Raw genomic sequence first — 288,358 nt, 5'->3', positions numbered from 1 at the left:
ACTTACATTTATTGCTAGCCTTGGTGGGCATATATTTTACTGTAATACATATTACAAGAAACTAAATAAATTGTATGTATTAACTTTGATTAAACACTGATTAAACGCTTGCTTTGCTTTCTGTCCAAATAACACAAGAATAAAAGAACTAATTTTGAACTCTATTTTGAGTGGATTCAATCAATCATTTTGTAACAGGAGCATGCCAACTCTGCTGGCACATTCTGGCCAGGCAGAAATCACTGGAGATAGGCAGACCCACAAGTAACTTGGCCCTATGCCCTGTAGGGCTTTATAAGTGATGACCAGCACTTTGAATTGCACTAGGAAGCAGACTGGCAACCAGTGCAGCTCACAAAGTGCTTAATGGAAGGTTTGTTTGTTTTTTTAATGAAAAAATATGGAGGTGAAATATCTTTCCAGATTTATTCAGGTTGTATGAAGGGGGCATCCAGGTAAAATCCTATTTGACTCTTCAGTTTGATCTAGATGTGCAATCCCATTTGACTGACTTTCCAATCAGTTGGGATTGTGGTCCAGTCTGATGCTGACTTTCTGAACCAAATCTCTAAATTGGATTGATTTGATTTGGAAGCGGTTGTCTTCTGTTTTTTTGGAATGTTTTCTTTTCTTCTCTTTAAATTATGTAAGCTGCCCAGAGTAACTTTGGAGTTGGGCAGCCTTTGAAATAATAATAATAATAATAATAATAATAATAATAATAATAACAACAACAACAACAACAACAACAACAACCACCTCACCCACAACCACATTAACAACAAAATTCAGGAAAAAAAAGGCATATGTGTAAAAATCTGAATGGACTTGGAGGTAGCCGATTTTATTTAATACTTCAATTCAGATATCTGTGTTGATTTGGGAATTCATTTGAATTGCATCAAATCTTAGAAACTGACTCATATATTTGCATAGTCCTAGGAACCAGACAGACATTGGGATGTGTCAAATCATGCTGACTCAACGTTAGGATGACTCAGTGTCTTTAATAAGGGCTATTGGTAAGGAAATAATATTTATATTGTGGGACTTAATGTGCATGCAACTTTCCTGACACAGGGTCTGGAATCTATTCCATTCCATTCCCAAAACTCCTTCTGGAGCTTCTGACTTCTGGCTTCATATTTCCCCATTCTATTCATAGAATCATAAAATTATGCAGTTGGAAGGAATGACAAGGGTCATGTAGGTCAACCCTCTGCAATGCACAGGACGACCAATTAACCCATCTGCAAGTGATGGCTGTCCAGCTTCTTCTTAAAAACCTCCAGAGATGAAGAACCTACCGTTGTTGTAAATAGACTGTTCTGATGTTGTACAGATCTTAACTTCAGGAAATGCTTATACTAAAATGATACATAGGTAGCTGAAATGTCTATCCATTATATCTAGTCCTAGTTTCAGTGGCAGTAGAAAATAGTTCCTGACTATCGTTTCTACGGCACACTTTTATGAACCTGAACACACCTTTCTTTTCTCAAAATAGAACATCCCAAGTTCCTTCAGCCTGTTTTCAGACAGCATGTCCTGAAGTCTCTTTATCAACTTTGTGGCCATCCTCTGAACCTGTTTTAACCTGTCAATATCATTCTGGAAATGGGCTACCCAAGACTGTACAGAGTATTCCAGGTGCAGTCTCACCAGTGCAAAGTAGAGGGGAATAAAGTCTTTGATACAGTGCTTCTTCTTATGTAGTCCAGAATTACTTCTGCCCCCCTAGAACTGGCCCACATGATTGCCTCATGTTCAATTTGTTGTCAATATCCACACCCAAATCCTTCTCCAATGTAATGCTTCCAAATCATGAATCCTCCACCTTACATGTGTGCCCCATATTTTTCCTCCCTAAACGTAATACCTTATATTTTTCCCTTGTTGAGGGACATCTTATTCCTCTCAGCCCAGTCCTCCCTCTACCTATCCAGATTAGATCATAATCTCACTCTGTCATCCTGAGCTAAGGTTGCTGTGCAGTTTTTAAATGATAGATCTTCCCATATGGGTGCATGTTCCAAACTAACACTTATGCCTTACCACCTAAAGAAGAAGTGAGCTCTGGAAGTCTACTAAATCTCAAGATTAAAATTACCCAACAGCCAACCTTCCAGGGTTGAAGCAGTTGTGCCTTCTGCAATTCAGGAAGGAAACATCAGTTACAAATTGTGCAGAGTAACAGCTTGCAGCAGCGACAGACCTTTGCACAAACCTCTCTTTGTATATCTAGAAGCATCAAGTGGGAAAGCTGCTGAGAAGATGGCTGAGGAAAGTTCTTTCCTAGAATACCCCCAACGATCCTAACCTGCAGATACAAAGAGCCAAGTCAGAAAGATTCAGCGATTGAGCAGATGGTAACCAGTTATTTCTCCTGGAGCAAAGTGCCATTTTTCCTAAAGTCAGCTTGTCTAGTGACTTTGAGGGAGGACCTCTGCCCCCTAACTTTGTTTCTTCACCTACAAGCTGTGGCCTGGTTCCCTGTAGGCAAACCCTGCTATTCTTAGCTCAGCTAAACATCTCCTGCCCTGCCCTTGCCCGTTTACATACAGGATCTTGGGTTTGGATGGAACAAATTCCTGGGTGGCCATGCAGCCTATCTTTCAAATTGTGAGACTTGTGAATTGTTGCCAAAGTAGCCTCTACAGCTTGCAGAGATGAAATATTGGCAAAACTTCCTTTTCTCCAATAGAAAGAACCACAGCGGCTTTGGCAGAGGCCTTGCCTTATTCTGCATCTATTCACATTCAGAGAAGGTCCACCCTTGATCCTGATCAAGAGGTAGGCAATCTGTGACTCCCCAGATTATCTCCTAGGCCTCCTAAGAAGTATGTCTGCTGATAAAGGGTGCTGGGAGCTGGAGCTAAGCAACAAGTGCCACTGACTACCACCCCTTACCTAGTTGGCTCAGCGTTTCTGTGGTGCTGAAAGTACGACAAATATGAAGTGGAGCTGATGGTGTTATCTAGCTGGGTCATGAAATGCCTGCAGACAACCAACCAAGCTTTAGAGCACCAAGAACCCCACAGTTCAGCCCTTGGTTGTTTGTTTGCAGACACTTCATGGACGAAGTGTGGGGTTCTTGGTGCCCTATAAGCTTGGTTGTTTGTTTGCAGACGTTTCATGACCCAACTAGATAACATCATCGGCTCCACTTTATATATGCACGTATATAATGTTCTCTCAATTGCCCCTTTAATGAAGGGGGGGGGACAAAATATTTATAGAAAGATTTCATTTTTAGCAAGAAATGGCGAGTGCAGAGGAATGCTTAATTCTTTTCCCACCCTAGCAGTTCTGCTGTGAATCCCGCTTTTCAGCTGTTGTCTTCCCTGCATGTTCCAAGTTTAAGCAAGTGTGCTTCCTAAAAATGTATACAATAATGAATGGCTTCATCTTTAAACTGCCATATGAATCAGCAAGCAACCTTTCCCGTAGCAGCTGTTCTTCCCCAGATTGCCCATCTCTGCAGCATTCAATCCTGCACCAAATGATTTTTTTCTTGGCATGCACATTCATACCATGCAGGAAGCGATCTGTTGTGGACTCTAGCGGAAAGCAAAAATTGCCAGTCCTGTGGGAGCCCAAAAGATAGCGCCAAGAAAAAGAAACCAGATCAGCAACAGGCAGAAACTGCTCCAAAGTATTTTTCCTCTCCAAAAAACAGAAGGATTGTCAATAGTTTGTACAATACAAAACATAGGTGCACTCAGGAGATTTGCAAAATGATGTTTGTTCATGAATTCTGAATACCGGAACACAACCTCTTCACCATATCCGTGATATCATTAAACAACAATTCTTGGAAATTACGCTTTTTGTCCTGAACAGTTTAGAGCAAAGATAGTACCTCTAATAGACAATATGGAAATAGCTATCCAAGGCAAGGCAAGACACCCAGTTTTACCCTTTTTCTGTCACTAGGCTGAAGGGGAAAGGTTCGTTAATTTGATTTAGTTTCACCATTCCACTGGAGAACAGGTTAAAAAAAGGCAATGCTCATGGAGGGCAGTGATCAGGGACTGGAAGGGCAAAGGCATTCCTGCCACAGCACACAGTAGCCAAATGGAGCAAAGATGTTCACTTACAACAAAATGAAATCCAGCAGGCCACCAGGCAGCAGCGCTTGAGCCCGCACCCTTCAGAAAACCCTGCTTCTGGCATACAGCAGAAACAGACGGTGACGGGTGCCTTCCTGGTGTGCTGAGCACATTCCCGTCCTCAAGAAATGGCCTCACCTTGGAAATCCTACCGCAGCAAATCAAGAAGCAAGCATTTAATGCAATCATACAGTAAACGGGCTTGAGGAATGGGAACTGTTTCATTTCTTGCTCTGTGCCACTTGGATAGCAGTGCCAGACCCCTGAGATAACCAGCTCTCTGTTGTTGTGTTATTATTATTGTTATAATTATTAGATTTTTATCCATCCATCCATCCATCCATCCATCCATCCATCCATCCATCCATCCATCCATCCATCCATCTATCTATCTATCTATCTATCTATCTATCTATCTATCTATCTATCTATCTATCTATCTATCTAGGCAGTGAATGTACCTAATACTCCTGCCTCCTATTTTCCCCACAACAATACCACAAAATGTTAAGACAAACTTAAATAGCATGCTGGGGGAGGGGGGAGCACAATGTAAAGTCAATAGTAAAACAGGAAGGAAGCACCCCAAGAATTTTCACCGAGGTAAGATTGGCTAAACGGGCAATGCTGGAGCTGCCCATATCCTTTTTGGGAGACTATTCCAAACTCTAGTCCCATCCAGGTAAGTCAGTGCCCTCTGCATTCTCCGGTGCAGTAGCCTCATTTGAGTGGGGGGCCTCTATGCCAGTGTTTCTCAACCATGGCAACTTTAAGATGTGTGGACATCTTAAAGTTGCCACGGTTGAGAAACACTGCTCTATACTATTCCCCAATCCAATGGTCTCATGTCCTTAGAGTGCAATTCCCATCTACAGTCTTTGGCTGTATTGGCTGGGGATGATGGGAGTTGTAGATCAACAGATCAGGAGGTCCTAGGACGGGGGATTCTACTCAGGGGTGCTTACTTGGCCCTTGAGCGGTAGATAAGGACCTACGTATCACCCTAATCATAAATAATCCAGTTTCATGACAAGTTTATTTCAGACGTAAATATTGCTTTCAGAATGTATCTTTGCCATTTTTGGAAGCAACCACAAGAGAACACTTTTTGTCAAAGCTAAAATATACAAATAACCATCTTATGTCAAACAGAAAAGGCTGTCTTCACTTACTACGACTGCTCTCAACTGAGAATTAAACTTCCACAAAGTTGAAAGGAAAAATATAATTCATGATTCTGATAGCGAAAAAAGCCTCAAAGCCAATGTGTGTGTGCCTACTTAAGCCAGAACTTAATTACTCGATATTCCAGAATATCTCACCATTTTATTCAATATTACTCAATGAAATTACTATATATCTTATCTATGGTTCATGTCCCAGTAGTCTCTGACCTGTGAGTCAGATCTTACATTTCTTACACAAACATCAGTGATTAATAAATTATGGCTGGGGTTTCCAAACTGTGGGTTGCAAGTCATGAGCAATTTAGAGAGTTTTTGTTGTTGTTTAAAGCTGATCAAGCACTCAATGGAAGTGCTGTCAAAATTCTCTCCACATTTCACATGGGCAATGAAACCCAAGGGAGTCTTTTTTCTTTTTTTAAATTCAGAGGAAATTGTTGTACAAATTCATTTATCTTTTGTTGGGAGTTTAAGAATCTCTGGAGCTAAGACCATCTGGAACTCTTGTATCTTGCGTCTCACAACTCTGGGCATCTTCCTTTTTTTAAAATCCATAATCTAAATCAGTGTTGTCCAAACTTGGCCACTTTAAGATGAGTGGACTTCAACTCCCAGAATTCCCCAGCCAGCTGGCTGGGGAATTCTGGGAGTTGAAGTCCACTCATCTTAAAGTGGCCAAGTTTGGACAACACTGATCTAAATAAAGATGTGGAATTCAATTCATCACTTAAGTCATATTATTATGCCTGAATGATAACTAAAATATAACTAAAACAGCTAAATGTTACGTGTATATATACTTCAACTTTGTAGATATGTGATTATAAAGCAATTCAGTTAAGCGCATTTTAAGTTTGATTTAGCAGTTTCCTTTTCTCATTTCCCCCCCCCCCCCCTTCTGAGGGTTTTTTAGAATCTAAAACTGTTTAAGAGGCCCTGGGGAGTTTCATAAATCCTGGAGATTATGCTTCCTGTTTCTAGTGGATATCTAGTTCATTCTTGTGATCAAAAATGTTGTAAGAATAGCTTTAGACAAGATTAGTTAATGGAATCAGTAAGAGCTGGAAATTATCTTAATAGCGCTATCATGTAACTCCTCTGTTTAGGAAATTATTGGTAAATTTAGTAGTTAATCTGTTATTGATTTATAGTCCAGTTTTCTAGGTTTTATAAGACAGCGTATCATATTATTATTATTATTTAATTAGGAATTATTTTAATTCCTTTTGTTAACTGCCAGATATTCCATTATAACACTGGAAAATGACCAGGGCATTCTTACAACCAGAACTATTTAAATGTGTAGGATCTTGGAGGAATTGTTTTATTAATGTCTGCTCGCCATTTTTCAGCTATCTTAAAATGTTATTCCTAATAGATCACATTCTTCTCTACAAACATATTTTTATTGGAAATATTTACTATGGATGTTTAAAATGTTGGCCTCTGTGTTGAAGAGTGCATGTATTTTCCTTCATTATTGCACAGGTTCTTTTAGTGTTGCTATTCTTTTTGCTTAAATAAAAGGGCAATAAAAAAGGAAAGTATTGGCACTAAATCCATGGTAATTGGGAAATCTCCAATGAATGTTCTGGAGCTTGGAACAACTTCCCCTGCTTAACTCCCAGGGGTGATGGTGGAATTCAATTGTTTCTGTGCAAGAAAAGACCCACAGCGAATTGAATGGCTTCTTGGGGTGTTGGCCATCTTCTTAGAAAAACAGTTTGTTAGTAATGGAGTTTAGTTCTCGTTTGAAGTGTTCATACTTTGCTCCACCTGAATAAAAATAAACATTTGTTAACTCCCCACCCCACCCCTTCCAAATTTTCCAATGCAAAACCCTTTGCATTGTTCTGATGCCAAAGCTTTTGAAAAACTGTCATGGGAATGAAGGTGTTCACACAGCTCCTTTGGTTTGAATCACAGCAACATGAAATCGAATAAATATCTAGTGATGCTACTGTTGCCTTATTTTTATTTAAACAACATACAGAACAACATATACCATAAACACTCACATGTAAGCCCATCTGCAGAGGAGCCGACCCTTGAATTTTTAACCAAAATACTGCCCCATGAAAAATGCACCACCCGGAGACAAGCCGACCCTCATTTTTCAAGGATGAGCTTATCCATATTTACATACTTACTTACTTACTTATTCAATTTGTATAGCAGCCCATCTCAAACCAGTGACTTTGGGCAGTGAACAATTTATAAAAACAATTAAACAGTTAAAACACAATACAAAAAAGAAATTATATGGGTATATATGAGTATATATGGGAAATACAGATAAGTATTACCATATATAGTCATGAATAAGCCCATCTGCAGATAAGTGCAACCCAATTTTTTGGGTGTTTTTTGGCACCTAATATTCTCAGCTTATCCATGAATATATATGGTAGATACCACATAAGAAGTGTTGAGCAAACCCTAAGTTGGAATCTCCAGTTCATTTGTTGTAGGCCATCCTGAGGAGCATGGAATGGAAAAGTACTGTGCCTGTGATTCTTGCGGGACAGCAAGGATGTATTCACTCATAGCTGACCCTTCTAGGTTAGCCTTCATCTAACTTTGGTAACCTATTAACTGTATTCACCTGTAGTTGACATCTCTTGAGAAAACAAAAGATACAGGGATGGGCCCACTGCACAGAAGAGATCAAAGGGAAATTCCAGTTAAGGCAATGACAAAAGGAAATCCCAGTTAAGGTGATGAAGAACTTCTTGAACAATCAGTAATCTCTAAATGTTATATCTCCTTGAAGCAAAATGTATAAAAACCCTGATCTCTTTATGTTCGGGGAGTCTCTTTTCATAGAATTATCCCTTTACTGCTGCGCACCAATAAAGGAATTTTGCTCTAAAGGGTTTCTCGTGTGCAGCAAAGTTATTGGCAGTCGTCTCTGGGCTAAGAACCCCGTTTTGGGTCCAACAATCCTGAACAGAGCATACAGGCTTGAATAGAATCAAGTGCATTAAGAATATCTAGAGCAGTGTTTTTCAAACTCGGCAACTTTAAGATGTGTAGACTTCAACTCCCAGAATTCCCCAGCCTGCATGCTGGCTGGGGAATTCTGGGAGTTGAAGTCCATACATCTTAAAGTTGCTGAGTTTGAAAAACACTGCTCTAGAGAGAGAGATTTAAGGTCCAAAAGGACAAATGAAGTTTATTAAGGAAGTGATATGGTCCAACAGAGAGCATATATCTTTGAATTTCTGTCCTCATGACAGGGAGGAGGAGGAGGAGGAGGAGGAGGAGGAAGAGGATGGAAATATGAAGTATGAGGGCCCAAGAGTATCAGTCTTCCAATCAGAGGATGACACAGAGTTAAGAGAGAAATGAAAAGGGTCCTTTGTTTGCTGCCTCTCTGCTGAGTGGTCAGTAGAATAAAAGTTGCAAAAAATCGATGCGTCTGGACCTGCATCTCCAAAAGATATGCAGTCCCATGGGTTTGTCAGCACACAATAAGAAGATTGTTGCTGTAGTAACTTGCCTTCCCCAATCGTGATTTTCTGTGACTCACTGAGCCTCACAAACTTAATGATTGGAGGGTAAACAGAAGGATCTCTGGGTTACCAGTAAGATAAGGGGAAAGATAGGTACCCATTCTTCCTAGCAAAGGAAATAATGTGGCCTTAAGCAACTACTTTTCTCTCCTCCATTTAATGGCATAAGAACAAAAGTTAATAAAAGATGGAGGATTGTGGAGGAAATAAAATTCCTGCTATCAGATGAGGGAAGGAAGGACAAGACGATACTGTCAGACTAATTCTTAATGTCTGCAGCTGGACAAAATCAAATCCTGCTGTGTATTCCACATAAAACTGAATATTTGTGAAACTGAACTTTGCTTACACTCAACTCTTGTTCCTCTTATTTAATTTAATCCTCTCTTCTCTGTTGCCGACAGGAGTCTTATTTCTACTCACAATTTTATTCTCAAGCAACCTTGAGGGTTCCTGGGTGATTTAATAAAGTGACTTTGCCCTCTTTCTGTTTGTCTCCTAAGACCAGGATCTGGATTTGTTCTTCCTTTTGGTTTCTCTCTTCCTTCCCTTTTATTTCATTTTTTCTCAGGATGACAGATAACATCGCTGACTTTGGATGACCTGTCAAACTCCATGTAACTAGCAGAACCAAGGAAGTAAGAATGGCGCAGAGTTCAGGAAGAGCTCCTTACTCTGGGGTAAACAGAGAATCTTGAAAACTGTAAAGTCAGTTCCCAACACCAGTTGCAATTGGTTAATTAAGGCAGAGACACTTTGAAATGTTTTCTTCCCATGTAACTCACATCTGGGCTGCGTTGCCTCTTCTCAGGTGAACTACGGTAAATACCCACCCCCACTTTCCTGCAGTCTCTCGCATGATCTTGAAAAAAGGAAGCAGGTCTGGCTTTGGTTAGTATTTGGAAATCGCATTTCTGCAAACTAGACTGGGAAGATGAAAAACATCTCAGAAGGCAACTGGCAAACCACTGTTGTGTCAATGGTAAGAAAACAACATGTGTCCATGTAGTAATCAGAAGTTGCCAATGGAAGCTAATATGTGTAGCTCAGGGTTGAACTGTGGAGTCCTTGGGGTTCTCTGAGCTTGGTTCTTTTCTTGCAAACGTTTCATTGCCCAGCTAGGTGACATCTTCAGTGCTAGAATGGGCTGGGGTTTGCTCTCTGTTTATATATTGTGGCATGCCCTGCTAGTGTTGGTGGGGATGAGGGTTTTGTTTTGTTCTATTTTTTTCCTCTGGTAGTTCCTTGTTTAAGGTATTGTTTACTGCTTGTATGTCTGGTGGTAATCTTGGTGTTTCTCAACCTTGGCAACTTTAAGCCCTGAGGACATTGGCTCCCGGAATTCCTCAGCCAGCCTTGCCAGGGAGCCAAAGTCTGCAGGGCTTAAAGTTGCCAAGGTTGAGAAGCACTGCTTTATATCCTATAAAGTTAGCATGTATGAATAATTAACATTAACCAACTAACCAATTTGATTATCTGGTGCATGACAATATACTACACATTTTAGCTTTTGCTTTATTTAATTATTTATCTAGATGTAAAGAAGGCTGTAAAAGTAGGCCTTGTCAAGAAGTTTGGTGGGTTGTGGAAGTCAAATCTTAAGGAAACATTTAATTTCAGTCCTCAAATGATGTACCTTTTTCCCCAGGCCTTAGGATAGAGCATTGACTTGTATATTTCATATTTTAATCCCTTGGTATTTATGTGTTTTCTTCCTAGATATGGTAATTATATGGTGTTTGTTTTTGGTTTCTTTTTTTTCTTTTTCTTGGTTTGTTTTAACGTATTGCATGTCCCTTGGAGTCGCTCCAGCAACCAAGACAGCTTATCAATAAATAAATAAATCAGGCCATTTTCTAAAATGTTCCTTCACCTGCACAATTATGAAAACAACATACCAAAGTTTTGCTGACAGTGTGCATACCTGTCACAATATTCCTTTTCAGGGTAACCAGCTTGATGCAAAGCACCAAAGGGGAGTAAGAAATAATAAGCCAAAAAAATGATGTAAGAAAAAGAAAAGGAAATACAGCTAAATCTAGTATACACCGGTGCCATTCGCTATACCTCATCATGCTCCTCCGTCCTTGTTTCGCCACTGCATCCATGCACCGCTTTGTAGATTGCCTTCTGTTCTCTCAACTTTTCTCCTCTCTCTTCTTGAAGATCCCGCTGACTCCCTCCAACCACAACTTCCTCGGTCTTCCTCTCAACCCTCCTTTGCAATCCAATCCTCTCCATGATCAAACAGTCCCAAGATACTTCTTTCACGCTGGTCACTCCCTTTTGCATTCAATCCACATTCACTCATTCAGCACCCATTCATTCTTGATATTATTTCTTCTTGTTTACTACTCACACTTCTCAGGTAACACATTCCCATGGAATTTGATTCACTTTTATAATTTTCTATCCTTAGACAACTCCCACTTCTATATATACTGAAGTGGGCAGGAGGATGCTCTTATTCCCGGCAATTTGTGCTTCTTTTGACAAACGATTTCTCACTGCCTTTCTACCAGCAATTGCACATCTTAAAATTTCTTCATCCATTTTCCCATCTATTGGATTCTGGGTTCTCCAAGTATGGTTGTTTTCCTGCAGTCGTTTCATTACCAGGCTAGGTAACATCATCAGTGCAGGGGAGGGGGAGTGTTTTAATATATAGTGCCTTGCCCTACCAGTCTCTTTAGATAGATCCCATCTACATATAATGTACAAGGAAGGAAACAAACAGCCCAGAGCACATCCTCCCTAGCTGCCAACATCCAGAAAAGCAGGAACACCACCAGATAAACAGTCAAGGAAGAAACAATTCCCTCATCAAGGAACCAAGAAGAAACCACACACTAACCGAGACTCCTTCTAGCATTCCCTCTTTTCAGTTTCATCCCCAAATGATTCCATTCCAGATGATTTCATCACTTTTATTTTCCTTGTTTAGCTGTCCTTCCCACCCCTTCCCAAACAATGTTTAATTTCCTTCCTTCCTTCCTTCCTTCCTTCCTTCCTTCCTTCCTTCCTTCCTTCCTTCCTTCCTTCCTTCCTTCCTTCCTTCCTTCCTTCCTTCCTTCCTTCCTTGCAGCAATAACATTTTGTCTACCTTTTTTTATGCTGTAAAGGTTGCTCCAGTGAAAGCAGGGTCATCTACAAGGAGGGGTCAAAAAAAGTCAAGATCATGACTGCTCATGCGTGATCAAAGCCCTGTTCCCTTCTTATGTGAGCAGTCATGCAGACGTGGCCCTCATTTTGATTTTCTGACACCGCAGGGTGAAAGGATTTCTGGTTTGATATATATATATTTAAAGCTAAAGAAAATTATAATAGATAGATTAATAGGAAGAACGCTATAGCTGTCAATACGCTATTCCATTCCTATGGTTATTGGATGGCCTAGAACTAGAATAAAATAAAATAAATCCCTATCCATTGATATGCATTAGTCAGTGAAGCAGGATGTGATGAATGGGCACCTGAACTTCAATCTTGTGAAGTAGGACAGGATGCATAATATTTTTTGTTCCATACTCTGTTTATGGGTAATTGCTATCACTACAAGATTAACAGCCTGAGTGTCAGGCAACCGAGTTTATTATGGCTTATAGCTCTGAAAAAGGACGGGGCCCTTTCCTGGAGCTTGGTTGGATCTCTGTGAAAGTCACTCTGTATGAGTGAAGATCAGCTTCCTACTAGGCAAAAGACTAACTGTGCAACCCTACCTGGATCTACTCAGAAATAAGTCCCATGGAGTTCAGTGCTAGGTAAATGAGGGTCAGCTTGAGAGAATCAGCTTTGGATGTGTAGTAATGAAGATTCTGGCACGTATAAACCTGCTTAGAGCTGAGGGGGTTTGCTGACAGGGGGGGATATTGATTACCAAGGCAGGAAAGGATTATATTGGCCATGTGGCATCTCCAACATCACTTTCTGTGTTTCAACCATGTCCTAAGAGACAGTCACATTAGAAGGAAAAGGAACTTTGTTGATTTGGGAACCTATTCAATAATATTCCATTATTTTGAAAACTTATTCATTATTCATGGTGTATATTTGTGGCTGAGATGAAGTAGAAATCAGAAGATACTTCACGAGCTCCATCATATGCAAATGTGCTGTTTTCTACACAGCTCTCCTGAGTTGGTAGAGATAACTGCCCATGGGTTAATTGTGATTGTCTCATAAATCTGAAAGTAGTGGTTAAAGGCAATGACATCCAAGCTATATAAGCTAATGACTGAAATATTTGTCACTCAGCAATAAAAGGATACTGGGAAATGGATTTAGGGATGCTCATAGAGAATCTACTTTGGGACAAGTTCTCTATTTCTGACCCAAAGATGATAAGGGAACTGGCTTTCAAAGTACTTTTTTGTAGGGTCATAATCTTCTCAAGGCATGAAATATTGTCAGTTAAGTGTCAGGAGAGATCTTTAACTACAGATGATAGTATGGTGGCCACATCCTCCAGTGGAGGCATTTTGGAGCAGAATTTTATTTTAAAAAAGGTTGAAGAATGAGCAAACCAGCTATCAACTAGACTCCACTATTGTAATTCTGGGAGCTGTTCAAGCAACTCATTCCTCCTTGACAGGGACTACATTTTGCATTCTTTTGAAGGAGGAAAAGAACAGTTGTACCAATGTAAAAATTAAATGAACTTATTAAGGTTTGGGTTTGGAAGCACTGGGATCATTTCATCATGGGAAAACTTCCTCATGTGATATTCTGGGTTGCTAAAGGTTAGGGGAATCTAAATCACTATCAAAATTTGTCATATAATGACCATGTATTCCAAACTCACACACCTCCAGGATTATAAAAAGGTATTGATTTATTAAAGAGAAAACTACTTTCAATGTAAAGGTTTATCAGTTCTATATACCATGCATTTTATTTTTTTTATTTTTTTATTTTATTTATTTAAATAATTGGTATGGACGTCCATTCCTCCAAGTCCTGCTGTGCTGCCTCATCATGGCAATGTGTCTGTGTGAGTGTGTGTGTGTGTGTGTGTGTGTGTGTGTGTGTGTGTTCCTGGGAGGGGTAAGCAAAGAACATTGGAAGGGTATGCCAAGAGTACAGATTCCCAGCAGGGCCATCCAAGGCGTGAAGGTCATCCCAGTTGCCCAGCTAAAGCAAACAGGCACCTATATTGAGCACTGGCAATATAGGAAGATGTCAGAGGCAGATGATTACTGTAATGACAATGGCAAAAGCATCATTTCATACTGTGCGGGAGAAGGCAATGGTAAACCACTCCTGTATTTTTACCAAGGAAACCACACGGATAGAAAATATCAAATGATTGACAATATATGGTACTCCACAAGCTACTGGGGAAGAGCTGAGGATCTTTCAGAATTCTAATGGTGTTTATGACATAGCTAGAATAAAGCCTTCAGGACATCTAGTTGCTGATGTTGCCATACAGGAAAAGAAAACCTGAAGCTGCAAAGATAGAATTACAGTAGGAACATAGAACATAAGCAGCCCTGAAGGTTTTGGAAAAGATATTCAGATGCCATGCTGAATCTATGCCTATAAAGATCAGAATCATGCAAGCCATGATATGCTCTGTGGCACCCTATGGAAGTAAAAGTTGGACTTTGAAGAAAGCAGAATAGGAAAAGTATTGATGCCTTTGAACTTTGATGTTGGTGAACACTCTCAAGAATACCATGGACAACCAAGAAAACAAACCAATGGATCATCTAACAAATCAACCCAGAGTTCTCACTCAAGGCACAAATAATCAGACTTACATTATGCTACTTTGGACACATTATGCTGTAACATTCACGCAGTTACCGCGGGCCTCTCACGAGTGAGGGGAAAGAAGACACCAAACTGATTCTCCTTCGAGGGGGATGAGAGCGCCCAGACCGGAGTCTGGAAACCTCTTTTACTGAGTACATCAGAGGGCTGGGTTAAGCATATATACGTCACACTACCTAATACAAGCTCATGACTATATATGGTAATACATGAAGCGCAAGGGATCATGTGCTCCGATTGAGCACGTGACAAGCTGCGGGGGCTTGCCTCCTGAAATTTGAGGCTTTACCCCATGTTGTTGCTGGTACTTTTCCATGCTAGCTTCCTTGTTAGCGTTCGACTGATTTTACTAGTCTGCACTAACAGAAATGCCTAGCATGTGATGGGGTGTTATAATGCAACATCTCCTCTGTTTTTATTGTTTTAAAGGGCAGCTTCCTCCTCATCACTGATAAAGGTGAGTTGAGGTTTGCAAAAAAGCTGTTCAGGTGCCACTGGTTCCGTGGTTGGGAGAGGCAGGTATTTATGAGTGCAGACCATGTTGACCTGTGCTTCTATGGTACCCAGTCTGTCCTGAAAAAACCTTATAAGCCTATTAAGGACACAAGGACCAACTGTACATGCTATAATCAACAATAATAACGGTCCAGCGAGAGCGCTAACCAAGGTTGTGAGCCACGGGGAGAGATTAAACCATCCCTCAAACCATCCTTGTCAGTCTTCACGCTCTCGCCTGCGGGCATTCAGGCCCTCTCTCAGTTTGGTCATGGATTCTCGAACAATTCCAGAATGGTCAGCATAGAAGCAGCACTCTTCCTTCAAGGCCACACACAGGCCACCTTCTTGTAGAAAGAGGAGGTCTAAGCCTCGTCTATTTTGTAATACTACCTCCGAAAGGGAGGTTAGTGATGTCTGCAAGTGGGAAATAGACGTTTCAATGCGTTCTAAGTCAAGATCAATTGCAGCTCTCAAATTTTGATATTGTGTATATTGGTGGGCAAAGGACGCGATCCCAGTGCCAGCACCTGTGAGACCTAAACCTACCAGCAAGGAAATGGTGAGGGTGGAAACTGGTTCTCGTTTGCTTCGAGACAACTCTATGGTAGAATAGGCATTAAGGATTTCATCCTCAGCGTGGATGTACATGCGTGGGATGATATGTACAAGGATACAAAAGCCCGTGGTGTTTAACACATTGCCATGTGCACAGGCTGTAAGTCCCGTGGAGCACGCCCACCATCCATTTTCCGGAGGAATGTAGAAAAGGGTGGTGTCAATGTTGCTGACAGTAACATTGCAGTATGATTTGTATGGGGAAGGTATCTTGCCTATACAGGTGCCCTTACCCATTATGGCCTGGATGGTCTGAGAGCCATGTCTCCATCGGCAGCCCTTGTCAGAAGTAGACGTGTTAAAGGCTGCCTCAAAAGCTACAGCCTCATAATACGGAGGGAAAACATTATAACAAAGCCAACAAGAAAAAGTAAGATTGGGGTGGCTAGCATTCAAAAGCTGATAAGTGGCCTGGGCAATGTCCCACAATGGGTTATTAATGCGTGGAGAGGAAATAACTCCTTCTATGATGGTAGAGTTACCCGGGGAGTGAGTAGTTGGAAGGAGAGGGATGATTGCCTGGTTAGGGCCAACCGGCACAGGGGGAGTAATAGGGGTAGATATCAATCTGATGGTAAAGATGTTTCCCTTATCACGATGGCCTGTCCGAACCTTATCATAGAGGCGAACCCCCCAAGTGAGTCCCGCTTGCCAACCCTCATATTTCTTCCCCTGCTCAGTGAAGGTAATGCGAACCGGGTTACAATAGCCTTGTATAGTCCCATCTTCTTCTTTTTGTTGACATTTTAAGCTTTGGGTGGTTCTTTTAATGGAAACATAATCAGTTTTTATCGGGGCATCCCACCAAATATGTCCGGTGGAAACACAGTCCCAATTTGCACAAAAGTACGTATCAGCCCCTCCACAAAGTTTCTTGTATGAAGACTCCTTTCTATATCCTGGACATACATAAAAATGGTGCTTTTTAATGAAGTCATCGCCTTCAGTGAGTCGGAGCATTTTTGCGATGTCAAAGTAGAGGTCAGGAAACCAAGGTCCAGATCGGTTGGCTGAGGAGGAGTTCACCACCTCAGAATGTGAGTCAAGGATTACCCACGTCTGGTTGAGGGGAACGTGGGGGTTATCGGAGGCCTTGCATATCAGCACAAGCGGAAGCAGCATAAGCCAAAAAAGCCTCATTTTTGACCTTTCAGAAGACGGTGCGGTCTGAGATCCTTTACTGATTGCGGCGGTCGTCACAAAGAATAAGTGGAGCTGGAGGAATGACAGGATCAGAAGAAGGGGTATCTTCATCTTTTAGCTTTTGTGGAAGATGACAGGGACGGATGTGCCGACCAGGAATCCACAAGGTTTTTTCAGGGAGGGTGACTGCGGCGTATCCCTGACCCCAGGTGATGAGCTCTGCAGGTCCTCGCCACGTCAGGTCTGGTAGGCAACGATAATAGACGAGCGGTCGATGATGTTCAGCAGAGGGAGAAGAAGAAAAATGACGACAAGCAGCTGACATTGCAGGTTGGCCAGTCAGGTTAAGGAAGTTAAGGGTGTAAAGGCACAGGTTAAGAGTGTCTTGCACTGCTGGGAGACCAGGGGCATTTTTCCCCCTTGAGCCAATGTAGCGGTCAAGAGCATGTTTTAAGATTTGATGAGCTCTTTCAACCATGGCTTGTCCTTGACTATTATATGGAATGCCAAATTTATGAGTTATGCTCCATTTTTGACAAAAGGCAGCAAATGCTGTGCTTGTGTAAGAAGGCCCATTGTCAGTTTTGAGTTCCTTTGGGCGTCCCAACGATGCAAATGTGCAAATGCAATGATTAATTACATGTTTTGTGGCTTCTCCTCTTTGTGGGGTAGCCATGATGAAACCTGAATATGTGTCAATGGACACATGGATGTACTTCCATGGAGCGAAAGAAGGATACTGGGTAACATCCATTTGCCAAATTTGACAACTTTCAGTCCCTTGGGGATTTACCCCCATAGGGATGGAGTGTGCTTGTTTACTGCAAGTAGGGCACTGTTGTAAAATAGCTGTTGCTTCTGCTGTTGTTATGCCAAATTGTTTAATCAGTGCCTTCTTGTTTTGATGAAAATAGGAGTGACTCTCCCACGGGGTAAGTGAAGAAAGAGAGAAAGCATCAGGTGAGAGTGCAGCAGTGGCTGCAGCATCGGCAACATCATTTCCTTCTTGGATGATGCCTGGAAATGGTTGGTGGCTTCTTATGTGAGAAACGTGAAAAGGGTTCGTTCTTTGAGAGATGAGGTGTTGAAGAGTGAGGAAGAGAGACAAGAGCGAAGGTTCAATAGAAGGCGAAAGATAGGCCTGATAGATAGAAGAAATAATCTGTGAGACATACAGACTGTCCAATATCAAGTTAAAGGGTTGGTCAGGAAACTGTTGAAAAGCCAGAATTGAAGCATACAGTTCTGCCCGTTGGGCAGAGGATTGTGATGGAGTGATTTTTGTGTGCCATTGGCCTTTAGATTGCCAGGCACAGGCACCATATTTTTTGCTTCCATCTGCAAAAACTGTGATGGCGTCTGGGATAGGGAATGAAGCAAAAGGAGAGTTCCATGCAAAGGGTGTGGTTTTCAAAAGTTGTAGTCTGGGGTCAGGAGGGTGATGACAGGAGACAGAACCAGGCCAGTCAGCAAGGGCAAATTGCAGTTGCTCACTGGAGGCCAGAAGGGTTTCCCAAGTTGCAAGAGAGCAGGGAACATAAAGTGTCGTTGGTTCTTGTCCAGCAAGTGCTTTTGCACGATGGCGACCCTTAGTAATGAGGAGTGCCATTTGAGCTGGTTTTGTGGTTAAGGTAGAACGAGGTGTATGCGAAAGGTGGACCCATTCAAGGACTAACAGCGAGGGTGTGACTTGTACAATCGCACCTGTGGGTAGGTTCAAAGTATTGATTAACAAGAGTACAAGAGGAAAATCATCCAGCAACCGATCCACCCATTTTGTTTTTAAGGCTTGGTTCACTAATTGAATTGTTTCCAATTGTTCCTTTTGCAATGGGATTATGTCTGCCGGTTGTTTTCCTTTGGTCAAGGCTGAAAAAAGAGGTGAAAGTTGGACAGTAGTGAGGCCTAAATAAGGGCGTATTCAATTAATTGATCCCAAATATTGTTGTAATTGAAGCAAGGTCGGCTTTTGGGGTAATTGTACCTGTGGGCACAGTGGAGCAGCGTGAGAGGAAAGCAATTTGTGCCCTAGGTATTGAAAAGGAGGAGAGGTCTGGACTTTGTCAGAAGCAATATAAAGACCTCCTTGTTGTAAAATTTTTTGGAGGTGAGGTAAAGTTTTCAAAACTGTGCCCCTTGGGCCAGGGGCTGCAACTAAAATATCATCCATATAGTGGTATACCAAAAAAGATAGGTATTTCACACGATATGGGTGTAAAACATGTGCTACAAAAAATTGACACATGGTGGGGCTATTGAGCATTCCTTGCGGTAAAACTTTCCATTGATAGCGAGAAGTGGGTTGAGAGTTGTTGAGTTCAGGAACAGTAAAAGCAAACAAATGCCTATCCTTTGGGTGCAAGGGGATAGAGAAAAAACAGTCTTTAAGATCAATGATCATCATGTCATAATTTTGAGGAATCAAACTGGGATTGGGGAGTCCGCATTGTAGCACCCCCATTGGTTGCAAAATGGCATTAATTACGCGCAGATCGTGAAGAAAACGCCAGTTGCCAGATTTCTTTTTTATTACAAATACTGGTGTATTATAAGGGCTTAGAGAATCTTCAATATGCCCTTTTTCTAATTGTTCTAATACCAATTGTTTTAATGCATTTAATTTTTCCAAAGTTAATGGCCATTGATCAACCCACACAGGGGTTTGAGATTTTAAAGTTAAGCGAAGAACAAAAGGAGAGGACATTCCTGCAGAGTAAGTTTAGCTTGAAATTGGGACATGAGATCACGTCCCCAGAGATTAATATGTAAAGGCAACACCAGGTTTTATGTGGGCAACGTGCGTTGTTGCAGCAGAGGTTACTGGAAGCCAATCAGAACTGACCCTTGCTGCTTGTACGCCACCCACACCTCTCACGGATGGGGCCTCATCAGTTCTCCAATTGGGAGGCCATTCTGCTGATCGTATGACGGACACGTCAGCGCCGGTATCTAGAATACCAGAAAAAAGGCGACCACTGATATAAAAATCGGCCGTGGGGCATGAGTTGCGTAGCGGATGTTCTAAAGCCAATAAATCATCCGGTGTGTTTTCTGGGAGCAAAATCATAGTGGCAACTATTTCCCCAGCGTTAATTGTAAGTGGGGAGTTAATTGTCATGGCAAGGGCAAGGTCTGAAAAACTATCAGAGCTTCGCATGAAGGGAGCAGCAAGAACGCCTCGAGAGGTAAGATCTAAGTTTGGGAAAATTAAAACAGGCAAAGTAGGAGGCAAGGTAAGCGTGAGCTTTGGAGAAATAAAAAGAAGATAGACATGACCAGGCAATGTGTATGTGACTGTGTCATTTGCTACCATTTCAAAAGATTGAGAAGATACAGCGTTGCTAGGTTCAGCCTTTGGGGCGGGGCTGGCTGGTCGCCCCGCAATTAGTTTTCCGGCTGATTAGCAGAGGATGGGTTAGTGTGACACTGGCTTGCCCAATGAAAACCCTTTTTGCAGCGTGGGCAAACGGTGTTGGGGCGGGAGGACCCAGAGGGTTTACGCCCCCTTGGGGCTCCTCCCCCTCCCGGGGTGCGGCACTGATTTCTAAAATGGCCGGGCTTTCCACAATTGAAGCAATTTCCAGTGGGACGCGAAGAAGAAGCAGGAAGTGGCTGATTTTGGTGCATCGCAGCAGCAAGAGCCTCCATTTTGTGGCTCGTTGTGCCAACGATACGGCAAGCACGCAAAAAGTCAGCAAGAGTAGCTCCAGGGCGAGCAAAAATGGGCTGCAAAACCTTCTGACAATCAGCATTTGCATTTTCATAGGCTAGTTTTAATAACAATTCATTACGAGCGTCCTCATTGTCAATCTGACGCTCAATGGCTAATTGGAGACGGCTAAGGAATTCAGAATAATTTTCAGTAGATCCCTGCATGATTTTTGAAAAGGATTGTGTGGGGGTGGCTGAGGAATCATCAACTTTCCGCAATGCAGATATAGCTGCTTGTGAAACCAAGGGAAATGAAGCCCTTGGAGAGTTGATTTGAGCGGCAGCAGTTGTAAAAATTCCTTGTCCCAGCAAGTGATCAATGGTTACATTTGCAGGGAGACCACCCAGCACAATAAGGGCAATTTGTTTTTGATATTCTGACCACCACACAACATACTGAGCAGGAGTTAAAATCATATTACACAGCATTTGCCAATCAGAAATCATCATGTCAGAAGAATTTGCAAGTGTTAGAAACAAGCCCATAGAATGCGAGATTGTAAGCCATAAGTAGTTACAGCAGTTTTAATATCCTTTACAACTTTATAAGACAAAGGAGCAAACACTTGGGTAGGAGGGTTATTGGGGTTGTTGGGATCGGGAATATATGAGACAGGGAAGGCAGCACAAGATTGCATATCCTCCAAATCTAATTCCCCTCTAGCACGAGCCTCTATCATGGTGCGTACTAGGGGTCCGGCAGTTGAAGTTACCGGAGGAGGGAAAAGTCCCTCATCCCTTCCCTTTGTTGTTAGAGGGAGAGGGGGGGCCGATGGCAAATGGCCCTCGTAAAGAGGCGGCGCCGTAATTGCAGTAGCAGCCATCCTCGGCTCCTCATCGTAAACTTCCAGAGCTTCTAAAAGAATACGGCAGGAGACAATAATTTGCTGTGGAGCTTTTGGTGGCTCATTTAAATACTTCAAAATCTTTCTCCACAATGTGGCTTTTGTTGACCCGGTCTCAGGATAGACCGGACATTTGAGCCAGACATATTTTAGCAGTCCAGCTAGCCTTTTTTGCTTAATTGGAGGCAATGGAGTGCCTCGATTAGAAAGAATAATGTTAGAAGCCTTGAGAAGGTTTCCAAGTTCGTGGAGGTGCGCAACCTGAGACTTGGACAACCCACCTCCCAAACTTACGAGGGAGCCGGCAGGTGGCTGAGATGCGTTGAGCCTTTCTCAGGCGTAAGTACCGGAGGTCTCAGGCGGAGGGAGAAGGGGCCTTGAGAAGGTTTCCAAGTTCATGGAGGTATGCAACCTGGGGCTTGGACAACCCGCCTCCGATACCTACGAGGGAGCCGGCAGGCGGCTGGGACGCATCGAGCCCTTTCTCGGGCGTGAGTATTGGAGGTCTCAGGTGGAGGGCGACGGACGATTACCCAGTTATTGGGGATCACGTCGGGGTCACCAGTTGTAACATTCACGCAGTTACCGCGGGCCTCTCACGAGTGAGGGGAAAGAAGACACCAAACTGATTCTCCTTTGAGGGGGATGAGAGCGCCCAGACCGAAGTCTGGAAACCTCTTTTATTGAGTACATCAGAGGGCTGGGTTAGTACATCAGAGGGCTGGGTTAAGCATATATACGTCACACTACCTAATACAAGCTCATGACTATATATGGTAATACATGAAGCGCAAGGGATCATGTGCTCCGATTGAGCACGTGACAAGCTGCAGGGGCTTGCCTCCTGAAATTTGAGGCTTTACCCCATGTTGTTGCTGGTACTTTTCCATGCTAGCTTCCTTGTTAGCGTACAACTGATTTTACTAGTCTGCACTAACAGAAATGCCTAGCATGTGATGGGGTGTTATAATGCAACATTATGCAAAGACTCACCTCTCTGGAAAAGGTTCCAGTGCTGGGAAAAGTGGAGGGAAAGAGAAGAAGAGAACAACCAGCTGCAAGGTGGATGGACTTAGTAGTGATGAGTGCACCATTGGAAGACCTGAAAGACCAGGTTAGGAGCAAATCATCATGGAGAACATCTATCTACTGTATATGGTTGCTAAGAGTCAAAAATGACTTGATGGCACATAATCAATCAATCAATGGTGTACAAAGATTAAACTGTTGGGTTTTTACTGTTGCCTGGATTTCTAGAAATGTATTGATAGCATATATCATATGCATAACAGTTAAAAACAATAGCCCCATGATGCCCGAGGTACATGATACATTCCAGTCATAAAATCACATCGCCAACAGAGCTTGTCTAGCCTCCTGGCCCAAACACAGAGGAAGCAGCCAGGTCTTCAGAGCCTCACGAAACGCTAATAGGGTTGGGGCCATCCAGATTCCCAGGGAGATGCTCTACCACAAAGCATTTTAACTCTGTTACTTCTTGTTGGTTGTTCACTTAAATGTCTTTAGGCAATGTTTCACCAGAAATTCACTGTTCTGAAATATGTAGGTATATAAAGTTAGGAAAAGAAAAAATAAATATCTATAAATAGCATGCCAGGAAAAAAGGGTACAGCGTAGCTCAAACCTGGGCAGTTCAGAATGTTTTTCTATGCACTATAAAAAGAGATCATCAACCTTCGCCTACAGTGTGAAGTAGTAAATTTTACAAGCTTAGTAGCTTATTTTACTAGTGCAGCATTCTACTATTTCATTCTGCTGTATGTAAACAGCGGGTTCTACTCACTTCAAACAGTGATGCTATCAATACATTTCTAGAAATCCAGTCTACAGTAATCAAAGCACATTAAATAAGATTTATATTTTTCTGATTCTATCTTCCTCTTCCATTCTCATGAATAAACATTGCAGAATAAATTATATAATACAAACTCATATGTTCACTATGCTGTCCTCCAAGAATCAAAGCACAGAGGATAACTAGTGAGTACTACTTCCACTGCTGTTGTGAGCTACAACCAGAACTGAAACAAGCGAGTCATATTTCAGAGATTAAGTAGAGCTTTTAAAGTGTGGGAATCTTCTTACAGTTGGTCTGTATGATGAATACAAATAGTCCTCACTCTTTTCTCCAACCCTTATTGATCATCCCACCCAACCTTCTTCCAACATTTTGGAGCCGATGATTCTCACTGCATGTTTGGCACCCAATTCTGGATATGCATCCTTATGTGTATTTAGTGTCCTTGAGCCAGTTCAACTGCAAAAATAAAACAAAAGTTGGTTTTATCAACATTGCCCGAAACATAAGGCAATAGGATTGGAATTTAGGTTATTCCTGAATAAATACAGTTAGAGATCCATTGAAAACCTGCATGTTTAATGCACAGAAGAACATAAAGGAGCTGTTAAGTTGGAGGGAAAAAAACGTTGCCTTTTCACAATAACAATTCTCAGGCAACCTGTTCCAAACTTGAAAAGCTAGCCTAACTGCTTAAAACTAATCCATCCACCAATCCCTCACCAACATCTTGAAACTGTAAGAACTCTCTGAGCCAGGGTTTCTCAACCTTAGCAACTTTAAGATCTGGGGACTTTAACTCCCAGAATTCCCCAGCCATCTTAATACCTCAGTCCACACATCTTAAAGTTGCTAAGGTTGAGAAATCCCTGCTCTGGGTGATGCTTAAGGGTTAAGGTTAAAGAGTATTTGCTGATAGCCAAAAAGCAGTTATTTCAAAACTAGAATGAGAAAAGGGGTCAGATCTATATTGCGTTCTCTGCAGCCAAGTAAGAATTGCACATGTAAGAATCACTCTCTATTTTTTTTAATCTTAATTAAATATGGTTAAATGTTGGGTGTAAAAGTACATTTTATTTATAGTGTTTACATTTTATTTAAATATAACCTCTTTTTTGGGGGGGGCTACTTTTATTTTTCTTTTCTTGTTCACTTTCTTATCTTTTGGGCTTCTCCACTTATTTGGTTATTTCTCTACTGTGCACACCGTAAAATTGGATGTATGAAAAGCCTTGCTGAAAAATAAATAAAAACACTCTCTCTTCCCATAGATGTCTTGTAGGGAATGCAACGGAGGATGTAGTTGTAGTTTGCCTACACAGCATGCATTACCATAATACCCCTGTGTATTTCTTTTGTGCCTTTCCTTTACTGCCAAGGACTGTATTACCAAGTCCTGCAATCTTAGCAGAGAGCCAGTCTGGTGCAGTATTAAGGCCCCGGGCTAGAAATCAGGAGACGGTGAGTTCTAGTCCTGCCTTAGGCACAAAGCCAGCTGGGTGACCTTGGCCAGTCACTCTCTCTCAGCCCTAGGAGGAAGAAGGCAAGGGCAAACCACTTCTGGAAAACCCTGCTAAGAAAACTTCAGGGACTTGTCCAGGCAGCTGCCAAGAGTCAAAAAGCTGACTTGAGGGCACACACACACGCAATCTTAAGCAGGGCAGTGGCCAGTATTTTAATGTCTTGGCTGGCCAGGGCAAGAATTCTCATCTTCTGAAACGATTTCCCCCATCCTGGAAACATTGATAAATGCTTCTAAGATAGTAGTGAATGTGTCTTTTGAAGTGGGATAGCTACTTGTGACTTATGAACAAGCTGCTTATAGACATCGACTATGGATGGACGACTGCAATGAAATATGGTCAGCTTTATGGAATATACATACATACATACTTTTTTTTTATATAAATCCCCTCTCACCCCTATGGGTGGTATGTGTCTTCCTCAATCTCAGGTCCTCTACCAGAGGCCTGGGAGTTTAAGGATTCTGCACAGTATCTTAGCTGTTCCTAGCACTGCACTGTTCTGGACAGAGAGCTCAGATGTTGTTCCTGGGATCTGTTGGATCCACTCCCCCAGCTTAGGAGTCACAACCCTGAATGCTTCTACCACCACTGGGACCACTTTGGCCTTCACTTTCCACATCCTCTCTAGTTCCTCCTTCAGGCCCTGGTACTTCTCCAGCTTCTCATACTCCTTCTTCCTGATGTTGCTGTCACTTGGCACCGCTACATCTATCACCACCTCTGTCATCTGGTCCTTGTCTACTACCATAATGTCTGGTTGATAGGCCAGTACCTCTCTGTCCATCTGGATCTGGAAGTCCCACAGGATCTTAGTCCTGTTATTTTCCATGACTTTCTGTGGATCTCCCATCTGGACTTGGGGGGGTCTAACCCATATGCTGTGCAGATGTTCCTGTACACAATGCCAGCTACTTGGTTGTGCCGTTCAGTGTATGCTGTTCCTGCCTATATCTTATACTCTGCCACTATGTGTTGGACTGTCTCTGAGGCCTCTCTGCACAGTCTGCACCTTGGGTCCTGTCTAGTGTGGTAGACCCCTGCTTCTATGGATCTGGTGCTTAGTGCATGTTCTTGTGCTGCTATGATCAGTGCTTCAGTGCTGTCTTTTACTCCAGCCCTTTCCAGCCACTGGCAGGATTTCCCAGTGTCAGCCACCTCAGCTATCTGTTGATGGTACATCCCATACAGGGACTTGTCTTGCCACAGCACTTCCTCTCCTTGAACTTCCTCCCACGTCTGCTGCTGCCTCAGGCATTCTCTCAGCAGCTCATCTTTTGGTGCCATCTTACTGATGTCTCCTGGATGCTCTGGGTTATGTTCAGGACAGTGGCTTTGACACTCACCAGACCCCGCCTGTCCTCTTTCTGGCTGAGTGTTAGACTTGGGATAGAAACTTCCATACATTGTGAGGAGCTTCTGGGTCTTCACATTGGCAGCCTCCATGTCCTCCTTTGGCCAGCTCAGTATACCAGCAGAGTATCTGATGACTGGCAGGGCATACGCGTTGATGGCATGGATCTTGTTCTTCCCATTGAGCTGGCTCCTCAGGACCTGACTTATCCTTTGGTGGTGCTTGGATGTTGCTGTCTTCTTTGCCTCCTTATCGTGGTTCCCATGTGATCGTGGGATACCAAGGTATTTGTAGCTGGTCTGTATGTCTGCTATGTGGCCCGTATAAATGTATGAGAAGCTCTTGTGTATATAATTTTGTTGCTGTCCATGTCCTTGCTTTCTTTTTTCCTTACTTTGTTCTGCTTGATGGTTTTACTTTTTGTGTGCTGTTTTATGAAATGAAAAAACAAAAAAAGAATTTGAAATGCATTCAAGCTGATTTTATTTTCACATACCTGATCGATTGGTGGTGGGCAAGGGGAGGGAGGTAAAAAAAATCAATATGGCAGCCACAGTCCTGCAATTAAAGTTCTACTTCTTTTTAATATGCGTAAAATGTAAATAAAATAGGGAATGGGCTTCAACTGCACGATTGCAGCTCCTTTTTTCACTTTTATGATCCCCCTTTTATAGCAGGTTTGCGTCTTGTTTTTTATTCCATGAATAAGAATACCTACACAATATTTCATGATCACGGAAGCAGTCCAGGAAGTAATGCCAAAGAGGAAACATTTTTCAGGGGGGCAGTGTAACCTTTTTTAAAAATGTTAGATGAGGCAAGACTTAAACCAGGGACAGCAATGTGATTACCCTCCTTGTGCCCCATCTGTTTCTCTGCTCCACCAGTCTGGTTTTTTAAAGCTTGCTGTAATTAAGAAAAAAATAATTGGTGACCTAGTCCAATGCATCATCTTCATTTCCAGAAATTGCTCTAGGCTCCATATAAACATCCATAGAAAATGAATATTTATATTTCTTTTTATATAAAGAAATGTCATTTCTTTATATGTTTCTTTTCTTTTTCTTTACTATATTCTTATTTTTTCTTTCTTTTCTATTTTTCTTTCTTTTGTCTTTTTATTCTTTTCTATTTTTTTTTAGTTTGTATTAGTTTGTATTGTTGTAATTGCAATGTTTGATAAAATTACTATATAAGAAAAAAGAAAACGACATGGATCTGTCCATGTAGTCACCAGGAGTGAGGTTTTCTCAAATGACCACAATAGCAAAGAAAGAACACAACACTGTATATAAACGTATGCTATCAAAATATAGAAAGTGCAGATTCTTTCTCCAGGACATCGTTGTTCATTTGCTAGGTCTACCATGTCTGAGCTGCAAAGATCCAGATGACCACGAAATGGCAGCAGATTGATAAGAGTTTTACACATCTCTTTGTTGACATCTAGTGCTGGTCTGGATTTGCAGCCTAAATAAGATAGGCAGGGCAGAAGCCAGTACATGACATGCACACGTCACTGATATTGGATACTGAGAATCTCCTCCCTCATTCAGGTCTTTGGAGTGCTTGCAACTCTTTTATTGAATTTCTCTTCTTAAAAAACAAATGATGGTATATTTTAAGAGCAGATAGCCTGTAGAAAAAACAAGGAAGAGGGAAGATGATGGATTCAGGCTGTTATTTTATATCCACTTTTCTGGCGATAAAGCCCATACCAATTTAAAAGAATTTCTGAGCAGACTTTGATAAGATTGTATTGTCCACATCTGAACTGCTAGCCGATATGACCATCAGACAGGCTCAAAAGCAGGAAGATGCTGGATTCGCTCTATATAAAAGAAGGAAAAAATGTCAGTGCAGCTTCAAAGGTGTGTTTTTGTGCATTTTGATTGATTTCTAAATTGTGTTGCAGCTGTTACTTACCTTTTATAAATTCAGCCTGAAATAATCTGCTATAGTCTCAAATAAACTGCTATGCAAAACCAGTGTAGTCTTTCGCAGACAGTATCTGTTGGGCAGTGTTGGGCTTCAGGGTTTAGTGACCATGGTCTAGACAACAGATTTCCTGACATTTCACCAGCAATTGTGGCTGGCTTCTTCAGAGGCAAGGAGGTCAAGACTGGGCCCAACATTGCCCAAACTGCTATATTATTTCATAAACATAGCATTCTGAAATGCAGTGATCTTCCATAAGATCTTTCTGCTTTGGCGATGATTTTCTTTTCTAAAACGTTATCTCCTTGGAAGAGATTCTGAGCTGCTAATGTGGAATTTTTGTGATTACAGTACAGAATCCTAGAGCTATTTATATATTAGAAATTCAGTGCACTCAGTTGCTCATAAAACAGCCGTGATAGAAGCAGCTGGGTACAAATGCCATTAAAAACATTTTCCTTGGAATGCAGACTAAGAAAGTGAAACATGGGTTGCTTCAGATGTGCCTTTTAAAGCTGAAATGGTTCTCTATTTGTACTTATTACTGTTCGGTCCAATATAATTGCAGTGGCAATTATTCCGTATCACTATGTGTGCACCTTCCAAGATTCCCACCTCCAGTCCTACTGGGCTGCCTCGTTATAATGGGGAGTGGGGAGTGAATTACACCAGGAATGTATGCCAAGAGTATATATATCCAGTGGGGTCATCCCAGCTGCCCAGCTAAAGCAAGCAGGCACCTATAGTAGGCAGCGAATCCCTCAGGAAACCCCCCCCCCCCCCACACACAGACCAATACCTGCAGTTTGACCCCCACCATCCACTCCAGCACAAACTAGGAGTCATCAGGACATTACACTACAGGGCAGAAGCCATCCCCACCTCCATAGATGCCAAAAAGAAAGAAAACAGACACATGAGGACAGCTCTTAAGGCCTGTGGGTATCCAAATTGGGCCTTTATTAAATCCACTTCTAGATCCAACAAGAAAATGGCAGACAGAGCTGAGACCCAGAGTCAGCGGAAGAATCTTGTCATTCCATACATGGCTGGTATGTTGGAGAAAATAAAACGGATATTTGGAAAACACCACATACCTGTGTTTTTCAAACCCACTGAGACAGAGGCTTGTACACCCTAAAGATCGAACACCAAAACATAAGAAGAGCAATGTAGTATATGCAATCCAGTGCAGTGAGGAGTGTTCAGAGATCTACATTGGAGAAACCAAACAGCCTTTACACAAGAGGATGGCCCAGCACAGGAGGAGCAACAACACAGGACCAGAATCAGCAGTTTACCTTCATCTAAAGGAAGAAGGACACTCATTTGAGGACAATAATGTTCACATTTTGGACAGAGAAGATAGGTGGTTTGAGAGAATAGTGAAGGAATCCATTTATACCAAAGTGGAAAATCCTTCCCTCAATACAGGTGGAGCCTCAGACACAACTTGTCTCCCATTTTTCATGCTGCTCTTTCATCAGTCCCCAGGAAGATTAAGACCACTTCACAAGTTCACCAGGCAGGCAGCACTTAACGACCCACTTTGGGAAGAGTGAGGGATTAGGAGCAGGACATCCACATCCCAAAGACTCTACTAATCACATCTCCTGTTGTCCCTTCAAGGAGCCCATCATGTTCCTGAGAAATGCAGCCACCCTGGAAGACATTTATGGGGTACCCCCTAACCAACTTTCTAAACTGAAGAAGCTGCTTGGACAAGCAGTGAAACGTATCAAGCCAGAAGAAAAGAAGTCCAGTTGCCATGACTCAACCTCCAGATAATTCCACCTGGATGACTGAGAATCTTCATCAACTTAACTGATACTTTTTGTTCTGTGCACAGCTCTTAAGCGTGATATTATGGTTATTATTATTTCTTTAGGTTGGATTCAGTATGTTGACCTATCCTGGCCATTGTCTTTATAAAGGTAGGTTTATGGCTTAGCATGTTAAATAAACCAGTCAACTGCAGTTTACTTAATAAGTAACAGTTGTCACACTAAGGGCAATAAAAAGGGCTTTTATGTCACCTATACTGCTACTTCTTATTCTTATACAGAGACCTAGACAAGTTTGCAATTTTTATTGCTGTCTTTATGAATCAAAAATCCAGTGTTGATTTATACTCCAACACATGCCTTCCTCTCTCTCTCTCTCTCTCTTATCTATCTATCTATCTATCTATCTATCTATCTATCTATCTATCTATCTATCTATCTATCATTTTTCTGCAAGAAGAGGACTTGAGGGACTAATTTCCAGTTTCTGTATCATTCCTTTAACGCTGGACTATCATATCACAAGGCAATGAACTGTGATTGTTATTCCAGCCAGGTGAAAGAAAATTCAGGGCATTTACACAACTTGATTAATGTTCTATCCATAGCAGACCATAAAAATTGGAAAGCTTTTTGAACAGGCTTTTACTTTATTATCTTTATTTGTAGTTTAAGATACAGTGTTAAGATATTAGCCTTTAATGGTAAAAAAATGCAATGCTTGAAGATAATGCTTAGCTTTCCTTGAGGAGAACTCAGGGCAGAAGCTAGGATTTGTCAGGTTCAATGTCCAAGCTGGAAAGAAGAAGACATTCCCTCATCTAGACCAAACAATGGAGTGAAATAATTCTCCAATCTCTGCCACATCAGTTTAGAGTAGAAGAGAATAAATATTTATTCAGAGAAGAGGGCTGACTTTGTTTAGTGGAATGTTAAGTATCTGTGGAATTGCATTTTAAGATTATGCGTGTTTCTTCTACAACTAATATCTTCGGATGCTCAGAGTGGTTCCCTCGCAGATGCACCTTAGCCATCAGACTTCATGACGGTACAATTAGATTAACATACTAGGCTATATGATGGTTGAGTTAACTGTGATTTATTGAATAAAAACTGAGATGCATGACATGCTGGCAGTAATAAACTGTAATGTGCTATGTTGCTCGTTATAGCTTTTAAATCATAGTCTAAGGTTGAACATGCTGTGAGAACCTATCCAGTTGTGGGTAGGTAGGTCAGTAGGTAAACCATAATGTGGTGTCTTGGCCAATATAGTTTGACAATCATGGTTTAAGATTAAGCATGCTGTGTGAACCTAGCCAATCATGGTTTATGCAACTATAGTTAAGCAAACCAGGACATACCATATTAAGCCATGATTGATAATCCAAAATGGCTGGGTTCACATAGCACACAAAACTAAATGAATCACATTATGCTTTAGTGATGTGTGAAGTCTGTCAGCCGTTGTGTTCATCACAAATTACCCAACCACATTTTAGATTAGTGTGTGGTGCAAACTCAGCCTACATGGTTAATTTTGATTTTGTCATGCATGCCAAGAGCACTGAGTTGAATAAACCATCTCCAAGTTAATCATGGGTAACTATGCTTTGTGAACACAGCCACCGAACCATAAAGTAGCTAACCACATTTTAGCTTGATATATTGTGCAAACATGGCCCAAATGACTCAATTTTGGTTCAGTGTAGTGCAAGCACAAAGGGGCTGGGGGAGCTGGCAGGGAAGGTTGCAAATAACAATCACGTGATCACAGGAGTGTTGGAACAGCCAGAACTCTGAGGACCAGTCATAACCGCCATTTGTTCAGTGCTGTTGTAACTTTGAGTGATCGTTGAACAAATGGTCGTAGATCAAGGATTACCTATAGTAATCAGCAAGAGAGAGCAAGAACTGAACCAGCCCCAGACCAACAGAAAATATTTTTCTTGTGATTCCCTCCCTATTTTTCCCTTGCATCAGCTTAACATCTGCTGGACTGACCTGGAAGAAGAAAGAGACAAGAGATGTTTCAGTCCTTACCACCAGCTTCCTGGATTCAGCTGAGGTTCTGTTGCCGCATTTGCTGCTTCTAGTCACCCATTCTCTCCTTAGCAGAAGTATATTTAGGGGAGACTGATGTGGGTGGCAACACCTTCAAAGGGTGATCCTTCAAGGGAGCCACTTAGAGGCAGCAGCAGTGTCTGCAGGAAGAGTTGTCATGACACCATTATGGCTATCAGCTTCTTTTCTGACCACACTTTTGGACAGCTGCAATGATGTAAATGCCACCATCTGAGTTCAGCCCTGTTGTGATGAGAGCTGAGTTGGGAGACAGCAGCCTAGAAGATAGCTAAGTTCCTGTCCTTCAGTTCACACCCTGTAAGTTTGGGTGGGATGGTTGAGTGTGTGGGTGCCAACAGTAATTATGGAATCTTGCTTGGGATGAGTGAGTTGGGCAGTGCAGAGTTGACCCAGCTGTGCCCTCCTGACTTGGTTTTTCAATGAAGTATCAACCCAGGTTGCAGAGGTCACTGTGGTCTGTAGGAATACCATATTACTCTCCAGATAACCCTTCAAACTAGACAGAGTACAAATCTCTTAACCAGCATGGGGTCAACAAGATAAGTTGGAGATACTGTTATGTAACATCCACAGTGCTTCCCAGTAGCCTCCCTGCATGCATCAGTGTGATGTTGGAAACCCCCGGACTTCATGCAGAGGCTGTCTTAACAGTGCCAGCTTGGGATTTTATGGCCTCCATGACAACCATGGATTTTTCTCAAATTGTCATCAGACCCATATGTAAAGGTGAGCTGTACCCTTGTTTCAGCTCAAGAGGGAGATAGCGTGGATTTTGGGTGGGAGGTTACATTTACCCCTCTGTTGGGATTTGACCACTATCTGGTGAAGTTTGGTCTCATGGCATCATGCCCCTCACAGATTCCTTATGGAATCTCATGGATTCTTGGATACCCAGAGGGAATTTCCAGAGATCAGAGCTGGTGATCCTGTTAATGTTCTTGTTGACTTATGGAATGGGGAAACCAAAACAGAGTATCGATACCACTGAACTTCCCTCCAGCGCTGTGGATTCTGGACTTGGTTCTGTGGGGATCTCAGCATTGACTGTTGGGCAATTTATAATTTTTTAAAATAAATAAATAAACAAACTCTGGTGGCAAAGGCTGGAATGAAGGTTTACTCTGCATTTGCAATTCACCGTTCAGAAAACCTTTTCATTTCGAAACATTTCTCGCTTTTGCTTATTTGCTTATTTATTTCTTGCTACTCTTACACACCTGAATCCTTGGACTGCAAGTCTAAACCCCACCACGTAACCTTTGTGCTACTTTAGCAACTGAGTAGTCTGCTAGTTCCACACTGTAGCATGGGACTCTTTGAAGATCTACCTTTGAAGATTACCAGCTGCATGAAATCATTGCAAAAGAAACTTTGCACCGAGGTGAAGGGAGAAGACGTGGCTTGCGGAACAGAGGAAAACACGCTCTCCTCATGGCTCCAGGTATGGCCTTGCGGCATTGTGAAGGAATGGTACTGGGGAAAACGAGGGAGGGGAACCAAAAATGTCTGGAACTGCCCCATTTCATAATTGCTCCATTCTCCCATCTCTGTAGGTTTTACATAGGTTACAAAGACTGGTTTATGTAAGGCCCACACCGATACCATGCCACGGAGAAGCTCGACTCAGAGTAAATCTCAATTTCAGTCAACAGTTCAGTGAGGTTTCGTAGGGGTAAATGGTAATGCAAATGTCTTAAAAGCGCAAGTGGGTAGACAAACACAGGGGGATTTAGGTGGAAGATGCCAAACTCGGGACCCTTCCTTGTTTAAGATGTGGCGAACGAGGGGAGCCCAGAGTGGTCCAACACATTTTGCCACCTAGCCGGAGCACCAAAGGAAGGCTTATCCTCACTCCAACACCCATCCTAAGTCTGAGTGATGAATAAAAACCAAGCAATTATTTTTCCACATGAGGTGGAAAGCTATAAACAGCTCCCTCATTCCTGACAGGAAAGGACAATATAATAAACAACCAGCCAAAATAAATAAACTGCTCATCCAGGCCACCCAGAATTTGTCATGTGAGATTCTGTGCCTATTTATTTCTATCTGTTTATTGCTCCCACGGCTTTCCTGCTCTCCTCCCAATGGCTCAGAACCAATACTTGTACGGTCTCCCTTGAGCCAAGCTCTGTTCCCAGGGTCTACACGGACATATCCACGTAGTTGTCTCAGCAGGAATAATTAAGGGGTTTACCACGGCCTTTGGCTGGATTGCATTTGTTTATTTTTGCCTTCCTAGTGGTCTCCCATCCAAGGAGTAACCAGGTTTGGCCAGGTTTAGTTTGTGCTGCCCCCTGCTGACAGGAGGCTGATGGGAATGAGCCAGGCTGGGCGCTCCAGGTGGCTCTGGGATTTCTGGAGGCGTCCTCCCCAAGATGGAGGGTGGGGGGGGAGGCACCAAGATGGGGAAAGTGCCTGCCTTGAAAAAACTTGAGACAGGTCCGGCTGGACCCAGCTGCAGGGGGCTTCATATCAAGCAGCAACTCCTGGTTATCCTGCGGAGTCCCTGGGCTCTCTGAGCTGGGTGGCTTGCTTGCAGACGTTTCATGACCCCACTAGGTGACATCATCAGTGCACTGGCGCTGGTCTGCAAGCAAACCACCCAGCCCAGAGACTCCAGGTTCAACCTTGAGCTATAGCTACTCTCTTCTCTTATAGCTGTCGCTCCAGCCCGGCCCTCCCGCCGTGAAATGAATCCGCGGCGGCCGGCGCGGGGAGAAGGGCCGGGGGCTGCCAGCTTTTCAGCATCACGGCGGGACGGAGCTCCGGCCGCGGCTCGGCGCTTCGCCCGGCCTCCTCCGCTCGCTCCCTCCGCCTCTCGCCGAACCGGCTCTGCCCGCCGAGCCTCGCCCAGCGCCGCCTCGGGGAGTGGTTAGGCGGGAGGGAGGCAGCGAAGCGGCGCGTCTTGCTCCGGCGGCTCCGCACCGCCCGGCTCGGGTCTCGCCGGGGCTGCAAGCGGGGACAGAGGAGGCGGCGCTGGGCGAGCGCGAACGGCTTCCTTCGGACCCCGGGGCTCCACTTCTGCGCTAGGGGTGCGGGAAGAGGAGGGTGCCTCTGAGCTCCTGCAGAGCGCGTTTGCCTCTTCTCTGGGCGGCTGCCCTTCCCCTCGGCTGCCAGCCTGGGCTATATAATCCCTCCCCCCCCTTTCAGGTCTGAGTGGAAAGCTCGTGTTTTAGCCACGGGCAACAGATAGCTTAGGGATTTCATTTTTGTTCCCAGTTTTTTTTCTGGCGCCTTGTCTTGCCTCCAGACTGAATTCGGCTTAAGACAGGTGAGTTTCTACTTCGTGCTGTTTGATTAGCTGCAGAGCAGGTAGAAATGCTGGGGATTCAGCTCCGGGGTGAGGGAAGGAGGTTTGATTTCCTCCTTTCGGGTTGCTGTACTTCACCTTTGGAAGGAGGGGATTTCGTGGATGCTTAAGGGGCAGAAACTGCAACATTCAACCCTCCTGAGAAATCCACCCGCATCTGAAGGATCCCAAACACAGGAAGCAAAAACAATCAGGAAGAATCGGGCGGCAGCTTTTCCAACTAGGTTAACAGGGCTCTCTTCCTACGGAACGGAACGTGTAGGGGTAACTTGGCCCAGATTATGACAATCTTCGGCCATAGCTGTCCTTGCAGATGGTTTTTCAACTTCCTAGGCTACCTTAAAACCCTGGGATTCCCTACCGGTCTTCATCTCATCTGAGAACTCCCAACCCCATTTTGCTTTTCAAAATTAGCCAGGATCAAAACTAGCCAGCACTGCCCCCTAGCTGGGCAAACCATAAACCATGATTTATGAAAGATGGTGGCTGGGTTTACTGAACAGACAAAACAATATTGTGGCTTGGCTTTCTGTGAAAGGCTTCTAGATCCCTTCTAGAAAAGAGCTATGCTGTTTGTCTGACCTGCACCGCTTCAGATGAAAGAAGCAGATCTTACATACATACATACATACATACATACATATCATTTCCACATAGAAAGTGAGAATGGTGTTGGAGGCAGGGCCAGAATCTTTTCCTCTGACATCTAACTTCTTAGGTGTAGGAAATTATTTTGCTTATTGTGATAAATAATCATTACTGTAAATCGTACATGCTCTCATCTACGGTCAGGCTGTACTGCTGTCATTGACCTCATTTCCATTACAGCTTAGTGTGTCAAGTGCAGAAGTGATGCGAATAACTTTGGTTAATACTGTGTAAGCTTCAATAGCACTCTGGAAAATTCTCACCTTCCTTATCCAAATATGGCTGTGTTTATACAATACTAAGTGCTGAATTATAAACAAGCCAAAAACATTTTAACCTAACATCTGTCCAAATCTAGCCCAGGTCATTAGTTTACAGTTCATTGTGTTGTGCAACCCCCTGCCCCCCAATTGTGGCTGATTGAATAAACCATGGTTTATTATCTATGTCCTTAAAACAGAGCCACTGAGAGTAGATATAACATCTATCTTACCTTACAAGGAGACTAGCATTTCATTCTTCCTTCCATCCAAACTGACTTAACCCTTACTTCTGTAACCTACCTGTTAGGGTTTTTATTAATATGGTACAGAAAAGAGACACAAAGACTGTTTTTTCCCAGAACTGTTTTACTGTACAAAATTAAATTCCTATCTTATTCTACTATCTTCCTATTAAGTTTACAACTATTCTATTTCTATTCTTATTTAATCTAGAAATTTCTATATATTCTATTTCTCTGTTCCTATTCCTATGTTAGCACTATGTTTTTCTTACCTTAACTATTTCTTCTTTAAATCTTTCCTTTCCCCCAGGGCTTCAGCTCCTGTAGCCAATCTCAGTCCATTTGCACGTGAAAACCCTTTTCACTCCAACAGAAGAGAGTATCGGTAGCTCAGGATTGAACTGTGGGGTCCTCGGTCTTCTCTGAGCTTGGTTGTTTCCTTGCAGATGTTTCGTTACCCGGCCAGGTAACAAACCTGTTACCTAGTCAGGTAACCAAACATCTGCAAGAAAACAACCAAGCTTAGAGAAGACCAAGGACTCCACAGTCCTTTTCACTCCTTTATAGACTTGCGAGTGGGCTTTTCTCCCCCGCGCCAGGCACTCACAGTTGTGTTTCTGGAGCTAGTTTGTAGAGCTGTGCACCTGTGGGGTGGGGTACAGTGGGCTTGGCTTGGTTTGCAGACTCTGGTCAAAGTCTCTTCCTCCCCCATCTCTCAGTTCTGCCTCTCAGTGGTCTTGCAGCTCCAAAAATTGCAGTTTTATCTTGCTGTCTGAAGACTTTGGGTTGGAATTCTCCTTCTGGCATCTTTACTGTCTTCTGGGCTTGACTCTTTTCTCTTTAGTTCCCTGTTTTGAAAAGGAACTCTCCACTCCAGGAGTGGGTGGGGCTGTTTTAACCCCAAGCAGCACCAAAACCTGGACCCCAGGAAGAAAAAAATACCTGCTCAATGCAGGTGGTGAGTTCACTTTTCCACACTAGCTCCATAATTTGTTTTAATTTTCTCTCTCAGATGTGTTCTGACCCAAGATGAGAGGATGTATTACACACAAATACAGTTAAAATATGGGGGAAATCCTAGTAAAATTATAGAAGTGTTTCCTAATATGTTGTCCTTGGCGAGTATATTAAAAATATTTTTACTTACAGGCAACCTGCAAGGTTTTGGAAATCACATTTGTGTGCTTTTAGCTGGGCATTTAGATTTGGCTTTCTATGCAGGAATTACAGTTATTTCATTTTTTAAGAAGCTGCAGTTACAATGTCTTAAGCGCATGGCTTGAAAAAATATATTTTGGCAAATGTCATCTTCTACAAATGTAACATTAGCATCTAAACCGTCATGCTGATCCCGTTTAGGGAGAATGAACCCATGCTGAGCCATACTTGAATAGTGCAACATTCTTCAATAAACTTTCTCTGTTTTAGGTTTTCTTTTAAGTTCAGATAATTTTTATGGTGAAGATAAGAATTATTACCCTTTCTTCATCATGTTATATAGTAGCATTTTCCAGGCTGAAAATATCAGTCAGACATTGTAGTGTTGTAGCAAGGTATTCTTCACAGGCAGAATAAAGGCAAACATTGAGGAAATTAGAGGGTGGAGTTCACCTTCAAGAAATAGAATTTCTGGTCTAAAGTTTAAAAGCAAACTAGACCACCTACAACTTGCTGGTTCCTCCTTTGTCAATATTTACTTACCTAAAGAGATCAATAGAATGACCACCAGCAGGCAAAAAAGCAGTGGGAGCGGGAACGATTAACGATTAAGCTGGCAGGGAGCATCGGAAATCACAACCACATAGCCACGGTGGCTCTGCAGCGGCCACAAATTTCCCAATACGACTGGTCTGAAGATCCTTGAAATTTCAATTCCATGGGAGCCATGGGTCTCAGATTTTGGACACGTTATTTAAGTTAACCCATTTGAGGTGCCTTGCTTCAAAAATCGTTGCCCTGTGATGCAACATTTCAGCCAGTTGAAGGTTAGATGAACGCATAGATTATATTCAATTTCTTAAAAAATCTCTACTTCACTTTACAATTATATTTACTTCTTGGACTGGCTCTTTCTTCACCTGCACCAGAACTCCCTGACAGTGCCAGTTCTCTTACTTGATCATATCACATTGGTCTTACCTCATTCCAAGCCCAGAATGTAAAGAGCCTTCAGCTGATCCATCCTATTCTGAACAGCATCTAGTTTTTTGTGTTTAGTAACAAGCTGTGAAAAAAAAACAAACTTAAGGCTTCACCCACTTTGGTGTGGGGGGAGATCAGGTGACCTGTTGTAGGATATATGTGTGTTTTAGACATGTGGGAAGATACAGTTCCCTCCATCCTTGTTAGGACAGTGGCTGGCAGAATATACCGAACATGTCATTGACTAGATATTGTCCAACCACTGGCCAGAAAATAATTGCACTCATCTGTCTCACATGTAACCTACATCTGCATTAACAACCTATCTTCTCCACCTCTTCCTCCCCATCCCATTCCCATTTAAATCACATATCATGAGTGAGCTGTAGCTCACAAAAGCTTATGCCTTTTAATAAAATGTGTTGATCAGAAAAGGTGCTAGCAAATTCCTTTTGATTTTTAATCCCCAAGGACCATGTGTTTGGTTAGCAAAGTGATATAAGCAACAAAGTGATATACAGTTCACTTGTAACTTTTGGAATTAACTACAGATATATTTTTCAACTTCCTAAATATTTGAGTAGCTTATATTCAGAAGCCAGATTAAATGTGTTGCCATCAAATATGCTATATGGCAAATTAAAAAAAAAAAACCATCTCTCAAAGATTTTGTCCCTGTAATGGTACTGATTCTGAAAGGTGGATCATATTTTACTATACAGTGGTACCTCTACTTATGAACACCCCTACTTACGAAATTTTCGAGATATGATCAGCTCCGGCCCCAAAAATTTACCTCTACTTACGAATTCGCCTCGACTTACGAGCCATTTTCCACCCATGCCACGTGGTCCGCGGCCATTTTCCGCCCGTTCCATGTGGTCCGCAGCCGTTTTCCGCCTATTCCACGTGGTCCGCGGCCATTTTTCCGCCCGTTCCACGTGGTCCGCAGCCATTTTTCCGCCCGTTCCATGTGGTCCGTGGCCATTTTCCGCCCATTCCACGTGGTCCGCGGCCGTTTTTCCGCCCCTGACATGTGGTCCACGGCCATTTTTTCCGCCCTGCCACATGGTCAGCGGCCGTTTTTCCACCCCTGATGCGTGGTCTGCGGACGCCGGAACGGATTATCGGTAATTACATTGAACCTTATGGGAAAATTTACTTCGACTTGCAACCAACTCGACTTGTAATCAGAGTCACGGAACGGATTAAGTTCGTAAGTAGAGGTACCACTGTATTGTGAACTTTATAAGTGTCTTTGGTAGAAAGTTATCTGACCTATTTTAAAATCCAAACCAGGAAGAGAGAGTTCTGAGTATGTAAAAATTTTACTTGCAGATGAAAATCCTGAGATTATAGTGGCAACAGCCAGATTTTAAACTATGGCTATAAAAACAAGGTTTTTAGTAACAAATCAATGAGTTGGGGTTTTAAGTGCATTAGGTAATATTTATTAAATATTTTATTTGTTAATCTAATGCCAAATTTAGATTATATTTGTAACTTGCTTTTGGGCCTTTTGGCCATAAATAAAATTGATTGATATAAGCAAATCTTGAAGCTGCCATCTGCACAGCACAATTTATAGCAACAGTTGTTTTTTTTTAATAGTGAATGATGATGCATTCATTCATTAGTAAGGAAAGGTCCACTGTGTTGGAAAAATCACTTGCTACCTTGATAATAATTACGGGTTACCAAGTAGAACAACAGCAGTAGCTGTAATTGTTTGCCACTGCAACTTACAACTTTTTCTTTGCCTGAGCTGGCATTGGTTACATATGGGAATTTCTTTGCCTTACAAAATGAGACACTGAAAATAATTCACACTTCTTGTTACCTTTTGCAGTTATCTGCATGTTACCTATGCTCACATTTCCTTGATATGGCTCCTTAACTTTGCTATGACCCCTTTCTAAACCGTATTTGTTAAAATGGAGGTTTTACTGAAATGTTAGGAATTTGAGTAAAATTTCACTTGAGGAAACACATCTGCCTGTTGCTATATCCCTAGTGGTAGTCTTGATTTGTTAGTTTAAACCACTGTCTCTCAACCGTGGCAACTTTAAGATGGGTGGACTTCAACTCCCAGAATTCCCCATGTGGGGTTCTCTGAGCTTGGTTCTTTTTTTGCAAACGTTTCGTTACCCGGCTAGGTAACATCTTCAGTGCTAGAATGGGATGGGGTTTGTTCTCTGTTTATATACTGTGGCATGCCCTGCCAGTGTTGGTAGGGGTGGGGGTTTTGTTCTGCTCCTCTGGTAGTTCCTTGATTAGGGTATTGTTCACTGCTTGATTGTGTGCCTGGTGGTAATCTCTGCTTATCTGGGTGATGATTGCTGGTAAGGAGGTGTTCTGGTCTTTTGTTTTCTTTTGTATTGTCTCTTTTGAATAGTGTGTAGATGCTGTTTATCTCTATGTGTCTGTTGATGGCTGCCTTGTCTGAATACTAAGCTTCCAAGAACTCCCTTGCATTTTTGGATTTAGCTTTGTCTAAGACACTGACAGTTTCCCAGTTGAAACTATGGTTAAGTCTGTCCATGTGTTGTGAGATTAAGGAGTTTTCATCATGTCTTCTGGCTGCTAGTTGGTGTTCATGGATGCGCTCTGCCAGCCTTCTGCCTGTCTGTCCTACATAGTGTTTGTTGCAGTCCTTACACTGCATGTTGTAGATTACTCCTGTTTTTTCTTCTTGTGCTACTGGGTCTTTTGGTTTACTTAAGATATTTTGGTTTGTGTGCTACGGATATGCCATGTGGTTGTAATAGTCTGTTGGTGGTTTCTGAGACATTTCTGATGTATGGCAGTGTGATCCTTTTCATAGCTTGTGTTGGTTGTGTTGTAGTAGGTTGAATGGCCAGGCACTTTTTGATCCACAAAGTGGATATCTATTTTGTTGGAAGATGTTGTATAGCTGGTCTGTTTCTTTTTTCTGCTGTTCTGGGTTGCTGCAATGCATTTGTGCTCATTTGAATAATGTTCTTACACAGCTCCTTTTGTGGGAGGTTGGGTTGTTACTTTGGTAATGGAGTACTTGATTAGTGTGGGTTGTTTTCTGATAAACTTGGATTTCTAAGTTACTGTTGTTTGCTCTGCTGATGAGGATATCCAGGAAGGGTAGCATGTTGTTTTCTTCCTCTCTGGTGAATTTTATTCCTTTGAAGATGTTGTTGATGGTTTCATGTGTCTTCTCTAGTTGTTCCTTTTTTGTTATAACAAAGGTGTCCTCTACATACCAGATCCATACTTTAGGTAGTATGTGTGGAAGTGCTATAGCTTCTAGGCATTGCATTACAATCTCAGCTATGAGTCCTGACAGTGGTGATCCCATAGGTGTGCCTCTGATTTAAGTTTCTAAAGGCTCCCAGTTTCTAGCCTGAACCCAATGCTGGCTGGGGAATTCTGGGAGTTGAAGTCACCCGTCTTAAAGTTGCCAAGGTTGAGAAACACTGGTTTAAATAAAACATCTGAATTTGCACAGGTGCCCTGAGCTGCCTATTTACAATTATGTAATGTTCCTTAAGATGTAGGATGTATTCATAAGTGGTCAAAAGTTGGAATTTTCCTTTTCCTTGGTTATCTTCATGCAACATGTTTTATCTGGTTACTGAATTAACCAATTTCTGGGTTGGCACAATATATTCAACCGTAACGTAACCAAATAAGCTAGATTCAAACAGCACACTTAGCCATGAAAACCTAACCAAGATTAATACCAAATATAGTTTGTTGTGTGAACGGACTTGCTGCATCCTTATGTGATCTGGTTAAGTACCTTTTGTAGCCTTTCAGTTGTTCTGGTGCCTTGAAGTCAGTGTTGACTCCTGGCATCTGCCTGGGCAAGTCCCTGCCGTTTTCTTGGCAAGGTTTTTTGGAAGTGGTTTGCCCTTGCCTCCTTCTTCCTAGGGCTGAGAGAGAGTGACTGGCCCAAGGTCACCCAGCTGGCTTTGTGCCTAAGGTGGGACTAGAACTCACAGTCTCCCAGTTTCTAGCCTGATGCCTTAATCATGACACCAAACCATCTCTCTAACCTTTCAGTTACCACTGCTAAAGAGCAGTTTCTCAACCTATCACTAGTTTTTAGCATGAAATGAAATAGTTATGAAATTAAGGAAAGTAAGGCTGAGATGTGGTACATATAGTGTGAGTCAATTCTTTTTAGCATGTTCTTTGCATGTTCACATTTATTACTACTTGCACACTCACATTTTATTATTCTTCCCAGTCTATAGCCCAGTTGCAGAATGGGATAGTTAATGTTTAATATTTTTCTGATGCTGTATTACAATACTCTTGCATTTCCCCCCACTTTTTTAAAGCATGGCATTATAGAAATACTGTGTGTGTGTGTGTGCATATATAAGAAGAATTATAGGATTTAGATATTTTCTCAGATTTTTTTGAATCCCTCCTTTATTATTTTATTATTTTTATAATTAACTCAAGGCGGTGAGCTTATCTAATATTCCTTCTTCCTCCTATTTTCCCCACAACAACAACCCTGTGAGGTAAGTTGGGCTGAGAGAGAGTGACTGGCCCAAAATCACCCAGTCTTTAAATTAGAAAGTAAATATTGATTTCAGTGATCACAGAATAATTTATTTCAGCCTGCCCTATTAAATGTAAAATCAAATTGCCTTCCTGTAATGGTGGATCTTTCAATGCCTTCACCTATCTGGAAGATGCATCTGAACAGAATGAGTAGAACTGATATTGAAATAATCTAAAGTTGAGGCCCTTAGGTGGAAAGTACACCCACAAATGCATCTGCTGTTCAGTGGGGTCCTCAGCTTTCCTCCCCCCAAGTTTTCAAGATTGTCATGGCAGCTCAGGAAAACTGGGATCTCTGGCTTCTAGAAGCTTCCAGAAAGAAAAGTGGATGGGTCATTGAATGCCCAAATGATCACTCAAAGAACCACAGTTGGGGGTAAATAACCTCTTCTTTGTGGAATCTGTTCATCACAGGTGTGGAAGCTCAGATCAAAGAGAAATATTGCCCTTTCCCAGGACTTGTGTAGCATTAGGAAAAGAAAAGTGTGGAAAAGAAGGAGTCCATAGTGCATAGAAAGTCTTGAAGTTTTTGTAGCCCGTCTACATAGGCCCAACGTGAATTGTTTACAGAAAATATATACTACAGGTAATAGTGTGCAGGCTTGTCATAACTGAAAATCTGATTTGATTTTGTGAATAAGCTATGGTTAATTTTGTTCCCATTTTTGTTACAGAACCTCCTAAATATTTGAAACCTAAGAATTCAAGGGTTCATTCCAGTAATGCATTTAATACTACAGCAGCTTCCACTATCAAAAGAGAAACCACCAACGGATCCTTTTAAAACCAAATAACGGGCTTATTTCCTCCTCACCAGTATGGTCAGCTATTATAAAAAGGGCCGACGAGGTTCTTGCTCAGTATTGTGAAGTCTCTTGTGTACGCACATGCTGTTTCTTTGGCTTTTGATGAAATGTTTTTAATTTTAATTGTGTCTCAAGCAAGGAGGCGGGTACTGGAATAGAAGAGCTGAGAGCTTCAAACTTTTTTTTTTTTTTTGGTGGACTAAGGAGGCTCAATATGAACAAGTTTGCTGCTGCTAATTTCTGTCTTATTTTAATTTCTAATTAACTCCGTGCATGTCTTTGCAATCAATTAATTCAGAATTTATTCGCTCATTCTGATGTTAGCACGCCCTGAATGATCTTCAGGGATGATCATTCACCCTGTCAGGCAAGATTTCTAAACTTCAGGGGCAACAAAGAAATACCTTTTTGAAATTTAAAAGGGAAAAGAGAGAGATCACCTTAATAGAGTAGAATGAACTCTTGTGTTTCTTCATCTGATCTAATAGACCACATGCTTTGTTTAAATTTCTGCTTGGTAGGACGATGTGAAATGAAGCAACTGAAGAGGGTGTAAAATTGCCTGCTTTCCTATAGAATAGTTTTCCTAAGCTGGATCTGTTATGGTAGAACGCTGCATAAACTTAAAAGGGAAACCTTCAAAAACTGCTGGACAACCTTCAAATCTCATTGGGTAAACAAAGGAGGAGAGAACCAGTTTGGTGTAGCGGTGAAGGCCCCAGGCTAGAAACCAGAAGACTCTGAGTTCTAGTCTTGCCTTAGGCACAAAGCCAGCTGGGTGATCTTGGACCAGTCACGTTCTCTCAGCCCAAGAAATAGGCAAGGGCAAACCGCTTCTGAAATCTGGCCAAGAAAACTACAGGGACTCATTCAGAGAGTTGCCAGGAGTCAACACTGACTCAAAGGCACCAAAAAACAAAGGACGGCTTGAGAGCGTTGTTCATATGACGGATGATGACCAGGATGCAACTTAGCTGACATGTCTACTTCTTTGTGAGTCAAAAGTGCTGCAGAGAATTGACAGTCAATCTTAATTTGCCCTTCCTGGCCAACAGACAGTGTAAGCACAGAGATGGGTCAACCAATCATTACCAACAAGGATACCTTGTCCCACCCCCTTAGTTTTACACCCCAAATAATTTTTTTTTTTAATCTCTCTTTAAGAACAAGAGTTTTGGGTGCTTTTCATGGTGGCAAACCACCAGTCCTGACCTGTATTTAGAGCCTTTAATGGAGTACTAATGTACAGAAATGTTACAAGGATTTATGTATTTATTTACGTCAATATTATAAACCACACCTAACTTCTGTAGGGCTAATAGCAAAACAAAAACTCAAATCATAAAATAAAAATCAGATGAACACTGGGAAGCATCGTATTTTGAAGGGAAGTTGCCTTAAATAAAAGGATAAACTTTTTTTTTAAATCAATCTGGGTTATACATAATAGTGGCAGTCTCCGATAGTTCAACATCTATCAGATTTCATTATCATAGCTTTTATATCTATAAACATATAATAATATAAGGCAATATAGATTTATTACCATAGATTTCATCTTTGTCATCATTTCCCCCATGCACACCCCATATCTACTTGAAATGGTTGGGGGATTTGTAGGAACAAATTTGAACTATGCATGTGGGGAAGAGAATGAAGCGAAGTTCCACTGTTCACATTGTGTTAACGCAGTCCTTTATCAACTCATACAACCCAAATGCTGGATAAAGTTTGTTAACTGAAGTTGAAGAGAGGCTTCTTCTCTAAATCAGATTGGCTCACATCTCTGCTTTATACTCTACTTTCAGTGCGTTTCCTGGTTTCACTGTTCTGTGTTCAACAGATCTCTAAATAACACATCTGTTGGAGTGTTTCTTTGGACCTGGAGAATTAAAAACTTGTTTTAAAAAATGTGAAAATCACCTTGAGGTAATTATGTAGCTGGATGCTGAGGAGTGGATGAGTAAACTTGCTCAGCTTTGCCTTTAAGATGATAAATGTCTGATTTTAATGCTCTTTGAAGCAGTGGCATGTTTTTTCTGGCAACAAGTCAAGCAAACAACATTGTTTTGTGCTTTGACATTGTAGGGAGAGTTTCACTGCAGCTCAAGCTTTTTAAACTGAGTCATACCATTTTAAAGAGTAAGGGTATGGATCAGGATAGGAACAAAAAGGGGTGATAATAGATAACGCTGATACCAGAGTAGTAGAATGCAATTGTCTGAGCCTTATATGGCTAGGACTAGCTCTTTCTTTGGATAAGGCTGCATTATTCAAGAATTAATGCTCATTTCTGCTGACTGCAGAGCCTGTCTGAATGAATAAATAAGGCTGCGTCTATCCTGTTGAATGAGTTCTTTCAATATTGGCTCTGCAATGTATTTTAGTTGAGCGTTGGTTATACACTGTAGTACAACTTAGTTAACAGGCCCAAATCATCTTTCTTATGGGTGTGGTTATAATTTCATGAGCAAAGCAATGTAAGAAATTACTTCTTGAGGCAGGCCATAGTCTATTTAACCCAGCATTCTGATATTTGTTGCTAACTTTGGATGTTTGCAAATCACACTGATTCAGAATATAGACAGTCTGTGGGACTATGCTGGCTGATAGCCCCTGACAAACCTATTCTTCAAGAATATAAATATAATAACATGGACAAGTAGTTGCAATAGAAATGGAATTACCCTATATTAGATAACTAGATTGGTAGTATAATTTACCTTCCTTGCTATTGGACAACAAACTGCAATACTTGCCAAGAAAGAATCAAAAACTAATGAAACAGAAGCTATTCCTAGCATTATTTCGAGAGGGTATATTTTAAGTGGCAGTGGCAGATCTGGTGAATATATTTTTCAGATTTGTTTGTTTGTTTGTTTTAAAAACTGCTTGTCCACCAATGAATGGTATTCAACCATATACTATGCTTTTTCTTTACCTAAGGAAAAGTTCCATTCAGTGAACTTTTTTCCCAAGATAACGTCTGCATTAGTTACTGATTTTAGTTAGTCAGTCATGAATGGTTTGGAGGATATTTGTGTCTGTTAGATGGTCAAAAAAAAGTTGATTGGGTTGATTGGAGGGATTTAGAACTGTGGTTAGAAGCCTTGGATATAAATGGATAGCTGTGGATGGTGGAAGTTATGGCATGTACTGTTTGGGAGTTGCTGAAGTACTTATGGATGAAGTTCAACCAATGTTTACTCACAGTTGGGGAGATTTACCAGGTCCGTCGAGCACTGTGGGGGTTTGTCGCTGAACTGCCTTGGGTCCATGTTGCAGCAATGAAATTGCAGACATGGTCTCTGTGCTGAGCATGTGTCAGCCCTTCAAGGTAAACCAGATTAGGAAACTAAAATCATGAATGCTAATACTACTTTTATTATAAGGTTGCAGTAACAGAATCTTGCAAGTCTGAATCCCCCTTCCCTCCCCTTATCTTAATGAGAACAAGGGAGGGCCTTGTCTGAGACACTTACTCCAATTACAGCTCTGCCCTGGACTCAGTTCTCTTTTATCAGTCCATTGTCTTGGTAGCGGCTCTTCCTCCTGTTCCTCAAGGTTATTCCTTCTTCCCATTATAGCGTGTGAGCTGCAGGCTTGGTTAGAACAGTGGTGATGCTGAAAGTGAGATGTTACTCAAGCAACATGGTGGTTGACACAGCTGCTAGGAGATTTTCTTGGAATAGAAGCTGGAGCCAGGAGATGGGTAAGAGTGGCCTTGGAAGAAGTCAGGGCTTTTTGAAGAAGGCATCAGTGAAAGTAAGCGCCTTGGTCAGTAATGGGAGAACTGGAAGAAAGCAAGGAGCTTTAGGTTTGAGTCTTCATTGCATTTCCCCTCAATGCCTATGCTTGATTAGGAATGGAATTCATCTTACCACTGAGAAGAACAGAAGATCTGTTGAAAACAAACAAATGGAGTGGTTGGCAGTACAGTACCAGCTTCGTTACTGAAAATTATGGATACCTTTGAAGATTGCACAGGTTTGGGTGGGGCTATACTCTCTTTTCCTTCTTTTCCTGTCTAGTTGCCTCCTCCCCTCAGGTCTTCTCCACCCAGTTTTGTTCTCCCTTCTCTTCCATCTCCAAATCCCTCCATCTGCATCCTTCCTCCATGTCTTCTTTTGCTGTTTCTGCTGGAAAGAGGGAGGAGAATGGATGTGCTTATATGTGAGAGTGCGTTGGGTGTGTGAGAGCAGGAATGCTTGGCAGATACAGATCAGAGATCACTTATTCTTATATTTTTTATAATATTTTAAATGATTTTTATAATAAATATTTTTTATAATGTTATAATTTTTATAATGGAGAACTGTATTTTACAGGTAATTAAGTTTAGTTAGTAGGCACAAATTCAGTTATTATTTTGTTCTGGGCCTGCCCCATCCTTTTTTTTCCTGAGTTTATGCTATGGCAAGTGTATAATTTTTATATTCTTTTTATGGTAGGTCTTTTAACTAAAATAGAATTTCATCCACCAAGCATCTATAGGATACCTTCTCTTGTCTTGTACTTCCAGGCTCTCTCTCACCTATAGTATTTCATTTTTATTTAAATTTTTAATTTGGAGAGAAGCATCAAGCAAAGTGACGCACCAGCTTCCAATGACATGTTGTTCTCCAAGAATGTTTCTGAGCCACAGAAGCGTTCGAAAAGAAAAGAAAAGCATCTGCAGTTCAGAACTGCATTTAGGAGAAATATGATTTGTGGTAGTTTCTTTTGTACAATGGGTGTTTTTCCCTGTTCTTGTATGAATGGGAAATTCTTTCAGTATTGTTCTTCTGTGAAATGAGCTTGTTTGGATTTCATTGTTTTAAGAATGGATATGATTTGGTGGAATCTTGCTTTAATTCACACTTGGCCCAAATCTGTTCCTCTCAGGGTTCATCTAAATCAGTGTTGTTCAAACTTGGCGAGTTTAAGATGGGTGGACTTCAACTCCCAGAATTCCCCAGCCAGCATGGCTGGCTGGGGAATTCTGGGAGTTGAAGTCCACCCATCTTAAACTCGCCAAGTTTGAACAACACTGATCTAAACCCAATACACAATCCAAATTTTAATTACATCCTCTTTTTTAAAAGTTTGAATCTTGCCTCTGAGCTATGCTGTCAAGATTGCCTTTGTAGGCATTCATTTATTTGTTGGTTTTGTATTCCATACGTTCAGTAAATAAGGTAACTGACAGGAAAAAGTAAAATAAAGAGCAAATTAATTCATGTAATGGTGAAAGATAAAGATAACAGCTTAACCGGTATAATAAGAACACAATTTAACAATTACAAAACTGAACTGAAAGCCTTGCTTCCTTCTGTATTCCATATCTCTTTAACAAGGAAGCAAGCCTTTCATTTCTCCAGAAAACAAAACAAAACCCCTTTCATTGTGAAGTGTCAAACATCTGTTGCACGTGGACTTTGTGCCACAGCTAAGACCATTCACGTCTCAGTTTGACAAACTAGCTTTTCTAATGCACCTGCCTTTTTAAAAATGCTGTGGTCAATGATTGAACTCACAAAGATCTCTGTAATTTTTTTTTTTTAAGTTTGATGGACAAAGTGCTGTTGAATGAATTATGTGAGTTGTATCCCTCCTCATGAAGTATGACAACCCACCCATTGCCTAAATTTCTCGGTTAAAAACAAATTCTGCAGGGTAAACAGTGAAAGATAGCAAAAATAGAATAACAAAAATAACTTCAGAATGTCAGCCCAGTTATGTTTAGATTAGGTTTTAAAAATATCATTCGCTCAAAGCGATGCATATTGAGGACCCAGCTAGACAGATGGCTCAAGGCTTGGCACCAAGGAAGCAGAGGGCAGAAGGCCAGAGAAGGTCTACTCCCCATGTCAGAATAAGAATCTTAACAACTACACAGCTATATGCTGGCGGTGCCCTAAAAGTAAGGGAAGAAGAAAGAGGTATGGCAGGTTAATAGAGGGAGGCCTTGATTCTCCACCTGGTATTTGGGGCTGTAGGTCTGTGCAACCTGAAGCATCTTTCTGAAAGGATATAGATGGCTTAGGGAAGCCAAGAATAAATTACGTTATATGATAGCAGCACAGTTATGGAACTCCATGCCTAGGTGTCAAAATCCCTCTTTGTCTGCTTTTAGGAAGCCTTTGAAGCCATTTTATTTAATAGATTTTCAGCCACTCCTTATTGCGCATTTGTTGTATGTATTGCTACTGATTTATTAAATGGATTTTTATTTTACCGAGTTTTGACTATCTGTTTGGCAAAAAATACATTAAAAAAAACAAGCTTACAAGAATAATTGATTGCTTGATTGCTTGATCGATTGATTATGTGCCATCAAGTTAGTGTCAGCTCTCAGGGACCACAGAGATAGATTTTTTCCAGGAACGAGAATAAGTAATAAAAACAACAACACAAGATAAACGCTTTCTTTGACCTGAGCAGATTCCCCAAAATATAGGAATATGGGAATGAAGGGTTTTGCCTATATATATAACTGGTGCCTTATTCTAGTTTCATGTTCCAGCCCCAGATTTCAACCCCGGTTCTTGGTCAGCAAGCCTTCAGAAGCCCTGGCTTTCGGCTGTTGCTACTAAATGCCAGATGAGCCGTAATAAAGCCTCTCTCATCCGTGATTTAATCATGGATGGGAGGGCTGAGCTGGTGTGTATCTAAAATGTGCCCAGCTGGGTTTCAGGTGTGGCATCAGCAGAGATTCCAGGGGTGGGGTGTGGCAGTTGTTATTCAGGAATCTCTTATGGCTTTCAGGGGCGCTGCTCAACAAGTTGCTGGATGTGAGACCCTGTTCTTTAAGTTGGGGTTTAGGGATCAGCTGGGACCGTTGCTGTTGTACCAGCCTCCCTGCTGTGTAGCACCCTCCCTGCCTGAGCTCCTCGACTCAGGGTTGGCAGTGGCGTTCCACAGGCTTAAGGTCCTGGAGGACTTCAGTCTGCCTTCCCTGGGAGCAAGGTCTGAGGTGGCTCAGGAGTTCATGGTCACTATGACAGCCATGGGCCTATCCCGGGTCATCCAGAGCCCGACACAGGCAGTGGTCACACACCTCCTCTGGTTTCCTGTTGGAGCAATGGCAATGTGATCTGGAATTGGGGGAGCTCTCTGTGGCTCCCCTGTCATGGCCAGATCATGTCTTGGTATCCGTGAGATTTTCTGGTGCTGCTCCCCGCTGTAGAGAGGCTGGGCCTATTAGGTTGGTCTGCCCCCAGCCACTGATGGTCCCAGGAGGGTTTCAGAGGGAGCTAGGGGTTGTTCCTGATGGTAAGGCCTACTTCTCTGCCCTTATTCCGTCCGCTGATTGCCACCTGGTGGCCTTGTTTTAGATGATCCACGCCCTTCTGGGTAAGGATGACTCAGATATTCATCTGCAAGGCCGTGCAGAGGAATTTTCAGAGCATTTGTTGGACCAAATCGCTTGAATGTGTTCCCCATTAGATGCCAGGCTTGGTGCAGATCTGTGGAGATGCCAGGCCCAGTCTTGCCCTGTTATCTGGGAACGGTTTGAACCTGTGGGGCTGAGGCTAGAAACCTGGAGACTAGTCCCGCCTTAGACACAAAGCCAGCTGGGTAACCTTGGGCCAGTTCCTCTGTCTCAGCCCCAGGAGGAAGAAGGCAAGGGCAAACCACTTCTGAAAGTGTTGCCAAGAACAGTCCAGGGAGTAGGCCAAGGAGTCATGAGGAGTCAACACTGACTTGAAGGCACCAAAAAAAAAAAAATTCTGGTGCATTCTCTTGTGATCTTATTTCTATTTATGTCTAATTGTTTTAAACATTTTGAAGAATGTTTTAATTGTTGGGTTTTTTTGCACGCTGTCCAGAGTCACATTTGTGAGACGGGTGACATAAATTTGATCAATCAGTCTTGGAAAGGTTCACCTTACTTTTTAAAAATCTAAGAATAACTAACAATATCTTGTCTTATTGCATTAGGTATGAGCTGATGTTGGAAACGGCTGTCATCATCTCCGATAATTATGGCTGCAGTCGCCTGTGAGAATTGTTCGTTTCTGAATGTTCAAGATGGCCATATTGCCCTGCCTTCTGAAGCTCATGGAGCTCTGCTGCTTATCATGCTGGGGAAAGTATTGCTCAGTGTGTTTCTCTTGCAAGTCAAAAAGCACAGTCACCATGAAAGTTTTATGAGCTACTTCTGCATTTCACTAGCTATCTTTGACGTGATTCTTCTGGCGGTGATGTCTTTCATCTTCTGTTATCAGAATGTTATGCTTTGGGAGATTAGGCTTACTGAGTATCACATCTGTCTTTTGCCTCAGATCACCGCCTTTCTCTATGGTATCTTACATTACCCAATTGCTTTTATAGCTAGCTTGGATTATTTCCTTACAATAACCCACACTTCCAAATATCGGAATGTGTGTTGGAAATCAGTGTACACAGTTGCTGTGTTACTTACATGGATTTCTGCTCTTGGTTATGTTCTGACTCTTCCAGGCAGTTCTTTATGGCTAAACGTAAACCATGACAATGATGCATATCAATGTCCTTTCTACATCAGCAACCAAGCTTACTGGCTCTCACTTGGTATGTTGTCCATCGTATGTCTGGTTCTTGTTTTCTGTTGGTCAGAAATTGTGACTATGGTGCAGTCTATGCAGTTTATTTTCTTTGAAAGGGAGATTGTTCTGTTATTTCCTTATGAACTTGAATGCAGCTCCAGAGATGATTCGAAACATTTTTTGACAAGACTTCTGATCAGCTTTATGGGCACTTGGGCACCATTTATTATGCTCCAAATGATCATTGTGTTACTTAATGCTGAGATTCCTGCCTACATCGAGATGAATGTCCCCTGGCTTTATTTTGTCAACAGCTTTCTTATTGGGATTGCATGTTGGCTGAGACGTCAACACATTGAGTTCACTGAAGACTCTTGGGATGTGGACCCATTTGTCAGATGGAAATTCTGCTTTACTCCTTTCAACCTTCAAAAAACTGATAAAGCTGTAAAGCTGGACACTGAAATCATAATCTGTTAATGAGCTATTATAGGAGAAGAACGTAGGCTGGATTACAATCAGTGGAGGAGGCTGCAAGTTAAGTTTGTGAACTACAGGAGAGAAAGAACACCAAATGACATATTTGTTGGACATTTTCTCAAGCTCCACTGTGTGTATAGGAGCATGGCACTACAAATACTCTACTATTTTCCACATTGAATTTCCAGTATGGGTAGTTATTTCAAAATAAAGTAAAGAAGTCTTACTGTGTTGCTATTGATTGATTGATTAGGTATTGGACTAGAACCACGGAGATGTTTCTGGATGGTTTGGGGCTAGTAATACTTTCTCAAACCAGCCTACCTCACACGGTTGCTGTTGTACAGATAAAAATGGAGATCCCTGTATAAGCCTCCTTGAGAGAGTGGAAGGAAAGGGCGAAGGGAAGGGAAGGGAAGGGAAGGGAAGGGAAGGGAAGGGAAGGGAAGGGAAGGGAGTGTTTGGGGTATGCTCTATTTTCAAGATATTATGATTTAAATGAGTAACCCAGAAGAGGATTTATTTATTTATTTTGAATTTATTAGACACCCAACTTCAGTGGAGTCCTCCAAAGAGTAATAATAAATGCAACAAACTTAAAAGACAGCACCTTCTCAGGACCTGGCTATGTGATCAGGCCTGGGGGTCCCTTATGGTGGAATTTTGCGATGGCTCCCTTATGGTTGTTAACATATAGTGTGCATCCCCAGTCTCTTATTCCGTGTGCTTTTTTATCATTTTTATAGTTTTAATAATGACTGTTTTATATGTATTCATTGGTTTTCTTTTTAATTGATTGTTGTACATTGCCCAGAGTCACTTTCTTGTGAGATGGGCGGCTATACAAATATGATAAATAAATAAATAAATCATAAAAGAAGGAAGGGAAAGTCCTCCTTTGGAAATGCACATCAGGCAATCTAACTTTGCTGCCGCTTACTATGCAGAAAGGCACATACCGTGTGTGGCTATTTTAGAAATGCGCTCACCTAACATCAACAACAAACTTTCCGCAGCACGGCAAGAAAGAAAAATGTCCAGGCAGGAAAGAGTTAATTACGCTTCCATTCGGGTCATGCCAACCTTTCAAAAGAAGAAAAGTTCGTTCCCAATGCAGGAAAGCTGGCCATATGAAAGTGGAGATAGGTGGTAACAGATGAAACAGGAAAAAAACTCAGCTGCTGTTTTGTTTCTAAGAAAGGTACCTCCCTATATGCCCTTGTGGGTTGCAAAGCACCTCATTGGAAGGATTTGCATAGGCATGCAAAAGGTACCTATAACATTATGCTGTATTGAAAGGGAGGAATTCCTCAGTTGTGACTCTGCTTCTTGCTAAAGTGCAGAGTTAACTCATCGGTTCCCAAAGTTTCACTCAACCGTGCAACCCTCCAGCCACGGCACTAACCCTGGTAGTCATTTTTTTGACACTGTCTCATCCCCAGTGCATAAAGTTTGTCTTCAGCTGGCCCATTATTAAAATGTATTTTGCCTGTTCTCCTGACATTTTTGTGATGGATACAGTCTAGCATGACTCATGAGTGTATGGTGGTTGATGGGAGACTTGCCCAGTTCATAGGGGTCACTGTAATACTGCCAGTTATGAAAACGACGGGACTCACTGCCAGCACTGGCCTTGCTTGCAGCACTAGTCAGGGGTGGGATGATCTTGTCCTCGACTGCTTCACCCTGCACTGCTCCTCTAACATGTCTGGTCTTGGATGTGGGTTTCAGGCTGCTTCAGAATAGCGCTAGACCCAGGTTAGGGTCTAGCCCAACTGCCATGGCTGTAATTTGTTAGGCAACTTCATAGGTGGCTGAACATGCTGTTCCAAGCACCCGTCTACCCTCACCTACCTCTGCCCACCCAAGTTACAGAAAATTATTGTACTTGTTTGGCAGAATACATTTTGGTAGTCAGGACCACAAACTCTATGCCAGCATACTTTCCTTGCTTTAAGGGCTGATGGATAACATTTAACAGAGTTATCTAGTTGGGCCCTTAGCCACAACTAGCAAATGGGGAGCAAATGGATATTGCTGTCTGCAAAGGGCCTTCTTTTGTCTCTCCCACTACCATTATATATTGGATGGCGGAGACTTAAGCCGTGCCCACAAAGCCACTGGCTTCATGTCTCTCATTTCGTGCTGCAAATTTCCACCATTGAAGCACTGCCTTCACTGCTTCTTCCTGGGGCTTGGGTGGGTGAAGGATGGAGAAGAAAGAAAGGCCATCCACAGAATCAGTGGGGATGTTGGAAAATCAGTGTTCCAGGCTGTCTTATTGCCTGGGAAGGAAATCTCTCTTCCAAGGACATGAACAAGATGAATTCTCACAAATGGACAAATACCCCACCCAGCAATAATGTCTTCAGCTTCCCAAGCTCACTGTTGTACACCTGCTGGGAAAGGTGTGCAAATTCCCTCTGTGACAGAACAATGTATACTTTGTTTTTGATCTCCAACAAGTACTTTGAAGCACATAGGGCAGTGAATGGAGTATCTGTGTGCAATGTTTTAAAGCAGTTATCCACGTGGCAGATATGAAAAGTGCAATTCCAGGTAAAAGATGCAGGTGCTTTAAATATTGCAGACATACTCTACCATTGTGCTTTACGTTTCTGTATGAGGAGCAAATCTGAAGTGCGTCATAACCCTGCAGCAGATGCCATTTCACTTGCTGGGCCTGCCAGAATGCACTGTTTGCTTTTATTCCAGTAGCCTTTCCTCTCTGTTTCAACAGACAGAAAAGCAAGTGGTGAGTAAGGTAATGCTCTAGCCCAACAGAAAACAGAAGCAACCTCTCCTCTTCCTTTATTCTCCCCGTTTTTCTGTGAGATGTTGGAAGAAAGAACATGCACGCTATCATACTACCTCAGCTGACATAATCCTAGAGGGCAGAGAGGTGTGATTTTTGCAAGACTTCCACTGGGAAGTAAGGGGGTTGTCTCTGGTCCAGAGAAGCTTCAGAAAAACGAAGATTTCCTCAACTGATACAGTATTCTGCCACAGTAGAAGTTTCTAAGAGCCATCCTGATTGTCCTGGAGAAAGTCTGGGATCAGCTGGCTCAGTTTCTACAACAGGATGACTTGAAAGAATCTGCAAAAGCTTTCCCTAGCAATATATCCTCATTCCCCTTAGTGAGACACTACAAAATGAATGGCAGAGAAGAGGTGAGTCTCTCCAACCCAAAGTGTTGAAAAGGGAGTATGACCATCTTTGACTACAGGAGACCATTGTCTTAGCTATCTGCTTGGGGATCAGCTCTCCTAGATTTGACTCTAACCAACAGGAAAGAGCTGGCTGAAGAAGAAAAAGCAGTGGGAACTTTGAGGAGTGACCACATCTACCTGGGGTTCAGGATCCAAGAGAAAGAACAGAATCTACTGCTCTACATTCTAGTTTTCAGGACAGCCAATTTCAGCAAGCCTAAGAGACATATTAGGCAGAACAGGAATCCTCTGGTGAAAGTAACTACAGGTTGGTTGGGAAGTTATAGAAAATAAGATACTGAAAGTACATCCACCCATTATCACAGTGAGAAAAAAGATGGGGAGGGGTCAGATTAGGAAACCATTGTGGATGCATAGGGAACTTTGAGCTTCAAAAGGATATGTACAGCAAGTGAAAGAAGGGAGTAATCACTAAGGATTGCCAGCAGGTACCTCGTATCTGCACAAATAAAGTTAGGCTAAAGCACAAAAGAAACTTAGGTTTGAAAGAGAAGCTACAAGCAAGCAAAAGGACTGTTTGGGCTACATCACTAGTAAAAGGAAACAAAAGAACAGGTTAGCTCACTGCTAGGAGAAGATGGTTGGATAGTAACAGGTGAAATGGAGAGGGGCATAGGAGGCTGCCACAAGCCCTGATGATACAAAAATGATGAAACATAGTACATCACAACACAAACCCTGCCCTTAGGTACTTGCATCCTGATGTCTGATTTGAGTATGTAAATCATGTGCTTTGTGTGGTGATGTCATAATGCACATTTAGTCACTTGCTGTCAGGCTCAGCCTAAGAATGATGAAACAGTCCAGTTGAGTTCAGTTCCTTTATTTGCTTACACCATGTAGACAGAATCTTGCCAGACTAAATCTATACTACTGCAACTAGCGGATATACCCCGGGAGATTCTAGGGAGTGGCTATCCTGAAACTCTTATGCTTTCCACGCTCCCCCTCTGGACTGTATTGCCTTTTGTCTCTTTTCCCTTCCTGGAACACCCCCCCCCCCGCCCTTCCTGATAGCCTTGCTCTCTGCTGCAATTCACCACATCACCCTCCCCTTCATAGATACATTCAATCACACTTGCCCCCTTGTGGGGGCCTAGGAAAGACCATTGCTTCTCAACTCCTACTTTGCTCCAGTCTTCTCCTGAAAGAACAACTGTATTTAAATTAACCTAAGCAGAACAATTGACCCAAGGAGGGAATGGCAACCCAGGGTAAATAAAGAGAAGTTAGGGAGCACCTAGTTACCCATAATGACCCACAAACAAGCTTAAGTCTCTAGGACCAGACCAATTGCACCTTAAAGATACTTGTGGGTATCTTCTTGGACCCCTTTGAGAAATCCCTTAAATCAAGGTCATGGCCCAAAGACATCTTCTTGCTGTTTTCTTGGCATCAATGTGGTAACAGTCCTGTTTCCTGAAATTCTGCAGGAGTGAAAAATCTTAGACAATTCATAACATTTCTTGAGAAACTGAGTTCACAGAAGACTCTTACTGGACTATGTGCCAAGTTGTATGTGAGAAGTGATGGCACAGGTAATAGAGGGCTGACCTTCACTCAACATACATTTGCCTTCCCCCCCCCACCAAAGCCAACTATTGGGGAAGTCACAGAGTCCCACACTGGCTATGTTTACAGAACATGCTGTACTAAGCAAGTTGAATATATGATTTTGATTTGTGTTCACCTTGGTTAGGGTTTTTATTTTTGTCTTAGTGCATTGGATTGAACCCAGCGAATTGGTTCATTTATGACTCAGTGTATTCTGCACACCCAGAAAAGGAATTATTTCAGTTATCAGGCTGTTTTTATGAATGAGGTCAAAGAGAAGGAAAGGGTGTTTTTTCTGACATCTACTGTAAGAAAACAAAAGAGAATGTGGCAATTCTTTTGCTCCACAGTTTTTTTCCCAAAACTTATCAGACTCACAAGCTATTCAGGAGCTCGGTGTTGAGCTACTAGTCTTCAAAAGCCAGTTTTTATAAAGTTGTCCAAGATCAAACAACAAAACTTTCCTTGGCTTGATGATGGCTTAAATAAGATAGGAGAAAGCTTTATCTTTTCCACCTCTTCTAGGAATTCTCCACCATTGAGAAGAAAGGCAGAGTTATCCTCTCGGATTCAGAACAGTTTTCAAAGATTGCTTCCTACATCTGCATTATAGTATTTTTTGTTGTTGTTTATTTAACATCATCAAATTCCAAGGGCTACAGATGACATTTTTTTTTAGGAGTGTGAGGGCTATGGAACAATAGCACTTCACAGCAGAACACACATTTTAAGGGGAAATTTGAGGATTTTAAAAATAAGATTAAACGTATTTAGCATTTACATGTTTTGTGTGCTTCTTGCCTGAAAATGGCATGACACCATTGCTATACGTTTTCAGCAATGCTGTTCAAAGCAGGTTCTTGGTGAGGGTAAACAAGACAGGCCTGGGGAGCTGTGTTCTGCTGCAGAACCAAAGCTTGCCCACCTGTGCCATTAATTATAGGTATTTTTCTATACTGAAATTTCTAGCATCTTGATTTTTTTTCTCATTCCAAAGGAAAATGGGGAAACATACACAATTCCAGTTTTTTTTAACTGCTTTAGGATGAGAAAAAAAGTACAAGATGAGGACCATAACCATGACTTCCCTTTCTGACGGATAAATTGATGTGCTGGGGGGGGTGGGGGGTGGATTGCTAACACTTCAGAAGACATCAAGATTCAAGGATTTTGATAGACATGAACATTGGGCCCTAACCAACAAAACGCAGTTCAGTGGTAAGAACTGTGGAGTTCTGCTCCAAGGGAGGAAAAACCAGATGCACAGGTGGAACCTGACTTGGCAGGAGTTCTTGTGAGAAGGATCTGGATGTCCTCTAGACCTCAGCTTAAGCATGAGCCAGGATCCACTTGTGCATCTGGTTTGAATGGTTAAAGAAACTGGGTACGATTAGCCTAAAGAAGAGAAGGCTATGGAGAGACATGATAGCAGTCTTCCAGTGCTTGAAGGGCTGTCACAATGAAAAGGAAGCGGATTGATTCTTCATAGTGCCCAACAGTAGGAGCTATGAAGCACCAATGATGGGGAAGATTTACAGAAGGAAAGCCAAGCTGAAATAAAGAATTTTACTATGAGAGCTATGAAGCAGTGGAACAGCCGGCTTCCTGGAATTCTGTGTATTCCATCACGGGAGTTTTTCAGTTAAAGGGTGACCAGCCATTTGTCTGAGACAGTACGAGGTTTCCTGCCCTGGCCAGGGGGTTGGACTAGAAGACCTCTAAAGTATCTTCCAACTCTATGATTTATGATCTACTCCAGTGTTGTCGAAACTTGGCCACTTTAAGATAAGTGGACTTCAACTCCCAGAATTCCCCAGCCAGCCATGCTGGCTGGGGAATTCTGGGAGTTGAAGTCCACTCATCTTAAAGTGGCCAAGTTTGGACAACACTGATCTACTCCAATGTTTTCTCCAAGAGGTATAGGAAGAGGTACCTGTACATAATCCTTCTGTTCTCCCAGCCTGGTGGCACTTCTATATATGTGCTTACCAGGCAGTCCCTAGTCTCACTTTCTTTCTCACTCTAATACCCCAAAAGTATATGCTAAAGGAGGCAACAGGGGTGAGGCTTGCTGGTTTCCCAGAAACCACAAGCCAACAGACTGAGAGACAAGAATCTCTGCTCTTCTTCTCTGCTTTCTTCTCTTTCTCTCTCCCATGTACAGGTTTGGGGAGATGAATCATATCCCACCCAGGATCCATTAGCTGTACCCCTACCAACAATTGAGAAAAACTAAGGTAGACCTCTACTTGTCAGGTCCACATCCTAGAAAAAAGCAGAAAGAGCAAATACTAACCAATGTACAAACAGACCACTGTTTTCAGATTACAGTATATCCAAGTCTGAGAAGAAATAGAGGATTTTTCTTTCTGGAGTAAGCTCATTTCAAACCCAAGCTGCAACACCCCCTTCATTAACAGGTCTTCCTGAACAACACTTCTGTCATAAAGCAACTATCTCTTTTTTATATAATTTTATTGACAATATATAGATAAAAGATAAACATGAAAATATATAAAGAAAAGTTAGAGAAAGAAAAAAGATAAAAGTGAAGAAAGCAATACAGTTAAAGAAAGAGATAATTAAAGAAGCAACTTTCAGGTTTTTTTGCACCAGTAACAAATACATTTGTAACTCATTCAAATTACATTACAATTCCCTTCTGTCCCATATTCAACTCCTTTCTCAATCAGCACATCCACAAATCAGCATTTCACTTTTTTCCATTTTCAGCAAAAAGTCCATAAAAGCTGGTCTTTTATAAATGTACTTATTATTTTACCCCTGACCAAACAGGCCAGTTTTGCCATTTCCCATAAAGCAACTATCTTATTGTGCTAACCAGAGTTTCTTTAACCTTGCTTTTAAGAAACCGAATTTAGCTAGATCCAGGTGAACTCCCAGACCAGATATATGCAAAAGCAGAGAGGAAATTTAACAGTGGAACTGCCAGCTATTGTAAAGGCAATAGTCCAAATTAATAAGGCCCAAGAAGCACAGGAAAGTATTTGATCAGTTGCTTGGGTTTACCAATTATTTGCCTTGCAAATGTGATTGCAAAGTACCTTGCTTGTGTTCTGGATAGACAGACATCTAATTTCCTGTAAACTATCAAGGAAAAGCTCAATGTTCAAGGAGATTGGCTAAGTGGGGGAACAGGAGACCAAGACTGATTGTCCCTGAAGCTTATTATCTTGTGGGATATAATTGGACATTGGGGTGATTCCTGACCAATCTGTTTGCAATAAAAGCCAGATTATAACTGTTTTTATTTAAGAAAGCACAACTTAGATGCAGAAGCTATTGATACTGTATTGAGTTATGACCTTTAGCTTCTCTATGCTTTTCTGTCCTATCCCCTTTTGTCAAGGAGCAAGATCCAAGATCTATAGCCACTGCATTGGTGGAGGCAGCCCATTGTCCCAAGCTTTCATTCACCACATTGATGGATGTTAGTGTGAGACCTTCTCAATGATTTCCATTATGTCTGGGTATGATTTCTTGAGGATCAGTTATACATTCTAGCCTACATTGGCCTTGTCTGTGTATTTGAACAAAGTTTATTGTCAGTCCCAGCCCAAAAACAAGGGTAAAGCAGTTCAATTAAGTTCTTTTATTTGCTTACACTATATAGACAGAATCTTGCCAGACTAAATCTATACTACTGCAACTAGTGGATATACCCTGGGAGATTCTAGGGAGTGGCCATCCTGAACCTCTTACGCTTCCCACGCTCCAGCTCCGGACTGTGTTGTCTTTTGGCTCCTTTCCCTTCCTGGAACACCCCCCCTCCTTCCTGATAGCCTTGCTCTCTGTTGCTATCCACCACATCACCCTCCCCTTTGTAGATACATTCCATCACACTTATTGCCAGTATTGCAATCATCCCAAGATGTGGTTTTTCAACCATATTAGCTGTCTTCAAGTTAGCTTGGGAAGTTTTTAGATGAGTGCAAGAACTAGAGGGTTGTCCCAATTAGAAAATGGGTTTGAAACAGTCTTAGTACTCTGTAGATAGATATGGACATGGATCGCCTCCCAAGTACAGTGATACCTCTAGTTACGAACTTAATCCGTTCCGTGATTCTGGTTGCAACTCGAGTTGGTCTCAAGTCGAGGTAAATTTTCCCATAAGGTTCAATGTAAATATGGTTAATCCGTTCCACCCTCTGAATTTGGTCGCACCATGAGGCAAATTTCCCCATAAGGTTCAATATAAATACGGCTAATCTGCCCTCCGAATTTGGTCGCACCCCAAGGTAAATTTCCCCCATAAGGTTCAATGTAAATACAGCTAAACAGTTCTGAAACATATGCATTTTATTTTTAAACCTCAAAAACCTTCCAAATGCCACAAAAACCTTCCAAACGCCACAAAACACACCACAAGCCTCACCGAACGTCTCCTTGCTACTGCGATCTCGCCCACAGGAAGCCGCGACCGCGTGGCAGCAGGGAAAATGGCCGCGGATCCGGTTCGTAAGTAGAGGCAAGTTTGTAAGTAGAGGTAAATTTTTGGGGCCGGAGCTGGTCGTATCTCGAAAATTTCGTAAGTAGGGGCATTCGTAAGTAGAGGTACCACTGTATTCTCAAAAGGCAAGCTGTGGGCATGTGAAGGAGTCTAATTTCCTAGCTATCTACAGCTCAAGGGATTCGTTTCCAGGGCTTGCCTCATCTCTTCCTTAATTAACAGATGCACAACAGGGGACTTATCAGGACACTGAGGATGCTAAGAGAGTCTTCCTTTGAGCTCCTATATTTGAATCTTCTTAGGGAAACTTACTTAAAAGGCCACACTTTACTGGTTCTGATACGAACCAGGAAACTGGAGAAGTGATGCTTGCTTGGGGAGAAGGGACTCATATTCTTTCTTCCCAGAATGAGTAGCGTGCAGCCTTAATCACAGTTTTATCTCTAAGGGAGACAATTCCACTGAGGTCAAGTGATGATTTTATTTCAATTCCTCATGCACGGAAGAAATTGTAGGGGGAAAATACAAATAAAGGCCTTGTGTATTTAAATCAAATTTAGGAATATCATTGTCCAGATGTTTTGTGCAACGTGGCATTTGGAGGACTATGGGAGATCTTTATTGCAGCCCTAATGGTATTGGGTCAACTAATATCTTACTTTATCAAACACAACTCTTGATACCTCCCTCAACTGTCACAGCATTCTTCGACTGGGTGCAACTGCTCTAATTACTAGAACTCCTACTAAGAAGCTACATTAACATATCTTTCACCTTTACTCACCATTACAAAATACAGGTAGTCTTCATTTAGCAATCACAATTGGAACCAGCAACTTGCCCGTTAAGTGAAGCAGTTGGTAAGTGAAACGATTGTGCTTACGATCTTACTTCAGCTTTCCTTTGCTTTACAGACCTGCGAAGGTCATAAATACATGGATTGGTTGCAAAGTTACTTATCACCGTTGTAACTGCGAATAGTCGCTGTCCAAAGCAGTTGCTAAACAAGGACTACCTGTAGATATTTCTTTTTCTTTGGAGGCTTCCACAGGGAGTCTAATCAGTATTGCCCTCAAACATTCCTTTTCTGCCTACTTCATTCCCCCACTGACTACAAGGGGATTCAATGTATTCTTTTGGTTGCTGAGTGCTGCCAGCAATCACGGCCATAACATACAGCATTTTCCCCCACGGTGGAATAGAGATTGATGGCTATGTAGGATGCCTGCATCATAATCCTATTTGATAGGGATGCCTCTACTTGTTTATATACAGGTAGTCCTCAATTTATGATGGCAATTGGGATGGGGATTGCCATTGCTAAGCCATGCGGTTGTAAAGCGTGACATCACATGACGTCGCTTAACAATGGCAATCCTGTCAATCCTGGTTGCTGTTATAATCCCAGGATTGTGTGGGTCATTAAGCGGGAAGAGGTGGGAATCCCAGACAAGGAGTGCGGGGCTGCCATCGTGGGGTGGGGGAGGCCAGGGGAGGCCTTGGGAGGGCTGGGGGAAGCCACAAGTGGGCAGGGGTGTGTGTGCTGTGGGCAGGAGAAAAAGTGCCAGGAGGGACTGGAGTGACTTGCTACCTTCCCTGCCAGCTTCCCCATTGACTTTGCTTGTGGGAAGCCAGCAGGGAAGGTCACAAATGGCAATCGTGTGACTGCAGCTCGCTGCAATGTCATAATCGCAAGTGAGGCACCCAAGCACCCAGATCATGTTCACATGACCATGGGGGTGCTGCAATGGCCAGAACTGGTTGTACATCCATTTTTTCAGTGCTGCCATAACTTTGAACGGTTGCTGAACAAATGAATGTAAGCCTAGGACTACCTGTGATATAAAAGTGAGGATGACACCTTCGTCTCATTTTCATTATCATTAATAAATGGGAGAAAAATACTATTAAATGTATTTACATATATCAATTCTTTTTAAATTCTATATATTTTAAAGTATTTGAGGTCTGTGTTGGAGCTCCTAAGACAGAACATATTTTGAAGTAACTTACTTGGTTGCTATTTTATTTCTGAAATATGAAAAAGGGAGTCTAATAAACAAACGAAAGTCACTTTTATTTCTGAAGCTGTGTATTCACAATTTTAATGTAAAATTGAAATATAAACCAATTTGATGATACTGTCAGTAATCTCACAGAAAGCAATATTACCACATAAAAATGTCCAATAAAAAAGGAGTGTGCTGATAACAAAGGTGCAATTACAAGCAAATTGAAGCAGCAATAGTATAAGGTGCTTTGATTTTTCATTTATATAATCAGTTTATCAACAGACAGATTAATAACAAGTAAATTTTACATCACTTTTACAGACCATAACAAATATGAGAATCTAAAATTCATCCACATGCTATACATATATGTATGTATATATGTATGTATGTATTCATACATACAAAATACATATAGCTTAAACTTTACCTCATTCATTGTGTGGCATTTTTCTTTTAAGTGTAAAAATGATTCAGCTTCATTTGGGAACGAGTAGCAATTAAAAAAAAAAAACTGGAAAAAAAATCCAAGTCCCAAATTAGTGCCACACATATTCAGAAAAATCCAAATATTTCATGATACAAACTGAGATAGATATCTTTATAATCTCATATCATTTGCATATTTGCCTATTGTTTGCAAATATCCTCAGCTCTCCCTTATTCTCACACAAATGAGCTCATCCCTAACATAGGCTTTCTTTCTTTATTGGTTTTTACAGATACTGCATTTACCTGATAGGAAGAAGAGTTTTTCCCTTGTAAATTGTTTCTGTGGGTACAATGGGGGGAAGGGGGTTCACCGTAAATTAGCTATGAATAGAAGATACTGTTGAAAAGGGACTTCTAGGTAGGGAGGCACAAAAGGCTGCAGGGGTGCTTTGGAAATAAGATCAGCTATGCTAACCAACTTGCACATTATTGCTTGCCTGGTTCAATGTCATCTTTTCATGAACTGGACTTCTCTCTCTTCTTTCCTATGCAGTTATTGCTTCTTATCCATCCAACAATGTTCCCTCCTTTCTCTTCCCATGCATTCCCAGTGTGGCTCTCCCTTTCACCCACCCAGCACCCTTTGTAGCAAACTGTGATGTCACCACTGAAAGGTGGCCATTATATATTTGTGTCCTGATACCTGATGCAAGTATGTGAGTTGCAGCCTTTGGGTGATGACGTCATCATGCATGTTTCATCATCTGCTCCCCACCCCCAACCCTTATACCATCACGCCATTTACTGCCTCAGCGGCATCTACAGGATCTTACTGCTTTCTCTAGAATGACAAAATCAGGGTTGCAGTGTTGCATGCTCTTCCCCTTTTGGGTGTGTGTGCAACATGAACAATGCACTTAAAAAAGGGACAGGGCTTGCATCACAATGCCACAATGCTGCTTTCGTCATTCTGAACACCCCCCACCCGTGCCCCTTCCAGATACTCCTCTACTACTTCCTTTTGCTGTTTCTATTGGAAAGGAGAGAAAAGTGTATGCGTTTTTGTCTATGTGTACTCGCGTGGTTCTGTGAGAATAATTGGTTTATATAGATTGGGGATCAATTGAATTTATAAATGTGGCACTTTCATAGGATATTAATTTTAATCTATAACTATTAATTCAATATTAATTTATTTTTCTGCCTTTTGTTGGAGTGTGACTTCTGACAATTATACATACATACATATATGGACACAAAGGTTCAAGTGGTCAAACTCACAGATTTGGAGGAAGGAAATATCCTGAATTGGTTTCAAGTGAAAGCTGGAAAGCTGGCCACTCCCAAGATTTTTGTCTGTGTTTTTTATTTATAAGTATGTATTGATACATATTCCCTACCCCCTTTTTTTAAGGAAGAAAATTAAAGTCAGGTAAATCGTCCTTTCAGGTAAACAGAGTACTGAAGAGGGGAAAACCTCTAAAAAAAAAAATAAGAAGGTGAGAACATATTGGCAAGAATAGCTTGGAAGCAAATAAACTACAGTCAAATATGACATACTTAAGTAGCCTTTCAAAAACCAGTGCAATAGAAGGGGGAATAAAATTAAGATAATACCGTTTGTCGCAACAAACTGTAGTTTCATCCATTTCGCTGGTCCCTATATTCTTGTTTCATCAACAGAGAAAAGGGAATATAAAATACTAATTTTACAAAATCAGAGACAATATGCTTTTAAAAACATTTAAGGTTACAGGTCAGTTAAACTTGTCATCTTTTGCAGGACACAGTTCTTACTCAACTTAATAAACTCGACACTCTTCAAAGTGGTTTAAATATTTATCAAGTGAATCCCTATGAAAAAATTATACTACAAAGGAACTCTAAAACCATGAAATTTATCAAATGTTATGTAGATAAAACATCTTTTAATATAAATAATAATTGATTTTTTTCTTTCTTTAACCATCCAGATTCCAGATACTGATGCCCAGTTAAGAGGTTCACTAGAGTCTTTTATTAAGCTGGAAAACAGCTTAGACCTCTATAAGGAAATTGGGATGCAATGAATCTGACTCAATAAACCATTGTTTATTAAGATGAGAAGAAGCATTATGTTCACATGCTCTTCTCTACCTCCTCCCTTTGCATTTCAAACTAAGTGCTTTTACCATCATTTCTGAAATAGCTAATGTTTTAAACCACTAGCTGAAACCACAGAAAATCTTCTCTTGAGTAGATTGTATTACAAGATAGGGACAATTCACAGAACTCTTATATCAGTGTTTTTCAAAGGTGGCAACTTGAAGATGGATGGACTTCAATTAATTAATGCGAGGGAATTCCTGGAAGCTTGGCATTCAGACAAGGCAGCCATCAACAGGCACATAGAGATAAACAACATCGACACACTATTCAAGAGAGACAATAGAAAGGAAAACAAAAGACCAGAACATCTCCTCACCAGCAATCATCACTCAGATAAGCAGAGATTAACACCAAGATAATCACCAGACATACAATCAACAGTAAACAATACCCTAATCAAGGAACTAGCAGAGGAAAAAACAAAACCCACACTCCCACCCCCACCAACTGGCACGCCACTCTGTGTATAAACAGAGAACAAACCCCATTCCTTTCTAGCACTGAAGATGTTACCTAACCGGGTAATGAAACATTTGCAAGAAAACAGCCAAGCTCAGAGGTAAAACAGCCAAGGACTCCACAGTAAAAGCAGTTTCATATGACTCTTTCTCCAAAGCAAGTAAGCTTTCTAGCTGTGCTGTGTTCAAGTCTGTGAGATGCATCCAACAATGGATAGCCTTAGTAGACAGATGCTGTGTGAGTCAAGGAACTCATCTTCCCCAATTTTCTCCCATCCCTTGCCATCCTATCTCATTATTTTCTAAATGGTCCCTAACTATTAGAAACAGCTTTTCAGGGGATCCTAGGAACTAAAGTAAAATTAGAAAAACTGGCAACAAATTAGGTGTCTTGTGTGCATTTGAAAGTTTTGTTGTTGTTACAGCAAAGTTTCTTTTGATGCAACAACTTGGATGAAGCCCCTTGTATCCTAAGAGTTGTTCTGGAGACACCTATAGCAGCAGCCCCAATTTGCCACCATAAGAAATACCTGAATTATCACTTGTTTTGCTTTTTATGGGGAGACTGCCGATGCATTACCAAATGAATTTAAGGAAATAGGATTGTGGACACTGCTAGAAAGAGAACGGAAAAAAATCCCTCATACAGACAAAATGTTCCCTCATGCGATTAATCTCTTACTTTTTGTTTGACAAACCATCCAGAGCAAGAGCAATTGGGTTCCACTAAGGCCCGTGCAACTATGTGACCCAATTAAATATTTAAATACCATTATTTGGATGTTCCTCAAGCATTTACTTTGCCTAATGGTGATTAATGTTATGTTGATTTTGTCTTCAACATAAGCAGCAGTTAAAAAGCTGGCAAATTAGGTCTCACAATGCCTTTCCTGAAGATCATAATATTGTGCACTACATATAGTCTCTGTGCTGAATCTTTATAACTGTTTATACTCAAGAGCTTTTAACCCATGTGGGTCAAAAAGGTCAAACACCAGCACAAGCCATTAAATTGCACATAGTATGAACTGGGAAGGGGCAGTTCTACATCTGATTGCCTGTGATATTTCTAATGTATCATTTGGCATACATAGAAGAGAATTATCTGGAGTGTAACCAATGCCTTCCAGGGAAATGCTTTTGAAAGAGATGTTCAACGGGATTGCACCCTACAGCAGTGAATGTCATGTGAGCAAAAGGCCTATCCTTGTGCTAAAGTTTGCTAAAATTACACAGTAGATATAAAGCATTAGTGAGGCAAACCCAGTAGAAAAGTCCAATCCTAGACTGCCCACAAGACCAATGAAAGTCCCTACAAGTTTTGGTACTTCATTTCCCCATGTCACAACTCCTTTCTATCATTTAAAGCAAGCAAATGAGGACCGAAAATGTGTAACACAAAGAAGGGAGGGGTGTATTACAAAAGGCATTTAACTGAAGTGACTATAGGACTACAAAGTGAAAATAAGCCACTATAAGCCCCTCCAAATTTTATTAAAGGAAACTCTGCATGCTAAGACCATCTTCATGCCATGAGCTTCAGTAGCTAAGTTATTTACACTGCGGATAAATGGCTCCTATGCAACAAGTCAGTCCTGTACCAATGGATTAGAAAGCTGGTTGTCATGCTGTTGATAAGAACATCATTAATCATACCACAGCATAACAGCGAATAACACTAAAGGTTTCAATACATCCTGGCTAGTTCTCATTTCAGCTTTTTCACTTTAGTAAACAGATGTAAGCACAAAGTATAAAGCAAGAAATAACCTTGAGATAGTACAAATGAACGGAAAAAAAATCTAAAGAAAATTAATAACCCTCAAATAAGAGCCTTCCCTGCTCAGCTGTGTTCAGACAAGTCACTGTGAGTAAAACTTGCATAATTATTTCTGTGCAGCCTCTAACTGCACCTAAGGAAACTGCAGTGGAAAATGCTAAAAGCAAACAGGAACTCATCTTAATTAAATGTAGTCCAACAACTTTCTCCAAGATAACTCTCTTCTAAGCAGGGGACTGCCTATTCAGAGGGCAACAAGCTCAGCCCTTTTACTAACCCAGTACTAAACTCTGCATCCTGTGGAAAGTGGGGCTGGTTATTTTTGAGCCGGTGAGATTAGTCCTCCACCCGACCAACCCCCCAATGGATGGCAAGGGAGGGAAGGAGTTGCTTACAAACAGGTTTCTTAGTAGCCTGACAATTTTTCTTACCAAAACATTACCACCTCCTCAATGCAAGAGGAAGGAAGCAGGCGTATCAAACTATCCTATCCTAGCCTATCATCTGAATACAGGGAATAGCATTTTTTAGTACTTTTTTTTAATCCCACCTTTATTATTTGTATAAATAACTCAAGGCCGTGAACATACCTAATACTCCTTCCTCCTCCTATTTTCCCCACAACAACCACCTTGTGAGGTGAGTTGGGCTGAGAGAGAGAGTGCCTGGCCCAAAGCCACCCAGCTGGCTTTCGTGCCTCAGGCGGGACCAGGACACCATTTCCTGCTTTCTGGCCTGGAGCCTTCACCACTAGACCAAAGTGGCTCTTGATTTGGTTCTTTCAGCAGTTGCTTGCAATCGCATAGATTGCCCATGTCAAACTGGTTTATTGGGGATTAAGCTAGAACAAAATCCGTTTTCTCTCAAGGACAGAATCCTTTGTGCTTCTCTTCATATTTTGCATATTCAGAGGAGCAATACTACCATATATAAGAGTAATACCATAATCCTCTTTAGAAAATTACTGTAAGGTTATACATTGTGCAGCTAATGAAAGTCAAGGGTGTGTTTGGTATAAAATATATAATGCTTATCATACTACTATGAATATGAAATTGTGCTCTGCTAGTAACTGCTGAATATGAAAAAAAATGCTGCTACATCCAGATATTTAAGAGATAAACATTCAAAATATAGTCATTCACAAAACAAAATCAGCTTGATATACAACGCAGCAAAACTGTAATTTTTTGATAAAATAATTTACAAACCAGCACATATGTACTCATAACTAAGAGTTTAGAGGACTGCACCCTTAAATTCTTTGAAGTGAATGGGACTGAAGTGGCTTGACCTATTTCTGTTTGGAATTTCAACAGACATGCCACGTTTGTTATTCTGCTTTGGCGTAAGTCCCCTTCACGAGCTGTCTTTATTTCCAATTAGCCGCTCACAATCTTTGCTTGGCTAAAAAAAAATTGGCAGCTTTTGCTATATAACCATGTAACCTTGCTATAAGAAGAATAATCTAATCACAGTAAAAGTGAAGAATTGGAGAATTATGCAATACTTTCTAATCTTTGATTTTTTTTCCCATGCACACGTTTCAACAACAGCAGGTGACTTTCTTAACTTATACGGAAATGGATTGCTTTGAGCTTCTAATAACCTCCAATAGCTAGAAATCCTTCTGAAAGCACTCCAAAATTCCAGATATTAAATCAGTAAAACACTGTGCAAGTCTTAAGTGCTTTTGCTAGCTCTAAATAATCTTTAATCAACAAATAAAGAGATAATAAAACAAAAACATTTTACCAGAACGAGTTATAAATATATATATATTTTTGGTACTCTGGTCTCCACTTAAAGCAAAGAGAGAGATTTATAACTGTAATACTATTATATTTATTGTTTATATACAGGATGATACCCAAGTAATTTCCAAAGATTGACTTTCCATCAGTCAGTGAAAGGTGGGTGAGTGGAGTGGTTATTTGCTCCCCATCCAAACTGATTTTGAAGGGTCTCCCAGCTTTGCAGAGCAATTTTGGGACCGCTGTGCAGATAGGCAGAGAGGAAATAAGTGAAAATCACCCTTTCTCCATTCTGACAGATTCCTTCAGTGGAATGACAATAATTGAGTATCTTTGGTAGTACCAAGGAGTTAACTACAGTAGCCTTCTGTAAGTCCTTTCCAAAAAACAAATCTATACTAATTATATTGTTACTAAAATCTACCTATGTCTGAAATGAATATAGGACCTTATGGAAGATTTACATTCAATTACATGAAGGTTTCCCCTAATCTGCTGTCCTAGCTAGGGCTGAAGAGAACTGTAGTTCCCTGGTGAGCTCTGAGTTGGAAGAAGGCTGCTACAAGGAATTTCTTTTCTGTCAGGTCTACCAGATGAAAGTCACCTGTATCAGTGTATCTCACACAAGAAAAATTATTGATGAACTGGGCCCTGTTTGATTGACCCATATCATGGCAACAAGATCTTTTGGTTTACAGTGCAAAATATTAAGCAGATACAGAGGACAAATATCTGACCACTTACTAATAATACTTTGGTGCCATTGATTTAGGATCCTCACCATTGAGATGAGCAGCTTCTGCAGATAACACTGGGCTGTGAGAAAATGTTAGAGCTGAAAGCAGTGTAATTTCAAACTATGCTTCTTCCAATAACATCCCTAACAGCGTTCAGCAAAGGATTTGCAGAAGGAAGGAGGGAGGGAGGGAGGGAGGAGACACAAGAGGCAGGTAGAAACAAAGCACAGAGCAGCACACTAGCATATGGATAAAAGTGTGCCTCTACTCTAGGGCGTGTTCAGGTGTGCGTTAACTCCTTTGGTCTACATTAACCAGCAGCAAGGGAAAAGAAAAACTGTAACATAATGCCCTCTTCAGTACATAGCACCATACAAAGGGATAATGTATGTGCTTTTGTTATCTAGAAAATGTGCCATGTAGCTTTACTAGCATGTGCATCATACTCACTGTGGAGCTCCACTCATTCATGCCTCCCTGTTGCCTGATTTAAGAAAAAAAAAATCTAGACACTGGTGGGGGTTCTGCTCAAACTGGCAAGGAGGACACAAGTGATCCGTAAGATCAAAATTTCTAACAGTGGAAGGTTTGCAGAATTCCCAGAATATCTCATATTTTTACAGAAAAGCTTCCACACTTAAAGGAAATGGTATAATGGTGGGTGAGTTGTAGGATTAAGAAAGAAGAGAAGGTGAACGACAGTTTCTCTTCAAACCGTATGCTCAAGATTAACTGAAACCCAATGAGCACAATTAAATGCATAGCATTTTACCATAGTCAATGCTTCCACAGACTCTGTGGACTCTTCTGTTAATCCATATTTGTAAAAGCTTTCTATAAAGGAAAAAAGTGTATAGAAACACAATGTAAAACTGTAATCAAGGTTATATATTCAAAAAAAGCTTAATTCTTGTATGGTAAATAATTGCCTTTTTGGAATAAGCATCACCCACAACATATTACATACACTTCATTGAGCTTCTCACCGACTCTACCTCCCTCTGGTTTTGACTAAATAATTTTAAACCAGCACAGCTTATGTCTCCTGAATAGCTGGAAAGTTTGGAAGATCATATTAAAAATGCTCCTCCAATAGTTTTTATGTGGGAAAAAAAAGCTTAGCAAAGCAAAGCAGTAATAATTGCATCAAACACTGAGATGTTGGCTTATTACTTTACAAGTCTATTTAAAACTGTGATTTAAGCCTTGGTTTTCCACTACAATTCCTTCAAAGAGTTGATCCGCGCACAGATTTTTAGTGCAGGTCCTAGCTTAATATTCATTGCACTCATGAGATGATCCTCTTTTAATAAGAGAAGAGCCTGCCCGTCAATCTCTTGGGCTCGAAATTCATCAGCAATATCTTGACAACCTGCAACAAATAACAAACATTACCAAAAAAGGAAATAATGGCTGTCTTGAAATTAGGGATTTTCAAGCTTGGCTCTGTAAATTTTCAGTAGATAAAAGGATCATATTTAGCAGAATCTAGTCTGAATTTAAATTTAGGTTTGTATTTCTGTTTATAGAACAGATTGCATTTAATTCTCTGGGATTTCTGTCCTTTAATGAACTCTACTTCAATTTCTTGGGGTCACAAAGAATCGGACATGACTTAACGACTGAACAACAACTTCAGTTTCTACCAGTGTAGAACTAACACCTATTTTGATGCTCCCCAGATTTGTTAGGACTGCAATTCCCAGAATGCCCAGCAAGTTGCAGTTGCAACACATCTGTGGGATGCCAGGACTGGAGAAGGCTGTTCGAGAATCATCAAAGTGTTGCTTTAGATATAGTGATGATGTGTGGGGAGAAAGATGCACCAGTTGTAAAATGCATTATGTTGCATTTTTATCAGCCCTGCAATGCTGATATTCTATTTTAGGTAGCACAGGAATTCTGTTCACAGTTTCTATCAACATATTTATCCAATGCATGAGAAGGAGGCTGAGCTGCTCTAAACACCATGTTATGGGTGTGAACTATCCTTTTTCCTCTAACATCTGGGTAGGAAATCTGAATGTCTGGAGGACGAAACTCCTGTATGTACAATTGCACATTTGAGGGCTTCTGCGTAATCAGAAACCCAACAAACCTGCTGTGATGCTTGGACACTACAGGGCAGGGTTATCCAGTGCACATGAAATCAAGGAGCTGGCTACTTTTCAAGCTTTACTTCAGGTATTGGCTGAATATGTATTCAAATTGTTGAATAAGGCTAGAGTTACAATAGAATGAAAAGAATAAGAAACTCTTTTTTCCTGTTCCTGTCACAAAAATGATAGGTCTAAAGCTCTCTTGGAGATCTGCTTAATCTGCTGAACAGATCCTGCAGAGGACAGGAATGATATTTAGGCCATATTCTCTTACTCAAACAGTATGACTGGGCTGTCCTCTGCTTTGGAGTAACAGCGCTTTTAGTGTGGTTATTCAGGTGTTCAGGGAACATCCCTGCATAATTGTGTCACCTGGGGCTTCTTAAGGTGGGAGAGATCCTGGATCTGTGGTTAAGATCCTGAGAGACACTGGAGCAGTACCATTTTGCAACATCCAATATGAACAGGAGATATCTGGGATGTTTAAAATGGAATCTTAGGTAGAGACAGAGAGGGAAACATTGACACACGTTTGTTTATATTATGACATTTTATCTCCCAGTGATACGCTATTAGATAACACTCAGTACAACAATGGAAATGCTAAGGTATGTAGATGCAAAAGAAAAAAAAAGTTACAACTAAATTTATAGTTTTTAAAAATGGCCCAAATAGGCACCTAGGAGCAGCAAGGTACTGTTCATCACATATTTCCGGCTGACTATTGAGCTCCCCAGGTCTACCTAATTTTATTTTTCATTTAAAAAAACAGAACCTCATGCACTGCAAAGAAAAGCACCAACCTCAAAAATAGCCTATATTAACTTATGACCCCGTGCGGCTTCATATGGACCACAGAGGCATTCTTATAAAATAAAATGGTGTGGGGATACATCCCAGTGTTTTTGAATGCCTTATGGGTAGATGAATTGGGATAGAATGGAGAAGGTAAAGATGGTCTGCCATCCTGTTATGTCACCTGTCACACATACAAATTGTTTTTATGGATGACAGCTAGAATCTAAGAAAAGAATCAGAAAAAAGAGTTTTCACACACAGATAAACTCTCATGGAGGAAGGATAATTGAGAACTAAGAAGCTGTCAGGAAGTTAGTTGTAGGGAAGGTGGAGAAGGAAAGAAAAACAGAAGATGGCTATCAAGGAAAGTTGGAATTAGGGAGTCTCTGGCTGCTGACAAAATGTTCAAGGTGACTCCAGACTACTGAAGAGGAACTGGGAAAATTATGTAGTGTGGGATCTGCCTACCCAGTACATATATCCAGATGGAGAAGAGATACAGAAATACAGAGTCACAAAAACCCAAGATAGAAGATAAAGGTTCTGCTAGCTATGAGAGAAGGCCGCTAAGTTTTAACTGAAGCCCTTAATTAACTCTTTGTGGAATTCAACAGCAGCTACATTGTAGGATAGGCACGCTGTTATTTTTGCAGAGATATTACTGTTGCCAGCAGGGAGATAGTTAATCTTGGAATGGCAGAGCAATTATGTTACAAAGAAATTGGCTATATTCAATCCTTTTTCAAAGGCAGATACCGGAGGGAGGTTGGAGATTTATGTAATAAAGTCATGCTGGGGAATCTTTTATTTCCATTAGTTTTATGAGAGGTAGGTAATGCCTTTCTCTGTTGAAGGTAGCATTCTGACAGTGAAATATTCAGGCCAGGGAAGCACTTCTGTACCTATGTTAATGTCATTTTGGTACCAGATAAAACTTTTTTCATTTCCCCAGGGATTCAAATATGATTGCTGTACCTCTGCAAATAACTTTATTTTTTATTTTATTCAACTGACTGATGATACAGTGCTCTTTTAAACTGTGATGTAATGTTTGATTTGACTTGGGGGGGGCATAATTTTTTTATAAACTACCATGGGAATTTGCTGAAGGGCTAGGTTCTAATCCTTAAAATAGGAAAAAACAAGCAAATCATCTCAAAGTATTCTGAAAGTAAATTCTAGATATATAACATGAAATATATCATGAAATTCTAGATATATAACATGAAATAGGTTGAACAATCAACATTTTCCCAGTGTTTTTGCAACGAAGTATGGACCTGGTATATTCCCCTCCCAGCAAGCCTGTTCTCTAACATTCTTAGCGAATTCATACAGATTCCAGCTGCATACCAGGCAAAGAATGGATGAAGGCCCAGACATCTTCAACAGTCCATACTGATGGAACAGATTGCATGGCTGGCAACAAATCCATGTTGTCTGCTGTTTTCCGAATTCTCAGTTCCCTAAGCTCACGCTCCCTTTCTCTCTCACTTTGCCTTCGCAGGCGAGTGGTCATGGCAACTGGCACGTTGTCTTCCTGAGAGGCCAAGTCTTCTTCTGCAGATGGATAAGTAATTGGTAGCTGGAAAATGCAGTACAGACAAACCACAGTATAACCATTTTCCTTTATGACTCTTACAAAAGGACACCATGGAGTTCAGTTAGCATTCTACAGACCTGTCTAAGGAAGTGTTCTCTTGGAGCTCCATCAGTGCCACTTGGCCGCCGCCCTCGTCGCCCGAGGCTTTGACTATCTGGACTACGGCTCCAACGACTGCTCTTGTCTGATGCATATAATCCAAATTTCTTACCGCAACTCACATTGTACCTAAATGTAAATGATTAAAGGCATGCAATTATTATTACATAGACCAATACTTCCAGAAAGCAAACTATAAAAATTTGGTTAGAACTGATGGGATAGTGCCTTTAGTTCCATTATAAAAAGATGTTAAGATTCAGTGACAACTCAAAGTTCAAATGAATCATACTTGTTTCAATACTCTGGATGAAATACATACAACTATGCATACTTTGAAAGTAATTTACTTATTACCTGTTATGGCTTTAACTGATGTAGTCAATCACATAATATATTTACAAACAAAAAAAATTAAGGAATTGATTTGAAACTTTTATATTAAGTCCCGTGCCTGTATATATTTTATATTTATAGCTTGCCTTTCCCCCAAAGGTTCACTGTGGCTAATTCAGTGGCCTTTATTTTATTCCTACAATACCCACCCATGAGATAGGTTGGGATGAGAGAGAGTTGATTGGCTCAAAGACTTGGCTGAAGACAGACTAGATGCTGGGTTTCCCCATTCTTTGTCTGACACTTTGTACTAGGTGGAGATTTATTGCTTTGGGTTGTTTGTATACTCTTATGACACTTCTTTTCAATTATTAAGTTTAAAAATGCACCAACCTGTTAATATTACCACAGTTTAAAATGAGGTTTAGTTGATTTTCCCTCCTAATATCCCTTAAACAACCTGTTTACTTTTTTGTTCTCATTGCTTTTGATTGACAAAGAATCATTTTTCCAATGTATTGATATTGATCTCTATTTTCAAAATATTATTCTCTGTCCTGCAATGATGTTGTTCATTGTGTTAAAAGCTTTTGATTAAATACAACTAACCAAACAGCTTAAAAATCTGAAGGGAAAGAAATTGAGAAGAGAATCCACTTGCATGGGTAAAACTCTGCAAATTCACTTTAGTGAAACTTTGGGGGCAGAAACTTGAGAGAGAGAAAGACAGAGAGAAAGAGAGAGAGATTAGTGAGCTATTTTATATAATGTACAACTTTTTCTTGGAGTCTGTACTCCTTTGATTCAAGCACGGGTAGTAGTCTGTTCCAATACATAAATAATATTTCTGATCCCCCAAGCTTGTTTTTTTAAAAAATTATAGCCAACCCTTTAATACAATATCCTTATGAATGGAACCAGCACAGTCTTGACTCAAGATCATCAACAGCGAGCTTCTATGTTTGGGACCCATCTGACTGTTTAGTACATAAAAATTTGATTCCAAATCCTGTACTATATTCAGGGTTTTTGACAGTCTCTAATATGATAACTAATGCAGAATACCTCTTTGCACAGGACATGGTGCAGAATCGTTTCGATCTCAGGAACTTGTTTGCATACCCCATTTTCCCACAGAACTCACACTTAAGGAGATCTGTTTCCATCTCATCTAGTCCTTCTAAAGGAAACAGCAGAATAAAAGCAGTTAGTTTGAACCATTCCATTACAACAAAAATATTTGAAGATCTCATGTCTTGGGGAATTAATTATATGCCAAAATGAACTGGTATTTGGCAGCTGGGACTGAAAAGCTGTTGGTGAAGAGGAAGGCTTTTCCTCATGATAGTACCTTCACAGATTTAAGAACAAGATTTTTGTTAATAAAGAAAAAAATTAAAAGTAAATAAAGAACACAGCATTAGTTCTGCCAGATAAAGATTAAAAGTAAAAAATCTATCCACTGTGGACTGCTTCATCCCAGGAACCTTGGCACACTTGTGCACATGAAGTGGAAATGTAAAAAGATGTTTTTGTTCAATCAAACTACTGTATTTATCAGCATATAACACGCACCTTTTCCCCTAAAATTTGGGGCTGAAATCCTAGCTGTGTGTTATACGCTGATGTATAAGCCCCTGCAGCTTCTCACCTCAAGCGGCAGGGCTGGGAGAGTGGAGCCTTCATTTGAGCCAGGGCTGTAACTGGGGCTGCAACTGCACGCTTCCCACCTCCTCCTTCGATTGATGGCACTTCAACCATGCCTCCTCTGTTTGCAGTCTTTAATAACATCACCTGTGTGATCTGGCACTCAGTGTGTCAGAGCAAAGTGCTGTGCTTTGCTCTGGCTCATTACTACACACCGGACCACGCGGGTGAGGTCACTAAAGTACCGCGAGCTTCCCTCCTCTCTTTGCAGTAGTAATGAGTCAGAGCAAAGTGCCAGTGCCTTGCTCTGACACACTGAGTGCCGGACTGCGCAGGTGATATTACTAAAGACTGCAAACAGAGGAGGTATACCCTAATAATAAATTATTGTACCCCCCAATCCACTCAGACCACCAGGGATTTTTAACCCCTACTGGTCCACCAGAGATCTTACCTGCCTGCCTGCTGCAGACAGGTAAGCAGGAAGGGAGGGAATAAGTTCAGAGCTCCCTTCATTTTGCTTCCAAGTCATTTATTTTAAATTTAAGTTTTTTTACTCAAACTTCCTTCTTAAAATTAAGGTGCATATTATACGCCTGTGCGTGTTATACACCGATAAATACAGTATGTACCCAGCCAGCCCAGTACCATCTTCTTAAAATGTCAGTGGCTCACCATCAGAAATACAGGTGGTACTTGGTTAATGACACTTGTTCAGCGACTGTTTGAACTTACCATGCCACTGAACAAGTGGTACTGACAACTGGTCCTCGAAGTTCTGTTGCAGCGCCCCATGGTAACATGATCACAATTTGTGACCTTCCCTTCCGGCTTCCCAAAAGCAAAGTCAATGGGGGAGCCGGCAGGAAGTTGGAAGTAGTGGTCAAGTAATATCCTCCTCAACAACCTGCGCAGTTCTCATTTAATGATGGCAACCAATGACAATTACCATCGTTAAGCAAGGACTACCTGTGACTTCTTTGTAACCAAATTATTTTAAACTGAAAATAAGAGCATTTAATCCGAAGACCACCCATATGCTTTACCACTGAAGTTATGTATTACTTCTATTTTACACTCTCTAGTGTCTAGGATAAAGAAACGGGCACATTATTTTGTTCCCTGCATTTTAGCTTGAAAATGTGCATCCTTTGACCATGTAAAAGCATACATACTTTAGCAAATAAAACAGAGTTCCTACATACCCATGTTTCAAATTTCAGCATTCAAAACTACAATCCTATATACATTTCCCAGGAGTAAGTCTCATCAAAATTAAAAATAAAATTGATAGCGACATGGCTTGTACTCCAAATTAATAAATCTAGGACTAATGAAAGAAACATATTTTCCTAGTAAGTTCATATAATTTTTTTAAAAAACCCCAAAACAGTATTCTACTATCAATTTCCATCACTTACACTCCTCAGCCATATGTCAGTCAGATCTCTGACTTTTACAGAATGAGAAAAAAGCCTGCAATATGTATTAACAACACGGTAGAGCCAAATTTAACCATACTGTATCCCACATGCAACTTTAAAAGGAAAGGTAGTTCAAAAGTATTTAACTCACTGAATCAGGCCCTGAAAGATACCCAATTTAGAGAGGTCCAAAATGAATATGCTACTGGCCTCTGGTACGTTCATGATAATGTTAATTTTAATCTACAAACACTTGGGTTTTTCCCCCTTATTCTGTGCAGTGCAAGTTGGCAGCCACTGTATTTAAACACATTCTTTTAATATTCAATAAACCTTTGATGAGCTGAAGCATCTGATCACAAGACTACCACCAGCAGGAATTTAAGATGGATTCAAGTGATCCATTCATGCAGCCAATGCAAGTTCTACCTCCATGTAGTTACAACAATGCTTCTGATGTAGATGGGGATATACGTCTTCTTCCAAGAACCTTAAGTTCATCTAACAAAAAACCTAAAGACAGGTTTAGGAATGTTCCCTTGCAGTTTCAGCATCTACACTTAACAGATGGTTTTGATTTATAACAAACTCTTAAGAATTTGGTATCTCAAAGGACAATCTTCTAGGTGGGAAAGCAAGTCAGGATGACATATAAAGCTCCTGGGAAAATAGAGAAATAACTATTCGTATGGATTAAAAGAAATACAAAAACCTTCAGTAATTATGTCCTCCAGTTCAGTGTCCGAGGAGTTGTCTGCATGTTTTGCATTGTTCTGAAGCTCTGGTTCAACACACATAACATTCACAACTTGCCCCTCCAACAAGAGTCTCTTTTTTGCAGGCTGCTCAACCAGAAGAGATGAACAACTTACCTATTAAGAGAGAATGATGAAATCATTAAGCAATGAAAAAAATATGGTTTATCAAGCAGGTGTCTTTGAAGATTTCAAGGCTTTGCTAGTCTTATAGTCTGTTTACTGCTACAAGAACATACAGAGCCCCAGATTAGATGCTTCCATCAATTTCAAAGACAGGCATTAGTGTAGCTGTTTGGTGTCCAGAGGCTATGGGTGAACCAACATGTGGAAGAAAAAATGAAATGAGAGATGGAGATATGAAGAGGAAAAATAGATTTTTAATTTGAATTAATCTTTGCTTATTGAAACTTCCATTTGTGGCTTTGAAATGACATACCACAGAAAAACAAAAATGTTATTTCCTCAACACATTCTGAGCTACTGTTCCACTCCTTTCTTAGGAAGTGGGTTATTTTCTGCTGTCTCTTGCCAGCCCTGACATGCACAGGAAAACGGACCGAGAAAGATAACTATTTGGTTAAGAAAGTAATAGTAACAAACTTTTGGATGAAGCGCTGTATGTGTATAACACACATACTTATACACACAGACATGTATGTATACAGGTATTTTCCGTTTGCCTTTGGATACGCAGCTCTTATATATAATTCTGTAAGCTGAACTGAATGCTTACAGTACATAAGCAGAAAGCTGAGGTATAAATTTAATAATACATAAAGGAGTGCAAATAAGTGTCTTTATGAAACAGAAAAGAACTGAGCCTTAGTTGTATTTGAAAGCCATCTTCAGCAAAATGACAGAAGCACCCGTGCTGCCTTCCCAATGGAAAATGTCACCACACATCTGCCCTGGTGGCTTATCTTCTTTGAGTAACAACCTACACCTGGGGGGAGGAACTGATTTTCACTTGTAAAGGACAATGGAAAGGACTAAGAAGTCAACACGACAGCCACACTTGAACATTCCTTGGCTATGGATCCCGTCTCTCTTGAACCCCTACCCCTGGCATAAGTATTAAAAAGTCTCCAAACAAAAATAACTACAGGCAAATCGGTTTTAAAATATATTTGAAAACGTAACTTAAAAACAATAACAGACATTATGTATGACACAGATCATATTTTGTTTTTAAAATCTCCAATCCAAAATTATTGATGGACCAACCCAAGACATTTATTTTCAAGGTATGCATTTTTCTTCACAGAATCAACATGCTCTGGTTTACAGAGACTTATGGGGAACTAATACAGTCATTGCTAAGAATTACAGGGGTTGAAATCCATCAGAATGCTGTTCATGTTGGGGGAAGGGGGTTTAGACATTTTGCTTTTATGGCTCCTCTTGAGGAAGAGTGAATACACTCAGCATGAGCCAAAAGTATAAGGACTCCTCTCTATAAACTTGTATTTTATAACCTCACATATTTTCTTCTTTTATGGGGTGCCCAACTATCCATGTATTAAGTCTTATATTACAGAATTTGATGGGTAGGAACACTAACCTTTCAGGCAGAGATTGTAGGAAGAATCTATGGTGGCAAAAATTCAGAAGGAATTTGGTAGCATCTTTTCCAACTAACAAATTTTATTAAAAGGCACACAGTTTTGTTAGCTGTCTGATTCTTTCCAGTAGAGATAATTCTGACCCTAGCAACTAAGGTTTGGAACACTGCTGGGCAGCAAACTTAAACTCTACTGACTTATCAAGACCAGACAACAATGACTAACAAGACAATTATGTGTAAAATTATTCAGAATAATAAAGATTAGATAAGCAAAAGCCCCAAATAACCATAATACATTGCCTTTTAAAAGAAAAATATCACACATACAAGGCGCAACAATGCATTTTACACTTACAGGAAATGGTTCTAAACCCTCTTGGATCACAAAGCCCTCAATAACATGAGTCAGGATTTGTGGTTTAACGATAGCCTGTGGAAGTTTGTTTTCTATACTAGGGTTTCTATTGGACATTGATGCGCTGTTAGTCCTTGTTGCAACTGCTGGAAGCAAAAGAGGTGGCTGTGGAATAGAGGCATGTGAAGGGTCTGATGGTGATTTAATTACAGATGCGCTGACTGATGAAGCCATTGAAGGATGTCCCTCTTGTTCTGGAAAAAAAGTAATGTATGTTTTTTAAATAACTCAAATATCTTCATAATTATAGAAAGCATCACTTTTATTCATAGCTTGGCCACTGCAGAAGTCTCTTCCAGTATTTATTTTATCAACTGACAGATAATTTTGGAAAATGAAGAAGATCTGAGGGCCACATCAAAGCTTCAGGGAGTGTATAGCGATGCCTCCCCTTAATTTATCCTTGAGCAGGCAACCTATGGTTCTCTTGGGACTTTGCTGCCCTCATGAGGCTGTCCATATCTCCCCTGCTTCCTTTTAACTTACCTGTTCCAGCAAATTTACTTACCCATTTGCAGCCACTGCTAGATTTCTAGAAGGTTCTACTTCTGCAAGACCCAGTAACTATCAAATCAGGCTTCTTTGGAAGAGAATATATGTAGCTCAGGGTTGAACTGTGGAGTCCTTGGTGCTCTCTGAGCTTGGTTGTTTGCTTGCAGACATTTCATTACCCGACTAGGTTACATCATCAGTGCTCATGATTATGACCAGCACTGATGATGTTACCTAGTTGGGTAACAAAATATCGACAAGCAAACAACCAAGCTCAGAGAGCACCAAGGCTTATTTGACCTGCAAATCCTGAGGAATGTAAATCATTCTCTGTACAGATTCTAGGGTATCCAAGGCTCTGGTTTTGGATTAAAAGGACTCTATGGTTGTTGGGCTTTGCAGAAGAGGACTTTGACAAATCAGAAAATCACCAGTGGCTTCAAGATTGACAAGCTAGGAAGGGAGAGCTCAATGGAGGAGCCGGATGGCTTTATCCCCTTCTCCCTAATAATCTTAGCTGCATCAAGGCTTCCTGTATGCAAACATTGTGAATGTATTCTGGGTAATCCCCAGACCACCATCAAAGCCCTGCATACAGCCCGTGTGGCCGCAAGAGTTTCCCACCACTACTGAGTTACCCCAATGTTTTACCTCTGAAAGCATTTGTGGATGCTTTTAATAAAATGCACAAGGAATAACTCAAGTAATAATTCCCGGTTGTGCACTCTTATCTACTGCTCTTCTGAGGTTTACAGACAGCTTAAGTGAAACAGTTTTGGGCTCAAGTGTCATCTGTTAACCTGCACTGCTGTTAGCTATTTTTTCCCCCTCTAACTTAATTATTCCATGTCTTGAATTCTAAAATAATAGAGAACAGTTCTTGACCTTCTTTCCTGTGACATCTCTTCAGGTATATGAAGAGAGCTATCCTATCCCCTCTCAGCCTTCTTTTCTCAAAGCTGAACATTCCCAGTCCCTTCACCCTCTCTTCATAGGACTTCATTTCTAGTCCTCTGATTAGCCTTACTACCTTTCTTTGATGCTGTTCTAATTTGTCTGAATCCTGCTTCAATTTTAACGCTAGGGAATTGCCCTGTGCAAATAAATGCAATAATGGAAGATTACTTAGCTAACCAAATGAATCAGTGGACTAAAATGGGGGTTGAAATGCAATGTTCACTGTGGGAATTTAGCATGCAATGAGGAAGAATTATATCCATGATATATTCTAAGTTGATTATAGACATCTGGCTTGCAGATGGTCAGGGTTTTGTAGCTCTAGAAAGTTTTGGAGTTTCAGTAAGATGAAGAATATTCCTAATGACTTCCTCTAACCAGGAAGGAAAAAAATACTGCCTTAGGCAATATATTGAGTCCCACATTTTCTCTAACTCCTACAGTTCAGCAACACTGTCATCCAACTATCAGTTACTGAGGGCTTTATGCTGCCTTTCCTGTCAAGCTTGCCTCTTACTATTTTCCTCACCTGATTGCCCAGATGTTGGAATTCCTTGCCAGCTGTGTGGCCCCCATATGCTTGTTTACAATAATACAACTATCCCTCTCCTTTGCCTCCAGTATTTTTGAGCTGCAAAAATACAAGCGCAAAAAAGAGAAGGCTTCAGACACGTGCTTATTTTAAGCCATAACCCTGAGGTGTTCAATACAAGGTCAAGACAGATCAGATGATGACATTTCCCCTCTTCCTTCTGCTTTGCACCTGGATAGCTTCATGCCTTTAAGACAAGGTACCCAATCTATGGGGTTCTGCACTCTTGCTACGCAACATGGCTTCAGTCTACAAGGCAACAAGCATGACTTTCAAAATGCCTTCAGCAATTTGCTAAAGCCCAGAAAGAACTCAGTTATTCAGGACTATGTGTCAAAGTCGTTCCCTTGATCTTACTGCACACTCCTTAGCCTTAAAGGTGATACAACGAAATAAGAAATCAGAACCAAGAACAGTGTGTTCTTTTTCACCTGGAAAAGGCTCCTCATAAGTAAGTTCTTCTCTGCTTCTTAAAGTTATAGCTGGTGGTGACAGCGTTGGTGGGGTGGGAGTCCTCGCCATACGAACACCATCTGAGTCCTCGGGCATCTCATCTTCGCATATATCTTCCTCTTGATAAAGCTGCATTGAACAAATCAACACACTTTAGAAGCAAATCTTCTGGGTATTTTGTGAATTTTGTTAGCTTTCTAGGAAACAACTTGGAAAATTATTAAAAGTAAATGCAATACTGTCAATTTACTATTCAAATGAATTCTTAGAAAAATGGATTTCATCATTTTTAAAGGTGGAACCTTTAAATAGACAAAATAATTTATTATATCATCAATTACCTCTCAAACAGGTAAGTGCAAACTAAGTTTTATTAGGGCTTTGCAAAGCATTGGTAAGGGGGCTTTGCAAAGCACACTGGGGCAGGCAAAGCCCCTCTCCTTCAAACATTAAAATAGCTGTTCTCTTCAGAAGGCTTAGCATAGCTGAAACAATCATGATGAACCTTCTGAAGAACAGTCATTTTAATGCTCTAAGGGATGGGTGTGCTTCTCCTGAACCAAGTGTTTTGCCTAGGTAAAGCTCTGCACAGGCCCAATTATAACAGTGCTTACATTGCTTCAAAATTCTGCTTCCTCAGCAGGAACCTAATGCTAATAAATATTTCAGATAGCTTTCACTTGTCCATCTTTCACATAGTTTTAGAACTAGAAAGGAAGTCATTCACCAGAGGCTTACCACTGGGGTTTCAATAGGTACTGCTTGTTGCACTTGGAGGTTTACTGCAACTGTTTGGGGAGGCGGAAGAGTCTGAAGTGGCAGCTGGACCAAAGCTTCAGCAGCAGGAAGCTCCTCTTCAGAAACTAAGGTATTTTGTACCAAAACCTGATCTTGGGACAAAAGTTCAGGCTGGACTTGCAAAGATGGAACAGGAGGAAGGGGCATCTGTTGAGCATGGGTTGGAGTTGATGACAGTTGTGGAGAGGTTGCAAGTGGAATTGGTGCTGGCTGCAAAGCTGGATACTGTTGATGAGATGATGGTGATGTTACCTGTTGGCTGGGGGACAGCATGGAAGGATGATCTGTTGGTCCAACATGTACTACTGGGGAAGGTGACAACTGGGGAGGAAGAGCAGCGGACTGTGATACTGATTCTGGTGGACTATCGTCAGCCTGCACTGAGTTATGCTCTGACTGGAGTGCTGACGACGTCAGTGGATGTGACTGCGATTGAATAAGAGTTTGGGGATGGATAATTATACTTGGGGACTGGCTGGGTGAAGGAGGAGGTGGTGGGGATACTACCACAGATTGCTGTGAGGATGGGGTTGGGGTTGGAGAAAGTGGAGGAGGATGGACGTGGACAGGAGTGCAGTGCTGGGATGGGGTACTGGTGGGATCTGGAGTCAGAGAATGGCTCTGAAGGGATGTGCAGTGCTGGGATGGAGTGGCTTCTTGGCTGGGAGGCAGCTGGAGTGTGATTGGTTGAACTTGCTGCTGCTGAAAGATTAACTGATGGTGAGAAATCTTTGAAGGTGGTGAGTGAAGAGGGGGCTGCTGATGTTTTAACAGGGAATGAGGTTGCATCGGAGAATATGAGGCTACATAATAGAAATGGGAAAATTTACAATTAATATTTCCTTAAGATCACAGAAATTCATAAAAATATGCTTATTTTCAGATAAATACCAATATGTCTATGTAGTGTTTGCTGTTTAACGCCCATTATATCTAATATGATACTTGAATTTGTTCAATCCTTAAGAGAAACACATCTGTGAACATGTGGAATGAAACGAAATTCATATAAATTAATCCCTAAAACATTTTGATTTGACTGGTTTTCTAAAAATAATTTTTGATACCTTTAACATAAGCAGCTTTATCAAACAATTTTTATGCAACCGGATTTCTAAGGAAAAAACACATTGCAGAGCAAGAAAAAAAATCTTGCATCTTATAACAGACATCGTGCTCTGAATTTCAACAGCAAGAAGTAAATAAATCCTACTTCATCTTTATTGTATTAAACAATAAAATAAAACAATAACTATGATTTACTGGATCCAATCCAGTGCAAGGAAAATATATGTACTGAGTTGTTAATGCCTTTTAATTTAATTTAATGCAAATAATTCAAGGATAGTTTTCAGGTAGAGCTTTGAATCTAACATTTGATGCCTACTAAAGCCCCTGTAATTGGAATTTCTTCTTCCAATTAGTTCAACTGGTCCTTTTCAGATGTTTATACACAGGGGATTCCTGTCTCTTCTTTCTTAGCTTTCTTTAATAAATTGAAATACTATAAAGAATGACATCCCATATCTAATAATTTAAATAAGTCGAATTCCTTCTTTGGAAATATCACATCAGCGCTCCTAATATCACAGCTAGATGCCAATAATAACATCTGAGATACAGGAGAGAGGGAGAAAAGAGAGTAGAGACTTCAGCTCCCTTAGTCCAAGCACTTCATGTCAAATGAGTTCCCACCAATGAAGAGCATCCTAGAGTTTCGTAGAGCTTCAGATTTTGTGGCTTCACCCACACATCACTGGGTGCAAAAAGACTGACATAATACTGACTAGAAATCAAGTATTTTTCTTACTTGGTGATTGAAGTGGCATATACATTGACAAATGCATAAAAAAAATCTTAATTGTAAAAGGGCAACCTTTAAAAACGTGATTGGATTGTCCTACCTGGTGCCATTAACTGATGAATACTTGATGTACGGGTAACAGCTGGACTTCGAGGCTCAGCATTTGGGCTATCTCCTTTCCTTTTGCTTTCTAGAAGATCTGACTGGCTGGCTTTGGCACTGGTTACAGGTTTGCTAGGACACACAGCTAACGTCTGGGGTTGACTACAGCTTTTTGGAGTTCCATTTTGAGAACTAGACAATACACCCAGCTTCTGGCTGCGCAAAGTCAAATTCTGGACCTAAAAAAAAAGCAAAGAAATATTTTAAAATATGTAAACATACATGTATATTTTTGTGTGTATACATGCCTTCTCTGTGGCTATGCCTGCTCTGTGGAACAGCATCCCCTCCGGAGCTCTGGATGGCTTTGACCCTGTTAACCTTTCATAAAGCATTGAAAACCTGCAGCCATTTAGGCCAGGAAGTTAGGTGAGCTGTGTTGGTGATGTGGCTTTTTGTTTTGAGGGTCATTGTTTTAACCGGGGTGTCATGGGTTATATATTGTTATGATGGTTTTGATCTTTGTACGCTGCCCTGAGTTGCTGCTGTGAGATGGGAGGCTCTATAAATCATTTAAATACACACACACACACACACCCTTGGATTAAAGAAATATTTTCTAATCTTGACGATATTTTGGTATCTGCAGTATGTGACAGAAAACCAATTCAGGATCAAGCTTCGCAATAATAAATATTTAATAATTACAGTGTAAACGATGTGCCAGATGTTGTACAAAACAAAAGCACTGTCTTAATTGAGAAAGAGTATAGTCTAAATGAAACTGACAAGCCATGCACTCTCAGTGAGGAGCAGTCTTCAAATAGACAAAGTATAATGGGAAGTAGGAATAACCTTGAGGAACAGGAGGAAGACCCGCAACCAAGGCAACAGGCTGACACAAAGCACTTTATTTTCTCAATTTTCTGCCATTTAATGCAAATCTATACTTGTGTTTTGTGGAGTTCTGGAGAGACAGTGAATGCAGGAAAGACAAAAAGGAGGAGAAAAAGCAAAGAAGGATTGGTATACAGAACCAAAATGCTTTCCAAGCATTTCCAAAATGTTTATGATTATATTAAATATATAGAAAAATATATCTGTAGAGAAAAGTGTTTCTTGATATACAAGGGAGGAGTATGAAATTAACATGTCTTACAGTTCTCTATCATTTTTTCCCAAGTAGTTTGAGGCTTCTTAGTTTACTGGAAGAGCTAATAGTAGCAAGGGAGTAAAAAAGTTTCATCATGAACTATTCCAATCAGGCAGTTCCAAGTGGTCCATAAATGGTGCAATCTCAGAATAAGCTTGTTTAGAGACTGGACAACTTCCAAGTCAAAACATTCTGTAATGGAAACGTTTCCATACAACTCACTTGGTAGTTCTCTGTGACATGTTTACAAGAGTTTTTTTTGGGGGGGGGGGCGGGAACAGTTGTTTTCCTCATAACTTTCTCAGTGTTGATAGATCAAGCTGTACAGTAGAGGTAACCTGGGCACTGTCTAGTCATTCCATTGGCTCCAGTCACCTCTCTCTACATTTGTCAAAATCTCGTAAGATTATAGTTATCTTACAAGATCTTAAGTAAGAACACTCAAGTACTATGAAATTTTGTACATTTTCAGTGTTTTCATGTAGGATCTCACTATAATTTGCATGGTATTGCTAACATCTTGGAAAATTTAGCAAACAATTTTCTGCATTTTTATACATTAAACTTATTTTAGGTTTATTTCTGCCTTTCGGATTTGCAACAACCATTTTTGAAGTGACTGATGCCTTGGTGCCATTGGCAATATGTTATCAAATGCAGATCTGTGTAGAAGTGTTCCTGACATTAATGTGGTTCAGGTCAAAATCTTATTTATTCATTTATTATTTAAAAGCTTCAGATAACAATGAACTAAACAACAAAAGAGATGGAAAGGGTAATTTAGGGTACTGAGTCTAATCCTCACTCAAAAAAAAGGTAAAGATTCTTCCACATTGAGCTCACAGCTGAGGTTTTGGGGTTATTTTTTTTTTTGGTCAATGATATGTCCTATCAAAATACTGAACAGGTCCAACTCTTTATTTTTGAAAATAGTCACAACTGGCTAGGTGCTGCCACTTTCTATGAAGAAATATAATTAAGACATCACTGATGGATGATTAATTAGCCTTACTTGAATACATGCAGTGAAGGATAACCACTTTTTTGGTTTTGTTACTGGTTCCTATGTTGAACTTCTGTTGTTAGGAAGGTTTGCAATTCAAATTTACCTTCCTGTAACTTAAGACCAATATTATATGTTTTGTACTCTTTGACTATAGAGCAGGTCATGATCCTCATATATTTGAAAGTGTTGCCCACAGTAATCTGTTCTTAAGGCTAAATATACCTAGTTTCTTCAGTTTCTCCTATAAGACTCTATTTCTAGTCTTGTGATCTAGTCTTGTGATCATCCTCACTGCCCTTATCTGAATTTGTTCAATTTTCTCTGAATATTTCTTAAAACATGGTGTCTACAACTGGATAAAATAATTGAGGTAAAGTCTGAACACTGCAAAATATAGTGGAACTACTACATTCTGTGATGTGACTGATTCATTTATACTCCACTGCATTTTATTCCCTTCCCCCTCTTAGGTTTCTTTTCCCTAAGAACTTTGCATTTGTTTCTATTAAATTCCATTCTGTTATTTTCAGCCTACTGGTCTAACCTATCAATATCACTTTTTTTCTGTCTTCTGGAATATTAGCAATCTCATTCAGTTTTGGATCATCTACAAATATGATACGCTATTTTTCCACCTCTTTGTTCAAGTCATTAATGAAAATGTTGAGGAATACTGGCCCAGAATTCAACTCCATAGCCTCCCACTTGATACTTCAGTCTGATGAGAAATCATTGATAAGAACTTTGAGTATCATTTTCAAACCAGTTGTTGATTCTGTGATTAGACATGCTGCCCAGACCATGTTTAACTAGCTGCTAGTCAGATTATCATAAAACACTTTATTATATATCCTCTATGTCAAAATGTATTTTGTCCATTGCAATCCACAATATGCTAAGGAAGGTAGGTACCTGATCAAAAAATGAAGCAAGTTGAGTTTTGACAAATTCAGGCTGACTTCTAGAAATCACTGCACCATATCTGAAGAAGCCCTTTGCTGTTTTTAGCACTTTGGATACCTCAACGGATACCAAATTTTAGCTTTACTAACACCATTTTTACAAATCTGAACTACCTGTATGTACGCTTCTTTGATGATTTGCCCCTCTTATTACCTTCTGTAATTGTCCTTTTTTATTTTCACTCATTCTATGCAGCAACATTGGCTTTTCTTGTTATGATTTATTATGATGCTGTCATGTTCTAATATCATACTTTTTATGTCTCCTTTTTTTAGGAACTCCCACCCATCTTGGGTTCTTTTTTCATTCATTTCACCTACCCATTATATCCAAATATATAATTGTATAAAGATAAGCAAAGACAATATGAAGAAACTGCAAATGCAAATCAAACAAAGACAATAAGAGACAAAAAATGAAAACAAAATACCATAATGGTAAGGTGATTCAGGAATAAGTGAGCAATTTTTAAAACAGGGAAGGCTTAATTGACATAGTAAGATTTCCTTTTTTGTTGAAGTAACTATAAGGACAGAGGTCAAAGACCTTACATTAGAAGGGATTATGCTTCAGTTCACAATAATAAATAAATAAATAAATAAACAAGAAATAAACAAGAAATAAATTTTAAGGAAATAAAACAAATTTTGGATCAATGCTATTTGCTTTGTTGATAGTGTTCTAAAAAGAGGGTTATTTAAACAGCAAATAATACTTTTTCTTTTAAATCCTAAGTCCTCAAAAAGATTATTTTAATCCTTTGGATATACTTTTTGTACAGGTTAAGCAATGAGAACTGCAAAACAATCTTATGTTAACCAATGACCAAGGGGTGATTGGCTGGTGGATGATATTACTGCTTTATGATGTCACTGCTGTCATAGAAACAATGTGTGCACACAAATGAATATACCACCAGCCAGTACAAGAGCATGGAAAGCTAAGAGAGGAGGCAACATCTTGAGTGGGGCAGGTCAGGGTCAACAAAAACTGAAAGAAGAGCGGTCAATGACCCAGGGTTCAATTCTGCTTTCGTTTAAATAGTATGGCTCATGAGATTGACTGGTTACACAGTCAATCCGGCCTTTGCAAGGTAGACCTCTATAGCTCTGAAGGACAAAGCGATCAAGATCGTAAAGTTATCTGTTTTGTTGATGTTGCCAACCTTAACATAAAGAATAGAGACAAACGTAATAGAAGTGCCGCTGACCCTTCCCTTGACCTACGTAATCTTGAAGAAAAGGAAGTCATTGTAATTAAGGACAACGAACAAAATCAGCACAGCAATACTGAAGGAGCGGTCTGCCTTTTCAAACAAGGCTCCTCTGAAGAAGTCAACGTTGTGAGCTGGCTCAGCAACGATCTTCAGAAATACGCAGTTGGATTCCAGCATGCACTAACCCCCTCAGGCCCTCGTAAATCAGCTTACGAATCGCCTGCACTTAACAAGATGTCCCAAGGCAGTGACACATCTTTCAGAGGCTCTTGTAGCCAGAGAGGAGATGACCTTTCATATTATGTTAACAAGCTTTGTTCCTTAGTGGTTCAAATGGCACATAAAGAAATGAAGGATAAACTTGAAAGCAGTGGAAGGTGCATTCGTCAGTCAATTAGAGGATCTAATGGCAAGACTGGTGATGACTACGGCAAGTTATCTCCCAAGTCATCTCACGATGACCCCAGAAAGGCTTCACTCTTTTATGGTGAGATGTCTAATCAGAGTAATCAGAATGGCTACAGGCAGGGAGCAGACAGACAAATGTTAGAAAGAAAACAGTCAGGACAAGATGATGGTTCTGTAAGCAAAGGACTGATGGTATATGCAAACCAGGTAGCTTCAGATATGATGTTCTCATTCATGAAAACAATGAAAGTCCAAAAGGGAAAGCATCCTCCACCAGCTTGTGTGGTATTAAAGAAGGTTCTCCTCAAACATACCAGAGAAGTCATATCTGACTTAATTGATTCCACCATGAAAAACTTACACAATGTTACAGGAGTACTCATGACAGATTCAGATTTCGTTAATACTGTGAAAAAGAACCTTTTCAATGCTGGAACACAGAAATCAACTGAGATTCTGGAAGCAATGGTAAAACGCTTATTTAAAGCACTTTCAGGGGACGATAAAAGATCTCAAAGCTTAGCTTTTGCGGCATTGAAAGCTGGTGCTCATTCTGACTCCAGATCTCAAGGACTGCAGTTCGCAACACTTAAGGGTGAGATGCATGGTCCCGGAGGTGGCAGAGGAAATGGACAAATGAAGCCTCTTCCATCTGGGAGCAAGGGTTCAGATAGGCACTGTTCAATGGATGTGTATGCTAAAGACCTTATTGTAACAGCATTAATGTTAATACAGCAACATCTATTAGAAAAAAACAAAGAGCAAGGATACCGTGAGTCAAACACCACATCATTTGGCTATGTCCATGATAGATCTGGTGGTTCCAAATATAGTTCAAGACCATGTGGAGGAAGGCAGGATAACCTTGAATCACAAAAAGGTGATATCTCAAGCATCCTTTTGTCAATCATCCAGAAAGTACTAAGAGAAGCTGGTTGTGCAGATGAAAGTTTTGACAAAGGCTACAAACAACCTGCTTTCACTGAGAGCAGACCACAAAGGGCCTTATCAAAATCAAATGGGAGCCCTGATATGTATGACAATATGGAACAAATCAACAGACAATTTATTGACCAGTTGGTGGAATCTGTGATGAAGTTGTGCATGTTGATGGCTAAAGGCAGTGACTCTGATGGAAGATACAGTGGGAAACATTTAGCAGGTACAGGATCTGAAGTGATTGTGAACAACCAGAACTGCAACAACAGTACACAAAACAGAGAGCTGCAAGCTGTGCTCCAGTGGTTGGTTGCTTCACAATTCAATGTGCCAAACCTGACTTTCATGAATGAGCACGATGGGGAACTGGCCAAGCTTCCACATCTGGCTGATAAAGCAGCCAAGAAAGGCTACAGTGTAGGAGACATTGTTCAGGAAGTAATGAAGTATTACGAGAAACAACAGATGGATGCCATGTCGGGACGCATGCCTCGGTGCGGACTGGTCGAATGGCTGCTTGCTAACCTGTAAGAACCAACTCTTCCCTCTCATGTTACTCTCATGTCCCCAGCCTAGGCGCCTAAACCATTCTTTTCTGGCGCAACAGATACCACCATTGCAACCCAATCGCAAGCAATAACGCACTGAATTGAACCAGGGTAGCTGGGCAAGCTCATCAATAAAAAAAGAATAAAAAAAAGTGAGGGGGGAGACAGGCTGTTTTATTGATCACTTCAAACAAAAGTTTACAGATAGCCAGGTCCCAGTTAGCTCTACTGTTATATATCATCCAAGGATTCCAGAAAATTGCACAATAAATAAATAAACATGCAAAAAAAGGTGCGGCATGGTTACAGCCGTTGAGATTTCTACCATCCCCATAGGATTATATCGATAACTACTGAGAAAAGCAAAGAAAAAAAGAAATGATTAGGATGATTTTTTTGGGATGTGCAGCTTAAGCATAAATCCACCTGGTGCTAACACTGAGGGTACTCAAATGTTATTACATTCTATTCAATTTTTGCCAAACTCTTTTGTTTTAAAAAACAGTCTGAAAATCTGCAATTGTGACCATAAGACATATATTTTTGCAATATGCATATTTTTCTATGCAGCTCACATGATTATTCTGACATATACTTTTTCCTATAAAACTCCCCCTTTTTTTCCAGTGTAACGTTCATAGTATACTTTACTGAAATGCCACTTAGTTCTAGCATATAATTTTGGAATGTGATTTTCCTAACAATAAGCTTGTTTATGCCAACGTTTCTAACTCAAAACAATGGATGACAATGGACTCTTATTCATTGCTATTGCCCAGGCTGGAGCAGAGTTCATAACAGCAGATTGTGGCATTTCAAGATAAATCCATAATAGGTTTAATATCCTTTAGTGGTTTTAACAAGCAAACATTTGAAATAATCCATATCTCCACCACAGCAATTGGTATAATAGTTGTGCTAACCACTTTAACAGGTTGTGTTGAATCATACAGAGATAGCAAAGCTCTGTCTTGTGTTCCAAATTGGTGGACGAGGGCAGCACACAGGATCCTAAGCAAGATGTCACTTCCTCCCCAATAGTAAGAAAAAGCAAAGCTTTGTTTCAGTAATCTGCACTCATCAGGGAGTCTAAAGTAGGACTTGTCATCCTTCAACTGTTATTCACTGGTTGCCCTACACTTTCCATGATGAGGGGGAGTGCAGGACAAGAAAATATGATCCTCAGGAAAGAGTCCCTTCAGGTCATTCTTGGCTTTTGAAGCATTTATTTCCAAACATCTTCATTGGGGATATGGTTTAGTCTTTGGCTCCATCCTGGTGATGTCAGGTAGTCCCACTGAAACAGGCTGGAATCAAATCCTGTTGTGTTCTCCCACCCCACCAGATATAAGTTAGAAATGTTCTCAAATCATGTATAGCCTGAGAACAAGAAGAAAAAGAATGGGGCTTCCTCATTATTAGAATCATGGACCTTGCTTCCATCAGTCATGGTATCCTGCTTTTAAGTATTAATTTCAAGCCTAAATGGCATGTATTAAATTTCACTGCAGGTTTAGCAGGTAAAATAAGGACTAGATGGCTAGGTTTACACAACACTGTATACTCTGAATCTGGATTAATAGAATATAAATGTTGTATTCATACAAATTGAAAACTACCCAACCCCATTTTAGAGTAGTCTAGCAGGCAACACAAAGCTGGTGAGCATCTACCATTTCTGGAACTCAGCAGTGGACAATATAATGAGTTAAATTAAGATTAGATGAGTATCTACCATATGCTCACTGTGACTAGCACTATTTTAAGGCTAAATCTGAACAAAGTAATCTGAAATTTTTCTAACATTCTTAACACGAATTTTGCATTTGGGCTAATACAGTTAACAGCGGACCTACACCCTAATTATTTCTTGTAATGAAGAGAAAACACAGAAAACATTACCAGTTGGAAGAGTTTAACACTTATAGGGGAAAAAAGTGTTTGTTTTGTAAATTCACCCAGTCTGGCCGACTGATCTAAGCATCTCTTTCAATGTTTATATAGAAAAACTCTGGAAAGAGGAAAGACCGAGACTCTATAATGACATTTGTTTTAGTAATTTCACAATTATAGAAGCATCTTCATGATACTTAAAGTACCTGGCAGAATGAATAACAGAACAAAGCCACAGCTTGTTTTCTCTCATCCCAGGAAGCAGGACACAGAATGCTAAAGAAAGACAGATTCTATCTGATTGTAAGGAAACGCTTCCGAACAGTGAGAGGAATTTTACAGTAATACCAATTACCTAGGTAACAGCTAAACACTTCTCCAAAGGCATCAAAGGGGAGGCTGGAGAACCATCTGTCAGGAATTCTTTAATCTGGATTACTATACTGACTTGGGGGTAGTCATGATAGCCTGAATGACCCCTTCCAACTCCATGATTCTATGAAAATGCAGACTTTTCAATACAAACAATAAGTAGAACTTGCAGGTATCTCTCCCCTTTCCTTTATATACACTTTTATTTGGGACACTGGTTTTTGTTTCTTTAACTTAAAAGCACAATTTGACAAGGCACAACTTCTTTTCTGGTTCTGCAATATCTATATAAAATGTACCCAGGCCCTGTATTGGATGAACATGGGCAAAATTGTGCCTTGATCTTAAAGAAAATGTGAACTTGGACTTAGCCTCTTATTTCCCTTGATCTTTCCAGCTTTACACCTAGTTATTGTAAATGCTTTGAGATGTGATTATAGGGGAGGTAGTACTGAATAGAAATTCAGCAAACAAGTAATGAGCAAATGGTCATGCAACTATCTATATATTTAAAAACTCCTAGAGGGTTTTTCACATAGATCGTCCTCTGGGCCTATCAGTATATCTTTCAACATAGGCTCTGCTGAAGCTAACCCAAGGCTTACAGTAACCTAAAGTTAATGATGCAGTACGAGTGCTCTACCAAGAAAGCAGAGGAAGTATCAAATCAGAAACATAATTTACAATATTGGATGCTATGATGCAAGGAAGAATCTGCAGGCTGGAAAGGGAAGCAGAACAGATTTATGAAAAAATCTTATAAGTGGAAGAGTCTTGTCGACGATTTCAACACCACTTCCCAACATATTGGCACTACTAATATGTACTTTTCTTTCTGAGGCAGCTTTTTCTATGAACCAAGTTCCGATACAGGAGTATAAATTTGTTATACAGAGTTGTCACACATACAAACAACAATCCAAACCTGTCTCCATTCACTTAAACCTTGCTAGAATAAATGGTTTCAGAGAGATTTTGGAAATGGAAAATGCCTGCTATTATAAATACTACAAAAGCAGCCTCTTTTGTCACTCATTAGGGTCGAGAAATTATAACTCAAGAAGAAGACAGGCTTCCCAGGTGATATAACATTCTCACACAAATTATTGCTTATCTGTCCTTCATAAAAGAAAAGAGACTATTCGGAGAATTAAAGAACACTTTACATGGAATTGTGCCTCCAAGTGGGCCATAATTTAGGCTTAGTACCTAGGCCAAGAGGTAAGCTAAACCAAAAATCTTAAATGTCTAGAAGCTAGCTGAAATCTGTTGAAAGGTGAGTGTGTTTTGATAGCATTTTAAACCATGAAAATTTATTTTTGAAATATTTCTATTGTTCTCTGCAAAATCAACATAAATAAAAGAGACCCAAAGATATTAGGTAGATTGACAGGCCCAATCTTTAACTACATAGGTCAGGCATACCCTGAATTCAGCTGATTGGACAACCATTAATATCAAAAGAAAAATAGCAGAGTAGATGAGATGTACAGTTAAACTACAAAGAAAAGGAAAGAAAGCCTTGTTAAAAATATGGAATCGCAAGGTCATTACATTCAGTCCTATATTAAATTTGAACTATTATGATTTCCCCCACTTTTTTTTACATTTTACATTCCTCCTCCTCCTCCTCCATCATCATTTTGGGCTTCTTATTGCTACTACTTAAATGTCTTGCAAAAAGTCAAAAATGCTTTAATTAAAAGCAGACCCAATTTTTGTAACCTGTTGCCCTCCTTGGGATGACATCACAGGCCGATAGAATCCACCATGATGTCACAGGTGTCCTATCACTTCCCTGCCTCCATTGCAGATGCCCATATATAAAATTATTGGGTAGGAAATTTAGGTGCATAAATCACAACACATCGGGAGCTAAGTCTATCAAAATTTGGTTGAAAAGATGTCACATGTCATTTGCAGGGCTGTACATGTTCAGTTACAAACCTCACTACATTCTTCACTTGCTACAAAGCTACATGCAGCTTTATATCAGTTGCTGAAGGTAGTCAAAGTCAAAGCATGATTTATAATTCTAGAAATTCAAATAAACAGATTTGTACATAAGTTTTGATCTCTCAAGAAACAATATGTTTCAGGCAGCCTATCTGTATACTACCAGTTCTATAGCCTCTTCCCTAAATGTTGCAACAGAAAGATGTTGTGTATAGCTTCTAATTTCCTCAGCCTGACAAAGCTGGATGGTGATGCAACTAGAAGACTAGATAGGCAGATTTGATAGAGCAAGTAAATTATTCGCTAATCACCCCAACTTTAATTAGATTCCATACACTCCCTTCCCAAATTCCACATAACGAGATGTATTATCCTCATCTATTCTCCCCCAGTATAGAATATTATTTTCTGTGCTGGCTTCAGAGAATAACACACATTAAGAAGTCAAGCTTTACTAGCACCAATTTCTGCTATAGAAAATGGCACAAATGTTATTAATACTATCATGATATTCTTCAGGGAGAATCAAAAGCTAAAGTGAAATCCTCTAGATCATTATGTACTGATTTGTTATATTGCCTATATTTCTTTCAAGAGTTCAAGGTGGCTTCCATGGGGATTCCTTTCATTTTATCCCAACAGCAACCATGAGGCACATTGGGCTGATCGAGTGACTGGCCCTAACACTCTAAAGTCACCCTAAAGTTTTCATGGGTGAGGATGGATGTGAACTTGCACAACTTTCAGTCTGCCAAACATTCAGATGCAGCCTTTGACATTTTCCCATATTCTGCAAATGAGACAATGGTGTATTTTTCTTTTTTTCTTTTTTTCCTGATATAGTTTTATTTTAATCAATTGAGATGCAAGAGAATTTGGAGAACGATAAGTGTGTGCACATGAAAATTTTAAATGTATTAAATGTAACATGAATATTTAATTCCATTACTTTTCTCTGCCCATTCTCATTTCTCTTTTTGGTTTGGCACTATCCCTTTTAAAGTACATCTCCCACCATGCCATTTAAAAGCTATGTTCCTTGACCTGATGAAAGCTGTCACCCCAAATTTCCAAATTTTATGGGACTTATTTCCAGGTATGTGGTATAGTATTGTTTTCTGAAATGCTAAAATTTCTGAAATGCTAAAATTCATTTAATGTACAGTAAAAGAGAAACTTGAGGCAATGACATATCAGATTTGAAATTTCAAACATTATATTGGAGAAAAAGGAGTCCCTCTCACACTCATTTTTACCCATCATGTCATCTATCCTTCCTCCTCCTGAAGTTTCAATGCTCTTTCTGCTTATTTTGGTGTTTGTTTTTAAATTATTCATGCCTTCTCTCTAAATAAACAACATATATTATTATCATTTAATAGGTAGCTGCAGAACTCTGTTGTTGTCAGTCATTTTTCTACGGTACAATACACACACACATACATACGAAGAGGGAGAACTGAGTCTGTGTGTGCGTATTTCCCTTTATCCATAAACTTATGTTGGTTGTGTCAGATGCTTGGGAATCTTTTCTCCCCACCTCTGTGGCTCCAATAGAACTAGTTGTTATTCCCGGTTGATTGACAGGGGCTCCCTTGGAACCTTGATTGTGGCTACTCCTGAATGGCTGCTCCATGCTTCCCCCCAAAGAAAGTAACACAAGATGTCATACCAATAGACTTTTCCATACCTCTGAATGCTTACAGGGAGCTTAACAATTAGCAGAGGAACAGTTCCAGGTTGTTCAGAAATAGAGATATAGATGCAATGTACATAGATTATGGAGAATAAATAACAGAAACATGAGAAACTGTTCCAGTAGTGTTAGCATCATTTGACAAAAGTTCTCCAAGTCTTCCAACAAGAATTCTTCCATATCTACCTTGAGATGAAGCTGGGTCATTCTATTTGCAATGCAAATCCTCTACCAGTGAATTTCCAAATCTATTAAGGGCTACTAGACAAGCTGCCTTAAACTGCTTTTCTGCCATATAAGGAGTATAAAAACTTTTCCACAGACATCTTCTTGTCTCTGTTTTATTGCTTCTTGCATGTCCACATTGCACCAAATGCAACTCAGTGCTTGCTTCCAGCTCTTACCCACTGGAGTACTGAACTGCAAGCAGATCTGCAGCTAAAGATGGCAGGCCTTCCCCACCAGATTTTTCCATGGGTATGGTAGCTGCGCACACAGAGAACAGCATAAGAATTCCCTGAAGGTAAGTGCTTGCCGACTATATGTAATTTGTCACACTACTTTTGTAGCAATATTTAGAAAGACATTATAATTAAAGGTCCTGTAAGATTTGATAGAAGGTGGTATAGAAATAAGTTAACTACTCTTAATTTTCCACTATTATTTTAATGAATGCAACATTAGTTTTTTTCTAATCAAGACAAATTTCTCATAAACGGGGTAGGTGAATGAGAAAAAGTAGCTGAAAATATATTACCAGAGGGTGACAAGATGCTTCTTTGTGATGTCACTGCTGCCATAGAAACTATGTGTGCACACAAGTGAAAATGACATCTGGCAGCAGAAGAGCATGGAAAGTTGAGAGAGGAGGCAACATCTTCAGTCTGGCAGGGTCATCAAAGCAGTTCAGCTGATAAGGAACAACCTTACAGTCCTAGGTACAATTCCACTTCCAAGCCTCAGAAGATGTCTCAGGAAGTTGACTGGTTACACAGCCAAGCAGGTGTGTGTAAGGTAGATCTCTATAATCCTGATGCAGGAAAGGACCAGGACCGCAAAGTGATTTGTTTTGTCGATGTCTCCAGCCTGAACATTAAACAAACAGATGATACAGATAAAGATGCTGCTGGCCAGTCTAAAGGCAGTGAATCTGTCACAGGACTTGATCTGGGGAAAATGCAGGACAAAGAGGTCATAGTAATAAAAGATAGTGAGACACCAGAACAGTCTAAGACAGAAGGAGCAGTTTGTCTGTTTAAACAAGGTTCAACTGAAGAACTTAATGTTGTGACCTGGCTTTTTGATGACCTGCAAAAATATGCATGTGGATTTCAACATGCATTGTCCCCTTCAACTGCCCCTCGTCAACAAAAGCCATCAGCAGCTGACAAGATGTCCCAGAATAACAACAATACAGCTTTCAAGGCTTCTGAAGGTCAGAAAGGACCATCAGATGAAGTAGCAAGCACTGTTCAAAAGCTGTGTACTTTGGTTATGCAAATGGCAAGTAAAGAGATCTCTGAAAATTTGGAAGATGCTGCCAGCAAATGTATACGCCAGGCAATTTATGCCACTAAAGATGGGAAAGCTCTAAATCCCTCTGGTTCTGTAAGTAAGGTTGCATCCAAGATGGTGAATGAGATTATGGAAAATGCCCAGGATTCCAGTAATAAAGACAAGAAGGATGAGGGTAAAGGACTCCCCAAGAAAACATCCCTTTTTTATGGTGAGGTGTGTTCCAACCAAAGCGAATCAATACCAGATGAAGATGGAAAATCAACACATGCCCACTTGATACATCCAAGGAAACAGTCAGCTCGCAATGATAGTTCTTTTAACAAAGGGCTAATGGTATATGCAAACAAAAATGCTAAGGATATGACGTTTTCATTTGTGAATGCCACCAAGATACACAAGAGGCAACCACTCCCAGCCTGTGTGATTCTGAAGAGAGTGTTTCTCAAACACACAAAGGATGTCATATCAGATTTAATTGACTCTACCATGAAAAATCTACATAATGTCACTGGAGTCCTCATGACGGACTCAGATTTTGTTACAACAGTGAAGAAAAATCTTTTCAATGCAGGAACCCAGAAGTCAACTGAGATTTTAGAAGCAATGGTATTAAGAATGTATAATGCTTTGACGTCGGAAACTAAGGAGAGAGGGCATAGTCTTGTATACTCTTTATTGAAAACAGGATGTTCGTTAGATCCCAATTCTCCAAATATGCACTTTGCATCTTTGAAAGGTGGGGTGCATATGAGGGAAAAGGTAAAGCAAGAAGCAGGACAGACATCAGCACAAAAAGTAGGTGAAACAATAATTAAGGATGGAATTAGCATGCTGAGATCAAGAACAGGAGGCAAAGGCTCAGAAAGGGGATGTCATGATAAGAGGCCAGATAAAAGTAGCTCTACAACTGAGTTTCTAGCAAAAGACCTCATTTTGACAGCTTTAATGTTGATACAGCAACATCTCTTAACTCAATACAAAGAGCCCGTTTCTGAGTCAAATACATCTTCATTTGGATTTTATGAAAAGGGAGGCAAACATGGTTCTAAATCTCATAGTTCCAGGAGTGATCAACAACAGCAAGAATACCAGAGGGGAGAAATACAAAGTGCCCTTCTATCAATCATCCAGAAGGTCCTACAAGAGGCTGGTTTCAATGTAGATGAGTGTGAAATAAGCAAGAGTTCCAAAGCAAACTCGTATGATGATAGATCTGCCAGAAAACCCACACCCAAACAGAGTGGTTCAGATGTGGATTCTGAAAATATGGATCAAATAAACAAGAAATTCATTGATCAGCTGATGGAATCTGTGATGAAGCTCTGTATGTACATGACTAAAAGCCCTGATTTTGTTGTTGAAGATTACTCCGATGATCAAGCCACATACTTTACTGCAAGAAACAAAGGTGTAACAACTCCAGATTCAATGTCATCCCAGAAACCTCCACGGGCTAATATTGGAAAACCACTTGTGCCTGCTGGTTCTGAGGTGATAGTAAACAACCAGAGTTCCAACACCAGCTCACAGAACAGAGAGCTCCAGGCTGTCCTCCAGTGGATGGCTGCCTCCCATTTCCAAGTTCCCAATCTCACTTTCATGAATGAGAATGATGAGGAGCTGAAGAAACTTCCTCAACTGGCTGACAAAGCAGCCAAGAAGGGTGCAAGTGTGGGGGATATTTTGCAGGAGGTAATGAGGTATTTCGAGAAACAACAGGTTGATGCCGCTGTGGGAAACATGCCTCGTAGCGGACTACTTGACTGGTTGCTTGCTAATCTGTAGACAAGTACCAACACCTCCCTCTCATTGCTTCCACCCAGCAAAGTGCCATCTTAATTATAGGATGGAACAACAATACAGCTCATTTTCCATAGACAACAGTTCATCAAATTCCACAGGCTGTCACACACTGGCTGGGCAAAATCACCAATAAAAAAATACAAATGTCAACTGTTACTTATTTGTTTATTATTTTTTATGTAGATATTATAAATAAGTTACAAGAGTAAAATAAATGTTTTTATTGGATTGTTATGAAAGCAGTTGATATACTGATGGTATCATCTTTGACTTCTGTTTTTGTTTAGAAGGCATCAGATAACACCCTTCTACTTTAAATCGAATTAGAGTTCCTTTTCTCTTCCTTCCTTTCATTATTAACTCTAGCAAATAATTCAGTCGGGTGATAACATTATACTTGCTAAACATTTTTTTGAATTCCCAATTTTTACTGTGTATTAATCAAAGTCAATTAACCTTTAGCAGCTTTATGAAAATAGTTATCCTAATATATTTACTAATATATATAGTCTAATTAATATAGTTAGTCACTCCACTGGTCATCCTTCACTGAAACTGTTGAGAAAAGTTTCATACACATAGTTACATATAGGTGAATCCTCCCCGCCCCCTCTTGCTGTACTGATTTTTCTTTGTTTTATTTTCTTTCACTATTATTTTATTTTCCCCCTCTTTATTGTGTTTTATTAAATAATGGTTATTTTAAAAAATCCATAACTACTACTTCTACCTCAACTCTGGAACCTGAAGGGAGCTATTCTGAAAGATTATACTTATACCGTATGCAATCTATTTCATTAGTGTTTAAATGCATGTCTTATTTGCTCAAAGGTGAATTTTAAAAAGCTTAAGAATCTGAACACCACCTTAGTTCTTTTTTCACTACAATACTTTTGAAAGGAAAAGACAATATATAATACCACTGTAACTCACTTTTAAATTTTATATGATTAAATTACCAGGAAAATACACTAAAGGAAGTGTACTATACAGATATGGTTAGGATCATAGTCTCTGCAGAAATACTAACAATATTAACTGGGTGCTTAAATAATTAGTGTTAAAAGTTAAAGCAAGTATTCTATATAATAATTGGCGCATTTCTTTCCAAGTTGTTTTTCTCCCTAAATATGAACTAGCTAAATATGACCTTATGCATCAGTTCTTTGAGGATGATCATCCTACTTTCCATGTTAAAAAAAGAGAAACAAACCAATCTTGTTACCTCCTAGAAAATAAAAATACACAAACTTCACACTAGAAATTGTTAAAACAGATAAAAAAGAACACATATCTAGAAAGTGTAAATAGCTATATGTGCATTTTCAAGAGTCTAATGTCCCTTTAGCATTTGGAACTTCTGGCTTTTTGTGGGAGATTGTACACACAAAAGCACTGATACGATAATAATTTGACAAACAACAATGCGTATGAACACAAAGAGTAGAGTCGCATCTCAGTTCTTCACAATGGTTCTGGGTTACAGGTAGACACACACTCCCACAATCCACGCAACCTCACCTGAGTAGCTGCAGACTGACAGGGAAACGAAGATGATGACGACACAACAGGAATGTCAGACTGGACAGCCGCCACAGTGGTAGCAGGCGTAAAAATCAGCTGTGAAAGCAGGAAAAAGAAAATTGAAAGCCACACAAAGCACACATATAGTTTGAAAACAAATTGGTGTGTCTTTTTCTTTAGTACAAGACCTACAAATATTTCTTCTAATATCTTAGAAAGAATGTTCAGCCTTTTTGAGTTGCTTAGCTATTTCATCTCTTTGAACAACGATGTCTGCAACCTGAGGCCTCCCCTAAAACAATTTAATTACGTGCATTACCAATTACGTTCATTGGTATTTGAAAGTAACTAAAAAGGAAACTGTCAAATAGGTGGAAACATCTGGCCAACCTTGGCTGAACTCAGAAGAAGTAAGTACTTGGTTGAGATACCACTAGGAAATATCAGAGTTGAGAACTAGGGTGGGAAATCAAAGAAATCTCCCAAAAGAAGGTAAGATCAAACCATTTCCATATTGTTACCAAGAAAACAACATGGAAATTGCTTTGTCCCTATGTTTTTTTCATTAAAATGTAATTTAATTTCCTCATTTCATCTGAGGCTAAATACTCCACCAAACCCAGTATCAATTTCCTTAAAGGTTAGCACTTCATCTTAACCTAGATTTGTATATACCTCAATATCTTGAATTCCAAACCTAGCTAGGGCCAAATTAGAAATAAAATGTGTTAATGCAACAAATATGTACATTTTAAATGTGTGAACAGTAGGTGTGGTAAGGGAAAAAGGACACAGTACTAAAACTCAGAAAAACTGAAATTGTTTCAATATGCTGGGGGTGGAAAAAAACGTTCTCAACAAGTTGCTGTTTGCTCAGAAAATGAGAACTGCAGGGCAATTCTTGGCACCTGAGACCTCTAGCTGGATCTTCCACAGAGCAATCCAAAAACTATAAAAAGAGGCACAGATGGTTCTGTCCATACCTATCCAAAACATTACTGGTAGACACAGATAGGAAATGCCTCTCCAAACATGCCACATATGAGAGACTATAAACTTAGAGATGCCACTGTTTGGGGTCAAAGGCTAGAGACCATTCCTCCAAAAACATTTCCCACTGTAACATATATTGGATTAAAAAAGTAGCATTACAAATTACCTAACATTGAATATCAGGCAATTATAAGAGATGATTATCTGTACTAAAGCCTATAATATTTAAATAAAAGGGGATTTTCAGTGTCAACTGTATGAAAGCAAGTTAGTGAAGTTAGCTGGAAGGAATGAAGATTTCCATCCATCAAACCTGAAACCAGATTCTCCTCCCAAAAGAAGCTACAATGGAACCCTCCCCCCCCATACACCCAGACAAATGAATTATTCTAGGATGCCACTACATAATGAATGGGGAATTTCTACTAATGCCCCTCCATGGCTCTTCCCTGAAGCTCTGCCTCTCAAAAAAGGCAAGAAAAAAGGAAACTGAGTGCACTGTCTTTAAATAGTAGTTCTTTCTTCTCCCAAAAATTAAAAAAGGCAGTATCCAGGCCAGAGGTCTGCTTTTGCCAGTAACACCATGACTGAAAAAACACCGAAACAGCTTAACCTTTAGCTTCATTTTCAAGAACTAAGACCTCCTCCCTTTACCAAGATAGTTTCAGTTCCTTCCCCTCCCTCCCTAATCAGATCTTGCAGGTAACTAATACAGTTTGAACCCCAAGCTCTTGATGTTCTTAGCTAACCACAAAGAGTCAACTAGAAAGTAGTTGGAAAAACAATGACACACAGTCCCTCTCAGGACTGACAGGTTGTGAAAACTTTAATTTGTCATGGGTTCAGATAGATGGAAAGTCAGAAAAACAAGATATCAGGGTTCTTTGTTATATATGGAGAACTGGGATGAAAGAACCAATTAGAGAAAGAAGAGATGACATTGCACTCTAAGAAGCGTTGAGCTTTAAAAAGAAAGAAGACATTGTGAAAGGAAGGAAGACAATCCAGCTATTTCACCTTCTTCTGTCTCTGGTTTTCTCCTACTAACCTTTTCCTGCTCCATCTAATCCCATCTCTGAAGATCAACCATGGATGGAGAGACATTTGTTTCCAGCTGGAATGATTCAGGAAGATCTTAAGAAATGTTTCATTTTTCCTACTTTCCCTCCCTCCCTCCTCATCCTTTCCTATGCTCTCTTCCCTGCCCCTTCCCTTCTATAATATAGGGTATAACAAACTGTAAATATTTCAGAGACAGAAATTGATGATTTTTTGAGTTTTAGTAAAGAAACAAAATATAAATCCTAGTCTGGTTCTTTAACCTCAGCATACAACCTATTCAAAAGGAACAAAGGGGAATGTAATCTGAATGTATTCAAGTAGCATGGCTTGGCTTATAAAATGTAGTATGTTTGTGTATATGTGTGTATGTGTAAAATAATTCCTGAGTGTAGGAAACTGGTAATCCCCATTCGGCAGGCAGAAGACTACTAGTCCAGCAGCAGCAGCAATAAATCCAGAAAGTATGAAACTGATTACAGGTTACCTAGATTTTAGACAATTCATAGTCCCTTAGAAAGTGATATGAGTAAAGATGGACAAAAGTGTGCAGCTTATGCACTGAGTCTAAACTATCCACAATAGCAATTGCAAAAGTTGAAGTTAAAAGATACTTTTGAGTAGTTTGAGACAATAGTGCAGTTGCTTCCTATTCCCAATCTTCTCAATAGTGTGATAGTGGGGGATAGGTATCTCTGGGGGACAAATGAAGCAAGTGATAAAACATACATTGGAACACAAACTCCACACCTTGCATACTTATATTTGACCTTGCAACTCAAAAGAGTGAAATTTGTGTTGTGATGTTACAACACACATTTTGTCACTGCGGCATCATTACGGGTAGCTGTGGATGCATATGGGGTGGGGAAGGAAACACAAAGAGCACAATAGCAGCAAAAAAGGAGTATTTTGTCAAGAATTGCTACCAGGCACCAAAGCAGTTTCAGGTAGTGACTGCTAATGGAGCGGACTTCTCTCATCCCTTGTTTCCTATCTGAAAAGTCGAGGGAAACACAGTAGCTGGCAATGCAGGAATTAGACAGCTCTCTTCTTGCATTATTAGCATATTTCAACTCCTATCTCTGCACTACAAAGGGCTCCAGAAAATATTGCAATGAGAGATAAAAGGAGAGGGAACTAGAGAAGGAAAGAGGAAGAGGAATAGAGAAAAAGAGGCAAGAAAAATGGAAGTCGAGTCTTCTCGTTACTGTATTTTACCCATGAAATTTGCACATCAAAGACATTCACGGGAAGCAATTTAAATTCATCTATCAAACTCTCACAATCATTACCCACTGGATTTGGAACTAAGCAATCATGGAACTTATCCTAGTATTTCAATATGCTATTTAAGATGTCATTTATTCTATGTAGTACAAAACAAAGAATTATATTCAGGAAAAGGTCCAACTTTAGTTCTACTGATAAAATTTTATACTATCACTATCACAAACAGTGAACTTTCACTTTCTGAACCTTGATGCAATAGACTTTGCATACCACACACAAATGCCTTTGTGATTTATGTTATGATTTGCATAATGATATCACTCATTTGTTTAATGATGTCACTGTACAAATGATATCATGTTTTTAGAGTTTTCTATGTGTAATTGTTTTTATGTATTTATTTTTTTAATTGTTATACGCTGCCCAGAGTCCCCTTGTGTGAGATGGGTGGCTATATAAATATAATAAATAAATAATAAATAAATTTGCATAATTTGCTTTGCTGCAATGATGTATTGTTCAGCTCATAGGATTTGGGGGAATAGTGGATATCTCCTCCCCCCAATTATTTCAATAAAGTGAGTTTTACTTGTAATAATATGTGGGGTCTGGGTAAAATTAATAAGGCAATTCATTCCTCTCCCTTTCAAATACTCCAGTCATTCTATGACTCCTTTCTCCATAGGGAAGCTAAATACATTCTTCTGAATCTGAGAATATATTACTCATATAGAATTCCAAGATGTCCAGCCCTTATTGCAAAATCATATATGAAGCTAAGAAAGTTTTGCTCAAGCCATAGATCTGATAGATCTTCATATCTGGAGTAAAAACATCATTCATTTTGAGTTACATTCATCAAATCTGTGATGGGTTGTGATTCTAATAAATGACTCTGGACATGAGCAAAAACACACACAAGATAAATGTGGATGGACTGTAAATTCACTCCATCATCTTTCCTGTCTTTAGCCCTGACAGTTATATTGCACTAGGTCTCATACATGCATTATTTGCTGTCCCAGCGAATCAGAGATTCTTGACTATAGTGAAATTCAGATATATAGCAACTTGAAAGTTGTTTACTCTGATTAAGCATGAATGTTTTGCACTACATATCTCTCTAAACAATAAATAAAGAACACTTACAAAATGCAGTGATTAGCCATACGTAGAAACAATACAAGACAAAAATGCCAAAAATGGTAAAATTAAATTGGTAAGACTTACCATCTGGGCTCGGAGATACATCTGAGCCTGACTGGCAGTCAGAGTAGGGGAAGTGCTCCCTAATAGCATGGTCTGCTGGGTAAGACTGCTGCTACTAGCGTTGGAGGTCTGTGAACGGCTTATTAGCTGCGCAGGTGTAGGAGAAGCAGAGAGATTAATCTAGAGAAGAAAAAAATATTGTTATTAACTATCTGTATCCCATACATCTAGTTACACCCTACAATTCAATTCAGTTGTAAATTCTACTAAAAACATGAGAACGGATGCCTAAGTAACATTCAGTCCACTGTGTAATAATGTTTTTGTTTCGAAATTGTGCTCTGTAGGGCAGAATTTGGGTATGATAAAATGTTAAGAGTCTCAGCTTTCAAAACTGTATTTGAGCCAGAAGTCTTTCCTGATCAAAAAGATGACTGGACACCGTCTTACATTTTAACATTTGCTAACGAATAATAAGACAGTTTTCCAAGCTTAAACATGGAAATTAAGCAGCCATAAATTTTTATGTGAGCTTTGCCCAATTTTTTTCTAAGTTACTTGATCAGAAGCCAGTACCGCTGTTCAGTTCTAAAGTTTAAAGGCTGTGGTTGCAGTAAAAGTCCAACAACTTTTGGTAAATTGTAAATGTCACATATTCTTCAATACTGCCAACATAACATTCCAAAAGTTGCTTAAATAAGCCCAGCATGCTCTCAGCATTTGAAGTTAGCACTCTTAGTGGAGTCTTTCCCCAAAGTTCCAATTGCTATTATAAGTACTTTCTCCAAAAAATCTAGCAAATCCCATATATAAATATCTTCCCAAAAGATGTGAACCTCTTTTATTCTTGCATTTAATGTCAGCTCAACCAGGACCTTTTTCAAAGGCAAATGAAAGTTTAAACATTTGTATTACTATTAACAGTATAAAGGCATGGAGACTTCAATGGGACAAGTATTCCAGTTTTTCTTCCTCCAGCTTTTGCATAAACAGTGTGACTGAATGTAGAGAATAAACATGGCACCTTACAGATTAAAAAAATACTTTTACTAGACAATTAGACAATTTTACTAGACACTTACCGAGGTTTCTGACATGCTTGACTGCTGAGTGACACTGCCATTAGGAGAAGCACATTGCCTCCCACCTGAAAGATTTGCCTAAATAGCAAGCACATCTGTCAAATGAGTCATTTGCACTGCAGTGAAAAGTACACTAATATTGAGTGTATCCACACTAAACTCAATGGCAGCTCAAGAGCCACGTGATACCTATAGTCACTTTTATTGGTGGCCTTCATTCTCTTTAATCCCATGGTCAACTTGCTGTCTCTTTTGAAAGCTTAGTTAAAGAGTCATAGTATATAAAACATTATCCTGAGCTAACAATCCACCCACCCAGTAATGAATTCCATAGCAATTCCCTTCCACTGACCAGGTGATGTTACTGGAATAGTGGCAGCCATTTTTGTCCCCCCTCCTTTTTTTGGTTTCCTTTTCCTTTGCTTGGACTTTAAGGGTGGAAACGGGAGAAGTAAATCTCTGCAGGGTAAACTGCTCCCCTTTCCAAAACTTCCAGCCCCAAAAATGGACCGACCTCATGCTACTGAAGCTCGGCAGCAAAAAGTCACATTTTGGTAGCATGATTTTGGACATTCTAGAAGAGGATTGGAGGTGTTCAAAATGAACATGGATCAGTTTACATCCCAGGGGCTTATTTTTTAAAACAAAGAAACAAAATCATGCCACCCAAGGTTGGCTATCTTGTTGTCCAATTTTGCAGCTCGAATTCAAGTGACACATCCCTGTTTACCAGGACCTTGGGCGAAAGCAGAAAAATGGGGAGGCAAAGAACCCAGTGATCTGTTTTGAGGTTCCTGATTCTCCATTTGTTCCCAGTCTGACTAAACCCTTAGAAATGTTGCAGAAAGATACATATATGTTTCTTCATCCCTCAAAATGTTGTGATCTGTTTTCCTCCCACTTATCCCTAGCTAGGTACCAAAGTGTTCCATGTATTTAAAATGGTAAAATTTACTTACATATTATCGAAGCAACTAAATTCTAATCTAAGATATAATTGCAACAGAGGAGTTTCATGATAAAAGTATCAGTATGGAAATATACACTGGAAACCTGTTACTGATTAAAAGCACTGAAAGGCAGGGCTCCCCATTCTTGTTATTATTTTTTGAATTTAGTAACTATAGAGATGTCATTATTTGGATGTTCTTATTAGTTGTGGGAAAGCCCATCCTTTCAGAACGGTTATTTGCACGTAATAGGAAAAATATGAAAGATTTTGGTGATTCTCCCAAAGCTGACTGATTTTTGAAGTAGGGAGAAGGCTACATATTTGCCTATAAAATTGTGTTAGCTTATCTTGCAATATTTGCATTGGTTGACAGCCTGTTGCAGGGTGCAGTTCAAAATGGGTGACTATTATTTCAGCCCTAAATGGCCAAGGTCCCCAATAACCTCTGATACCAGGTTGCCGACTCAGGTGGAACCAGATGGTTTTGACAGGGGATAGGGCCTTCTCAGTGGTTGCACAAATATTATCATCAACCTGACTTGTAAAGCTCTGCTTTTCTGCTATGGATCAGGGATTTTTTTAAAAAAAATCAGTATAATTAGATATTTTATCTGAGGATTGTGCTTTATTTACTTTGTATGCCTTTCAGTGATATCCACAGAGGGGAGTTAAAACAGGCAAGATGGTGGTTGTGATGTTGCAGTCTAAACTCCCTTTTGTATGTGCAGCAATGTCACACACATACACAAAGGGCCTTCAAACACAATGTAGTGACTGGCATCTTGCCTGATTTGTCTCCCTCCCTTTGGATGACACTAGCGCCTCTCTTATTATTTGTTTCATAAGAAATTCTTGTTTGATGCACTGTGAGCTGCCCCTGAATAATGCTGAGGCATTGAAAAATGGGATTATATTCTCCATATAAATAAAAATCAGCGAGCTCTAACTTTTAACTGCATTTTAATACGGCAGTTTCATTTTTTTGTTTTTTTTTAACATTGTTGGATGCTTAGAAATCTTTGTATATGCAATAGTATAAAAAGATATTAAACAAAAAAATGATGTCAGAGCACATTCTGAACTAAGAGGAAATGAAACTGACAGTATCAATCGCTCAAGGGATTAAAATAATCAGATATTCACAATTAATTATTTTGAGGTATTAAATTGTTTCAAAATGAAAACTGAATTGGTTCTGTCTTCTGTTCCTTGACAGGAAGTTATTTCTTTTTCATTATTATTGTATCAACAGATCATTAATTTGCTGGGTTGAAATATTACTTTTTAAAAAATTACCCCTTCCATATATCATCATGATCTTCTTGTTTATCTGTAACAGAAGTAGGAAATTTGGAAACTTTTAATATAGCCAAACTAACTTCCAGCATGCCTCGCTACTGATTATGCTGGTTGCAGCTAGTGGCAATTGAAGTTCCACCACTGGTAGGTACTACATTCTGCTTTACCTACTGTAGTCAAATGTTGGGGGGGGTAATAAAACATTATATTATTATTATTATTGGAGGAATTAAGGTCAGTTCCCTGACGTTTATTTTCTAATCTACCCCAGTCTTACCTGGGGAACACTGGCCAAACTCTGGAACTGAGTACTGCTCAAATGCTGCTGTTGTAAAGCTGCAGTTTGTAACATTAGATGCTGCTGCTGAGCTGCATACATCTGTTGAAGGTATTGTGCAGCTGAGCTGGGGGGACGATGCAAGGCCTGCTGAATGACCTGTGGGGTTTTGAGTAGTAGTAACCATGGCAAAAAAAGAGACAGAGAGAGATTAGTGCTATCACAACAGCCATGTGAGCATCAGCACAGCCTGCACTTCCAAGGAACTACATCATTCCCTTAGTAACCGGGAACATTTTAGCTGCATTAACTATATGCATTTATATCCACAGAGCTCCCGTATGATTCAGCTGACCCCTGCCTTCACCACTAGCTCTATGAACACGGGCTTCCATGTCCAGCATCAGAGTATATGGAGGAGACATCTCTACAAGACGAGAGGGGTCACTGTGCAGTCACCATGCCACAAGGCCAGGCTCACCATTCTTAGTCTGGACAATCCTATCAGATGCCAATGCTTAAAGTCAAAGAACTATATCACTACTGTTGCCCTAAACCCTCAGATATAGTTTTGGAGCAACCCATGCTAATCTTCAAAACAGTCACTGCATTGCAAGCATTTTCTACAATCAATCAGTGTTCCCTCCAGGGCCACTGAGGAAATACCAAAACCAACCCCCCACTGGTGCTCTATGTCCCTCCTCTGTATCCTGACTTATCACTGGCCAGCTAGAAGCCCCAAAATCTGTGCAGGGGCACCACAACACAATGGTGGCTTGTCTGCTGTGTCTAAGGCAGTGTTTTTCAAAATTGGCAACTTTAAGATGTGTAGACTTCAACTCCCAGAATTCCCCAGCTTGCATGCTGGCTGGGGAATTTTGGGAGTTAAGTCCACACATCTTAAAGTTGCCAAATTTGTAAAACAGTGATCTGGGAAGTAAAACAAGGAGCTGGGAAGCAAGGATTGGTGGGAATTCCTGCCAACAGGAATTTAGCCTACCCCCAAGATTCCAAGAAGGTTCAGCATCTTTAACTGCAAAATGGAAGTTTTGCCATTTGAGATTTTGGGCAGTTGAGCAAGAAGAAAATTAGCTCCACTGCTCAACAAGGGCCAAATTCTTGGTGCCAGTGCCCTCAGCTGAACTCTCAAAAGGCCATAAGCATGGCTTCTCTCATCTAACTGAAACTACATATTTTAACTCTGCTTTCCCCAGTCCACATTCGCAAGACATGGGAGTTGCAATTCCAAGAATTCTCAGCCTCAGGCTATCCTTGCTGAGAATTCTAGAAGATCTAACCCACCTGGAAGGTATCAGGTTGCAAAAGGCTGTTTTACTAACATTCCACACAGCACCACAGTTTTGTAATACTCAAGCATTTATTTGCCAAACAGAAATTAATAAACTGTATTAAATAACTGTTCAAAATGTTTGATTCTATATGAACCAAGCAGGCTATCAGCCGCAGAAATAGGATCAGAGATAAATTAGTGTTTGGAAGGAGCCTGGAGACTGGAAAAAATCTAGAAGGAAGAGAAGTAATGAGATAGGGGTGGAAAATTAAAATTAAAAAAAAAGAAACAAAGATTGGGATAGGAAAGGATGAAGGAGAGAGTAGAGGTAGAATGGGGTTGTTAAGAGCTATGCTAATTATTCTTTATTTTCCCTGGCAAACAGAGGCATCCTGTGATGGAATGGAATTATGAAGGCCAGGCTCAGGGAGAAAAACATTTTCTTACATCTCCTGAGGAGCGTGGGAGATACAAGAGGATGAGACTGGCACCTCCCTGAGGAATTCACAATGTTGTGGCTGGCATTACTTGGGAGCTGGGGTTTCAGTCTGGGAAGATTCTTGCTAGAGGTTGTAGGTAATAAACATAGCTGGACTGAATTTACATGGTCTATTGGAGTTCCTTGGGCTAGGCCTGACATCAATCAATTACCACCAGGCACACAATCAAGCAGCAAGCATATGCTAATCAAAGAACTACCAGAAGAGTAAAACAAAACCCCCACCCCCACCAGCACTGGCAAGGCAGGCCACAGCACATAAATAGAGAGCAAACCCCATCCCATTTTAGCACTGAAGATGTTACCTAGCCAGGTAATGAAACGTTTGCAAGAAAAGAACCAAGCTGAGAGAACCCCAAGGACGCCACAGTTCAACCCTGAGCCACACATATTCACCTCTATTGGTAATTACAATATTTTTAGCTTTTATTTTCAACTATAATACATATTATCAGTGTTTCCTCAATTAAATACCTGCACGGCATGTCGATCTGAGCCACTGTAGACAGATATCTGGGGTGGCTGTGTACGGGAGGGGGAAGATGTGGTAGCAATGGTTGTTGTGCATGTGGAAGAAGTCGTTGTGCTTGATTCATTCTCCATAGTTGTAGAATTATTCTGCCTCTGAGCAAGATATAAAAAAAAATACACATGGTTATTAAATTCATACCATTTTTTTCTGCTTAGAATCTAAAAGGAATTATACATATTGGTAGGATCCTATGTAGAAAACAAAGTCAAATTCCACAACATCCAATAATGCAAGTCCAAGTTTCTTGCCTGAAGCTCCATAGCTAAAGAACCAGAATAACAGTCTACCTCAAAACACTGTTTTAGATATAATTTAAAAAATAAAGAGTTCCTATTTTAGAACTGGAACTGTGGTGTTTCTTTTCTTTTAAATGGATGTATCTGTTGCAGATGCTCTGCTGTTTCCAATGATACTTATCCATGCTTTTGTTTTTTGTGAGGCTGTCTGTGAAAATTCTGCATAGCTGGTGCAGAAGGTTGCCAGACGTATTACTACAATTTAATGGCAATGAAATACTTTTTACCTTAGGAATCAACTACACTGAAGACAGCACATGTAATGTTTTATTTTAGATGGAAAGAGAACAAATGGCCCACTCTAACTTATTAAAATGTCCAAGCAGTGATCTGAACCTAGACCTCCAAGTTTAACAACACAACCCACGCAAATGTACTCAGAATTAAATCCTGCTGTGTTTCATATTGCTTATTCTCAAGGAAGTGTGCGTGGGATTACTATGTAAGACCAACAATCGTATCTGCATCACACTGACCTCTACATCATCAGTGTTTAGCTGATCCATTTCTCCTCTGTGTGTTGTACTATGCAAAATGAACATATAGCTACCCAGAACAGGAATGTTAAAATATCCAAAGTCTTTCAGCTGACCCTTGTGAAATCAAAAGCTGCTCTCCTGTCACAACACTTTGGAGAGAATGCAACTGTTATCACAGATGGCATATAGTTGCTGCTTTACCTGTAAATTGTAATTATTTAGCAGCTATTGTCACAACAGTTGAAATACCTGTTTTATCATCATAACTTTTCAAATGCCATCTATCAAGCTGTTTTTAAATAATCATACTTAACATTTGGATACTTTTAAGGGTGCAAAGGTACTTCACCTACGTTATGTATTTTCAACCCTTACTGTAACTCTGGAAACCGAGTAAAAATTATATCTTCCACATTAGAGATGGGGATTGAGGCTGTAATTTTTTTCGTAATCTGGGTTAGGCTGCAACCCCTACACAAGAGTAGGCACCATGCAGCCCTCCAGATGATTATGTCAGACTCCAAATTCCATCAGCCCAGTCATATCAAATGATCAGGAAAGACAGGAAATCAAGTCCAATAACACCTGGACAACTGCAGGTTATCTGTTACTAGCCAGATCATATCTGGGCTGCAAAACTTTAACTCTCTGCCTTCATTTAGTGGCCATGCAAAATTCTGCAGTCCAGATATAGTGGGCTCATCTATCAATACTGTCTATTCTTTATCTGGAAGGAAATATTATTAAAGTCAGTGAGGATTATGTCTTCAGAGTATTTCCTGCTCACAAATACACCAGTATCTAGAGACAGTGAGAGAGAGCACTGTGGCATCTTAAAAGCCACCACATGTTATTAAGCTGGTAGGAGTCACCAGCCTACAAAATTAACAAACAATAATAACACTAATAATGAATGGTATTTAGGAAGCCTCAAGATTCTTTGTCATTCGCTTCACACCAATAATTCCCTAAATCTACTGGAATTGTAGAAAAGCCAGCAGGTGAACAATTTAATCAACCCTGATTGCTCATTGGAAGGATCGATAATGAAGCTCAAGCTCAGATACTTTGGTCACCTAATGCGAAGAGAGGAGTCTTTGGAAAAGACCCTGATGCTGGGAAAGATTGAAGGCAAAAGGAGAAGAGGGCGGCAGAGGATGAGATGGTTAGATAGCATCACTGAAGCAATAAGCATGAAACTGAGGAAACTCAGGGAGGCAGTGAAGGACAGGAAGGCCTGGCGCAATATGGTTCATGGGGTCACGAAGAGTCAGACACAACTTAACGACTGAACAACAAAGAACAATTTAAGTCCATGACAAGCCCAGCAAACATAGATTTAACAGTTGCAACTTTATCCCATCAGTGAGACCTAGAGATTGAGCCCAGTACAAATTTCAATTTCTAGCCAGCACCCACTTCATTTTAATTCTAGGAAAAGGAATAGTGGTGCCACCTCGGCAACTCAGGTAAAGGGGTGTGGGTAGGTGTGTCCTTGTGCGTGTTTCTCTCTTTCTCTTCCAGGGCATCTTCAGGCCATTTTTGTCAAACCCACCATCCTGCGTGGCCTGGCCAGGCCATTCCACGTGGGGCTGTTACACAGGGGCAGCTTTCATCTCTGGCCCCCAGTACTAGACTGCAGGAGTTGTTAGTGCCCTTAAGAAAGGAGCCGGAGCCCCACAAGAAAAATAACGCGGCTCAGGCGTAGTTCCCTAGGCGTCTGACTGCCCGGGCCAACCTCCGGCCTGGGGTTCTCCCTTCATGCAAGGCTGGGCCAATGCCACCTTCTCCAGACCGGCGCCGGGATCGCAGCTCCCGAGCCCGCAGCCACAGGGAGTGTGCGCGCACCTCTGGAGGGCGCCTGGTTGGGGAAAGAGGGTCTACAGAAACCAGGGCCCAGCGGCTTCCTCTGCCCGGCCTTCCATCCCCGCGGCCGGGCGCCTCGCGGATCGCTCCGCGCCAGCCCCCGCTCCCCGCCGGCCAGGCTCCCCTCCCGCGCCGGTCGGTCGGCCGCTCCCCCGGACCGCGCGAGAGAAAACGCACCCGCTCGGCGTACGAACCCTTCACTCCGCTTCCGCCATGTTCTCGCCTCCCTCACAGGGAGGCACCGCGCACGCGCCTCGCGGCCGGGAGGTTGCGCTCGACTCGCCGGGGGAGGGATCACGTGTGAATTGGCCGTTCACGTGTCCGTGTCCTGAATTCTTCCGATTTGTTTTTAGGAAGGTGATTCTCGCAGCCTGCTTGGGCTTGTCCTCCTCCAGCCGACGGCAGAACCCACCCTGGGGTGGGAATCTTCTCCCTGGCTCTCTTGGAGTCCTCGGAAGAGAGCAAAAGGAAAACTGCCCGCGTGTGCTGTCCATCCTGGTCCTTTGCCGCAAGGTTGGGGCGGGGGAGACTTCAGAAGGCAGTGAGACACGTATGGCACGCGTCAGTTGGATTCACACGTTGCAGGGAGCCACGAATAGACCGCAGTTGTCTGGGTGCTTATGCTAAGCCAGAAACAATTGTTTACAAAGAACAGGGGATGAAAGCTTTCAAAATGTTTGCAAGTGACAGGGAACCGCAGAGCAGCCAACTCTGCTTTAGATTTGGATATTTTGCAATCCCGGCCTGGGTGATCCCTTCTTGTGAATAGAGACAGTGGGGTTAATTGAATAAAAGTTCTGGTGACCTTAACAAGAAATATAAGAATATCCTGCATAGGGGGTTTTCCTGTAGCCTAGAGCAGTGTTTCTCAACCTCTGCAACTTTAAGATGTGTGGACTTCAACTCCCAAAATTCCCTATCCAGCATGAGAGATAGTGGCTCGCCCAAAGTCACCCAGTGAACTGGTTGAGGATGTCCCTGCTCCTAGTCCAACTGCTGTATAGAATTTTAGGGTTTAATTTTAGGAAACCATGTTTTTCCTTTGAGCCAAAGACACATCCTTTGATGTGCAAAAACTAGCCTTTTCAGCTATCAAAACAATTGGACTGTATTCTAAAGTCCTTGATCAAAGCTAAGAAAGAAACAAACCCGGATGGGAAAGGAGGAGATGCAACATATTTTACAAGAGACAAAGGGGCTCCTGTGACCATCAGCTATCTCAAGACACATAACTCTGCGACTTGAGGAATTTTATCTAAGGATGCTTGCCTTTTCTCACGTTTAACAAAAACAAAGCCTTTGTTGCACATTAATTATCTGTTGCTTTTACATACACCTATCATATATTGAATGTATGTTATCATTTGTTCTGTGCTCCATAAAAAGACTTGACCTCCCTTAATAAACGCTTTTTTGCATTGCCTGAAGTGCTTGTGGTTTGTATTGTCGGGGAGCTAAAAAGCCACTTTGGAAAGGTATTGCAAATTCAGGGACTAGGTTCTTTCCAGCTCCACACCAACTTGGGTGCCCGAGTTTTATGGGCAACACAACAGCTTAATCTTCATGCTGGCTTTCATGGGCAGAATCTGATGTGATGCCTGGAACAACCTCTTGCAGTGTTATCTGGAATTCTTTGGGGCCTGTAGACTCTGATAAAGTGGAGAGGATGCTCTGCAGTGTACCCTCTACCACCTATGGGCTTGATCCATGCTCCTCCTCCTTCCTTCAGGTTGACAGGGAGACTGTGACAGGATCAGTTCAAAAGGTGACAATGCTTCTTTGACGGAAGGGATGTTACCACCTGCTGTGAAGGAAATACCTACTTCTCAAGAAGCCCTCCTTGACCTGGGAATTTTGGACCACTATTGCCCAGTCTTTAACCTTAACCTAGAGAAGGTTGTTAAGAATGTGGTGAAGAGTTAGCCACAGAGTGCTCTTGAAGAAACAGATTATCTGGATTCTTTTAAGTCTGGATTCAGACCTGGGGATGGGACAGTAATGAAATTGGTTACCCTGCTGGATAATCTTTGTTGGGACCTCATTGGGGGAGTGCAGTTCTCCGGGTATTTTTTGACTGCTCAGTGGCATGAGAGTACTATCAACCAAGGTATCCTCTGACCGCTTTTTAAGGTTGCTGTTAAGGGCAATGTGCTTCAGCTGTCCCATTCTTTCATGAGTGGGCAGTTCCAGTCAGTGTCAATGGGGGAATAGAGGGCAGCCTAATGGGTAATCATGTACTTGATCCTTTCCCCAGTATTGTTTAACATATATATGAAACCACTGTAAGTGCAGGTCATATCACAAGTTGATGGTACATAGTTTTATATATGCACTCCAGGCTGAGTCAGATGCCATGAAAGTTTGTTTATTTAAAACAAGATTATTATGTGCTGCCAAGTCAATGTCAACTCTTAGTGACCACACAGATAAGACTTTTCTCCAGGATGATCTGTCCTCAGACTGGCTTTTTATGTCTCTTAATGATGCATTCACTTATGTTATAATGGAGTCCATCCATTGCTGCTGATCGTCCTCTTTTCCCTTCCACTTTTCCCAGCATTATGGATTTCTCAAGAGAGCTGGGTCTTCCCAAAGTATGATAGTTTGAATCTGATTAATTGTTCCACAAGTAAGAAGTCTGGATTGACTTGTTTTAGAAACCACTTGTTTTCCTGGCTATCCTTAAGAGTCTTCTCCAGCACCAAAATTCAAACCTTCAATACTCCTGTCTGGCTCTTCGAAGTCCAACTTCTGCATATACAGGGTGTCACAGACAATACCATTGTCTGCACAATTCTAATCTTTCTTGGTATAGATGTGTCACAGCATTTGAATATTTTGTTCAAGACTTTCCTTGCTAGGCTCAACAATTAGTAAAGGAAACAGGTTTAATAAATATGCTACTTTGCTGCATATTATATATCATACTACTATATGCTCATATCATGTTTGGTTTAAAGTTGACAGCCTGGTGCTTACAATATGCTGAGATAATGGCTGAGTTTCCACAATACATGGAACTAAATGATCTAATCCCATTTTAGCCTAGTCTAGCATGCTCAACAATTTTATTACTGGATGCTGCCAGAAGGATGTTTCCTGATGACTTTAAAAGCCAATATGCTACTATTCTGTCTTCCTTTCCTTTTTTTTTTCTAATAAAGAAAAAAAATGGAAGCAATAGGAAGAATAAGGTGGATTTCAACAATTGGATGTCTACACAAGACTAAATTCCATGAATGAAGTCAAGGTGATTAAATTCTCATCTGGAAGCAGCCATTGTTTTCAGTAAATCATGCTCCTGAGTTTTAACGATCCTGCTCCTTTTTCTACAGCTCACAGTACTATTTCTCTGCAGAAATATAGTTTTCGGATTCTGGAGGTACAGAAACGTGAGAAGCAAGCACTGTAAATAAACAAACCAGAAATCAGGCCCGGCCTCTGAAAGCCGTTTGCACAACCTCTGTACTCTACGGATCCACACTTTCAAGAATTCTATGCATTCTGGGATTTGTAGTATTCCCACTTTAGGAATGCCCAGGTTGAACCAATAACATAGACCAGGGTTCCTCAACCATGGCCACTTTAAGAATTCTGGGAGTTGAAGTCCACACCTCTTAAAGTGGCCAAGGTTGAGGAACTCTGACATAGACCATGGTTTTGCATAACGCTTTAGTTTCCTAAGCAAATAGTGTGAGGAACGAAGGCTGGAACTTCTATCTCTCGCTTTCAGCAACGCTAGCCTGAGTATGTCAGGCTGAGTCTCCTCTCCATGTTCTACGATCTATTCGTCAGGGGCGAAGACAGGAAAGAGGGGAATTGCTAAAACGGTTGCAAGCCACACAGCCTATTTCCTCGAAAGAAAGAATCTGCCGTCCTTTGGGCACATGAGAACAACGCACGCGAGCGTTCATCCTTGCGGCCTCTCGGCTCCAGACGATCTTCACGCCCCCTCCGCCTGGTTCTTTGCGCCCTTCCCACGCCCTACGCCCGGCTAAGTGGTTCACCCCTTAGCCCCCCCCCCCACGCGGGCCCTCCCCCGCTTCTCCCTTCCGCTCCGGGACTTCAGCGCGTTCAGCGAAGGGACGTCCCTGTCCGCGCACGCTCACTTGCAGCGCGCGCCCGAGGAGGGGGAAGAGCGGGAGGCGGAGCGGCTCGAGCCGAGCCTCCGTTAGAGCGGCGACTGTCGTTTTAGGGGCTGGCGGGTGCGCGCGCGCACGCTCGCTCCTCCCTTCCTCCTTCCCTCCCTCTTCTGCAGCTCCGGGGTGGGGCCGGCAGGGGAGGCGGGCGGGGCTGGGCGAAGCGCGGCGAGGCACGGCGGAGGGGCGATGCCGACTCAGCGCGAGAGCGGCAGCAACAGCGGCGGCACTAGCATGTCGCACCCGGGCCCGGGAGGCGGCAGCGGCGGCAGCGGCGGGGGGATCGGTGGCTTTGGTGGCCCTGGGGGGGACAGCGCCCATCAGGTCCGCGTCAAGGCTTACTATAAGGGGTGAGTGGTCAGCCCGGGCAGGGGGGAGGTGGGCCGGGGAGCCTCTCTTTGGGGTTGGGGGAGGGACGGACGGACGGCCGCCTTGGACGACCTGCGGCGCAGCAGCTGCAGCCGAGACAAAAGGGCGGTCAGGTTCCCGCTGCGCGCGGCTGGTGGGATCCTTTGGCCCAGGACGGCCCGGGGCGCGTGTGGCTTCCAAGGAAAGACGAGAGTCGCTCTTCAAGCCCTGCTTCCTCCCCGACAGCGGAGGGCTCGGACCGACCCTCTGCCTCCCTGGCCTCTGAGTGCTAAGCGGAGGTTGATCGGCTATCCCAGGCGAGCCAGGTTTGCATGCCGTGCAGAGCCATCCATTGATTTATCGACCGCAGTGGCTGGATTCCCCCAGCGCGGTTGCCGACGCCGTATATACATAGCACAGTTTGTGCACCCAGTCATTACGGGAGGCTGGTTCTTGAGGATGTGTTAGGTTAAGGGTCAGGTTGCTGGAGAGCCTACTATTCCTGAGGCTGGCTGTAGTTGGGTCCAGGTCAACCAGGCCAGATTGAACCCTTTTTCTGCTTCAAGGGCAGCATCCTGCTATGATTGCAAAATAAGAAGAGGGGGAGAACCACACGGGTGGAGGGCATACAGGAGACACCCCACTGGTGGTAGCCCTCCTCACAGTGGTTGAGGGGTGGTTGATTACTCTCAGCCATTAAGCCCATGCTCGTTGAGAATGATGTTCACTAACTCACCTAGGACACCCCGTTTGGTGCCGTGGTTAAGGCCTTAAAGTTGAGTTCTAGTCCCATCTTAGGCACAAAGCCAGCTGGGTGGCCTTGGGCCAGTCACTCTCTCTCAGCCCTAGGAAGAAGGAGGCAATGGCAAACCATTTCCAAAAAAAAACCTTGCCAAGAAAACCTCAGCGACTTGTCCAAGCAGTCGCCAGGAGTCAATGCTGACTTGAAGGTACAAAAACAAAAACCCTCATCTAGAGGATATCGGTTAAAAATGGGCCTTTTCAAAGGATGGCAAACTTAAGGGTTAGCAGTGATAAGGGGTGTTTATGAAATGAATAGGGAGTTATAGGGCCAGGCTTATATGGTTGCATTTTCATATTTACCTTAGCAGAAATAAGAGGATGGTGTCCTCGCTCACTGGGTTTTGAAGTTGTAGATGAGATGGGTACTCAGGATTTAATTGTCAAGGGAAGAATGCTGTGGGGCTTTGGGAATGGGAGGGGATGAGAAGATTTAATGCTCCTCACATAGGAGCAAGTAATGATCTTGTGGAATGGCAGCTTTAATAACGTAAAGGACTGCTCATGGTATAAAGCAGAAGGGAGAAAAATGTGTGTGGGATGCCAATTGTCCAAGGAATGCTTGTGTTGCTAGGGAAGGGGCAGGGGAGGGAATTCAGGAAGAGAAAGCATGTCAAGGTCAGAACCTCAGGAATGAAGCATAGTGAAAGTTAAGGAATATGTTCGCTGTTAGGCTTCATTAATGTATGGAAAAGCTGAGATTTGAACTCACTTTGAAATAAAAAACATAGCAATATGGTCTAAAGTATGTCAAGCCTAAATTACTACTTTACGTACTGTGTGGCTCTTTGTTTATATTTCATGTTAGATGCAGATAATTATTTAGATTCATTATATATGATATAGCATTGATTGCATGGAATTGAAACTTGTTTAACATGTGTGAGTTACAAACAATTCTTTGGATTTAGAGTACTCATCAAAATTAAATGACTGGAAGGAGAAACACTTTGGCTGATTTTTCAAATATGTGAAGGTGTTTTATGTATGAAGAAGAATCCTCAGCTTGGTGTTCCCCAGACAGCTTGGGCTACAGTTTCCATTATAGTCAAGTAGGCCTGTTAACTGAAGGGTGATAAGGAGGAGTATCAAGTTGGGGAAACTACAGTAAAGCAGTGCAAATAACAGTGTATTGAAAAGACCACTGAAGTGAGTTGTTAGGCAAGGATGTAGTTCTGTGAATATAGTGTAGGTCACAGATTAGTTGAGGAATGTGATTTGCTTTTGCTGGTTTTACATTTGAAGATGTGAAAGAAAGTACTTGCAGCTTGCCCATGGCATTTGTCAATCATTTTGGATAGAAAGAACTCTGCCTTACATTTTATTTTCAACTTTGACTCATTATTACTGTTTTATAGCAAGCTTTGGGTGGCTTAGTTGGGGAACTAAGGGTTCTTAACAGATTCTTGGTTTGGGGAACTGAGGATACCTAAAGAAATATTTTCAGTTTGAAATTACTCTTAAATAGTTAATCCAACTTTGTGAACTATTAGCAGCTAGGGACAGCTTAGTTAGAGGGACAGCTTACAGTTAATACAATATTATTGTTTGCCTCCTCTTTTAGATCCTGTTTAAATAGGATCTTGCAATCTCTGAACCTTTTGTTTTTCTTTTCCTTGTGAAAGAGCTATCTATAATAGTATATCTGGCTTTTTCTCTTATATATGTTTATGCAACTTCATAATAATGTTAGCCATATAGATGGTTGAAGGAATTCCATTCTGTTTTCTCTGAACCCTAGATGTAAACATTTCTCCTTGCAAGTAACGTGTATGGGAGATTATCAAAAGGAAATCAGGGCTAAAGCTAGACTAGAAAGTAAAAAAAAAAAAAAATCTTGAAAGTAGCAAACCACTTCCATACTTTTGCTAGAGAAAACTGTATGGATATGTCCATGAAGTCACCAGGATTCTAACTTGTTTAAAATGTGACTTTACTTAGTAATTTTCAGGGATTTATTTTATGGCTGTGCTTTATGTTTTCCAGTTTCAAACTAAATTAAATGTATCAGGTGTTAATTAAGCAATTAAATCTGCTATTAAAGCAGCGTTTCTAAAAAGCAGCATTCTTTCTTTGTTTTCATCATAGCGCCAGTATGAATTACAGCAGGCACCACCTCAGAAAAAGTGTTTTTTTTTTGGTGGAGAACAAGGGACGTCTCTTCTTATTAATTTTGATATACTTATATTTAAGTATAATATGTTAAACAACTCCCACTTTCTCATTGGGATGTTTCTGATTTTAATCTATATGTGTTAAACACCCTAAAATTGGAGGCTTAGAAATGATGTTTTGAATATGGAATCGGGGGGGGGGGCCGTAGTGTATTTGAAGTTTGAAGAAGAATGTGTGTTGGGGGGACACAACACTCAAATCAGCTTTCGTGGACTGTTTTGAAAAAGAAAAAAGTGGTTTTCTTCTGAACGGTTGGTTCAGTTGTTGGTTATGGTTGTATTCAGTACCCTCTTCTCCCAGTGTCAGGTTTTATCATATTGCTTGTGGAATTACATGGGTAAGAGAGAAAGATCTGTGTAAATCTTACATTCCTGGTCACTAGGCTTACTCACAAAGTAGGCATTTTCCCAAGGTTTTTCTATTTTTTAATACTTCCTTTTTCCTTCTCCCAGTAGACTCCAGTATTTGTTCTGTGCTGTAAACCCAAACTATAATGCTGTGTCTCAGTCACTAATGTATATTGCAAAATATGGAACTTCATAGAACAGCGTGTAACACCAAATTGAGAAAATAAAAGAATAGCTAAATATTCTGTAGTATCCAGTATCTTTGTAGAAAAAAGGATGCATTCATTGTTCACCTTTTCCATTGTGTCCTAGTATTTAGAGGCCATTTGGAAGCATAAAGATTTTTAAATAATGCATCTTAAGAACAAAATCATAGGGTTGGAAAGGACCTTGGAGGTCTTCTAGTCCAACTCCCTGCCCAGGGCAGGAATCGTTAGACCATCTCAGGCAAATGGTTGTCCAACCTCTATTTGAAAATCTCCAGTAAAGGAGCACCCACAACTCTAGGAGGCAGATTGGTCCACTGCTTAATAGCTCTCAAAGTCAGGAGATTTCTCCTTATGTCAAGTTTTGATTTCCTTGTGTAAATGCTGTTGGTTCTTGTTTTATCTTTGGGTACCATAAGAGAATAAATCCATAGCCTCTTCTGTGACAGCCCTTCAAGTATTGGAAGACTGCTATATGTCTCCCCTCAGGGTTCTCTTCTTTAAGCTAAATACATTTACCTGTTTTTTGTAGGATTTAGCCTTAAAGCCCCTCACTTTCTTTGTTGCTCTTCTCTGCACTCCTTCCAGTTCTTCAGTTTCCTTCTTGTATTGCAGCGACCAAAACTGGGCGTAGTATTCCAGATGCAGTCTGACCAGCACAATGTAGAGTAGAGCTATCACTTCCTATGATCTCGACATACCTCTGTTGATGCAGTCCAAGATAGCGTTGGTTCTTTTGGCAGCTGCAACACAGTGTTGGTTCATGCTTAATCTGTGGTCTACCAGGACACCCAGAGCCTTCTCACAAGTACTTCTGCCAAACCACCTGTGTTGTACCCGTGCATCTGATTTTTCCCACATAAGTCCAAAACCTTACATTTCTCACTGTTGAATAGCTTTTTGTTGGATAGGGCCCAGTGCCTTACTGAGGTGTTAGCAATCTCCCCCAACTTTGTATCATCTCCAATTTTGATGAGCATCCCTTCTATCTCCTTGTCTAAGTCATTTATAAAAATATGCAAAGAATAATATGGGTAGTCCTCACTTAATAACCACAATTGGGACTGGCAACTTGTCGCTATGCTACATGGTTGTTAAGTGAAACATCACGTGATCGCGCCCGACTTATGATGTCAGTTCTGCTGTGGTTGTTAAGTGAATCACTGGCAGTTGTTAAGCTCAGTGTCATGTGACCATGTGCCTGATGGCTTCCCTATTGACTTTGCTTGTTGGAAGCTGGCTGTGAAGGTCGCAAATGGTGATCACATGACTACAGGAAGCTGCAACTGTTGTAAATGTGCACCAGTTGTGAAGTGCCTGAATCGTGATCACATGACCGCAGGGATGCTGCAACAGCTGTAAATTCGATGACTGGGTGTAAATCTGCTTTTTCAGCACCATCGTAAGCTTGAGCGATCACTGAATGAGGCAGTCATTAACCAAGGACTACTTGTAGCATCAACTCTAATAATCATTAATTCGTATAATCAGATTTGATTATGACAGAAAGAAGGTATAGATGAGCAGTCTTGTAACTAATTATTGAAAGATAGAAACTGTTGCCCTGTTGCTTTAAAGTTCCTTCCTTTAAAATTGCATGTTTAGCTTGGCTGTAGGATCTCAAGGAGAAATAATTTCCATACCACTAGCTCTTTTAAAGAACCATCTTTTGCTGTCTTGCTCAGCCTTCCCACCTGTATATATTATTCTTATGAGTTAACAACAGTTATGGCTCAGCTTCATCTTCTTGGAGATAAATAAGAAAAAATATTGTCTGAAACAGTCATGATTAAATGTTCTTGTAGCCACTTGCCACAGAAATCTAAAAACTAAAACTTTAGGTGCAAACCACAGTAATTAGAAGTTGCTATCACAAATGATATTTCTCATTTCTCTGGTACAAAAAAATATCCTGTTTGTATACATTCAGGCATCCAGTGCTGTTTGAGGAAGAGCAAAATCTGACTTATGCTGGGGAACTTACAGTATTTACTGTATTCTGTTCTTTTGATTGACTAAATGAGAGCACAGCTAGTTTGTTAGTAGATCATGAAAGGAAGATCTAAATCTACTTTGGTTATTAAAAACTACTCATCCCCTGTAGATGTTTTCACAGAAATAACTTCATTGAATTTAATAGGACTTCCAGGTAAGGCTGCAGTATGTTTCAAAAATATATATTAATCTCACAAAGTTCTTGTATGCTCTTGCTTCTGAATGTAACCAAAGTAAATGCGGAATGTCCTGTTGTTTAATGTTGTTTGAGAACTAAGGTAGTGATCCAAGATAAAAATGTTGTATGTAAGAAATCTCAGTCAATGAAATTCCTTTAATTGATAGCTAGTTCCTAGTGCTCATAAAAAATAGTCTCCTAATTTTATTGAAGTAAAGTGACATGGGCACAAAACTATTATTCATGTCTAAGGCTGAAACCTATAGGCATTAAATTCTCATGACCTGAAGACAGGAATTATAGTCTAAAGAAAGGAGGACAGCAGAGAGGCAAAGGCTGCCTTAATCTTATGTTTTCAGATTGTCTTTCCCAGGTATTGATAGATTTCCTAAACCTGCTTTTCTTCTCTGATGAAAAGAGAAAATTCAGAAGCAAGAGCGTACAAGAACTTTGTGAGATTAATATATATTTTTGAAACATACTGCAGCCTTACCTGGAAGTCCTATTAAATTTAATGAAGTTATTTCTATCTCCTCTTTTTAGCTATTGCCACTGAACATCATAGTTTAGATACTGTTTTGAGGAATTGGTTTATCAGCTAATTGAGAGTGCCATTCATTGGTGTTGTTTCTAAGAAAGGAGACTTTTAGGAAAATGGTTTTTAAAAAATTGATTTTTGAATCATGAAGAGAAAAATTTCTTATAAAACAAATAGGTTAAGGCAAGCAAAAGTTAAACTCAAGCAAGAGGATAGGGACCCCCCCCCCCCAGTTTTCTAAGCAATATTTAGTATAATTTGCATTTTGGCACATTTCTAACATTTCATATTCATGAAAACCTGTTTAAACCATGCCAGCTTTTATATGTGTTTTATTTAAAGTATCACACTGGTGAACTATAAATTTCAGGGTGATTTAAGCTCTTAATTCTTAAATATATTCTTAAAAACCCTGATTGAACAAATGGTATCATTTGTTCAATAATGTAGAGAGATGGTTTTGTTCTCTCTGGTGCTCTGTTAACTTCTACCTGAGAATGTTAAATGTGCAGCTGATTATTACATCTGGAGTTCAAATGAGTCACAGAGGGAGTTGGTTCCTGATCCTGGCATAAATAGGTTAACTAACTGGAATTACTTAGTCACAGTTAAGGTATCGTAAAGGTTGAGGAATACCTTTTCCTTTACTGTCTCTGTCCTATTACTTTATTTTTAAGAGCCAAACAACTGTCAAAGTAGAAAAAGCTTTAATCTCAGAAGCACAGGTGGAATTATGTTTTAAATTTGGCAGTAGTGTTGAGGTTGCTTACGAAAAAGAAGAATCTTTATTGAGGTTGATAAGATAAACGATATTTTAAAAAGTGTTTTTTTCCTATCTAGAAAATGTTATTGAATGCTGTGCTTCCGAAGTCCTGTAGTAAGATGCGTTTGGTGAATCATTTTCATATCATATACAGTAGGTTATTCTCTTTAATTTGAACAGTAAAACAAACATAGGCAATTTGAAGTTTCTTTCATGAGGGAAATGCCTGTCTTTAGCATGTTCAGGTTTGACTGTGGCCCTAGAAGCTGTCTGTATAATCATGACGATCAGGTCTTCTCCCAACTCCCTTTTCCTTGCCTGCTTCTGCTGGCAAGAATCAGCTTTTCTGTGTTCAGTGGCTAAATTGTAATGTACTGGCAACAAAGGTGCAAAATAATGTAGGGGGGGGGTTATCAAAATGTTTTTGATTATGAATTGAATAAAGATTCACTGAGAGACTGCTGAGGGAAAGAAGGAATTTAACCCACCAAATTTGAAAAATAAATAAGCGTATCTGTACGGCTAGTGGAAGCAGACTTCTAGATGGAGGTACTGCTATTAAGAAGACAAAAGAATGCGATGCAAAAACCCCAATGTTCTTGTATTATCTGCTTGCTAGAATCATGAAGCATGTGAACAGCTATGCCATAAATAGGATAACTCTTGGTTTTAACCTGTTTTATTGTGATGATGTCATTCAATATACTGTCTGAGGAAACTTCAGCGTAAGTACTGTAGAACCATATTCATCTTCTCCTAAACACAGGCCTTTTATTACAGATGGCTTTTAAGTAATGGTGGTGATTCAAGTTTAAATGACTCTTAGTCAAAAGCATTAATTGTGGAGTGGCACTTTTTAAAAACATTTGTAAACATTTATTATATCCCTTTTTAGTTTTCTTTTTTAAAAAACCCTAATAATAGTCTGATCACAATGTGACTCATGTTGACATTACTTTTTTTAGTAAATTACTCCAATGCACTTTCTATGGTGTTGCCTTTGAAAACCACCTGGAAACAGCAGTTAGTGCAAAAGGCAGAGGCCTTGTTATTGGCAGGTGTTAACCAAAAACCTGTGCCTCAGACCTTAGATTGGTTACCCATAGGCTTCCCGGCACAATTCAGAGTGCTGTGTTTGGTCTCAGCCCCTTATGAGGTACCTGGCAGAACCACCTTTTACATCAGTCAACCTGTCCAATATGTTCTTCCTGGAAGGAGCTTTTGGTCATGCCCACTTTCATGAAGGAAGGGGAATGAAGACCAAGAATTGTTTCTCGGTTGCTAGTCTGATCTTGTGGGATGCCCGTCCTTTAGAATTAAGACTTGCTCCATCCCTTCAAACAGTTCAGAAATTACTGAAGACAGAACCTCTGCAGAAAATGTTTGGTAGAACAGTTTGTTATCGCCATCTTTATTTTTCTTCAAATTACTGTATTTATTTAATTGCTGGTATTGTTTTATTCGAATTTATTTTATTTATTTTTCATTATCAGCTGTACTGTAATTTATCCTTGTATTGTTGAAACTTTGGTTAGTCATTAGTTGTTTTGATATATCTTTGTTTACAATGGAATATTTAATTGTTATGAATGTTTTTGTTGATTGTTTTTTAAACTACCACAAGTCTACGTCGATTCAGCGGTACATAAGTAGAAAAATAAATCTTTATTTTTAGAAACATTTTGTTTCTAAAGAAAATGCTGATGTGCATTTAAACAAGCATGAAGTTGTTTTTAAGAGTTGAACGTACAGTCAGTTGCCTGTGCATTGATAAATTAGAAGCAAATAAAACTGATGCAATTACAGATGGATGTTCATTAATAGCCTGTTCATTGTACTCTTTTCAGGGACATTATGATAACCTATTTTGAACCTTCTATCTCCTTTGAGGGACTGTGTAATGAAGTTCGAGACATGTGCGCCTTTGATAATGAACAGTTATTCACTATGAAATGGATTGACGAAGAAGGTAAGTACTTCTTCAACCATCAAGTACTTCTTCAACTTTTTGCAGGGCTGTAAAATGGTAAGCATTGTGGTTTTGATATCGGCTCTGTCAGTTTTAAGAATTAGATTCACATTTATAATAGTATTGTTGTTGTTGTTCAGTCGTTAAGTCATGTCCAACTCTTCGTGACCCCACGAACCATATCGCGCCAGGCCTTCCTGTCCTTCACTGCCTCCCTGAGTTTGCTCAGTTTCATGCTCATTGCTTCAGTGATGCTATCTAACCATCTCATCCCCTGCTGTCCTCTTCTCCTTTTGCCTTCAATCTTTCCCAGCATCAGGGTCTTTTCCAAAGAGTCCTCTCTTTGCATTAGGTGACCAAAGTATCTGAACTTGAGCTTCATTATCGATCCTTCCAATGAGCAATCAGGGTTGATTTCCTTTAAGATTGACTGGTTTGACCTCCTAGCAGTCCAGGGGACTCTTAAGAGTCTTCTCCAGCACCCCGGTTCAAAGGCATCAATTCTTCGGCGCTCAGCCTTCTTTATGGTCCAGCTCTCACAGCCATACATTACTACTGGAAAAACCATAGCTTTGACTCTGCGGATCTTTGTCGGCAAGGTGATGTCTCTGCTTTTTAATATGCTATCTAGGTTTGCCATAGCTTTCCTCCCAAGGAGCAAGTGTCTTTTAATTTCATGGCTGCAGTCTCCCTCTGCGGTGATCTTGGAGCCCAAATAAATGAAGTCTGTTACTGCTTCCATTTCTACCCCTTCTATTTGCCAGGAATTGATGGGTCCAGATGCCATGATCTTAGTTTTTTTAATGTTGAGTTTCAAGCCAGCTTTTGCACTCTCCTCTTTCACCCTCATCAAGAGGCTCTTTAGTTCTTCTTCGCTTTCTGCCATTAGGGTGGTATCATCTGCATATTGATGTTTCTCCATGCAATCTTAATTCCGGCTTGTGATTCTTCCAGCCTGGCATTTCTCATGATGTACTCTGTATATAGGTTAAATAAGCAGGGTGACAGTATACAGCCTTGTCGTACTCCTTTCCCTATTTTGAACCAATCGGTTGTTCCATGACCGGTTCTAACTGTTGCTTCTTGGCCCGCATAAAAATTTCTCAGGAGACAGGTAAGATGGTCTGGTACCCCCATCTCTTTAAGAATTTGCCACAGTTTGTTGTGATCTACACAATCGAAGGCTTTTGCATAGTCAATGAAGCAGAAGTAGATGTTTTTCTGGAACTCTTGTGCTTTCTCCATGATCCAACGAATGTTGGCAATCTGATCTCTAGTTCCTCTGCCTCTTTGAAACCCAGCTTGTACATCCGGTAGTTCTCGGTTCACGTACTGCTGAAGCCTAGCTTGTAGGATTTTGAGCATAACCTTGCTAGCATGTGAAATGAGTGCAATTGTGCGATAGTTTGAGCATTCTTTGGCATTGGAACATAAACTGACCTTTTCCAATCCCGTGGCCACTGTTGCGTTTTCCAAACTTGCCGGCATATTGAGTGCAGCACTTTAACAGCATCATCTTTTAGTATTTTAAATAACTCAGCTGGAATACTGTCATCTCCACTAGCTTTGTTGCTAGTAATGCTTCCTAAGGCCCACTTGACTTCACTCTTTAGGATGTCTGGCTCAAGGTCAGTGAGCATGGACCACACCAGCATGGACATCAGGGACATTAAGATCTTTCTTGTATAGTTCTTCTGTGTATTTTATAATAGTACGGGGATTATCAGATGATATTTGCGTTGCTTTATGCTCCACAAAGGTTGTATAGATACTAGTTTTTTGATCGTTGATCTTTGAAATGGAAAATGAGTAATGAAAGAATATTAGAATTTAGGGACCCCTGTTTCGTAGATTGTTAATTCAGTTATTCTGCTTTAATTCACTTTCAAATTATGTGAGAAATAAATTGAAAAAGAATACAGTAGTTGTTTTAAGTCATGTGGAAATTTATTTTTTTCTTGTGTCTGTCAAATGCTTTTGACTGTGTCTTACTATATCTCCAGTTGACTTATAGAGAAAAGATTGTTCTACAGGGTGGCCAAAAACTCAAAGGCATTAGGTCAAGCAGCTGGTAAAGTTAAGTTTGGGTAAAGCTGTAAGAACTGTGAAAACAGATGCAAATAAAATTATTGGACTGGAAAGTGGCAAGACAAGTTCTTTATTGTATTTCATTACAAGTGACTTGCAGTGTAAACTTCCTTGTATTTCATCTTAATTCAGAATACCGGATAGGGAATCTTAAAAGTGAATAATATACTGCATTTAGATTTTTTAAATTTTCATATGGTGAGATGCTGATAGGAATCAGTGGCCTACTGACACCTTCCAGCACTCTAATTCTAGATCTGCATTTTGGTTTTGGGGCTACTGCATCTATTGATCACAATTGATTGTTGGATTCACATCAGAGTTAAAAATTCAGTGTTAGCTATTTCAGTATTTAACTCTTTTTCCTGCTGTGGCTGGTGTGGGTCTTCCGGGCTGTGTGGCCGTGTTCTGGAAGTTTTGTTTCCTAACGTTTCGTCAGCACCTGTGACTGGCATCTTCAGAGTGCAGGAGCACAGACAGGAGCAGTTCTCTCTGTGCCCAGGGTGATGTGACCCTTTTTGTGGGTATTTATAGAGATCTGAGGGGGGGGGGAAGGGGGGATTGGGGAGGTTGGGTTACTGAGTGGCTGCTTGTTTTGGTGTCAGAATCTGTGTGTAACAAAACAAAACTTCCAGAACACGGTCACACAGCCCGGAAGACCCATACCAGCCATCGTATGCCGGCCCTGAAAGCCTTCGACAATACATCTTTTTCCTGCTACTTATATGATGATAAGAGGAAGGATTTTGTGGCAATGGTTAGATAGAACAGGAAAGTTTTAAACTTTGGCATGCATAGAAGTATTGTTAAAGAAAATAAGCATTAATTCCAGGAGGATTATAGGCATCAAGTGCCCTCAGGTGTATTTGAGAACATGCCTCTTAGATTAGCATTGTATTTTTTAAAAAACTGTTCTGTAGTTCTGCTTGAAGAAGAACAGGTTTGTTCTCTAAATGTGTCCTAATAAAAGTTCTTTTTTTAATATCTGGAATTCATTATGTTAGGTGCTTCAGTGCCTGTATTAACTGGCCTTGTTTAATTCCTTTTTTAAAAAGCTGCAAAGAAGGAAATTTAATCCTTGAACTTTGAATGATAAATATCTTTCAAATGAATGTCCAAATGATTGTTTAAAAGCAGGAGCCATTTGGGTATGTTGGAAGGAAAGACTCAAGGTATAGGCCTACCTTCCTCAACCAAAAAAATTCCCACTACCAAACACCCAAAATAAACAAAGGGAACATAATGCTTAACATCAACAAAATATATGAATTGTTTCTGCTTCGCCCATGAAATCTGGCAGAGTGGGCGTGCTTTGGGTCCCTTCCATGACACAACATCACATTGTCAGACCCTGTGGGCATGTCTTCTCTGTATCAGAACCCTGAGGTTCAGATGGCATTTATCCTTCTGTCCTTCCTTGAAGCCCTAAAGTCTTGCTTTTCCCCCGAGCATTGGGCCAGACCATGGGATGAACCTGTATAGAATGTAAAACCCTTGAATGAGGTATGTTTTGGTTGACATCAGTTGGCTTTGTTATTATTGTTACTTCTGTTATTCCACTGTTGTATTTTTTAATTATTTTATTTTATATAGTTTTTTAAAAATTAACTCCTTGTTTTCATGTTTCTTCAAACTGTAAGTCACCAAGAGTTTTGCAAATTAGGCAGCCATATAAATCTAAATACAGGTGGTTCTTGGTTAACAAGGCAACTGGGACTGGAATTTCGATTGCTAAGCAACATGGTTGTAAAGCGTGACATTATGTGACCGCACCACTTAGCAACGGCAGTTCTGGCACTTCTAGTTGCTGTTGTTAAGCGAGTCCCACGACGTTGTTAAGCACGATGTCATGTGGTCGCCATTTGTTACCTCCTGCTGGCTTCCCCATGGACTTTGCTTGTTGCAAATGGCGATCACATGACCGTGGGACACTGCAACATTGTAATTGTGAGCCGGGCACCTGGATTGTATTCCATGACTGCGGGAACGCTGTGACAGGCGGAACTTTGAGGACCAGTCATAAGTTCCACTTGTTCATCGCTGTCGTAAGTTCGAACGGTCACTGAACAATTGGTCGTTAAAGGAGGAACACCTGTAAATAAATTACAGCTGGTAGCATCAACACTCTAGAGGATGAGATGTAAGACATAATTGTTATAAAAGTGGTCAGGAGAAAAGGAGCAAGAAAATAATTATTGTGAAGAAGAAATATGCTTCAAATATTGTTTTCACAGGCTATTCTTGAAAATTAAGGAATAAGTACAGTAAAACTGAAATTTCAAGGTCAATTTAATTTGCAAATGATAATGATATATTAATAAAAACATTTCTAAATGTTCTGAAAATGTTATTCTTTATCATTTTTTCCCAACCCATTGGAATGTTAGAAATGAATTAGGGGAAGGGGCTTAGGATTCTGCCCATCCTTTGGCAAGCTAACTTTCCAAAAACCAAACAGGTCCAAACATGACACAGGAAGGGAATCTGCCAAAGAAAGGTTAAGTTAAAAAATGGGCCACATTTGTACAGGGGCTGTGGAGAAAAAAAATTCAGAATTAAATTATCTTAGGAATGTATTGGGCAGTGGCTCAGAATGATGCCAACTACTCCATTCTGAGTCCCCCATTCATACCTTCATATCATGTGACTTCTGTGAAGCATATGTAGCTTACCCTGTGCTTCCCAGTGAAAATAAATAAATAAACACACCCCCACATAACATATATGCATTCATCCTGATTAGACCCTCGTATATATCCACATATAGGCTATGTGTATGCACACACTCTGATTAGTCCTTGGGAAAAGTATGCATACTTGCAGAATTAAAAGTTCATCACCAGTACCAACCATGTGGTAAATATTCTTGAGAAGAAGACTTGCTGGCAGCAGAGATTGCTGATCATTGAAGAATGAATTGCATGATCTTTTCGATGGATTTTTCATTCATAAACTCACATCCATGATGTAATTGGACACTCTGATAGAACAGAAGCATTAGGATAGCTCTGAGAATTCCTAAACATGTTCCTAAATAAAAAAAATACTCTCATGAGAAGCTCTCATAGAAAATACCCAGCCTGACACATTAATCAGTTTATAAAAGAAATATAACTCTAGCAACAGGTTGGTACACATTTAGTTTATCCAGGAAATAAGGGTGGGTATTGCAATAACAGATGTATCATTGAAGCAAAATATTTCTAAAGTAAATACTTGTTTCCTTGTTTAAGTTGTACAATTACCCTATGAAATCACAAGATCAAGAACTCTGAAGAAAATATATTTGTGGAAATTATGCTGGTCTGTGGCCATAATAAAGATTGATTTGATTCTTTGTGGAAGAAAAAAGATAATTTGAAAGTTAAAACCTTCTTGATTTTAAGTTTAGTTTATCATGGAAGCCACTGAGAGTCTGGATTGTGGCAGGTTATATATGTGATTCAATAAAAAATAAACTTGAATTAATTTTTTTTTTTTTAGGGGATCCATGTACTGTTTCTTCCCAGCTGGAACTGGAAGAGGCTTTTCGTCTATACGAATTAAATAAGGATTCTGAACTTCTAATACATGGTAACATGGGATAATCCAGTTCTTCCACCTCTGTCTCTCCAAAGATTAGAGAGGTGGAGCTGAATAGTGTGGAACAGGCAGATAATTCTGCCTAGAATAGAAACTGGTCAAAATGTGGAGATGCTTGAAACCCTTTTTTCTTCAGCAGTAATTCTAGATTTTATTTTATCTTAGTAATGGGTTGATAGTAGAAAGAGAAATATGTACAGTTCCTTAATTCTACTATTTTTATTTTTTTTGGAGTAACTGTGACCCATATAATAACTCAAATATATTCTTTAGGAATCATACTGGAGATTGCTACTTGACATGTCGCAAAGCACATAATACAATATGGTCTAGAACAGCGGTCTTCAAACTTGAGATACCTGAGGAACCGTTCTCAATGTGAAAAATCAACATAGAACCGATTAATAAATATATTTCATATAATACATTATATTTCAACAAAATGTTACAATTAATGTGGCAATAATACATTTCACACAACGTAAACAGAAACTGCCATGTTGAATCCCTGGATGATTCTCATGGAACCCTGGGATTCCGGGAAACACAGTTTGAATACTATGGGTCTAGAAGGATGTAACCCTAGATACAGTCAAGTTTGATGTAGGTTTTCAGATTATTTTTCAGCTCCCTTTGAGGGGAAAAACTAATTTAGATTAAAATATAGCTACATAAATTATCTCACAAATCATGCAAGCAAGCAGTTTGATAATTTTAATGATGCATCAAACCTCTTGCTTATTGTCATTTCTCACATCCTTGAAGTATTCACTAACCTAGTATTACTCCTTTCCTCTCTAGTGTTTCCTTGTGTACCAGAAAGGCCTGGAATGCCCTGTCCAGGGGAAGATAGTAAGTACATTAAAGTTAATAAGTAGCACAGTTATACAGTGGTACCTCTACTTACGAACTTAATCCGTTCCATGACTCTGATCGCAAGTCATGTTGGTCGCAAGTCGAAGTAAATTTTCCCATAAGGTTCAATGTAATTACCATTAATCCGTTCCGGCATCCGCAGACCATGCGTCAGGGGTGGAAAAACGGCCACTGACCACACGGCAGGGTGGAAAAATGGCCGCGGACCACGTGTCGGGCAGAAAAATGGCCGCGGACCACGTGGAACGGGCAGAAAATGGCCGCGGACCACGTGGAACGGGTGAAAATGGCCGCGGACCACGTGGAACGGGCGGGAAAAAGGCCGCGGACCACGTGGAACGGGCGGAAAAATGGCCGCGGACCACGTGGAACGGGCGGGAAAATGGCCGCGGACCATGTGGAACGGGCGGAAAATGGCCACGGATCCGGTTTGTAAGTCGAGGCGAGTTCGTAAATAGAGGTAAATTTTTGGGGCAGGAGCTGATCGTATCTCGAAATTTTCGTAAGTAGGGGCGTTCGTAAGTAGAGGTACCACTGTACTGGATCCTATGATGTAGCCTTTATAATTAGAGTACATGACAGCATTATATTTAGAAATTGAAACTATTTCTTTTAAATTGAAATAAAAGGTTGCTAGTTTAGATCAAGCTAAACAATAATAGTGAATAATGGGTTCACCATAGAAAACCCAAAATATAAATTATACCTTCCCAAAACCCCAACAGAAACTTTTAATTCTCATTACATCTGTTTTTCAGACATTGGATTTCTTAGATCAGAAGTGGTAAAGTGCGGTCCTCTGGATTTTGCTGAAGTACAGTTCTGAGCAGCCAAAGCTGGCATATCTAATAGTTATGGATGCTGAACTTTGTAATTCAGCAATAGCTAGAAGGTTAGAAGCTTCCCATTTTAGCCTTTTAAAAACAGCCTTTTATGTCTTTTTGATCATAGTAGCAATATCCTAAATCCTAAAGAGCCAATCATAAATTAGGGATAGGAGAGGGTTGTTTTTCCCATAAAAAGCAGTTGTTGTTGTTGTTCAGTCGTTAAGTCGTGTCCGACTCTTCGTGACCCCATGAACCGTAGTTAAAAGATAGCTCTGGCCTGAAATATTCACAATTAAGAAATTTCAGCACTTTTAAACGCACCCATTCAGAAAGAGCAGTTTCTTTTTGCAAAGGTGATTTTTCTGAATCTACCTTTAAAAACTGCTGATAGTCAGGTGTCAGACCACTTTAATGTAAAAAGCTCCATATGTTGCTCAGGATACATAGCTGGTTCAAAACCATTTTTCTGGCTTCCCAGCTGAAACCTTACGAAACTTCTTTTACGTTCAGTTGAGAATTTTAGAGCTGCTGGAAGGTATTTTATTTTTCTTGAGTCGAAAGAAGATAGTAATAGCCGGTGAGTTCCTTTGGACATTTACTGAAGCACAAATAATTAATAATGCGCAGTTCACTTTCCTGTAAATTGGTATATGAAACCTGAATATTTGAAGCATGCTACTGCTTGATGCAATGCCCCTGGAAACTCCAGGGCCTTTTTCTGTTGTGTTTTGTTTTGCATTTTCATACAGTGCATTTTCTCAATTGATTGGTAGTAAGTGATCCCTCCAGAGCCAAAGCATTTGCTGCTCTCCTTAGACCCTCTGAGGTTTGTGATACAACTACTGCATTTCCTGTATATAGCAGCATTCTTACAGAGGGAGTTGGCTAATTTGGGGAAATATTTGTCTTCAGTTAAATACTCCACTCTTGATTTGGTGTAAAATTGAGTAATAATAGGGCAAGAATGCCTCCTTGTTTAACTTAGTTTCCAGTTGAAATGCTTCTGAGAGTTACCATATTAAGTTTACACATTCCCACTAGATTGGCATTATTGTGTAATGTTTATACGAAGGTAAGGAGGCAACGATCCATTAAGGAGACTTTGAGTTTCTGCAGAAAGATTTTCCTAGATATTAGGTGGAAATCCTGATTAATATCACAGAAGGTAGTGTACAAACCTGTTTTAGGTTACTGTTTTTCAATCAGATGATTAAAGCATTAACTGGGGTATAGAGTGGATGGACCTGATCTAAAGCCTGTCTGCTTTTCTGCCAAGATATTCTCCTAAAATATTATCTGAGCCGCCAGTTTTAAATTTTTAAAAAATATATGAAAAACACGAAAAGCCCATGTTAATGAAGACAAAAGGGTAGTTTTCAGTATGTCTGTGCTCTTGTTTCTTAGTACTGTATATAAATAAATGGTTCTCATTTACCTGACTTGTAAATTGTCTTTGTGAAATCTGTACATAAAACTTGGTTTGTATAGTTCTTCAACAAGGGCTCAGCTTGATTACACGATAATGACAAAACATACAGCTTTGTCTATTTATCATAATTACTAGTTTAATTTTATTTTATATTTTCTTAGAATCTATTTATCGTAGGGGTGCACGGAGATGGCGAAAGCTCTATTGTGCAAACGGTCATACTTTTCAAGCCAAGCGTTTTAACAGAGTAAGTTTTAATAGAATTCATTGCTGCTTTCCTCTCCTAATATTTATAGTTTCACTTTCTTAAATAGACTTTGTTGTTTTGTGGTGTTTGATACCTGTTTCCTTTTATTTAAGTACTGGTGCTGAGAAAATAGACTTTAAAAGATCAAATTCACTTTATCAGCTTTTAGCACAGAGTTTATTTACTTTTAATATAATACAACTTTATCAATAAGGCTTTTTATTTTTGATAACCTTGTGATTTTCAACCAAAGGTGCTACTCCCAAATTGTCTTAAGTCCTTAAAAGGGAAGAAATACCTAGCAAGTACTTCTGCAGAACTGAAGTATCTGTTACTTAGTTCCAATCCTCCAGTGGGCTGTACACATATACCAGTGATTATTGTATATCCAGTATATGCCCTTAGCAGCTACAAACCATAAAGGATCGTGACAACTAATAAACATTTATATAATGCTTTAGAAGCATCAAAATCACTTCATGAACAGTGATTGCATGTGGCTTACATCATTGTTCATGCTGTTTGCTGTCACCTTTGCAACATGAGGAAACTTCTGATAATATTTTTCCTAATTTATCCATAACATGGCTATCAACTTCAGAAAGAAACAAAATAGTCAAATGAATTGAACCTATAATTGAACATCATAAAGCTGGGAACCATAACTTCCTGCTTTGGAACATAACGGCAAACTTTGGCAAATTGGAGTCTTAACTTAAGGAGACCAATTTTGGATCAAACAAAGCAACTTTTCTAGCCTATCATCCTATTCTGAGAAAATTCTAACTAGGTATGTATGAAAGCCCCAGTGCAGAACATTAAGTCCAGTGGCATGCTCTCGTAGTGGTTCTAAATTTAAGGAGAATATGGCCATCATAATAGAGGCTATTAGCAATTTTATCCACCTCCACAAAGGAGAAGGACATGGATAAATATTGTTATCTGAACTGGCATTTTTTAAGGCTGATTACAAACCTGGAAACTAGGAAATTGATTCAGAGGAGAGATTGAAAACCAAGGCACCTTGAGAGTCAGCTCAGCCTGTTTACCAGCAGAGAAAAGCCAAGTTAACTACATAGCTGCAAAGAGAAGGCAATATCTCAGCATTTGTTCTCAAAACAATATTGTTGGAAGTATTTTAAGTAACTGTCAGATGCCAAATACATAGTATGACATAGCTGAAACTAGAGTAAAGTCTTGTGATTTCCACAAGAAGGAAAAAGTGGTGGTGTTTTCCTTGTGCTAGCAGCATTAAGACCTGAAAAAGGAAATGTAAAAACTGCCAGACTATTGTACTAGGTAAGATAGAAATCCACTTAGAGATCAGGAGCCCCATAATCTTAGTTTTCCTAGTTCATCACTTAGAAGACATCATTTAGAAATGGACTCTAGGCCCAGTCAAGTTTATGTCATAATAATCTTTTAAGTTCTGCAAGACTTTTTGTTTTTGATGCAATGCATTAACACTGCTGTCAGTCTGGAAATTAAAATATGTGAACATCTGTCTAAATTACAGTATGGTTTATTTGTTTGTTTAGCATGATGCTAAAACATAGTCATTGCGATATATAATTATGACTACAATCAGTGTGTAAATCTGACATTGTGGTTCATTCAACAAACTACTGTCCTTTCTCATATTGTTAAAATAATTTACTTTGGTTTTTTATGATTATTTTTTCATCAACAATATATTGAGTACTAACTGTGCAATCTTGGTAATTCTTTTGTCCACTTACTGATACTATATTTATGCATCAGCTATTTTTTTTTCCTTTTTCCTTTTTTCCTTTTCTCCTTTTACTTGTTCGTTCACTTTTTCCCCCTTTCTTCTTTTAAAAATGATTAACAAATACATTTTTAAAAACCCTACCATTAACCCAGCCATAGGTTAGAATGGTATATGAATATATTAAACCAACCAGTGGGCATTATATATAGATATAATTGGGGAAGCTAGGGATATTTTGAAAAACATTCAGAAGTAATAGAAAATGAACACTTGTAGAATATAGGATGCTTAGCATAGCTTCAGAATATAGGGAGTACTATAACCTGGAAGAAAATAGAAAATTAACTAAAACAAAACAGTGGTTAGTGAAGAACAAATATTAGGAATTATATAGTAGGCTCTTGGCATATTTCCTATGTAATATAAAATATGTAAATAGGGAATGTGAAATATATATGTAAAATATTACATAGGGAAGTAAGCAAAGCAGAGAATAGGAGTTAAGTGCAATTCCAGACTGAGAGCTAATATCCAGATACTATTTATGATTTTTTTTTTCCTAGAGAGCTCATTGTGCCATCTGTACTGACCGAATATGGGGACTAGGACGCCAGGGATATAAATGCATCAATTGTAAACTTTTAGTTCATAAAAAATGTCATAAACTTGTCAGCATAGAATGTGGCCGACATGCTCTACCACCGGTAAGTAAAATTGATAGTTGTAATTTCCTCAAGTGTATGTGTGTTTGCATGTATATAATATATATAATGATACAATGAATACTTTAGTATGACATAATCAAGGCTTGAAATCTGTTTTTTTTTTTTTTTTGCCTGCTTACAAAAATCATATTTGTTGATTTCTCCTATTCTATTGAAGCATTTTTGTGGACATTTAAATATTTGAATGATGTCAGTATACGGGTACTTTATTTTAACTAAACCATTTCTGATGAAAGTATTGTATAGCCTGATCTCTTCAAATTTTCTTGGAAAATAGTGAAATTTACTCCAAAATAAATTAACTGCCTCTTTCCAGAAATGGTAGGAGATTGAAAAGTTATGATCTTATACTTTCACTTTCACTTTTATTTATATATTTTGTAGGAGCCTATGGATCATTCCTCAGTGCATTCTGATAACATAGAACCAGGTAACTCACTTTTCTCATATAAAAAATAGCTGAAGTTAAAAAAAGTTTCTCCATCTGCATAAGTATTTCTATTTTCACCAAGAGGTTATTATTTTAAATAAGAAGCTAAAATTTCTTGTCTTATTGCTGATGGTTATCTGTGTATTTTATATACAGATATCTAAAAGGGCATGTTCTGTTAAACCTAATGTTTAATATATAATTTGGAATATAAATCTAGTAAATAAAAGATGTAAAAGGTGTCTTCACAGTCTGTAATGAATGTAGGAAAGACCTTGGGAGACGGGGTGAACAGATGCTGCTTAGGGAACTGCCAGATAAGAGACAGCACAGCCTGCAGCTGGAAAGTAACTGAGGCAAGAGGCTCAGAAGGGACCCTCCCTAATTTCTCAGGCTGTAAAAGAAACAGTGGGAGAATTGTACTTTCAGACTTGCAAGATGTCAGCCTTACCAGGTAGACCAGACAGGAAACACAGCCAGATAAGCTAATTCTACTTCATAATAAAGCTACATTAACAGAATCTTGCAAACCTGAAAGTGCAATTCTCCTCCGTCTCCTTTATAGCCTGAGAAACTAGGGAGGGTCCCTTCTGAGCCTCTTGCCTCGTCCACTTTCCAGCTGCGGGCTATGCTGTCTCTTATCTGATTGTTCCCTAGACAGCATCTCTTCACCCCATCTCCCAAGGTCTTTCCCACATACCATTACACAGTCACAGAAAACCAAATAAAATTATTATTTATATAATACATTTATAAGCCCACCCATCTCATATGCATGACACTGGGTGACTAATGATTAAAATAAAATAAAAGTAGTAAAAACATAAATAACATAGCACAGCATAAAATAAAAGTAGTAAAAACATAAATAACATAGCACAGCATAAAATAACAGCTGAGAACAATCACAACAGCTCCAGGCTTGTCAGGAAAGCCAACTTTTTAATGCCTTGCAAAAGGCAAGCAGGGTTGGGCCAAGACTGATCTCGGGAGGAGGGGGATGATGTTCCAAAGGGTTGGTGCCACAGCAGAAAAGGCCGTCCTCCTGGGTCCTACCAGATGCCACTCTCTCATGGATGGGACCCAGAGCATGCCTCTCCTGCTGGATCTAATAGGATGGGTAGACACCACTGGGGAAAGATGGTCCCATAAGTAACCCAGCTCCAAGCCATGAAGGACTTTAAAGGTAACCACCAGCATCTTGAATTGCATCCAGAAGTATAACTGCTGCCATTGCAACTTGCAAAGCAGAAATATCACATGTGCTGAGTGACAGATACCCATAACTTCCCATACTACCACATTTTGCACCAGCTGAAGCTTCCAGATACTCTTCAAGGGCAGCCCCATGTAGAGTTCATTGCATTAATCCTGTCAGGTTCAGCCCAAGAATCACAACAAGACAGTCCAGAAATCAGCTTAGCTTCTTTATTAGCTTGCACCTAATAGGCAGAATCTCGCCAGACTAATCCCCCAACGACAGCAAGTATAAACATCATGCCCTTAGGGAGGGGTCAGTCTCTTTCTCTTGACTTTCACACAGTCCAGCTGGGGGCTGAGGAGATGCTTGCCTTGAAATGTCTCTCCTCCCTCCCTGTAACCTTTGAGCTCCATTCCCAAATCCTTCCCACTCATGCCTTCCATCACAAATCCAATCCAATTAGCCAGTTTAACACAAAACTTTTGGAAATATTTGCATTTATCTAGAGATCTGATTTTTTTTTTCTTTTCCTTTTAGTGATTCCATATCACCCTTCAAGTCATGAAAGTTTGGATCATGTTGGTGAAGAAAAGGAGGTACTCTAATTCTTTTCTACTTAAATTGTTGGTGCTTTACTAAGTCTGTAAGTGAGAATGCCTTTAATTGGCAGTACTACTTCATGAGGTTACTTTATCACAAGTTGGTGGTAGAGCTGTTGGCTATAAGAATGGTCTAGCATGCATCCTCACTAACTAAAGGAGTCTCTCCACTTACAGGCAAAGAGTAGAGAAAGTGGCAAAGTATCTTCCAGTCTAGGTCTCCAAGATTTTGATCTACTTCGTGTTATAGGGAGAGGAAGTTATGCAAAAGTACTTCTAGTTCGATTAAAGAAGACAGAGCGCATTTATGCAATGAAAGTTGTGAAAAAAGAATTAGTTAATGATGATGAGGTGAGCAATACTTACATATTTCTAATCTTTACATAATGTATTGTCTGCCTGGTGATTTTATTCTCTGCCTTACTTGCTGAAATTGTTCTATGAGTGGGATCCAAACAGAACAGGCGGTTTCATAGTCCCCATGCCAACTTTAGGGTGCTGGTAGATTTCTTGGAGTAAGGGATTGTTTACACAAATGACTGACCTACAACATATATTATGGATAAGCCAGAGAAATGTTTAATGAAGCTACCAGTTTAGTCGCTTAGAGAGTTAATCATTTCTTGGGATTTGTGATCAGGTTTTGTTTCTTTTAGAGCTGCACTTCTGAGATCTTATTACTTTTAGCTATTTTTTCCTTTAACAAAAATCCTGGAAATGTTGTAAACGTAGCTGAATTCTTACAAGAAAAATGCTTTCTCTTATGCATGTCGTCAGAAACCTTGGACATTCAAGTGTAGCTTCTTTGTATTTTTTGACATATTCAGCCTGAATATGCCTGATAATGCATAAACCTATTGGCAAATCTCAAATCATCATATGGTTTCAAGAGATTTGATTGAATACAATGATAGAATGCAGTGGAATAAACACAACGTAAGAATAGTGGGAAATGTCAGGTTATCTTGAATTTGCACTGGTGTATAATGTTGGAAACCTAGAAAGAGTCCTCAGTGGTGCCCTAGGAATTCATGGAGAATTGCTACATGTGGAGATAAACTACACGATTTTCCACTTTGCTGTTTTAAGAATGGATATTACTGCTTATCTCCTGTTTGATAATCAACTTTAAGTAGCTGGTTAATTGGCATTCACCAGAAAATATTGCAAAGGCAAGTATTTTGTGTATGTTCTGTAATAGGATATTGACTGGGTTCAAACAGAAAAGCATGTCTTTGAGCAAGCATCAAATCATCCTTTCCTTGTTGGTCTTCACTCATGTTTCCAGACAGAAAGCAGGTAAACTACCCAGTAAGATTTTTTTGCACATATATTTCTATTCTTTTCATAAGAGATCATTAACATTTTTTAAAAATAAAATGTTGCTTTCATTTTACTTGAATAATTGCATCATTACTTAACTGCAAAAGTGATTTTCAGAAGAAAGGTGATTAAACAAGGAAATTATCCAACTAATTAAGAATATTGTCACATAAAACAACATACAGAGGGTTTCTAAGATGGAGAGATGATAATAGATGTTTCACGGAAGGACCATTGATAGCCTAAGGAGAAGGAGGAAACCTACATTGTGAAGAAATTGTTTGACTATAGTCTTATAACAAGCTAACATAGAATAACCCAATGAGAATTCTGAATAGGTTTGAGTTTGTTTTTACATAATAGTATTTGGAAACTTCAGATATAGATTACATAGATTACAATAATACAAAAGTTTAAAAAATGGCTTGAGTGTGGAAAAACTGATCAAGAAGTGATGATGTGAACAAAGTAATGTAATAAGTAAATGTCCCTTTGAAAATAGAACTGCTTATATGGAACAGATGCAGCATTCGATGCTAGGATTAGAAAACCTGGTAAAACAGAGTGGAAAGCAAAAAAAAAAAGTAGGTTGTTACATAGTGATGAAGAATTTTGAGGATAAATTCTCACTGAAATTCTCTAAGGAAGGTTTAATAAAAAGAAATAATTAATCCTGAGGTATTTAGGATTGGTTGGCATTTCCCCTATTTTCTACCCTCATTATCAAACAAAAAAAGTAAGAGGGGAATTAATAAACAAAGCATGGTCATATGGGAAAAAATCTTACATGTTAGTAAAGAATAAATACATTTTATAATGAATGGTAAGGGAGTAATATTGTGGGAACTATGGATTCTTAAGATAAAGTGATAAGAAGGTAAATGATGATAACAGGATATATGAGAATTATCCATTATATAATCTCTCTTTGTGATTCAGGCTATTTTTTGTTATCGAATATGTGAACGGAGGGGATCTCATGTTTCACATGCAGCGGCAAAGGAAATTGCCAGAAGAGCATGCCAGGTGTGTGCTTCTTTAATGTGAATTTTGCAGATTGGTTAGTGGTTAGAGAGAATACAAATGTATCCGAGTGCAGCATATTGTTTTTTTCCTCAGCATGTTTTCTTCATCACTCTCCTTTTTGTAGGAGTTGAACAAACTCCTTGTGCTTATTCTTTCCAGCTTGACTGAGAAAGGGGAGAACAATCTCTCTCTCCCTCTCCCTCTCCCTCTCCTTACATATTCATATTTTTTCTAGATTAGTTTTCTTTGACTTTCCAAGAGTATTTTTCGAATGTGTCAGGAGCCACAGATTGATTTCTCCAGGCCCAGTGGATTCAGTTCTGCCTCAGACAGTCTCCAAAACTGCTAAGGAATTGATAGTAAACTATTTAACTTTTCTTGTCACTCAAAGCCAATAAAGTAGCAATTACTGTTAATATGTAATTAACAATAATTATCACCGCTACTACTCCATGCAATTATTGGTGCTCAGCTGAAACCTGGTGGCGTCTAGCTGGTACCAGTAATTATACCTGTCTTCTTCCAGCTTTCTCAGAGAACAGCATATAAAGCAAACCTTAAAAAGTAACAAGATGAGCCGTGGAAATAATTCCTGCATCTTGGACACAGAGGATTAGTAGTGAGGCAGTCGGGATTTACTCTAAGCACAGAGCTGGTCTGATGCAAAATATGGAAATTCGTGGTAGTTTTAAACAATCTTGAAGTAGATTGCAAATGTTTACCTTGCCCCATTTCTGGAGCTTCCCATCTAATAGGTTATTCAGGAGCTGTGTGTTTTGGATGATACCATGCTCCAAAAAGGTGCTCTGAGAGGAAAGAATAAACATTTTCACTTTTCTGTGAAAAATGCCTTGGTGGGCAGGGCAGGAATCCATCCAAATTTCTGGAAGTGTATTTAAAAAGAATGATTTCATTTTAGGTTTTACTCGGCAGAAATCAGTTTAGCTTTAAACTATCTTCATGAACGAGGAATAATTTATAGAGACTTGAAACTGGACAATGTATTGCTGGATTCTGAGGGACATATCAAGTTGACTGACTACGGCATGTGCAAGGTGAGTCGCAAAATCTCCACATGTTGAAGTCTGAGTGTTTCTAGATAAATGCCTTTTGATCAGAAACTACTAGTTTTGAAAGTTTAAAAATCATTAAAAGGCAGTAAAACCTTGGTTTTCTGGATCTCCATTTAGTGGAGTAGATGACAAAATTTTCCTGTGGACTTCACCCCCAAAGTTGTCATTGCTTGGTGTCACTGGTTGGTGATAGTTGACATACTGTAATTTATGTCTTTTACGTCATTTGCCTAATGTTTTATTTGTACCAATGTATGTCATTTGTATAAATGATGTAAAAATGTCAATTATGTAATTACATTATGTGACATCAGCTATGTCAGTCAGAAAAATTTGGTTTTAATGGACACCTCTTTGCCCCAGATGGTTGGTTCAACTCAAGTTTTCCTTGAATGAGTATTAATGTACTACAGGCATCTTGATTAAACTATGCTTTCTCAAGTTATTCATAAGTAATATCAAATAGGTATTTCCTGGATTGGGAAAAATGCAAGCTTGTTCCAGCCTGGAATTAAATTTCACAGAGATTCCAAACATAAGCACTTACTCATTCCTATATTTTGTTCTGAGATTTCTTTTCCTTAAGCACTGAAATTGCAGTGTTGTACAAATGCATCAAACAATATTGTATAATTTTGGAAAACAGTGGCTCAGGAAATAAAATGAGAAAGATTATGATAAGAAGGCCAATAGTTGGAGAGCAGAATAAAAACCTTGTTCAGAATGTTCATGTATGTTTAAAATGATGAAAGTGTCCATACTGGGCAAGATGGAAATTTAGTACAGATCATTAGGAAATTTGTTAGCGGTTGCATGCCTTTTTTATTTACAAAAAGCAACCAAAATGTCCATATCCTAAGTCTTGCCCTTGCTAGAAAGTAAATGCAGTTTTTGTATTCCTAAGATGAATTGGAAGCAGAAGATATGCTTGAACTGTGTAAGATACTTTTTTCCTTGTTTCCATTTTAAAAGGAAGGATTAAGACCTGGAGACACCACCAGCACTTTCTGTGGCACTCCTAATTACATTGCTCCTGAAATTTTACGTGGAGAAGATTATGGTAACTCTTACTCCTGTCAAACTCATATTTTGTAAAACATTAGGGGTTAATATCCTAAACAAGTGAGGTTTCAACCAAGCATTGTTGTGCTTTCCATGATCAGTAAATGGCATTCACTTTGGAGAATCTTTCTCTGAATTCTAGTCTTGCCATCGATCAAAGCATGATCTTTCAGAGAAAGATGTTTTGATCCTGCTCTTATTTTTTAATTACATTTATGTTTCACTTTTCTGTTAGGAGCTCAAGGCAACATACATGGTTCCTTCTCCCATTTTATTCTCACAACACCCTTGTGAGATGGTTTCAGTTGATTCTACCAAATATCATGGAATCTTCTGCAGCTTATTCTTACTGATTTAATTTTTATAATTAAAATTAAGTTGAATGATAGAATTTGCTATCTAATTTGATCTTGCCTTTTTTTAAATCCCAAGATATAAATGTTCCTATGTCTTCGGTAATCCATATGGTCAGAGTTTTATTTAAGTCCTATTTATAAATAAATTTGGTTAGACAGCAATACATCAAACCATATGCTGTGTTCTGTGTTTATTGGACACGCTGAGCCAACATTGTCTTGGTTGGGAAGAATATGTGAAACACTAGGATAAGCAGCTCTCTTAAGGGAATACATTGAGTAGACTTTCCAATCCGTACAGTGACAGTCAGTACAGGTTCTCCCCTGTAAAAGAGCCATGTGTGTAGGTTGTCACCAGTGGAGTCAACTTTTCATGATACAGATTTATGGAAGTGAATTGTCAGTCCTAATGACGCTGGAAAGGGTTACTAAAATATTCCGTACGTGGTCTGGAAGATAGTGTACAAATGAACATACAGCATTGTTGTTAATTTTCCAAGGAAAATTCGGCCAGCAAAATTACCGCAAGACATCAAACACTCTGAAGGTTGCAAAGATCCCTGGAATAACATCAGAGGTGCTGCAGGGCACGCTTGCATTACCTGATGTCAACGTTCATGAGTCCATCATAAGGAAAACACTGAAAAGTGGTGTGCATGGGAGCATACCAAGGAAGAAACCACTGCTCTTCAGAAAGCACATTGCTCCCTGTCTTACATTTGCCAAAGAGCAACTAGGTGACCTAGTAGAGTCTTGGAACAATGCTCTGACATGAGACAAAAAGTGGCTTTTGCAGGGGGCTGTAACAAAGTGTAAAATAAAACATGACATTCCTACAAAAGAATCTCACCCTAAGTGAATTATGGTCAAGGGAGTATCATGATTTGGGATTGCTTGGCAGCCTCCGTATCTAGGCAGCTCCTGGTCATTTAGGGAACAGTGCTTTCTTGATTGTACCAGTATATTTTACAGGAGAATGTCATATATGTCTGTGAGCTGAAGCTTAAATAAATGCGGGTCATGCAGCGTGACAAAGAAAGTGAATGTTGACTATGTTCAATAAAATCATGACACAGGACACTGTTTTGTGTATTGTTGCTTTAACCAGAATCTCCTTGTCTATTAATGAGACTTAAATGAAGCTCTGATCATAATACTGTAGGATTACAGATAATTCTAAAGAATTCACAAACTTTCTGTCACCATTGTAAGCCTTTATGCTCTCAAAACCTTATTACATTATGCACAGAGGAGCATATTCAGCCTTTCACCGAATTCAACTAAAGTCAGCTTAGGAAAAAAGAAACATAAGAAATATCCAGTGCATGCATTAAAACAGTGCGTTAAGCTAGGCTAAAATAAAGTTGGTAGTTAGGTTTAGTTTTACTGGGGAAATCCAGCCATTGTCTTAATATTGTCTAACCATTGTCAAACAAATATGGCTTATTTGTTTGGGGAAATTATATTATGTGAATCCAGCAGTTGTGTGTGTTAGCCCAAGTTCAGTGTATTATGTAAACCCAATTTATGTCATTAATGAAGGCCTAGTTGTCAAAATAAGTGTTTTGCAATCTTACATTGTTTCAGGCTATAGGTAAGAGGAAAAACACCACTCATTAAAACAAATACTGTATGTGTGTGAATATGTATAAAATCTCAGTTTAGCTTTGTTGTCAAGAATGCCAGCTGAAACACACCCTGCCTATGATTTTACATTTTATGTTTCTGGGGAGGGGGGATATCTTCTGTTAAAACAGAATCAGGTTTTCTCAGAATTTTTGAGAGAATCAGAAAACTGGTAGATGAGATTGGAGGACTTTTGAATTCCTTAGTGTGTAGGCGACTACAAAATCCTTGTAGCTTAATTTAAGCTCTTAATTTAACTGTATTTACTGCATTATCATAATATTTTTAAAGTAAATATGTTGATTTGATCTAACTCCTTAAAATGTTATACTGTCTTCCTCCAAAACTTAGGATTTAGTGTGGACTGGTGGGCTTTAGGTGTCCTGATGTTTGAAATGATGGCGGGAAGATCTCCGTTTGATATTGTTGGAAGTTCTGATAATCCTGATCAAAATACAGAAGATTATCTCTTCCAAGGTTAGTTACTCTAAATGGCTAGTATTCAATGAAGTAAAAGTAGTTACATGGTATATAGCAGATCCTGCCTCTTGATTTTCATTTCCATTCATATTTGCTGAAAATATATGTGTAATTGCTTAATATACTTAAAGCACCATAGGAGATGCAAATAAATTATTTGTGGCTGAAAGAAAACATATTCCATAGATAGCAACATAGAAAGAGGCTAATTCAAAATTAATAAAAAGACACTGTGTGGCATTAAAAAATTGTCTGGTTTAACAGAATAGATAGATAAGAAAGATTACATCGTTGTTCTTGAAAGAAGGCAGTGGAAGACCCCTTGCATGTTATTGCCAAAGAATCCCTACATGGCTGTGTCCATGAAGTCACCAAAAATTATACTTAGTTTGAAGGGGACTTTGACTCTGGCCCCTGGACATATCTTGAGATTGCTAAACTTATGAAATTTCAGTGCCCCTAATTATCTCTTCTAGTTATCCTGGAGAAGCAAATCCGTATCCCACGGTCCCTTTCTGTGAAGGCAGCAAGCGTTCTAAAAAGCTTTTTAAACAAGGTGAGAGTCTGTGCCATGTCTAGTTTAAAATTCCACGGTTAAATCTACATCTTACAGTTGCAGAGTTGAGAGAACAGTCTTTAGAAGAACCAGTGCCAGTGTCTGTTGTGGGAGCAGTTTAAAAGTATTTGCCCAGAGGTTTCATTTCATTTCAGTCTGTGTTTACTTGGAAGCAAAACTCACTGATGGAATCTGCTCCTAATTCAAGCATGCGTAAGATTGTAGTTTAGTTCTTCCTCTGGCTGCTTAGAGCCAGACTGAGAATGATGCTTGGCCCTGCATGGATGATTTGTGTTTAACATTTAATGGTATCGGGTAGAAGGGTTCCAATCAAAACCTGCCTCTTCTGCATGCTGTTTGCAATGGAAGAAAGCCAGTCTACTTCATGCCTCTTTGATCTTAGTTTTTGATTATTTGTGTGGCTCCCCCATATCCAGGCAAGGAATTGATTAGAGAGGCCTCCATAACCCTATCAATACCATCACCTATTTTTCAATGCAGGAGAAATGCAGTATTTTAGAGAGATCTTTCTGAACTATCATAGGTCAAGTGGAATGGCTGGTGAATAGAGGTAGACTTATGGGTTGGAGGTTCACGATCTCTGGGTACTTGTACAATTTCCTAAATTGAATAGTTACATAAAGTAGTAATTGATTGTTGTGTTAGAATTAAGGGTGAATAGCTTTAAAAGAAGAATCAGTAGCTTAAAAAATTAGACATTTATCATTCATCTCATTGATAATCATATAAGCATAATGAAAAGTTATACAAAGATCTCCCCTTTGAAGAAATCATAATTTTTCAAGGCTATTTTAACAGGAACATTACCTAGCTAAGAAATGGAAGTACAAAGATGGCATGGGGTAACAGCAGTAAGTTGTAAGTGAATTTGCCTTTATATTATAGGCTTATAATTGAGACATAACTTTAATCTGCAATTAAATGATACAAATGTACCAGCTGTCAAGCTTTGGTATAAGAACAGCAAAAAATAAACTTGTGATTCAGGGCATTGTCTGTGTGAAAGCACATGATGCCATAGGTTTGCTAAAAGTTAAATGGGTCTGGTTATAGATAGTAACTCTGCAAGAGTCCTATGTATCCACTTCAAAAGTACTCATTTAGCTTTTATTATTCAACTATATGTTTTGTTTTTTTTCGTTCATAGGATCCAAAAGAACGTTTAGGATGCCATCCTCAAACAGGGTTTGCAGACATTCAGGGACACCCATTTTTTCGAAATGTTGATTGGGATCTGGTAAGCATCTGTGGCAATACTGTTTTTAACAGCTTTAGATGCAGTGGATCTTCGTAATAGTGGATCTGACTATTTAAATCAGTCAGTTTCTGATACTGATAATAAAAAGTTGTTAAACACTTTGAGATTTCCCCACATAGTTGCCCTTTGATATTGCCATGTAGAACTCAGTAAGAGTCATATAAATCATTTATGTAAGGATCTGAGGAAAAGACAAAAGAAATTCAGGAGGAGGAAGCTGTTACATGAGGTTGTTTAGATTTTTCCTACATTTTTAAAAGAATTAAGAAATACTTCCTTTTTTAACACCAAATAACTATGACAAAATATTAACGCTGTTCAGTTTCCCAAAATTATTTCTAAAATCTGTGCACTACCTAATTCTTGTGCTGAGAATAAGCAGTATTTTGGAAAAAGCCAGAGGAACTTCTGCCATCTGGAGCATGATCATTTACGGGAGGGAGGGAGGAAGGAAGGAAGGAAGGAAGGAAGGAAGGAAGGAAGGAAGGAAGGAAGGAAGGAAGGAAGGAAGGAAGGAAGGAAGGAAGGAAGGAAGGAAGGAAGGAAGGTCAGATAAACCTCATTGTCCCATATTTTGCCTTTAATAACCTTGGAAAGATTACTCATTATTTATAAAAAGCTATATTTTAATGCTGAATGAACTTTATTTCTAGATGGAACAAAAACAGGTAGTTCCTCCATTTAAACCAAATATTTCTGGAGAATTTGGTCTGGACAACTTTGATTCCCAGTTTACCAATGAACCTGTTCAACTCACCCCTGATGATGAGTAAGTAAATGATTTTGGAAGTTAATACATCAAAAGAAATATTCTTTTGTAAACCTAGCAGCTCTCATGGAACCATAGCCTATGGAGTATAAGAGAGTTATGCATAAGCTTCATGTTCATAAAGTTTGAATGTTGGTTGCTAGGAATGGAGACAAACATCTTCCCTGGTTTATGGGCATCCTGAATCATCTGACTGACCACTTGGAGGCAGGATATTTGACTTGATAGATCCATGGTCTGATTGAACAAGGACCATTCTTCATCAGAAATGACTTTCTTAATGTAATGAATAGAAAGGCTGTTGGTAAATTGGGGGATTAAAGTCTAGTTAAATTTATTTCTGAAATCTAAGGTCAGTGGGGCCAATTTAATGTTTTGATCCTTTTCCAATAGTTCAGTATAAGAGACTGATACATGTAGTCCAAAATTATCTGACATCACTCCATGCAATCTTTTGGTTGGAGATTAGCAACTACCATATGATTCTAGCTGAAGATGCCATGGATTGATCCTGATGTTCTGCATCTGCCCTTCACTGAAGTAACTAAGTTACATGGGTGCAAATGAAAGTGCTTACCAAGAGTAAAAACACTTGTAGTTTCTCTTCACTTTAAAGTTGTCCAAGTATTGTAGATTATAGCTAAAAGATAAGATACCAAGTGATTTCTAACTAGAAACTGATTAACTGATAACATTGAAAGTCTTGCTTTTCTGCCACAGAGTAGATTGGTCTGATTTTTGGATGTCTGAAAGAAGAAATATACAGAAAACGAATACGTAAGGGAGACAGGACTCTGGCATGAGAGTCAAATAACAGTTAATAAAGCTGACATTTCTTGAGCATAATTATATTTAAATTTAATTATCATACATTCTTCTTCAGTGGTAATTTTTATTAAACATTTTGAAGAAAAGGAAAAATTAAAGGAAAAAACACCCTCATAAAAGAGGGGGAGAAAGGCGAAAAAGGAAAAATAAAGCACAAAAAGGATAAATAGGGAATTTACAGGCATCATAGGATAACATTTTCAATATTTCATTGATTAATTTTAAATAATTAAGTATACTATACCATTTTAAAAACTACATTGTTAAAACTCAAATAATATATGAATATCAATAATCAATGAAGTATAAATCACAAAATGAGATTACGAATTACAGTAATTTCTATCTGGGCAATTGAAGACTTTGTGTTGAGAGAAACCTGAATTTCGGGTGTAGTACAAACCCATGAATACAGTTATAGTCCAAAAAATGGTTTCCAAGTTGAATTAAATTGTGTGCCAGATTTATTTTGAAATATGAAATTATTGTGGACATCAAGGTGCATTTGCAGAGCTTAATTAGCCATTCGTCTGCAGAAGGAATTGTCTGTACTTTCCAATAGAAGCAGAGAGAATCCTTGCAGCATTAGCCATGTGCAAAACTACCTTGTGGAAATGTAAGGTTAATAATATTGAATTAAAAAATAGCGAGTTGGAAAAGAAACCCGGTTTTTAAAATCTATTGCATTCTATTTTAAATTATTTTTTTAATTGTTGAACTTGACAACATTCACACAAATACTGAAAAATTATCCAGTCTGGTTTTTATATTTCCAACAATTTTTAGAGAATGCACTGTCCATTTAAGCAATCAATACCGGTGGTAAAACATCAGCTTCCTCTAAGTGTAATTTAAATTCTTAAATGTAACGTTTTTGATGTGAAATTTGTTTTTGTTTTTTTAATTTCCATTGTTGCATATCAATTACCAATTCTGCATCCATTTAGTCATAGGTAGTTTGAATTGTGGTTTAGTGATAGGAGACGTGCTTAACACATTTCCTAATACCATAATAAAAGCAATGTTTTTAACTTGTGGGAAAATATGTCTGCAATCCTTTTTGAATCCTGCTAGCTGAACTGTTTGACCTAGGGCCTTGTTACAAGCTTCTTTCTTTGACTGCTATAATTTTACTTTCTTTTTAGAATAAAAACTTAATTTTGATATTCTTGCTCTTATTTTCAGTGATATTGTAAAGAAGATTGATCAGTCTGAGTTTGAAGGTTTTGAATATATCAATCCTCTTCTGATGTCGGCTGAGGAATGTGTCTGATTTCCTACTTCTAACCTGTGCCATCCTTTTTATTGATGTTTTTCCTGCATGGGTGAACAATGTTTCTGTTGGGAAGCAATTGATAAAATGCATTTGCCATCTGGTATGAACTTTACCATAACATCATTAACTTGCTGTAAGCTGAATACTTTTTATTGATATAAAAAGAAATGAAATAATAATAATAATAAAAATTATACCAAAATTGGAGTCTAAAACAAGGTTCTGGCCAGAAGTTGTCTAATATGAAATAAAAGATATCGCTGGATGTTCTGCTTCACATGTAATGTTACTTTGTGTTTTATAGATTTACTGTTGCATTAAGTGATGTTCAGTACATTGTGTATAAAGTGTGATTTTCTGACAACTAGGTTTAGAGATAGTTCATAAGACTGCTTATTTTTTCTTGTCCCTCCATCTTTCAGCTTTACTTACAGCATTGTCCAAATTAAACTACTTATGCTACCAAATTAATTTTGAAAACCCTGATTAAAAATGAATTGCAGAGTAAGAAGTATCCCCACATTGATTATAGTAAATGTTACGTCCACACAAGATAGCAGCTTGCATGTAGTATAAAAATCAGCTCCTGTTCTGTCAATGTCCTGAATTTATTGTGAGTTAGCTTTGTAATTGAGACCCACTGAATTTGGTGGGATTTGCTTCTGATTAAACTTCCCTAGAATTACACTGTTATGGCACTTGGGACTTTGGAACATCATATGTATACTTATTATCCCTTAAGAATTATGACTGAAGCCTTCTTATTTCTGTAGGCTAAATGAAAGTGGTACAGCAGTAACAATGATAGAACCAAGGATAATAGATGCACTGACATAGATGGTTCTATTGTAAAAGAGAATTTTCTTATTAAGCACATGTACTTCATTTTAATTTTCAGTGAAATCCTTTTGATACACTTATGTTATATAAATGAGTGTCTTCCTCATCTTTTTGGTTCAGAAGATATAGTGGTTAATTTAAACAAAAAAATGTCAGTAGTTGGGTCTTTTTGAGGAAGCAAATAGTATTTGTAGAAATAGGCAGCTAATGTTCCCAAATTAGACCTCGTGCCACTATTTTCATCATCTTAACGAGGACCATAAATTACACAATATATTTGAAAAGCTAGTATACTCCAGCTAATTTCAAGTTTAATGCAAAACACTACAATAGTTCAAAACCAAATATATCATATTTAGCTTTCTGTAATACAAATTAGGAGGGGTGCACATGGAGCGATGAGAGAGAAAGGTGACACCCACGTAACCGGTCACATCAGCCAAATCAGTCCTGGTGATCAGTGGGTGACACATGTCCCAGCCAGATCATCCTCGCAAATGCAAATTACTCTTTGGTACTGTGGCATTTATTGAATATTAGTGCATTAAGGGAACATTTGCTTATTTGAATAGTATGAATTATTTTGTATTATTCAAATAAAAAAAATTCATTCTTGTACTTTCATTATGATGTTAACAAGCTCTGTCATATTCAGGGTTCATCTAAACATCATTCTTTTAGGCCTGATAAGTTTTCAATCTGGTAAGTTATCTTTGATCATCTTTTGGGGTGAGCAGAAATTATTTCCATGGCTCCTTCCCTCTTCCTTTTCAGATTTCTTCATTACAGCAAATAAAATTAGGCTACTCACAGTGGGCTCGGTACAAAATGGTTTTCTACCAGAAGTACCTTGTCTGACTCGCACAATTCTAGAATAAAATTCTAATATTCAAGAATGTTCAGCTTCTAAGCACAAAATCAATGCATCTACAGACAGAGTTGTTTCTATTCCCATCCTGTAAATGTGTGTGTGTGTGTACGTGTGTAGTATATGTTTCATGTTGTGATATTAAAAACAAATGTATTTTTGAGGGGTTTTTTTCATATTTGTTTCAGACAAATGCCATGATATTAAAAGTGTTAATTTTAAAATCTTTTTATTAAAATGTAGAAGCTATTTTAAAATAATTGAATAGGAATTCAGATATGACAGCTAATGCAGCATGATGGGAAGTAGAATTTGTTGTTTTTTTGTATAAAAACTGTATTGGTGGATGTTTTCACTCAACTAGTTCTGTTGTGCGTTTCCTTCTTCTGTTGCCTTTGATATTTGTGTAACCATCTCCTGAAATTTCTACATACTTTTTCAACTGTCATTTTTAAGTTTCAAAATAAAAAAGCAGGGCTTTTGTTTATACCCTGTGTCGCAGTTCTTTGCACTCTTTCTCAAACACCCTTTGAATAACTACATTTACTATTTCTCATGTCAAAGAAATATAAACATTGGCTTTCGCTGATGGTTAACTCTGCTTTCTCTAGCAAGGAGCAGACATGTAGTGATGTGTATTGCCCTTAGATCAGTGTTGGCTGGCTGGCTGGCTGGGGAACTCTGGGCGTTGAAGTCCACCCATCTTAAAGATGCTAAGGTTGAGAAATACCTGCCCTAGATGTTTTTCCTATAATGCAGGGAAGGTGATCAGCCACTTCAGAGTGGTCCCATCCATGTCTGTCTACCTCCTCTGCAATAATCAAAAAACCAGTATAGGAGGAGTAAGGAGGCATCAGATGGCACCCACTGGCATTTGTGCTTTTGTTTTCCTTGGTTCATCGATACTGCAGCAACCCTCTTCACGGAGCTGCTCAAACTGCAAAAGAGAGTCCCCATTTGTTGACAGAAGTCCATTGCAGCGTAGGACGTGATGCGGTGAGAATCACAGTGTCCCACCAAACCAAGATAAGCATAGAACTCATGCTTACTCACAGCTACGCTCCTTTATTTGTCAGAGAGTAAACAATGATAATTTGGGTTATTGTGTGTCACACCAGTGCAGGGTATGAGCTACTTCCATTGCTATGTTCTCTGGTCAGTTGAAGCTGGTCAGTTGAAGTCCTGTATTTCCTTCATTAAATAACAGCAGCCTTATGGGAAGGTGAACTTTATTCCAGAGTACTGTTTCTGCACTTGGTATTTGTGTTTTGGGGGCGGGGGAGGACTAAAAACCATGCAGTGCCAATAGCAAATCTGCTACTTGTTCCCCTAGGGGTACTATGTAGCTTGCCAACACCACACACTGCTTTCATACTCACAACTAATGTGTTAAAGTATGCTTCATTAAGAGAAAGTGTGCATGCTAGATCACTTGTGGTGTGTGAAATTTATTTTGTACAAAAGTGAGAACTATGCACCATGAAAAAGAACAGGACACAGAACAGTGAAGTATCTAATAAAATGCCTATGTGCTAGCAACGGAACTAAAAACTTAATATAAAAGTGTATTTAAGTAGGCCTGGATTGCAAGATGGGGAAGTTGTAGAGGGCAAGATGTGTACAACTGAGGTCCAAAAGGAAATTATAGTAACAATGAAAAGCATTCCTGGTATAATGAATGGCTTGAAAAGAGATAGACTTTAAGAGAACTGGGAAACCCAGAATTTAGGATTGGTTGTAAGTCTAAGAAAGCTAAAGCTTTTCAAGTATTACTTGGAGGAGACAGAACGTACAAAATGCAGCAAAGAAGATCCTGTGTTATTTCATGGCAATGATGGGAAGTCCTTGATAAACCATTGCCTGTGAGGTGCAACTATCAATCTTTAACTCATCTCCTTTCCAAGAGGGAGAGTGTGCCTGCGTGCATGCATAATTGAAAGCAAAGTACTGTACCAATATTTGGCAATCCACTGAAAATTTCAAAAGGGAAAATTTGAAGGGTATATATCTACAAAACCTCTCAATGGGGTGGATCAATTTGAAAAGATCTGGCTGCATCCAGTGCACATCCCTAGGTCTGGGCACTGAATTTTAGAGTGAATATCTCAAATTATAACAGCATAATATTGGTAACACTAGTTCTCTCTACAGAAGCAGTACAATGATGCTAAGTGCCAAATAATTCAAAGCCATAGTCAAAACTGACTCTAAATTATGGGCTTTAAAAGATAGAGCTGTATTAATAAAACAAAAACAAAAATTCAATTAATTTGAATTAAATTGATTAATTTGGATTCCCCCATCCAAAGGCTCAAGCTTAAATCTGGTCAATAAGAACAGGTTGTCCTTGTCTTTTTGAAACATTAGATGTCTATAACTACCTTGCAGTAAATAACTTGCTGGGTTTCTTCAATAGGCAATGCTTTGATCCATTTCTGAAGTGACATTTAAGATGGGAAAAAAGCGGTAAAATATTGTAACTTACTGAGAGCTTTCTTCCTAGACCTTTCTGAAGGGAAAAGATCTTTTCAGTGACTGCACCCAAATAAAGTCAAACCTCTATCCAGCCTAGGTTCCTTGGCAACAGCATAGAAGTAGTTTGCTATTGTCTTTTCCAATAGGTTTTTCACCTTTTGAATCTAGCCATGGGTTGCCTTGAGAAATCTCCATTTACATACTAACATGCGCTAGGCCAGTTTAGCCTTCAAGCCCAGGTGTGGTCACTCAGATTCTCTCACCTGCTGTGCTGCATGAATCCTCGTATGCAGGCAGAGATTTAAGAAGCAATTTAGGTATTACCTGCCTTTACAAATACTTATTAGATTTGCTGTTCAGCAGTTTGCATTATCTGAGTTTCTCATCAATAGGTAGAGAATAACTTAATTTTGATAGGGTGTAAGAAATTTTCAGCAATCAGAATGTTCCCAAATGATAGTTAGAAACAGACATTAACATTGTGTGAATGTGTGCGTGCATGTACATACACGTGTGTGTGAACCTAACAAGGTAGACCAACACCATACAAGCCAGGACTAATTCTATTGTAACAGTTATAGTAACAGAATCTTGCAAGTCTGAATGTGCTTCCCTCCCTCACTTTATATTTGTGTGAACTTGGAAGTGGCTTGTCTGAGATATTTTCTCACATTATTTTCTTGCCCCGGACTCAAGCCCCTTTTATCTGGCTGTTGCCTTGGTAGCGGTTCTTCCCCCTCTCCTCCGAGGCCATTCCTTGTTCCCTCTACAATATATAATATGTCTACCTGTATATCTGGTAAGATATTAATAGTAGCAAGAGATGAAAACTACTTTGTATGATTGCTGTAACTATCATTATTTCTAAACACATGATGCTGTTTCTTGGTAACCATACTGCTAATAATAGGTAAGATTCAGGGTAACTTCCCTTGCTTAGTAATAAGCTATAGTTTTATTTAAAATCTGCCAGGAAACTGAGAAGGATGATGTGATAACAAATGAAACCAAGAATTTCATTTTGCAAGACAATTGCTTTCTGTATTGTTCTGATATGTTCATAGGTCTTTGAAGCAGAAGGTTCAGAAATTGCCTTAAAGACACATGCAGTGAAATGCTCATCTGAGGGATATCGTAGTTATCTACTAGATGTGGGTTAACTATATATTTGAGTGTTAGAACTACAGCACCCATCCTGTACTAGGGAGTGATAAAGGATTGTAAGTCATAAATACTGAGTAAAAAATAAAATAAGAAGGAAATCATTCCTGAACAGTTGCAAACTATTCTTTCTAGAATCAAATCACCTTTTCCTAGATTTATTATGGAATTTTTAGTAGATACTTGTTTTTCCTTTCTGCCCTAGTGTTTTAATTATGTACTTAGTTAATGTAGGAATCACATCTTTTTGTATGACAGATGTTTACAATGGGCATAAAAAATTAATTCATAAAACAGTGTGATAAAACTCTGAATCCATTTTAGCAGTTTGAGAAACAGGTTTGGTGTGTATGCTAACCAGTTTGACAGGAAGGTTATTTTTAATTTTTTGTACAACACTAGTCAACACCTTTCTTTCAACATGAAGTAATTTGGAATACCAATTTTCACTTGTGTATTAAAAATGCAGATCAGTTGTCTCGCTTTTCCTTTCGTGTGTGGGTGAGAGAGACATCACCTATCAGAAACCACATTAAAAAATGTGAAAGGTGAGCTATAAAGAGACCTTAAAATTGCTCTGTGGAATTTTCACTCTGTGTCACATAGAAAGCTCCTTAAAAGAACTTGTTACATTTATTTTATCTTGTGTGAGAACTCAGAGCTTTACAACTTTGCTAGCAATCCTCTGGACATAATGAAAGTTGTGGGTTTGAAGTTCTGATTATATAAATTACATTGCTTCCACCATCCATTTTCATTTGGTCATTCCCAGGGTGAATGTCTTAAACTAAGCTCACCAGCCAAAGCTTGTATGAGAGGAAGCTTGAATTTTTTAAAAAGTTAGAACCTAACAAAAACATACACGTTTGGCATTAGATGAAGTTTATTTAAGAGATTTATTATTCAGCTGCTTCTTGCAAGGTACTTATTTTGCAGTTCTATATTTCTCACTGCATTTCCATTCTTCCTTTTTTTTGTTGTTCAATTGTTAAGTCATGTCCAACTCTTCGTGACCCCATGAACCATGTCACGCCAGGCCTTCCTGTCCTTCACTACCTCCCGGAGTTTGCTCAGTTCCACACTCATTGCTTTGGTGATGCTATCTAGCCATCTCATCCTCTGCCGTCCCCTTCTCCTTTTGCCTTCCATCTTTCCCAGCATCAGGGTCTTTTCCAAAGAGTCCTCTCTTCACATTAGGTGGCCAAAGTATCTGAACTTGAGCTTCAGTCTCAATCTGAATTCATTTTCTATTTTTTCTTATGCAGTTCTCTGATCTCTTACCAAGCAATCCGAATCTCTTCTTAGATCAATCTGATTGGCATTTGCACACCTAACTTGGATTCACCTATTATCATCCATAATATGTATCCATTAGCCATAAAGTTCCACTGTGTTGTCTGTTTGCTTTGAGTTAAGTGTGATACATGAACCCAGCCACTGTTTTATGGCTGAGCAGGTAGCCTGAATGGGAACTCTACTTTGCAAGCACTGGCTTTTTTGCACTGAAAAACCAACCAACTATCCCCAGGGGCAATAGAAACAGAGGTAATTAGCATAGTATTACATCTCCTTTCCTCGAATGACTCAATTTGCATGTCACTATTTAACATGCCTGTTAATAGTTCAGCTGAAATTCTCAGCCCTTTCATCACTTCCTTCCTCTTTCCATTCAGCTTTCTTCCTGGCCTGACTCTGCCCTGCGAAGGTTCCTCACTTTACTTGGTTTCTCTCCATAATGAATGAGGCTGTACTACAAGCTCTTAGAAGTAAATACATAACCTGTACATTATTTCCTAAATAAAGCTTATACATATTTATAAATATGTAATATACAATAATAATTATATAAGTGATTAAGAATGTCTTTATATTATATACTAATTGTAATATTAAATATGTATTTATTATAAATATTATAAATATATAAATATTACATAAATATAATATATACTATATAAATATAATATTTATATTTTCTTATAAAAGTTATACACCCAATGTCAGCGTTTCTCTCTCCGTGCTATCTGCTGTCCAAAAGTATAAAGCCTGCTCATTATGCCTTACTTAACAAATCATGGTTAAACAAATTGTCATGATCACAATTCTTTCTATTTTAGGATGAGTTTAATGTTTCTTTAACAACTTACTTGTTTGCAGGCTAAGAGACCAAATTTTTATTAAATTTGTAGATTTACTTATTTGAAAATGAAGTGGATTTTCTTCCTAAGGCCCTTCAGAATAACTTTTATTTCAACTAAAAAATTAATGAAAAACTTAACTTTATCACAGTTACAAATATATTGACGTATCAAAATTACAGATGTTTTAAGATTTATTTCACAAGTAGTATCTTTTAATAGTACCAATGAAAATGGTCTTCAGTGATACAGTATGTCTGCATTATCAAAGTCCATCATAAAGCAGTAATGAAACATACGTAATACTCTAAGAAAATGTCAATAATATTTATTTATCATATTGTACCCCAGATTTGTTCTGGTTATCTATCAGCTCAGTGAAACTTATAGCTTGACTTCTTAAAACTTCTGTCACCTGAGGGGTGTGTTCACATGGTAACAACTATCAACTAACCATACCAGTAGAGTTCACCCAGCATAGTACAGTAATTTCTTTTTCAATGAGTCTTGCAAACTCAGACATTACTAAATTCATTGCAAATGTATTTCCTCAAATTCCAATGTGTTGCCTCTCTCTTCCCTTCATTTTCAGCAAAGGTTCCTTAAGGCAAAGATCTGATATTTTTGCTTAAGATACCCTGTATATTGATATATTGTTTCAGTCATTCTGACTAGTAATTGAGACCATGAGTTTTAGTCCAGCCTTAGGCACAAAGCCAGTTGGGTGACCTTGAGCCAGTCACTCTCTCTCAGCCCTAGGAAGAAGGTAAGGGCAAATCACTTCTGAAAATATCTTGTCAAGAAAACTGCGGGGACTAGTTCAGGTAGTCGCCAAGAGCCAACACTGACTCAAATTCCCAGAAATTTCTGGGGCCATGTGCATCCATAAGTGGATCATACATTTAATTGTGATTGGAGCCTACACAGATGTTTGAGAAATTTACAGGAATTATCCTTAAAAGAGAGAATGCTGGTTAACAATGAACCCCTCCTCCCCCTCTATATTATTGCAAGTGTACTGTATATTAAAAAATATACATCTATATTAAAAAAAAAGGCTTACCAAAGAAACTATTTCTGACTATAACAGCTTTGGGGAAAAGTAATACTGTAATGTAGGATGAAAAAGAAAACTTATTACAAGTAAGTTCCAACTTTATAGTCAGAGTATATATGAGCGGGTTAAAGGGTGATTGCAAGCTAAATAAAAGAGAATCATGGGATTTTGACCAGACCACCTAAAAACAAACACATCAAGGCAGCTTATCAGGAGATAATGTTAGTTGGTCATCAGGAACATCTGAGTCACAACGCCAACCACAGGGACTCTGATAGCTTTAGGTAATGGTAGTGGGAGGGGAGTCGTCATTTGGATTTTTTTGCTTCAGGCAACTAATTTCGGTGAATGCTTAGTTTTCGAAATGGCAGTAGAGAGTCTGATTTAGCCTTTCCCAATCAGGTGCTCTCCAGATGTGCCAGGACTGCAACTCCCAGAATTCCTAGCCAGTAATTAGCATTCAGAATCCCGTTGCTGGAATCACCCAAACCACTGAGCCGTGATTCTGGCTTTGGTCCGCGAAGGCTCGGAAATCCTGGGAGGTGAAGCCCCAGCAGATCTGGAGGCTGCTAGTTTCTCTGGTCCACAAATACCACGAACGATCACTTTGCCCCCTCCCTCGCCAAAGGCACCCTTTCATCGCGAACGTGAAACCCATTTTTCACACCAACAACCTGAATGGGGCGCCGTGCAAAACTCTGCGGCGCTTCTGCCTTTCGGCTTTTCTGGAATGCCTGAAACGACCCCGAGAAGAAAGAAGAGGGGCTGCGCAGTCGTGACCACGCTAGGCGGCTCGGGGGAGAGATTCTTGGAAAGGACAAGCGGGGAGCCAACGGAGCTGAGGCAGCGGAAAGGTAATTTTCCAGCCACCTCGGATCCGGGTGACTTCATGCCTAGCAGATGTGCGTATATATTGCATCAGTACGGAAGTGGCCCTCCCCTGCCATTACACTGCCCTACAGTACTTTTTTCCGCGTCCCAGTTTAGCCTACAGCCCTGGGGTTTCCTGGGGGTCTCCTCTCCCAGCACTGGTGCGAACGCATCCGGCTTAGGTTTTCGAGGTCAGCCAAGGTCGGCTCCGGGCCGTCCCCGCCGGCAGCCCGAAGGCGAGGGCAGGCGGCGGCGGGAGAGGCGCCCGGAATTCACGGGCAGGGCTGCCCCAGGCACGGCGCCCAAAGGGCGTCGGGGTCTATCGAGCCCCCCACGATCTCGACCACGCGCGCAGCGGGCCCGGCCAAGCCGCGTCCAAGCGGAGCAGGAGACGGGGTTCCCCCGCTCGCCCCCAAGGCGGGGAAACATGATGACGTCCCTTCGCAGACACACACGCGCCGCAGCGCAGCGCCGGCGCCGGCTGGCCCAGACAGGGGCGGGGCTTGGCGGGACGCGCGAGCCGGGCGGATTCCTACCCGTGCGCCGCCGCCGCCGCCGCCGCCTCCGTCACGGCGGCTTTTCCAGCCTCCCGTCCTCCTCCTCTGTCTCTGCAGTGAGGTCACGGGTGGGCGGTACGTTGGCGGCGGTAGCCGCTTCCCTTCCACTGTTGGGAAGAACCGGAGCGCCCGCTGGGATGTGCGGTAAGGAGAGGACGTTTCCCGAGGGGGGACTCTGTGGAAGAGGAGCGAGCGAGCGAGCGCTGGTGTGCGTGTGTGTGTGCGTGTGTGTAGGTTACACTGAGGTAATGGAACGGCGGGGGGGGAGGTGGGAACAGCTCCAGGGGTTACAGCGCGGGGGGAGGGGGCGGCACAGCCAGGTCTCGTCCTCCCGAGTGAGCTGCGCCACGACGCCGGTGCTTCCCGGAGCGGGTGGGGGAGGAGGAGGAGGAGGAGGATGGGAGTTGTAATCCAGCCGCTCTGGGGGGAGAGGGCTCGGAGTTCGGGAAGGCTGGCCTAGATCGCCGGGGCTTGGAGGCAGGCGCGGAGGGAGGAGGGAGGCTCCGGGACTGGCTCCCTGGGGGCAGCGCCGTGGCGGGTGTGGGGCCGCTGTGGGGCGGGAAGGAGGGCTGCCGGGCGGATAAGGGCTTCCTCGAGAGCAAGGGGGAAGGAGGGGCGGGGAAGGTGCCTCCCCGGGTGCTCCTCCTGGGTGGGGGAGAGGAGGGGGACAGGGGCTGAGGGGGCAGCTCAGGCGCCCAGCCTCGCACGGCCTCACCCTCCCCGCCCGCCTGCCTCTGCTAGACTTCACCTTCCTCACCCCCGCGGGGGAGGAGCGTCTGGAGCAGCAGACTAGCCAGCCCGTCTGGCTGAAGAAAGGGGAAGGAGGAGAGTTGAAGGCAGGGCAAGGAGGGGGAATTCCGCCCGAGAAAGCAGCCTCCCGCTCGGGGTAAGAAGGGGGACGGCTCTCGGGGGGGGGGCGAGGCAGGAAGGTCCGGGGGGGGGCTCCTTAGCGTCGGCCAGGGGTATTTGCAGGGCAGCCAACTCCTGGACCCAAGAAGTGGGTCAGGACAAAGACGGCGATCCCTCGCTTTTCTCCGAGGGCGGACAGGTTATTTATTGGGGGCGGGGGTTTAAGAGAAGAGGTCCCTCCACCGGGAAGCCCGCAAGCGGACGAGGTTGCGTTTTCTAGCTTCAAGGAATCTTTTTCAGGTGAACGTGTCTGCTGGGGAAGTTTGGCTCTGGTTGGCATATCTGCCGGGTGCAAGGATTCTGGGAAGTCTTCCAGGCAGAGTAATATGGTTCTTGCAGTGGGTTGGGCCCAACTTTTGTTGTTTGGGCCGCTGTAAACAGCAGACCTTAGAGTACCCCAGCAAATCAGTTGTGGTTGTGATCTGCAGAAGAGATAGTGGTAAGTCAGCTTTCAGGGAAGCTTGTCTGCCATTTTCTAACTCTAATTCTTTCAAAATAACTGCTGTAAGAGACTAGGATAGTCTACTGCCATGCCAAGCCTTCAGATAGCTTTCCTAAGGATATGCTCATATATGAATGGACAAGAGATGGCTTACTGTGGTTGTGCAAAATAAGCATTGAGTTTAAATAATTTAAATACCAGTTTGAGAAAGATTTTGTATGAAATCGAGGCTGCTGTAGCATGGAAACTTGTGCGGCAGTTAATAAAGGGAGAGATTTTTTATCTGAGGGCTTCACTGATTTTATGGGAAAATGCAGTGGCTTTTCATTGAGTGAGGATAGGATGGAGAGAACATGACTAGGAAGTAAGAAGCTCAGATGATTCTGCTTAGGAGTAAAATAGGTTATCGTAGCATGTGTTTGAAGGGAAATCTAGGCAAAGAGTATGTTGAATGTAAATACACAGTCAAGGAAGATGATTTATGTGTTTTTTTTTAATGAGAGATCTTCTAGTTGATGGGAGAGAGCAATCTTCTAGTGCTGAGGATATATGTTTTGAGAAATACACTGAAAACTGGAAGAATATTGGCTGTTCATGTTTTGTAATGGAATCTACATTGTTTAAAACTCATTATGTTTGGGCTGCTTTATGTAAAACAATAGTGACAGGATTTGTTTTGTTTTTGCACAACTGCTGGTATACAAAAGAAGTTTCCATAATGGGAGGCTCATCTAACTTTAGTTTTACATTGATTTGAAAAGGCAGAAGTTGCCCTAAATATAGATTGATGATTTTAGTATCTGAAAGTAGTTCCAGTGTTTTTTTTTTTAAAGATACTTATGATTTTAGTGTTTTGAAATTAATGGTTAATGGTTTCTGGTAGAATGGGCAGTATAGAAATAAATTTTAAACATGAGTATGGTTGGAGTGTTGCCACCCTCATTAATCTTGAAAGACTCAAGTCTCTTCTCCAGATCCCTAGAGAACATTCTCTACTTACTTATGAAGAATTTGTTTGCCGACAGTTATTTTCTAACTCTCTCTCTCTCTCTCTGTGTGTGTGTGTGTGTGTATATGCACACACACACACACACACACACACAGAGATGAGTCACTGAGTTCCAAATGAAAATAGGGAAAACATAGGAATGGACTCCTAGTTAGTGGTAGACTACAGCTTTGTAGCAGAATTCAAGATTTGGAGGAAAGGAGATGTTTTTAAAAGACAAATGAGAGGAAATGTGGCACCATGTATATATTTATGAAGGGTTCTGGAATCAAGTACTAGTAATGAGGGCTTTATGGAAGTCTAAAATGGCTGGTAAGGGAAAGAGAAAATTTAGCAAAAATTCTGCTTTACTGGTATTCTCCTTTCCTTCAAAATAGGTCGCAGAAATCATCTGTTATTATCATTCTGTTACTATCTGTGTATGTAGAGGTAGAGGGAAAGTTTCCCAATGTATGTGACGGTTGGGCTATAATTTCATCAAGTTGCCTAAATGGTATTTTAAATGACACATTAACAAGAAGAACTGGAGATCATCGGAATTTATGGATACATCTGTCCCTCTTTTTGAGCATGCACAGATGAATAAATGCAGTAGGCAGTATGAGAACAGAAAGGAGAAATAAGGCATTTCCCCTGCCTCCAGGGGGTAAAATAGCATGGGGAGAGGATTTAGCATGTATGAAAAAAAAAGAGCAAACACACTTTTTTTTTTTTTTTTTTGCTACCCTACTTTTATGGCTAATTGGTGCTTTACAAATATCTTGGAAGATTGTTCATGGATCTTTCCTGCAATAGAAATTGTTTGATTCTAAGGGGATACAGACTTTGTATTACTCTGTTGTTAATTAAAATACAGTAGTTTCAAAGACACACCTGGAATCTCTATCTTTTAATCCAGAATCTTAAGATATAAATTATCTTCACTCAGAAAAAGTTGCTGTTTAAGCATTTCGTGTTTTAATCTCTGGGTCCAATATGGTAACATCTCCATTTAGCATGTATCTATTTGGAGCTTTTTGATTTCACCCTATTTCTAGTTATAAATTACTTGTTTTTCTTCCCTTTGTTCAGATTCTCCAAATGGATGAATATATGTGAAATACTAGCCCAAGAAATTAATTTTGCTGAGACTCAAATTTTGTAATGATTAAGTCTTGTGGTTGGAATACTGGAATTCACAATGGCTATTCTTATGCATAGTGTTGAAGCCAACCCTTTGGGATTGGATTCCTTTTGGCTTTCTTTTAAATGAACAAGCACCATTCTTGCTGGGCAATTTTTTGCACAATAAACTCAAAGCTTTGCTTATGATACTGGGACTATCGTAGCATAGCATATCAACATAACACTACAGTCGATCTAATCTGTAGGTCTAGTTTGAAATCAGCATGTCTTGGATGTGAGAAGAGGTGCATTTGTGTGATTTATGTTCAAATGGAAGGTAATATGATGACCCTTTATTTCTGTAAAAATAGAAAATTTCAAAAGTAGATTTTGTACTAAACCATAGTTTTCTGTTGTATTAGATCATTGGATCATTTTCAAAACAAAGTGACCTAAAGGTCTGAACCAACTGTTTTTGTATGGACATTGAGTTATACATTTTATATTGGTCAGTTTGAAAGAATGCAGTATTAAATATCAGAAATTCCCATGTAATTCTTTATATTTAAAGGCTGTAGTGTTGAGAATATCAGTTTTGGTGTTTTATGAAATGGTTGCTTCAAAGAAAGCAACCATATTAGTTTTGCAACTAAGATAACTGGAAACAGATGTGAAAGAGCTACCGGTGATCAAATTTCAAATTTACCTGTTTCAAATTTAGCTATGGAAGCTCCACAGAAAAATTTTGTCGTGGGACATCAATCAAAAGGGACTGTCACACAAGAAGATGGCAGCCCTCCAGCAAAAAAAGCAATGACAGAAGTGCATGTAAAGGATAAAGTACAAATAATGGTAAATAAGTTGCCAGCAATTAAGAAGGAACATTTAGATGAATGTGAAGAAAATCCTATGGATGACAGAGAGGAAGATGCCAAACCAAATATTGCTGTAGTATCTGAGCCTTTGAATTTAAATCCTGGTTTGAAACATACATTGGCACAATTCCATTTAAGCAGCCAGAGTTCACTTGGTGGACCAGCAGCATTTTCGGCTCGCCATTCCCAAGAAAACATGTCATCTGTTTTTGTACCTCTTCCATCACCTCAAATTCTTCCTGGCCCATTGCTTGTTCCTTCAGATAGCTCTACAGAGTTGACTCAGACTTTACTGGAAGGGGAGTCTATATCTTGCTTTAAAGTTGGAGGAGAAAAGAGACTTTGTCTGCCTCAAGTTTTGAATTCCGTTCTCAGAGACTTTTCTCTACAGCAAATTAACACAGTGTGTGATGAACTTTACATCTATTGCTCTAGATGCAGTTCTGATCAGCTTCACATCTTAAAGGTTTTGGGGATTCTGCCCTTTAATGCTCCTTCTTGTGGACTTATCACATTGACCGATGCTCAGAGATTATGCAATGCATTGTTGCGCCCTCGCACTTTTTCTCAAAATGGCAGCCTGCTTCATACTAAAAGTTCACTGGCCCAACTAAAAGAGACTGGAAGTGCCTTTGAAGTAGAACATGAATGCTTGGGCAAGTGTCAGGGTTTGTTTGCTTCACAGTTTTATCTTCAGCCAGATTCCCCATGTATCCAGTGTTCAGAATGCTATGGGATGTTTTCACCCCAAACGTTTGTGATGCATTCCCATCGATCTCCAGACAAGAGGACTTGTCACTGGGGCTTTGAATCAGCGAAGTGGCACTGTTACCTTCACATTAACCAAAAATATTTAGGAACACCAGAAGAAAGAAATTTGAAGCAACTCTTAGAACAAATGAAAGAAAAATTTAGCATGAAGAATCAGAAAATACCCCAGTCTAAGGTAAGTTTGTTTATAACTCTATAATATTTGAGTACATTAGTTGTAAAAATTGCTTTAAGTACATTAAGCGGGTGCTTCATAAATCTAAATGTGTTCCTTTATATTTTTGAAAAAGCTGAACTGTGAGCACAAAGTATTATTGTATAATAGCCAATACTGAGAAAATAATATGTTTCAAATACTGTAGGCTTGAAATGCTATTTATGATGTATGACTATGGCAAGGCGAAGACTTTTGTTGTAAAAAAAAGTCTAGGTGAATTTGCTTTATATATAAAACTTGAATGCCTAAAATAATCAGGAACTGTGCATTGGTAAAAGTAAAGATGCAGCTCAGTCTGTATATGCAGCAGTATGTGAAAAAAAGAATACCTAAGAGTGTGGAGGCAAGGGTTTTTATTAAAAAAATACTCAGGAGATTTTCACGTACTTATTTAATGCCATGACTAAATGGTATCTGATATAGAAGAATACCATTGATTAGGTAAATTCCATCAAGTCTGGTTTGACTTCTGATAACTGCATAGTTAGATACCATTTTGATCTGTCTGCAGTAGTATGGCATAACTTTTTTATGGACAATGTTGTAATCTTGTTGATTCTGTCCATCTACTTTTCTGTTGTCTTCTCTCTCTCTCTTATTCCCTCAGTGTCGCTAAATTGTTTTTTATACTCCATCATCCCTTTGCATCATAGGACTAGAGTATGTAAGTTTTTGCTTATTAACACTGCCTTAAAGGAGCAATCAATGTAATCCAGGATTGGTGAATTGATTTTTCTTCTGATCCATGTTACTCTTAATAACCATCTCCATATCCATAATTCAGAGGCATCTGTCCTTTTTATCTTGGTTTGTTTCAATGCCCAGCTTTCACAGCTCTGCATTACCACTGGAGAGACCACTGCTTTCACTGTACCAGAAAGACCATTGCTTTTACTATAATGATTTTTATTGTAGAAATATTCTTCATAATCTTGTTTAAGTTTGTAATTGCTTCCCTTCTTACAATTAATTTCTTCTTTATTTCTTCCGCAGACAGTCCAGTTTTATGAGTTCTTGACCCCCCCCAAAACCCCCACTTCTTTACTTCTTGGTTGTCAGTTATAAATTCACTAAGCACACTGGTTGACATTACCTCTTAATATTTAGCATTAACCCAGATTTTTCACTTTCTGACTTACTTACATAATGACCTTTTCTAACATTAAGCTAACAAAGTGGTGATTTTTGCATATTTCAAATTGTTAATGTTTTCACTTCCAGTTTTGAGTCTTAATTTCTTCCAGTCCTGCCTTTCTTATAATATATTCACTGAAAACATTAAACAGATGTGCAGTGTTCATCCTTGACTCTCTTTGTTTCCTGTTCTGAACTATTTCTTAATTCTTTTTCTTTTGTTATTTTCATGTATACTTTGATATGCTTTAATTGAGATCTTCTGTCCAAATCTTCCTATAATTTCAGGTTTCTCCATTTCTCCTACTGCTATATTCCAGTTATCCTTTAGTAGTACTATGTCTTTTCTTGATGTTGCATTTAGTATCTCTTGCAGTTTGTCATAAAATTTCTCAATGTCTTCCACCACTGTGTTTGTTTTAGTTTCAAACATATAACATTGAATAATATTGAATATTCATTCAATATTCATTAATTCTAATAGATATAATCCTGTCATTTATTTAGATAAAGCCAAGCACATTTTTTTAGTACCTGGACCATTCCATTCTTTTTGTATGGTCTGATGCCATGAATATCATATAATTATAAACAAACAAATAAATAAATACAAATTTAATAATAAATAATAAAAAAATTAATATTTTGCTCCATGGTTTCTTTTATTTTGACTTTCTTCTGACCAATGATTCTTTCCTGTGTTGCATAATATATATTAAATTACAATTTCAGATAAATTTGAATCTCATGCATGGAATCTGGTTGACCTTGTGATGAATTTAAATATGGAAGTGGTATATAGTTTAAAGATCTTATGTATCTGTATTTCAGACTTACAGAGCCTTTAAATCTTTTTTTCTTTTTTGGCCATGTTTCTCCTCTCTTAACATTGCGGAAGGGAATATTCAGTAAGCATATTTGTGATCTCTGGTTTTGATTTGACTTCCTTCTTAGTTCATTGTAAAACAATTGCACATGCACATTAAAAATACAGGTAGTCCTTACTTAGTGACCACTTGTTCAGTGACCGTTCAAAGTTATGATAGCATTGAATGAGGGGGACTTATGACTGGTCCTTGAAGTTGCAGTTGGACATTTAGCAACTGGATCGCACTTACAATGGTTGCAGCATCCTGCGGTCACGTGATTGCCATTTGCGACCTTCTCTGCTGGCTTCCCACAAGGAAAGTCAGTGGGGAAGCTGGCAGGGAAGGTCACAAATCACTCCTGTAAGTTGCTCTGGCTGTTTTTTCTCCTGAGGAGCCCCCCACTGACAGGGTGAGTGTGGGCCCCACCAACTGCCCTCACTTGCACCACGTTGCAAAGCCCACTCATGGTCAGTGCCCATCCCCCACCTGCACTCATGCTGCAGTGCCCACCCGCACACCCCTGTTGCACTCATGCCGCACCCACCCCTGCCCGGCTGCACTTGCGCCATAGCACCCAACCCGTCTGCCCACATTCTGCTGGCTGGCTGGCCTGCTTGTGAGCCACCTCAGGAAAGGCTCATTATCGGGACTTGCAACTTCCTGCTGGCTTTCCCATTGAGTTTGCTTGTTGGAAGCTGTCAGGAAGTTGCAAGTCCCGATCACATGAGGTCCTCGCTTAACAATCCGCAATCCTTGCTTAACAGCAACAGGGACTACTGGGATTGCGCTTAGCGATGGAAATTCCGGCCCTAATTACCATTGTTAAGTAAGGTCTACCTAAGTAAGGAAAAGAGGCCACAGTAGGTGGAGCCTTTATATACACATGCACACATACTCGCACACATGCACAAGACAAGACATACATTTCTGACCTAATTTCAAACACTCTTTTTCAGTGAATTTAACTTAGCTCTGCTAAACTACCTCTGTAAAACAAATGTCATCAGAATTCTAAATAGTTTCTTATATGCCCTCTTTTAGTCTAACTACAGAATTGTAGCTCTTACCCAAAAATGTAAAGTGGATTTAGAAATAGAATGCAAAATACACAAGGTTTTTTAAAATAAAACTCTTCAATTGTTCCTATTATATATGCACTAACAGAAAGTGCAGAAACACTTTGCTGCTTCAGCAGTGCTTCTAACACTTCTGATTTGTGAACAACAACAGTGTTAAAATGCAGAGAACAGGGAACCTTCACATTTTGAAGAGAAAAGAGAAACTAACTGGGCTATGATGTGGGGAGGGATACCCTTCTGCTAGTATGAAATAGTCCTAATTCTGAAGAATTGTTGAAAAAGCATGAATGGGGGAAGCAGAGCCATTCGAAAATAAAATATTTCTTATATTCTTTTAAACTATATAATAAGGACTTGAAAAAAAATAAAGTCAGGGAAAGATTAGAAATACTAGAAGTCCATTGCCTTGCAAAAATTGGGGAGATGCTGTTGAAAACATGAAGTCATTTTAATGACAAATTCTGATTTTTATTGTCTTGGATTGCATATGTGAGTCAGAATAATTTTTAGCTATTTCTGCATTTGAGTTGAAAAAAGATTTGCATACAGTGTGCAAGCCATAGTGTGTGGTCATATGATTTTGATTTCTGTATGGAATTATGGGATGATGTCATTTTTAAAAGAAACCTCATGATGTTACATGTTCCTTCATCTCTATGAAAAGTAGTGCAGCATTAGAGGAAAAACTCCAGTGATATATGCAAACATCTTTTATAATAATGCATATATCTTATAAAACAGTGATTGTGTCCTTAATGCATAGCATTCCAAATAGCCTATCATGTTCCATATAAAGTTATATAGACCCATCTGTTGGCCCACTTTAATAGGCTAAAACAGTTTTGTTGTGTCTTAGAAAAAAAATCACTACATCTAAATTTCAGTATCTTTGTAGTCTTGATTTCCTTCTCATGTTCGTTATCAAAGCTCAGTACAAGGTTGGGTGCTTTCTTGATTTCATGTAGTAATTGGTGGAATTGGTGTAAATGTATTCTGGGTGGATAAAACTCATGGCAGCTATTACAATTTATTCAAGGCATTCGTGTTAAGCTTAAAGAGGCTAAAAGTATTGAATGAATACCATCATTCTGAATGCCTATTCTGACTCTCTCACTACAGACATGAAAAAACACATATGCACACCAGAATGCTGAAGTCCAAGCAGAAGTTCTTTCCAATTAAGATTTTTATCCTATTTGACTTGGCTCAATCCTGATAGAACTCAATAGATTAAATATTCTTGAAAGTATAAATGTTAAAGGTATCTTAGAATGTCAAAGCTGAACATTTTCCAAAAAGAGTTTACATGTAAGAGTTTACATTTCTGCCAATTCTTCATTTTTACAAAATCTATAAAATTTGCTTTCTATTAACAATATGTTAAAATCACTATTAATGATTTCATCTCAATTTTTGCTGAGGTTCTCAAAGTTCTGTTGACATGCCGTGTTTGAGATCCATATTCTGTGTTGTATAATCTCATCAATCACAGACATTGTTAGTTCCTTCTCCATTCATCCAGCCCAAACATTTTATGTAGAGAAAAGTTTGTTATTTGTATGGTGAAATGGTTGAAAATCAAATTCCATATGTTACTGTAAGTTTCTTCTTGTCACTTATGAGTTACTTTTCAGTTTCTGTCTTCCCAGCTAGAGTCGATCTCTGGAGTAGCATCCATGTAACAGGAGGAATTGCCTCTAGAAGGCATATTTCTTTGCTCCTATCTATTCATGAGAACCTTTCATTCATGTACAAAAGCTTCTTTGGACCATAATGAAAGTATTCATTAAATTATAAGTTAAATTCAAATTCTAGCTATCACAGTAATAAACTTTCTTATTGTTAGCCTCCATTTAAAAAAATCTCCTTGAAAAGATAGGGCTAACAGACCAGTACTGTATATGAATGAATGAATTCCTGGGTCTGTTGCATAACATTGGATAGGTCATCCCAGCCAATGGTGCTTTTATTGCCTCATGTTGGTTTTCTTGAAGTCTTGCCTTTGATTTCTTCTCTGTAAGCTTCAATATGTTTGCATAAGTTTGTGTACAGGTGTACTTTATTCATGCATACAGTTTCACAGGGTTTGAGTGAATTACATGACAAAGTCACAATTTCTTAAGTAGGCAATATACATTTCAGCTGATCAAAATACTGCACAAGATGCTGTGGTCTGTTGACTGAAACTAAGCGTAGAGCATTAGCTTACAATCTTTATGAAAGCTGCTTATCATTTCATTTACTGTATAGTTGGGTAGGGAAAATAGAAATGATGCTTCTTTTATATTAACTTGTGATTTCTTTTTTTCTATAACAAAATTGAGAAAAATTACAGTTTCATTGGAATTTGTATTTTAAAACTAGAATGGTATATAACAAATGTAAATGTTTTCTCCCTCCTTAGGCAGATTCTCATTATAATGTAGAATTCCAGCAATGGTATCCAATTATAAAACAAGAAACAGATTCTACAGATCAGCCACATTCGTTTATACATCCCAGGTAACAGTCTTCTATTAATAAAAGTGATCAGAGGATACACAACTTGAACCTTATTTTAATTATTTCATAAGCTAACTATAAATATGATTTCATATTTTACATAATTTAATTATACTTTCTGTGGTTTGATGGAGAATGTACTATGTCTTTTATATACTGTTGGGTCTACACAAACAGTCTAAAGCAAAGCATTGTGTAATTGATGTAACTTTCACACAGGAGATTCTATTCTTCATTCCATTCCTTGGAATTACTGTTACCAGTATCTTTGGTAAGAACTAGTCCTACTCAAAACCTTAAACTTTCTCCTGGAGGTAACTAGAAGGTTTTAGTGTTTCCCAGCCTCTGATGCTGCTTAACACCTGTTATTAAGTGCCTTCCTTGACATCCACTTTGCCAGCACCAAAAAACTCAAATTGTGCTATTCCAGATACAAAACATGGTGGCTCCTGGAGCTTCCATCTGTATATACAGTATCCTCAAAGTCTCTAATTACCTGGTCTTTGATGTTCTGCACTTAGTCTGATTTGCGTTTCTGTGAACCTTAAGCTAAACACCTCCTGTTTTTCTGGAAATTGACTGCATAAGAAATGGAATCCTCAGTTGCCCCATTTTTTGCCCTCCTCGGTGATAGGAGAGGACACTGACTTGTGATAGGAGAGGATTACTGTGAAATGGATGTCAGTGTTACATCATCAAAATTATGTGAGTAGGAAGCAGAGTCTTCAAGTAGCTAGGGATAATTTATGTAACTGAATCAATTAGTAGCTTATTAATAATAGCTTTGGACTAGTTTTTTATTCTATATATTGTTGTATTGAAAAAGAATAACAAGTTCAGCCCATGTTCAAAAGTTGTTTTAAGAATAAAAACAAAATTGCTGAATGCTTTAGAAGTGCTGTAGAGCACAGTGACCCATCAGTGTCAGAACTGAAATGGAGCTTTATTTTAACCATGTGAAGAGTTAAAATGCTATGCAGCTTGTTGAAACCATGTGAGGTTTTACTATGCTGATGACATATCTGTACAGTGCTGATGTAGCAGTTGAAGTATCACTTGAATTGTTCCTCAGCTAATTTCACAAATACATTCATGAAGTACCAGGAATTGTGCTTGTTTTGAAGGAGATTTTACTTTTAAGAAAGCAGTAGAAAATCAGCATTAAATATTAAGGCAGCAAAAGCACATTTCAGTAACAGAGCCCAGTCAGATGTTTTCATTAGCATCTATATGAAACAGCTGAGTGAGGTCACCTAACAATTTAGGATAAAATATTCTTTCTAAGGTGATGATACCCAGTTATACATTGCCACCCCAGGCTGAGTAGAACATGCTGCAGAGGTCCTGACCTGTTGTCTAGAGACTTTGACGGACTGAGTGGAACAGGGTCAAACTAAATTCAACAAGATAGAGTGGCTGTTTATCTGAAAAACATTCTAACTTCACAGTGCCTCCAAGATTTGCTTTTCATGGAGTTGCACTATGTTGGAAGCAGCAGGTCTGCGATCTAGGGGTTCACTTGCAATTATGGTTCCTGTGTGAGCAACAGACAGAAGCCATGGATAAGAGAACCTTGCTTAGCTTTGGCTGTTGCATCAGATATGACTGTTTTTGGAGCAAGATGCTCTAGTGGCAGTGAGGAGTCCTCATCACTTCATACTTGGATTACTGTACTGTGCTATACTTGGAATTCCCTCTGCATACTATTGGGAAGCTACAGTCTGTGCAGTGCCCCACCTGCTGCATTGGCTCACAGGAGGTTTCTGAATATAATTCAGAATATTGGTAATGACCTAGAAAGCCTTTATGGCTTGGGTACTCACCTTCTTCAAGACTGTCTTTGTCCCCTCAGTCTGGAAGGGCATGCTTCTGATTCCCTTTCCTTAGAAATTTGGAGATGAGGGTCTGAAAGCAGGCCTTCTTTAGGGTGCCTGCCCTCCCCTGTTATCTTTTTGGAAAGAGATTAAGACAGTTTTCTTCCATTAGGCCTTTAAAATTTTGAGTATCACACATTTTTTATCTTTTGTGCTTTTACATATTTATTTATTTGTTTATAGGCTGATTTCAGTCTGCCCGCTCTGAGTGGCATACAATATTCAGTACATAATTGGGATTAAAAATCATACAGTCAGTTAAAAAAAAACAATAGCTAGAAATATTCCTGTGGGCTTGGGAATTGCAGATAAAGTCATTAACAATAATAAAGGAACTCAGTCTTACAACTGGGAGTCAATTACAGCAGTTCCTGTTTTGGTGAGGCAAGTAGGTTTTCACCAGTTCCTAAAAGTCAGACAGGAAGAAGCCAATTGCACATTGGGGGTGGTATTCCAGAGGAGAGAGGTAGCAACTGAAAAGGAATGCTTACTTGGCCCTTGAAGGTGACATTCTCTAATTGAGTACATGTAGCAAGCCCACCCTACTGGATCTTATTTGGTGGACAGATGTTTCAGGGAAAAGCCAATCCTGCAGATACTTTGGCCTGAAAGCACAAAGGACTTTAAAAGTTCAACCTGCACCTTGAATTGCACACAGAAGTCAACTGGCAACCAGGGCAGTTCTCAGAGTAGTGTTATGTGGGTGCCTTGAGAGTGCCCTCGCTACCTGAGCTACTGCATTCTGGTCTTCAAAGACAGCCACATCTAATGGAACACACTGCAATAGTCCAATCAAGAAGTAATTAAGGCATGAGTCACTGTAAGTAATGCCTGCCATTTCAGGAAAGGCTGTAGTTGGTTCACGACATGGAGCTGTGCAAAAGCCCTTTTGGCCCTAACTGCCACCTGCTCTTTGATCTGCCCAGAATCTATGAGTGGGGTGGCATACACAGTTATAAAACAAATACATTAAAGTGCATATGGGGGTTAATAAAATGATGAGCTTTAAAATAATCCTGAAAATTAAAATAGACTTTTTCATTCACTTTGCCAATAGATCTTTGAGTACCTTGATGGCATATATATTCCCTTCTACTTTGTAATTGATTTGATGATTCTTAGGCTACACAAAATAATGACTATCTATAACTGCTCTGAAGCGGGCTGGGGATTAGGGAGTTGGATTTTTTGTTTCCATGGCTTGCTATATTGTGCTTGATTCAGTGTGATTTAATTTATATATGTTCTAACAATTTTTCAATTTTGTTGTTTCCAGCTATTTCTTTTACATGTGTGATAAAGTGGTTGCTCCCAATGTATCCCTTAGTACTTCGGTGCCACAATGTAAAGAAACCACAAAAACTGTTGAAAAGCTATCAGAGGTATTTAAATCTTTTCCTGGGCAGTCACTGAAACAGCAAAATGGTGGCAAACGCAAAAAAGCCATCTTTTATCAGGACATCTCTCTTGAAGTACAAGAGAAAGTTGACTTAAAACCCAAGTCAGGAACTTGTCCTAGTATAGGTGAGTAAAAAATGAAACTGTTTCATAATAATAACAGTAATGGAATTACTGTTCTTGTAGAAAGTCAACAAACATTGCTTTCTTGACTTTTTGGTTCTGTAGAGCAACCCATTCCCATTAAACCTGCAAACAGAAGGAAAACAGAACAGGTCTGTTCCAGAGTGACTACAGAAGATGAGATAGAAATCAGTAATTGTGCTCAGTCCTCATCTCAGGCTCTTACCAATGGTATTGGATCTGATGATGATAAAGGGAAAATGATGGAAGAAGTAATGAAAACCTATATTAAACAGCAAGAAAGGCTACATACAATTTTGCAAAAGAAGCAGCATCTTCAAATGGTATGATGTGAATTTGATTTTATTTTAGTCTGTCTTTCACATTTTTGGCTCTAGATTAAGATGAATGTTTATAATTATGAATAATACAGTGACAGAGTTAAAAAAAGAGCAAACCTTGCCCTGCATTCTATTTAACATTTACTTGTATTAAAAGCTTACATTCACCTGAGAATGCTAACCTGACTATTGGACTTCAGCTATTATCAAGCATTATTTTTGCTTATTTATTCTTAAAGATGAAAGTGTTGCAATTACATGATGTGTTCTGTATTAAAAGATTGCTTTGGTTCAGCCCTTGATCTGATTTAAGATGCTACTTTGACTTGGACAGTTGTCCCTCCCCTTAATGCTTTGAATCATTGTTGCAGTGGGCTGACCCAGTTCAGCCTTTCTTTTTGCACGGATGAAATGGTCCCACTCTGCAGTACATGTAGAAAAGCCCCTTTTAGCATCTGGGTCAAAATGGGGTGACTACTCTCATCTAGTACTTTGAAGAGGAATGCCCCTTTGATTCAGTGCTTTGCTTCAAAACAGTGGTTTGATTAAAACTTTGTTGAATCAAAACACCCCCTTGAAGATCCATATTCCTAATAACATCTCACATTACATTGGCATGAGTTTACCCACTGAATAGGGGTAAACTATGCTCCCTAAAGTTCATGATGGAAGTTATTCAGCAGTAGCTATCTGGTAAATGGGTATCCAGGAAGTCATGAGACTTCCATTTGGTGGTAGAAGGTAGCTAGTAGAAATAAAATTAGGACAGTTACAGATTGTTGTAAACTTACATTGGTGATTAGCATTTTTAATTGAATGCACGGGGGAGAAAAACCTTTATTTTATAGTATAATATTTAAAACTGTGAGGGAAAATTTCTAAACATTTCATGCAGTAGAAGGAGAAAGGGGGAGTTAAGGGCACAAAGTTCTCATGAAGCCAGCCTGAGCACCCCAGAGTACAATGCTGAAATGATGCTTTTCCACTCTTTACTTGTATCAAGAATGAAAAGCATACATGTGTAAACATGCATGCTCTCATTTCTATATATGTGAGTGTATACATACATATGCATGCATCTGAGAAACCTGCTTGTGCTGAGTGATATACACAGATATGTGAAGAATAGCGTGCTTTCATGAAACAAAGTCCAGAACCCAAGAGAACAAATTATAATTGTAAAAGATAGTTATTTGGGTATATGAGTGAGAGATCAATCCATCTTGGTATGTAAGAAATTGAATCCACTCTACTATAATAATAAGCTTATTCTTATTAGAATAATAATTCGAAACAGTGATTTGATTAAAAGCTTAAAAGCACAAGATTTGTATCCCTACTAAGTCCTGTTTCAAATGCTGTAGAACCTGAGGGTTATGAAATTTGGAGTATAAATTTTTTTGTAATTCTGTGGTTTTGGAAACCCTATATATAAAATTGTCATTTCTTCATAGGAAGTTGAAATGTTAAGTAGTTCCAAAGCCATGAAGGAGTTGACAGAAGAACAACAAAATTTGCAAAAAGAACTTGAATCTTTGCAGACTGAGCATGCTCAAAGAATGCAAGAGTTTTATGTTGAACAAAGAGACTTAGAGAAGAAGCTAGAGCAGGTAATAAAACAAAAGTGTACCTGTGATTCCAGCTTGGAAAAGGACAAAGAAGCGGAATACGCAGCTCAGGTGAGCAGCAACATTGGGTTTCATTTGGGAGAGGGCTATTTTTCTTTGATAATGCTGAATTGCTGCTAAAAATATACAAAATATAACCTCACTAGTTCTGCCCCTCAGATGTCATGTGGAACCTAACAGGTCTGAAGAGCTGGTAACACATTGGAACTCCATGCATTCAAGACAGCAGCATATGAACTATAGCCTTATTTATCTTTAAAAACAGAGTTTCCTTATTTAGCACTAAAATATGCCTCACTTTTCTCAAGCATACACTATAGAGTGTACAGAAGAAATGCCATATATCTTTCACATCCCTACTAATTTGATTTTTCCTGCATTATTTACAGCTTGCTAACTTGGAGCTTGCTGATTCAGTTCTTTCCAAATAGTTGGGTGTGGTTTTAATGGCTGTTGAATTTCTGGTTCCTTGGCAATACAGAAACATTCATGTCAAAGAAATAAAAATATTTTCACTAAAAATAGTGCATGGCAAAGAGGAAAGAGAAAGTATAATTTAAATATTTTAAATTTGTAATGATTTTTTCTATATGTATTTGCATTTGTATTTATATTCCAGTCTGTTTTTTTTTAATGGTATGATCACTGACAAATGAATCATTTTGGAACAGAATGAACATTCCGCATATCTCACCAGGATTAAGAAACAAGTGGATGATTATACCAGCTGTTTTAACTTTTCTTTACTTTTTTAAATTTGCAGTTGGCAGAGCTGAGGCAGAGGTTGGATCATGCAGAGGCTGATAGACAAGAGCTCCAAGATGAACTGAGACAGGAACGAGAAGCAAGACAAAAGTTAGAGAAGATGATCAAGGAATTAAAACTTCAGATTCAGAAATCTTCAAAAAATGGAAAAGGAAAATAAAATACCATCCAGAATGCATCTACATTTTCTCAGCAAGGCTAAAAAATTACCTGCCAAGGAGAAGTCAAGCCATGGAAAAGTGAAGGTATTGGGCACAATTATGGAAAACTTTTCCTGTGCACTCCTGCATCAGTAGAGTAGGTGTTTGGGAACTCAACAATAATTTCTATGATGATCTGCACAAGAAAAGTTCTCAGTAGATTATGTCCAACATGTGCATATAAATCTACAATGATATGTACATTTATACAACTTCAAGACTGACCAAATCTGTATTTGTGCTGCTTTTTTTATAGTTACGAGCAACATTGAAATTTTGTTTTACAATGGTCAGTGTGTATCTGTTTATTTTACAAAGTGTCTTGAAGACTCTCTTATTGAATGCAACATTCTTGATTCAAAATACACAGTATCTACCTTTTTGCATGCAGTTCAAGAATTTAAAACTGAAAAAAAATAGAGAATTTTATTTTTGCTTTGCTCCAATATTTCATTTGGCGATGCTGTATCAAAAAGAAAACTGTTAATTGGAAATCATTAAACAGTCAAAACTACTTTAAATGCAGATTTTCATGTTGAACTTTTACACTAAATGTTAATTATTAATGGTTAAATACCAGTTATTTTAGTACTATGCTAAGTGCTGTTTTGAAAAAGGGTTGCTGAAATCGAACCTGAAACATTTTATTTATTCACTTTAGTGAGTTAAGGTAACAATTCGATAGCTAATAAGTAATTTCATAGTTAATATTGTTCTTTGAGCATTTCTAAACACCAATAAGAGCTTCATAATATCAGTCTTATTTTGTGGAGTAACAATTTTAACTATCACATGATCCAGATTACTTCATTAGCAATAACATTCCCACATATGATCTTTGAGTGCATGAAAGTAGGTGGTCTTGTTTTTTTAAAAAGTGTTACAAAACCAGTAGGGAACAAATGGGGTCAGAAACTGGGAAAGTAATGCTTATTTTTTAAAAATCCAAGGTAAACATTAACTTTTTTCAAAAACAACTTTGTTATTAAAACTTTATTTCTTTGAAAATACTAAATCTTTTTAGTATTTGACATTTGTGTGAGGAAATGTCTGGTGCTAAATAATAAGCCATTCAGTTCCAGAATTTATATAATTGGAAGTCATAAAGATAAATGGATGAAAGAATTTATGGATTTTTCTAAAAATGTTGACCAATAAAGAGTTTCATTGAACAAAGACTTTGTTGATGAAAAAATAGGAAAGTCTTGATTTGGGAAAGCAGGTTTGCATAGAAAAGGAAAGACAATGCTGATTGTGCAGAAGGCAAGAAAGATAGGGTTTTATTTTGTATATAGATTGACAAGTTCTAATTGCTCAAAATATCTTGTATTAAATATATGCCAATAGTTGGTTATGCTTCCCTATTCAGATCATTGTACATAAATAACAGTTTCACCCATCTTTCACAAAAATATTAACTTACTTTACTATAGATAAAAGTGCTTTGTGTGACTGATGGTACAAGAATGCTTGTGGGACAATGCCCTGCAAAACTGATGGAAATGTGCCTTTGCAGCATTAATTGAGGCGGCAAATATGTTCATCAGATGTCCATCTACATTCCTGTTCCTTCTGGTGGAAACCTGCAATGTACATAGATATACACTCTTTCTCCATAAAAATGTTGTATGAAGATTATTTATTTCACTATTTCACATATACATTCTATATACATCAGTTTAATAAGGACAGACCATTCCATAAGATGTATAATCAATAGGGAAACAGTGGGAAAATGGGCTAAAGGAAGGGTTTTTAAAATAAACAACTGCAGTACTAAAAACACTAAAAGTACAGCTTTCACTGAAGTATGTAAAGAATTCCACAATCATCATCTACTTGTAGATGAAGTCTTCTTTGTAGCAGGACCTATAATAATCTGATTTTGATGTCAAATTCTAGTGGGACAGTGATTTGTGCAGGCAAAGAGGAACCTTCCAATATCCTAGGCCCACATAATCTGGGACTGTAAAAGTCAGAATCAATACTATGAATTACATTGGAAATTTATTGGAAGCCAGTGGAACTGCAGCAGAATCATGTAAAGCCATAATGTGGTTGCTTTATGTTGGCTTAGCATGTTGTGTGATCTAAAGCACTAAAACCATGGCAATGGGATATGAAAATTATAATGGATTGTGTGTGTGAAGTCCCAGACAGTTCAGCTATTTCAGTTGAAGCTGGCTAAAATTTTCAGATTCTTCAAAGACAACTCATGTAAAGCACATTACAATAATTAAATAATTTGCTGCTGTGTGCAAGACAGTAGCATGGACCTTAACCTCAAAAGAATGTGTGTAATCACCACATGAAATTCAAAGAGCACATTCCAATCAAGGTGCATGTAAGCTTGTATTTCTTACATTGGAAAAGTGCGAACTTTTTAAAATAGGTGAATTCACTATTTCCTGGGTTGTTCAGTCTTCCAACAGTAAGGTATTATAGCTTATTGAGAGAGGTAATAGAGCTAATCCATTATGATCAGTAAAATCCTGTAAAACTCTTCTAAGTTACAGTTACGCTGTCCTTTCAAATGTTGAGATGCATAAAGGGAAATGGCCATATGAGAAATACTTTTTTTTAAAGTTTCCCTTATTTGATAAAATATTTTGTTTCTATTGAATACAGTTGATGTAGCAATGGAGAAATGCTTTTTTTTTTTAATGCTCTCACCCTGTATGAATTCATTTCAAACCCCAACTGCCTATGTGTTTAACAGGTTAATGGAATTGAAATGAATTGTTTGATTTCACATGGCTCATCATGAATTCTGGGAAGTGCATTTTAAAGAGCACCAGGTTGGGGAAAGAATGGCATTTGTAAGCCTGCCATCCTCGTGCTACTTAAGAAGTCTATGAAAACATGGCTGTTCCCCTAGGCCTTAGGTTAGGATGGGTGCGGAGTCCATATAGAATGTTGTTTTAAGATTTTTTTTTTCCAGATACGCATGGTTTGTGTTTTTACTGTTTTGCTGTTTCATAATCTCTTAATGCTGTAAGCTGTCCAATGAATGCCAACAACATGGCAATCCTGATGGTTGCAAGTAATCCAAGATGATCAGTGTAGGTATATGGCTATGAAATTATGGGTATAAATTGACCGGTTATATAAGGGTAAGAGCTCTTCACTTCATCAGTTTATATTGTTTATTAATTGGTTGCATATTTAAAAAATGATGCATACAATGGTAACAAATCAACAAATATAGTTAACCGTCAAGCTTAAAGCACATCTGCTTTTGGAATGAATTGTAGTTACTGGATATTACACCCAAGAAGTCTGATTATGAGATTCTGTGTGAACATTGTAGCCCGGTAGGATGAATATTACAGTATTTTGTCATACATTGAAGGCCAGTTCAGGTATCACATGTTACTATTTATGCATGTCTCAATCATCTTAAAATACGTTCTCTTGTATAAATACACTAAATGCTACTTTTTATTGCTCAGCAGTAATAGCACTGATTTCAGCAGTTGGTGGTTGTCAGTCAATAGTTATATTATCTGGATGGTTGAGAGTTCATGAAGACAAATATGTTTGACCAGAGCATGAGAGAAAAAGAGTATATGAGTAGCAACTATTTGGAAGTTAATCATTCAAATAGTGTCTTCCTTGTATTCAATACCAGAAGAATCCAAGCACAATTAGTTCAGTCAATAGAGTAGGAGATGTTTATACTTTTGAATAGAGACACATTTTTGAATGTGAATGCAAGAGAACGTTCACTGTTCCATATGGAGAAATAGATTTCTAGAGTGCATTTTAGGAACCAGCAATAGCTACTGTGTTATGTTTCCGTATGCACAGTGCAACAATTAAGATGCAGAAGTATTTATATTAAATGTTTTTGTAGTTCCAACAAATATTGATGCTGAGCTAGCAAGGGCAATTCTGACTTTATTTTAGAAAAATAAATTTATGGTAATAAGGGGGGAATGGTGAGAGAAAGTGAGCAGATTTTAGATAATTATCTTTAAACATACATAAGACCAAACTCTACACTCATAATTAAAATCATAATTGTAATTTCTGTATACAATAATTTCAGCTGCTTTGCATACGTTTTTCTGTAGATGTTAAGAAATGTATACATAGAATTGTGCCATAAGTGTCCAGTCAATAAAAGATAGTTTTATAGTAAATTGTAAATATGTTATAGAGCAAGTGATTTCTTATGTTGACCTCTTGACATAATATACTTTATGAATAATTTATTCCACTGTCTATACAGCTTGATTTGATACAAGGCTGCTCACTTTAAGAAAACAAATAATCTTGTTCATTTGAATTTGCTATTTTAGTGTGCTTATTATGTTAATTATTAAGGAAGGCTTAATAAGGAGGTTTATTTCTGGTTTATCCCTTTCATGTTTTTCTCAAAAGCTGCTTTAAATTTACAGTTAAGGAAGAGCCTTTGAAAAAAGAAAAACTAACATCCTTGTTTAAAAAAAAAAAAAAGGGAAGTTTTACGAAGAAGAATTTTAGTTCAGTAAGGCACAGCAGTGGTACCACTGATATGAAATTAAGTATTGTACACTAATATAATGTGCCCCAATCCTAAAACAATCCAGAAATATGCAAATTTCTTAGTATACAGTCTCACCCGTAAGTAACATTTCAGGATATGGAATTTCAAGCCCTTTGGAATATCCTCCCCCCAGAGGTGCAGCAGGCCCCTACCCTCCTGGCTTTCTGAAAAGGTTTAAAGACCTGGCTCTGTCAGTGTGCATGAGTGTCAGAGTCTGCATGCTCAGGTCCCAAGTCCAGTAAATCTCCTGGAGCCTCATAAGGTGATATGGACTCTCCCATCCCTGGGGGTGGTTAGCCCCCTGACAATGCTTCCTGGAATTACTCACCAACTCTCCATCTTTCTTGGAACCTATTTATTTTTAGGACTCTTTTTATGTTGTATTTTAATGAATTTTATCTCTGCTGTAAACTGCCCAGAGTTGTTTCAGTGAGATGGGCGGTAACATATTTGATAAATAAATATAAAATGTGCACATATGTACCATAATATAAAAAGAAATGAGCATTTTTAAGGATGGTAATTTTTCTAGCCTGTCTCCTAAATACAAATTAGAAGAAGCTACATATTTTACAGATAAATCATATAGGATAAAAATGGGAAGTCTGGTAACTGATTTCAGTGTGATTCAGAAGTGACTTACCATTTCTGCTATTGGGGATGCTTTTTCATCTTCCACTCTAACTTTCACTGAAATTTTATTTCCAGAGAATATGTCAGTTAAACCAAAAATAACAAAATGTTTTGTGGCATATTAAAGACACAGATTATAGATACGATGTACTGAGAAGTTAACTCCATGTCTGGGTTAAAGTATCCACAAAACCTGAAAGCTGGAATTTGTGTATCTTTATGATGTCTAAAGAATCAGGTTAATTTTCTAAACATTTTTTAAAGAGTAATTTTATTAAAAATGACAACAACAATAAAAAACCAATACAAACTAAAAAAATGAAGAAAAGTGCAGAAAAGAAGAAAATAGGAAAAAATAAAAAATAATATAGAAAAGAAATATATAAAGAAATGACTTCCCCCTTCATCACAAGTATAAACAATTTTAGTAACCTCCTCTCAAAATAGAACAAATGATCTCTTCTTCCCATATCCTATCTCTTATCTATAAACAAATCCTTAAAAACCTTGTCATTTCAGTCAATTGAGACTTGTCAGCAAAAGTCCATTAAGGTTACCTGAGATAACATATCTATTTTAACCTTGATCAAATCAACTTTATATTCCTTCCTTTTATTTTTAACAATCTTGATCTTTGGTCCCTTCAAATAATGTCCTAAAACTAGATTTCACTTTTTCTTTATCCCTTCTCAGAAAATTCTTCAAAGTTTTAACAAGTCTCTTTTTTAAATCCAATATAGGTAGATTATCCAGGTCGCTCTCTTGGTTTATTTGTATATCCCTTTTAATTATTAAGACATTTGCCAGTTTCTTTTTGTTTGTCCAGTATAGCATCTTTTTCCATATCATTCTTGTAACCTGTCATTTTTAAATCCACTCTCAGGTCAGTCTCAATCTTGTCCGGTAAAACTTGTTCCTCTTCCATAGCATCTTTTAAACACAGTCTATCCATAGAGGCAGATACTCTTAAAATTGACTTCTGGGACCATTGTTCAAAAATATCCTTCAGTATGTTGAATGTTAAAATATTTTGCTCCATTCTGTATTAGTCAAATTCAAGTGTTCTTCTCTTTTAATTGTAATCTTTAATTCCTTCTAGTTTCCTCTAGTGTTCAACTTTCAAAGTCCCATCCTATCATGTTTTGTTTTAAGGAATTCAAAACAAAAGCATTTTCCCATGGGAAGGATTTTTACAATTCCAAAAACTTACTTCAAATGTTTCTGGACCCTTAGTTTGTTTGTAACTTTCTAAAAGTTTTAATCACCCTTTTGCTGTTTATTCCAGAAAAAAAAATTAAGTCCTTAAACTTGCATTTAATACTTCTTTTGCTAACAGTTGAAGGAAATTCACCCGGTGCTATAAAACCTGTTGATCCAAAGTTTCCTAATAGCTGAAAAGTGATTAGAAAGGCAAGTATGTGAACCCAGTGTCCTTCAAGATACCAACCATGGATTGAGCAAGATGTCTTTTCCCTTGTCTCCCAGAGCTCTAAACCCACCAGGGACTGTTGTCTTGCGGTCTCCTTGCAAGGAGCAATGTCTGGAGCACTTGTGGGCGATCTCAAATCCTCTCCTTGTCCGGAGAGGAATTATTGAAGAGCCAGTCTATTCACTGGTTCTTCATTCTGCCGTGGTTGTCAGCTCTGCTCACCATTTCTTCCCTGGAAGAATTTTCTAAATGTTTCTCTTGGTGTCTATGAAGGATTAAATACTGAGACCCAGAATGATAGTGATTAGATAAGATAGGCCTGCTCTTTAAACTAGGCATGATAACCTGTTTCTGTCCCACCTACCAAATTATATGCCTGAATTTTTTTAGAGAAGGCACTCGTTTCTGCAAGAAATGTGCAACTGCACTCTTAACCAGAGTGGCAGCACTAAAGATCCCAGACTTGAAAAGAAGTGTATTTCAGACAGATGTTGCTTTCCTTTTTGGTTTATATTACTTAAAGTATTTTAGGTAAGTGCGATAGCTTTACATTTTTGGATTAATGTTAATTATATATTTAATATATTGATAGTTGTAAAATAATTTGTACATAGCCAATGTATTGTATTGGCACCCTTGGAATAAGATACTCTGGGGAAGGATTCCAACAGCAGCTCGCCTTCTCAATGCTGCTTAGCTCTGCCTCCTTGAATCCTGCAGTGAATATACTTCCATATTTAGCTTCAGTTTCAAACTGCAGAATTTTCAGCTGGAGCAGCTGGGGGATGACTTGCAGATATAGGATGATATAGCTGACCTCAAAACACCCTCCAAGTCAACTCTCAAAAATTCTTAGGAAAGCGTAAATGCTTATTTCTTTTTGCACAGAATATGGAACAATATCAGGAGTATGTACTGTATTGTTAAAAATCTGATTGCGTAATGCAACAACACACCACTTGTAATCTTAGGCTAGAAATGCTTCAGTGTACAGTATATTGCAAATGTAAAATAATTCTGCTCAGCAAGCAACAGCTTGATATTTTGATAATACTTTCTACAAGTTCTTCATTATTGTATTTATCATAATGTGAGGCAGTCCATAATTTCAGTACAGGAAATATTCTGATTAATACTGTTGCAAATGTTCTCTGTTGTAAAAGCAAAAGTCCTATCATTTACAGATTGCACAAATGTATCTTGTAGTACAGCCACAATTTGGAAGGTGGTTTAGATTATATAGTGATGTGTAATATTCAAACACCAAGAATCTCCTTGCGCCCCCCCCCACCCCAAATGTCTCTTTAAGGACAGCTATATTTTTTCAAATACCTCTCATTAAGAAAAGGGAAGCACAGCTGTAATGCATCTATTTTGGTGAATATACAGAATTTCTGGTCTAATGCTCTTGGTGCAACTACATTACCTTCAAAATAAAGCAAATCAGCAACTGACAGACTTCTATTTTCTGTGTATTCATGATGCTTTTGAAAACGTTTATTGATATCAATCTTAATTGTTCCACAGTCTTGAAAAATATGTAAGTATATTTTGAATGCTCAGTGGGACCTCTGACATATATCTTGAACAGAATTTCTCCCTACTATATATAGTTGTATGGCATGTTGTCTTCTATCATCCATCCATCCATCCATCCATCCATCCATCCATCCATCCATCCATCCATCCATCCATCCATCCATCCATCCATCCATCCATCCATCCATCCATCCATCCATCCATCCATCCATCCATCCATCCATCCATCCATCCATCCATCCATCTATCTATCTATCTATCTATCTATCTATCTATCTATCTATCTATCTATCTATCTATCTATCTATCTATCTATCTATCTATCATGCCCAAATGGTCACATGAAAGCTCTTGGACTAACCTGCCTCTCTGGATTGTGTTCAAAACGTTTAGAATAGTTTATGAGAATTACTCTTAAGAAATGTTCTTCAAGGAGTCAAGGCAAGAAGTAGGTTGGTCAAATGTAGGCCTAAGACAAAATGTTTGGTGCAAACCAAGAGTTTTCCATGTTTTGCCAATGATGTACAGTTTGAGTTCATTATGTGACACACAAAACTGTCCTCTACCTCATGTGATTCAAAACAAGACAGAACAAAACAAGAGATTTTGTACAGTTTTAGTAAAAAAAAGAGAAATACATTTAGTTGTTCACTTAGTTTACAAATTTCGAATTCTATTTATTAAAATATGGCATACTGTGCTCTTTGCTTATACCTCAATTGTATTTTGTGCGGTTTTCCATTTTTCATGCATTGTAAATATCCTGTATAGTTTGTGATCCACATTCAAATAAACAATTCAAATGTCAAAGATTTCATCTTTTCTTATCCTTTGTACAGATAGTCTTGTGAATTGAATGTTTGTTCCAATTATTTCTCAATGCTAGTTTTGTAGACAATGTCCCATTCACTGTAGTCTTTATAATGGCATAAATCAGAAGACCTCTATGGCTATCAAAGCTGAAAAGCGTGGCTTCCCACTGTATTTACCTCTGTTGAAAAACAAATTAAGATTTTTGAAATGGTAACAAAACCTCTTATAACAATCATTCCCTGACTCCGATTATTTTGTTTGCAAAGCCAGGAGAATGAAATTTGGTCAAGGTAATGACAATTCTGCCCATCATTCTGAACAACGCTTCATCCCTCATCACCTCATTTTTTATAATTTTTGAATATATAGCCCTGAATAGAAGACGAGTATGCAATCTCCTCACTCCAAGCAGTTGCAGATTGTTAAGTCGGGCTGCTTTGCCATTTATCACCAGACTTTGATGATAATGAAAACATATAGTTATCTTGGCTACGTTATAGCTCCTGGTGGACCAAAGTGTACCAAAAGTCTTCTGCATACAACTGGGCTGATCAGCCTGGAGTTGATCTACAGAGATAGACAGATAGATACAGGTAGTCCTCACTTGCTGACTGCCTTGTGCAGCAACCGTTCAAAGTTATGACAGTGCTAAAAAAATAACTCCAACCAATCCTCACATTTACAACCGTTGCAGTGTCCCACAGTCATGTGATCACCTTTCATGTATTTCACAATGAAATACACATTTTCATTTGTGACAAGCAGAGTTAATACTGTACAGTATGGAAGGCTGAAGTAAAATTGTAAGTCGTGGTCACGTGATTTTACGCTTAGCAACTGCATTGCTTTGCTTAACTGAAGGGGAAGTAAGGTCATAAGCTCAGTTGCAGTCATGAGATTTTCTGCTGAGCAACTCTGTTGCCAGTCCCAATCGTCACTAAGTGAGGACTACCTGTGAATATATAAATCAGTCTTGGTGCATTCCAGGTGTATGGGCTTCAGTTCACACAATTCTCAGCAGTGGCCACATGATCAGGGGATTCTGGGAACTACACACACCCCGATGTGTGCCCAGATTGGGGAAGGCTAGTATAAGCAAATGAGTGCCGCTTGATGGCTGTTCCTGCTCACATGAGCAAAGGAATTCTGGGTGAAGTATCTGCTTATCCTGTCCCTGGAGCTACCATGAAGGTATCATGAAGCTGTTTCATCTTTCTTTGCATAACAGATGGTTTTCTTTTTGATATGGTAGGAGAAAAATATGGAAAAAACTTTGTGTGTGTAAAAGAGGTATAAATGGAAGACAGTGAAATATGGACTGTTTTTCTATCGCCTCTTCTCCTGTGCTCCAGGTCAAAGTCTGCGAAGGAGGCAGGATTGCACCTGAGAGCAGCCATAGAGGGAAAGAAGGAAAAAAATAATAAAGACTGGTTCCCTTTATTGGTCTTTATTAACTTTTTTATTTTCCAGTGGGAGGCTGCAGCACTTGTACAAAGATGGGTAAAACTGTAAATGGAGGGGTGGCTTCACCTGCCCCCCTATCATAAATATTGCTGATTTATGGATTCTTAACAAAAGTACATATGTTATTTTTTTAAAAAAAAATTATCCCGCCTTTATTATTTTTATAAATAACTCAAGGTGGCGCACATACTTAATACTCCTTCCTCCTCCTATTTTCCCCACAACAACCACCCTGTGAGGTGGGTTGGGCTGAGAGGGAGAGGGACTGGCCCAAAGCCACCCAGCCGGCTTTCACGCCTAAGATGGGACTAGAAGTCACAGCCTCCTGCTTTCTAGCCTGGGGCCTTCACCACTAGACCAAACTGGCTTGCTCATTTAAGTCCATTACTTGCATGTGTGAGTGAACTATCTTAGATCACATGCAGGACTTGCACCAACAGTACTCTCCCAGTGCAGTCATTTACATGTTAAACTGTAAATTATTCTGGATTGCCAAAAGGTCAAGGGAATCTATGTGATCCAACTTTCTATACAACCTGCTCGGTTTAGAAATCGGTTCCAGGAGCTGGAGTGCAATGCTAAACATTTCCACGAGTGGTCGCTACAGGCATGTTTTATTCGTGGGAGAAAAAATTCTGACTCGAAGAATACAAAGCGGATTCTGTCAGGCTTGGCTTTGCTTTCCACTCTCTGAGATTAATTTTTCACCTTTGAGGTTAGCAGACAAGTATTTAACTTTTAAATAAAATCTCTCCTGAGTATTAAAATAGAACACACTTTTAACTGTTTATTCCAGGGATGTGAATTAACCTTAAATCAGCCCCCCGTCCTGTAAGGGGATTCCCTTAGGATTGTGGCAGTAGTGTCAAACTACTGTGTCAAACCTGAGATTAATCGCCATTGTACAATTGCACAGAAGCCAGTTTACCAGAATGCATAATCGCTAGTCTGCTCCCATTACAAAAATATCCCATCAGTAAAATTAGCAATCTTAGCTCTGAATGGAGTGGTAGAAATGAATAAAGTAACGTGCAGAGCAGTGTTTCTCAACCTTGACCACTTTTAGATGGGTAGACTTCAACTCCCAGAATTCCCCAGCCAGCCATGCTGGGTGGGGAATTCTGGGAGTTGAAGTCCACCCATCTTAAAGTGGCCACGGTTGGGAAATACTGTTGCAGAGGCTTAAGGCACATGGCTTGCCACAACCTTTCCAAATGAGACAAATCAGTCCAACTGTGGGGTGCTGTAGGAATTCCTCTGGGTACCTGAAGCTACTTCCAAGCCCAAAGCATCCATTTTGTCCTTAACATCACCCCAACTTCACCCAATACAGAAAAGAGACTGAAAATTCCAGCCAACACACTCTTCTGTCCTCCGTCTATTCCAAAGGGTGCAGATATGACCCTGAAGATCTGTATTTTCCCCACCCAACGTTTGCTGCCTCGGTTTTCTCTTTAAAAAGTGTGGCGATGTGTCTGCACATTGTGGAAAGGACTCTTCAGAGAACAGTCATAGCAATGAGCCGGTCTTTTGTGTGGTCTCTTCTTTTGAAACCGAGCATGACCTCTAATTCATGTTTCACCAAGTCCTTTCTCAATGAGTTTTCTAATTTAGGATGAGGCCTTGTATGCTCGATTCCCCCATTTGCCTTTCTGTTGTTCTTCCAGCTTGCTCTCTTTTCCCACTGTGTAATTGCAGGAAGTTTAAACAAAGGGGGGGGAAGCAAAGCAAAGAACAAAACTTGGCACATTTTGAGCCACCTCCCTCCATCTGTGTGGGAGCAGACTCCTCCCAGGGGCTGGGCTAACAGATGCCAGGCATCTCTGTCCCAGCTGATCTGATTTCAATTTCTTTAGCTGACCATTCAAGAGTCAGACCCTCGCTTTGTTGCTCACCAGCTTTTCAGGGTTCAGCCACCTTAGGAGAAACATGGTTGCCACTTGTTTACATCTCACTGGATTTGTGGCTAGCTTTGTCGGCTGGATTGGCTTGATTGTGGCCACTTCCACAAATGACTGGGTTGTGACTTGTGGATACACCATCACCACCTGCCGGAAGATGGACGAGTTGGGGTCCAAGGGACTGTGGGCGGACTGCGTCATGGCAACAGGGCTGTATCACTGCAAGCCACTGGTGGACATCCTCATATTACCAGGTATGGATTACCCAGCAACTCCCAAGGACAGCTCCATCAGACTGAGGCAGCTTCAAATCGAACCCTACAGCCTCAGCGCTGGTGTATTATCTTTTTAGACAGCAATGCAGGGGCATTTGAGAGTGTTTGGAAGAATCACTGAAAAATTGCCCAGACCTTGTTCCAAAGATCTTACAGGCTGTGTTTCAACAACTCAGAAAGTTACAAAGAATTAGAACGGACAAAGAAGTAAAATGTAGGCAAATCTAGTTATGTATGTTTGGAATCCTAATATTAATAATAACAGCAACAAATTGAGGGTTAAGCCTTTTACAGAAATGGTGCATTTTGAAAATATATTTGAATAAACAGAGGGAGAGAGAGCTAAATCTGTGCAGGGATTTATGAAGTGAGGACATTTAGAGATCCTCTATAACTTTCTTACTTGTAATTCCTTTCTCCTTAAATCTGAAAGTGAGATTCTATTCTGCTTCTCACAGATGTGGTGATTGCAGATGTATAGGATTCTTCTTCTTCTTCTTCTTCTTCTTCTTCTTCTTCTTCTTCTTCTTCTTCTTCTTCTTCTTCTTCTTATTATTATTATTATTATTATTATTATTATTATTATTATCTGGCAAATGGAAACATTCAACAGGTGGCAGAGCAAAAATCAGGATAATAATAATTAATACAGTTATTAAATTTATATCCTGCCTGACTCCCAGCAACTCTGGGTGGTTGGGATGGGATCATCTTATTACAGGCTCTTGTCTCTGACTTTGCAGCCCAGTCTTTGGCTCATAGGAATTAGCATTGGTTTGTGTGATCCTGAATATTCCATATCTTGCAGTCTCAGTTTAACCATCGATAAAATGGGACTCTTAAAAGCTTTGGCATCTGTCTTAAAATGGGTCAGGCTTTGGGGCCACCGGTAACATCCGGTTTATAGTATTGGGCAGGTCTTTTGTAGGCTGGAATGAGATCTAGTATACCATCTGGTCTCTATCACTGAGCTCTTCCTTACTGGAGGGGTCGCTTCAGTGACTTTGTGTGGGAATGGAGACAATGAAAATATTTTCCAAATAGTATGGAGTAAAATAAAAAGCTATACAAACAGTAACAGCTGAATTTTGTTATTCCAGCATGGGAGGTTTGTGCTATCAGATCATGGGAGGATATGTTTTAGAACCACCATGTCAATAATAATAAAAAAGGTGTTTCTTTTATGGCTATCCATGCTATTAGACTATGACTTTACAAGACTCACTTTCTCCAGGAAGGATAGTTTTTCTAATAATAAAAAAATTAAATCCAGAGTTAGGATAATAATTAGCATTATTATTAATAAATAGTATTTATTTATTTATCTATCTATCTGTCTATCAACCAATCCTTATCAATCAATTATTAATAATGCTCCAGTAATTATCAGTATGTTAATGAACATAATTTAATGATTATTAAAGATTAATCTGCACTAGTACAAGGAACTGGGATCTGCAGCCAGATGCTGTAATGTGGCTTCTTTCAATTCAGGCTTCCAGCTAACTGACCAGCCACGTCTTTTTCTATTCCCCTTCCCACCCAGTTTTCGTTCTCCAGCTCAAGCAGGGAGCTTCCACAAGCATTGAGCATGTTTGATCTCCATTCGTTTGTTTAAGAACTTTCTCCTCTTTTCCAGATTTTAGGATTTTTATCCTATAGTTTATTTTTACATACACGTGCACGTGCACGTGCACGCACACACACACACACACACAAATTGGGAGGACGGATCACATTTTGTGTATATAGCATAAAACAATGCTTAAGTCAAAGTTCAGTTTTTTCAAAAGATGCAACAAATTAGAAGCATTAAAGATTTTCTGTAGTCACAATCCTGTAAATTCACCTCCTAAATATACCTTACATTTATTACAGCTCTGTTTACTATTATATATAATGATATATTTATATTTATTATCCCTCAACTGCAGGCCAGTGCCTGAACTAATTGCTTGAGGCCACCAGCTCATGACTGATGGGAGATTCTAACTAAGGGCTTGATTTCACCCTTCCAGCGAGTGTGGTATCATTTTTAAAAGTTCAGCATATTGGTCTTATTTCATTTTATTTCATTTTTAACATTATTAGTATCCGTTTGATTGGCAAAAGTTTCAGGACCAATGGAAATAGCTTTCTGTGTGTTGCTTAATGAACTTGTGGAACCCCCTGCCACATGATAGAGATGACCACCAAGTCAGAGGGTTCCAGGGAGGTTTATTAACAACCAGTTTATACGTAACTTCCTAATTCAGAGATATCATGATGCATCTGAATACCCGCTGATGAAGGGTGATAGACAGCACTAATGCTAGAGGGTTTTCAAGAAGCTCCAATTAACAGCTATAACATAGGATGCGGGAACAGATGGTCTGATCCAGAAAAGCTGATGTTATGTTCTGCTTTTCTTACGTACATGATTGGCATAAAGCTAACACTTGGTGATCAGTCTGCAACTATCTATGAATTCAAGCATGTCATGAGAACTGAAGTAGGGAAATGTCCCTTTTAGGAACTATATTACTCCAATACTTAGAAAAGGTCTGGGCGAGATATACAGCCTTATTTTCTGAGTATTTTGCAGTAACATCAATAAGTGAGTTCCAATTCCTGTAAAGTTGAAATTCTAACAACCCTGAACTGAAAGTCGGTGTTAGTGTGGAAGGACTGTGAATTTTATTCAATTTTGTCCCTATGTATATATTTCTGGGCTGAAGATGTTTTAAATGCTAAGTTGACATCTAATCTTTTGTACCAGATTTCAACTAGTGGATTTCAAGGTTGGAATACAAATATATTGATTACAATTTTAAAGTCCCCAGTAAAATAGATCTTGCAAGCTGGAATTCTGCCCACTTCTAGCTACATGACATCACTTCTTATGAGCAGCCAGCTTAAACCCAAGCTATAGGTTATTCCTCTGTGGAAGACCCTCTACAGCAGTGTTTCTCAACCTTGGCCACTTGAAGGTGTGGACTTCAACTCCCAGAATTCCCCAGCCACATGGTGGTTGGGGAATTCTGGGAATTGAAGTCCACATATCTTCAGATGGCCAAGGTTGAGAAACACTACTCTACAGTCTCAAAGTGCTTAATTTACTGCTCAGTTCCACACCAGCTCCTGTTTGCATATGATAAATATAGGTTTTATACTTTCTAATTCTCCAGTTTGCTGATCTCCAGCTTTCCCCAACTTGGAATTGTTCTGATGTGCGAGACTGTAAGTCTCATGATTTTCAAACCTCCACTATTTATTAATTATTTATTCTTATTCTTCATCCAGGAACTCAAAGGGGTGCATGTAGTTATTTTTCTCCCCTAGTCCTTATTCTTACATCAACCTTGTGCGTAGGCTAGGTAGGAGGCTGTGACTGGCCTGAAGTCTTCCAATTGTTCTATAGCCGTATGCAGATTTGAATCTAGATCTCCCCATTCTAGCTCCAGAACACTGACCTAATGTTATATTTAAATCTGATGTCACTAAGAAATTGCAGTTGTCAAAATCTTTCATCCCCTCCTAATATTGAAGATGATTTGCTCACATTTTCTGTAATTGTAATTCTTCCTATTGTTCAGCAGGCAGGCAAACTGTCCATATTCTGCAAGTGACAGGAACATGGTAGTGGGAAGAAGACAAACCCCATCCCCAAAGTTGCTCGATATGACCTCTTTGTTGCCCTCATCCCCCTTATTCTAAGAGATTTCCTTTGGGAAGAATCTTATAATTTATTATTTTTAGAACTCAATTTACTGTTTGTGAGGCCAAAGAAGTACTGGGTATTCTTGCCTCACTTTTGGCCACATTTTTTAGCCTTGGAGATTATTATTTTGAGCTGATTAGCTTCAACCTGCTTGTCAGCCTTATCCCCAGGTAAGAAAGTTTTATTCTTTCCATCTCTCCCTTTTAGAGGGTACCTGGCATGCATACAGGCTCCCACATAGGGCATCTTACATATATCTCACTTGTGGCTGGGGTGGGCATCCCTGGATTATGAGGCCAGTCTTTTCCTGGTGGCCTTTGGAGCACCCCAAGATCTCAAAACTGAACATTGGGAAGAAAGTGGTGAAAATGGCTGATGCCACTTTCTGGAAAGTTTGAAATAAAGTAACAAGCAAGCATGTTTGCCAACACGACCAGCAGTGAAAAAATATCTACCGGTTCAAAATTGTTGATCCTGCTTCCTCCTGTGTTGTCATCTGTGCAAGCTTTGGAAGAGAAGGAGTGTCTTTTCCTCTCTGGAAAAAGGTTGCCCACCCCTGCTTTAGAGGTCCTGCTGAGAGGAAGTACAGATGGACACTTCTCAGTCATGCAAATGGATTGTTCCCTCTGGGAAAGATATTTGTTTAGTTTGCAAGTGTTCAGGATCCTCCTGTTATTTTAAAGCAGAAATACTCCATTGAACATCTTAGGCTTGCAAGGTCTGAAGTCTTTCTTCCCACAGGGTATGTCCAGGCATGTCGGGCCCTGATGATTGCTGCCACAGTTTTGGGACTTCCAGCTGTTTTCCTTTTGGTGACTGTTTTGCCTTGCATTCGGATGGGCCATGAACCTGGGGTGGCCAAGTACCGGCGTTCTCAACTGGGAGGAATCCTACTAATCCTCTTGGGTAAGGTACCCCATGTTTCAATTCACTTCCTTGGATACTAATCAAACTTTACCCTAGCAAGTCTTCTAGTGAGGGATCCACAAAGCTGTGCTTGACTACCAGGATCATAGTTACCATCACACTAACCAGGGAGAGAGGAAAGACTTCCCTGAGAGCCAGCCTCTCTGTGAAGGCTGTACTCAAACAACATGCTAAATTAACCTGATTTGAACATTTATACAATACATCAAACCATATGTTAACCAAATGGCCTTGATCTGCCTAACACGCTCTAAACCTCAATAGAACCAACCAATGTTAAGGTGAACTGAACTTAAGATGTTGCATGAGTGGACCTGCTAGGTCCTTCCCTGAGTTGCTGAAATGTGATGCAAGAGCCGATCCATTATATAGTAGACATTTCTTCAGAACACTGGAACAATGGCCAAGGATGATGGAAAATGTAGCCCCAAACAGCTGAAGGTCACCAGGGTGGGGAAGCTTGCATCAGGGGCTGGCTGATTCACACAATGGCCAAATTGGAAGTAGCTACCAAAGTGAGAGTGGCTGCCATTTCTCAGGGAAACCAAAAATATCAGCTGCAGACTTTGTTAATATGAAATTAACACATTGTCCCTATGTGTCTTCCTCCCCCTACTTTTGGGCTGCTATACTTATGTTGATCTGGAGCTCTTCTCATTTAATGTATTTTCTTCTGATCAGTATGGAAGACCCAGTCCGTATCATCCTGACAACAATGGCCAATACAATCATAATTAGCACCTGTGTATTCTTGAGCCTTGCCCATCTCACAACAAGAGGCCTTGGTGTCTTGTTTTCACCAGTTTGTTTAGCTGAGGAGAAGGAGGAGAAGGAGGATGGGATAGCCAAGAGGAGAGTAGCCTCTTTGTGCTGCCTTGCCCTGAAGTTGACTGTCTCCTTCTGGCAGCCAGCACTGACATCATGCTTTATTATAATGGATGCCCAGTTTCCACCATACTGGAGAAGACTTGTCCAGCTGCAGTAGAGACTTCCAAGTTCTCTGCAGTTTGCAAAACGTAGACCAAAACGTCCAACTGTTCCAATAGGTTAAGCAACCAAAGACCTACACTGACAGCAAGGATGGGAAGGTTATGGACTTCCAGATGTAGCCAGACTACAACTCCAAGTATTCCTTACCATTGATTATACTGACTGGGACTACTAGGAATTATAGTTAAGCTGCTTATCTTGGAAAGCGACACAGAGCCCATGCTGATTAATACCTGAGTGCTACTAACCAGCACTCTAGACTAGCCTGGAAAGTTGAAAAAACTTCCTAGAAAAAGACAGTGGCAAAACCATTTCTGAATTATTGCAAGAAAACTACACGGCTGAGTCTATGAAGTCACAAGTACCTGAGCTTGCCTCAAGGGAGTCTTTATACTTTGGATGGTTGCAGATTTCCCAGTTGTTATCTAGTACATTGGCCATTTAGTCAGGCATTTTGGGAGCTGCAGACCCAGCCCGTCTGGAAAGAAGACTGCTTTAGAGATCCTCCATAACTTTTCTTACTTGTAATTCCTATCTCCTTAAATCTGAAAGTGAGATTCTATTCTGCTTCTCACAGATGTGGTGATTGCAGATGTATAGGATTCTTCTCCTTCTCCTTCTCCTTCTCCTTCTCCTTCTCCTTCTCCTTCTCCTTCTCCTTCTCCTTCTCCTTCTCCTTCTCCTTCTCCTTCTCCTTCTCCTCTTCTCATCCATCAATGCAGTGGCTATGACATGTGTCTCCTTTTTATTTCTCATCACCAGGCTAAAATTTGCCTTTTTTCAAGACGTTTTAACGTTTAAACAACTATTTAAAACTTTCAGCAGATATTTATCCTTTATCTCCTTCATGTTAGTCTCCCTTATAATATGTATATTTTACTCTTTCTCCAAGGTATCTGCATTCTCCAAGAAATCTGCCTACCCCATTTTAGTCTCAACATCCTGGGATATAGGTTTGGCTGAGAAAGAAAGACTGACCTAAGGGGACTTTTAAGTTACGACTCTTAAATCTTGGCCTGAGTCTGGCACCTTAACCAGGATTCTACATTGTCTTACCCATGTATGATTGCCAAGAACTTCAATAGGTTTTCATAATTTTACTTAGATCATATTGCCAGCTAGTGTGGTTTAGTGGCTAAAGTGTTGGACTGGCACTGGGGAAAACCACATTCAAATCTATACAAGCTCCCTAGGAGACATTGGGCCAATCATTCTCTCTCCACTCAACCTACCTCACCATACTGTTGCTCTGGGGAAAAAATGGGAGGTTCTGTGTATATCACCTTGAGCTCCTGGATATAGGAGGAGGCAGGATATAAATCTAACAAATAAATCATGATATGTTCTTCCCAATTATGTCCCCATTAACAATGGTAGAACTGAGGCAGCACTACAACTACTCTGATACTTGATGAAGGAAAGTGTGAAATATACCAGCCTTCCCTCCCAAATGATGCTATTCTGTTCAATATTAGTTCCCTTAATCTCTGTCAAGACCAATGGGAACTGAAATCCAACACATCTGGACAGCATGGGACATGTCCACGTAGCTTTCTTGGCAATAATACCCAACAACTGTTAAGAGCTTGCAGGAAAATAGTATGCCCAGAGCTTCCAACTGATTTAAAGTCAGCTGCCCACCAAAGTCAATGGCCAAGGGCCTTCCCTCCTGCCAAGCATTATTAAATGCCTCCTGTGACCTTATTTGTTCAGTAAATCCAATAGCAAATTTAACACATTAGCTTAATACATACATCATGCTAAGCCATTATATAGTTTGTTTCCTCTTGGCTTAGCATAATATAAGACTCTACTCATTATGACTGTTATATGCAGACTAGGCCAGTATGGCTTGTTCAATAAGCCTGGTTTTGTTTTGTTTTTAAAGGCATCCTGACTTGACATCATGTGTGAATGCAAGTATCGAATGAGGTTGGAACTAAGCTGCAATCAGTTCTCTTTTAGCAATTTCTCCAGCATGTATTTGATTGCATTTTTGCCTTTGTTAAAGAGACTATGTTCACAACAATGTTTTGAGGCTGGCAGAAATGAGGAAGGTTACGGTTTGGCTTCAAACCTAATGTCATCATTTAGTTATGTTGTTGATAGATTATGGGACACAGAAGACTATAGTCCTTTTGATTAATTTCAGAACTTTCCTGTCCTTCACAAATGTATTTTTTAAAAAGAATAATTGACTGATGGCCACTTGTCTGTTTACAAATCTCTCCTTTAAAGAACAACCATCTCTTTTCAGTTCTCTTCTCAAAATGGATGAAACTTGCATCCCAGTAAGTTCATTTAGAGTTTGAAGGCATTTCTTTCCATATTGGAGAAACTGTTTGAAGTTCTTCCTGCCTCTCAGCTTTTATTTCATCTAGCCCCACTTGGAGAAAAACCCTCAAATGTGGTTTTCCTGGCATGCAAATGTGTACCAGGCAACACTTTCAGAATTTGCTAGAAAGATACACTTGGCTTGGAAGTCTGATCCAGTGCCATGGAGAGATTAAGGCTTTTTAGATTTCTCTTTGTATTTGCTAATACTTAAATAAACTATCTTCCCTTGTAATCACCTCTCTAGAAATCTATCATAATGATTGTTCTGCAAACTTACAAAGCATCATAAATACATGTTGCCAAGTGCATAGACTCTGTAGGGGGTGAGGGATAGAAAATGATTTGTTCTTGAAGAGGGAAGGGGAAACACAAGGGTAGCAGAATGGGAAAGTTAGAAGCAGAGAGAATGATATTTTCTGTTCAGGCTGGTATTTTCTGTGCTCTGCTATTGGCCAGTCCAAGCTCTACAGTGATTGGTTGAAGATGTTCTCGGCAAGCCCCAAACTCAGAGCCATAAAAACTGTGCCATGCTGTTGATCGGCAGATAGGAGAGAATGGAGGAACTGTAGTTTGATTTAAAACATTCTGGCAATGGGAAGGCTAGTGATGTGGCAGAACTTGTTACAGTGTCTTCTGTTTGCATTTTTCTGTTACTCTGAAGCAGTATTTCTCAACCTTGGTGTCTTTAAGATGTCTGGACTTCAACTCCTAGAATTCCCCAGCGAGCAAGGGTTAGGTTCACCAAACCATGGGGCTATTTCCAGTCTCCATCTTGCTTACTTCTTTCAGGAATCACTCTCGCTCTTCCACATGTTCTTCTGCCTTGGTCCTTTTGCCAGCAAAGTTAGGGCAGAAGAGAACCCGTTGGGAAAGTGTGGGCAAGTCTCTTCCTCTCCCCCACATGAGGCTTAGATGTTGCAGGCAATATGTGCTCACCTGAGTGGCTGCTTGATTCTGGGATATTTGTATTAGTTGTCCAGTTGAATTTGGGGAGTGAAGGATTTGTCATGTTTTGTCTGAGGAAATGGAGGCTTCCTGATTCACTACACCGGTAATTCCTGAAAACAGCTAAAATCCAGTCTTAGCCTTCTAAAATCCTTTCCAAAAGTGCAGATGCAGCCACAGCTGCAAATATCTTTTCACTGCCACAGTGTTCACATCCCACAAACCTTGGCATGAAGATGCCCCAATAGCCCTTCTTATCTTCATGACATTGCCTTCGACCTATCTCCCCCACACTATGGAGGCAGATTAACACTGTCTTTGGCTATTCAGTTTTAAAGAAGTGTTTTTCCTCTTCTTGTGCCATGTGTCTTGCTGTATGAACAATCTGTGACGCCTTGATGATGTTGGTGATGGCACAATGAGGGCCTTGAATCTGTCCAGCTTCAACTGGCCACTTTAGGCTGCTGCAGGCACGTTCCTTCCTTCTAATCGCTGGGCCCTTTTGGTTTGGCTGTAGGAGAAACCTGGTCCCTGGCTTGGGCAGATGCCTGACCAGCATGCCGGAAAGGGCTTTAGGAGGCTCCTTTTATACCCAGGCTTAGCTCTTAGCCTCTTAGCAAACTTTTAAAAGAGCATGAGACCTGTTTGGGGTTTGTTTGTTTTTAAGGACTAATGCTCCAGTTGATTTAAACCAGGAAAGAGAGCTATGTTCTACCAGCACTGTGTTGTTAGTTCTGTCCCAGACTAGTGTATTACAGGTTTTATGCTGCTTCTGCAGAACTTCATTTGGCCATACTCTGCTTTTATTACTGCTTTTATTACTTTGCATGTGTGTGTGTGCACATGCCATTTTGCCCACCAGTATAATTTTGTCTATGCTCTGGCTACTTCCATAGAGAGCCAGTTTGGTGTAGTGGTTAAGGCACCAGGCTAGAAACCGGGAGACTGTGAGTTCTAGTCCCACCTTAGGCATGAAAGCCGGGTGGGTGACTCTGGGCCAGTCACCCTCTCCCAGCCCTAGGAAGAAGCAGGCAAGGGCTAACCACTGCCCAAAAGCCTCGCCAAGAAAGCTGCAGAGACTTGTCCAGGCAGTCACCAGGAGTCAACACTGACTTGAAGGCACCCCCCAAAAAAGCCTGCCTTAGGACATAGAAAAGATAGAGATTGATGGTTGTTTTTGCTGCCAACAAGTGATACTGGGCAGACGGGGGAAAACATCAGTGGAATCCACCAGTTGCTACACTTTAATTATCTCACATTAGAAATGTAAGGAGAGCCCTAGTAGGGGTTGGTCATTGGGGCAGCCCAGGTTATATCAACTTCCTTTTCTGTCAACTCAAAGACTGTAAGAAGGCACAGCTGTGAGGAAGAGCCCTTTGTTGGCAGTTAATTAGTTAATGCATTCTTCTACAAGCAAATCTTTGAAGCCAGAATAGCAAGAGCTGGGCCATTCATATCAAATAATCTGAAAGAACAATCATACTCCATCTATCCAGCTTCTCTGGGCTGGTATTTCCTAGCTGTGCTTGTCTGTCCAAATGCACTGGCCAGATAGCGCCAGAAACATCTGGGTGTGCGTGCAGGGTCATCTGGGGTAAAACAGCAACGCGACCAGATGATCAAAGCCCTCCCCCTTTTTATGCATGTAGGATGCCCGCGAGACATGCTAAAAAGGGTTAATTGTTGGTCATTCATGCCATTTTGATGCTTTTGAGCCCCTGCGGATGCCTCGGCATGTCCAGAGATATAGTGTCACTTCAGCAGACATTCTGCTTCAGAATTGCTAGGTTAGAGTAGGTTTTAACAAGCTTTTGTTTAAGTTTTAAGCTACCATTAACCTTAGTTTTGAAAATTATGTTTTAAATATAATCTACAAGTATTGTGCTACTCACTTGTATCACATTTGCATCATTTAAAAGAGACTCAGTGCTTTTGTGTTTTCTATCCTGGCTGAAGAGGGTTATTTTTATTCGGGTACAGTCCAGTAGCATCCACGGGGTGTGTATGTGTGACAAATGGCAATTGTGGCTCTGTGACTGAAGCCCACTTTGCACATTTGCTCCCCCTCTACCAAGGAGGCAGGGCCTCAATCCTGCCATCACAGCTACCATCTTGACTTTTTTGACCTCCCCTGTGTACCCTTGCATGAGCCTCTGCAGGTTCCCTCTGCTTTCCTGAAAATGATAATTTGACTCCTGCATAGAGGCCGCTGGTTCAGCCTTTGCTCAAATCTCAGCAAGTCCACGTAATTAGAAATTTCTCTCTCTCAGTCGTAAGTCTGAGACAGGAAATGTTTGCAGGCTGAGAAAGAAACACCCCTGACTGGAGGAAGGGAGGGGGAAAGTGAACTCAAGTTAGCAAAGCAAAATAAGGACAAAGCAAAAGGCAGGGGTGAAGGGAGCCGACTGGAACGGTTAGAGACGGAGAATGGAGAAAGCAATACACAGAGATAAAAAGAGGAGAGTTCATGGCCTCATTGTAAATCCACTCCCTCATTGTAGGAAAGTAGATTCAGATTAGGAATTAGGAGGAGTCAGCACCATTCACCAAGGGATTAGATGCCTCATGAAATGGTTTGTTCCCCTTCACTAGAGGTCTTCAAACACTGGCTGGAGACCTGCCTCTCTGGAATGCTTTAGTGCCGGGTTTTTCAACCTCAGCAACTTTAAGATGTGTGGACTTCATCTTCCAGAATTCCCCAGCCAGCCATGCTGACTGGGGAATTCTGGGAGTTGAAGACCACAAACACATCTTAAAGTTGACAAGGCTTTAGTGGATCCTGTACCAAGCAAAAGAGTGGACTAGATAGTCCCTTGCGGTTCTCTGATTAAATGGTTTTCTGGCAGGGACATTTCTTGCTTCCAGAAGCTGTTTTAAAATGCTGCCACCCCCAGATATGGCAAAGAGAATTACCCACTGAGAATTCCGAGATTTCAATTTCTGGGGTCAAGTCTTAATGTTCCCACTTCAGCTCTTCCCTGAAACTACCCAAATTGCACACCACTGTGGAATTAATGGACCCCCCCCCCCAAAAAACCGAAACAAACATTTCATATGCTGCCAAAAAACTTTGTGGCAGAGTTGCCCAACACAGTTGCCCTGCCCACTATGGAGTTGGGTTGCACGCCTGATGCCCTGTGAAGTTGGGGATGGTGGAAACTCCTCCTCCTGGAGGCCTGATGATGGTGTTATCCCTCTTAAGCCAAACGTTTGATCCCAGTTTTCTATTTTTTCTTATATTTTTCTTCCTCTTGTAACCTTCCTCATTATGTCTTTCCATGTGGTATCTGAGACACCGTAGGTTCTCCTAGCATTCTGTTATTCTTTGGTTCTCAAAGAGTTTAAGTGACTGAATCCAGTGTGTCTCTCCTCTGCAGGCAGTAAAATAATTGGCCAGTTCAGTGGCTCTCAAATGTCAAACTATTGTCTTTTTCCTTCTATTTTAAATCAAAAGTTGGGCTTCACCTTTTGACAGTTCCATAATGTTGGATTCCTACGGCGTGGATGAGAAATGGAATAGTTTGGGTCTTTAAAAAGTGGTGTGGGGGTCAAAAAAGTCAAGATGGTGGCTACCACTGTGTGATCAAAGCCCCACCCCTCTTTTATGTCATGCAATGTGTCATACCCACCTTAAAAGAACCCTGTGCAGTTTTGTTTAACCCTTTGAAGCATGCTTTCTAATGCCTTGCTGAAATCTGATGTCCAATTTCTACCTCCCCCCTGAAACAGGCTTCTCTTATTTTATCTTATTCTCAGGATGGTTGAGAATTTCTTTTGAATTTCTCTTAGTGGAGCACTGAAACTGACTTGGCTCTTGGAGGGGAGAAAAGCTGCTATTGCAATCCTGTGTTCTGTTAAATTCTGAAGCTTCCCTGGTTGCCCACATTTTCCAATATGAAAAAATGACCATGGAAAAGTTTCCTCTTAATGATTTCTGTTGGGATTTTATGGACACGTGGAGAGCCAAGGATGCTGCAGATTGTTGAAGAGATAACTGTAGAATAAAAGACAGATTGCAGAATGAAATATTATTTTCTTCAAAGTAAACTTACTGATCTTGATAGGATGGACTCTTGACTGAGCATGGTTTGAATTTTGTTTTATTTCAGTATCTACTTTATTATTCAAGGATCTAGTTCTTGCAAGGGCAAATTATGTGACTGGAGGGAGGAGCTTTTTATTCCCATTTCTTATACTAAAAAAAGGGCATAAGAAAGATATAGATTATGAAAACAGTAGCAGAGAGATGGAAAAAAATTGTTTATGATGGAGTCCTCGGTAAAAATGGAAAAGGGAATGGCTTGCCAAAGGGAAATATTTCTTCATATATAATGTGAATTATATTATATTATATTATATTATATTATATTATATTATATTATATTATATTATATTATATTTATTATATTATTCACATGTAATGCATTAATACGATTCACTACCACAGGGCTCTAGAGTTTGGTGTTGTTTAAGAGTTAAGAGTGTGAGCTATGCGTTAGCAATCCCATATTCTGCTTAGTGATGTTCAGCAATTAAAAAACATTGTCAGTCTAAGGTGCCCCAAATTTCTTTTTCTGTTTTGTATGATAGGCCAAGATAATTGTTAAGTGCTTGAGAATTTAGGACAGTGTTCCTCAACCTTGGCCGCTTTAAGCTGTGTGGACTTCAACTCCCAGAATTCTGGGAGTTGAAGTCCACACAGCTTAAAGCGGCCAAGGTTGAGGAACACTGATTTAGGACATAGTACTTAACGTATCTACTTATTAGAGAATTCATTCAGAAAAATCAATAAGGGGCTTTACATGGCAATCATGTTCTAATAAACACTGTGGACGCAACTGCACAATGTTCTGACCTTTAAACATAGGTGCCCATTTCAGATACTTGTTCAGTCTAGGATTTGTAAATTGCTGTGGAATTCAAGACTCTGTGATGAGCTGCAGTGATCTATATATTTTTTTTCCCTTCAATGTCTCCCCAGCTCTGTGCGGTATAGTGGCTACCATCTGGTTCCCCGTGAGTGCCCACCGTGAAACCATGATCATGAGCTTTGGGTATTCCCTCTACACCGGCTGGATTGGATCGGCTCTTTGCCTTTTTGGAGGATGCATCATTGTTTGTTGTTCGGGTGATGCTCAAACGTTTGGCGAGAACCGCTTCTACTATGCTTCTGGTTCCAGCTCTCCTACTCATGCGAAGAGCGCCCACGTATAAGAGCTCCTGAGACTTCCCGGGCCTTGGTGAAGCATTTTTGAGATGGGTGGAAGGGTTTACGTTCAGTTTTTGGTCTTGCCTCTCCTTCCATCTTCCCAACTGCATCGGTTGTACAAGATTGAAAGAGACAGCCTGGTGTCTGTAAAGCGTAAACATCACATTTGTCTGAATAGAAATAACAGGTGCAGACACAGTCCCCTACGGTCAGGCTTTTTCACTCACAATTCTGTTGAAAGATTAAACCTCTTTTCCTTCTTCTGTCTCTCCCTCCCTCCCCTCTCCCTTCTGCTAGGAACAGAATTAACAAATATGTATCTGAATTGTCTGAAAAGGGTTTCACAGAATAAGTTACCCCTTTCTTCTCTCACTCAAGGCCATCTTTTCTGGCAGTGCTTACCGAGATAAGCGAAAGAAGGCCCTCGTTCCAACTGCAGCAATGTTTTCTTTCTAAAAAGATTGAGGGATATCTCTTTGTTTTCTTAGTCTGAAAACAGAACGAGCACTATAAGGAAGTTGACCATTTCAGTAACAGTGTTTTTTGTCTACATGCATCAGTATGAAGGAAATAAAAGAGACACATCTCTAATTGCAAGATAAATAACAGAAGAACTGTATATATCTCCTTACACATATGCAATGGGACTGATCCTAAATGTACTTTCTTCGGTCTCCTCCCTGCCAACTTGTATTTTTTACTTTGTTTTGATTAATTTGTATTCTGACATAAACTATTGAACTATTATCTAAATTTTTTTACTGTAATTAGATGCCAGTTCAAGTCACGTCCAATGAATACTGATGATGATGCCTTTTGTTCCGAAGTGAAATACTGTACAATATACTGAAATAAATGTTGAAATTAACTAGTTTTTTTTCTTCTCATTTTGCCTGTAGATATCTTCTCTTTCAAGTTGTTCTAACCCAGTCATCCCAGGGATTCAGAAGGTTGCGTGCAATTTTCGTTGTGGTTGGGGCTTCTAATATCATTGGGGAGTTGGGGTTGGGGAGTCAAAAAAGTCAAGATGGCAGTTGCAACTGTGCGAAATCCTGCCCCTTTTACGTGTGCATGACATAGAATAGGGGCCGGGCTTTGACTGTGCAGACCTCCCTGACTGGAGAATACATACCTTCCTGAAATGGAAGGCGTGTGCAAGGAGGATGGTGGAATGGAGGATCAAGGTTATCAGGAGGGAGGAGGAGCATTCCTGAGCAAGCGCTTCCTCAGCCCACAACAAGAGTGTGGGAAGACAAAGAGGATGAGCCTGGCCCCTCCCTAGAGTCTCACGGGGTGTAGCCACTAGTTGCTTTAGCATAGGTTGAGTCTGGCGAGATTGAAGTCAGGCCCAGCCCAAGAATGACAACAAGCAGTCCAGTCCAGTATAGTTCCTTTATTTGCATACACACTATAGACAGAATCTAGCCAGACTCAACCTATGCTAAAGCAACTAGTGGCTATAACCCGTGAGACTCTAGGGAGGGGCCAGGCTCAGCTTCTTCACCTTCCCTCGGTCCTGCTGCGGGCTGAGGAAGCGCTTACTCAGGAATGCTCCTCCTCCCTCCTGATAACCTTGATCCTCCTTTCCAGCATCCTCCTTGCACATGCCTTCCATTACACTTCCTCCTGTTAAAACAAACGTTCTTGTGAGTGAACCTTTGTCTCTTTTGGGATGTTTAAAATTTGAATAGAATTCCTGTTTACCCAAAGTGTGGGGCTTTCATTTTGAGATGCTTTACAAAACTCTGGGGGACTTGGTTCTTTGGGAAAATGGTGTCAAAATAGGATGATTACTGTAGACACATTACAAAACAAAATGCAGCTCTTCCCCCATCCCAGTGGGGGGGAAAATCTTTCCAGATGGTGAATTTTCACTTAGCGTAGAAAACCATTTTGTATTAACCTGAACTGTACTTTCCTGCAGCTCATTTGGACAGCAATTTACATCATCACCAGGAATCCCTATTTTTTAAGTGGTGAGAATTTAGGTCAATAAATCTAAAGAGCTATAACTGTATTGAAATTGGAATCCTGCAGTTTCCTGAAAGTGTTCCTCCGCTGCAAAAGGGGCTTCTGTTTTTCTGTCTTGTTCTTAATGAGCATCTTAATGTTCAGCATTTTGTTTGAAAACTGTTGGCTTATGTTCCACTATAAAACTGCTGCAATAAACTAAGAAGATTCCTTGTCTAGAAATAGAGACAATGTTGATGGCATCCCTGTGATGTGCCTACCCATGATTTACGGGATAAATCCATTTTTCTAGGTTCTCACAACACATGAAACCTAAATTAACTATAAAGAAGGGGCTCTCAGAATATGGCTAAGCTAAAATATGGTTGGCTAATTAGTGGTTTGTTGTACCAGCTGAATATAGCAGTTGAAACAGAAGTCTTACTTGGGATTAGAACTGAGTGGGTACCAACAAGGGAAGGGAAAAAGTAGAAACATGTAAGGCTAGCCCTATTCCTTTGAAAGCTAGCCATATTTCCTGCCCAGTAGTTGATGGTTATACCCATGTTCTCATGATCATGAGAGGCCAACTATGTGCATGACTTATCCAGTGCAAGAGAGGAAGGAAATATAGCACCTTTGCATTACACTGGAAAAAATGACTCATGTAAAAAAGAGCCCCCTTCAGATCCAACTAATAGATGGCAACCAGGAATTGCTTGACCATGGATCATTGTCCTGGGAATGGGCCCTGTACTTGCCACTGGAACGTCACATATTCAATCTGAACTTCCAACAAGCGTTACCTAACTTCTGATCCTATGCCTTGGTGTACCCAATCCCACTGATTTCAATATGCCTTGAGACCACCATTTCAGCAGAGGATCTAGATATCTCTGTTAGTTCAAGACACCACCACTTTGGCATTGAACATGTTAGTAGCAAACTGGCTTGGGAGTCAAACAGACTTAGAACAAAATGTGTGTTCTGTCACTCACTGTAATTTGTTATCTTAATTTCATATTGTTTTTCATTCTCTCGCTGTCTGACACAATGTTCACAATGTGAACCGTAATTCCAGAGCGTCTTGGCAGAACATTTCTGCTCATTACATCACAGGCTCTGGATACAGTTGCTTGTTGTATACCCCCAAAAGAAACAATAACCACTGCCATTGTAATATGTGGGTGCTATAGAGGAATGTGTAACACACAGCTGTGCAGCTTTGTGAAGATTGGCCCAGGGTTGTGGCCTGTGTTGTTTTGGTGTATGCCGCTTTCTGCTCAATGGGCCCCATTGAGAGGGCTGGAGGGGGGTTGAGCAGCTCAGCTGGAGACCAGATAAGGCTGGAGAGCAAGCTCTGCAAAGACGCTTAGAAGATTACAGCCATTCTATCTTTGGACCATCATAAAGTGATCATAATATTTTGGATGGCAAGTGGTGTGAGAAGCTGCAAAATTGGGATTGATTACAGATATAAGGAAGAACAAGGAGAACATGTAGAATGGCTAGTTCTAAAATGTGTATTCATGCTTAATGCTCTCCAATGATGATTTCACGTTACAGTTCTGCTTAGTGTTTTTCAAAACTTAATGTTTTTCATGTTTACTAGGTCCAAGTCTACCTTCCATTCTATGTGCATGTGTATACATAAAGCAAAAGGATGATTGGTCAGGTACTCAAGCATGGGGTGGAGAAACTCAACTGCAATAGGCTTCTGGTCTACTAGACCATCCGAGCAATGTCTCCCAACCCATAGCTGTATCTCCTGCTTGCTGGAAACATCTTAGGTGGCATTTCTAAGATTTTCCCAGGGTCCCTCTTTTATTTGAGAAAGGTAGGCCTGCCTGAAAGGGCCCCACCAAGGAGGGCTTGATTTACTTTCCATTGTTACAAAAGAGGGGAAGTAGGAGCCCTCAGGGGCTGATACTCAACAGTCAGTTGGAGCAGCACAGAGATTACAGTGTCACTGGACTAGTAATAGGAAACCAGGTTCAAATCCTCCCTCTGTTAACCAGTTCAGTAGCTGATCTTGAATCAATCAGTCCTTCTCAGCCTAGTTTACCTCACAAAGTCATTCTGAATTGCAAAAGAGCACAGAACACTATAAGCTATATACAGCTTCTCAGAGGATGGGTGGGGTTAAAATAAGTAAATGTAAATAGATAGATAAATAAATAAAAAACACAAGTGAATACTGTATAGAGCTAGTGTAGTGTGGTGGTTAAGATTCTGGATTAGGACCTGTGGGGACATCTATGGCAGAAGGGGGTCAAAAATGTGAAAATGTAAAGATGGTGGCCACAACCATGTTTTGTTTTTTTCATTTTTTCATATATTTATTTTAAATACACTTAAGGAGTGACTGTTTTTCTTCTTTCCATTTATTTTAAAGGCACTTAAGGCTTATCCTTAACTATCTTTTTCCTCAGCAAATTGGCACATTTCCTAACAAAGTATTTTTCTTTTCTGCAAATGTCCAAGGGGGGCATTATTAGAATGAAAGATGATGCAAGAGATAGGTTTTGTGGCATCTTTAATTTTTGCAATTAAAATAGTTTAAAATAATTTTCTATCTTTGTGTGTACGAGAGTATATACATGTACATGCATGTTGTATTTCTCTGAAAGGAAGATCCGTTTCTTTCACATATAATTTATCTTTTAAATTGTCTTAAATTATCTGAGAATTTAGTGAAGGAGCCATCCTTATTTTGGGGTATGGAAGGGATTATATTAAATACAGATTTATCTTCATTTTGGGAAATGTGTGTGTGTGTGTGTGTGTGTGTGTGTGTGTGTGTGAGGCCAGGTGTAGCGCAAAGCATCACAGGCACTGAGGGAGATTCTTCCAGGCATGCTGAAGTCAATGGGCACCAGACTGTGGAACCCAGATTTAGTAGAACAGTACCTATGGCAAACTTATCTAAGCCGTCACACGTACACAGCAAAATGTTACCAATACATGCTGAAGATCATCTTTGTGAACGAATACAGTCCTGATGCTTCTGCTTTCTGGCGACTCCTCTCTGGGTTGCATCCCCTTTCTTGTTTTATGATTGCATATGGACTGGCTGCCTGTGATGGATGCCTTGTGGGTGGGTGGCATGGGACGGAAGATAATAGCATTCTTCTTTGTTGCAAACACTGGCCAAACAAGGATGGTACTGTGTTCACATACAAGACTATAAATAGTGTCTATCAGTGGGTCACATGGCTTTCCCAAAGGCTATGCAAAGGCTTAGCAGCTTGGTAGGATCACTGAGGGACATTGTGTGGGCAAGAAGCTCCTTGGCTTTTCAAGTGGAGGAGGGACTGTTACAAATGCCACTTGGGCGCTTCTGCACCACCTCCTCCTCCCTGCCTTGCCAGCAGCTGATGGTGCTAGGCAGGAAGGACTCTTACGTACTGTCTCTAGCCTCAATCTCTCTTCTAAGTCCTTGGGAGAGGGAAATCTTAGCACTGAGCTTGGTGGCTTTGGAGAAGACATGACACAAAGCTCACATGGTCAGTGTCAGTGGGTTTGGCTTCTATGGGGAAAGAGTATGGATGCTTACCCAGAGAGACTGAATTTGATTTGCATGAGAGAACCCAAGGCAAGCTGACAAAAACTGGACATGGTCTTCTATGGCGTCCAATCTCCCCCTTGCAATACAGTAATGGCATGGTTTCTGTTCATTTATGGCAAGACATGCTTGTGGCTGACAAGAGAATTGAGCTTCCCTTGAGACTCCAGAGATCCACCTGGTGCCACTCTGGTGGTGGATAACCCTAAATTACCCTCCTCTCTTTGTCACCTTATTGGCAGGTGGAACCTTACTGAAAAGTCCTGGTCCTACTGGTGTCCCTTCCGTGATAATTGGAGCTACTAAACCCTCCTACTACAAGAAGGGTGAATAGTAGGCTTCACTTTCAACAGATAAGTGAATGAAGAATGTGTACTGCAGAACCTATGTATTCATTCCCCAATCCAAAATGACAAGGTATGCAATTTCTTCTAGAGTTATATGACAGTTCTTCATGGAGATTGATTTAATAATAATTTGGTCTTACTAAATTACTGGCAAAAACAATTCTTTTCTGGGGATTATGGGTCTCAGCATCCTCATCAAACTCAAATTGTTTGGGAAAGAAGCCAAAACAGCTGGAATGACACATACTGAATTCAGACTGTGAGATGATGGAAGAAACGAAGATCAGGAGACCGAGAATGATGGAAATGCCCTAAGCATGTTCTGTTGTTTTTTTCCAAGTTTTATTGTGAAAACTAATACCATTTTCCTTTCCCAACAATGCAAGTAAATTCCCAAACTCAGCCCATTTCAACTACTATTCTACAAAGGATATATTTCCAGGTTCTTAAGGCATAATTTGTTTGTATTTAATTCACTTTAGTGCGGAAAAACATCAGATCTTCTGATATTGGTCAATTTAACAAATATTTGTATATATCAGTATAGACTATGGGTTTTCTTCCTCTCCTTCTTTTGATTTAATATTTCACTTTAAAACCTATGGACAGTTCAGCTGAGGTGTTGCCTTTTTTTATCCCCCCCTTTCTTTCTGTAAATATAAAGGCACACAATGAAGCATTATGCATCTATTAAAATATACACATTTGGTAAATATAGATTTCTTTTCCAAGTGTCTTTTGATGTCATTATATTTATATACATTATATAATAATCAACAACACAGTCATTCTCAAAATAAAGGTCACTTCATTAATATATCTGCATAAACTGTCATCATGACACACCACAAAAGCCCATTGCATAGTACACCAACAGGGTTCAGGAATCACAAAAATAAATAGAGAACAAATATTTTTTTTTTCCTTTTAAACAAATACATCGATTTCATATAAGAAGTGCAAATAAATGTTCACAGCAGGAAATGCCACCTGTAAAACAAAATAAAACAACTTCCAAGGAGACAATATTGAGACCGACTGAAATCAACACAGCAAAGACCATTTACTAATTGCATGTTGAATACAAATGCCTTTGTTTGACACACAGTGACAGTCTTTTGCAGCAACAAAGCTTGAGTAAAGGGCCTTATAGTTAAATAATTGCAAGATCCCTGTCCCTTTTCCACTGTTTCACTGTGGACACAGGAGTGACGCAAGCAGATCTCAAGGGCCTTTCATTTGCTTTCAAAGAAAAGCTACATGCAATGTGCAGAACAGTGCATGCATCGATCTACCTTTCCCATAATGAGTATGTGGAAAAAGGTATACACAGTATCTCCTGATGGGGCAAACGAATACATTAGTTGCACAGACCTGTCACTTGACTGGCATTGAATACTTTGCCGTGTATGTGTAAACTGACTCCCAGGAAAAGCAACATGTTTGTGATGGTGGAAGCTAACATGGAAGTCTCAACTGTGCCATTTGATCAGAAATAGCTCATTGACACATGCATGTGACCACCTGATGCCACAGTCACCTAATGATAAACATGCATGTGCAAACCAATTCCATGCTATCAAAATCTGTCAAAATATTTATGAATAATAGATTCTCATGGTTTGCTTCATAAAGAGCAGCACAGCTGTATCGAGGGCTGTATCCTATTTTTACTTGAAGCTTTGACCTTAGAAAGTGTTCCTATGAGTTTAGTGGCTGTAGTCAAGGAAAACATGTAGGAGACACACCCCAATGAAGCACTTCCAAGGCAAACAGCTTCTAATGGTACATGATAAATCTAGTTTTGGTTAGGAGCGAGCAACATTATCTTTCAAGCTATGAAATGTTCAAATGGGTTATTAGATTCCCTGCATCTTTACAATGACATCAGAACAATCTGCAATGTAGGTCTTCAAATTAGGGTTTGAACTGGGATGCAAAACTCTGAACAGCCACTATTTGTAACTAATGATGAGGATAGAGCAGAGCTATCAATGGTACTCAAGGTAGTTTTGGCTAGTTTAAGTTCCAATGGTTCCATTGAGCTGGTCTAAGTACTTCTAAATCTGAATCCAACAGCTATGCAGAAAAGTCTGGGAGGGGACTTCCTAAAGGATAGTCTTTTTAAGACAGAGGAATTTGGTCCAAATCAATATCATAGCAAGAACACATTGATAATTAAAGAGCCAAAACAAACATGTTATAATCTCCAAATTTGTAATTAATGGATCTAGTTTAAAAAATTAAATAGAAGCCATGGCACCATGATGTGTGGTGAAGAAGGGTTAATTTATCTTCCCATACCACAATAAAATAAAAGTCTCCTGTTCTCCAGATCTTATTAGCACTAGCATATTAAGTTGCTATTGATCCCAACAGAAATACCCAACTTCTTTTCTTTTCTTTTACTTTATCTCACTTTTTCTTTTTCTTTTCTTTATAATTTGTATTTTCAATTTTCTTTTTCATTTCTAATTTTTAACGTTGTAACTTTAAAATTTCAATAAAATATTATTAAAAAAAAAAAAGAAATACCCAACTTCAACCTAAATATAGCTATATAAGTTGGGATGGGTAAGTGGTGTGTTCACTTGAACTACAACTTCTAGCATTTATCACCATTAGCCATTTTGGCTTGGGTTGGCAACATCTGGAGGGGTTTTGTTGCCTATTCCTGCTCAAAGGCAAGGGTGGGGAACCTTTATTCTTCTAGATGTTAGATTACAAATTTTATTACCTCTCACTCCATGTCGCTTAGGACTATGAGAAGTTGAGCCATAGGTTAAGAAACCATAGAAAGGCCATCAGGTTTTCCCATTCTTGTTCTAAGTCCCATTTTATTAGAGCTAAAGAAGAGGGTGGTGTAGCAAACATGGGGCTGCAGAAGCAAAGGAATGAAAATGAGATACACTGCAAGATAATAGCCCCATCTTCCTAAACATATTTATTTGGAAGTAAAGCCCCCCTTTTTTCAGAAGCCTATTGTTTAGATAAGTGAAAACAGGACAGTAGCATTTGATGACTTGTTTAGCATTTGATGACTCTATGTGGTGCAAATAAAGCAGGACTGAACTTTCAGGATATCAATATACAAAATAAATACAAGTTATTTTAGAATATTCAAAATTAAGTATCTTTTGAATGGACTAACCTAACATACATATTTATTCATGTGAATCAAGGCTCATAGGACCTAAACTGAAGACACTGTGATCTTTGTTTATACTTTGCTTCAATTCCACCTATGGAAAAATAATGGGAATTTCGTAGCTAATTATGTTTTAGAGAAGTAGCCTTCACATTCTAGATTTAGCTGCCAATACTTTATTTTCAAGAGAGATGTTTGCAGATAGTGCTGATCCATATGATCAGCAGAACCATACAGCAGAACAAAAAGATGCTAGTAGGGGATTTCATAGAAACTTAATAAGGAACAATCTCAGCCTCAGGCAGGAATCTTTAGAAAAAGAAGAGGCACTTGGGAACTTATCATCAGAGCAAAATAAATAGAAGAAAACAAGAACAGCAGAGTTTTCTAAGGAAGTTTAGTGAGGAAGGATCACGCTAATCTCCCAGAGAAGAAACATCAAGGTGAGTTTGCCACCAAGCATAACAGAGGGATTATTTTTTGGCTCAAATAGTGATGAATTTGTTGGGGCAGAAGTTAACTTATATGGGGTTAAAACTATGATGTTGGGAGTTTATGCCCCAAATGAGGGTAAAGTGACTTTCAATAAACAATTTATGGAGAGATTAACAGATTTTTCATATGAAAGTTGGTGTTTGTTGAGGGATTAGAATGGTGTGGTTGCCCCCCATTTGGATAGGACTTCTGAGAAAAATATTAAAATTACTCAAGGTAAACTACCAAAAGTTTTCTTTGATTTGATGGACAATTTAGGGTTGGTTGATATATGGAGACAGAAGAATGGTAATTCAAGGGAGTATACTTATTTTTCAGAAAGATCTAGATCCTTTTCAAGAATAGATGTGATTTGGACTTCAAGAGACTTGGCAACTAAAATAAAAGTAGAGATTTTACCAAAGACCTTCTCAGATCATGACCCTGTGAGTCTGGTTTATAAAAGAAAATCTAGTTCTTTCAGATGGAGACTAAATGAAGCATTATGACAGAAAGAAGAAGTTGTTGAGGACTGCAAAAAGAAATTAAAAGCATTTTTTGAAAATAATTTAAATAAAGGTACTGATTCAAGAATGGTCTGGGATGCAAGTAAAGCTTTTATTAGAGGCTACCCGATACAACATAATTCTCAAATTAAGAGGAAGAGGCAAGAGAAAATACAAAATATTTTGGATGAAATAAAAAGAAAAGAATAATAATTAAGGAATTCTCCAGGGAATACAAGCATCTCCCAACAAATTAAGATTTTACAGCAACAGTTATCTATGTTAACAACAAGAGAAATGGAAATAAAATTGAATTATACAAAGTAAAGAAATGTTGAATTTGTGAATAAACCAGGGAAATGGCTGGCTTATAAATTGTGAAGAGAAAGAGAAAAGAAAACGATATTGAAATTTCAAGAGGGAGATACTGTACTAATGGACAATGTGCCTACACAAAAAATATGTTATCAATATTATTCTAATCTGCATAAAGGACATGATATCCCTTTGGAGAAAATAGATGAATATCTTAGAAAACAAAATTTACCAAGGATTACAGATGAACGAAGACAAATTATGAATGGGCCTATAATGATAAGGGAAATCTCAGAAGCAATTAAAAAGAGGAACTTGCAGAGATGACTAAATTAACCTCTTTAATCAGAGAAAAAACAATATCTACCTTTATGGTTGACTGGAAACCTCTTATAGACGTTTTGCATGAAATGGAAAAAAATGCACTTTTGATTTGTAGTTTTGATGATTAGAAAAAAATGGATTATAGAAAAAAGTAAGCTTTTTTGTCATCATAGAGTAAAAGATAATTTTTAGAGGCTCGATCTCGCCGCTTAGTCCCACTTTTCTTCACTTTTAAAAATTCACTTTAAATTACTTAGGGTGTTCTCTAAGAAGAGTTAAATAGTAAAGGTCCATCTCACCCGGTTGACACACTCTCTTCTTCCATTTGGAGCTGTCCCGGCTTTTGCAGTCTTAATGGCTGCCGCTCCGTCGCTGGTTTTAGGGACTTCTGGATCGACCAGGGACTTTGCGATGTCCCTGGGATCTACAGGACGTGCCCTATATAGTCGCCGTCTCTACGGGACGGCTTGGGTCTCTCGGGACTGTCCAGCATTGGAGATATCAGCTGCGATCTTGGGAACTCCAGATCGCACACCGTACCGCCGCGACGCCAGCTCCGCCTCCTCGAGTAAAAGATAATTTTGTAATTGTACTTATATTTGCTGCAAAGGAAGTTGGAAGCTTCTGCTTTCTATTTTTATTTTTTACTCTTTTTTTCTGCACTTTTGCTTTTTCTCTCTCTTCTTTCCTTTCTTCTTTATTATTTCTACTCTTTATTAGTTTGTGTTAGTTTTTATGTGCTTTATAAAACTTTTAATAAAAAAATTATAAAAAAATAATTAAGACTCAACTAGAACGTATTCTACAATATAAGAAATGGTCAATCCAGTTCCAGAAGATCTCTAATAATGTCCAAGAACCTGTAACATTAGGGAGGGTAAGGAAAATTAAGAAGGTAAGGTGATCATAAAGGATGCCCAATCAAAGAAAAAATAAAGAATAAAAATGAAAAAAAGGAATATATTGTAATACTTTTATATAACTCTATATTAAATCCACATCTGGAATACTGTGTACAGTTCTGTTTGTCGCATTGTAAAAGGTTATAATAGAGCTGGAAAAATCAGGCAGAAGAGGGCAACCCAAATAATCAAGTGGCTTGAGCACCTGCCTTAAGAGAAAAGAAATTTGGGACCCTAGCATAGAAAACAAGCACCTAAGGGGATCAGAAGCAAGCATGCATGGACAAGGAGTTTTTGTCCCTTTTTCTCAAAACACTAGAGGTCATCCAATGAAGCTGATTAAAAAGAGATTTTGAACAGACCAAAGAAAGCACTTCCTTCACACGGCATATAATTCACATGTTGAACTCATTACCACAAGTCATGGTGATGACTACCGAATTAGATAGCTTTAAAGGTAGTTGGGTAAATTTATAGAGGACAAGTTTATTATGGGCATTTAGTCTTTACAAATTAATGCTACCTCTGTGTTAGGAGCTGAATGCATCCAAACACGAATTGCAGGGAAGAATGTCTCTATCACTTGCTTGCAAGCATCTCAGAGACATCTGGTTGACCCGTGTGAGAAACAAAATGCTGCATTAAGATGGTCCTGGTCCTGATCCACAGGCCTATCCTTATGATTTCAGCAATAAAATAAAGGGTTGTGATTTCTGGTACCATAATCTAAACTAGTGTAGGGTAAAAAAAGAAACAGTGCTCAGTGATTCTCCTGAATTTCAGCTTTTACTGTCATGCTATTGAAATGTTACTGTCACTGTACAGATCAGGTCTGTATTGTTCTAATCTATATAATTTATATCAGAGAATGTGGATAACCCAATTTCTAATACTTAGTGACTAAAAAAAAGACAACTAAGCTTTTCAAGCAAACTAACCCAAAATCTTACCATGGTGCAAATCTAGTTCAGTCACATGATGCCATATCATAATTCATCATTGGGGAGTGATGAATTTTACCTTCAAAGAGTGATAAAAAAGTCAAGATGGCAGCTGCGATAGTGCAATGCAACGCACATAAAAACCAGGCAGAGCTTTGATTGCACCATCGCAGATGCCATCTTGACTTTTCTGACCACACTTTGTGGACACCCCTTATTCATCAGGAAGCAAATCAAGGTGAGTGGGGATTAGCCGAGATGGCACAAACAGAAAACAAGTATGGAATCAAAATCCAAATGGGAAAAGTTAAGTGTGCCAAAGTGCAAATATTTTTTGGTATGTGAAAAGTTGTACTTGTTCTACCCAACCACTGGATCTCTATTTTTCCTCTTTCATATTCCTAGGGGACATACTATGGCTCCATCCTGAACATACCTACTTGTTTTGCCAATCTTATCCTTAAAAAAACAAAACACTGATCTATTATTTGTCAGATGACTTGGCAGTCACCAGCATGGGCACAAATGAGCATTTTCTACAGCAAGGGTCTGGAGCCCACATCCTGTGGCCACATTTGCCCCCAGCCCCCTTTTCATTCCCCTGGAACATAATATTTTGTGAAAATTAACAAAAGCAAGAAACCAAATAGATGTAATTAAGATGCCGTTAATTTTAACATATCTATTACACTTAAATTCCAGTGCCTCCAACCCCCCTCTCTATTCAACAAGATTTAGCTCGATTCCCTAGGATGACATCAGAAGATCACTGTCATGCCATCTGAAGTCCAGAGGGGAGGAGAAGGAAAAGAAACGCAGTCCTTGAGTACAAAAAAGGTTGCCTGCTCCTGTTCTTGAGGAAAGCATTGAAAATACTGACATTTTCCCTACCAATGGAACCTGATTTAATCTGTTGATAGTTTGTTGGATACATTTTCTGGTGAAAACTTGAGTCAGTGCAATAGGAGGCATCTCATGCAATGGGTTTCCGAAAGGCTTCGCAAGCTACCCTAGCTTATCCAAAGGATCAGCTACTGTCAACATTAAGTGAAACAACATCGGGGCGGGAGGGCATGTAGAGAGAAATCAGAGTTTTGATTCCTTTAGTGGGACCTTTGGTGGATTCAGGACGAACCTTTGACAGAACCATCCTGAAGAGCAGAGAGTGAGTGATATAATTAATGGCAGAAGAATCCAAACCTTGATAAGGAAGAGTGGTTTGAAATGAGAACTAAAAGAAGTTGCTGCTTGGGTTCACACCACACTCTTAACCTGGTCAGTTAAAGACCTAACAAATGCATTTGCACAATATCTTGAGCTTGCTAGTAACTCATGCGGCTGATCATGTTGTGGAAATGCTTGTTCAGTTAGGCCTTCATGGTTCAAAATATTAATCCCCAAAATGGGTGAATTCAGTAACCAGGTTGAACAGGTTGTGTGAATACAGCCACTGAATTTCAGCCCAAGTGTTAGCTTAGTGACCAAATAAAATAAAATGAAATTGTTGTGTTTCTAGTTTCTAACATCTACTCTGGAGAGTAGTCTAACTCATCATTAGAAATCAACGTGTCTGAGTTCTGTTTGTGTTTGGCTTTGTTTTTTGATTTGCTACTTGTCCGACTGCTTTCCTTTCCTTCTGTCATCTGCTGATAAGAGAAACCTTTGTCATCAGCAGGCTCCCAGTCCTGGTACTTTTCACTCTCAGCAGAGGCAAAGCCTTCTTCAACTGAGAATGGATCCACATCAGCATCGTAACGCTGGTAGGTACTTTGGTGCAAGGCCTCTTCTCGAGCAGTGATTTCCAGTGTACTGTTCCATATGCCGTAGCCAAAATAAATCAGCAGCCCTAGAGAAAAGAGGAGAGAATTTGGCCCATCAATGACTATGTTTACATACCATGTCTGCCATGTTTCATTTTAATCATGGTTTGTCAAAAAAACCCAGGAGCAAGACAGAAAGTCTTGGGGGTGAGAAAAGTAATCATAGCGTGTCTGGTCAACCTCTGTCTTCTCCTCCTTTTTTAGCTGCTTTTGCTAAAGAGGAAGGCTGTCCTACATTATGACTGTACAAAGCTTTGAAGGGCACCTCACTCTGACAATGCTTGAAGTGAAAGAACCCTTCCAAGCTGCTTCATGAAGTAATGCAGGATTTTCCTCTCGGTTCTAAAAGCAAAGCAAGACAGCCATATTGTTTCACCGCCCTACTTCGGAGGCCTCTTCTGGCAGCACCAATGCCCAGAAAAAGCTTTTACACCTCTTCAACATATGTGAAGAGGTTCCTCTGGGCAACCTCTGATGGGGCTGCCCTTGAAGAGTACCCAGAAGCTTCAGCTGGTGAAGAATGCAGTGGTGCAGGCAGTTATGCGTGCTTCTAAAACAGCGCATTACACTTCTGCTCCGTGAGCTGCATTGATTCCCAGTTTGCTTCCAGATCCAATTCAAGGTGCTGGTTTTAACTTTTAAAGTCTTTCTTGGCATGGGGCCGGGTTATCTGAGGGACCACCTCTTCCCGATTATATCTGCCCGTCCCACCAGATCTGGCAGAGCAGGCATGCTCCTGTCTGCTAGGGCAGAGCTCCTCAACCTTGGCAACTTTAAGACGGGTGGACTTCAACTCCCAGAATTCCCCAGCCAGCAAGGCTGGCTGGGGAATTCTGGGAGTTGAAGTCCACCCGTCTTAAAGTTGCCAAGGTTGAGGAACCCTGTGCTAAGGAACTACACTTGGCAGGTTCCAGGAGGCGGGCCTTTTCTGCCATGGCGTCTGCCTTACAGAATATTCTCCCCCCCAAAGTGAGGTCAGCTTCATCCCTCTTAATGTTCCAGAAGTCGCTCAAGGCCTGGCTTTGTCCTCAGGCCTGGAGGTCCCAGTGGACTGGTGCAATTTTATGACGGCTCCATCACTGTAGCTGATATTCACTCTTTCCTGTGCCATGTGGTTTTCATTTTTTAATAATGACTGTTTTATATTGTTATAATGTCTGTTTTTTATGTATTTATTGTTTTAATTAATCGCTGTACACTGCCCAGAGTCACTTTTTGTGAGATGGGCAGCCATATAAATTTGATAAATAAATAAACTTGAACCATGGGTTGTGTATCTGAGGCAACGAGAAGTGCCTTATTGGGGCAAATGCGTTGCCTCACAGCCTTGAGGAGAACAGGGTCATCTCCATAGCATGAAACGCCGAGGGGAGGCAACTCATAGAGGCCCACTGTATTCACGGCCATATAATCGAATAGTTTACTTTATACTGTAATCATTATAATTCAAGTATGGAATATATATATATATATATATATATTATAATTCAAGTATGGAATATATATATATATATATATATATATATATATATATATATACACATACTGCTGGATAGTTATATATTTGGCTCAATTCTGTTCCTACTTTTTCCACAATGAACTCTTTCTCCCCCCTAAAATATGTATTATTTATTACATTGTTTAGCTACAAAACAAGACACCCAGGCAGAAAAGGAACAATGTAGGAGAACGACAGTCTGGAATCTACTTTTTCTTTTCCTTAAGTTTTCCCACTTGTATATTTTTCATAGGAAGACTATCAAAGCAAGCTACACGCATCATCTAATTAACTTTAAAAAAAATGAAAGAGGCCACCTCTTCATTTCCCTCCTCTAGGTTATTCAAGGATTAGTAATTGAAAAAGATAACAATTAAAAAGATTGTTCCTTCTGCTGTCAAAAGGAATAATCTGCAAATGTAGTGAAAATTTAAGTAATGAATGTGATTTAACATGAGGCCATTTTACATAAGGCTCCAATAGTCTCCCATTTAAATGGAGTCTCGGATGGTCCCAGATAATTTTTTTTCAATCCAGTGAAGTTATGTAAAGGCATTCCATAATTCAATATCATTGATTAACTATGGCTTAACTAGAGTGGGTTCACACAATGCATTCTAAGTCATAAATCATATTTTATAAGCTATATCTGGATTCACATTATGCCTTAGGATGTTGAATCAAATGATTTTTGAAAAGCCAATTCAATTTCCCTTTTCCATGCTAATGAGAATAATAGATTTCTCTCAGGCTCTTGACATATGCTGAATAATTCTCATTAGTGACAACTAGCATGGTGTTTCTTCATGGCTTCATAAATCATGAAGCCATGGACAATTGCCTGAACATTTTCACTGTTTGCTACTTGGGGTTTTGAGGCATTTTAAGGTGCTTCCAGGTCATACTCCCAACATTGAAGGTACCATCAAATCAAGAAAAACCTTGAAGGGCAGGGATTAAAGTTTCAATTCAATATAGGATGGCCTCAAGTTTGGAAAGGCAGCTTTGCTTACTCCCATTTCAAATTCAGGACGTACCCACAAAACACCAGACAGCAAACCGTATCCATGTGATCTTTGAAAGTTTCAGCATGAGATAGATGTTCACGAGCATAGCAAATGCAGGGACAAAAGGCAGACAAGGGGCCATGTAAGGCAGCTTTTTGGGGTTTTCTGGCTGTTGAAGGATAACAAAGACCAACATAATGATCAGCAGGACCATCAGGACTACCAGAAGAATTGCCCACCAACTTTGGTCATAAAGATAATCCACTCCAAAGATAATGAAAGAGCAGAAGACAAACATAAGGACAAACAGCAGGAGTACACAGGTGGTAACAGTCTGGCCTGTAGCTGCTGTAGGCCGGTCCATTTTCCCCGGCAGTCCAAGGTGGATTCTCATAGTGTAATATCGTGGTCCTATTAATTTCTTCAACTTGATGAGATAGATGTTTTCAGACTCATCTGCTTCTATTCCTGAGGTCATGTCAACTGTGCCATAGTTGGGATGGTTGATGTTGTAGGTAGACTTATCTGATTTTCCAATTAGCATCTCATTGTCACCCAAGGAAGGGAGGTTCTTTGCACCACAGGTGTTGGTGGGGGGTCCTGCAAATTCTTCCCCTTCACTAACCGGAGAGCAAACTTCTTTTTCACAGTCAGCTAAAATTCCTTCTTTCTTTTTTGTGTGCTCTTCAGAAAGGAATTTGACAAAGCCATCAATATCACTCTCTGGTTGGTATCGCAGAAGCAGGACACATACGGAGACCAATGTGTACGCAAGCAGAGTACCAATGGACATCATCTCTATCAGGTCCCTCAGGCTTACTAGCAAGGATAGAAGTGCTGCCAGAAATCCTGAGACAATGCAAGCTACTACAGGAGTCTCAGTATAAGAACTTACATGGGCCAAGAATCTAGGGAGAAAAGAAGGAAAGTTACATAATATCAATTCCCTATTTGACATCAATGACAGGCAAAGCATTGGACAGTTGGATGAGATAGGATTTCATGCTCTTCAGGTGTATTGGGATACTGTAAAATTCCTAGCCAGAACTGAACAGAGCTATATTGACTTGGAATTCTGTAAGTTAGTTTCCATACGTCTGGAGGACAACACGCTGAAGAGGACAACATGTTGAAGAAAGTGAATGTACCATGTTACACATCAGGAGGAAAGCCCCAAAACTTCCTTAAAACTTTCAAAGAAGAGTAGGGCATAAGGTAAATTTGTCCCGCCTCCAGTGTCCCCAGTTGCAACCCACTTTATTTATTCCATTCGCTTATGGGGCAGGGAAAGTATCTGCAAGGGAAAATATTGGACAAAAGAATCCAGTTCCTCCAGCATACACACAGCTTGCCCTAACATTTAGCAGAATGAGATAGTGGGGAAATAGAAAGAGAAATCATTTCTCTTTCTTAGACTACAGAATTGTGTGTGCCAGATAGCCTGCTTTGCATTGCTAATTTAGCTTTCTACCCTCTGAAAGACCCTAGTAATATTGAAATGAGTCAAAGCCCAGTTCAGTTGGCTTCTCCACATGAAATGGATGACCCTGCATGCCATACACTACTGGCATAGCAATATTCATAATTTGGATTTGATGCATGTCCCTTCTCATTGAACGTTTCAACTCTAAAATAAGCTTCTTATGTTGTTTAGATTTTAGATGTAGGCCAAATATGTTGAAATTCAATTCTCTGTTCATTGAACCATAATGACTCTGGAATATTTACATGACAATAGATAATGGATAATCATCTATGGCTTCATACATGATTGATGAAGTTGTGGATAAAAACCGCACTCATATGTACTTCTCTCCTCATGACTTCTCCAGTGAGGAGATCTCAGCTTAAACCAGAGTTGCCCATTACATTTGAGCTAAAGAACTTAAAGAAGATCCTGTCTTATTATCTGGAGTATTTAATTAAATTAGAATTTTCTGGTTTGAACTTAATGGGAAATTTTAATTAAATGCAAACCACAACCCTCTCCACTGAAGCTGACAGTTGATGGGAAAGATACAGGAAGAACATGGAGCCATTGAACTCATTCAGTGGTCTAAAAATAGTCCGTCTATGTTTCTGCATAACTGCTTTGAGATGTTGTCTCAGCGTTGAAGAAAGCAACCACTTAAGAAGAACCTCAAGGCAGATTTCTTTTTGTCAGGATTTAAAGTATTTCAGGTGTTTATGTTTGTTTGCACTGTGGTTGTCAACATGGTGTGGATATGTTAATGCTTTACCTGAAGAGGAGTCCATCACCGGCCATAGCATAAATTACTCGAGGCATTGGGAAGAGGGAGCCCAGCAAGCTCACGGTCAGCCCAGCCACAGATCCAATAGCAACAATGAACTTAGCCACATAGAATCCATGAGCTGCAAACATCTCCATCAGGGGTGATTCAGTATCAATGTCATTGTATGGCACCATCAGTGTTAAGATAATGCTCACCTATTGAAGAAAATGGGAATGGATACAGTTACAGAGAGAGAGACATGGATGAAAGCAAATTTGAGGTTCCACTAATATTGAACTCCATATACTATTTCAAAATACTAGCATCAAGCATAGTTCTGCTGGTGTTTTCAGTAAAAACTCTGTGAGGAGAGCAAAAAGTTGATACGTATTTTCAGAGGGCTTTTCAGTTGGATAGTTTTTTTCTTTTTTATATATTTGTCTTTGAGCTGCTCTTTCTTTGTTTTTTGTTTGCCTTGTTCTTACCTTTTTAAAATTGTGAGTCATCCAGAATTGTTGGCCCTCTAAGTTGAATAAGTAAAAAATAAAATATGAAATAAAATGCTAAAATAACAAACTATACTATACTACACTAAACTAAACATCTTTTTGGTACTACTATTTCCTGCTTTAAAAAAAAAAAACTCAGAACTTTTAGTTTTGCAGATCTGAAAAGGAGATAATTCAATACTGTAAAAAGAAAATTAAAACCTGCAACAAATGTTAGCTGCCCTTATTATTACTGGTGATCGAGTTCTCGCTTCATTCATTGAAATGAGTCGTGCCCTGCCATTGGCTCAGTTACTGAGAAGTTGTGGAATGTTTATGAATATTCCAATAGTTCAGATTAAAAACAAAACATCAGTATGCAAGGTCAAAGAATAGATGGAGTTGTTGGATAGGCAGCATTTTTACAACAGTTAACTGTAAGTACATGAAAGATGTGCATGGGAGGATTATGCAAATAGGGGCAATATCTAATCCAAGCAGCATGTGCATTGCGTATGAATAATGTGTGTGTGCGTGTATGTGTGTGAAAGAAAGAATGTAAATGTAGAATAGGCAAAGGCAAGATTAGAAACAGCAAACTTATCCCAGTCTTCGTTAGCAAGGCTGGCCTAAGATCTTCTGTTGCCTGGATAGGAGAGTCTGGGTATTCTTCTCCCCTGTACCTCCTACCATCTTTTCTGATTATTTTATTTTGTCAGACAGAAAATATTACAAATACCTCTTTCTTCTTTCTGGCACTAAAACAGTAAGAATAATAAGCTAAATTTCCCATTTGATTGTCAGTTAAAATTCCTTTGGCTGTCTTTTCATGAAAGTCAAAACTAGCTGTTGACCACTGACTTGGAATGCTGCCTAAGGTATTGTCCCCATATTAGTAGAGTAGAATTCCAGATGATTTTTCCCCCAGTAGATTTTTAAAAAAGTTTTGTAATTGTTGATATTTGCAAAGTATGAAGACTTTAAATGTATTTTCTTCCAAGTAGGTAACTATTATGTATCACTGTGCTTCTGAGACTTCTGAAAGGAGTTAGTTGGCCAGCAGATGATGCAGGAACAAGAGGGGCCCTTGGTCTGATCTAGTTTGGGGCTGTTCTTGTACTCTCCATGTATATTACAGTTCCTATATCTGGGCTGCTTAAATTTGGATGACCATGAGAAATACTCTTTGCTCTAGATTTTTATAGCCCAGGTGTGATAGCCCTAATATAAATTGCCAGACTACCTTTTTTAAAAGAAGAAAATGCAAATCACTCTGCTTTTGTTCTTTGAGATGTAACTTATTGTGATGCTGGTTGGGAACTGTGAGAACTATAATCCAATTTGTTCTGGATATTAGGTTGGGGAATTAGCTTCACAGTGCAGGGCTGGTTTGACAACTATTTGAAACAGGGTCTTTTGTTTTGAAACAGCCATCACATGCACCTTTTCTATCCTGTGAAGCAGAAAATTTAATTGAGGACTACTTACAGATACATATGCTACCAGACATATGACCAACGAGGCAGTGATGGCATATGGGATAGATGTATTGGGACTCTTGGCTTCTTCTCCTGTGGTAGCAATGATGTCAAAGCCAATGAAGGCATAAAAACAAGTGGCCGCTCCTTGTAGTACCTGCAAGATATTTACTAACATATAATGTTGCCCATTAATACTATACCTGATGGTTAAAGTTCATTGTATCTTTAGTTAGAAGTTTCCTTCCTGCACTGTCTGCAAATCAATGTAGCCCCCTTGTTACATTCTTCTATAAATTTCCCTGGGTTGAGCAGAATAGCTTTACTTACTACTTTTCTCTTATTCCCCTTCCCATTTTTAAATAATGGAATAGTTGGGCTGCATGGAACAAGAGGAAACCGGATGCAAAACAAATAAAACCTTGCAAACTAGGGATCTTTTAATTAAGAGCATCCTGTACTTCAGTAATGTTTCTCAGCTTGCCAGCAGAAGTGCAGTTCTACAGCAAAGAAGGTAGAATTTGATACCAGGCTACTGATTATTTAAAGTTTCATAAGGTATGCACATTTTTTGTTTCACAAAGCAGCTGTAGCAGAAATTAAGATTCAAGATGCCATAGTACACTGAAAGATAACTATAATAATGTCATACATATATTTTTCCTGACAGGATGACCACAACTTTAGAATGGGGATTTTCAGTGGGAAAGAATATAATAGAAAGCACTGAAGTGTATTTTCCCTGTAGTGTTGTCTTCATCCAGACACAGGCTACCCATTCAATTGCTTTTTGATTTAAAAAAGACACAAAATTCCATATAATGTGCAGTTTAAAGCAATCCTTTGGATTTTTCCTTTGAAAGGATGCTACTTATTCACACATACATGAGTTCTATCTTGTTACCTGGTTTAAATAGGGGTAGAGCCTATTATACAGAAGGAAGGAAGAGAAAAGAAAGTGTCTCAGGAAGGACAGCAAGAGAAGCAGTAATAGTTTTCCTTGCAATGCTGTTAAAACTGTATGCTTCTTCAAAGCAAAGCAATACATAATACGTTCTATTACCAACAAAGATTGCTTCCAACTCTGTTTTTTATCTAGCAATAATGATTTGGAAAATAAAAGGCCATGTCTTGGGGGCATCAAACTCTTTTCTCTTGTGCATTTTCTGAATCAAATCTTCAAGGGAAAGCAGTAGTTCAAGAAAGCAACAGTTAACCTAAGCTCTAGACCAGAGTAGATATTTGCAGTCTGTACTCATGCTTGGTGGAAAACTTATCTCAAGGAGGCAGGGAATCCCACTCTCATTTGAGCTTCCACCTAACTTGCAATATATTAAATACAGGTAGTCCTTGTTTAGCAACCACAATTGGGACCGGCAACTTGAAATTTGCAAGGCAAATGTTGGTGTGGGAGATAATTTCAGTCTGACATATGTGTTTTGTTTTCGTAACTGATTCTGCATATATGCAGAATGGCATTGGGTAAAATGGGTTAAAAAAAAATTAATCCCTCCCCCGCTTCTTTATACATTATGTCATGAATGTCAGGTTGTAGAGTCCCTTGGGAAGTAACAGGAAAATAGAAGGTGACCCATTTTCTGTGGATAAGCCAGGATGATTACACAATAAGAGAAGACATGGGTACATTCTATTAGATAGCCCCACATAACAAACCTGGTTTTTGCTTGTATCACTGTTCCTCTCAAAGAACTACTCATCTGCCTTTTGGTGCTATGCATTTAATTATGCATTGCTTAATTAGTTTGTTAAGTCACCAACTCTTCAGAGAGCAAGATAGTTTGTTTATGGATTGTTAATTTCACCCTCCTGAGCAATTCCCTTTGGGCCACTTTTAATTTTAACAACTGAGGAGGGAAGTGTTGTCTTTTTAGTTTACCTGAATGAAATTCAGGCATGTGCTTCAGAGGAATGTTAATTTGAAAATGACCGGTAAAGAGAAAAAACATTTCTGTACATAATAGGTCTCTACCTAGAGAAGAAAGAAAAAAACTGAGGAGTGTAGGAGTTGCGGGGGGAGGTGTTTCAGGGAAGGGGTTCAGACAGGAAAGAGTTAATCAAATTTAAACCTGCCAATCTAGGTAGAGGAGAGAGATGGGCCAAATCTGGAAAATTCAAATTTAGAGCAACGAAACTGAAGCAGAAAAGTCACTGTCTCTCCTTAAAAGGGGTATAAGCTCCATTTTGCCTTAGTCCTTTTGCCTTCCATCACAGGGAGATGCACCTGCCCACTTGGAGAAAAGTTGGAGAATTAGAAGGAAATAACCATCAAGGAAAATATGGAACTAGATTCAAATTAGGATCTTTGTATTTATACAGGGGAGTGATCTAGGCTGTTTCTTTGTAACATCAGTTCTATTTTGTTCTCCTGTATTATGTGTCTATGTGCCTGAAATATTAACTGTGAGTTAAAGCCTGTAAGATTCATGAAACCTTCCATTTTTTCCTTTCCCCCACTGTCTTCAATCCTCAGTTACTTTCTTGAGCCAACCAGATGCTGCTGCCAAGGTCTCGTCCTGAAGTCTGAAGACTGTTGGGATCTGAATGCAGAGGAACAGGTTGCAGCTCAACCCTGTAGCTGTAGGTATCTGGGTCACTCAGGTCTGGAGATGTTCCATCTTTAGTCCTAAAAGGCTGCACTTCCCCCTTATGGACTGGAATATAAATTGGGAGTCTTCTTGGACTCCCAGCTCCTGCTTCAGGGGCACAGGGCAGCTGTGGCCAGGAAGCACAAAATCATCTAGTATACCAATTGCACCCATTTATGGTCAGCTTGCATTTGGATTATTGCAATGCTTTGTATAAGGGGAGTTCTTGAAGACCACACAGAAGCTGCAGCTGGTCCAGAACACAGTGGCAGGAGCAATTACAAGCATGCCACAATATACCCACATTACACCTTTGCTTCATGAGTTGGTTACCAGTAAGCTTCCAAGTATAACTCAAGGTGCTGGTTATCACTATAAGTTCTTCCTGGCATAGGGCCTGGTTATCTGAGGGACCATCTGTCTTCTGTAGTTTCTGCCCATTCTATATGATCTGGCAGAGTCAGCTTGCTCCAGGTCCCATACATTAAACAATGTCACCTGATAGGACTCAGGAAGCAGACCTTCTCTTTTGTAGCACCTACTGTTTTTTTTCCCCAGACATTTGTTTTTTGCATAGTTTTGAATGGTTTTATATTGTAAGCTGCTCAGAGTTGTGATAGAGTTGGGCAGCTTATACATTTAATAAAGAAAGAAATGAATTCCTATTAACAAAAAACTCTGGATGTATTGAGGTTGGTAGGATTTAGAGTCCAAATAACCTCTGGAAGACAATTCTGCTCTTACTAGCAATGTTGTTACATGTATTAATGCTGGGAACCTCACTGACTCCTACTCATAAAAGAAAGCATTTTAATCTCCCTACTGAAGCTCCCAGTTCTCCAGAGAATATTTTGAAGGCACATGAGATGCTGCAAGTGTTAACTGAATCCCCATGGAGGGTTGAGCAACACAACAAAAAACCTAACAAAAGGTTGGAAAAATCTACTTGCATTTGAAATAAATGTTATTATTCCACAGCCCAATGTGTTTTGGACTCAAATGGTCCTTCAGGGCACTGTGCCTAGAATACAGACTCTACAGGACTTAACACAGAGACCCAAGAAAACATAAGGCAGACAATCATACCACAGATCAGAAGAACACAGTATCAGCACCAACTCAAAGCAGAGGACAGAGCAGCCCTCAATAGTCTAAGGAAGGACCAAACCATCATCATCCTCCCAGAAGACAAAGACCGAACCACAGTTATTATGGAAAAATCACAATACTTGCAAAAAGCCAAAAAGTTATTAGAGGACAAAGAAACCTACATCCCAGTTAACATCAACCCAATACAGAAACTAGACAACCTAATCAAGAGAACCCTTAACAACCTAACCAAGAAAGGCCAGATCACAAAAGAAGAACAGTGGTGGATGAAAAGCAGCAGACCCATCCTCCCACGCTTCTATGGATGACCAAAAATACACAAGCCTGACATACGCTCCAACCAACTGTATCTTTACCACGGACTCCAACATACAACATAGCGAAAGAACTGACAAAAAAGCTTGGACATCTCACAGAGAAGAGTGAATATTCTATCAACTCCTCACTATAGTACCTCCAGAAAATCAAAGACGTACACATCGATGAAGATGAAATTATGGTCTCATTTGATGTCACAGCACTCTTTACATCCATAAACCCAGAACTAGCAAAAGAATCCCTATCAGCAGTACTACACAACACACTCGACCTGACCAAATACACCCAGATCGAAACACCCAGAATCATGGACCTCATCAACCTCTGCCTCACTACCTATTTTCAGTTTGATGGACAAATATAGCAACAAATCAGAGGCACATCCATGGGATCACCACTGTCAGGACTCATAGCAGAGATTATAATGCAACGCCTAGAAGCTATAGCACTTCTGCACATACAACCTAAAGTATGGATCAGGTATGTACATGACACCTTTGTTATAATAAAAAAGGAACAACTAGAGAAGACACATGAAACCATCAACAACAACTTCAAAGGAATAAAATTCACCAGAGAGGAAGAAAACAACATGCTACCCTTCCTGGATATCCTCATCAGCAGAGGAAACAACAGTAAATTAGAAACCCAAGTCTATCAAAAGACAACCCACACTAATCAAGTGCTCCATTACCAAAGTAACAACCCAACCTCCCACAAGAGGAGCTGTGTAAGAATATTATTCAAATGAGCACAAATGCATTGCAGCAACCCAGAACAGCAGAAAAAGGAAACAAACCACCCATACAACGTCTTCCAACAAAATGGATATCCACACAACTTTATCAAAAAGTGCCTGGCCACTCAACCTACTACAACACAACCAACACAAGCTATGAAAAGGATAACACTGCCATACATCAGAAACGTCTCAGAAACTACCAACAGACTATTACAACCACATGGCATTACCATAGCACACAAACCAACTAAAGCCCTCCAAAACATCTTATGCAAACCTACAGCCCAAGTAGCCCAAGAAGGAAAAACAGGAGTCATCTACAACATACAGAGTAAGGACTGTAACAACCACTATGTAGGACAGACAGACAGAAGTCTTGCAGAGCACATCCATGAACACCAACTAGCAGTCAGAAGACATGATGAAAACTCCTTAATCTCACACTTAACCATCGTTTCAACTGGGAAACTGTCAGCACCTTAGATCAAGCTAAATGCAAAAATGCAAGGGAATTCCTGGAAGTTTGGTATTCAGACAAGGCAGCCATCAATAGGCACATAGAGATAAACAACATCTACACACTATTCAAAAGAGACAATAGAAAGGAAAACAAAAGACCAGAACATCTTCTCACCAGCAATCATCACCCAGATAAGCAGAAATTAATACCAGGATTATCACCAGACATACAATCAAGCAGTAAACAATACCCTAATCAAGGAACTCCCAGAGAGAAAATACAAAACAAAACTCACACCCCCACCAACACTGGCAGGGGATGCCACAGTATATAAACAGAGAGCAAACCCCATTCCACTCTAGCACTGAAGATGTTACCTAGTCGGGTAACAAAATGTTCACAAGAAAACAACCAAACTCAGAGAGCCCCAAGGACTCCACAGTTCAACCCTGAGCTACACATATTCTCTTCTATTGATACAGACTCAAGCATAGTGGCTTTTGAGTCCAAAAGGTTAATTGAACATCACTATATTTTATTTCATTGAAATGACAAAAGTAAAATAAATACGTGGAAGAGAAGCTCTGTGTACAAAGAAACATGCATTGTCTGAATTTCACTTTGCAAAATACTGGCTCTGTCTCATTATTGACAAGCTAAAGGCGTGCATCTACAAGATGAGAAGGCAAATTTTGCAGTTCATCCTAGGACAGCAAGGTGTACAAATCCAACTTCAGCTACAAAATATTGTTATGGTTAGCCCATTATGTTTAGAATAAAGGAATGGGATATCTCAAGCATACAAGCTGAATGACAAATAAACTACTTCTAATGTTCCCAAAATATTTCCTTCAGCAATCTAATTTGTAGAGGAAATGCTTTTTATTTATTGTTATTGTTGGGCAGTTTAGATTCTAATAAGGATATTTCTTATCAGTCTAAATGTGGTCAGGGTGAACGGCGCATATGCTCATTAATTATCCCATTATGTCAATTTTCAAAACAGATTTTGTTCTACTTTGTTCTTTTAAATAAACATCTATCCCAAAAGTTTCTGTTTTATGCACAATTTACATATTTTAATGTATCTTACGCAATTAATACTATAAAGATTTTTCTCATGTTTGTAAACAGAAATTTACAATCTGTTCTACATTGTCCTCTGTATAATTTGAATTACTTTAGCTTTCACTTAACAAATAAAGCCCTAATATGCATCATTTGGTACATAAAAAGAAAAGGCTCCTTTGAGTCAAGTTCTTGGTCACTTCACAGATATGTCTACATAGTTTTCTAGACAAAAATGGCGGAAGAGTTTGCTATGCTATCATCTGGGACATTTTTTCAATTTCTGAGTCTATCCCAATGCCTGGAATTCTCTGATTGTCTCCCATTGATATTACTAACCAGGCTGAATGTTGCTTACGTTCCAAGCCCAGACAATCCACACAATTTTACATTACCATCTCAAAAGTACACCAGTTTTATGGAACTTTCTAATGAAGAATGATGGATAGCAATGAATTCTGTAGCAGAGTCTGCTTAAATGGGCTGTGGCATTTCCATTTAGTCAGAACCGTTGATAATCTACTGTCAACCATCTAGAGATCTATCACCAGTCCCCAGTTTTCCTTCTACCAACTTGACATAAAATATTCACTCACCCCTGACCATCCAAATGGCAGGAACTGCCCCTCAGCCCAGTTTTCTCCATTCACATAGATGAATCCAGCAATCATGATGAAGATCCACACAGCCAAATTGATCACATTCAACACATTGTTAAATCCCACTGAGTTCTTCACTCCCAAAGCAACGATGATAGTTACAATCACTGCAATAACCAAAGCTAGCAGATCAGGGTATGACTCTTCTCCTTTACCTGCAAAAAGAAAAATGATGAGGAATTCCAGAAATCTAGACAGAACCAATATAGTGGCAGAGAAAGTCTGCTTCTGAGAAGCTTTCACTCTAGGCATTTACTACCATGCTATGCTATGCTCATTCACATGTTATAGAACGGTTACATGATAATGCCATCATGTAGTTGCCCTCATAGCTTCTCTGTGTTTTTTCCATTTTGCTGGGGACTTTTAGAAAACTGATTTTAAAAGAACCACTTGCCCAATCTCCACAGTTGTTTACTATATTTTCCTTCCAGAAGCGAAGGGCAAAATGGTGGCCTTTCCCATGCCGTGCACAGAAGTGGGGCAGAGTAGCAATTGCGTCTTTCTCCAACACTGGTGATAGGACAGTATCTTTTATTTGTTTAAAGTCAAAAGAGTATGTTAAGAGGTACAAATACACCACGTGTGGTATATGCTTTCTGAATCCCCAACCTTGACATTTGAAGCATCTGCCTCACTCTGCCCAATAGTAGGGCTGACCCTATATGTTGCATATTAACTTGGAGGCTGCAAATGTTGAAATAGGACCCTTGAAATTATTAGCAGCATCTTGGCATATTTATTTTCCAGCCAGAATTCAAATGCTTTTCATAGTCCAACTAGCATGATCAAGCATCGGAAACAGTATACATCCACGACATTCTCACCCAATCCATTCAAAGTCCCAACGCTGTCAATCATCCAGTGACTGATGGTGTGATTGGCCAGGGAGTCAAACATGCTGCTGAGAGCACTGGCACCAGCAGCTGTGCCAATCAGATATTCAAGGATTAGGTTCCATCCAATAAAAAAAGCCACAAACTCTCCCACTGTCACATAGCTGTAGGTGTAGGCAGAACCTGTTGTTTTTGGTACCCGCACTCCAAATTCAGCATAGCAAACTCCTGAATGGAAACAAGAAATATGTGCAACCATCAATAATCAGAATGCAGACAGAATAAAACAAACAAAACTCAAATCCTGTCAAATATCCTAACATCTAAAATCTAGATTGCAAAATAATTAGATTTTAAGGAAGTATATGGCATTCTTAAATCAGGTTTTAAGTACTTGTAGGGAATAAGAGGTAATGGTCATTCACAGCCATGGTCACTCATGCCCTTGTCATCTGAATCTGGGGTCCTATAGCTCATTCTACATGGGGGTGCCCTGAAGCTACAACTGATACAAAATGCTGCTGCCTGTGTTGTAGCAGGTAAGAGCCATTATAGTCTTGTTACACCTCTGTTGCAGGATTGCGTTGGTTGCTGGTTTGATCCCAGGTACAACTCAAGGTGCTAATTATTCCCTATGAAACCACATATGGCTTGGGACATGGCTACCTTTCAGGTGGTTTACTCCAAGTAGAATCTGCCAGTACAAATCTCCAAGTAGAAACCGAATCCCTTCCAGACCATTTATCCCAGATAAACTCTGCCTGCTATGATCTAACAGAGGCATGCTATGGTTCCCCATTCACCGGAGTGCAAGACAGCTGGAGATCAGAAATAAACATTTTCTGTTACACCTCCAGGCCTTTGAAACAGCTTGCTGCTAAGGCAAAGATGACCCTTTTTCTGATGATATTCATGAAAAATGTTAACATGTTTTTCCATAGAGCCTTTGGGGACTGACAATACGGAGGCTCCTGTAATTGAAAGTAGGGTGCTCTGTATGAAGGTTACTTTATGACGGACAGTCATTTGGATGACCATTTTAATTTAATATGTTATTTTTACTGCATTAAGGGTATTGCATTTCTGATGGTATTTATAATACTTGACTGTGGCTCAGAAAGCTGATTTGTCTCGACTGAAGCAGCATATAAACTCTAGTAATAAAATGAAATATTCCTCAAATTTGTGTTTCTCATCCTCTTTAGTTCCTGTTGTTTTCAAACTGGATCTTTTCTGGAGCAGGGACCTAATAATAGCAGCAGCCATGGGGTTTTTTTGATTCGATAACTGCATCTATTGACTTCAGGAATAAGTGTTAGTAAGTTACAAACAGAATGGGTCTAGTGCACGCCTTATATTGAAGAGGACAGGAGAAACCTGACCTAATTACAATGAAATATTGCAGAAGGGCTGGATCGAGAGCAAGAATCTCAATCTGAGCAAATCTTCCGGAGCAGCAGACAAAAGTGAAACGTACCGCTTTAACTCGGAAAGAAAAGTGTGTCCCACAGTTATCAGAGCATCAGAAAACACTGCTCCAGTTGTGCTCCCATCCATATGAAGAAATGATCAAGAGATTATAAAGCACACAGTACCTATTTCAAAAGAGGAAACTCAATAGATGTTAAGCCCAAATCCCTCCAGTAATAATAATAATAAACTAGGGCTCTCTGTAGCCACCTAATATTTTCTAATACTTTTGAAGGATATAGAGCTCAGGCCCATGACGTTTATGTTGCTTCTGGCAGCTTCCCCCAGTCACAGCAAGTAGGCAGTCTTGGGTTAGTTTCTGTGCCCTGCAAGATGCGTTCATGAACACTTTTTATCCCAATTCCAAACAGTCCTGTATGGCCGAGTCATTAGGAAAAGACGATGGGGAGTCAAGGAAGGCACAACACGCATTTAGGGCAGTGGCTGTGTTTTGCCTCCTTTGCTTGATTTTTAACAGATAAAGTATTATATTTCTGATCCTACACCTATTTCCCCTGAAGTAATGATTAATTTTAATGGAGATGCCTGTCAAAAGAAGCATGCTTAGGTCTGTCTTCCACTCCAGTTACCATTCAGTTGTAAAGGTAGTCCTTGTTTAGCCACTGCCTCAGACAGCAACCATTAACAGCTATAACGGTGATGAAAAACTTTGTGACCAATGCATGTATTTATGACCTTTGCAGCATCTCTCAGTCACATGTTCACCATCAAAGTCAGTCAGCATGGTATTACATTGTCCTGTGCCTGACCTGTTCATTTTCTTTTTTTGCCTCCTTGCAGGGTGGAGAGATTGCTTAAACAAGCTATTTCTTCCTGAGCTGCTTTTCTCCACAAGGCAGGGCTTCCCCAAAAGGTGCTAACCACAAGTTAACAAACTCAGCTCCCTGACCTTAATTAGTTGGTCAGAACCCTCTGGCCCACTTGCTGCCTGAAACTGATCACATCTTAATCAGTTTCACACTGAGGGCTTTCTTTTGCCTCCTAAACAGCTCTCAAGCAAGCAGTTCTAGGCAAACAGTCATTGCTAGTACATTCCTTTCTATGTGTATTCTCCATTGTGTGCCTGCTTACTCTCTTGTAATCCTTTCCTCTCCAATTAATGTAAATACAAACATTAATTCTCTTCTTGCTGATTATCCCAGCGCCTTCCAAACAGCGGGAGAACATTCCAAACAGTGGGGGAGTGGGGAAAAAGGGCTGTAAGATTTGCCCTTTTACCCGAATTCCTCATGAATCAAGTCCTGGAAGTCTTCCCCGCCATTTGGGCTCACCTGGCTGTTTGGGGTCATATCCTTCTGACACTGTAAAGCAAAGGAAAGCTGAAGTAAAATTGTAAGCACAGTGGGGTCATGTGATTTTCACTTAGCAACTGTTTCACTTAACGACTAAGTCATTGGAATCAATTGTGATCACTAAATGAGGACTACCTGTACTTTGAATCTATTCTGCTACGCTTTCATGTAGCCAGAGGGCTCCAGTAATGCAAGTGGGGTGAAGCAGCAGGATGAATTAAATTTAATGGAGTTGGGGAATACTTTTTCCAAAACATATTTTATGCATATTGCCCTGTATGTATGCCCTTGAATACATTGTTATGTATAAAAGAACATGGAGTAACAAACAGCAGTTACTCATGCAAAATACGTGTCATAAATATTTAAAGCATATTATGATTATGCTGAATTATCTGTTTGCTCTTCTAATAATCGTCTCTACTGCCCCATTGCTCCCCAAATTAGTTTTTGGGGAGTTTTCTCCAATAATATGATGGAATTGTAGCAATTTTATTTTACCCATTTTTGCAATAAGGCTACTGAATGGGCTAAACTGCACAGACACTCATGCTGGTTCCTGACAGTACAAGCTCATATTGTCAAAGATCTGCTACCTTTCAGTCTCTTTTTAAATGCTCTCTTGGAAATAACAGCTTTCAACGGGATATTTGAGACTTTTATTTCTGTCAGTGGTGTTCAGGGACAAAGAAGTTTGAACAAGGAATCAGAAAACACCCAATCCCCAGAACCCCTCACCCGCAGCTGACCCTTCACACTCTGGCTTGCATATAAAGTAATTATTCAAGGCTGATTAAAAATGCATGCAATCTGCAAATGCAAGAGAAGAACAGTGTCTGAAAGATTTATGAAACAGATGCCACAGTGAAAACAGGTATTTAGTTCCAGGCTTTGACTTGTTATGACTCAAAGTGAAGTTGGCTACTAATTTTAGCCTGTGGGGAAATAAGGTTTAATGAAAGATGTGCCTTATCTGGGCTCATAAACTGAACAGGATTAGATCTGGCTGGTGTTCTGATGAAAGACTATAAAAAAACAACAACCCAGAACTGTAGGTTAGGGTTGGGAAAAAAATAACTCATGGAAGTAAGGTTACCAAACTCCTTCTGCAGTATTGCTGAGAAAATTGCATAAATGTTACAGTTACTGAGTTCTTGTTACTCTGACAAAGGAATTATAGCACTGGTTACAGTTTTTATATGAAATATTTGCATAATATTCTCTCCCTCCAAAGGTGTGTTCCAGAAGGCACAAGGAATGGGCTCCAAGAGGAAATCCATGCATGTCCAATCCTTCTCTTTGGAGAGGCACCCTGGAAGGAAGGAGAGAGCTGAAAAGGTATTTTAGCTCACCTAATGATTGCCCAAAGCCCATAGGCTGCATGGATAATGAAAATATAGTTGAACTAATTTATCAGATAAATATAAATAAATAAATAGGTCAAATAAATTCTTCCACTTGAGAGAATCAGACACAACATATATTTTAGTGAATACTCAGCATCTGGAAGATGTTGAAAATTTTGGATTAATTTTGTGAATGCCCAATTAAAGGTGTTGACATCATCATCTGCATCATTATCATCACAACTGCTAGTGAGGTGCATGGTTTTTTACAATACAGAAGAGGAAAGAGCTGAGAGGCTTATGGTCTAAAATTCTGCCCAGAAGAAATAACAGAACAGAAGCATTCCCCCCATCCCCATAACAAAAAGATGCCAAGAGGCTGCTCCAGAAAGGTAGTTTTTGAGCAGAGATTTAAAATTAGTAAGAGACATGTCGTCATGCAAGTGTAATGAGAAATGGAAAGTTTAAAGCAGATTTCCTCTGGATGCCTTCAGACGTTAATTTAAAAATTGAATCATGAGTCCATTAGAAGTAGGCAGGAATAAGAGAGAGCTGGAGGCACCACGATTACCAGGGAAAGAAGAGAAGGAAGGAAGGAAACAAGGCCGTTCTTTCTGATGTCCTTTTTCCCTATCTGTCATTCACCTACATTTGCCAGAGCCACAAATGTCTGTAGCCAGTAGCTACCAGCCATAAATGCCATTTAACTATTAGCACACAAACTTCTAAGAAGAGGTCAGAGAAATTGTATTGAAACGGGAGAGGGAAAGAGAAGAAATACTGTTGTGTCACTAAAGAAGCCAAATTAATTGTTATGAAGCTTATATAAGGTGCTATGTATTTGAAAGTAATATCTTCTAACAAAGCAAAAATATTAGCAGAAGCCCAGTTTTGTCTCTTTTTTTCCCCTATGTAAAACAGCAGATTTATGTATCTTGATACCTTGAGGCTAGGCATTATCTGCCAGAAATCCAATTATTTTGCAACCAAGTCATTCTGTGTATGTGAAAGGAATACAGCTTTTGATTATTGGTCTATTCAGCATTCATGTAGGCTGTGAAGGTTTGTTCCATTATTTTTTTAAAAAAAACAGCAGAGCTTACAAGAGGCTCTAATGTGACTCTGTAATGTTCTTTTGAATTAGGAGCAGATTTGCTCAATTTGGCATGATTCCTTTTTTTAAAAACAAAATCAAAACAGACCCATAGAACAACTAGTTGGAAATGGAAATAGGACTATTTGAATTATTTTCCTGCCTCAAATCATAAGCAGTAACAAAAACACTGTTGGTGCAATAATCAGTGTGATAATATCATTCAGGAACAAATAAACACAGCTGGATATTTTAGATTTTTATAGAGCTGGTTATAACTTGGTTATTTGGCTGCTTAAAGCATTTTTTTCTCCCAACTTGGTTCCTTCCAGGTATGTTGAAATATAAAGCCTTTCATTGTCACTCAGAACAAGTTCTATACATCTGGAATCACACCTGATTGGCAAAACCTGCCTTAGTGGGTGATATCAATTACATCTTATTATGCAGCTGTGTTCCAGATGTTAATGATGATTATTTCTTCAACTCTTGGAGCCATTTGTCCCCAGTTTTCCAGTTTCCTTCCTCTGTAAGATCCATGTTAGGCAAATTACACAGAGAGAAGATAGTGACTCCCATTTTCTATGTGGTCAGGTTAGTCCCATCCACACGTGATGGAGTTGGGGAATAGAGATAGTGACCACATGGCTTAGCCAACTATTTCATTAGATTGGGCACCTGCTGTTTTGTAGTTTCTCTTGTGTGATGCATGCATGTATGCATAAATCCCTGCAATTTACAGTATTTTTCAGCAGTTCCCTTCAATCTGATGAAAGAGGTTTTAATTGAATTGAATAGGGCCAGGCTATTTGCAGAACTGCCTTTCTCCCATTATTTCTGATCGACCCACCAGATCTAGCAGAGGCAGTACGTGCTGGGTCCCCTCTACTAAACAATGTCATTTTGTTGGATGCAGGATTCGTGCCTTCCCCATGGCAGCACATGATGTGTTTTATGATTGGAAGGTGTCATTTACCTGTGGTGTCATGGGTTATTGTTTTAATGGTTGGGTTTTAATCTTTGCATGCTGCCCAGAGTCACTGTTGTTAGATAGCAGGCCACATCAAGCAAACAAACAAACAAACAAACAAACGCATTTAAAGTATTTTTCAAAGTGGAGGAGACTTTTGGTAAAATTATCGTGGGTAGATTGATGTATTCTTGCACCTTTGGGGTTTCAAGATGGGCAAAGGTGCCTTGTCTTTCGTGGAACAAGCATCTCTTTCCAAGTCAGCGGGCTCTCTGGATTTCTACAGTCCTATTTAATCTCAAGGAATATATCATAAAGGAACTCCACTGGGGCATCATCATACAGTGGGCAGCCAAGGCAATTGAGAATGAGGAGATGGATAAGAGAAACTAAATCAGCAGTTACATCTTCTGCCATCTCCACATAAGCTCAGAAAGAGAATTTTGAACAGGAAGTCCCTCAAAAATGAGAGGCAAAAACAAAAGCCTCTTATGTAGGGGAAAAACATGGCTGAGAAATTTCAAGATAGATTTTAGGACAACATGAAGTAGGGTTGCCAGGTTCTGCCAGAATATTTTTGTCCAAGGAAGCAACCTTCTTTAAGCATTAGACCTGAGAGTGGAAGTGAAGAAGCTCACAATCTGGGCTTCATTTTAGGCAGCCAAATATCTTGAGCCAATACTGCTTCAAAGCTAAAGATCGGTAGCAAACTAGCCTAATCTGTAACTTTCCAAATCTACTAAAATAACAAATTGCAGAATTCTGGATTTGCAAGAATACATTGAAGTGTTAACTAACCAAACAGGCTGGATAGGCACAACATGCTAAGCAATAAGAACCATTATCAATGTAAACACTAACCAAGTTTAGCATATTGGGGAAAAGTCTTCAACTGAGATGATTCAGCCTGCTGTATGAATCCAGATTATTTATCTGGATTCTACTATCCTCATCTCCTTTCTTCTATTCCCATCTCCTTCTGCTCCCTATTGGACATTTGGGCCCCTCTGAGACATGGAACTATGGGGTTTTGATTTCACGTCAGATGACAATTAAGAGAACAATTCCTAGTCAGGATACTTTGCTAAGACAAAAATCAAGATGATACCTCACCGATCCATGTACAACATGTGATTTAGGCTATGGCATCTTACTTCAGTAATGGCAATAACAATGGCAAGTTCTCATTGAAGGACTAGTGATGTCAGGGCACTGCAAACTAAGAATTAGCATAATTTGATGGAACAGGCAGAGTTTGTCAGATGATAGAAAATGCAACAGTCAAGATCATTCAGAGTGCGGAACTTACTATCTAACTCAATCATACAGACTCAGCGTCCAAAAGGCTTCTAGTGTATGGGATGTAAGGCGAGCAAACTCAGGAAATCCATATATAACAGTTGTTTCATTTTCATAATATATTTGCATGGCTGCTTAGCTCAATGTTAACAAACTGTCATTTACAACAAAGCTATTATGAGACCTTTATTCAAACTGTTATGGAATTCAGTAGAGTTTATCAAGGTCTTCACTTTCTGGAGTCAATCTTCTTTATACATTCACATCTGCTATTACTCTAGGACCCTTAAAAGGAGTTGATTATATTATGAGGTACAAGGCAGGCCATGCCACACAGAGCTCCATACCCTAACGTCTCAGCATTGCTTCCTGGCCACCTGCCTCGGCTCCCAGAGACGGCTGCCTCACCTTGCAACTGGATCTTGCAAATGGTAACATGAGAACTGATTCCAAGGGCTAAATGTGTTCTAGTTGCTTATGAGAATTGCTGCTCAAGAGCTAAGCAGCAGATGAAACAAAAGATTTGGTAATGTACACTTCGTGATTTTGTAGCTGCACTGCTCATATGCTTTCCAAAAATGTGCTGCTGGGAAAAACAAGAAAACTGGGGGATGATCAAAAATAGTCAAATTGTGAAGGAGACTAATAGATAGAGGTAGAGATGTCTCAGTGTTTGTAAAGATGTTTTCCTTCAGTGGTGTGAAAGCAAATCAGGAGGGCTTAAGGCTGCTCTCCACGATGTTCTCCAGCACCACGGTTCAAAGGCATGACGTTTCCTTCATTCAATCTTTCTGATGATCCAGTTTTCACAGCCATGTGTAAAACTGGGAAAACCAGAGCCTTCACAATATGCACCTTTGTTTATTTATCAAATTTCTAAGGCTGTCCTATTCCATCATGACACTGGGCGGCGTACAGTGTTAAAAAACAGAATCAATACAACGTAACAAACAAAAAGAACAATAAATAACTGGAAAGATCAATAAAACACACAGCTTGGACATCAAACATCCCATAAGAGGCCTATCGTGCACTCTAGTCCAAGCCCTGGGGAAGAAAACAAGTTTTTAGGGCCCATTTAAATGAAGTCAGGGTAGGAGCTGTGCAAATTTCTAGGGGGGCGGAATGCTGTTTCAGGACCCTGCCTCAGTCAGTTCAGCAAGACCTGCCTGTCAGAGTCCAACTTAGAGTGAATCCAAATAATTTCATCTGCCAGACTGAGAGAATCTGCTGCATAACAGCCTGAAGATGTTCCCGTAGCTCATCTGTCCCTAGCAAGGAAAAGGTCTTCCCAAAAAAGGGCACTATCTTCTGACGTGATAAGAGTGTACGTGATAAGAGTGTAAAATAGTCATGTTTGCTGAGGAATTTTGACAAAAAGGATAGACAGACGGACAGACAGACACTCAGCAGATCAGCTCCTCTATTATTTAATCATGTATTTCAATCCACCTGGATAAAAGTATACATTGAAATGGTGGATCTATTTATTGATTTATTTTTTTTCAATTTATATGGCCACCCTTCTCCAATTCATGACTCGGGGTGGCTAACAGCAATTAAAAACATCAAATAACAACCTGTAACAATAAAAAAATAATACATACATAATCGGCAACTGAGGTTCAAAGAACAACAGATAAATCGTTGCATGGACTCTGTCATACATCCAGATCCCCAAATATGGTGAGATTAGGAATCTGTCCTAAATAAAGCAGATTAGCCCATCCATGGTGCATAAAGATCAGCTCCTTGCTCCGTGACAGTCCCCTAGATGGAAAAATACTTTGCTTTCATCGCTTTTTATAATAATTCTCTCTTGACTAGAAATTCACATTTCCCATTAGCATTTTCTCTAGACGAGCAAGGGTGGGGGACAAACCTGACATGGCTTTTCACAGGAGATACTGGAATATATGATATACTGTATGCACGTTAGTTTTTTTCATAAATGCAGGATGAGGTCCCAGGCAAGCTGTAGTCTGCATGTCAATTGTGATGATTTAATAGATAATACACAAACCAGCACAGAGAAGACCAGAAACATCAAAATGGATCCTTCTCCAAAATGTTTCTCTTCCATAGCTAATGCACCTCAAAGTGTGAATCTTTTGGCCTTTCCTTTGTTCAGAGAGACACAGAAAAGAAGTTATCACTTCACCTGATCCTATGAACAGAATAGCTTCATCATGAGAAATTTTAATTGAGTTGAATATGAAATCCAATAACCTCTCTGTTCAAATTAGATGAAAGAAAAATAATACGTTTTAGGTCCCCTGGGGAAGCCTCCAAAGAGTTGTTTTGATAGTTAGCACTCAAAAATATGACTCTTAGAATCTGCGTTCTTCTTCAGAGGTGCTTACAAAACCTACTTAGGAATAATTAGAACATTTCTGCTAATACTGTGTGTCACCAGTTTGCAAAGCTTCCAAAAAAACCATCTTTGAAATTAGTCAAATGTCTGATTTGTTATTAATGCTCATTTTTTACTCATTACCCTTCCTAAATGCATCCTCTTTGAAAGAATTGCATTTGAGACTTGGTCAAACATAACCTTTATTTATATTTCATCTCTGATGCTTGAAGTGGCAACTGTATTGTAATGAGTGAACATGTAGGCCCCCATTCTTTTCACTTACTCCCACTCAGTGCTGAACATGCAACACCTTTTAAAATTTCTCATGGGAAATTTCAATTTCTTCTTCTGAGAAGTTTTCTCCTTTCAATCTTCTCAGATAAGTTTGGGAACTGGACAAGTGCATTTTAATTCCATATACATAACATCTGCAGGTGTTGGAAGATCAATGAAATTTCCTCTCAGCATCTTTTGCTTCCTATAGAGCAATCCCATGGTTAATCAGAAAAACAGAACAATTTAAATTATACATTAAACTACAATCCACCCTTAGTAAAAGTGCCTTTAAATCTTGAACTAAAAATGTGACTGTAAAATTCCAGTTGATATCAGGATAACCTGCACCAAAGCCTCTTAAAATCTCACAAGACAGCAGTTCACAGCTATGCTTTTGATCCAGTGGCTGAAGAAGGGAATGTGATGGCCAATAATGGGTGGAGATTCCATTGATTCTCCTGAGTGTCAGAAGAAAGACAGTGTTGTATGTTGTTCCTTATTATTGATTGGTTGACAGCTCCGTTATTATGGGATTCTTTAGTTATTGTCATCATCTGTGTTATGGCAATTTGATACTGACTCTATTGGGGATATTTTAAAATGACTGTGAATGTTTTAAGTGTATTGAAGATTTTTAATTGTACAGTGGGTGTTTTAAATTGGATATTGTTGCTATTAACTTCTGGAAGTCCTTTGTAGAATGAGTGGTATACAAATGTAATGATAGATAGTTGATAGATAGATAGTAGACAGATAATAGACAGACAGATATATTTGTAGAGATGATCTTCCACCTGATGTACTCAGTATCAGCCTGAAAAAGGTTTGTTCTTTGAGAACTGATAAGTTCAGATTCTGGTCCTCATGAAGGGCCCTTTTGCTGAAATGATATACAAGTAAGTGTGTCTTCAATGTGAACTGAATGTGCTTTGGTTGAAACAGCCCAGCTGGCATGCACTTTGGCCATTACAAGGTAGGATCGTCCTACTCCTTCATGTATTCTTTATTGGAGCTGGATTCACATAATTCTTCCCTTCCTTTCCTTTTTTAGTTTTGACTTTAATGAGTTGTGTGAAACCAGTCTTTCATTGTGCTTTGTAAATTATAACTTTATGCTAGATATAATGTGAACTACATATGAATCCCAGTCTCCATATTGTGGCCTCAAGCAACATGCTGAGATTGTACCTCTGAAATTCAGTGGCAGAATGATCAGTGGTGTGATTTTTAGCTTTTTTCCCCCCCAGAATGAATAGACAAAATGGAAGGTAAGCCTCTAAGCCTTTGTGAGACTCCACACATCCACTTTTACCTCTAAAACCCTTAATCTCCAAATCCACAATTTTTCTACTCAGTATGTCAGTGAATCACAAGATCTACCCCCTAATAATACTGTAATAATAATTAAAATGATGACGACAATAACAACAACAAAAACTCAGGCTGAGAAAGTTTGCTTATCCTTGCTTTACACCATAAGTATTATGAGTTATTGTTACAGGAGATTCCAGCCATTATTTCCTGATCAACAAACCAGAATTAAAACAAAAATCAGCTTGATGTGCAAATCCAGAAAATGTCTCAGGAAGAGTACTATCTTTTCCAGAGTCTAGAATTCTCTGGCTCCCACCACTAACACTGCCTGGCTTGATGCCGCAGTGGTTTTCCTGATACAACACCTGGACTCGCACTCCGCAGGGTCACCTATTAATGAGAAACTGAGAAATCAATATCCTTTCTTACAAGAAGCAGATGTGCAGAGGACCCTGCCATTTGGAACATGTGCAAAAAACATTACTGTACCAGATGAAAGTTCTACCTTATTTTGTTTGGTAATCTGGCCACGTGTATCCCACCTAATTTCTAATGAGAATTCTAGCCTCAAAAAAGAGAGTAGAATTCATTTCCATGCACAAAGGCAGTAAAAAAAGAATGGAAACAGCTAATGGATTTTACATGTGACACACCACTCTTTAGACAGAAGTCTTTATTAAAAAGCCAACATTAGATGAAATATGTTATTGTATCAGTATCTATCATTAATATTTTATATATAGACCCAATGCATTAATAATTGGCATGATATTATATTAAAAAGCTCTTTTCAGTGGTGAAATTGCTGTTATTGGACTGTAAAGGATGAACAGCAAAAATAAATAGGTACACCTTTTAACATTTAGTCATGGTTTGCAAATTAAGTCATTGTCTGCCATCAAATTTGAGACACCTAAGCAGAGGAACCTTGTTGGATTGGGTCAAAGGTCTATGGTTTGCTAGCATTTCAAGGTACAATTTCTACCACAGTCCTCCCCTTGGTGTGTCCCTGATGAACATCAACATCCAAGCTAATAACTGCTGATAAATCCAACAACAATATAGAGATCCAATCAGTTGTTGAGCTTGACACTGATTGGTGGGAAGCTTCCCTTTGACAATGGAAACTCTGAAAAAAACATTGACTTTAATCTGGGAATGGGCTGTGAAACCTGAGTTAACACATGTAAAGGAGAGTACATGATTTTAAAATTTTCCTACATGCTTGTTCTGATAGATAGTCTACAGACCCCTCCAGAGCAAGGATTGTTCTTCTTTTTCAAAGTATTGGGGGAGAAAATTCTAAGAACCTTTAGGTGGGTTTAGCAGAAATGCAATGACAGAATCAGAAGGACAGGGTAGGAATGTTAAGACTCATACTTTCCTCCTTTTTTTAGTTTTTGGGGGATTAGATTCAGGATATATTATTCATTCATTCATTCATTCATTCATTCATTCATTCATTCATTCATTCGAGATTAATGCTGCTGCAATTATCTGATTCTTGATGGTATAGGTATGAATAAAGTATCATGTTATAATTCAAATCATAATACAAGTATTTAAAACCAATAGTCAGCCTTAACCTAAACTGGAGCAGCAATGAAGAATTCCTATGGCATTATCTTAATTAGCTAAAAAGGCTTTTGGGAAGAGATCTATCTTAACCTAATTCCAGAAAGCCAACCATATGTGGGGCAAGTCTGATTTCCAGGAGGAGACTTTTCCACAGCATGAGGGCCAGGATGAATAAATACCTCCCCTGGATCTCAGCCCCTCTGATTCATGATGGGGGGAGGGATTCCAAGCACTCGCTCCCAGGATGGTCTTATCAGTCTTGTTGATTCTAATTGAAGGAGGAGGTTCTCAAGGTACCTCAGCACCAAGCCGTATATTTAGTGAATCAAGTGCATTATCTGGAACATATTTGTACAACATTTACCTAACTCCCCTGAAAACAGCAATTTGCTGCTGAATTTGGCAGTGAGGTGGGAAGAGCAAAAAAGGGACTGGGTGCATATTTCCTATGGACTTTAGAATTAATGTCCTGTGCAAGTCTTTAGAAAAATTCATAATCAAGAGATCCCAGAGGCATAGAATAGAGAAAGGGAGAAGATTAAAATGGTGGTGCTGCTGCTGCTAATGATGAAAATAGGCCACCTAATCAGGAGGACTCAAGGCAGGGAGTCTTAAATATACAGTTATGTGTTTAAGATAGGTGGCCATATAAATTTTCTCATCAGTAAAACACAAAAGAGCAATGGTACACATCCTTCAAATAATGGATTGCCTATAAAATACCTGCTTTCAAAAAGGTACAGTATACAGACTAATTTCCAAAAATAATAGACGAGGCCTCAAAAAAGGATGATGCTGTGTAACAGAATGGTAGAATGATTGGGTTGGAAAAGTTATAATATAAAGGTATGGTATGGTATGGTATGGTATGGTATGGTATGGTATGGTATGGTATGGTATGGTACGGTATGGTACGGTATAGTACAGTATAGTACAGTATAGCATAGTATGGTATATTTAGGGAGGACTCACCAGATAAGATGGAGGCTACAGCAGCAATGATGAAGGAAACAATGACCCCAGGGCCTGCCATCTCCTTGGCAACCAGACCAGAGACCACGTACATTCCGGTCCCCACACAACTTCCAACGCCTAAAGAAACCAAATCCACCGTTGTGAGTACCTGGGCCAGTTTTGTTCCATGGGTGGTGGTCCCTGTGCCTTCCAGCATGGACTCTACTGGTTTGGTGCGAAGGATTCTTGAGTGCATGGCATACCATGTGGCACCCCACTGGATCCGCCGGGGGTCCAAGTATGAAAAAATACCACTCATTGTGAGGACAAAGGTGGGGGAAAAACACCGGCTAGAATTGCAAAGGTCAATTAGTTTCCAGAACAAAACTGAACAGCATGAATTTTGCAAGATAAGCAATCCACTTGGCCAAAGGTCCAGGGCAATTCAAAGCCACGTCCTCATGAATCTGAAGTGGGCTTTTCTTACTCTTCAGTGGCAACCTCCTCCTTTTGAGTTCCTGCGAGAAGGAAAAAGAAGAAAACGGTGAATGGAAAGATACTGAGAGAGCAAGCTCAAAGGAGGGAGAACTTAAGAAATGCTTGAATAACAATAAAACTGCTATTCATGTGGAAAGATCAAAAGGAGGTTAGCCAATATTCCCATATAAGAAAGTGTAATTTTGCAGGGTGGAACCATATCATAGTGTTAGAGCTCATGCTTTGAGTATAAAGTTCCAGATTTGATTCCTGGGGTTTCCAGTGAGAATTGGAAATAACTCTTGTCCTAAATCCTGAAGAATTGGAGGACCAGTTGGACCAACACAGTGTCTCAAAATCAGCATTTCTTACAATCCAACCCACTTAAGTTACAGATTTACAGTGTATATTTGCTGGTGGTAATTTCAGAAGTAACTTTTGGGAAAATGTTTCTGTCCCTCTTAGGCAAGACAGAGGATATTCAGAATACCCTGTAAGAAGCAGATACAAAGTAAGGATTTATTTATGCATGATGATGATGATAATGATCAGGGGTGTCTGTGGAATAGTCTAAAAATCAAGATGGCGGCTTTAATTGCACAGGGATGGCTGCCATTTTGATAGCTTTATCTCTCTTCTCCCTCCCACCAGGACATTCCTGATTATTTGCATTTGTATTTCTTCTTCCTCAAAGAGCCCAGACTGCTTTACAAGAAAATACTAAAGACAATCTTAATAAAACAGTTATGATGCAACCAACAATCCTTAAAAGACGAAACACAAAAATAAAAAGAGTTCCATTTTAAAAAAGAAAAGCATTGTCAGAGGCAAGCAATAGAACTATCTGATCCAGGAACTATCTGTTACCAATAGAAGAGAATGTATGTAGCTCAGGGTTGAACTGTTGAGTCCTTGGTGGTCTCTGAACTTGGTTGTTTGCTTGCAGATGTTTCATTACCCTACTAGGTAACATCATCAGTGTTAGTGAGTGTGGGGTTTTCTCCCTGTTTATACACAGTAGCTTGTCCAGCCAGTTTTGGTGGGGGTGTAGTTTTCTCATTGGTAGTCCCTTCATTAGGGTATTGTTTTCTGCTTGATTGTTTGCCTGGTGTTAATCCCTGCTTATCTGGTTGTTGGCTGCTAGAGAGGATGTGTTCTGGTCTTTTTGTTCCCTTTTTAACTTTTTTATTGTCTCTTTTGAATGGTGTGTAAATATGGTTTATTTCTATGTCTCTGTTGATGGCTGATTTGTCTGAATGCCAAGTTTCCAGGAATTCCCTAGTGTTTTTGGATTTAGCTTGATCTAGGATGCTCAGTTTCTCAGCTGAAATTATGGTTGAGTCTGTCCATGTGTTGTGAGATTAAGGAGTTATTTGTGTCTTCTGACTGCTAGTTGATGTTCATGGATGCACTCTGCTAGTCTTCTGCCTCTGTGCCCTACATAGTGGCTGTTACAGTTCTTACACAGTACGTTGTAGATGACTCCTTTTTTTCTTCTTGGGCTATTGGGTCTTTTGGTTTGCTTAAGATGTTTTGGAGGGCTTTAGTTAGTTTGTGTGCTATGGTAATACCATGTGGTTGTAATAGTCTGTTGGTTGTTTCTGAGATGTTTTTGATGTATGGTAATATTATCCTTTTCATATTTTGTGTTGGTTGTGCTGTAGTGGGTTGAGTGGTCAAGCACTTTTTGATAAAGTTGAGTGGGTATCCATTATACTGGAAGATATTGTATAGGCAGTCTGTTTCCTTTTTCTGGTATTTTGGTTGCTGCAAACTCCTTAATATCACAACACATGGACAGAGTCAACCATAGTTTCAACTGGGAAACTTAGCATCCTAGATCAAGGTAAATCCAAAAATGCTAGGGAATTCCTGGAAGCTTGGCATTCAGACAAATCAGCCATCAATAGAGACACTGAAATAAGCCATATTTACACACCATTCAAAAGAGAGAATAAAAAAGCTAAGAAGGGGGAAAAAAGACCATAACACATTCTCACTAGCAGCCAACAACCAGATAAGCAGGGATTAACACCAGACAAACCATCTAGCAGAAAACAATACCCTAATGAAGGAACTACCAACCAACACTAGCAGAGCAAGTTACTATATATAAACAGGGAGCAAACCTCACCTTCATTCGCACTGTTACCTAGTAGGGTAATGAAACATCTGCAAGCAGACAACCAAGCTCAGAGACCACCAAGGACTCCACAATACATTGTTAGCCTAGAAATACCAGAGTGAATGGACATCCCTCCAGAGAGAGGTCTATATATCACCTCGGTTTTCTATCATTGATCACTATATAATACAGTTGCAATGGTATTGTTTGGAAGTAAGCCCCATTGAAATAATGGGATGTACTTAAAATAAATGTGCATAGGATTATACTGGAGATGGCCCGTGACTGAATATGTAAAAAAGGATCTCATTTGCTTCCGTACCCTGTAGTTTTGTGCCCTTGTAATGGATACAAAGATTGGTATTACTTGAAAGATAATGCAAGATTCCTATACTTTCTTCCTCAAAGGAAATTCACAGTTTTAAAGACCGCCTTGAACTTTAGGGAAGGCAAATGTGAAACAGTAACTTTCTAATTGCCTGATAAAGAAACAAACTTCTCTGCTTTTCTGTTGCTAAAAAAATAACATTTTATTCTCCCTTGTATCATCTGATGTATTTTTAATAAATCCAATGGCTTAATTGAGTTAGTAAAAACATAATGCTAATTCTGCTTTCCTTCAGGTATTTACCCTCGGTTATGCTGACCTGGAAAGAACATACGACTCACTTCATTTTTGTGAAAAGATTGTTCCTAAAAATCCCACCAATAACATAACGGCATGAGATGCAAATTGTCCACTCCACCACTGTTGTGCCTACTTTCTTACCATTGGAACCTCTTAGGTTCTTGCCTCAGAAAGGGAAAAGTGGCTTTCCCTTATGAAAGGGCAGAACATCATTAGTGATTGTGCCTTTATTTGAAGGCACAAATAATTTATAATAATAAGGTAGATAATGGTGGGCCAACCCCTGGACTACATACAGCCCTTGGTTGCAAAAAGCATGGCCCACTGAGTTGCAAGCTCCCCCTCCCTAATTTTCCCCACCAGCATTTCGATCAATTGGCAATTGTGGCGAAGATGAGGCAAAGAACATCAGTGTAAGGCAGCACATAATTCAGAGTTTGGATGTTATTTTTCCCCATGAAGTGATGCAGCTTCTAAGAGTACCTAAGCATACGTCTTTCATAAATTCAGCAGCAACATTTAAACATCTGGAACAGTTGCCACTGAGTGCTTTGTAATTAAACTGTAACTGTTTAGCTCTGCTTAGAAGTGTCCCACTGTGAAGCCATAAAAAACTCAAGGAAGCAGAGTGTTCCTCAAGGCTTAAATGCCACATGTATCATTCACTCCTGCCTGGTCAACAGAACAAAATGCCACCAACAGTTTGAGGAGCAACTTTATTAAAGATTTGTCAGGCAGAATACCCTATGTATCTACATCTATATCTATATCTATATTTCTGAGCAAAGTTTTGCTTGGTTCTGTTTCGCAAATGGAGTTTCCAAAGAAAGGGCCCAATTCACATGTGGCTTTTTCTCTGTTAGCATTAAAAAAAAGACACCATGGCCACTTTTGTAGCTTAAATCTAAGACATGTTTACCAAAATAAATATATCAGATCTTTAGGGTGCTAAAAGGATTGTTTCTTGCTCCTGAACTACAATAGCAATGAATGGAAATACACTTAGTATCAATCTTTTTTACTTAAATACCGTTTAACTGGTGCATTTTTCACCCTTTATTGGTACATTTTGCTCCTATATTATTATGACTCTCTTCCAAGAATCCTTGGCAATGTTAGCTTCTAACCTTAGCTGCTATAATAACAGAAGAGCTAGAGCAAGCTTTGCATACAGAAGATACCAGAAGGTCAAATTTCAATGTGATTAAGCTGGGTAAGACTTTTGCCTGAAATCCTATAGCTCCTGCCAATTAATCTGCACGCTGCAGGCCACCTCCAGCGATGCTCTTTTGAGTGTTCTGGATCCCTCTCCTCATCGTACTTCAGAAGTCAGGCAAGCATGGCTTGCTATTGGAATTCATCAGCAAAGTGCACCCAATATTTAAGGGGTGGGAATCAGAAATCTGGGGCCATTTCTTTTCAATGCAAAATTCTTGTGCATTCCAGGACCAAGGAAATAGCTGACTGAATAAAATGCAAACAATCTCCATACAAACTGCATTTGCTCACTTAGGCCAGATAAAGTGCAGGAAACCCTTTTGGCAAAAGAGTGACAAGAGCCTTGACCACGGGTGTTTGGGAGGCCGACATGGGTATGTCAAAACCTGCAACCTGCTTACCTTGTCAGAAAGGATCCTATGTTCCTTTGTCTGGTGTCCACTGGTACCATATCAGTGACCCCAGCGTAAGGCAGGGCCATAAAATGTAAGATGTCCATTAAAAATTCATTGTTCTTTTTTAAATAGCCAACAGAAAGTGCTAGAAAATGATGCATGAAGTTTTGAAAAGTTAGGATATGATTTTTGCCTACCTTAATCTTCCTCAAGAACGTATACATCAACAAAAATGTTTGACACAAGAATATCTTAGGGTTGGGGAAGAAGAGAATGTTATCTCAGGTCATCTGTCCATGGCCATCTGTCAGACTTGAGCAATTAATTACAGTGGCACCTCTACTTACGAACGCCCCTACTTACGAATTTTTCGAGATACGACCAGCTCCGGCCCCAAAAATTTACCTCTACTTACGAACTTGCCTCGACTTACGAACCGGATCCACGGCCATTTTCCGCCTGTTCCACGTGGTCCGCGGCCATTTTCCACCCGTTCCACGTGGTCCGCGGCCATTTTTCCGCCTGTTCCACGTGGTCCGCGGTCATTTTTCCGCCCTGCCGTGTGGTCAGCGGCCGTTTTTCTGCCCCTGACGCGTGGTCCACGGACGCCGGAACGGATTAACGGTAATTACATTGAACCTTATGGGAAAATTTACTTCGACTTGCGATCAGAGTCACGGAACGGATTAAGTTCGTAAGTAGAGGTACCATTGTATTAAGATAATATTAGACATGAAAAAATATAAAAGGGAATTTGTGTAAAAGTCATTTTAGCTGTCAGAAAGTGAAACTTTTTTTTCTTACTTTAATGTCACTAGTTAGGCTTGGTAATCAATTACTTTTACTACCCTGGATATAGAAATGATTATATGAATGATATGAATGATATGAAATGATTATAGGTATGGTAACTTATCTTTGTGATTTTTGGATACTACTTTTGCCTTTTTAAGCCTTAGAAAACATGGTAAGATTCTCTTTGCCTCAGAAATTATTTAAAGATAAAAACTGACCTTGGGAGATAGGTTCCAGGGAAGTTTGACCATATACTTCAAAAACTGCACATATCCTGTAAAGCTAACAGCTTAGCTAAACAGAAACACTTCTGGAAATTTCTGAGCATCGAGCAAAAGCCCACACCTCACTCAATACATTCCTGTTTCTACAAATGTCACTTTTACCACCATAAGTCCCCAAACTTATAGAAGCCACTTTCTTTATTTCTTTATTAAACGTATACAGCTACCTACTTAACAAGTGACTCTGAGCAACTAACAATCAGTTAAAATAATAAACAAGAAACAGAGGCAATTTTAAAACAGCACATCATGCTCAGGGTAACTCAAAAAACATAAGCATAGTACTAAGACAAACATAGTACTAAGTTCCAACCATCTGGCTCAATACCCAGGGGGAGAACCAGGTCTTTAAGACACTGAAAAATGCTGGCCAGGATCAGGGCCATCTGAATCACTGGGGGTACGTTGTTCCATAGGGCAGACACTGTGACAGAGAAGGCATGCTGCCTGGGTCTCATTAGATGGCATTGTTTAACATAGAGGACCTGGAGCATGCCTACCCCGTCAGACCTCATGGGATGAGAAAAGTGATTAGAGATAGGTGGACCTACAAATAACCCATCCTGTACCATGAAGGCCTTCATAGGTAATAAACAGCATCTTGAACTGTACCTGGAAGTCCACTGAAAGCCAGTGCAGCTCATGAAGTTGAAGTGTTACATGGGTGCACTGTGGTATGCCCATAACTACCCACACTGCTCCATTCTACACCAGCTCTAGCTTCTGAGTGTCCTTCAAAGGTAGCCCCATGTAGAAGACATTGCAATAATCTAAACAGGAGGTGATCAAGGCATGAATAGCAGTGAATAGGGTCTTCTGGACTAAGAATGGTGCAATTGGCACCCATGACGATCTGTGCAAAGGCCCTCCCAGGCATTGCTGCCACTTGTTCCTCAAATAGTTGCTGAGAATCTAGGAGGACTCTTAATTTGTGCACCATTTCTGTCTAGGGGAGTGCTATCGCATTCAGAACCTAAGATGGTAAGCCCCAAAATCCACAGGTACTCAGTCTTACTAAGATTGAGCTTGTTCCTCCCCATCCAGGCTGTCCAGGAATCCCCTTCTCCCAAGGCCATCTGAAGTTATAGCCTGACCATCTTTTCAAAAACCATCCCCAGAAAGGAAAGGTGATGACAGGATGAAAATTCTCCAATGCCGTTGCATTCAGGTATGGTTTCTTAACAAGGGGCACACCATTGCCTCCTTAATCACAGCAGCAGGGCTACAGCCTCATTCAATAATGAATTCACCATCGCTTGGACCCAAGTATTTATTTATTTGTTGGATTTCTCCCCCACCCATCTCCCCCACAATAAGTATGAGCTTTTCACCACTAAGAAACCAGTCACCCCTTGAAAAACGTCTAATTGGATTTTCCCTTGTGTCTGCTATACATCAAAGATTTACCAATAACTGCTAATTGTGGGCTCATTATTAGCAAGGCTGTTTGTACCACAACACCATTCTTCATTAGGGAAAATGAACATTAAACAGCAATCATAACACAAGATGTATAAAGCTGGATGTTTACAAGCACCAATCATCTTCAACTATGAAAACATCTTGCATTATTCATAAAGATTTGGTCTGTTGCCATGGTTGTGCTTAAATCTACCCTGGCTTCTAGCTTGATTGATAGGAGGCACTAGATATCTTTAATTAGACAGGGTGTTACATCTGTTTATATTTCCAAAAACGCACTGACCCTGAAAACAACTAGTTCTCTGGCTGATTCCCATCCTAATCCTTTCCTCTGCCCTCTGTGGTAGTTTCCTGTGCTATAGCCTTCAGACAGGATGGTATCTGAAGAAGACTAAGGCAAGCTAAGCTTAGTTAAGCTAATTTAAAGGCTCACATAGGTGAGATTTAAAACTAGTGTTCCTACCTTAACTTCTACCAGAATTCCTGTTACTGGTAGAATGAACATACAAAAATTCAAATAAATTTGGGAAACGCATCAGCCTGAATGCACATTACAAATGCCTTTCTTCCCCCACTCCTCTTACAGGGGCAGTAATCAAACCTTAATTTAAAAAAAAATATTTCCAATTCATCTCATTGTTCCAAGCCTAAATTAGATAAAAAGGTCTACCACATCCACAGAATGTCAGATTCGGGAGACCTACCTGAGGTTTGCATGGTACCTGTTGCAATCCAAAGTACTGCATCACACACACGCACACACACAGAGTTCATCAGCAACTTCAGATAATCACTTTCTTTTTGACCCTCCATCTCACACCCAAAAAAGTGCCTACTTCTGTGCATAGACTTTTCCTACAGAGCACTACCTCATGTCTCCAGACATGTTTCATGACACAGGTTTGGAAAAGTCCTAAATATATCATGGAGGCTCCAGGAATGAAGGCAAAGGTACACTTGAGATGTTTTGACCTCACACCGAGTAGTGGTGTGACAGAGATCCTGCTGACAAAGAAGATCTATCATGAATACACCAGATGCTTTTCAACTTTACTGCTGAGAACAATGTGCTACGCAAACAAATGGGATTGCCTTATCGTGCAAAGACAAGGAAAATCTGCAGGTCTATCTACCGAATCCAGGAAGGTGGCAGCTGGTGCAGGACCGCATGGAACTGTTTTTGTAAAGGCAGAAGATGGAAGAGAAAGGAAACAAAGAGAAATCTGTATCAGAACTGTGTGGCTGTTTTAGTTATTTGTGAGACTGGTAGTCGATCCTAGGCTAGATAGAACAGAGGGTCAGATACTAAGATATAGCAAAAGCTGATTGCCTCTAAAGCTCTAACCCTGAAATGAGATACAACATGGCCTTGAAAATAGGAATTATATGAAGAGAAAAGCGATTACAGAGATGTATGGCATTCCTGTTCACACAACTAGTTTGCATCTTGCTTCTTGCCAGTGGAAAACTGACGGCCTTTCTGGTTTCAGCTTTAAACATTATTTTTATGAGCAGAGTGAAGGGATCAATGCAGAGTGATAGATCCATACTTTGCTCCTCCTTTTTATCCTACTGTCAAATAAACTACCATAAACATTCAGTTCTGCTCAAAACCAGTAGACTAGGATTATTTTGATGGCTTTGTGAAATTTCATATTTAGAGGAAGAAGGCTGCACAAGATGCTGAGGGCAAGGATTTCCAGAACATGGGGACCACAATAGAATGCCTCATCAATGTTCCCTTGACCTTGTGTGGAATGGGAACTCTATGCAGGCCTACTCACAGGGTTCTTACATGTTTTGCTCACATCCCCCAAACAAAAATATGCTTAAAGAAAGAATTCCTTTAAGACATAAAATCTCTGCCTATTCGAACTTGAGTTGAGTGCCTGATGTTGACTTACACTAAGTCAGCCCATTAGTCTAGTCATTCATCTAAGCCACTGTTTCTCAACCTTGGCAGCTTGAAGATGTGTGGACTTCAATTCCCAGAATTCCTCAGCCAGCCAAGTCCACACATCTTCAAGTTGCCAACGTTGAGAAGCACTGATCTAAGTGAATGTAATCTTTGTGCTTAGGGAGCAGCAGATAAATCACAACACAGACTTGTGATCAGAGCTGGAAATAGGCAGTTACTGGAAAGATATTTTTGAGTTCTAGGAAAACACTCCACCCAGATTCCCTTGAGAATACTGTAAACGTTTATCAAAGCTTTGACAAAATATTCAGTACATTTTCACTGTTAGGTACTGCCATGGACTTCTCTTTGGGGGGCTGGATTTTGCTCTCTTGATGTATAGAATCTCATCCAGTGACCTAAGACTAACCTGGTTACTCAATTCACCCAATTTCTGGGTTTGTGTGACAGACTGAACCCCAAGCTAATCAAAAATAATGGGCTTGTATAACATACTTAGCAAAAACAACTGATCATGAATGCAGCTGCTGGATCTTTGTCTAAACTTGTTAAAGTTGCTGTATGCATTAAGTCAGTCTCTGCTACTTCTATTTGATTAGCTTTTCTAATATAGGAATGACATCACATATGCTTTTTAATATGTCTCTTGTAAAATTAGTCAATGAGTCAAGCTTCAGATAACAGCTCCTGGAGGACACTTGAAGTGTTGTCATGGTAGGAGTCTCATCCAGCTATTAACCTCTCTCAGGTGTATTTGAAATGTGATTTGATTTGGTATTTAATATTTTGATAACCATCCATGATCATTGCTTAGCTATATTAGAAATCCTATTATAGTTTTTTTCTTTTTTACTCCTAGCACTTTAGAAAAAGGAAAATAAATTCTCAGTCTTGGCTTCCTTCTGCCTGTCCCCCTGGAGGTGCTGGAACTCAGAATTCATATTATTTTCTCTGACTCAGGGCTGCACTTAGCTCTTGAAGAGCATGCCAGAGGCTGTATTCCAAAAAGTGCAGTAGGAAGAAGAAGTGGACTAGGCCAGGAGAAAATCTAAAGCTAATTTAATTGCCATGGGATTAGAAAATAATTAATTATTTCAATACAGTTAAGAGGATTACTTCCCATGTATTCAATTATTTTCCCCTGCTGTTTTAGAGTTAACATTACAGTATTTAAAAATTACAAATCTGAGTAATTTTGGAATGGCTTCCATGGATTGCATGTAAAGTTTTCATTTAGGGCATCCCTGCTTTAACTGGTGATAGTAAGAGTTGAATTTGGGCTATTTGGTATGGAAAGGAAGAATTCTGTGCTGGAGGTCTTGCTTCTCATTTCAGATCATTTTGCCTTGTCTGGATAAAATGCCAAGAATACTTTATTTTTTAGTAAAAGTGGGTTTGAGTCCTAGCAACTTTCCCTTTCAGAAACTGACCATGAATTACACAGATAAAAGGTTTGTTTTCCTCTCCTCTAGGAAAAGCTCTTTCAGATTCAATGCCTCACAGCATTTCCTAAACTTTCATTTAGGCCAAGGAATAACAGAAAATCTCTTGACAAACGCATACAGCTCTTGTTCTGCTAATGAGTGTGACCATTTTGTGACAGCAAGAGCTCTGATTTATCTGATCAAAGTCTGCCATTACTTATACCACAATGGAAGACGATTATGCCTCATTATATTGTTTGGTTGACCCAAAATAAGGAATTACCAAAAAATCAAATCCCAGAAACCAAAACAATGACGTCTGTAACTTCAAAAGGTAATATGTACATTTATGAGTCTAAATGCAGAAAAACCCCCACAATAAGGTACAATTAAGCTTTCTGAGAATCTCAGCTTCTTTTCTCTCTCTCTTTCCTTTGTTCCTTCCTTTCTCCCTCCCTCCTTTCCTTCCTCTTTTTCTTTTGTATATCAGAAGACAGATATACAATTTCCAACTTTGCCCATGTCCCTCTTTTTATATTTTAATATTTTCCAATGTTCACAGCCTCAGTAGATGTATGAAAAAAATGCTGGTAAATAAGCAAGTACGCTGATACTGATCTGCATAATTTATACAGTTTACAGAATTTATATTTCTCCATCTCATTTAGACTTTAGTTTTTCCTGATTGTCTTTCACAGAGCTATAGGACGTATAGGACATTTTAAAATGTATATAAACTTCTCCGGAACCAGACTCCAGGTTCACCCAGCACTGTGTATGGCAAACTCCAGAGCTAATTTGCAACATCAGAATGAGACTCAACCAATTCATGCTAAAATGATAACAAAATTATGCTGGTCTCGGACGGTAATAAAGATTGATTTGAATGATAACCAAATCTAATCAAGAATCTGTTTCTTCATGTACTTAGTCTCTCTCTCTCTATATATAAAATATTTGTCTACCACTTGCTTTGCTTGAAGTGGTTTAAATAAAAACAGAAATAAAATACTTAATAAAACAATACGACAAAGCAATATACAACAGCATTCAATAATTTATATTCATTAAAAAGGCTGGAGCAGGGAGGAAGAAAAAATTATTCCAATATTTCTTCCAATAGGGAAGACTTGGATGGAAAGGCAAATTTTTAAAGAACACCTAAAGGAGGGAGGCCTAGTAGGTGCCTCCCAAATTTCCAGGGGGAACAGCATTCCAGACGGCAGGAGTCACTGCAGAAAAGGCCCTGCGTGAACCACCATCCAAAGAGCATTCAATGGTTCTTGGTACCTGTGGCAGTTCCTGCCCAGAAGATCTCTGTGACCAATCAAGGATCTGGCATTTCTCTTGGCCCCAAATTGGTCCCTGTGACCCTGAGCTTGATTGAGCCATCACAGATAGTTTAACATTTTTGTTATTGTATTAAAAATAAAAGTGCTAGAAAGAGACAACCTCTCAACCACGTTTGCTTTGGCCAGGACATCCATGATCATGTAGTATGTTGCTGGTGCATGAGGATAAGGATTTTCCTTGGGAGTAGTGGCTGACCAGATCAGCTATATTGTGAGAACACAAACATTTGATGCTATATGCTGAGATCATGCTTGATATACAAGCCTCCCATGGTGGGTGTGCCCATCATGAGCTAATCAGGTCAGTTAGGGGCTCCATCTGCACTACCCGCTAACTAGCTTGTTTAGATTTAACCTTCTTTGGGGTGGTGCTTCTGTGTGCATTGCGCTGCTCTGTGTGCTATGTAAATCCAGATCATTTATGTTTTAATGTATTGTGTGAGCCTAGAAAATGGGTTACTTCAGCAACCAATTTCAATGTATCAGGCAGGCAAACCTATCCAGTGAAGGAAGAATGAAGTAGAAATCATGAATGAGGAATTACCAACCAAAGATCACGAGTCTGGCACCAGAAGCATTTTTAGACCTTCTACTGGGGGAATCAGTGGCCAGTCTAGGGGGGAATCAAATGCTTTCAACTATTCAGGGTATGCTGTAACCTGCTATCCTAAAATGGAATCAGCTGGAATAGCAAGAGGATGAGGATGGGGGCTCTAAATCCAGCCCCTCCTGGCACCCTTTCAAGCATGACACAATTTGTACCCAGATGAAAGTATGCCAATTGCACACACTGTTCAAAGCCTTATTTTTAAATGGCTGCACTAATTTCAGGTTTGATGTATGGGTGTTCATGTGTGTGCCCCATTTTAGGTTCTATCAGTGGTTAAGCTACCATATGATTTCTTCATACCTCTGCAAAGGAGTCCTTCAATACCCACCCCTCCCACACACAATAGAGCAGTGTTTCTCAACCTCAGCAATTTTAAGATGTGTGGACTTCAAGTTCCAGAATTCCCCTGCCAGCCATTCTGGTGGGGGAATTTTTGGGAGTTGAAGTCCACACATCTTAAAATCACAGAGGTTGAGAAACACTGCAACAGAATCATAGAATCAGAAGGGAACTTGGAGGTCTTATAGTCCAACCTCCTATACAGACCACCCCAAATCCTATATCCTATCAGACCACCCCAAATAAGTGGCTGTCCAATCTTTTCTTAAAAACCTCCAGTGATGGAGCACCCATGGTTTCAGGAGGCAGATTGTTTCACTGCTTAATAGCTCTCACAGTCAGGAAATTCCTCCTTAGTTCAAGTTTAGATCTTTCACTGTAATGCTTCCATTCACTGGTTCTTGTCTTACCCTCAGGTGCCATGGAGAATAAATCCACACTCTCTTCTTTGTGGCATCTCTTCAGATATTGGAAGACTCCGATGGTGTTTCCCCTTAGTTGTCTCTTCTTTAGGCTAAACATATCAAGTTCTTTTAACTGTTCTTCATAGGATTTAGCCTCCAAGCCCCTCACCATCTTTGTACTCTTCTCTGCATTCAGAGTAAATTAAGAATGCATTAATAGTATAGTCCTTTTTATGCAAGCAATCATCTATCTTCCTGCTGGGCTGGGAGTGGCTGGAGGAAGGCCTGCCTAGCTCTGTAATTTTATTGATGTAACAATTAAATTACAGAAAAACAATTGCGTATGTTATGCACAGCAAGTTTGTTGTGTTTTGTCAGCCTGCTCTGTTGATTCAATTCACAGTATTACATTGCTCAATAAATGGTACTGTATCAATAAAGGAATTTGGGGACCATAGAATACTTTCTGGCAAGATTTCATTCTCGCTGTTTTTATTTTCTACAAATGCCAGGGGTTTTCATAAAAATTCTGTAAATGGCCCTGTTTTTGTTTTCTGGCAATGCCAGAGTTTCAGTTTTATTGTGGGCAGGGGGAGATGATTGTGGGACAGTGCTCTGATCCTTAGATATGATAGAACCCAAAAGAAAAGGAAGGTTGGAAGCATCAGGAAGCCACGTCCACTCAGTCTAGGAATCCGAACCAATAACCATGGTGCCTGCAGACCAAAACCATTCTCTGTGATTGGCAGGAGACCAACTAAGTAAGGAAATTGGGATGGAAGATGAGGCTGAACAGAAAGTTAGATCATGCTTAATTTCATTGCATGCTCACATCTAACTCTGTGAATTTGTAATAATTTATGAAGCTGTAAGGTTTATAACACTGGCTCATATTCCCATCCTTCTTAGTGACTATGGTGTAAAGCAGTACCAATTCCCATTAAAGCAATTACTCAGAGCAGAACCAAATGACTGGAACATTCGTATGAAAAGTCCATTACTGATCTGCATCACTCAGGTTTATGACAAAGAACTACTTGTTTAAACAGGCCAATCTTTGAATCTGAAGGAATAAACAGTAGATAGGTCTATAGGTAGATATAGCTCTCTACATATACCATAAGCCTATATGGGAAGATGAAAGTCTATTATTTCTTGCCTACTCCCTCATATCAGATATTTTTTGGTTTGTTTTTTTTCCTCTCTCTCTCTTTCTTCAGAATGGTAACAGATCCATCAATGTAATCTGTCATTTCAGTTTAGCTACAATCTTATATACTGGATTAGGCAAGCTTTTTGGTCAGGACAACATTTAGAAGTCTATTCTATTCTATTTTATTAATTAATTGATTTATGTGGCCACTGTTCTCCCAGCTGTCACTTTGGATGGTGGACAAAATTGAAACAGCAACATTCCTACACTCCAAACCACAATGTCCAAGGTTAAACCAATAATCTCAATTAATAAAAAAATAACTTTAACCAACAGAGCTTGACTACCCATCTGCCCCAAATTCCTGGGGGAACAGTCTGGTCTTCAATGCCTTATGAAAGACTAACAAGGTTGGATTAGGGTTTGGGGAACCTGTTGAGGGTGCATTCACAAAATGACTTCCAAAGTAAGTGTGGTCAGTCATCAAATATTATTTACTAGAAAGTGCATTTGTTCTCTGGTGGGAACTCCATGGGGCCCAAAGTTATTCCTGCAAATAAATATGATGCTAAAGGCAGACCAAGAGTGAAAGGAGCAAAGATGGATTGCATTGTAAAAGAGTTGTACTAATTTCTGAGAACCTCTTAGATGGAATTGAAAATGTTATAAACAAGGCTGATGAACTAGGAAGGGTGGTACCAAAGCACATAAAGATTTAAGCTGGCCCATAGCTTCCTGTTTTTGATATTTTAGCTGGTATACTCAGGAGCATTGAGTTTGGCTCCATTTGCAAGCCATTATGTTCCTCTCTGATTGCTGCAAAGATTTTGTGGGGCTTTTGATTGCAAATTGTATTTACAAGCGTGAGAAAAACAAATAAACAAAACCCATATGCTGTGCAAAATTGTTCCATTCTATATTCACCATGGAATAACCTCCCATTTTCTACATCTGCAAGCTTTCTAGTGCTTACCAATAGAAGAGAATATTGGTAGCTCAGGGTTGAACTGTAGAGTCCTTGGGGTTCTCTGAGCTGGGTTGTTTTCTTGCGGACATTTCATTACCTGACTAGGCACTCTCTTCTAGGTACTGATGACGTTATCTAGTCGGGTAATGAAATGTCCGCAAGAAAACAACCCAGCTCAGAGAACCTCAAGGACTCTACAGTTTCTAGTGTTTACTATAATAAAAACAATCCAACAGGAAAAAAAAAACCATTTAAGGACTCAGTTGTCACTTATGTGCAGGGAATTATACAAGATGGAAATTACACAACTTTCTTGTTCTGTTCAATTAGCTATTTTTCTTTTGATGATATCTCAATGGTAAGCCTAATGCAATCTTACATCTTAAATATATACAGTATGCCTCTATAACAGTGTTTCTCAACCTTGACAACTGGGAGTTGAAGTCCACACATCTTCGAGTTGCCAAGGTTGAGAAACACTGCTCTAGAAAATATTGGTATCAGGCACTGATCTTGACAGGAATATTACCCTTGCATTTGCACCACAATTTTGTATTTATTTTATTAATTTAAAAATCACAAGAATGTCACAACATTCCCCCCCTCCTCGAAAACCCATCCATTTTAGGAATGATATTGAATACATTATCTTATGAACCTCCAGAAAATAACAACGAAAGCAGAATTTAGATTGTCAGCCTTTAATGAGAGAGAAATGATTTCCCTGTTATGTAACAATATAATTCACTATATAAAGCTTCTGGAAGTTTGTGATGAAAGACTTTGCTGCTAAATAAATTAAATCAAATGTCAAAGTACAAGACATGGCTGGCTGGGGAATTCTGGGAATTGAAGTCCACACATCTTCAAGTTGCCAAGGTTGAGAAACACTGTTCTAGATGCAAAACATGCGTCCTGCTATGAGCTAATGTGTCTTTGCCTTCTAACTTGGATGCCACTAAAGGTTATAGCTCAGGTTTCAGCTTCTTCTGGCTCTCTTTAGTCATACTATTTCCCTTGCTTTGACCACTTGTCTGCCTCTGTTAAAGGGTCAAATCATTGGGCTTTCAAGTGCATTATTTGGGGGCCATTGCTTGAGGGCTACCAGATCTGGGCTGTAAAAATTTGGACTACTACTAGAGTCACTGTTTTCTGTCTTTTGAGACCATCTGGCAATCATTCAGGTTTTTGCAATCCTGATCTGGTAGCCCTACACTGTTGTACAGATGAAGAAATTCCGGAGTGTAAGAATAAATAAAATATGCATGTTCTATTAAATATGTAAGTGTGTAAGGAACAGATAGTATAGGTTTGGCTCAGACTTTTGGACTACGAGCCATCATTTCCCATAGTTAGCAATTCTAAGATCTAAAGGGATTCTAAGTTTCAACCCAGATTCACCTTTTTAAATAGAACAACCATGCTCTGCTGGTGAACCACAACCTTGTAGGCTGTCTGAGTCTCTATTTGGTTAACATTTCAAAAACAGTGCTGAGATAATAGGGCCTTTTTCTATATCACTTTAAACCAGGGTTCTTCAACCTCAGCAACTTTAAGATGGGTGGGCTTCATGGCTGGCTGGGGAATTCTGGGAGTTGAAGTCCACCCATCTTAAAGCTGTTGAGGTTGAGGAACCCTGCTTTAAACCATAAGGTTAGCTTAGCAGTGAAAACACCTGCAAGTATCTGATTGCTTTATCTGAGACTGGGTAGAATTAACAAATCTGCTTGTGGCTTGACTAAAGCTTATTATCCCATGCCAATGTGACATTGCCTAGGTTTACAAAATCAAGGTACTTTTAGAACTGATGACTGAGTAAGCCAGAGTTGGCTAGGTCCGCACAGCATGGTAAGTTAAAACCAATCTCCTTCCTACATGATGGCAGAGTACAATCTGTGAATCTAACAAATGGCTACATGTGAACTTAACAGAAGATGCAAAAGGCAAGATGTTTCCCTTTAATTTAAGAAAAAAACGTTTAGATGTAATAGTTATACTAATTTTCCAAATGAATATAGTTTTTAAGATGAGTTTGTTGCCCTGCCTATTGATCGTACAGCAGATTTAAAAGTAATATAAATTCTAAATATTACTGGCAGACATTAGATGCCATAGTCTGCTTAGAGCAGTGTTGTCCAAACTTGGCCACTTTAAGATGAGTGGACTTCAATTCCCAGAATTCCTCAGCCAGCCATGCTGGCTGGGGAATTCTGGGAGTTGAAGTCCACTCATCTTAAAGTGGCCAAGTTTGGACAACACTGGCTTAGAGCCTTGATTTAAGACAGATTCCCTTTCTTGTTATGAACCTTCCTGGATGTTAAGGTCTACAGGAGAAATCATTTACAAATATCACCATTTGTAGAGACTTATTCCTTGGATACTTATGAGAGAGCTTTTTTTCATGCTGTTTCCAAACTCTGGAATGTAGATACTTGGGAACTGCATTGGGTCTCCCTCTCTTTGCTTTTATGACACATCTCTTTCAATCAACTTTTAAAATCATTTCAATAATGTTATTGTTTGTTGCATTTTCACTCTTAAAAGAATATTTTTTAGAACCTGGTTTTGTGTTCAAATTCCTGTTATTAGCTGCCTTGAGTGTTCTTTTCACATTGAAAAGTAGCACACAAATCTAATAAAGGGATGGGTGGGTGGATAAGTAAATAAATAAGAGTCACTGGGAGTTGGGTGGTACATACATTTAATGATAAATTAATCTTAAGTTAAAAATAAATAAATTCTAAATGTGATTGAGACAGTTCCTTTAAAAAGCATGATCCAATCAAATTATGTATGGAATAGGATGCTATGGATAGCAGCTTAGGATATTATTAATAAATATGTATAAATATGTTACTATACATATCTACTGCAGAATTTTGCTAAGCTTTTTCTTAATGAATAATACTATTTTTCTTAATGAATAATACTATTATTCATTACAAAAACAGCTGCATAAATTTCTCTACTCATTCTGTTAGATTTTGGGTATATGTCTTGGAGCACAGTAATACAGGATTTTGACCCTTCACCACGAACTTCACCATATGTTCTATCTGAATTTCCCAACTTTCTATGGCCATAAAATATAAAGACATTGAATGTTTGGGTGTATATGTACCCACATAAATCTGGATTCCTCTGTGGCTCCCATGAATAACATTTATGGGAGAAGAGAAAAGAGTCTAAAGAAAACAGCAGTCATAAAAACTATGAATTATCAGATTTATGGTTGACAACAGCTTACACATAAAATGTTAAGGCATTGTTTAAATTATGCTTCACCAGATCTAATACTGTTCATGTATGTTGACCTATAACAAGAACACTCATAGCCTCAGCCTTTGTTGACAGGGAATTCTTGCAATTTTAGCTCACCCACCTCCTGTCTCTGCTCTCTAGATGTGTTACACAACAGTTCACATCACTCCTACCCATTAGGACTCGTGGTTTCTGAGTGGGGATGAAGGGATTTGCTGTATTTCAGAAGGATTGTTTTAAAAAGCAAGAGGAAAAAGGGACAAATTGAAGGTGCAAAATTAGAAGAATAATTTGTTTAAGTTCTTAACATCTTATTAATTCTGCTGCATGGATCACTGTTTTGGAGGAATAAATGCTGTGGGGCTTAAAACTGTTCTTGCACCATATTTGTTACAACAAGAAGAAAAGTAGTAGGTAGAGATATCTTTTCTCTTTCAGCCCCCAGAATCAGTAAAAATATGCTCAGGTTCAGGGTTGGCAGAGATACACAGATCTAAGCCCTTATCACTATACAGAACATCAAAGGAAGATGAGGGGTGAGGATTTGAGAAAGAAAATAGCCTCTGTAACTAGCAATTCACACATACAGAGCATGGAATGCTACAACATTTAGTTGCACATTCACTTGTTATGCTTAACTGACAGCTACAAATCTATCTTCCATAAAATGTTCTAAGTCAGGACACAAGGTATTGCCCCTTATCCTATTTGCTAACCCAGTAGCTAAGGAAGGCACATATAATTATTCGTCAGAGGGATGTATCTGTTTGAGTCTGGACTGCCACTGAAAACCACTGTTTATCATTCAACTGCAAATGAGTAGCAAACTTTTGCCTAAGCCACTTACAGCTCGAGAGGTGGAGTGGAGGCACACGGTGTAAGAATTGCCAGTGGAATGGAAGAAAACCTAGCACAAACTCCCTTGTGTCAAAGCCCCAGATCATATACGCCAAAAAATGGGAATGAATAGTAACAATCCTTACTTAGTTTCTGAGATTTTAGTTTATTTGTGGAAAAATCCAGTATTAACATAGTAGATGAAAAAGAAATTCTAAATCTACCGTATGGACAACTGAAGTTTTATCTGATAAAGGTATTGTCCTTGTGGATTTTGATTTTTTTTTCATTACCAGCAGAGCTAATACCTGTTTTTATATTAGGAAGAAAAACATGAATGCTCTCGCTATCCTTTCTAAGTCATGACAATGGCAATTTCAGAACTATGGACAGTGCCCCTGAATTTGACATGATTCCAACAAATGCTTTGTGGAATAAAATACACCAGCCACACTTCATCTAGTTATTAAATTAACCCATTTTCTGGATGCATATAATACATTAAACTAACCAAATAAGCTGGTTTCATCTGACATAGTAAGTAATAACAACACTAGCCAAGGTTTACACTAAATAAGTGTAGTGTTTACCAGGCCTGTTTGTGAATACAGCCATTCAATCTTGTTCATGAACTATGTGTGTAATGTGTCTGTTTATTTTGGTATACACCACAAATGTTTTTTTAATATATAATTTTTATTAAACCTTTGGAAAAAAGATAAAAACTAATACAAACTAATATAAAGTAAGGAAGAAAAAAGAAAAAGAAAGAAATCAAAGAGAATATAAACCACAGAGTAGCAGGATCTGTTTACTTTTGTATAAACCACAAATGTTGAGTTCATACAACATTGCTAAACCCAAAATCTGGGTTAACAAAACATGGTATTCATGTAACATGCTATTTTCAAATGAATAACCATGTTATGGCTTAATATAATGGCCTAATTCACACCACATACCACAGAAATGGGTGCTTTCCTATAATATGTTGAATCATAAATTACCCATCTCCATTTTAGCCTAGTCTGGCATATTGTACAAACTGAGCACAGAACTCATAGGTTGCAAATCTTTGTGTGACTGCTGCCCACACTGCAGGTTTGTTAAACACTAGACGCTTTGACTTGTCCAAACATTTTAAACTGGTTTATTGCCATTCTGTACAGTTTCATGTTTATGTTGTCTCTCGGTATTATGTTATCTGAAGAATAATTATCTGGAACTACCTGGAATTAGGCAGTCCTGTAACGTTTAACTAAATAAATAAACTAAATACATACTCAGTATTCACTTTATGACATATTTGAATGTAACAATATCATAGTGTTTCTAATTAAGCTAGTTTTTGCTCCTGTGATATGAACGTAAGCAGCTGCTGTACAGCAAGTTAAACCATCGTTCCCTTTAGTTCTGCAGTGTGCAGCAGCTTTGCTGAGTTTCAGGCACAAGTATTTCCCAGCCCTCTATGGAGATGCTGAAAATCTATGAGATTTTCCACGCTTACAAAAGTATGGGAATGAACAGGAAGATATGGCGTTTCCCTTAATGCCAACAGGGGGAAAAAAACCCAAAACATATTAAAGTTTCTATTGATGCACATCTATAAAAAGAATCCTTAAATGAAAATGGGGAGGGGGAACAAAAAAGGCCAAGGTAATTCTAATTCATGCAGATGCAGAATAATAGTGTTGATACAACACTATTCAGAGGACTCAGAAATGGCACCAGATGTCATAAATTAATTGACTCTGCATTTAATCATGCTTTCAACAAGTCCAAGTAAGAGAAAATGGTTTAATCAAACTAGAAGTCACAGACTATTATATATATAACATCACTGGACAATGCACTAAGACTAAAAGCAAATCTAGAATGAACAGTCTGATATAGTGATTCAAGTAATGGACTCTCATTGAAACCATGCCAGCCTGCCTGCCCACCCGCCTGCTGCCTGCCTGCCTTCCTTCCTTCCTTCCTTCCTTCCTTCCTTCCTTCCTTCCTTCCTTCCTTCCTTCCTTCCTTCCTTCCTTCCTTCCTTCCTCCCTCCCTTCCCTTCCCTTCCCTTCCCTTCCCTTCCCTTCCCTTCCCTTCCCTTCCCTTCCCTTCCCTTCCCTTCTCTTCTCTTCTCTTCTCTTTTCTTTTCTTTTCTTTTCTTTTCTTTCCATCCTATCTCACAGGAAAGGAGATCCCCATGTATACTGCTTTAAGCTCCTGAATAGATGGGATAGACAACTAAGATATCAATATTGTAACTTCAGTAGATACAATAGAAATGTCTTAACTACTGAATTTCATCAAAGGAACTGATAAACCAGAAACATCACTTAGATTCTAGCTAGGGAAGAATAAAAAATCCTGCTGTCTCACAGCAAAGGTCCATCCTACACTTTGCATTCCATCCCAGAGTGTTTCTAGGACGGTTACTAGCAGAACATGATTGTAGGTATATCGCCCTTTTCCTGCTGTGGGCCAGACTGGTGGGCTAGATCAGGCCTATTGGCAGAGGTTTCCTCATTCTGCCCTTTTTGAAGCAGAACATTGGGTATCCAGAAATATACTGGCTTGGAACATGGAGGTTTAACTTGGTTACCATGATTCTAAACAATGCCTGTATCTACTTATCCTTCATAAATTGATTCAATTCTTTTTTTTTTTTTAACAAACCATCCAAACTAATGGATATCATGAGCCTTTTGCTATGTAAGAAAGCCCACATTAATTCTGCATGAAAACAGACTTTTTTCGCAAAGTCATCCATTAAAATACTGTAATCCCAGGTAGTGGCCCCATTCCTTGCTTTTAAGTGAAGCCATAATCTTTCAAACGAAATAGCAACACATTTACTCAGGGGCTTTTAACAGACAAGCCTAGAGTGGTAGAAAGAGCATACGTGAAAGCTGCAACAACTGATTGGTAGGGAGCCAATACCAATTTCCTTGGGAATGTACCTGCATAATGCACTGATAAAGAAACAACTACTGTCATTCTCATACAGTCAATTATACAGTTGCACCTACCATACTCTTAAAGCAGGTACATTTTTAATATGTGACATGTAAGAGTGTCCAAAACATCTTTCCTCAGAAGATACTCCTGTACATTAACAGCTGCATTCTAGAGGGGCAAAAACCAGTGGATTCAGAATTTATTGCCTACCTCTCCTGGGATGTGTTATTCCCATTTAATTGCTGCATGCTACATATACAGAGGAAATGTAAAAAACCAATTTGGGATTAGGAGGAAATTTGACTGGAGTAAGTGAAAGGGAGGCAAGAAAGGACTGAATATTTAACATTTGTATACCTCTCTACTCAGAGATAAACCCAATGGGAACACACTTCAGCATGACATCTAGAGTAATTATTCTGGAGTAATTATAAGATGGCTGTTTTCTGAGAATCAGTGCCTGGTTTTAGCAAAAAAAAAAAAAAAGCCTTAACACATAATGGTAAATCCAGCTGTTTTTAGCATCAGTCCTACTTGATTGTCTGGATCCTAGAAAATGGATTTGTGGATTGAGAGATATCTGCTATTTTTCTTTCTCTTTTCCCTCTCCCTTCTTCCCTTTTATTTTTATTTTCAGTTATCCTCCCAATTATAACCATGGTTTACATCCACTATTTTTGTCTCATTGCTATTTCTCATTTGGTTTCATAACCTGATACAGTAAGATTAAAAGCCTGCATGTTCACATACACACACACACAGAGCTTTGAGAGGGATAAAGTCATGGAAAGGGAATAGCTATTTTTGTGAGATGTGCCTGTATTTATCTACTGTCTCTGACTCTTGGCTTCTATTCATCCTTAGCCCATCATTCTTTAAATCCCTTGTGCCTTCTATCCTCTTTGCCAAAGCAGGTGGTTGGCACTTTAATAAACAACTCCCCATGCCAGGCTTCTCAAGGATTGGTTAGACCAGTGTTTCTCAACCTTGGCAGCGTTCAGATGTGTGGACTTCAGTTCCCAGAATTCCCCAGCCAGCTTTGCTGGCTGGGAATCCTGGGAATTGAAGTCCACACTTCTGAAAGCTGTCCAAGTTGAGAAACCCTAGTGTAGATCCTTCATTCCAAGCTGGAAAGATCTTCTAGAGAGATATGACCTGTAAGTCTTTTCCATCAATAAATCTTTCTCATTAATCTTGAATAGCTATTTATCTGTATGCTATCAGCTATTCCTACTAATGCTAAAGACAGTGTTCAGGACTATATTAACTATTTTTCCCTCCCTTGATAACACACACACGACACACAAACAGAATGAAAGGGGCTGGGCTGCAACTTAAAAGCTCCATTAATTTGGATTTCCTTTTCTTCTAAATGATAAACAACTGGTAACAAAAGCATTGTGAAAAAAAAGTTTTGATAACACATTCTCCCTTTCCCTGCCATTTATTCCCACACTACTAACCACTATCTAAAAAGGTGTATTGTACATTAAACATTGGAGGTTATTGCTGGTATCTGTTTAAGTCATGCCATTTATTGTTTTTGACTGACCTCTTAACTCTTTTCCTAAAAAACATATTTCAAATGAATTTGCCTTGCTGTGTAATGTGTCATATATAAGAGAGCCATTCCTCCATGAATGTAATTAGGCTTTTATTATAAATATATACTGTCAGTTTTGCCATTGCTGCATATTCTCCAATTTTGGTCTCCCAATCTTGTCTCTTTGGCAAAGTTTCACTGATGACAAATTTGTTCTTGCAGCTGTCAACAGATATCTTAGTAAATTGTGATGCTTTTCATTTATGTTTTCTGGAATTATTTCTAATAAAAATATTTTTAGTTTCATTTCATATATTACATTTAAGATTTTCTGAATGTTTCAATGTATTTCCTTCCAATACTTTTGAGGCTTCTTTTCCTGACCACAAGTGGTAGAATGTGTCTTCTTTGTTGCAGCATTTCCAACATTTGCTTTTAGATGATTTGTCTGTCTTGGTAATCATTGATGGAGTTATATACCATCTGTACATTAATTTGGATTTTCTGCTTTACCGCTGCAAAAAAATGTCCCGAGTATCTCGGGAAGGTCTCTACCCCTTCCTCTGCAGCAGGGAAAATCATTCAAGTGCCCTTTTCCAAACAATGATAACACTTTCCAGCTGTGTATGTTGGTAACAAAACCAGCAAAGAGCTTGTGACACCCATCCTTTTATTATCATGACCTTTGTTGTCATCCATATATGAATGCATTGTGTACACCGTTCTTTGCAAACTGGTTTGCCAAATTAAAATATAACGTGAAACAACCAAGAATTCAAAGAACACGATTCAAAACAAAACGAAACACCCTCTCTCTGAATATCAGCAGCAAACAAACATACAGAAAATACCCCAACCGGCTCACGACCCCAAAAGCTTCGGTGTGAGACTTCTGAAGTTGAGAGAGATAAACGGCGAAGCGATCGGAGCCTTCAAAACGTCTTACATAAACACAGAGAATTGTACAAAAGAAGGGGGGGAAAGACGGGGGAGGAGGGGGGGGAGAGAGAGAAACAGAAAACAAGCTAAGGAAAAATTCAACATCTTGGACTGCCTTGACTTGAATAGTGCGAAAGAAAAGGGTCCACGTAAAGAGCAGCTCTGCTTCTTCTCCTACCGACTTTCGGGGGGGGGGGGATCCCGTCCCCTCTCCCAACCTTCTTCTAAACGACCCTTCCTCCAACCCACATCAGGGATCGCAGAGGGAGGGGAGGTGCTGGAGGGCAGGCGAGGCAGGGCTGTATCCTGCCCAGGGTCGGGTCCCTACGGGGGCAAAGATTTCTCACCCCCCTCCTCGGCAACTCTTAAAAACTCCCCGAGGACCGGCTCCGCCCTGCTTGGCTCAGCCTGTCCCACACACAGAAACGGGTTGCGTCTCCCAGCTGGGAAATCGGGGGCGGGGGGGGGGAGAGAAACGAGGGATACAGCATCTTCTACAACCCCCCCCCCCCATTGTGTTAAGCTAGAACCGGGAGCGCTGGAGGCAGCTCCCCCCGCCACTTACCGCGCGGACGACGGCGATCGGGGCTGGCGAAGGGCCGAGGAAGCAGCGGATGGCGTCAGGTCGCGGTGGCGGACGCGCGGGCTGCGGATCTCGAGGCAAGAGGCTTGGCCGCACCTGCCGCTCCGCGCTCTCGGCGGCTTTCCCCTCCGGAGAGAGCCGGGCGGGGTGGAAGGGGGAAGAGGAGCCGGCTGCGCCTCGGGAACCCCAGGGTTACCCCCTGCTCGGCAGCCCCTCGAGCTCCCAGTGGGATGGATGGATGGATGGGAGGAGGAGGAGGAGGAGGAGGAAGTCTTCCCTCCAGTCCGCAACTACAAGGGGTGGGCGCTGCTGGGGAGGGGCTCGGAGATGCTCGCCTCGCCGCCGCCTGCCTGCCTCCTGTGCTTCGCCTGGGAAGGGAGCCGAGGCCGGCGGCGCGCCGCAGTCCCTCAATTATTCAGCGCTCTTCTGCCGTCTCTTCCCATCTGCTCCCGCCGCCACGTGATCCGGCTCAGCGGCGGTGGCATGGGTGAGCCATCCAGCCCAAGTCTTAAGGAGGCCTGCTACGGCAGGAGCTCGTGGCTGGGTTCACACAACGCGCGAAACCCGGGTTGACAATAGCAGCGGCTGCCTTCCCGTATAACCTACCGCTACCCCAAACAAATCAATCGTGGGATGCCTTCACGGCACGCGTTAGACCTGCGTTCCCATGAACTGAACTGCGGACTAGCCCACCCGTAGTCTAGGGCAGTGTTTCTCCACCTTGGGAACCTTAAGATGTGTGGACTTCAACTCCCAGAATTCCCCAGCCAGCATGGCTGGGGGATTCTGGGAGTTGAAGTCCACACATCTTAAAGTTCCCAAGGTGGAGAAACACTGCCCTAGGGTATGGTGTGTCCCTAACCTTTGAGTCAGAATATTTGTTTCTCTTCCTGCCTCCACCATCACAGGCTGTCAGTCAACTGGTAATGCTGGGAAAGGATGCTGTTGCAAGGGGGATGAGTCCATCATGGCAAACGTTTCCCATCACCCTGCGGGGCCAGGATCTCTAAAGCAAACTTTGGCTCCAAGGTTTGTTTCCTTTTTAACAAATCACATAGCTCCATTCAAATCAATCAATCAATCGATCGATCAATGCTGCGAAGGACTCAGCAGAGTGTTGTTTCCGCCACCGGATATTGGATCCTTTTTCACTGGAGAAGCTGGAGGTGGTGATGGTGGGAGCCTAGCCTGGAATTCCCTGCTTAGAAAGTGCATGGCTAATCCTCATTGTTAATGGCACCCATTCCTCCTCTTCCCAGTTAAATAGTATTTAATATTTATTTATTAATTTATTATTAAACTTGTATGCCGCCCATCTCCCCCAACGGGTGACTCTGGGCGGCTCACGATAACAAAAAAGAGAAAAACACACCAATCCCTCCAACAGCGGCTAAAATCCCTACATAATTAAAATACAAACATACATTAAAAATGTCCTAAAACCCCCCTGTATAATATAGCACTAACACCTTCAAGGTGCTGGGGTGGGGGGGAGCCAGAACCCATCACCCCACCAGCCATCTCCACAGATGCGAGCTCCCATCCGGCCCCCAGACCTTCTGGCAAAGCCAGGATTTAACCCCTTTTCTGAAGGCCATGAGGGAGGGGGCACACCGGACCTCAGGAGGCAAGATGTTCCATAGGGCGGGAGACACAGCAGAAAAGGCCCTCTGCCTAGACCCCACCAATCGGAATTCCTTGACCGGTGGGGTCTGCAACCTCCCCTTCTGCTGGACCGAGTGGGGCGGGCTGAAATAACCGGGGCGAGACGGTTCCTCAGATAACCTGGTCCTGCACCATGAAGGGCTTTAATATCCTTTATCATGAAAGGAAGCGTAGGGGACTTGCTTATCCACGTATGCGTGACATGGGAGCTTTATTTACAAATGGGACAGAAAAATCAGCTCCTCAAAAGGAGCCACCTCTTTCAGTTCATTCCTGTTAAAACTCTCCTGTTTGCCCCCCTCCTGATAACAAAGCAAATCTGTAAACCACCTTAAACTAAGCAGTCGGTTAGAGACTGCTGAAGCACCAAGATGGGACTTTGGCGTGGAAGTCAGTGGGCTCCTGCAGTAAACGACCAGGAAGACCCTTAACGCTGCAGTCCAGGATGACTTTATTTTGAAGTGAAATGCAGTGGGACCAAATCCGGTGTGGGGAGAGAAGTCTGCAAAAGAAAGTTTGAGTTGGAAACCGGATGGGTCAGGCAGGGGGCTGCAGAGAGATGCATTCCCTCCAAAATCCCCCCACTGAAACCCTATGGGAGAGGCAACTGGGCAGAGGCTCCGAATGCTGCTGACGGCTCCTTTCTCAGCCCCTTATTCTTCTGGTCACACTCACAGAGGAGTGTGTCTGCAGCCCACCCCATGCTTTCTAGGGCACACATACACAAAACACACACAGACACAACACAAGGGAAGAGCAGAAACACTCAGAAAGTTACTTTGTTTACCCAGAAGAAAATGCAGGTATTTGCTGGTAAAAGAGCTGGGAACCATTCCTGAAGCCATACTTTTGATGTTTTCCCCACTTTTTTTTAATGTGATGGGAAAGGTGATGTCAATCACGTAAAGCCAAATGAGTTTGTGCAGCCCTAAGAATATACTTCTATATCCTTTTCTTTTTTACTGTTGCATTATATTTCTAAAATGGTTTTGCAGCTGCAAAAATGAATACATTTTAAATTGTTTTGTTAGATACGACTGTGGTCTCATATTTGATAAATAAATAGGCCATTACACATGGAATCTGGGTTTACCGGTGGATGGTGTGGACTAAAAATAACATTTACAGCCAGCAATGGCTGTATACAGGGGACCTCTTATGCATAATGCACCTTTGGTGGTTTCTATTTTATTCTGTTTAGGTTAATTTAAAAAAAAAAGCATAGGCAAACTTAAAACATATAATGTGTGAAGAACCTTTCTGTCCCCAATTTAAAAATATCATCAATCTGTTTCCTGACTCACGAATTTTGCAACTGAAATTTCAGATAAAATAGAAGAGAAAAGAAATACAGGAATGAGATAGAAGGAGCAGACATTAGGAGAGATCCTTGATAACAAATGGAGCCAGGGACATGCAAGTGTTTTCTATTCTATCCAGTCCTTTTGTACTTTGCCAAGTGTCACTTATATTAATGGTGCTATATAAATACATCCAATTTTTTAATCAGAGGGTTCCAACCCAGAATATTCTTTCAGTCCTTAACATTCTGCTAATCCAGTGTTTGTTAAACTTTTTGCTCTCAGGACCCCTTCCCATTTTTAAAAATTAGGGAGGACCCCAAAAGAGCTTTTGTTTGTATGGGTTATATGTATCGATTTTTACTGTATTAAAAATTCAAAATGATGCATTTGTAGAATATTGATTGATTGAATCGGGCAAAAGTAACAATATTAAACCCATTAGATATTAACATAAATAAAATATTTTTCATGAGAAAACTCTACATTTTTAACAAAAATGAGAATGAGAAGAGTGACAGGGTTTTAAATTTTTGCAAATATTTCCAATATCTGGCAAATAATTTTGATTTCGTGGACCCCTGAGAGGGTATTGGGGGACCCCAGGGGTCCACAAAATCCTCAGACCACACTTTAAGAAGCACTGTGCTAATTGGAAAGCAATCAGGTGGATGTAAGATGCAGCATCATTTACTGTCTTTTCTGACTTTCTTTTCAATCATTATTCCATGATTGGGGTGAGGATATGGGGTGGGGTGGTGAGCCAAAGGAGTGAGGGTCCAGCAGGTCACATCTCTGGGCCTCTGACCAAAAAAAATCCTTTTATTGAACTCCAGTTTATTGTACTCCAAACGGAGTACAAAGTCTTTGACATAAGAATTGGCTGACCTGAGCTGGGATCCAAAGTCAAGCTGACTCAATCTAAGTTCAGCACAATGACATAAAAGAAGAGTCAAACACGTGGAGGACAAATCCCTGTAAAATATATCTAGCTTGCATAGGGGTAAAATTGCTAATTTAGCCTATTGGCACACAGCTTTTTTTTTTTTAATTGAAACTCAGCCAGCCTGCCATCCTATTAAAGACAAAAGTGCAAACTTTGTTATAATACTCATTCTGGCAGTACTATTAGAGAACTTAGTAACATTATCCATAATATTGGAGGGTTCATATCCACTATTACTTCCAGCGTGATCCATGAAATCATCAATCAGCAATGTTCTTACTTACTGAACTTTATATTGAATAGAAAGGACAAAATTTATGCCAAAGAATACACGAAGACAACCCAAAATCTGATATAGCACTATCCAAAAACTAACAGGGGGACCTTTCTATGTTACATTCAACTCTTGTGAATTTTTCACTGTCTAAAGATAGCTTCTCCTTCTTCCTCATTCCCCAGGACCTCTTACTTTGTCATTTCTACCTTTCTCCCCTACCTTATCAACTGGAGAATATATCTCTTCTCAGGTTTCGATGCTGTCAGCCATGGTATCCTTCTGAGCCAGCTCCGTGGGTTGGGGACTGGGGGCACCATTTTATGCTTCATTTCTCTGGGGCTGGTTCCAATTGGTGTTGGTTGGAGGGGAGAGATTTTCATGTTAAAAATGAGGGGAGAGAGAACAAAACCCTGCTTGGGCCCCTCCTGCCGGGGCTGTGGCAGGGTTTTCTCTCTCCCCTCATTTTTAACATGAAACCACTGGGTGAGGTCATCGGCCAATTTGAGGTTCGGTATCATCAGTACTCTGATGATGCCCGATTACATCTTTTGACTCTGGGCCAGCCAATTGAGGCTGTTGAGGTTCTGTCCCAGCACCTGGAGGCTATGCAGGTTTGGATGGGGAGGAACCGTCTGGTTCAATCCTACCAAGACCAAGTAGCTGTGGGTGTTTGAACTGCCCAGATCTGGGATATTCCAGCTTTGACCTTGGATGGGGTGGCACTTCCCCATTTAAGGGTGGTGTGCAATTTGGGGGTCTTCCTGGACTCACAACTCCTGATTGATGAGCAGGTGGCAGCTGTGGCCAGGAAGGCCTTTGCCCAGCTTCATCTGGTGCACCAGTCACATACTTTCCTAGATCAGGGGATTCAGACAGTCACTCATGCCTCACAGCTTGACTACTGCAATGAGCTTTACATGGGGCTAGCCTTGAAGACCACCCAGAAGCTTCAGCTGATCCAGAATACACTGTCACAGATAGTGATGGGCATACCTCAGTATGCCCATGTAACACCTCTAGTTGCCAGTTTGCCTCTAGGTGCGACTCAAGGTGCTGGTCACTACTATAAAGCCCTACATGGCATACGGCCTGGTTACTTGAGGGAGCCCCTGTCTCCCGTAGTATCTGCCTGACTGGTTCAATCTGGCAGCGTTGGCATGCTAAATTTCATTGATTAAACAATACCATCTATCAGAACCCCAGAAACACACCTTCTCTGTCGCAGCACCTGCCCTATGGAATACGATTCCCCCTGAGATTCGAATGGCCCCCACCCTAATGGTATTTTGAAGGGCCTGAAGATGTGCCTCTTTACTCAGGCCTTTGGCAAGGATGATTGATGCTCCTTTTCTTCCTTTTTCTGGTTCCCATCTGTGTTTGTTTTCTCTGCCATCTCTGTCCTTTGTTTCGTGTTGATTTTGTGTCTTTGTATTGTTCTTGTTTTTAAATGTTTTTAACAATCTGTAAACTGCCCAGGGTCTCTGGGAGTCAGATGGCATATAAATGTAAATTGTTGTTGTTTCTCCTCCTCCTCCTCCTCCTCCTCCTCCTCCTCCTCCTCCTCCTCCTCCTCCTCCTCCTCCTCCTCCTCCTCCTCCTCCTCCTCCTCTTCTTCTTCTTCTTCTTCTTCTTCTTCTTCTTCTTCTTCTTCTTCTTCTTCTTCTTCTTCTTCTTCTTCTTCTTCTTCTTCTTCTTCTTCTTCTTCTTCTTCTTCTTCTTCTTCTTCTTCTTCTTCTTCTTCTTCTTCTTCTTCTCTCAAGATAATATACCACACAGCTCAAAAGTAGACTATGGTCCCCAAAACCTATGCTGTACTTAATTTGTTAATTTTGAAGATATTTAAGGTTTGTTGCTGTTGTTGGTTTTACTACAAGAGACCAACATAGCTACTGAATGGATTGTTGACTGTTAGGAATCTTGCGCAAACTTTATGCACAAGCTGTGCAGCACTTTGACTTCTATAAGATTTTTTTTAATGAAATCAAATAGCTTTTTTCCTTGTATTTCCTCATCTCCACTCTGCTCGTGTAGGAGCAAGTTGAAATGCACAGTCACTGTGTAGAGGGGATGCCAAAAACAATGATATAATTAGATTTTGCACTCTGATAAATCAGCATGTTTGCTGGACAAAGCTTCTTACTTTAATTGGTAGCCACTGGGATAATTTAGTAAGCAGAAATTTGCTTTTGGTAGTTTGGCCTAAAGACTAGGGAGAAGCCAGGATTCTAAAAGTTCTTTTCAGAAAGGTGTCCAGAAAGCTTTGGACACTATGTTCTATGCATTTTTTTTAAAGCAATCAAACTGTACTCATAAAAACTTTTTGTAGGTCACTGTGACTGTTATATTTCATTAGAAGAAGAAGGAGAATTGCATATGTTTTGTTGGTGATGATACATTATATATTAGATTCTGTTAGAGCAGTGTTTCTCAAAGTGTGGACCGAGGACCTCGCCCAGCATGTGACGCTCAGTAGCAGGGGAAACAAAGCCACCTATCTCTTTTTTTAACTTGTCCCACATAAAACTGTAAAGACAGCACCATTTGCATGCCTTATATGCAGCTCAGTGTTGGGGCAGCACAGTTTATGCTGGCATCTGTTTTCGCTGACTCAAGGACTAGACACGAGGACTGGAAGGAACGCCCTTTAGTGTGGTCATGAGCCTCAAAGACAGCCTCAAGGTGTGTTCAGTCTGTTAGCTTTGGCACATATTACTTTGGAAGAAAGTCAAGCAAGTTGGCAGCAACTGAGAACAGAGGCAGGATAGGGATCAGCAATGGGAACAGCACAGTTTATGCCAGTATTGCTTTCTTCCAACTCAAGGATGGATAAAGAGCGCTTTAATTCAATAATGCAGAGAAACCCACAGTATTCTATATAAAGTACCTACTACAGAACACTAAATAATTCTTAAATAACCCCAAATCTTCCAGTAACTAATGAATATGTATTGTGTTTCCTGTAGCAGTAGCAGGTGAGGTAGTGATGGTGGGCAGTAAGCTAAATTAATTTAAGTATGAAAAAGACTACACATAGAAATCCTCTGGCCATGATTTCTCTTTTCTTTGGTGAAACAAGGTGATCTACAAATCCAGAAGAGCTTGAAAGACAAACCTAAGCTAAAAATGATTAACACTGCTGAATAGTTTATTCAACAAATTAGATCCATAAATGTTGATTGAACTTAAGCTTTTCCATACTGATGAATTTCTATTTGATCTTCTAGGATAGTTCCTTATGGGGAATTAGTCAAGGCATTTCTGGCAAAAGTTAAAACAATTTGCAAAATAATAACATAAAAGGCACCCCTGCCCACCCACCTCAACGGTGTGAAGCCTTGAATTAATTTTTTTTAAAGGAAGCTGACACATTGAACTAAATTTGAACCAATGAGAGCAACAACTATAATGGCTTTTAAAATGGAGGAATAACTGATTTCATTATTTTTCATTGGGATATAGTTTTGATAGGTATCTTGAATACTTGTAAAGAAAAACAAAGTTAATGAAGGAAGCACTGTGGTACTCAAAATCAAGGTTTTCTTGCGGCAATATGGTGTGAAATTGTGCTGGTGTATGTGTGGGTGGACATGTTCAAATTAGACAGGTGACTATGTTATTCCACCTCTAAACTGAAAATTCAGAGATGTTTGCACAATCTAAATTTGGTTAGGCTTCAAAGACAAATGAGAAGATAATATATACCTCCATTCATATTCTATATAGAGAAGTATTTTTCCCCTTTTGGCACTATAATAAATCAGTTCATCCAGGAATATGAAGAATTATAATGTCTTGCTCATGAATTCACAATCAGATGACATTTTTGAAACCACATTAGAGCACTGAGGATTTGAGAGATTACAGAAGTAAGTACAGAGGCTTGTATGCTTCCTTTAGCACTCTGAAAATCTTTTGACATCTGTGCTTCTCAAATGTTTGATGTAGGCTGAGGCATCAGAAGTGTTAAATAAGATGAAGAATGAATGACACAGCAAAGGAAAATGGGGGCTTTTGATTCAATTCTGCTTTGAAGGATTATGGCACAGAAGTTAGCTATACATGACATTTCTTTGGCAGAAAAATATACTGACCAGGAGGGTATAGGGATGGGAGGAAAATGTGTGTGTATATATATATGATATATACCTAAAATGTATCAAAAAGCATTACACTAGGGGCTAATATGTATATCAGGCATAGTTACAAACAGAAATACATATACTTGAGTACAGCGTTTAGGTCCCTCTGGTTAAATTGTATATTTCAGTGAATGCCTTCAATGAAGCTGACACACAAAAAATAAATACAACATATTCTGGCAAAATTGAATGCCTACTTACAATTTATGCACAGTTTAGAGATTCAAAATAAGAAAAAGAATTGAACACAGCAGATGGATACTCTTTCAACCAGTACTTTGTAACACCTCCTTTGACAGAAATAACAGTTTTCAAATGTTTTCTGTAACCAGCTAAGTATATTTCTATTCTTGCTTTGGGAATGTTTTCCTACTCTCCCCTGCAGAACTCTTATAGCTCAGAAATATTCTTAGGCCTCCTTTGCATGTACCACATGACTGAAATCTCCCCACAATTTTTCAATAATATTGGAGTGTGTGGACTATGAAAACCATTCCAATGTCTCATTCTATTTGGGGGGGGGGGTAATTACTTGTCGTATTGGTGAAATATTCAACCTCTTTTCAGCTTTACTTGCTTTATGGACTGTAGGCATTCACCTGAACCCCAAGAAAAGTCTCTCCTAGAACTGGCTGAGACTTGTTGAGACCTGCAGAGTAGAATTAACAGATCACTGCAAATGATCTGCTGAGAAGTTTAGCTGACATTGGAGAAATTGTCCATAAGTCGGCACTACAGTGTTGCTTCTACAACAGTGAACTCCATGGGAGAGTATCAGAAGAAAACTTTTTCTCTAACCTCAACAGAAAAGTCATCATCTAAAGTATTCAAAAGAAAGGTTTGAAACATTTTAGAACAGGGTTTCTCAACCTTATCAACTTTGATATGTGTGGACTTCAACTCCCAGAATTCCTCAGCCAGCCATGCTGGCTGGGAAATTCTGCGAGTTGAAGTCTATAAGTCTTAAAGTTGCTGAGGTTGAGAAACCCTGTTTTAGAACATAGTTTTTTGGACTTCTTTGCCATTAGTTTCTAGCAACAATGGTCTCAAGGGGTCATAAGCATTTCCAAGGCCTAAATTTGCCCATCCTTGCATTGTCTGGTATTACGATGCTTTCAGGTTATACCCACAACTTTCCTTATGGGGTAGAGAAAAAAGAAACAAACAATGGCTGATTCTCCATTTTCCCAAACTATAAAACTTTAGCTATATATCAGGTTTCACTTAAAGCCAGCTCCAGGAGCTGACAAAAAAAGTTAATTAATCTTGTTTAAATGACTGTAGGGAAAAATTTAACAACAGAACAATTTCTGTTGTCTTCAGGCAGTTGCACTACAGGTATGAAAATAAATGCTTGATAGAAGCAAAGGCAAAGACCTTAAAAGAAGCTGCATATGGTCTGGTGGGTTGTGAGTTCAGGCTGACAAAGAACCAGAGAAGCATTTTTCTGCCAGATTC

General features: G+C 39.6%; 8 protein-coding genes across 15 annotated transcripts; 6 read left to right on the top strand and 2 right to left on the bottom strand.

The window, feature by feature from the left end:
• Positions 1-34,765: 34,765 nt before the first annotated feature.
• GPR160 (G protein-coupled receptor 160) lies at positions 34,766-53,261 on the top strand. Its single transcript, XM_007432657.3, has 2 exons — positions 34,766-35,175; positions 51,790-53,261. Exon 2 carries the CDS (start codon positions 51,834-51,836, stop codon positions 52,854-52,856), a length of 1,023 nt encoding a protein of 340 aa, XP_007432719.1. The 5' UTR covers positions 34,766-35,175; positions 51,790-51,833; the 3' UTR covers positions 52,857-53,261.
• Positions 53,262-71,613: 18,352 nt separating this feature from the next.
• PHC3 (polyhomeotic homolog 3) lies at positions 71,614-117,750 on the bottom strand. Of its 3 annotated transcripts, XM_007432654.4 has the most exons (15): positions 117,614-117,750; positions 114,738-114,887; positions 112,474-112,632; positions 109,946-110,023; positions 108,885-109,043; positions 104,367-104,465; positions 87,373-87,613; positions 85,409-86,271; positions 84,649-84,799; positions 82,117-82,370; positions 80,152-80,311; positions 77,434-77,548; positions 76,011-76,161; positions 75,684-75,915; positions 71,614-72,805 (listed from the first exon to the last, which is right to left on the bottom strand). In XM_007432654.4, the coding sequence occupies exons 2-15, from the start codon at positions 114,864-114,866 to the stop codon at positions 72,651-72,653; spliced, it is 2,946 nt and encodes a 981-aa protein (XP_007432716.2). In that variant the 5' UTR covers positions 114,867-114,887; positions 117,614-117,750; the 3' UTR covers positions 71,614-72,650. The 3 variants fall into 3 exon arrangements, with proteins under 3 accessions (XP_007432716.2, XP_025025213.2, XP_025025214.2); XM_025169445.2 differs by lacking the exon at positions 104,367-104,465; XM_025169446.2 differs by lacking the exon at positions 71,614-72,805 and having other exon boundaries at positions 75,699-75,890.
• Positions 91,542-94,112, top strand: AKAP4 (A-kinase anchoring protein 4). The gene has a single exon (XM_025169448.2). The coding sequence runs from the start codon at positions 91,542-91,544 to the stop codon at positions 93,588-93,590; it is 2,049 nt and encodes a 682-aa protein (XP_025025216.1). The 3' UTR covers positions 93,591-94,112.
• On the top strand, positions 100,491-102,958 carry LOC112541171 (A-kinase anchor protein 4-like). Of its 5 annotated transcripts, none has more exons than XM_025169447.2 (3): positions 100,491-101,132; positions 101,205-102,395; positions 102,483-102,958. In XM_025169447.2, the coding sequence occupies exons 1-3, from the start codon at positions 100,491-100,493 to the stop codon at positions 102,825-102,827; spliced, it is 2,178 nt and encodes a 725-aa protein (XP_025025215.1). In that variant the 3' UTR covers positions 102,828-102,958. The 5 variants fall into 5 exon arrangements, with proteins under 5 accessions (XP_025025215.1, XP_087988740.1, XP_087988739.1 ...); XM_088132614.1 differs by having other exon boundaries at positions 100,491-101,141; XM_088132613.1 differs by having other exon boundaries at positions 100,491-101,141; positions 101,184-102,417; positions 102,493-102,958.
• Positions 117,751-121,715: 3,965 nt separating the features above from the next.
• PRKCI (protein kinase C iota) lies at positions 121,716-158,480 on the top strand. Its single transcript, XM_007432653.3, has 18 exons — positions 121,716-121,925; positions 130,774-130,895; positions 136,467-136,556; positions 137,367-137,417; positions 139,859-139,944; positions 142,240-142,380; positions 142,786-142,831; positions 144,570-144,628; positions 144,809-144,982; positions 145,833-145,930; positions 146,894-146,980; positions 147,900-148,035; positions 149,026-149,113; positions 151,449-151,574; positions 152,054-152,133; positions 153,302-153,391; positions 154,066-154,181; positions 156,195-158,480. The coding sequence occupies exons 1-18, from the start codon at positions 121,765-121,767 to the stop codon at positions 156,280-156,282; spliced, it is 1,839 nt and encodes a 612-aa protein (XP_007432715.3). The 5' UTR covers positions 121,716-121,764; the 3' UTR covers positions 156,283-158,480.
• A 7,066-nt stretch (positions 158,481-165,546) lies between these two features.
• SKIL (SKI like proto-oncogene) lies at positions 165,547-192,486 on the top strand. 2 transcript variants are annotated; one of them, XM_025169450.2, is made up of 7 exons: positions 165,547-165,678; positions 170,437-171,536; positions 177,065-177,162; positions 180,313-180,560; positions 180,663-180,901; positions 182,353-182,577; positions 183,290-192,486. In XM_025169450.2, exons 1-7 carry the CDS (start codon positions 165,555-165,557, stop codon positions 183,449-183,451), a joined length of 2,196 nt encoding a protein of 731 aa, XP_025025218.1. In that variant the 5' UTR covers positions 165,547-165,554; the 3' UTR covers positions 183,452-192,486. The 2 variants fall into 2 exon arrangements, with proteins under 2 accessions (XP_025025218.1, XP_087987937.1); XM_088131811.1 differs by lacking the exon at positions 165,547-165,678 and adding an exon at positions 165,724-166,395.
• A 3,254-nt stretch (positions 192,487-195,740) lies between these two features.
• CLDN11 (claudin 11) lies at positions 195,741-211,030 on the top strand. Its single transcript, XM_007432651.4, has 3 exons — positions 195,741-196,055; positions 200,518-200,682; positions 209,957-211,030. The coding sequence occupies exons 1-3, from the start codon at positions 195,830-195,832 to the stop codon at positions 210,187-210,189; spliced, it is 624 nt and encodes a 207-aa protein (XP_007432713.1). The 5' UTR covers positions 195,741-195,829; the 3' UTR covers positions 210,190-211,030.
• A 13,146-nt stretch (positions 211,031-224,176) lies between these two features.
• Positions 224,177-253,426, bottom strand: SLC7A14 (solute carrier family 7 member 14). Its single transcript, XM_088131784.1, has 7 exons — positions 252,968-253,426; positions 238,972-239,208; positions 238,082-238,299; positions 231,192-231,338; positions 229,222-229,430; positions 227,012-227,889; positions 224,177-224,502 (listed from the first exon to the last, which is right to left on the bottom strand). The coding sequence occupies exons 1-7, from the start codon at positions 253,266-253,268 to the stop codon at positions 224,183-224,185; spliced, it is 2,310 nt and encodes a 769-aa protein (XP_087987910.1). The 5' UTR covers positions 253,269-253,426; the 3' UTR covers positions 224,177-224,182.
• Positions 253,427-288,358: the final 34,932 nt, after the last annotated feature.

The sequence above is a fragment of the Python bivittatus genome, unplaced genomic scaffold (genome assembly GCF_059951505.1).
Source record: "Python bivittatus isolate LINGU-HERP-01145 unplaced genomic scaffold, Pbiv_v1 ctg000980_np1212, whole genome shotgun sequence".
NCBI classification, from domain to species: Eukaryota; Metazoa; Chordata; class Lepidosauria; order Squamata; family Pythonidae; genus Python; species Python bivittatus.
The sequence above is the reverse complement of the archived record's forward strand: the minus strand, read 5'-3'. Positions and strand labels throughout refer to the sequence as shown.

Excerpts from the sequence above, each read along its gene's own strand:
- SKIL (XM_088131811.1), top strand. The coding sequence starts at position 166,122 with ATGATGACGTCCCTTCGCAGACACACACGCGCCGCAGCGCAGCGCCGG. Across the intron at positions 166,396-170,436 it reads AGCGCCCGCTGGGATGTGCG|CTATGGAAGCTCCACAGAAA; the intron begins GTAAGGAGAGGA and ends TTTCAAATTTAG. Across the intron at positions 180,561-180,662 it reads AGGAACTTGTCCTAGTATAG|AGCAACCCATTCCCATTAAA; the intron begins GTGAGTAAAAAA and ends TTGGTTCTGTAG.
- SLC7A14 (XM_088131784.1), bottom strand. The coding sequence starts at position 253,268 with ATGAGTGGTATTTTTTCATACTTGGACCCCCGGCGGATCCAGTGGGGT. Across the intron at positions 239,209-252,967 it reads TGTAGCCTCCATCTTATCTG|GAGTTTGCTATGCTGAATTT; the intron begins GTGAGTCCTCCC and ends GTTTCCATTCAG. Across the intron at positions 224,503-227,011 it reads TGCTGTCTGGTGTTTTGTGG|GGCTGCTGATTTATTTTGGC; the intron begins GTACGTCCTGAA and ends TCTTTTCTCTAG.
- PHC3 (XM_007432654.4), bottom strand. The coding sequence starts at position 114,866 with ATGGAGAATGAATCAAGCACAACGACTTCTTCCACATGCACAACAACC. Across the intron at positions 110,024-112,473 it reads GTTTGGCCAGTGTTCCCCAG|GCAAATCTTTCAGGTGGGAG; the intron begins GTAAGACTGGGG and ends CTTGCTATTTAG. Across the intron at positions 109,044-109,945 it reads CAAGCATGTCAGAAACCTCG|ATTAATCTCTCTGCTTCTCC; the intron begins GTAAGTGTCTAG and ends TTTCTTCTCTAG.
- GPR160 (XM_007432657.3), top strand. The coding sequence starts at position 51,834 with ATGGCTGCAGTCGCCTGTGAGAATTGTTCGTTTCTGAATGTTCAAGAT.
- LOC112541171 (XM_088132612.1), top strand. The coding sequence starts at position 100,491 with ATGTCTCAGGAAGTTGACTGGTTACACAGCCAAGCAGGTGTGTGTAAG.
- CLDN11 (XM_007432651.4), top strand. The coding sequence starts at position 195,830 with ATGGTTGCCACTTGTTTACATCTCACTGGATTTGTGGCTAGCTTTGTC. Across the intron at positions 196,056-200,517 it reads GGACATCCTCATATTACCAG|GGTATGTCCAGGCATGTCGG; the intron begins GTATGGATTACC and ends TTCTTCCCACAG. Across the intron at positions 200,683-209,956 it reads AATCCTACTAATCCTCTTGG|CTCTGTGCGGTATAGTGGCT; the intron begins GTAAGGTACCCC and ends ATGTCTCCCCAG.
- PRKCI (XM_007432653.3), top strand. The coding sequence starts at position 121,765 with ATGCCGACTCAGCGCGAGAGCGGCAGCAACAGCGGCGGCACTAGCATG. Across the intron at positions 137,418-139,858 it reads GCCCTGTCCAGGGGAAGATA|AATCTATTTATCGTAGGGGT; the intron begins GTAAGTACATTA and ends ATATTTTCTTAG. Across the intron at positions 154,182-156,194 it reads CAACTCACCCCTGATGATGA|TGATATTGTAAAGAAGATTG; the intron begins GTAAGTAAATGA and ends TCTTATTTTCAG.
- AKAP4 (XM_025169448.2), top strand. The coding sequence starts at position 91,542 with ATGGCTCATGAGATTGACTGGTTACACAGTCAATCCGGCCTTTGCAAG.